Source organism: Oryza glaberrima, chromosome 7, assembly GCF_000147395.1.
Source record: "Oryza glaberrima chromosome 7, OglaRS2, whole genome shotgun sequence".
Lineage (NCBI taxonomy): Eukaryota > Viridiplantae > Streptophyta > Magnoliopsida > Poales > Poaceae > Oryza > Oryza glaberrima.
This window is the reverse complement of record NC_068332.1, coordinates 21,219,643-21,451,637: the sequence shown is the minus strand read 5'-3', so window position 1 is coordinate 21,451,637 and position 231,995 is coordinate 21,219,643. Positions and strand designations below refer to the sequence as shown.

Here is a 231,995-nt window from a genome sequence, read left to right as displayed (position 1 = left end):
TACCCATATTGCCAGTTGGAATATCTGTACCTGAAGAAATCGAGATGTTGTTAGGTGGCACCATCGATTTGTCTTTCTTCAGTGTGTGTTGTGGCTAAGGTTTGCTGTCCATGCCGACTGCTGCTAAGTCCCAAGAACTTGCTTCAGTTGTCCAACTAAAGTAATTTAAATCAAACTTTTTGTAATGGAGATTAATTATCTAAGAAAAATGTCACTATTGTCTACTACTGAATTATGAGCAAAGACCCATCACTAAGTTTGACGGCAATTTCCTGCAAAAGAAGAACTCTGTATTTTTTTTTCTTATTTGTTGGTATATGCTTTGAAGATATTGAAATTCTAGAACATGGAGATTATTTGTTGTGAGAACTCTAAATAAAATTTCAGAGCTCCAGAAAAATGTGAAAATATCAGAATTCTTGGAAACGGAGCTAGCAATGATCATTACACGTGCTGAATAGAAAAACAAGAATGTTTATCTTAGGATCTTAGATAAAGCAATGTTACGTAAGCCGGGATTTCCCACTTTCTAGCTACTCAACCGGCATTAATTACATATCGAAATTATATATATTCGGTTTCTAGCATTTTTATTTCAAGATCGGTTTGTGAGTAGTTAGTGGATTAGTGGTGTAGTTAATGAGGTATCATGACACTATCGCCATTGTTGATCGTACTGAATCAAAATAGGACTAAGCTATTAAGGAAATGGGATTATTATGAACTTCTCATCTGCAAGAACTATTAAGTGACTGTCTGGTTTTTATATCTATGATCATGGGGAGTGACTATTTTTTTTCCCTTTAAACGCTTTCAAGAGTAACATGGAATTAATAAGGACGATTTTTTGTCGAAATTGTCATTATTAACCTTTAGGGAGTTTAAGTCTAAGCCGCCATATGTTCTTTTGTAATGTACTAGCTGAAACCCCGCGCATTGCTACGGGAATTTAGTGTGATAACAATAAAAAAATAGCGTGTAAGATAGCTAGATAACATCAGATTAAGTAAATTAATGTGGTTTATGATAATTTAAATTTAAATAGTATGTAGAATGGTGATTCAAATGTAAAAAGTAAGGTGGTATGACTTTATGGAAGAAAAAAAGTAGGGAGATAGTTCGGACCGTAGATTAATCATCTAAATGCTAAAAACAATTGATGTGATATGACTTAATTAGAGGAAAAAAGAAGAAAGATAATTTGTACCAGAGATTAATCATTTAAGCACTAACTAAGTGAGGATGAACTATATAAGTATATAGGATATCATAACACATAATAAAGATATACATTAAAACATTATGTGAATTATGTTGGATGATAATTTAACATGTTTGTATTTGAAAAGCTCTTAAATTATAAAAACTATAAAGATATAGCATGTTTGCATGATGTTTAAATGTGATGATTGTTAGTGGATGATGATGTGGCATCTTGTTAATTAGTGGATGATGATGTGGTATCTTGTTAATTAGTGGATGATGATGTGGCATCTTTGTATGTTAAGCTTAAGGAGTTAGTGGGGAATAACTTTATAGTAAGATATGATACGAATATAACGTTAGAGCACACAAAACAAGAAATCTATCAATTAATTAAGTTTTAAAGAAATGGATTTATCTAATATTTTAAAACAACCTTCATATAAAAAAAATTTCGCACGAAATGCACTGTTGAGTAGTTTAAAAAACATACTAACGAAAACCGAGTAAAATTTGTATCTTTAGAGAAAAGAACGGGACGATAAATTAATAGTGTTGCTGGAATCTTAATAGGTGTGAAATTAATCATCTTCGATTCCTTACTTGTAGGGATTAACCGGACAAGTTATAGGCTGCACAGTGAATTTCGTTTTACCAACCATTTTCAAGGAAGAAAAAGGTTTTCTGTTGATTTTGCATAGTTTACATTATTGTTGTTCCAGGAAGCTTGTAAGCAGCCTCTGACGTTTGTGAACTGAACTGCTGTGGTTTCAACAGAACCAGGGTTTGATCATTGGAACTTGCTTATACAAATGACGATAGGATCAAGAAATGAAAATTTTGGTTCTGCTTTGTAGAATATCTTGTATGCTAACCAGAAGTTTAGGCTATGACGCTAGTGTGGTGGTGGAGCTTTGGTGCGTCAGCCGTGAATTCGTAGGTGGTGAGCGGCGGGTGAAAACCCAGTCCGGCCTCGGCCGGACCGACAACGATGATCACCCTCCTGAGGGCGTTGTCGTGCTGTCTCACCTCCTGAGGGCGTTTGCCGGGTGAAAGCTCAGTCTTGGCTCCTTTGAGTCCCAACGGACGGCGGCGGCGGTCTTCCGTCGCTTCTCTTCTTGAAGACGTCGTTCTGGCATCCCCTTGGGGGCAATCTCGTCTGTGTCCCTTTGTCGGTCTAGTAGCGGTCGGTCACGCTTAGCGGCGGCCGGTCTAGTGCTAACCTTCTCCTGGGCTTGTGTGTTGGTGATGTCGGTGTATGGGTGGTGGTATTTTTCTTTCCTTTTCCTGGCTACGACCCTCTAGGACCGTAATCTTGTAATTTTTTCCTGCTCTATCAATAGAACTTCGCACCGTCTCGTGCGAGTCGTTCAAAAAAAAAAAGTTTAGGCTATAATAAGCAGGAGCTAATTGAGTACTCAGTATGCTTAAGTACGTATGCAACACGAGGCTTAATAAAGGGCAATTGTCTAATAAAGGGCAATACTGTACTAAAGCGTCCTTTTTATATAAAACAATATTGCACACTCTGCATCATCATTCCAGTAACCTCAACAAGAGGATGGCCTAAAAAAAACAAAGAACCCAAGCAGGATAGAGCCAGCAATAGCCACTTCCCCCCGTCTGATTACGTGTTATGCTAAGATCTGCAAGTTGGTCTAGTGTTCTTAGTAAACTCAACAATTGTTTTTCTGTTTCTGCTTTGGTCCATGGAGTTGTACTTGATTGATTACTTTATGCAATCCTGTTAGTTACATCAGACAAGGAGTTTAATTAGATGCTAGGTGGTTAGGGATTGGTGGTTAGGTAGTTTAATCATGTCAAAGCATGACAAGGATCGAATAATCATTAAACAACTTGGACCCCAATTTCGATAATCCTTCTGTTCTGCAGGGGAGTACGTGCATCTTCTTGATATGTTAATATAATTCATGTCATTGATTCTTAAGCAGTACAGTAGTACTGCATCTTAGCATCAAAACCACTAAGTTTATCATTTTGATAATTGCCATGGATCAGGGAAGCCTTTGGTAGGATTAAATACATAATAGTTTGGTTTAGTGCTAATTAGTAGTGAAAGCATTAGGGTAATTATCGTCCAATGCAATGAACCATGAGTGCTGCCTAATGCTGACCGATTCCGTGTGTGTGGTTTTATTCCAACACAAGATCTGCTGCCTAGATTGGTGACAAGAGTGACAGCCAAGGCTAAGCTTTTTTTGTTCCTGGATTATTAACTCAACTATGAAATACTCTTTCGTAAGAGTTGTCTAAAATTAAGAATGTTCAGTGTATTTTAGCATAAACTTTATTGTTAGACTTATTCAATTTTGTAATTAAATGAGGAAATGTGCATACTTTGATATAGGTTCAATGCACTCAGAATGACAGGAAAAACACATGAGGAAGTCGGTATAATTAAATCCAAATGTACATTTTATTAACAAGTCAGAAATCTGTTTGCCTACTTTAATGACACTAAGGAAACTTCCTTCTCTGTTTATGAACCGAGAGTCAACCAATTTTAGTGAAGAAAACAAACCCTTATGTATGCATATTTCTCTGTTAATTACTAATAATCTAAAAATAATAATAGTCTAATATCATAGTAAGCAAATGTCAACTGCCTTAGCTGACAATGAGTTAGCAGTAAGTAATCTGTCTGGAGTAAAGACAAAAGAGTTGCGTGCAATTTACAATCATTTTTTTTTGGCAGCACCATTTGTTCTCTTCCCTAGTTGATTCTAACATCAAGTATTCAAGGTGCAAAATATCGCCTATTTTAACCTCTAGCCGACAACATACTCTAATTTTTCTCACAAATGTAGTACAGTTTTTGCCAGTTAAGACTGGGTGCAGAATATATATCAAGTGAGTCAATTTTGAGAAATAGTACAATAGATTGTGGCCTCAATTGATCCAACAATGACTGAAAAGTGATAACTTGGAGAAAGAGATGGTGCAAGTACATTGACTTCTAGCCTTCTTGGAGCCACCCTTAATATTTTAAGGAGAGAGAGATATAATTTTAGCCTTAAGAGTGCTTCAGAAGTACATGCAACAAAATTTCAGAATAGCTACTAGTCTATCATGATAAGATTATACTAAACGAGTTGTAGGGTTAATTGAAATATAAGTACAAACAAAGTACTTAGACTATCATTAATAACGTTATATAATGTAAATTATATCAGTGGATAGCTCAAGTTAGTTGATTGTTGTAATCATTTACAGAGATTAGTTAAATAACGATGCATGGTAAGCTAAAGAATTCGATGGATGTATAGTACAATAGATTCAATCACCGATTTTTCATATTTAATTCACTCTAGTGATAATTCTTTTATGTTTATTGAAAGTTGTTTTAGGCTTATTAAACTGTACTGAACAAGCATATTTAATTGTCTGGAATGGAACTAATGCTAATTATTTTTAGGCTTATTGAACTGTGCAGAATACTCCCATTAAAAAATGTATCTGCCGCTCATAATCTCATATAAGTGAAAGAATGAACGAATTTAAATTGATTTTATGAAACATTTGCAAAGCAAGAGTTTCTTTGAAGCAAAAGGGTAGGAACTCTTGTCAATTCATTCAGAAGAACACCACCATATCAAATATACTGTTCAGAAATAAGTCACAAACAGCAACGAATCAACTGTAGAACTCTAATTAAAAAAAATACATATGTAGTGATCAGAAAATACAAAAAGCAACTTGATGCCTAGTTATAGTTTTTTTAGAAGTTAAGACTAATTTGAGTTTTGCAGATCCAACCACCTATCCCGTACTATAGAGCTAAGATAAGTTTTTTTTTCTGTTTTTCCAATAACATTGCCTGGATCGGATGCAAACCCTTTTTCAGTCTGAAAGTCTCACATGGAGATTGTACTTTGCATATTCTTCCACCCAAAAAAGAAGTCATCATTTATCAACAGAAAAAAAAAGAGAACAGTTACATAGTTATATCCATATTTGATTACTGCTCTTTAGTTCATAGTACAAAGATTGGTGGCCACTTACCAATTGTGATGATAACCAAATATCCCTATTGTAAATATAAACGACTTGCCACAATCTTCACATTACACCTTGAAGTTATAATTGAACCCACATGGGTTATGCAAGATCAAATGAGCACAAAAGAACTTTTGTTGCAACATCAGCTCCGTGCAATGGAATCTGTTCTTCCCCCCATCTTGAGGATCTGACAGCTATCCAAGTTGCAGGAAATGGCAACATATGTAGTTTCTGCAGCTCCCATTGCAAGCACGAGATCACAACGGCATGAACTGGTGTATCTACTGATCATTCACCACAATAATGCAGCATCCACAAGAACTCTTTTTTAGATACTGAGCAAGCCACACAAGAGCTTAATCCCAATAATCTTTAATTTGCTTGCGTTGCATCCGCCTCTCGCTTCAACTCACCACCACTTCCCACGTTCTACAAGGGAGAGTAGTAATTGCGCAAATGGCCAGAGGCCAATGCATCTCTTGGTTCAAGGCTAAACAATCCCCATCATACCAATCTTGCCTGGAAGATAAATAATACTCGCCGTACCTCCGCGACATAATTGCGCATGCTGGTTTTGTTTATGGACTGTCGATATCAAGATCAAGAATCCGGCCGCCAACAAACATAGCACCGTCCCCACGGGGTTGACCTCTGAGGATTGGAGATAACATTTCTTTGCCAAGAACAAGAAACAATTGGTGATGATTAATTGTTTTTGTGTGGCGTCTCCATCCTCGTGGTCAGCAATGGTGGCCACCCAGCTGCACCCACCCTACAAATACCCTCTCATCACACGCATGGCAGAAGCAACTCAGCCATTGCAGCTGACTATAGCGGCAGCATCTCTCTAATTAAGCTAGTGCTTTTCTTTGCCTTGAGGCCTTTTCACCTTGCTGAAATGGAGAGATCATACACATCAGCGGTGCCGTTGATCGAGGCCGACTCGATGGCGCAGTTTCTTGGAGCTCATGGTGATCACTGCTTCACCTACGAGCAAATGGATGAGTCCATGGAGGCAATGGCAGCGATGTTCTTGCCTGGCCTTGACACCGACTCCAATTCTTCTTCTGGTTGTCTCAACTACGATGTGCCTCCACAATGCTGGCCTCAGCATGGCCATAGCTCTAGCGTCACCAGCTTCCCTGATCCAGCTCATAGCTATGGAAGCTTTGAGTTCCCGGTCATGGATCCGTTCCCGATCGCCGATCTCGACACGCATTGCGCCATCCCCTACCTTACTGAGGATCTGATCAGCCCTCCACATGGCAACCATCCATCAGCAAGAGTGGAAGAAGCTACAAAGGTTGTTACACCAGTGGCTACCAAGAGGAAGTCTAGTGCTGCCATGACGGTATGCCCCTGCAAATATCTTAATAGAACAGTGATCTACTTCAGTTACCATGCTGTTTTATTTTCCATGCCTAATTGGATTGATGAACTGATACAGGCATCAAAGAAGAGCAAGAAGGCTGGCAAAAAAGATCCTATTGGCAGCGACGAAGGCGGCAACACCTACATTGATACGCAAAGTTCTAGCAGTTGCACCTCAGAGGAAGGAAACCTGGAGGGCAACACGAAGCCGAGCTCGAAGAAGATGGGTACTAGGGCCAACCGTGGGGCGGCAACCGATCCCCAGAGTCTCTATGCAAGGGTAAGTACAAATAAAATAAAATGTGTAAAAAAAATGACAAAGTGATTCAAGGAATTCTGATGAGGTTAAATTTGTCCGTTCTACAGAAGAGGAGAGAGAGGATCAATGAAAGATTGAGGATCCTGCAGAACTTGGTTCCCAATGGAACAAAGGTAAGCTCAATATGAAACTTAACTACAGGCAATAACTAAGTTTTTGCCTCATACATTTGAGCATGATAATTGGTACAAAGAAATTTGGGTGTAACTTGATAAGTATGATCTGACAGGTTGACATCAGTACAATGCTGGAGGAAGCAGTGCAGTATGTCAAATTTTTGCAACTTCAGATTAAGGTGGATACATTACATATCATTGTCATCTAGCCAAGGATTGTTAATAACCAAATTATTTTTCTATAAACAGTAAGTGAAATACCTTCCTAACTTTGCTGCAAACTATCATGTGCAGTTGCTAAGCTCTGATGACATGTGGATGTATGCACCAATCGCTTACAATGGAGTCAACATCAGCAATATTGATCTGAACATCTCTTCTCTGCAAAAATAATATCGCCTCGGATATACAGAGCTAACATTGAATTGCATAGAGATTAATTGATTCTGGCCCATATAGTCCCAAGTATCATACATGTAATGTAACTTTATTCATTTTTCTTCCTACTACTTGGCATTTACCATAAAGCCATAAGAGGAAGTAATCATGATCATGTTAATGATCAAAGATCAAGTGATATGATTGACTTCCATTTGAGATGAGTATTTTTCATGTCACAGTGTTGGCATTTGTAACACTAATCCTATACCTTGTTTATTTTTTTGAGAGAGAAATATACATTGACAGGAATAATACAAGCTTAATCCTATCAAAAGAGAGGTACTAGGTAGGCTAATTTCTAAAAAATAATTCAAAATTTGTTGTACACATACTAACCCAGAGACACACAGGGGGTAAACCCTTTGCTTCATCCCTGTAAAAGACGGAGGAATAGGAAAAACATAGGATTATGACAGGAATGTAAGCGTAAAACAGAGGATTGCAAAACACAAGAAAAACATAGGAATGATCGTTTGATTGGACCACAGAAAAAACACAGGAATCGGATGAGAGATATAGACTTAAAGGATTTTTTCCAAGAGGTTGGACCTCTTGCTAAGTTTCCTCCAAAAACTATATACTATAAGCCATTCCATAGGAAATTTGTAGGATTTGGAAAACTTCAATCCTTTGAATCAAAGGGCTACATAGGAAAATTTCCTATAGGATTTCAATCCTATAAAATTCCTTCATAATTCCTTTGATTCAAAGGGGCCCTAACTTTGAAAAAGGCAGTACACTTGACAATTGACATCACCAGTACATCAACACAAATTGAAATGTACCGAAGAACATGTAATGAAATGTGAGATGCAGTCATGAGCATGTATGCAAGTATGTAATGACAAGTGTAGCAAGTAATTGATCAGAGTGTAAATTGCGCCAGATATCCTCAGCTTTGTTTCAATGTCCTACTTAGGTTCACCAATAGTACTATTCAGATCTTTCATGGCCTTAAAGTCGCACTTGAGGCAATTGTTAGTTTTTGGATGCCATGTCTCATCACAGACAAGATTAGCAATAGTTGCAACAATACCATCAGAGCATCCAACATTTATCAGACAGCATTTGGAAGTTATGCCTAACATGCTTCTACCAGCTAGAATTCTGACGATGGTAAACTTATATTATCTGCAGCTACACAAAATTTATTTGTTCATTCTATATATTGATAAAGCTCTTTGCACAGTTACTGTTATTTTCTCTCGTCCTTCTCTTCATCAATTACACCATTTAGACCTTCTAGCGCCATTGCAGCATATTGAACATGCCTTAAAAGGGCTCCATAAATCTTTCTCCGTACCCTCTCGCACGCATCGCTCTCCTCTTCTTCAGAAAACATGATATCCTTGTTTGTTCGGTCAACCGAAAGCATCCTCTCATGTAGCGCGACACGGTTGAGCCAGTCATCCACCCTTTTAAGCTGCTGCAGAAGGCCTGCAACTTGGGAATCACATGGTGCATACATGGTCTCGCTTTCGATATCGTCCAAGAACTTGTCGATGTACTTGAGGAACCAACAGTTGCACTCTGATCTCAGTGCTACAGCCAGGTCCATGGCAGCACTCATGTTACTTCCTTGAGAGGAACCATCAGATGCTTTCCTTGAGGACCTTTTGCTGCAGTTGCACTTTGGCTTGGAACAACAGAACAATGGGGTCATAGGCTTTGACTCTGCCAGTGGTAGCTTTGGTGATTCAGTGGGTCTTGTATGGCTAGAAAAAGGTGAGAGGTCTGCTTCAATGGCTTCTCTGATCCATAAGATGGCAGACTGCTTCCTATCCAATGCAGCCTTCAAAGCAGCTTTGGTTGAAGCTGAGGATGTTGAATTGGAACCACATGCTTTTACATGCCTAATTTTGGTCTGTGATTGGGCGATGAAGATAGCATGATCCAGTTCCTGAGAGAATTTCAAGAACCTGTCGATGAGCTCCTTTGGGTTTTCTTCCTTGTCAGATTGTAGTTCAGAGTAAGTACTGCAAAAAAAGGGGGAAATGAACTATCAATTACATGGTGCAATGTTATTTACAAGTATAGAAACTTGATCATACAATTCTATAATTAAGTGAAATCAGATATCAATCAAATTTACTGTTCTAACGGACTGTATTATTCCCAAATTTCTCAATCCTCATGTAAAATTTTCACCCAATCATTCTCGCCAATTCTACATAAGCTCTAAACATCACTCACCTCAGGCATTTTATCAATTTCTCAGTGGTAGATGCCTCTAGCAATCCATCAAGCACAGCCTGCAGTGCCATATCTCTCTGCTTCACTGCTTCCTGCAATTGGGGGCAAACAATAATCACCAGAATTAACTTGTTGAAAGAACAGAACCAAGCAAAAAAAAAATGCAGTAGAATCAACTAGGGAGATATACCAGTATACCTTTCCATGCTTCAGCAAGCTTGATGAAAGTGTGCTCCACATCACATTGCTCTCACACCACTTGATGCTGCTCGACGCCGCAGCGCTCTGCGGCGTCGCCACCGTGCAATTAGAGCTTTCTCTGGTCATCTTAGCAGACGCCCTCTTGGAGAGCACGTTGAATGCCTTCTCGGCTTTCCTCCTCACCGACTCCATCGGATCATCATTCTGCGTGATAGTAGAGTTTGGGCCGGATTTACTTGGAGAAACCTAAATGATAGACCAAAAATTGACCGAATCAGCTTTGATTTGTTGCAATTTGTGTGTTATTTGGCGCGAAATTTTGGGAGATTCAAAGAAATGGATTTACGCTGTTCCCGCGTCTCCGTGGAGCGACGGGCCTCCTGTCCTTGACGCCTCCGGTGAAATCCCAGTTCCTCCTCGCCGAGGACAGCGACGACACGTCGGACTCCTCGTCGTCGTCGTCGGTGCTGGTGCCGTCGATGGACGTGACGCTGACCTTCCTCAGCTTCCCCAGGACGGCGGCGCCGCTCCTCCTCGCCGCCGCGCCCGCCTCCGACAAGTTCGATATCGACCGTGACCTGTGGCGGTAGCCGATCGCGGAGGGGGAGCCGCCGCCGCCCGCCTGCCGCGCCCTCCTCTCGCCCGGGATGGGGGGCGTCGGCGACGAGCGGCGCGGGCGCTCGGACACGACCTCCTTGATCTCCGCCGCGGCGCCGCCGGCGGCGGCGTCGTCGGCGGGTTCCTGCTGGATGCAGGGGTAGCGGCCGGGGAGGACGCGGAAATGGCGGAGCACGGGCGCCGGGACGGACGGTACCAGGTGCTCGACCTCGATGACCTGGCCGATGTGGAGGCCGTTGGTGAGGATGAGGTCGTCGTGGTCGGCGTGGAGGGAGACGTAGCAGGAGCGCGCGGAGTCGGAGAGGCGGAGGTAGAAGCCGTGGTGGCCGGAGAAAGGGTCGGCGCCGGAGAGCGCGGGGGTGATGTTGGTGACCTGGAGCAGGACGCGGCCGCCGCCGCGGGAGGAGCGGGGCGCCGTGGGGGTGGCGCCGTCGTCGTCGGAGGGGTCCGGCGGCCGGAGCAGCCGCTGCAGGCTGCCCGGCCGGAGCGCCGGCCTGTGCGGCGACGACGGCAGCGACGCCGGCCTCGACGTCGACGACGACACCGGCGGCATTTCCGGACGACACGACACGCGACGAGAGAGAGAGAGAGAGAGAGAAAGAGAAAGTGGTGCGAGATTGTTTGATGGTTCGGAGAGAGCGGGGCGGAGTTTGTGGCGGGGAACTCGGTGGCGGGTTTGAATGGCGGTTACCGCGAAATCTCAGCCGTCTAAACTTCCCATCAAGATTCGTATTGTTATTTTTGTTGGGAAAATGTAAGGCCCAAATATAGAGGCCCATAAGATGTGGACGGTTCAGGTCAAGTCCAAACATTTCCAACAGCCTGTTGGTTTGGTGTCGTTTGTAGTCTTAGCCAATTTTTTTTGGCAATGGCAAGAGTTGGCTATTGCCAAAGTTTTGGGAAAGTAACTGAGTATAAAATAAATTGTTTGCCTCACGTGTGTTAGTGTTAGGATATAAAATAAATTGCTCGTCGTTTCTCATCAACTTAATCTTTGCATTAAATTTAAAAATATATTGGTCATTCGATTTTTTTTCTCACGAATATTCAGGATACAAATTTTTTTTACAGAAATATACCGTCGGTCTTGCACAACCGTTACACGAAAGTGCGCTTTCCCTAAGCGATACCGCCTGCGACGTCATTCCCACGTCACTTTCGCTTAACGGTTGAGCGAGACCAATGGTATATTTCCCTAAAAAATTTTACATCCCGAATATTACTGAGAAAAAATTGAATGAATAGTATATTTTTAAATTTAATTCCTTAATCTTTTGGATTGTAGTGATCGGTAAATGTAACTCAATAAAATCAACCAAACCGAAAAAAAATAGCAATGCTTAAAATTTGGTTACCTGGTTAGGTTTGGCAAAGAACCAAACGCACCCCAATCCTTCTTTCAACTGAAAATTTCTCCAAATAGCACTAACTGACTGAAAATCTATTATATTATTAAGACAGCTCGAAAAGGAGGCACCACATTCGAAATTCCCACATTAATCGGAGAAAAAGAAAAAAAAAGAAAAGGAAAGTCCAAGTAGGAATACAATCTAAAAATAGCTGAAATTCGGAATTAAAAATAAGTAATATTGAAAGAAATTTCCATATAATAACCCAATACGGGATTAATCAAAATTCGAAATAAAAATAAAATAAAATCCAAAATTAGAAAAGAAAAGGAGAGTCCAAGTACGAATACATCCTAAAAATAACTAAAATTCGGAATTAAAAATAAGCAATATTGAAAGAAGTTTCCATATAAGAACCCAATACGAGATTAATCAAAATTCGAAATAAAAATAAAATAAAATCAAAAATTAGAAAAGGAAAGGAGAGTCCAAATAGAAATACAATTTAAAAATAGCTGAAATTCGGAATTAAAAATAAAGAATATTAAAAGAAGAGCCCATATAAGAACCCATATAAGAACCCAATACGAAATTAATTAAATTCAGAATAAAAATAAAAATAAATCCGAAATTAGCAAAATAAAATAAAAGAAGAGTTTAAGTAGGAATACAATTTAAAATTAGCTGAAATTCGGAATTAAAAATAAGCAATATTGAAAGAAGAATCCATATAAGAACCTAATATGAGATTAATTAAAATTTTGAATAAAAAATAAAATAATATCCAAAATTATAAAAATTAAAAGAGAATTCTAGTAGGAATACAATTTTGAAACAACTGAAATTGAAAATAAAAAATAAAAACATTAAAAGAACACAATACGATATTAACTAATTTTTTAAAAAATAAATTCTGAAATTAGAAAAAGAAAAATAAGATTTCAATTAGGAATACAATTTATAAATAACTAAAATTTGTGATAAAAATAAAGACTATTGAAAGAAAAGACCATCTAAAACACATGACGAGATAAATTAAGTAATATGCCTATAAAGGAGTAGAGTGGTGGCGGTTGATACGACATATAAAAATTGTTAATAAAACACCAAATAGAATCCTAATGACGATTAAAAGGAGGGACGCCAAGCATGCCGTGAAGCAAACAAGTAAAGCAGTTGTTGGGACTTCTAGAAAGTAAAAAAAAATAAACCCTATTGATAATCATATTCGATTTTTAAAATCTCAATGACAATAAAAAGGATAAGCAGTGGGCGGGGTGTATAAGAGTATAGTTGCAGAGCCGCCGACGGTTGACAGGACTTCTAGAAAATAAAAAATGAATTCCAACGATAGTTATGTTTGATTTTTAGAATCACAATGACAATAAAGTGTAGGCGATGGACGGGCTGTAGAGGGGCATAGTGGCATCGTTTGATGGAACTTCTAAAAATTATAAAAAAAAACTACAAGTCCAATTTTTAAAGGTTTGGAACTTCCAAAAAAGTAAAAAAAAACCCAATGATAATCATGTTTAATTTTAAAATCTCAATGACAATAAAGAGGGGAGGCAGCGGGCAAGCCGTAGAGGAGTACAATGGCAAAGCCGCTGATGATTTGGCGGGACTTCTAGAAAGTAAAAATGAACCCAAACGATAATTATGTTCGATTTTTAAAATCTTAATGACAACAAAGAGAAGAAACAGTGGACGGGCCGTAGAGGAATATAATGGCAACGTTTGACGGGACATCTAGAAATTATAAAAACGAAACCCAACATGACAATAAACTCTAAAAACTATAAAATGCAATTTTTAAAGGTTCCAAGAAAAATGAATAAAAATAGTGGTAGATCGAGCAAGCAAATAAAGAATGAGATGACATAAGAGGTAGCACATGGTGTGACTTTTAAAAACTATATAATTAGAAACGCGAGGATGATAAGGTTTGGTCTTTTAAAATCTTAAGACAATGAGATAGCTATTTAATAAATTTTAAGTAAAATCATACTAAAAAATAGATGATTTTGTTTGGGTGGTGGATTTTGTTTGGGTGGTGGCCGCGCAACAGCTAGTTTCTCTAAAATGACGCTACCGAGCTGATAATTGAATTGTCACTTTCGACCACGAAATCTGTTCATGACTTGTTCAAAGGGTGCATAGATTTGTTCAGCGGTAACATGACTATATTGAAAAGAAAACTGAAGTTACACTTCCAACAAATATATTTTCTCTTAATATGATAATTCTCAAACAGATGCTATTTGAGCTGAATGGTAAGAACATACTACCATAATACTGAATGCCTTTGTAGTTTGTACAGCTACCTTTCTTTAGCTTTGGTAAACATCTACTTTTAACAGTGACAGACAGTGACGACTCCCTTATTTCTGACGGTGATTACAGTCTATACACCACAATGTTCAGCTCCGGAAGAATCACTACTCTCAAATCTTATCAGCTAACCTATGCACCAAAAATGTTTGCTCCTAAGATGACGAGCTGTCCTCATCGGAGGAGCTAAGAACTCGCCGGTTCTCATTCCGATGAGGCGGCAATGAGGTACCTGCGGTGACGCGGAACGACTTACCGGAGCCCATCATCACCCTCTCCGGCGTCCTGCCGACGTCCCTGCAAACACGGTCCAGTATCAGGAGGAATTCATCCACCACCACGAATATCCTCAGAGGGTGAGGCTCCTCCTTGGTGGCGTCGCCATGGAAGTACTCCGTCGTCTCCTTCACGAGGCGCAACGCGTTCTCCTCTGCGGTTTTCATGTTCTTGATCTCTGCCTCTGCTCTTCTGAGGAAGACAACCATTGCCTGGAAGAAGTTCTCGCTCGCGCCTTGATCTGAGCAAGTCTCCTTGAGCTGTAGGACAAGCTTCACCTTCTCGAGATCGGCTTCGAGCCTCAGGATGTTGCCGCTCAGTGTGTCCATCTCCAGTGTGGCCGCTCTCTTCACGTTGGAGAGCTCACTGCTGAGCCCTGCAAGTAATTTCAAGCCGTCCCTTTTGAACTGTTCCTTGCTGCCGCTGCCAGGATTAACCGCGCTCTGATCAGAATCGAAGCCTTCTGATCGGATGATCTCTTTAACCACGAAGTGAAGCAATGTCGTTCTACCATCTGTTGACTTGATGTCTGCAAGCTTTAGGAGAGTATCAAGCTTGAAAGCCCTCGCCTCGCCTCGATTGGTTCCATCATTCATGCGGTTCCCGGTTTTTAGAACTGCATCTAGCAGCTTCAAAAACAGTTTGCTGCTTCTTAACTCTTCACAGGCTGCCTGAAAGATTTCTGAAGGAATATTACATTTTACTCCAAAATAATTGAGAATTCAGAAGTTTGATAAGTGATCTATTTGATTTTTTTTTTTTGGGGGACAGCTCACGGGTGAGAAACTTAGAATGTGTGGCATATCTTTTGTGAAGCATGAAAACACCTATCTTAAATTTACATTTTTTAAGAGAAGAGAATAATATCTAAACAGTTGGTAATTTGATATAATTGGTAGGTAAAATGGAGGAAGTATTGTAAACTTCATGGAATGATAAGATCATCATAGCTATTTTACCTCCAATGTTCCAAAAGATTTCCTTAAATAATTCACTTCATTGTCAAAATTTGCTCTGTACAGCATCGCATCCACTCTCTCGAAGGCAAAAGGAACTCCAAGTACATCTTTCAGAAAGCGCTCTGCTGGATCAATTTTTGACAAATCGCCACTATAACCTTTTAGTTTCAATTCTTCTTCTTTTGTTGGTGCCATCTTAGCTAGTGTTTCATAGAACTCAGATCCTAAATCTTCAGGATTTCCTGGTAACACAGATTAAAACATTTATAACTAAATCAGGCAAAAGTTGCATCATTCATACTCCAAAAAGTAATGCAGTTATGCAAGAGTTTTCACTGAGTACTGTCAACTATGTTTTAAATATCACGCCAAATGTATTGAACTATTGATGAGATATGTTGGCTCTGGACAATAAACAAATACTCCAGTTGGAATGGAAGTTGTTGGATCCAAGTATCCAACATAGCCAATGAATGTTGCCATGTGACATCATAAGAAAACAACTGCATCATAGGCCCACTACTGTAGCATACACAGCATTAACCTTTTCTATAATAGGAATTCCCTAAGGAAACCGTGCATGCTCGTAACAGTGATGATTAAATAATCCCACAAAGGTTCACAGCATTCATAATTCTAGTTGATGTATACCAACCACATACGGAGACGCCTAACAATTTTCGCCGGGCAAAAATTTTTTTCGCCGGGCGAGACGCCTAACAATAGAAATAATAGGAAAATCTGGGGATACAAGTCACTGTGCATGGGTAAAGAAGCAATAATTCAGTTATGGTTTCTACTGAATTTTATTTGTACACCAACAACAATAATCAATAGCGTTCACTGGTAGTTAGCCTCCCAACACAGTCGTGATCTCTGACAACTTATCACTCATGACATATGATGGAGTTTATAGCACGGAATGTGACATGCTTATCATGATGACATATGTAGTTTTTAGTACGGAATGCAATATGCCTTTATCTACAAAAAGAAAACATATTTCTTAGCATATATAGATGGTCAAATAACAACCTGAAAGATGATTGTACTATTCAAGATCAGGCAATAAAACACCTAAGTTTGGTAAGGGATGTCCCTTGACAGTAAGGCATTGATGAAACTAGACGTTTAGACCTACTACAACCACTTCTATAATTCAACCAGATTTGTTTCGGTGTACAAGAATTTCAACTGTCCTTTTTTAACAATGAGCAATATATGTAATATCAACCAAGTTAATTTGTTATTCAATTACTTTAAGAATGGATTAGTAACTCACAAAACCTATAGAATCCTGGTTCACAAATTGGACATGATAAACTCAAGAATATTGTGTTAACATATTCACAATAAAAAATAATAGAAATTATATCACCAATTATTTCCAGCTCAAACGATAAACGAGTGACACGTCTGTAGGCCAATATAAGAGAGAAGTTGATGGTTTGTGATGAATAAAATGAGAAAACAAACCTTGAAATGAAGATGTAAGTTTAATTTGGATAATGAAAATTGGCAAGGAAGTCCTCATAATCTACGTTCTACAAACTAATAGTGCAGAAGTTCTAAAGCAACTGACAGCTCATCTGTGTGCATGCCACTAGTAAATGCAGCTATTATCACATTGAAAATACAGACATGTAATATAACATTATCACAATACAGAACAGACACGAAAAGGTAAAGCACTAGTGTCTTTGTGAAAGATGCATCTCGCCTATTCTATCCATGTCACAATCTGCCTACTGATCTCACCATGGCCTAACATGACATGACCAATGATGCTACATCACTGTTTCTTTAAAAATATATTTTTGGCAACAGACTGTATCACTGGCTATTCACAAAAGTATATGTACCAACAAATTAAAAAGTTACATAACAAAAAGAAAACGTCCATGTTTCATCGCATAGTGATACTCCAGTCCAGTCACTTGCACCCACAGTCTCAGGATCTCAGCTCTAGAAACTTAACATCAACCAATAGAAGCTTATTTGGAACAAACACAGCATTGCCATGTAATCATCGGACTTATGGTGCACAAATTATCCTTGTTGGAACGCATTACATCCAGAAAATTTGATTATGAAAGTAACCCCCCACCAAAAATATAATTGAATGTGACAATGGAGGTCAAAAGGCAGGACAAGTATAGGAGCCTTCTCTATCAGTTCACATCAAAATTAAAGGAAAAGGTGTCATGTTGGGGAATTGGAGAGGGAGAGAGATTCCCTGGTATGCTAGGCATGTACTCTCATATTTGTTAGGTGAGCAATACGACAATTGCTTATGCCTGAAATTTCGAGAACCTTCAGGTATAATTTGTGCGTCGTTGTAGAACAGTGTGACACTTCTAGAAATATTTACTGATTATAGTGATGAGTACAGAGTTAAATATCTCAAAAACTGCCGTTCAGTCAACAAGATTACTAAAAATATGATTTTGTAAGGACATTGAGGTCTTGGTGGCATACTGACATGTGATTTATGATTTGTGGCATACAGATGCCCCGACTTTCATTGTCGATTTCAGATGAATAGAAGAGTCAGAAATTCAACGGTAGCACAGAGTGAATTGATAAATTATGCTAACCTAGCATCTAGTAGAAAATTAAGTACAGTCAAAAAGCTGGAATTTCTCCCATTTAGCTAATCTTTCATTTCCTTCTCTGATAGCAGTAAGGTAATTCTGAGAATTTTTTTTACCCCAGAAACCAAACAGGCTTACTCATCTTCCAAAAAAAAAAAAAACTAACCAAATCACTTGTCAGGTACTATATGTTTGTGTGCTTAATTTAACAGTGACTAGATTGTACTACTGTGCAATGACATGTGGCCACCGGAATTGCAGAGAGCATAGCACATAACAGTAGTAGTAATTGATAAATTCCACAATGACACAGTAGTAGGGGACCAAACACCACATACGTCATGCGAGAAGTAAGAAATTGAGAGCACAATCTCACCACGCACGAGTGCACCAATCACTTCGTCGGCGGCCACGTTGAGCGATTTGAGCATGATCGCGACGTTCTGCAGCCGCTTCGGGTCAAGCAACCGCCTCTCCTGCTTCCCGGATCCCCCCCTCCTCGCCGCCGGGTCCGAGCTCCCCGCGCCGCCGCCGCCGCTGTTCAGGAACAAGCTCTCCATCGCCTCCTCGTCGACGCTGCCGCGCCATCGATAGACAGCTCAGTTGAAACAGAGAGATGGGGGTAATGTGGAAGAATGGAGGGGGGGGGGGGGGGGGGGGGTGAAGAGAGGGGGGCGCACCGGAATGTGTCGGAGTTCTTGACCTGATCCCACACGGTGGTGCGGCCGGAGATTGCCCGGAGCTTGTCCCAGTGCAGTGGCTTCAGGTGCGGCGGCTTGGGCGGCCGCGCGGCGCCGGAATTCTCGCCTCCCCTGTCTTCAACAGCGGGTTTGACGGGGGAACCGGTTAGTTCCAGATTGGCCAGCGCGGCGGGCGGCGGCGATTCTGCCGGGAGCGGCCGGAGCAGCCTCTGCCTCGGCGGGGGCGGCGGCGGTGGCGGACGAACAGGTCGTGGGGGATTGGTTTGCGGCGGTGCAGGCGCGGCCATGGGCGGCATGGCTGTTTGTTCCAGCGTGCTGTGCTGGCTCGTGCTCCGGCTGAACGACGACATGGCGGTCTTCGGCGCGGTGTAGTACGTGGCCTGGTCCTCCTCGTCGGTGGAATACCCCGTGGTGGTCAACGGCGGAGTGGACGGTGGCGGAGGCGGGGGTTGCGATTCCGGCCGCTTCAGCGGCGGCAACGGCTGGAGGTCAGGGCTCGGCTGCTTCAGCAGCGGGAGCGGGCGGAGGTCCGGGCTCTTTTCGTGCTGGCGCACCTCCACCAGCGTCGTGAGCGGGTCGAGGTATATCGCGTCCGACGCCGTCGAGCTCGGCGGCGGCGACCGGTGCTGGCGGGAGCTGCTCCCGACATCGCTCGGGACTCTCGCCGCCACCGCCGCCGCCGCCCCCACCGCCCGCTTCGCGGCGCGGTCGCCGTCGTCCTCCTCCTCGCGTCGTCGTCGCCGCAGCAGGAGGCAGCAGGAGTAGGACGCCACCGCGAGCGCCACGAGGCCCGCCGAGAGCGCGATGGCGACGGTGTTCATGACGGTGGTCGTCGACCGCCCCCCGCCGGTGGTGGCCGACGCCGCGGCCGCAGGCGGCGGCGGCGGGACGGCCTCGCTCCCGGACATCGGCGGCGGCGGCGACCACTCGATTGGGAAGAACGGCTGGTGGAGCGACCGCCGCCGCACAACCCCACCGCCGGCGCCGGCGACCTCCACCTCCGCCGCCACACATAATTGAGCACCCACTAACAACGCAATCGCCGTGCTCAGTGCAACTCTCCTCCTCATACTCGAAAGAAATTCGAACTCCTCCGGTAAATTTTCTCTGAAATTTTCAAAAAATTCCAGCGTCGTTGGCTAACTTCCTTCTCGTGGCGTGGTTTTCGTTAGGAGAAAGTTGGAGAGGCTTTGCCTCGCCAGGAGTGGCAAATGCGAGCGTTTCGCCCCCCCCCCCCCCCCCCCCCCCACGCGAAGCGAAGCGCTCCTCTCTTCCAGAAATCCTCCTCTCACCGACACGTGGGCCCGGGTATCTCGCATGCCCCACCAGCCAGCGACTAACCGCAAGCCGCCACTTCGGCGTGTTGAACCGGGGCGCGGTCACAAAAACACGCGAAACACCTGGCCATCAGCACCTACCCAATGAGACATGGGCCACATCCCTAGGTGGGCCCCAGACGTCAGCTTCAGGGGGGAACAATAATAAATGAAGTGGAATTCCAGGGGCTCCAGAAACAACCAAACGCGGAGGCCCAGTGGGGAAGAAGCGGCCACGCTGGCGCCGGTGCTTCCCCCCTTCCGCTGGCACCAGCTACCCCACCAAAGGTGGGTCCCACATGTCAGTGAATGTAGCGGATGCTCTGGGGGGCTGAGACGACGTGAGATGTGGGAGTGTCCCCTGCGCGACGGTCTTGTCGTCTGCGGTGACACACTGTTGGTGCGTGCGTGTCATCAGTGGGTTCCGGCTGACGTGGCGAGTTCCGCGCGATGTTACGTGCGGCCTGAAAGCGGAGTGGCCGTTTCACTCTACATAGCGGCGAAACAGTGCGCTGCTACACGGTGTAGCATCTAGTACTAGTAGTAGGAGTAACATGTATGGAGTCTGTACAGTGGCAGGTAGCTAGCACAGGTATGGGATTGATGGAGCTCGCGAATTGTAGCCGGTGATCTGTGCAAGACAAATCGTCAAATCGCGAGTTGCGGGACCAGCGTTTCTCAGACCACCGGACCGGGATTATCGTGTCCCGACGATAAGCGGTACCCATAGTAACCGTGACAAATCGTATAAAATTTATCAAAATTTTAAATTAATTTTTAAATTTAGTTAAATTTAAGGAGGTTATTGCGGTTTCTTTTAGGGCATGTATAAAGATAGAGTCAGATATAAGCTCTACGTTATCTAGAGAGTAGCATTCTACAGCAGATAGAGACAATACGATCTCTAATCATTAATATATCAAAAATATTTTTTCTTACTCTTCTTTCCTTTCTTTCACTACCATGCAACAAAATTTGCTCAAATAAATACTAAGAGTCGACTCTGAACCGTTGTTATGCATAATAACCATACTCTTTTTTTCATGTTATCAAATTTACTTGTATAGAAATAGAAAGACCACTAATAAAAATCATTGTACGAGCCCTTAGTACCCCATAACTGCGCGGTTATCGGCGGTTTGGAAAACTCTGATGGGGACAATGGGCCTTGGCACAAACGTGGCATCGGCGCATCGCCAACATTGTCAAGCTGGCATGAAAATTGTGACATAAACCGTGCCGGAGATAGGGGACACACAAAGAGAAGATTTCAGACGCCGTGACGAGAAAAAACTTTGACTGGAACTGCGACTGTGGCATGAGAAACGGACGGACAGTACGTTCTCTGCTGGCCTTGGCGTGTACTCCCTCCGTCTCTTTATAAGTGCAACCATAAGTTTTCGCGTCCAACTTTAATCGTTCGTCTTATCTAAAATTTTTTTATAATTAGTATTTTTATTGTTATGAGATGATAAAACATGAATTGTACTTTACTCGTGACTTATGTTTTTAAATTTTTTTTAAAATTTTTTCAAATAAGACGGACGGTTAAAGTTGGGTACGAAAAATCATGGCTGCACTTATAATGTGAAGGAGGTAAGTCTACGAGTAAGCATCAGCTACCGTGCTAGTACTTGAGCAGTTCAGTCGTTCGCTCTTCAGTACGACGACGGCCCAGCGGCCAGCGTACTAGAAAATGGACAGCATATGCAGCGTGCTATCTGACGTTGTGATGGACGAGCGCGCGAGTGCCAGCATGCAATCCAGTGGGATACGAAAATGGCCAAGCCGTTCATGATTCACGTGTGAACCTGAAACTTTCCAGGATCAATTCATTCCGCTTTTGACACGCAGATATTTTTTTTTTTGTCGCTTCACCCGTTGCATATGCGCGATTGTGCAATGCAACTAATCTCGCACGTACGCTCACTAATCAAGCAAGCATAATGGCGCCAAGGAAATCAAGAACGCAAGCTTCCGTCCGTCCGTTGTCGCCGTGCTCGCGGATCCTACTACTCGAGAACGGAATGCGTGCTGCTGAGATTTGATCGGAAGTTACACCGTCGATCGATCGGGATCGACGTCTCGCTGTTACATCCATGGCAGAATCATGAGGCCCTGAAAATTCTGAAAGGCGAGAGGCGACCTATGCCTCAAAGGTAGCTAGTGTGCGGTAGGAAGGTAGCTTTGCTGCTTGGTTGTTTCTATCCTCTAGCTGTCTCAGCGCGCACACTGAAGCGTCCGGCTTCATTATGTTTATCAACCAAATTTTAAATTTTCAACCTTAAATTTGTAGCTGATTTTAGGAATTTTTTTCATCAAAATTTATTTTTTAGCATTCTCCTTTTGTTTGCTCTTTTTGGGAATACGTAAAAGGATTACACAGAGGAATAAAATTTACACAGATGGCAAAAAAAAAAGAAGAGGTGGGGGAGGAGGGGTTGGGAATAAAAGGAGGAAAAAGAGAAAAACGAGAACTTAAACCTATTCTTGCGATTACAATGGGACGACCAAAAAACCTAACACGCTAGGAAGACAGTGTTGGCGACGGGGGATGGGCAAGATGCCAAAGGGCGGCCTCTTGCACCATGCCTATTATCACATCGGACCAGGGCAGAGAACAGTTATTGAACACACGGTTGTTCCGTTCCTTCCAAATGGAACGCGCACCAAGGGTCACGACCGTGTCGAATCCATAATGATGCTCCCGCGGAACATTGAGTCAGCAAGAGCAGTGCCACTCGTGGAAGGAAACATCGTCAGAGGAGAAGCAATGTGGGAGCTCGAGGCTCGATAGGACGGTCCACCACAACTGGAGGGACTCCTCCTTTAGTTTGTTATTAGCACGTATATAAAAGTTTTATTTACAAATTACTTTTCATTTGTAAATACGTCGTTTGGTTTATTCCACATTTCCACATGCCTGTCGTCCACAGCTAGCTCAGCTGCGTCGCCGACGCAGACGCCGAGTGCGCATGCCCGGCCCGCGCGATGGTTGCGGTTGGGAGATGGCGACCGTTTCGTCAGGTTCTCGCTGCTGCTGCCGCCGGAATCGCTGAAGATTTGTTCTTTGTGCTAGCCAGAATCCGTTGGTCTGACTAGCCTGGAGCTCAATAATTCACTTGTAACGGGTGACAGGCTGACAGCTAGTGTGTTGGTCAGATCAGTGTGATCTGAGTACCATTTGGTATGTAATAACGGGCAGATGGCCCGTTAATTAGCGAGATCGATCGATCGATCGATCTTCAGGCGATAATTATCATCTTTAGGCGTTGCCTTTACATACATTCCATCCTGTGGGCATCAATCATGGCTACATATGGATTGATGGAGTGCATTCGACGACATGGTGTAGTGGTGACAGAAGTACCTCTCTTTTAAAGTCACATTCTTTGGTAGGGTTTGATCCTGCTTCTTTGGCATCGATTCCTTGCTTAAAACGGTTCAGCTTACAATTTATAAAGCTGTACTTTGTTGGATCACGGTTTGGGACTTGGAGCATGTAGGAGGACATAAAACCAGTGACATGCTCTGACACGCCGATCGAGATTAAAATGCCAAAGTTGACAATTGCACATGTTTCTTTATGATGTGGCTTGACACTTTTAGGTGGTTAGTTATTTGGTTCATTGACCCTATTTTGACTTCCTTAGCCATGTGGTTCCGAACTTGTGGAAACCATTCCATTGGTCACTTTGTGCCAAAACATAACTAATTAAGGCTGTATGTGAGTCTGTGACATTAGTTAATCATAAACCAAACATGGTCCTATAATAACGAATTTCAACAAAGAACCCCACCTTTTAGCAAGCTTTGTTGCATCAGGTTTTCGAGGTTGGAAGGAAGTTCAGAGGTGGTTAGAAAAACGGTGATTATTGGGAAAATTGACTCTCAGCATGGAAAACTGGGAGTCAACCACATTAGGGCCGTTTCCACTCGTTGCTTACACGATCACCGGGAATCAACGCTATGTTTTCCCAATTTTTGTGCATTGATCGGTCACGCCGATGTTTCTTTTTATTATCCTCGACATCCACAACGTGATATTAACAAGAGATGCCAACACCGTGTCATGGTAACAATCACTTCAGAGAAACGCCCAGGGATCATCCGACTAGTTTCACGAGATGGTGGATTACGACCTGGATTTGAAGCCTCACCCATTCTAATTATTTGATATTAGGTTCTTCCCTAGTATTCACGTTTTTTTACGATCACTTCACGTTCTTCTAGTCCAAAAAACGTTAACCATCTCTATCCTAAGCTAAATGTTGGAGGGTGTTCGTAGTGCAGTCCTTGATCAATGCAAGTGAAGGGATTGGATGAGGGATGCTGCCACGTCACACCTGATCGTCAGTGACTCCTTTGTAATCAAACCGGCAGTGTACTATATTATGTTAGTACGTAGTAGATCAGTAGATGCAGTGGATGCAACGGTGCGCTGCCAATCTGATTCTAGGGTGATCGTGTTTAGGCTAAACATATTATGTTAGTAGGTAGTAGTAGATTAGAAATCTTCAGTGTACCTCCAGTTACAGGAGAGAAAGTGGCATGGAGAAGAATTGTGAGATTCTCTGTCATAGATACGTAAGAGCCGGTACAGTAAAACACATAATTAAATATCAGGTCGGAAACGTGTCGCTGGTTTCTACTCCCTCCATTTCAGAACGTATTAATCTATAATTGGATAAGACCCATCCTAGAACATGTCATCTCATTCTAGATTGCTACATTCTAGAAAGTAGGTAGTATCTTTTAAGCTAAAGACATATTTATGAGCGTGTAAGTATAGTATTGTGTGTAATAACATATGTGCTTGTGTACTACCGTGTAATCCAAAAAAAAATTGCTCTAGAGGTCAGGGTTCACAATTCCGACGAAAACCGGTCAAATTCCGCAAAATTTCGACGTTTTGACATGGCTTGGAATTAAGTTTCGATTAGAATTTCGAAGGTTAAACATTAGATTTGGTCGAAATTTAGTCAAAATTTATCAAAAACCGATCAAAATTTATCGAAAACCGTGATATCGATGTGGCTCGAAATTTAGTGGTCAACCGGTAATGTAAACGCTGCTAGAGGTGCCTCCTCTTGCTCTTCAATACTCCATAGAACATTGCTATGCTCAGAAACATTTGAACACCTGAAAGTAATGTTTAGAAATCCGCTAACCCGCCAAACGCCTGAACCCAACCAAAAGGCCCACGCCCAATTGAACACTGGGCCGCGCGGCGCGCGCTCCGAATTGCCCCCACCACGCCAACGCGCGATGCGGCCATGGCGGCCGCCGCCGACCGCCGTCGCCTCCCTCGCTCACCAATGCTCCCTCCTCCTCCGCCGCCTCGCCGAGCGCCACTCGCCGGCCCCGACCTGCCCCTCCTCCTCCTTCCTCCGCGCCCTCCGCTGCCTCCATGCCCGCCTCCTCACCGCCGACCTCCTCCACGCCCCGTCCCACCCCCACCTCACCCTCCGCCTCATCCACCTCTACACCCTCTCCCCCGACCTCGCCACCCCCGCGGCTCTCTTCCGCTCCGACCCCGACCCGGGCCCCGTCGCCGCCACCTCCCTCGTCGCCGCGCACGCCGCCGCCGGCCGCCTCCGGGACGCCGCCGCCTTCTTCGACGCCGTCCCGCCCGCCCGCCGCGACACCGTGCTCCACAACGCCATGATGTCCGCGTTCGCGAGGGCGTCCCTCGCCGCGCCCGCGGTCTCCGTGTTCCACGCCCTGCTGGGCTCCGGCTCACTCCGCCCCGACGATTACTCCTTCACCGCGCTCCTCAGCGCCGTCGGCCAGATGCACAACCTTGCCGCGCCGCACTGCACGCAGCTGCACTGCTCCGTGCTCAAGTCCGGCGCGGCGGCTGTCTTGTCTGTGTCCAATGCGCTCATTGCTCTGTACATGAAGTGCGACACGCCTGAGGCCTCCTGGGACGCACGGAAGGTGCTCGACGAAATGCCGGATAAGGATGACCTCACATGGACCACTATGGTCGTCGGCTATGTCAGGAGAGGCGATGTCAATGCTGCTAGATCAGTTTTTGAGGAGGTTGATGGTAAGTTTGATGTCGTGTGGAATGCGATGATCTCAGGGTATGTCCAATCGGGAATGTGTGCAGACGCCTTTGAGCTATTCAGGAGGATGGTGTCGGAAAAGGTTCCGCCTGATGAGTTCACTTTTACTAGCGTCCTGAGTGCGTGTGCAAATGCTGGATTCTTTGTGCATGGGAAGTCAGTCCATGGTCAGATTACTCGGTTACAGCCGAATTTCGTTCCTGAGGCAGCATTGCCTGTTAACAATGCGTTAGTGACTTTGTACTCGAAGGGTGGAAAGATTGTGATTGCGAAGAGGATATTTGACACTATGAATCTGAAGGATGTTGTTTCTTGGAACACCATTTTGTCGGGATACATTGACAGCGGCTGTTTGGACAAAGCAGTTGAGGTATTTAAGGTGATGCCATATAAAAACGATTTGTCATGGATGGTGATGGTCTCAGGATATGTCCACGGAGGGCTTTCAGAAGATGCTCTGAAACTGTTTAACCAGATGAGAGCTGAGGATGTCAAACCATGCGACTACACCTATGCGGGTGCAATAGCTGCCTGTGGTGAACTTGGAGCGCTGAAGCATGGAAGGCAGCTCCACGCACATCTTGTACAGTGTGGATTTGAGGCAAGCAATTCGGCCGGAAATGCACTTGTAACAATGTATGCCAAATGTGGCGCTGTGAACGATGCTCGTCTTGTGTTCCTTGTGATGCCCAATTTAGACTCTGTCTCGTGGAATGCCATGATTTCAGCTCTTGGGCAACATGGACACGGTAGAGAGGCACTTGAGCTATTTGACCAGATGGTTGCTGAAGGCATAGATCCTGACCGAATTTCTTTCCTCACAATTTTGACAGCATGTAACCATGCTGGTTTGGTAGATGAAGGCTTCCATTATTTTGAGTCCATGAAGAGGGACTTTGGCATTAGTCCTGGAGAAGATCATTATGCACGGCTGATAGATTTACTTGGTCGCTCTGGAAGAATTGGAGAAGCTAGAGATTTGATCAAGACAATGCCTTTTGAGCCTACCCCGTCCATTTGGGAGGCGATTCTCTCTGGCTGTCGGACTAATGGAGATATGGAATTTGGTGCTTATGCAGCTGACCAGCTGTTTCGGATGATACCACAGCATGATGGAACATACATCCTACTGTCTAACACATATTCAGCTGCTGGACGTTGGGTCGATGCTGCAAGAGTTAGAAAGCTAATGCGTGATCGTGGGGTCAAGAAGGAGCCTGGGTGCAGTTGGATAGAAGTAGGAAGTAAAATCCATGTGTTTCTTGTTGGTGATACAAAACATCCAGAAGCACAGGAAGTCTACCAATTCCTTGAAGTGATTGGTGCTAGGATGAGAAAGCTGGGATATGTTCCTGATACAAAGTTTGTGTTGCATGATATGGAGCCTCATGAAAAGGAATACATATTATTTGCACATAGTGAGAAGCTGGCAGTTGGATTTGGACTTCTAAAGTTGCCTCCTGGAGCTACAGTTACTGTTTTAAAAAACTTGAGAATATGTGGTGACTGTCATACTGCAATGATGTTCATGTCAAAGGCGGTTGGACGGGAAATTGTTGTTAGAGATGTCAGGCGGTTTCATCATTTCAAGGATGGAGAATGTTCATGTGGTAATTATTGGTGAATATTTTTTTCTGCGGTCACAGCAGCATGACTTCTGAGTTGTTCGTGAGGTCCCTGACTCAAACAGAGGGATTGAATATGAATCCAGGAGAATCCGAGAATGGACTAATTCAGATTGCTGGCAAAGTCGTGGAGAAACTTGGCATTTCATGAGGGACATGTCAGTTGTGATCTTATATTTGATCCATTAAGATCATATTCATAAATAGCTGACATATTGATGTGTTTAATGGTACAATGGGTATCAAGGTTACAGGGCTGTCAATGATTATCTTCCACAAATCCCTTTTAGGTAAGCATCAATGATCAATCGATGATTTCTTTGGCATCCAGTAGCATTATCATGTCATAATCATGCATATTTGATATTCCATAATCAGTTTGCACCAGCTCAAGTTTCTGAAGCTAGTGTGAATGTGCAAACCAAGTAACCGTCTTCTCTTCGGTTAAAATTTTTCCCATCATGACAGTTTCAGGTTCTGTACTGATGTTATATTGAGTGACTAAATGGTGAAGGAGAAGCTCAATCAGCAATGGGAACTTTTGGGGGGTTGGACGTCACATGAGATTTTCGGTCGTTTTCACAACGCTGGTATAGCTGAACATCCGCACAGTTTTTCTTTTGTTAAAATAACCCTTTTCCCCTCATTTTGCAAGAATGAACCACTTTAGGATCTGTGCACTCTGCAGGCCAGATAATCGGTAATGAGCCTTTAGATCCTGTTTTTAGGGAACAAGAAACAGATGGCTTGTTTGAGTGAATTCCCAAGCAATTTTGCTGCACCATCCATTAAAGCCAATACATTAAAGACTATGGTAACTATCAAATATTATGTTTTACTTCCAACTTCTTGCTAGTTAGAGAAAAAGAGAAACATTTGCACTCCGCAACTTTGTCTTTTCTTCCCATTAGCAGAGACATAAGGAAACATTTACACCACTATATTGTCACATGGATCTAAATTATAATACTAAGATAGATTGATCGATGTTGTTGTACGTAAAACATGAATTTTTGTAAATGTAGATCTAAATTATAACAATGCTGAGACATGGATCTAAATTATAACAATATAGATCGATCCACATTATGTACATGAATTGTCTTTGCATAATCTGTAAGGCTCAGAAATTTATGTTTCATTTATTTTATAAAGTATCTGAGTGGAGAGATGACATTCATTGTTACCGTAAAAGTTCAAAAATTTTAACACCGAAGTTCCTCGATATTATTAAAGATGGGTTCAACTATTGTGATGTCTACATGGCTTAATAACATAGTACGGTATTTGTTTCATGTAACACCTACGTAGTACTAGAAGTAAAACTAAAAATGAGAACACCGATAGAACCACATCTCAATATTATCGAAGAGTTCTAAAAAAAAATTATCGAAGGACCCCTCAATATTGTCAAAGGACTCGGTTTGCTCCGGTCCTAAAAGTTAGGATACACTTTATACCGGGTTTAACTATTAAAGGACTTGGTGATATTAGAAGTTACTTCCTCCGTATGAAAAAAAAGATTGAATTACACACAGCCATGCCACAAAACATATCAGGTTCCACATCCACGGGCCTGCGCCGACCAGCCTGTGAAGGTACACAGCGCACGAGGCCAACGTCCTCATGCTGCGCGCCGGTCCGACCATATGACGGTAGGCAGTTGAGAGTTGAGACAGTTCAGCTGTTGCCCGGTGGCCAACGTTCACGAGCAGTTCAGCTACGTATCTCAACAGGACTAGATTTCTTATATTCTGAGACGGAGAGAGACGGAGAGAGTACTTAAGAATCACAGGAAACACGAGCAACGACATGCATAAATAGACCCCAATAGGAATCAGATTTCATTTCAGCACGTTTGTTTCCACATGTAAAGGCACTCTGAGCGACCGGACAACAGAAACTGGTTTAGACCTTTACATGTAAAGGCACTGCTGAGTTGATAAACACGAACTGGTTTGGATCTAGTATAGTAGTAGTATTTCTGCAGTATTGCTTTGCATAGCGTCGTGATAACAAATCGCGACTTCCAAACACTCGTTACAGATAAGTCCAGCTAAACGGAGAAGAGGACGAGCGGCTGCAGTTTCACTAGGCTACTCGTCCAAGTCCAACATAACGGCATTCTTCCTCTCCTGAAATGAAGTCCAGCAGATCAAATATACTATTATAGTCAGACACACGTAACACCACCACTGTTCTTGTGGTGCACTGGTAAAGTAAGAAACATAAGCATTTTATTTTTGCGCTTGAGGATTTTGTTTATGGTACTTGAGGTACAGGTATCTCTTTATATATTCTTTTTTTAAAAACATTTCTTGATACCTCTTCGTACCTTTTATGATTAACACTAGGATATAGTTCTCCCTCTCATTTCCTCCAAGGACCCAAAAAGACACTGCTTTTAGCATCCATTTTCATGTCAGTTAAATAAGCTACTTTCTAAACAAACCCTGTTTTGATCATGTCTTAAGCAAAACTGAAGAAAAACAAGGTAACAAAGTGGGTCACACACCACACAGAACAGAACTAGTGTTAACAGAAAGCAACAGGTCAGCTCACCTGGGCTAAACGGCGGTCCTTGTTCAACTTTAGAGCTCTTCCTTTCTCTTCACCAGACCTGAAGATTTTCTGCAAGTGTTTTGCGATTGTTTGTGATCAGCAATCCAAAAGTATATGAGAAATACGCAAAAGGAATTAGCAAATCCAGTGAAACGTGAAAACAAGCAGGATAAACTTTGAAAAAAGACGAGCAGGGGCTGCTCATGGAAGATCGTGTAAGCAAGCTCGTGCATGTTTGAACAATTTAATGACCTGATAAAAATCACACAGCTCCCCTTGATTTTCAAGAAAAGGAATAACTATCCATGCAAGGGCCTAAGAAGATGAAGACTAACTGATTCAGCAGTTTGATGAGTAGTCAAGGCTCGTGTGCATGAAAATGCTAAAAACATTTCTCCCCTTGTCCTCAGGGAAGCAAATGCTGCTAAGGATAGAATGCCCACTTTTGCAGTTTTGTTTACTCTGAATTGGTAGCTTCAAGTCAAAACCCTAAACCTAAAGCGGATTACCATCAATCATGGTTTACTGCATTTTATGTACCATACTTCCCAAGTTCTTTTTTAAATATATATCCAACCATTGACTTTTGGTTATCATGTAACGAGTTACCAGTTCAAAAGCACTTTGCAATTATGGGCTTCCAATTGGTGGTGGGAGCTAAAATCTCAGTTTCTCACCTTATCAGTGGATGACAGAGTTTCAGCTTTGTCAGTCTTAATGTCAAACACATCTTGAAGAAGTCCATTCTCCTGCATCAAAAACAGAACCAACTTTTGTCACATTAATATACCAGATAAATTAGTACAATACAAAAATGGCTTCACTCTGGAAAACAGTACCTGCACATGCTTGAGGAAGCCTCTCCCAAGAAACCGCCTCAAGAAGTTCAACTATAGCATTATAAAAAATTAGGCAGGGACAAAAAAAATTGCAGAAATTCAGGAATTCAGTAGAGAAAGTGGTTAGGTAAGCACCTGAATCAATTCAGACCATGATGACACCCTTAAAACGTCACGCTTTCCTGAAATCTTAACAGATTCTTCAGGGCACTCACCATACTGAAAAGGAAAGAAAGATCAACATTATTGGCAGCAAATAAACGGAACCAAACATTCAAACATAAACATGAAAAAATGAGGCAGACCTTAACAAAATCCAAGATCCGTTGAAACAGATCTCTTTGGTCAGTAAGATTTTTCTTATCTGCACCTTTACCCCCTGCCTCCATTGAGAGATTGGAGGCAAGACTTGATATTTTGGCTTTCAAAGCTTGCATATCCAGGAAAAGTTTACTCTTAGAACCAACAGTTCCTCCATTCTCAACATCATCATCTTCTCCAAAGGAAACGTCAAGCAAATTTAGCTCAAAGCACAAAGCTAATGCTTCACCCGCAGCCATTCGAACAGCACGATCCTCCGCACCAAGAAGAGTAGAGAGAAATGCAATAGGCCTAGCAAATGAAGAAAAAAGAAAGTAAATAATTTCACGAACATGAATAGCTTACTACATCACAAGCACACAGAGTTGGGTGGGATGTATCACTTACTCTTTCCAACTATCAGCATTTATCCTCCATGAACCAATAGTTGTAAGAAGAAATGCCCAGGCAGATATAGCAGCTGCTAACACAGGGGGCCTTGGTTTACGGATAATTCCCACCTACAAAAATTCCAAAGTACATTTGATTGTAGTTTGTCCTAAAAAAATATGCCTTTGTCCAAATACTTTATATTATTTTTAAAAGTCAACGAGACCTATACATACATTTGAACCTGATTTTGGATGAATCACATCCCACATAGCTTTCAAAGATAACTCAGTTTCAGCTAAATCAGCAGCACCAACAAATGTCACCACAGCCAAGCAATCAAGTGCCTACAACATTTCAATATAGATTCACTTGAATGGAAGTGCAAAGAAAGTTTGAAAGCTAAAGAAAAAAGAAATACTTGACATACCGAAATCATCTTGGAAGCATCTGGCCAAGTTTGAAGGACCCTAGAAAGTTGTGCATGTGACTCCTCCATTATTTCATGTGAGCTGCTCCCAGCACCAACTGTAAGGGCTAAAAGACCTACAAGTCCAAAAAACACCCAATAGATAGGGTGAGTAAACAATAGCTGCAATGAACGGAAATGAGTATTTAGTGTTACAGGGCACATACCAATGGCACGGGATGCTAAACAAGCCTCTTTTGTAGATCCCTTCTTTATCGAACTGTTGAACAGACTCAGCAGGGTGGCATATCTTCGAAAGAGGGAAAAAATAAAGTCAGTAACACGTCCTCACAATGGAACAGAATGAATTAAGATATAGTCCATCTTCACTGAGAAGTGTGTTAGTCTGACATCTGACTAGGTTGGACTTGATTGTCATACTCCGAACTTGAAAATGTAAGTCTTTCATGTTTACAATAATCACTAGTACTATATAATATCCATATTGCTGACAACTAAGTAACTATTATCTCTAGATGCAACTGTAAGATTGACTGGTGGAAGTATTAGCTTACTTGTTCTCCACAAGACCATGAAGAATGAAGCTTTCAAAAGCATCAACCAGTTGAGAGAGTGCGGCTTCCCTGGTAGACCCCCTGCACCAACACAAATGGTAAAATATTAAGTACAATAAAAAAGAGCAAGCTTGATAATTTCAACATCCAACATGATGGTGCTACTTATTTGTCAGATCCATATTTGATACACAGGATTCAACATTCACAATAACAATGGAGCTAAGCAAGTTTTTTCAGGGAAAAAAAGCAACTATGACGTAAGCAGAAGCATTGTGGACCTTGTGCCATAATATAGGGTGGCACCATCATGTAACATCAAAGGTTCTCAACAATTAACGAAAAAATAAAAGTATCACCCTAAATACAATACATGATACAGGGTGGCCTTGTCACATACAAAGTGGCAAGAGATAATCAAAAGACAAGTTCCATAAATGTTGTACTTCTACCCCCAAATATCCTCTTTTGTAGAATAAGACATGCAATGATAGATCGTAAAATTATTGTGAAGACCATTAATTGAATATAGATAAGACTGTTCAATATCACTGATCAGAAGGATGCAAGGGTGAGAAGAATGCAAACGATAGAGCTCCTTAGCCCTCATCAGTAAACAATCAGGACTTCGCATCATCAGACATAATGTGGTTGTAAGTAAACCAGCAAGTCAGGCACAACTATCGGTAACTTGCAGTTACAAAAGTTTCCAATGAAATCACAGTTGGTTTTAAAAATGTCACGAAACGTTGCTCTGAAAAATTGATGCAACACATCACAATAAATTTGTCTAGCTTAGTTTATCATAATGGGCCATAGTAACTGTACAAGTATAGTATACAGGGAACTTGAACTCACAATGCTTTTAGTACACATGAAACAGAACAACATTAAGGAGACCACTATTCAGTAATCCAGCAAAAAAACTCCAACCATCCCATTAATTTATAGCTATAAGAACAACTTGCAAACTAAAATCCAAAAGTTCATAGTAACGTATAATTTGACGGATTATAAATATTATCCAAAGCTATCTATGGAATCAAATATCTCAGCCAATTAAGAGCAGGTGTCAAGCCCTCATGTATTTCAAACAAGGTAATATCATACCACGCCAATAACAATCCATACTGACAGCATAGTTGCATAAGAAACAAATTCATCGAAGCAAAGCCTACGGAAAGAAGCCGATCACACAATTTCTACGCGAATTAAATCAAGGTACCGCGCACACAATACCGAAATGGCAACAGGGGTAGTAGAAACTAGAGATGGCGAGACAGAAACTTCACCTCTTCTCATAGAGAGCATCGATGTACTTGTCGAGGACGAACTCCTGCGAGCCGACGTGCTCGGTAGCGTACGACATGGATAGATCCGACAGCGCCGTCGACGACGAGCCCACGCTGTCGGCGTCGCTGCTGTCGATCAGGTCGTCCCCGCCGCCAACGCCACGGACCTTGCTCTTCTTACCTGAAGAAATCACCAAAAAATCATCACACAACCAGAAAAAAAAAAAAACACCAACACCACCAAACAACCAACTCGAAGAGAGGAACTCACTCTTCCCCATGGCGAAAGAGGCCGCGCAGCAAGAATCAGAGAACCTGATCCCAAGAACCAACCACAGCAAGAACAGGCGAGGCGACCGCAAGAAGACGGAGGAGGAGACGCGACGCGGGGGGAGGGTCGGCTCGGCTCGGCTCGGGCTCGAATCAGGAGCTAGTGCGGTGGGCGCGGATGGGCGCGGCGGCGAGGCCGAGACGGGAGAGGGAGTCGGGATCGGGGTAGGAGAAGCAGCAGAAGCAGAAGCAGGGGTTGTTCTTGAGGGGTTCGGGTTGTGCGTGGAGTCGCGGAGCTGCCATGTGAGGATGGGGAGAGCGCGTGCGATGCTCGCGAGCGAGGGATGGAGGAAGGAAAGGGGACGAGACGACGACGAACTGGCGGCGGCAGCGGCGGCGGCGGCGGATGTTTTTGCCTTCGCTTCGCTTCGCTTCGCTTCGTTTCCTCGCAGAAATATAAACGAGAGGCGGTGGAGGATGGATGCGGCGCTGTTCTCTCGCTGGAAGGGTGGGAAGCTAGGGCACGGAAGCTGTTTCCTCTCCAATTCTGTTCCCCTTTTTTTTGTTTTTACTAATTTCTTTTTGTCATTTTCGTGCTCTTCTTTTTGGCATTTTTTTTTAGTTCTTTTTCGCGCTATTTCCTTGCCCTAGCTTAGGTTTACTAATTTGCTAAAATAAACCTAAGCTGTTCTTTTTGTTTCCTTGCCCGTTTTGCTTTTGGTTCTCTGGTTTATTTTAGGCATTTTTCGCTGTTGTGCTTACAAGGATAATAGCGGAACAGCGTTTATTTTGGTTCTATAGTAGCCTCTGTTTTTTATTGTGACTTGTCTGCATTTTCATTAGCCACATTTGGTTATCTCTTTGGAGAAACAGGAACGTGTTTTTCGTTCAACAAGAATGTGTGGCCTTAAATCAGTGGCCTTTTATATGGTGTTGTGTTGTTATCGTCAACGGTAAGCACATAAACTAGTATGCACAAAAACTAGTAATCCAATTGTGTTAAATCATTAGAGCGTATTTTGTGTTTGATAGAATGGGTGCCAAAGTCACATTCAGGTTACTGTAGAATGTCGCCGATGTTTTGTAGAGCAACTTGGACCAACGTCATTCCAATTGCAACAGTGCGAACCTATCTCTTTGAATTGGAAAAGGAGAGAGGCGATTGGTGCCACGAGCAACTTAGGTTTATTGGACCATTTCACACAAAAGCAAGTGCACTATTCAATACTCATTGGCGTGTCCATATGTGCAAGAAAAGAAGACGAGATAACGTGTGTTTAGTACGCCCTTCCCTTCAAGCGAGCCACTTCATATATCTTTAGCAGCTAAGCAAAGAGAATTAATCAATTACTAATTAATAATAATCGATCAAATTAGCAAAGTTGGCTACGAAATAGCAAAAGGATCGGCATCTGACGAGGAATTTCGATGGGTGAGATACCTCTGCGCCCGAATCGTTCACCGGATATTCTCTACAAGCTTCAGTTCCATCAGTTTTGTGGGGACGTTTTGGCAGTTCGGTGCGTGCTGCCTGAACCGCCCGTGTAGGCTCCAGAGCCACAGGCACACGGGGCCACTCTGCCCGAGCGCCGTACCGCGACGCGCGTGGCAGGTGCGCCGTGCGCGAGCCCCACGCCCCCACCTCCGCGCGTGGTGGCGCACACCGACTGCGACGACGAGCACCAAGTCCAAACATGCGTTACGCGTGTGCCGGTGGTGCGGGTAGCTGGGCTCCCGGTGTTTTGTTTTGTTTATTTTTTCATTTCACGGCCGCTGCGCCGTCCTGCTCTGGTCGCGACGCGCGCCTGCGCGCGAGGGCGGTCCGCTCACACAACGGCTCGTACGCGGCTGTGTGGCGCACGGGCGCGTGGTGGAGTGGAACGGTGGGAAGGTGCGCGACGTTTCGCGGGGCCGAGCCGCTAGTGACGTGGACAGAGGGAGTAATACGTGGCTACGGGCGACCTTGCCTTTGGTATGGTATGGCGAGTGCGTGGCTCGAACACAAATCGCATGGACATATAGCATTCCATACTGGATTCTGCAACGACGTGGGGCCTCGCATCGCACAAAATTTTGGTTCAAACTCTAAAGTGAACCAATGAACACTGTGAACGCGTGGAAGGAAACGCCCAACCGTGACGTCTCTAGCATTTCTACATGTGTGTCCGGCACCCCTTTTCCCAACCCATCCGCCTCGTTTTCTGCGTGCATGCTTTTTAAACTATTAAACGGTGTATTTTTTATAAAAAGATTATATACAAAAGTTACTTAAAATTCACATTAATCCATTTTTGAAAAAATTAGCAAATACTTAATTAATCACGTGCTACTAGACTGCTCCGTTTTCCGTGTTACTATTCCGGGTTGGGAACTAGTGTATGCGAACACACCCTACGGATTCTGTCATAGCATCTCCAGTAGTCTCCTATGTCAAATTTTGACAATTATATCGAAAAATCATGCTCCAGTAATCTCTCAAGTCAAATTTTGACAATTGTAGCGACAAATTATGTTTTAATAGCCTCTCCAACCTTCCACAAATTTTTGACAATTATAGCGAAAAATTATGCTCTAATAGCCTCTCCAACCTTCCACTCGGTAACCAAATTTAGCCAACCAAAATCACTTGTCAACCATGGCCCAACCACTCTCCCCCCTCCCCCCGCGCGCGCGCGCTGGCAAACCTTCCCACAAATGTTGTTGTTGTCGCTGCTCTGTCCACAAGCGCCACCGCAACTGTCAAGGATTCGATGGGTGAGACAAAGCTGCCGCCGTAGGCCGTGAGCGTCATTGCCTCTGCCGAAGAAGAGCTCTTGAGTGCAGCCGTTGCTACTCCCCTCACGAGCACCGCTCATCACAGGCAGCCAAGACCACCACTCAAAGGTCAAATTCAGCCAGTGGAGAAGTCGGTCCGAGCACTGGGGAGCTCTATTTGGGTGGAAGAAGTATTGGGCAGCAACGGCACAAGGAAAAAGACGAGGGACAGCAACATCGAGGGAGATTGGAAAAGGAAAGTGGGGACAAAGAGGAAAAGAAGAGGAGAGAGAAGGGTGAAGAAGAAGGGTAGGGGAACAAGAGAGGCTAACATATAAGACCCACCATCGTATTAAAAATGTAATTAGGAGAGGCTTTTGAAGTGAAAGGTAAATTTAACTACTTAATTTTGTTGGCTAACTAGCCAAATAGACATAGAGAGACTGTTAGAGATACCAGCCGACCTCGCTCACTTAAATTTTGACTTAAACTTGGGACGGACCCTGCCTTTGCATAAACACCTTAAATTTTACATAAACGCCTTTCTTGAGTTTCATATAAACTTGAAGTTTTGAAGGATCCTAGCATACATCGGGCCCCACATGTCAGTGTGTAGTTGAGGCGTTACCAACCCTCCCTGTTAACTACATGACGTTGGTGGTGGCATTACACGCACACGAGCTCAACTGACAACTACCCCTGTTTGCTTCCTCCTCCTAATCGATTGAGCCAGGGCCTACCCCGGGCGGCTCCCTTCCACTATCCTCCATTGACAAGACCGCCGCCGTCCGTGTCTTTGTCGACTTCATCCAGGTCTTTCCCTTCGCATTCGCTGAAATCGTCGAGGACAAGGCCGTATCGATCTTTGCCATGTGGGAGGGTTTCGCCAATGTGCTCGTCCACTACTACCCCGTCGCCGGCCACATCACGGAGCCGGTCCTCGGGGAGCCCTAGATAGACTGCACACGGGGAAGGGGTGTGGTTCATCGAGGCCGAGGCGAACTGCTCGCTGGAGGAGGCGCTCAACCTTGAGCACCTGCTCTGCATCCCTAAGGACAAGCTTCTCCCGTGCCCAGCGCCCGAGGTCCGCCGACTCGAATGCGCCCAAGCCCCACTACCACAACCTCGATGTTGCAACGGCAAAAGGTGCCCGGAGGTAGGGATGCAAGTGGATAGTCCCGCTACCTATATAAAAACCCGCTTGTTAGGTCATTTCCCATATGGTAGTACAAAATTTAGAAGAAAAACTAAACTAGAAGTGAGATAAGCGGGGTAAAAAACCCGTTTGCCCACCCCGCTTGCATCCCTAGCCGGAGGAGGAGGGGTGTGGAGCGGTGGCGGGCAAAGCAGGCAGGCGAAGCGGTGGCGGGCTTGGCTCCGCTCTGTTCCTCCTCCGACCACCTCCACCGTTCATGCCCCCTCCAACGCTCATCGCCCACCACCGACCCACCCGATGTCTACCCCCTCTATCGCTTGTTGCTGCGCTCGCTCGCCGCCGCTCCGCCCTCTGTCGTCGGTGGCCTCCCCAAACTTGTTGAACTGCTGAAGAAAAGAAGAGAAGAGAAGAGAAGAGAAAAGAGAAGAAATATGAGATGCCAACCCACATTTTTTTTTCCTTCTCACTTACATGTGGCCCTCATTTTTTTTGTTGACTAGGATGCCACATCAGCGAAATCAAAGATTCCTACTGCTATAGGACCAAAATTGCACAGTTTTGTATAGTTTAGTGGTGAAAAATTCTGGTATTCGAGATAATGGATGTGAAACAACCTCGACGTGAAGTTGAGGGATGCCTGGTGAACTTATTACTTTTTTAATCTCTAAGGCCTCACTTGGAGGCCCATAATATTTGGCCCACCCGTGGAAAGGCCTGGGATGGGCCAATGATTATGAGCTCCCGAACACAAGGCTTGATTTCCTTCTCTACCTTGCATAAGAAGAGCATTGGCTGATAATTCAAGTGCTTGCACAAATCAGTTGAGGCCCAACTATACTCTCCGATCATTTTGAGACATGTACTGTATGTTTCAGCACAAGACAGCATCAACCTTTCTTAAATGTGTTTCAGACTTCCAGCAACTTCAGTGAGCACCAAAGGTACTGAAGTTTCTGAGATCGTTAGCCGTACTGGTCGTTATCCAAAAGTAACCGGGCTAAGTTCGAAACGCGCGGCAATTCTGCCGTTCTCCCTCTATAATCGAACTGTTCAGTGTGAAATTCTCTCGTTGCAGCCGAGGCTTGAAAAATAGTCTTGCAGGCGCTCGTCAAAAGGTTGGGAAGCATTTTGGTTAGATCCAAGTTGCTGTCTGATACAGCCACACAATAATCTGCTGGCGATAATGGCTGGATGTGACCCCTGGTCCTTCTCGATGGCGGCTGGGCAACAGGCTGAACGATAGAATCCAATACACCAGTGCTCTACAGCACAAGTTGCTTGCTTATCCAAGAATCGAGATGGCCATTTTCAGAAGCATCCATTCCAGCCGACGAGAGGATTTGTCTGCACCATCAAATCATACAACTCCTAGGACAATTAAATGTGTACCCGTACAGGAACCATAAAACTGAAATGGAAATGGAAGTCGGCAGGAGCAGCTGAAGTGATGCGCGACCTGAAAATTTCTCTGAAAGAGAGAGCCAAACGACACGACTACGATGGCAGCGAAGACAAACACAGCCTGAACAGAGCAGCTAGCCTGCTTTCTCCACATTTCCTCGAGGTGAAGAACAGGAAGCACCCATGCTTTACTTACTTTACAGCACACACACACACACAATTTAACTTGTCCAAGTCATGGATGGAGACTACCACCACCATCACCACAAGTCCAAGAACTGATCAGAAAGCATCAGCATCAGTGCATCACATTTCCCATGCACTAGCTCTCTTCATCAGTAGAAACTACAATGATCGATCAAAAGTCTGATAGATCATAGATCATACAGCCATGGCCACTCTCTATGATTGCAGTTAAACGCACCGTGCTACGGTGTGTGCTTAATGGCAGAGGCCGGAGATATAAACTATTTCCATTATTGTTGTTAAACGCACTGTGCATGCATCGCATGCTGCAGAGCGAGAGACCGGTCGCCTCAGTTGCCGGGCAGCTTTCCACTGTCACCTTCCTCCTCCCACCACTACAAAAATTCCTAGCTAATATCAAATCTCCATCTCCATCTCCATCTATCTCTCTCGGATTAGTTTGGAGTGTCTTGTTCGTGACACAAGCAGCAGCTACTGCTCAACAACTGCTCGAGGGGAGAAGCAGGGATGTTGCTTCCCGAACAACTAAAGTGCGTCACACGAGTGGCTGCATCTGCGCGCCTTTTCTTTTGTTTTCTTCTTTTCTTTCTCCAAAAGATAACACAAATCCGTATCCCTCATTTCGGTCACACGCTCTAGCTGTTCTGATCATGACCACTACTCCTCTCAACCGCGTCTTGGAGATTAATTAACGCAAAAATGATGATGATGATGATGATGATACGAAATAGTAGTGCTTAATTTTGTTGTGTTGCTATGCGTTGGTCAACTTCTCCCCAAGTATTCTGTGGCGGATTTGTTTAGGAATAGTGCAGTGCAGGTGCTATCTGGTGCCCACTTTTTTTTTTCTTTTTTTTTTTTGTCCTGAAAGAAGCTAATGGCTTTGGAATATTGATCATTGAGTAGCATAGCAGCATTGTTTTGGTTCACATATTGCTCAGCTGAAATGCTTTGTTCATCCTCTAAAGAAAAAACAAAAGAAAAGAAAATAAGAGAGAGGCTTGTTCTCACAAAAGACAATCCTGCCTTTCCTCGCGGCTTTCTTAGATCACTTTGTTTCTGGTGGTCTATATATTAAGTTTCTTAGATCACTTCATCTTTGATAATCCAAGGCACCTTACGTCAGATACTTGTATACTACAATAATAATGTTTCAGGAATTCGGTGTACTGAAAATAACATTCTTAGCTTTGAGCAGAGCTTCGGGTTTGAATATTTGATGCATCATTGCAAAGATGTCAGGATGACCATTCATGACACATGACTAGCACATTACTAAAATCTCTACTTGTCTCAGCTCAAGTCTCTCACACCGACAAACCAAATCCTACAAAATAATTGAAGAGATCCTGGTACTAAATGGAAACGGAATTGTACGGGCAGATTTACAACACGAGTTCGTCACAGAGATGGTAGCAGTACATGGTATTTTAAAGAGAGATCACTATCTTGGGAGATATCTTGTTATCCCAACTACTGCAAAGACTTATCTGATGCAACCAAATTGTTGGTTTCAGCTTACAATGGCGAAAAAAGAACCCCAGCATTCTCATGCAACAGCTTCTGAGAAAGCTACAAAGGCAACCCAATCCTCTATATTTTAACCGTGCGTGTCGCGGCCAAGGCCAAATGACATGAACAACTTATGATTCTGTCCAAATATTATTTTCTCCAGCTAGTTTCTTAAGCTGACATGACAGCTCCATTTGTTGGTCTACCAAGGGACATGCACATCAATGACAGCTCAGAAATCTTAGCTAGGGAAACAGGAAAATTGGAATATCAATATCAAATAGTGGGAATCTTCTTGGGTTTGATTCTTTTTCTTATTTGCTCTGCAGCTCCCTAGAAGTATTCTTAGACTCTGTTTAGATGGGACTGAAACTTTTAGTCCCTATCACATCGAATGTTTGGACACTAATTATAAATATTAAACGTAGACTATTAATAAAACCCATCCATAATCTTGGACTAATTCGCGAGACGAATCTATTGAGCCTAATTAATCCATGATTAGCCTATGTGATGCTACAGTAAACATTCTCTAATTATAGATTAATTAGGCTAAAAAAATTGTCTCGCAAATTAGCTTTTATTTATGTAATTAGTTTTATAAGTAATCTATATTTAATACTTAAAATTAGTGTTTAAATATAGAGACTAAAGTTAAGTTCCTGAATCCAAACACCACCTCAATTCCTCATACAAATCACAAACAGTAGTACAGCTTTTTCTTTCATGCCAGCAGATGTAGCAGTAGCACCTGGGGAAGATAGATAATTGAACTGAGGAACAAATTTTAGATTCAGATTGCCGGACGGGATGTCCGAATGCAATTGGTTCTTCCTGTTCCTGCCAGGCAAAATTCAGATACATCCGCCAGGCAAAATGCCAGCAGATGTATCTGAATTTCATGCGAGGTTAGCCCATGACCAAACTGAACTCAAAAGGTTCTGCTTTTTCTTTTTCCCTCCAATAATTCAGAGGCTGTGCTCGGTCTACATTATCGGATATGGAGTTATTATGTGCTTTCGGTTTTGTCTAACAAGTACTCAAAAGAAGAAGAAAAGAACATATCAAATCCGGTGCGTTTGATATTCAAAAAATAAAATAGGAACGATGCACGAATGGGTCCGTATATAAATGCAAGTTGCATAGTAGAGTATGTTAGTAAGCCTGTAATGTTTTCTTGCCCTAAAAAAGTGGTATATATGGAATCAACGTTCAACGAAATACGCGAAAAGGAATCTGTCTTTTTGGTATTGTTGGGAGCCTATACATCGTAATTCATTTGGTCAATCAACTCAAGCATACATAAGGGGAAAAAAAATCAAATCAGAGCAAAGAAATGCTCGAACGTCAAATTGTGCCCAGTCCAAAACTCCAGAGACAAGTATCGCTTCAAACAGTCAGAATTTTAAACCATAGTACTTCATAGTAGGAAAATAGGAGTACTACTAATCAACTTGACCCACTCTCATTTTATTACTGTACCGAGATGTGAAGAGTAGGAAAAATAAATAGTACTCCATCCCTTGGATACTTGAGTATTTTGGATTGGATTTACTCGCTTTTGCACGGGCAAAATGATGATCTGATGTGACTCCAAAATTATCAGTGGTCGTACGCCGAACTAACGAATGGAGTACGAAAACTGATGCTTATCGTTGCGTACATGGCCGTAACTTCATCGAGTTTTTCAAAAAGGCAACGCTTAACTGCTACTGCCTGGACCTCGATTCCGGAAAGGTGACCGCGGCTTGATTAGCTCGGGATTATTGGGGATGGGCACGCATCATTTGGTGATAGCGACGGCAATTTATTTGAATGCGATCGGGGTTAGGCAAGTCGCCAACTAGCTCCCGATCGAACCGAGCACACGCCACATGCATGTATACACCGCAAATATCACGGGAGAAATCCGGCAAATGCTCGTCGAATCGAAGGTCCGGATCGGAGGACACCGCCTGGGTTACGCCTTACGGCGAACGTCTCCCACGCCGGCGTGCCGGGCGCGCGCGCGCGAAGTGTTTTTGTGTATCCAGTGGTTGGTGGTGGTGCGCTGGCTGGGCTGCTTGCGGCGGCCATGTCTCGCTTTCGCCACCGGCCGCATCGTCCGCACGGGGGGGTGGTGCCTGCCCGATCCATCCGCCGGTGCATGCATCGTGTGAGGGTCGCGGTCCAGCGTGGGCCGCGCTCGGCTGCCACGCGTCGGGGATTCGCGGCTGGTCTCAACCACTACTACAAAGGTCGGACGTACGTACAGCTCGACGCACCATGCACACACACGCTCCTGTCACGGTCACCCCACACCAAACCCTACCCTGTTCCGGCGTCCCGCCCATGCCATGGTGCCACACCTCTGTCACGCGCAGATCTTCGTGAAGATATACGCTAATACGTACGTATAAGATCGGAGGAAAAGAAATACGCGCAGCGCATGGAAGAAAATCGATGGCAAGTCAATGCAGATAAAAACAAAGGTAGTAGTAGTAGTAGATTGTCAACTCTGTACGAACAGTACCACTAGTACAAAATCTCGATCGATCGATCGCAGTCAACCACCTTTGGTTTAATTTCCACCACACCACTCCACATGGTACAATATACTCCACCGATAACAAAAATGACATGTTGGGAATAAAATTTACTCCGACGATACGCACACATGCGGAATGCGGTACCGTACGTACCGATCCCTGCAAAACTAACAACAACCAGGCAGGAACAACAGGCATATGCTAATCATATATACTCGCTCCGTCCCAAAAAAAAAAAAAAGACAGACGATGGATTCTCGTGCCAACGTTTGACTATCCGTCTTATATAAATTTTTTTTATAATTAATATTTTCATTGTTGTTAGATAATAAAATATGATTAATACTTTATACGTGACTTATCTTTTTATTTTTTTTATAATTTTTTAAAAAGACGGTCAAACGTTGGACATGAAAAACAGGGTTTGTTTTTTAGACGGAGGGAGTACTTGTGCTGCTACCTCTACACTCAATCATCAAAGAAAGACGTCAGGCAAGGAAACGTTTTCTTTTTAGCCAGAGAGATCAATCAAACCGCCGCACAGTACGCTCATGTGCCGTCACATGATCCCCGTTTTATTTTGCATGTGTGGTCGTGTGTGGCAGCAGCGGAGGCAGCGGCATCTCGCACCACCACGGCCCCACCCCCATCAGCAATCATCATGCTAGCCGCCCGTCTCCATGCCACCCCCGCTTTGCACCCCATCAACCGCAACACGTTCGTTCGTTCCGTTCGTTCGGCTGTGGCTCCGCTCCCAGCGGCGGAAAGGCAACGCAAACGCAGCCGCGCGCACGCACGAAGTGGGGGCGCGGCTGCGCGCGCGGAGGAGGTAGGCGGGGGCGGCATCCACCCGCGGCGCCACCACACGACCATATGTGTCCCCCCGCCATCCGTCCGATGGCCCACCCCCGCGCCGGCCGCGCACGACGCGTGGCGCGCGAGGGGGTGGTCGTCTCACGAGTTCACGATCCGATTGGGGCGAGGGGGAGAGCTCACGTGTCGGTTCGCGCGCGGCAGCCGGCCGAGCCGGCAGCGCATGTGTGGGTGCGCAGCGCAGCGCAGCGGAGGCGGGGGCAACCACAACGCACCGTCGCTACCGGGGTGGCGATGATTGGCAGGGGGCTAGATTAATTAACGCAATTATGCCAAGCATTAGGCATCCGAGATGTGCGTATAGTGGTGAATACGTTTTGTTTTCGTTTTTTTTCTCCTGCAGGAATGTTTGCGTGCGTGTAGATGTGGGTTTTGTGTGCTTTTTTCCGTGGGTGACTTTTTAGGTCATCGGTTGCTACGAATGGGGTGCCGTGGTATTGTTCATGGTTGAAGTTGACAACCAGCTCTGCTTCTTCTCCCCTTCTGTTTTGAAGGATTCTGCTGCACTGCTTTGAACAGGGCAAAAGTCAATCGCCCCGCCGTCCGAGACAAATATTTGTTTTTTTGGAAGGGCATTGACGATTAATTTGGTCGATGCACGAGCAATACACCGTATGGTAGGTAGTAACAGTTGACACTCTTCTTTTTCTCTTAGCTGCACTGCACTTGACAAAGTAACAAAAAATGCCAAGGACAGTCACTGTCACATCAGGGTTACGAACACTCCACCGAGAACTTGTCCACGCGTTGCGTTGTGCACAAACAAGGTCGTGTGGTTCGAGCAGGAAACCGCATGTTTTTCAGATAGAAAAGAGAAAAATCTCATGCTAGTATTGGAAGCACCTTTGCCGCTCGCCGGGTGTATGTGTCTCCACGTCATCCAAAAAAGGCAGTCGTGTCCACACAAGCATGTACTTCCAGTACTCGTACAATACATCATCCGTAGCATAGACATGCAACGACAAGCGACAAACGACAAGTGAACGAAACGATGTGCTCAATCTCGTCATACAACTCCTATCCCTACCCATATCAGGAGACGTAGCCATTGTTTAGTTCCAAAATTTTTCTTCAAACTTCTAACTTTTTTATCACATCAAAATTTTTCTACATACAAAAACTTTTAACTTTTTCCGTTACATCGTTCCAATTCCAAATAAACTTTCAATTTTAACGTGAATTAAACACACCCGTAAAAAAGACACGTAGAAATACCGTCCTAGCAACAGTAGCCACGTTGGCGTAGGCAACGGTATATGCTTTTCTTCCATGGCTCGGGAAACGAGAGCTCCAGAAACTGAAAACTACCAGCAGAGGCTAGATTCAGCCAGAGAACAGGGTCGTTTTCAGCTTCAGGCGAACGAATGATCGACCTACCGGGCACGGGCAAGATCGATCTCTCGCCTTTACCGCTCCCGGGCCCCCACGCCACTCTCCACCAATCCGTCCTCCTGCGTCTTCTAGACCACAATCCACAAGCAGCAGAAGAAGAAAGACGCAGAAGAAGTGAGTAGCAGTAGATGACAAGGATGGTCACTGGAAAAATATTTTGTGCTTTCCCTGTTGGTTTGAACACGTAGTAAAAGGTTTGCTGGTTTACCAAGTCATGCACGCACACGCACTCACGGCCAACGAACTCGCCGTTCCTACCACGGACCTAGCCTTGATCTCACGGTGGTTTCACTGTAACCATTCGTAAAAACGTGCAGAAACGGTAGGAACTGAATGGAGCAGCATGGTCATTCATTCCAGCTGAAATTCCGACTGGCTGTTGCTTTCAGAGATAGGAGGTTTTTCTGTTGTATTTCACATAGACCTGCAGGAGATTCCTGACGTAGCGCACACACAGTGACATAGGGCCGTTTAGTTACCCAAAATTTTTTCCCAAAAACATCACATTGAATCTTTGGACACATGCATGAAACATTAAATATAGATAAAAAGAAAAACTAATTGCACAGTTACGGGGGAAATCGCGAGACGAATCTTTTAAGCCTAATTAGTCCGTGATTAGCCATAAGAGCAGGTACAATAGCAGACTATTAGCCAGCTATAAACATATTTTAATGAGATAAAAGATTAGAGAGAAAAGCAGCAGGCTATAGAGCTGTAGCCAGTTGCAGCACGGACTCCAAGATACAATGTGTGTATGATAGATGGGACCATATATTAATAGTATAGTAAGCAACTATTATATAAATTGGCTATTAGATCGGCTATAAGTGAATTGGAGCTTGTAGTGGGCTATACTATTAAACTTGCTCTAAGTGCTACAGTAACTCACATGTGCTAATGACGGCTTAATTAGTCTCAAAAGATTCGTCTCGCGGTTTCCAGGCGAATTCTGAAATTAGTTTTTTCATTCGTGTCCAAAAACCCCTTCCGACGTCCGGTCAAACGTTCGATGTGACACCTAAAAATTTCCTTTTTCCCAACTAAAACACACACATAGCACAAATTCTCACTGTTTGATACCACACGCTCACACATGAAATTTTTGTAGCTTTTTTTCTTTTCTTTTTTTTTTTTTTGCACAACCTTCTCCTCGTTTGATGAGGAGGAAACAACCAAGCAAGGTAGGGGATAAAAGTGAAGTGAAAAAAAAAACAAGTGGTGGGGAAGAATGAAATTACAAGAGACTTTTCTTCGCTCCACCATCGCCTTCGTCGTCATCTCGCTTGAGGAAAATGTACACTCGCTCGCGGACGCAAACACGCTGATTGGTATATTTACACGCGCGCGCCGGCGGCCGGCGCCGGCCCCGGTCGCCGCCGGAAATAGGGGAAGCAAAGCACAACACCTGGGGCACCGCCAAGTTGGGGACTTGAATTGAACGAGGTCAGGGTCACTCCGCCGCAACGACCGCCGTTGGCCTCGCGCGCAGGCTCGCGCTCCGTGGCTGCCGTAGCATCTCGATCAGCGCCTCCGCCTGTGTAATCATAAAACCGATCAACACACGATTTCCCAATTTGTAATTTGCAAGAACGTGTAAAACGATTGTGTTTTGATGAGGAAATGTGATTGATGATTACCTTGGTTTTGAGCTTGGGGCGGGCGGAGGAGGATTGGGAGAGGGCGACGAGGGGAGGGATGGCGCCCTCGCGGGCGACCATGGTGCGGTAGGCAGCGCTGTCCTCGCAGATCTGTAGGAGGGAGAGGGTGGCGATCTCCTTCTGCCGCGGGGAGCCGACCTCCACCATCTCGACGAGGACGGGGATGCCGCCTTCCTCGACGGCGGCGGAGCGGCCCTCGGCGATGCCGACGAGGGAGTGCAAGACGTAGGCGGCCTTGTCCACCATGCCGGTCTCCGGGTCGGCCATGAGGTCGAGCAGTGGGCGCACGGCACCGGCCTCCACGGCGCGGAGGCGGTTCTCGCGCGCGCCGCTGCAGAGCGCGTAGAGGGCCGTAGCGGCGTCCTTCTTGCCGCGCGCGCCGCCGGTCTCGAGGAGGGAGACCAGCAGCGGGATGGCGCCCGCGCGGCCGATGGAGGCCGCGGCGGAGCCGTCGAGCTGGGACAGGCGGAGCAGCGCGCACGCCGCGTTCTCCCGCGCGGCCGGCGACGCGGCCGACTTGAGCGCGTGGACGAGCGGCCGTATCGCCCCGGCCTCCACGATGATCGCCTTGTTCTCGTCGCAGATCGACAGGTTGAGCAGCGCCGTGACGCCGTGCTCCTGCAGGAGCGGGTCGGCGTGCGACAGCAGCGCGACGAGCGGACGCACCGCCCCGGCCGCCGCGATGCGAATCCGGTTGTCCGGGTTGTGCTTCGCCAGCAGCCGGAGCTCCATCGCGGAGCGCCGTAGCGAGTCCAGCGACGACGACGGCGACTCCAGCTCCGCGACGAGCGACGAGATCGTCCCGTCCGACGCCTCCGCCGCGCACGACAGCAGCAGCCGGTGGATTCCCGCGGCGGCAGCCGGCGTGAACAAGAGGTCGTCGCTGCCGCACTCGCTGAACGGCTCGGAGCATGACGAATCGCCGCTGTCGCTGTAGCAGCTGGTGCTCCGCCGGCGCGGCGAGGTGGAGGCGTCCGACTCCATCCCTACCCCGTCCACCACGTATCTCACGGCACCACCCGCGCGAACCAAATGCCGGGGAGGCGTCGGCGTCGGCGTCGGCGGCGAGGAGGAGGAGGAGGCGAGGCTGTTCGCCGAGAGGGGAACGGAAATGGAATTGGGTGCTTTGCGTTTGGAACCGAGCGAGGCAAGGCAAAGGCGACGCGACGAGCGAATGAAATAAGCGAAGAGAAGGGAGGAGTGGGGCGCGGTATTAATCACCGCGAAAAATAATTAATCGAATTAATTAATGACCTTTTCCTAACCCTTTTTCCTCCCTTCCCGCGCTATCCAACCACCGCCGCTGGATCCAATCCAACGGCTGTCCGCACGCCCGCCACCTGGACGCGTCCGGGGCGACGGGGCACGCGGCACGCACCCCTCACCCGCACGATGCGAATCCGACGGTCCGCGCGTGCCGCATCTTCGTTAGCACGGAGCGACGGTGGTGGGTGGGCGCGACGAGTTCCGCGCGCGACACGTGCGACCGAGGCCCGCACGTGAGGGCGGCAGGGACGCGTGCGGGCCGGTCCACCTGGGCCCCACTTGTCAGAGACCGTGGAAGGGGAGGAGCGCGGTGGACTCGGTTCTTGGATTTCCGGCTCGAGTCGGAGGAGAAGATGGTTGGGTTGGACCAGTCTGTCAGGCTAGCGAGAGGTCTCGCGTCGTCACGACGATTTGATGGTTTTGGACAGCCTCTGCGTGAGAGTGAAGGGGTGTAATGGCATCATCCGGCGACAGTATCTGCAGATTAGATAAGCATTTGACTTGAGCTTCTGTAATTTGACCTCACTTGAGTGAGTGAGTTAGTTAATGAGACGTGCTCGGACGAGCGGCGATGGATAAAAGCATGGGCGTTTGTACTGCGGAGCCATCCAATAACAGCTGCTATTGCTTCTGAGCCCAACAAATCACACGTGATGGAGCCAGGTTGTACAGTGGTAAGATCTTGAGTGTTGATACGTTGATTTCGACGGGGTTAAGACTTAAGAATATAGAATACTACTGATGTTTTTAGATACTCATACACCAAAATCATGTGCTCCAATTTGGAATTTGCAGGAAAAGACCCTGGGAAGGAGGGTCAATGCTACAAAGCGTCAAAGCACGCGCCATTTTCTTCTTTTTCCACACAAATCGACTCGTTTTATCCTATTTCTATGTGAACCGCACGGGTCATCTTGCCATGACTTGCTTGACTTATATTTTTTTTTCCCATTGTGCGTCATTTTTTGTGGTTAAGTACTTAAGTTGCTGTGTCTAAGCTTAATGTTAAAACCTAACAGTCAAAGTCCTCCACCACAAACCAAACCTAGAACACAAAAACACGCACACATCAACGAAATTATTTACCTCCTTGTGCATCCAACATTTATTTGAGTAAATTTTGTAAAACTATAGATGCTCTATCCAATTTATCGTAAAGCTACAAATTTAATAACATGATTAATTAAAAAATTACACATTTTACGGATGTTCTATCACAAAACTATAACTTCTAGCCTTCCTGGTTACCTATGGTTCCAATAACCATTTTATACATCATCTCCTTTCCGGGTCACCTTTCATACTAGGCATAATTCGAGACTACAAGTGGATTCTACGTGTTATGTAATAGTGGATACAACTAACATGGTTTTGGGTACTTCCGAGGGCTGTTTGATTGGCGTACCCACATTACCGAAAATTTGTCATACTTATGTTAGCTAACATGTCCAACACGTGGCCAACAAAATTGAAATCACACTTCAACCATAAAAGAGAATAAGCTTGCTACACTTTTAGACAAAAAGGTTTTCACCCAACTTAAAGATCCATATAACAAAATAAAAGAACAAAACTAAGGATGCCAGCGCGAAATGAAACACAATGTCCCGGCGGGCGAAGAACCCTAGCTGTTGGCATAACCTAACAATCCATAACTAAAAAACCTCTAAAAACACTAGCAAACTACCACCACAAAAGATCTTCAACCATGTTTTTAGAAACACATTGATCTTCTCATGGGCTAGGTCGACTAAATTCCACCTTCCTCCAGTCCTCTGAACTTAAGAAGTTTTTTGGTCCTCTCATCTCGTGGACATTGGTAAGCAGTGACTCCTTTAAAGCATCCAAGGCCCCCAAAAGCTTATGAGGAGTCAAACTTCTCCACTGTATAAAAAACGACGCAACTTTGTGAGGCAAGTATAGAACATTCGACATCAGTTTACTATTAACACACCCAATCGTTTCTTGTTAGTCAAATGGACCAGAAACCTACAACAAACAAATACAACATATAAACGTTACAACATAAGATTTATTAAGTCAACTCTATGTAAGGGCACTCTGTCCTATTGGAACATTTCTCTCAAGCAACACCATATAAAACCTTGCCACACTTTTATATGCAAAATGATATATCGGACCCACGTCACGATGGAGGAATCATGCCATAAGCGTGGCACAAACTAAATAGACACCTTGCCTAATTTAAGCTATGACATGGTGAGGTAAACTTTGGTAGTGAACCAAATAAGCTCTAAATATGCGTATGTATAAGATACTTTTTTAAATCCATAAAATTTATGGTATAGGAGTATTAGCTAAAGTAAGTACTTTATATTTTTGCAAAATTTATTTATTAATTTTAATAACAATGTAACAAGAAGATGTTTGAACCGTGTGAATAATAACATGGATATTTGAAAAAGAAAGGGTAGAAGAAATTCGTTGGGGACAACAAAACTGGAAACTAGGCCCACTTGTTAATCATTGGTGCAGAAAAATTCGGCCCAATCCGGTCCGTTCGCCTCTGGGCGGTGACGATCCAACCGTCCATCCAGATCCTGGGAAAGCCGCCGGATGGGACCCATTCCGATCCCGTCGTCTCCAAAGCCCCCCCCCCCCAAGCCGCACCCCGGCTTACAGGTGGGCCCCACGGAACCGAGGGTTATATCGCGTGGTTCAATTCCGGGGCCTTATCTCTCTCTCTCCGAAACAGCCGACCACACCAGAAGTCCAGAGGCGAGGGTTTCCCACCCGCGCGAAGTCGGCGCTCCCCTCTTCCTCCTCCTCCCTCCTCCTCGGTAAGGAAACCCTAGCCCCTCCTCCTCTTCCTCCCTCCTGCGCCGCCTCGATCCGATCCCGTCTCGTGCTTCTTCTCCCCCGATCGTTCGGAGCTGCGTGGGTGCGGTGGATCGGGAGCAGGTTGGATCTGTTGAATCGTCGCGGGTTGTGTTGTTTTCATGGTTCGTGTGGTCGTCAGATTTGGTCGAGATTAGAGTCTGGATCCGGTGTACTGGTAGCGCGAGGTGGATCTGGAGTGATTGGGACCTAGTTCTGTGGCGAAATTTCTAGGGCGTGTAGTGATCCTTCGCCTCCCGGTCTCGGGATCTGTGCGGGAAGTACTCTAGATGGCTGTTCCGCGCGATTTTCCTGATTTAGGCCACTAATTTAGGTGGATGTATTTGGATCCATGCTGTGTTTGTAAGTTGTAATTGGCTGCCAGGAGATGGCTTTGTTTGTTGGCTATTTGAAGTAGCGTACTGGGATGTGTATTAACATAGGAATACATGCTATTTTCCATCGTGGATATTAATCGGGTTATTTTGATTCCTTAATGCTTGGAGTTATTGTCATATTAGACGAGCCTTCCTGCTATGGTGCCATGCGGACATGCGGTTACTCAAGTTCACGGCGCTCTTTTTAGCGTTGTTGGTTTGAAAATTACATGTTATATGTCTTCTTCATGGTTGCATTCTGCTCTTGTATGTTTTGTTGCGCTAATAGTTTCCTTTTCATTGGTGATGTATCATTTAGGTTAACTTGAAGTAGTAGTGAGCATTGAGCAAACTATGTGTTTTTTTCTGAATTTACATGATTTTAAAGATTCAAACATTCTGAAATCTGTAGATTGCTGCACGTTTGCCTTATTGATTTTGGAAGTAACTGGTAACTGAAAATGTATGTGCTGGACTGCTAGTAGAACATGAACTAGAAGGAATACCCCTTGATGAACATGGCAATCAAGAAGTTAAGAAGGTTTCTTGATCTTCTATGACTCTGGTAGCTTGTAAAGACAAAACACTGACCATGTCAATGTCAATGCAACTTCTATAAATTTATGCCATTCGATCTTAAAATGTTAGCCTGAGGTTTAGTTCTTATCTTCTATCTTAGTCTTGGTGACAGATGCATGTTTGGTCTTACAATGATTTACTTTAATTATATTGATTGCCTATAATTAATTTTTTATTACATTGTTGGCAGAAGATAAATACATCTAAGATGTGCTGTTTTAACTTTATTGACTGATTATATTCCATATTTCATTGTTTTGTGATTTTCCAAGTTGATATCTAGTTGACTAGTACTAATTGTACTTTCCGTTTGTTTCATGGGTGTACTCTCTATTTCGGTTTTGTGATTATTGAAACTAAATTCTGTTTCTTGGATATAATTTAGATTTTATGTTGGTTTTATTATTTTATCTGGGTGACATTCCGATTCTGAAAATTTTACATGGCTATGCAGGTCCTTCATTTGTCTTGGGGGTTAACTCCATGCTTTATTTTATTTCAGTATGTTTGTCCCACATAAAAAATGTTACCAAGTACCTGTAACCTGTGATAACATCGTATATGTTCATGATTGTTTCATGTTAGCTGCAAAAATCATTTGAGTATATGCAAATGAAAACCTTTTTCACATTTCGTAACCTACCTTTTCCTGAACCAAACCAAAATTTGCCACCCATTGGGCAATATTAACCTTGTCTGCTGAGTGTTGTGGTTTAATTTTAACCTTGTCTGCTGAGTGTTGTGGTTATTTGATAGTACCTTTGCTGCCGAAATTTTGTTGTGAGATATTTAGTAAGATAAACGGTGGTTGTTTTTCTTGTTCTTTCACTGTGTTACGTATAAAGTAATAGAGCATGCTGCTTTGAAGAAATCAGTCTCATTATTGATTAATTTGTACAAGAGACAGGTATCATTTCTTATTTAGCATGTCCATGTCCAATTTGGTATCATGAACAGAGATTGTGTCAACAAGAAAGTTGAATGTACTATATAACAATAATATGACTTGTCTTTGTTCTGTGTTTTTTTTTAATCTGTTTGCAAGTTTTTCTTGAGTGAACTGTCTGGTTAATGTTCCCTTCAAATCCCTTATATCCCTGTGTTTTGGCATTGTACAGGTGAGCCAGTCATCCAAGCCCTGTCAAGATGTCTGACAGCCATGAAACTGATAGGAACATTGAGATCTGGAAGATTAAGAAGCTAATCAAGGCTCTGGAGTCAGCTAGAGGAAATGGCACAAGCATGATCTCTCTTATTATGCCTCCACGTGACCAGATTGCGCGAGTGGCTAAGATGTTGGGTGATGAATATGGTACCGCCTCAAACATCAAGAGTAGAGTCAATCGTCAGTCTGTTTTGGCTGCCATTACCTCAGCTCAGCAGAGGCTGAAGCTCTATAACAAAGTTCCTCCAAATGGATTGGTTCTCTACACTGGAACCATTGTTACTGAAGATGGGAAGGAAAAGAAGGTTACCATTGATTTTGAACCCTTCAAGCCTATCAATGTATCACTGTATCTTTGTGATAACAAGTTCCACACTGAAGCTTTGAATGAGCTCTTGGAATCTGATGACAAGTTTGGGTTCATTGTTATGGATGGTAATGGTACTCTTTTTGGCACACTAAGTGGCAACACACGTGAGGTGCTTCACAAATTCACTGTTGATCTCCCAAAGAAGCATGGTAGAGGAGGACAATCTGCTTTGCGTTTTGCTCGTCTTCGGATGGAGAAACGCCATAATTATGTCCGGAAAACAGCTGAGCTTGCTACTCAGTTCTTCATTAATCCTGCTACAAGTCAGCCTAATGTTTCAGGCCTAATCCTCGCTGGTTCTGCTGATTTTAAGACAGAATTGAGTCAGTCTGACATGTTTGATCAACGACTTCAAGCCAAGATACTTAATGTGGTTGATGTTTCTTATGGTGGCGAGAATGGTTTCAACCAAGCTATTGAATTGTCAGCTGAGATTCTAGCAAATGTCAAGTTCATACAGGAGAAGAAACTAATTGGCAAGTATTTTGAAGAGATCAGTCAAGATACTGGGAAATATGTCTTTGGGGTTGATGACACTCTTAAAGCTCTTGAGATGGGTGCTGTTGAGACTCTAATAGTGTGGGAGAACCTTGAAACCAACAGATATGTGCTTAAGAACAGTGCATCTGGTGAAACTGTGATCAAACATTTTAACAAAGAGCAGGAAGCTGACCAGAGTAATTTCCGTGATCCGGCTAGTAATGCTGAGTTGGAAGTTCAGGAAAAAATGTCTCTTCTGGAATGGTTTGCTAATGAATACAAGAAGTTTGGTTGCTCGCTTGAGTTTGTCACTAATAAATCTCAAGAGGGATCTCAGTTTTGTAGAGGATTCGGTGGCATTGGTGGTATCTTGCGTTACCAGCTAGATATCCGGTCATTTGATGAGCTTTCTGACGATGAGGGATTGTATGAAGACTCTGATTAGCAATCAGCCAATCACATGACTGTGCTGGCCCAGGGAAGGACGCCGCAGCTGCAACGAGTCTGATTCGCTCTACTTACGCAGGAACACTTCGAAAGCAGCTGTATGCATATTAATTCTTTGGTCTTGCTCAAATTATTTTGGTTACTTTCTCATGCTATAATGTAAACTTGACTATTCCTCTCCTCTGTTTCAGATCCAGAAATTGATGGGCGTGGGCCAGCCTCATCCTATGCTGGAAGGGATTAAGGCGAAAGGATTACTGAGTCACATCATCATGATAGTAATGTGTCAAGAAGTTATCGAACTTAAAAGGCATGCTGTTGCCAAGGTCGTACTGGTTGTCTATTGTCTGCTTTTTGCAACTATATTCGCAAGTTCTGAATTCTAGTGTCTGCTTGAAATTGAGCACGCTGGACGCGCTCGTGACTATATGGTGTACTTGCAATCTGCTACTTTTGCAGTTTTTGCAATGAAGTTACTGTTATGCTAGTTTGCTCCTCTTATTGCTGGGCTCCCCCATGGCTTTATTTTGACGTCAGTTGGTTGGATCTTGCCTGCTTTGTCTATACTACGTTTCTCCCGTGCCCCGTGGTTCCATAGCTGTTTGGTCAAGCCGGATGCCGATATTTCTCGCATTTTCTGGCAATGACTCCTTAAGTTACACCCAATTGCCGTGGGGATTTGCTTGATGGCAATGCAGAAGCAGTGATAAAAATCACTTTCAACTCAACAAAATCAGAGTTGGTTGGTGCCCTCTCTGTATAGCTGCTGGGGAGAATGAATCAAGGCGTGTCAAAAGTAACAAAGGCTGTTGAGCCTTGCACGTCAGATCGGTCAAAAAAACCGCCGTTCTCGTTGAATTTTCCACGTCATGGTCGCAAACCACGTGATTTGCAGTGCTCGTCGCGACTTCCGAATTCCGATGGGGTTTTAGAAATTCTCGCTGGGCGACTCGAGGTCGCAGACTTCGCTGTTGCTGCGCCGGCGGGGCGCGGATTGTTGCGCTGTGCATGCAAGTGGGTGGTGGTTTTGCATTGCCCTGCAGATTTTGACAGGCGAAGAAGCAGCCAAGCAGATGGAATTAATACACGCGACTCATGACGAACGGCATATGCTTCGGATTGTTAAGCGTGATGTGTCATGCTGATAAGGGGGTGGCCCAGTCTTTCTGAACTAATGGTGGGTTAATTGCACCTTCTAATCGTAATAGCGAGCCCATCAAACATGGACACTAAAATCTTTTTTTTCTGGCATTATCGAGCACGTGACCAACATGTTCTTTTGTTTATGCCAAAAGGCACAAACCGACCTCTCTCTTTTCTGAAACCTCTTGAAGGATTTTAAAGGAATACTCTGTTCTTTTCTGAGTACCACATAGGTCAAAAAGAGTAACTAAAATGAATTTGTGTTTGTTGTTATGAAGCAACAACATTTTCGTGTGAAAAACATCAAAAGCTAACTCCTTGTGAATAGAAAAACATTTTCATGTGAAAAAACATTTGCAAAATCGCACGCCTTCCAGAATGACAAGTAATAAAAGAACAGAACCCATAACCCAACCTACGGCAGCAAACGCACTGCTGTGCTCCGGTTTCGTGTGTACGCGCCCCCTGAAAAACAAGATCCCTCTCATCCCTTCCCCTATTCCAGAGTCCCACGCATCTATACAGAAAAGAAAATGTGAAGCAGAACGGAATCCAGAATTCCGGATGAGAAGATGAGCCCGACGACGACGACGAACACGAAGGAAATCTTCGTACTCCACCCCAATCAACGACCGCCCACCGGAAGCCACCTTCTCCAGGCGCGACCCCGTTTCGCCCGCGCCGCCACGACCTCGTGGCCTCTACAAATACACAAGCCACAGCCATGAACGTAACACCAACCAACCCAAGTAACCAACCACAGCAACACAAGCAGCCGCGACCGCGAGACGAAGGGGGAGAGAAGATTACTAAAGAGGAGAGGGGTTTTGTGGCAAAAATGGAGGGGCTGATCCCGTTCGTGATCGACGCGATCAGGAGGAGCAACGATCAGCGCGGCGGCTACCGCGGCGTGTCGTCGCAGGACGGGAGCTCCCACGGCGGCGGCGGCGGCAGCAGGAGGCACCTGATCGACTACTGGGAGCTCGCCGGATCGGCGGCGGAGGACGCACGGCCGGGCTCCGTCCAGGCGACCGGTGCTGCCGAGGACGAGCGAAGCCGGCCGCCGGCCGCCGTGGTTGCCGCCGGGTCAGCTTATCGCCGGAAATGAGCAACACGGGAGGAGGACCATTAAGTTTGAAGGATGGTTTTGCAAATTTGCACCGTTATTGATTTATTAGGTTTTGTTACTTTGGTTTAATTTGCTTGATTTGTTGTTAGCCATGTAAGAAACAAAGTTCCGATTCTACCTACGAGCGTAAGATGATGGTGATCACCGCTCATATTTTCACTAGTTCTGCCAATCATTCGCCTACATTTATCTTTTGACTTGTATTCGAAAATGTACATGACCATACATATAAAATGGAGAAAAAAACCAATAACGAATTGTCAACTCAATGATCATCCTCGTGATTTGTATATCTATGAGTAGCTTACGTAAGGGCCTGTTCACTTTGGTGCCATTTTCAATCATACTAAATTTTGGTAAAGTTACCAAAAAGTGGCTACATTTAGTTTCTTGCCAAATTTTGGTAACTATATAAGAAATCCTGCCAAAATTTTAGTAAGTTATCAAAATTTAGTAAGGTTTTTTTAGCATTAAAGTGAACAGGCCCTAAGTCTGCCACGGCTAGTTCCTAGTTCTGAACTTCTGCTAGCGTCAGGTTGAACAGAACAAAAAGAAAAAAAAACACGCCGAGAAACCGCATCCGATTCGGGAAGAATTCAACAGCTCCGTAACTTGCGTTTCGTCGCATGACATGAGAGAGCCATCAGCCATGCCCACCACGTTCTTCTTTGCTTTGGTCAAGTTTCAGAATTTTACTGCTCCGTATTTCTTTTGAGATGGAAGGTTTCAAAAAGTTGTATCTGAACATGGATGGCACGGTTGCAAGTTGCAACTTCTGTCCTTAAGTGAAGGCTTCCAGCTGCAAAGTATCCTTCTCTAACTGTCTAACAGAATACACTGTTCCTCCTACTGTTCATCTTAATGCGCCTGACTTTTGTTGCTCCCTGATCCTTAATTAACCAACACATAGAAAAAAAAGCAAGGAGTGCAAGCTTTCGTGGTATCTCACGTGTAATTAAATTTGTGTACTGATTTTTCCCTATAATTAAGTGGACGGAGAACTAATACTAGGTTAGGTGCATCCAACAAAAAAGGAGATCGAGAACAACACAAACACGTACAGAACAAGAATTACGAACTCCAAAATTATCAAACATATACTCTCACTGGTCATAAATATACACAGTTAACTTTGATCACGAGATTTTACCATGTATGTTATTCAAAGTTTTAATGCAAATGTATACAAACATAAGTCACATGAGCATGTAGCTCAGTGGTTACAAGAGTCTCAGTAGCACCTTAAATTCTGGGTTCGACTTTCCGTGGGGGCGGATTTTTTTAGGATTTAACGGCTTGTGCTTTCAGCGGTAGGCGAAGGCGAAGCGCCTGCGGTGACTTCGTCAATCTCCAAGATGGATTTGCCGGCCCAGTCTTCGAAGATCCTCATAGGAGTAGGATTTGCGTGCGTGTGTGCGTTCATAGAGGTGAGCTGCGTGCGATCTCCAAGATGGATTTGCCGGCCCAGTCTTCGAAGATCCTCATAGGAGTAGGTGCGTGCGTGCGTGCGTTATGAGTGTCTGCGTGGTACTGTGTAATTAAGAAAAAAAACATAAGTCACGTTTAAATTATATTTAACAATAAAACAAATTTTTGAATAAGTTCAAAGGATAAATTCCATCACGTGACTGGAGGGAGTATTGCTGAAGCATGTACTACGTGGTAGTCGTGTACAACGCATATCGTTTCGGCATCAGCGTGTGGCCTAACACCGCACGAATCTCGACGCACCTCCAGCGCTCTTGCGTGCTAAGCACCCTTGGTACAGCGTGTCAGCAAAAACAACAGTTACATCTTTTAATTCAGCGAGATCTGCTATGCTGACCAACCATCAACCATGTGATTGTTCTACGTACAGAAGGAGAGGCCCATCCGCCCATGAAGACAAATTAAACCGACGACAGCCTTTCATCTGTCCATAGTCCATACGACAAATGCAATGGACGAACAAACCGCATATGTCAACAATTCATCTACTCCATCCGTCCCAGAAAGACTCAATTTCTAGGTTTCCGTGTCCAACATTTGACTGTCCGTCTTATTTAAAAAAATTATGAAAAAATTTAAAAATATAAGTCACACATAAAGTATTAATCATGTTTTATCATCTAACAACAATAAAAATACTAATCATAAAAAAATTTTATATAAGACGGACAGTCAAACGTTGTACACAAAAACCTAGGAATTGAGTCTTTTTGGACAGAGGGAGTATGTCATTATAGTACTGACATAGAAAATGTTGTAGTTACTCAAACTGTACATGACAAGTATAACGAATCCGTGCTAAGTGCTAACTTACTCACGTCTGCAATCTAATCGATATTTTTACCATAGATTTATGCTCGACAAATGTGCATGAATGAATCTTCTAGGTCGATCCCTCTCCAAACTAGGGCATTCTTTTTTTATCAACCTTGGATTATGTTTTGAGATGAGCTATAGCACGTGTCAAGATAGATCTAACAATTGCTAAACAGACTTAGGTCTAATTCTTCTCTTCAACTCCAAACTTTAATTTTCACGTTTTTCGTTAGCACACTTTTTAAATTGTTAAACGATGTGTTTTTTTAAAAAAATGTATAGAAGTTATTTACAAAATTCAAACAAATCTTTTTAAAATTTATAATTATTAATACTTAATTAATCATGTGATAATAAGGTTTCTTGTTTTGAGTGCACTAAAAATCTATCTTTAAAAGTGCAGATCGAATGCAGCCTTAAAAATAACCTCTAAATCTAATAGACCATGTTCATATATATTGGTGTTTTAGTTTATTTTTCCCCATTCCGAAGGAAATATATAAACAAAACTTTAAAAGGAAAATATATTTTTAAATTTGAGCCAGCAAACTGCTTGTGTTATATATAGTTAGGAAAAGTAGCAATTTTGTGCATAAGCTGGTTGGATAGGTATTACCCACAAAACCAACCTGCTCAGAAGCTGAAAATAAAAACAAAGAAAAGAAAAGATCAGCTCAAGACGCTTACAATAATTTCGCTAAATCTTTAGCCCTACACATGATCCATTTATATGTTTTAGAAAAAAAAAAACTCTCCATATGTTGATTACTTCCTGAATTTTGCTCACTATAGTAGGAATTGCCATCTCTTAATTCTTTTAAGATTCTAGGTTTTTTTTTCGCACCGTACTTCCTCAGCAATGATGCGTAACATATGTTAAACCATTAAACTGCCATAAAGCCCTACAAAACCTCGGTTACAAGATGGGCTCGCCTAATCTGAACCATCCATTGCCCGATCCAACTGTCCAGATCTCGCGCAAACCTCGCAACCACACCACCTATCAGGGTACCAACCAAACAGCCACACCAGTACACCACTGGCTGCAGCTATCTCTGATCCTCCTCTCCGTCCACCCCTCACAAGACACTGTGTTCAAAAACAAAAGAACCTCATATAAGCACCAGCTGCAGCACTGCAGTTGCAGTGCAGCCTGAAGGACACCACCACTGGGAGTGAGAGAGAAGAGGAAGAAGAAGATGGATGAGGGTGCCACAGCATTTATCATCCACATGCACGCATTCATTGCCGCCCCGATTTAACACCACCCCCTCCCCGTAATTGTAATGGCGTCGCCCGGTACTAGAAGCGCAGCGGTGACGCGGTAGATAGGACAAGAAGGTGAAGGCGAGAGAGATTTCGAAGGCGTCATGGAGATGGAGATGAGCAGAAGCTGGCAAGAGCTTGGCGTCGTGGACACCATCTACGAGGACGACCACGAGGAGGAAGAGGAAGAGGAGGAGGAGGAGGAAGAGGAAGAAGAAGAGGAGTGCTTCGATTCGCCCACCATGTCGTCTTCTCCGGCGGCCACGTCGCGGTCGTGCTCGCCGCCTCCGGCGGCGGAGGAGTTCGCCATGCCGGCGGCGCTCAGGAACGCGGTGCGCGAGTGGTACGTAAACGTTTGCTGCAGTTTCAGTTGTTGATCTTTTCGGTTGATTGGTTCTTGTGGTGGTGGTGGTGAATTTCGCAATCTGACTGGGAGATCGGTGTTGAATTTTGTTTTTCCTCTCTGTTCTGATGATGCATCGGCGAAAGGTCGCGGGCGAATGGGCCGTGCAAGCCGGATGTGATCATCCGTGTCCAAGAACATTGCTTCGCTCTGCACAGGGTAAGAAAGACCCTTCCTTTCTTGAACACTTGCTTTCTTTCTGCACAGGGTAAAAATTCAGTCCTTTCTGATTTCGAACGCCGTCCTTTATCGAATTTTTACCACACATAGTATCTTATTATTACCGATTTTTTTTTGAAGGATATTATTACCGATTAGAATGTGACTGAATTTTCTAACCTGCTGCGTTAGTGATGTCCTGCAGTCCTGGCAGTTTTTAAAAATTGAATAGTGTAATAGATCATGCTGCAGCTGCATGTCTTCTGTTAGAAACAAATTATTCATGGCAAATTAATACGGGTCCGGCTGGATAAAAACGGACGGATGGCAATGCATGATCAGTCCACATCCATCTGGTCATACGTTTCTTGTGATGGTAAGAAAGGGAAGGGAGTAACTCACATTAGTTACTGTGCATTTTTCCTTGCACCAAAAAGACAGTGCTCATAGACTCACTGTGGCTGGGCTACTGCCTTCTTTAGGTATACAACATTTCAGGTTACATCCTTATGGTTTAGCCGCACTGCACAAGAATTCGTTGGGCAGATGCCCATTTTCTGCCTAAAAAAGAAATTATGTGCCTGCAAATTTCATCAATGTAGTGGCACTGGCAAATGTGGCTTTCAATCCTTCATCAACTGGAACTTGCATAATAGATGGATTATAATGGCATTCATCAATTAAATTTTTCTGCATTAAGAGATCCTGCAAAAGGTTTGCAGGTAGATGAGCAGTTTGGTTGTGCTTAAATTTGGGCCAAGAAGGTAGAGTAGTGAGCCCGCAATGCCACAGGCTTCTCTGCCCCCCACGAGGAACAGCTCCCAATGGCATTGCAAGAGGCAAAATTATTGATGACAATTCTGTAGCACATTTACTTCCCTGCCTTGGTCTGAGCACTGGGATGCAGGAGGGATTTGTAAACATTCAGTAACCGTCAGCGAAGTTACTGCCTCGACAAGTTACTGCCTTCCATCCTCGTTGCACTTTTGTACTGCTCCTGTATTCCTGCATTGGTTTACCTTGCAGGCTGCAGTGATGATTTGAACTTTGAACTGAATTGAATACAGTAGTAGTAGAAGGCTAGGAGAAGAAGAGATCTTGTGTGGAATAGGGGTATTCATTATCATTAGGATTTGGTCCCTTCAATATAACATGTGCTAGGTAGTACGCAGTTTGGCTATTAAATTTGACGCAGTTCTACAGGTAATATTGCTGGAATTCGAATATGAATTATGGTGGATTGGGACCATGGCATTTCGTCGACGTACACATACATAAGCATTGCATTCATGCTAACCAAACAAAAGGAAGGTGTGAATAAATGTGGGTTAGATGGACAGATCTCTTCAAAATTTACTATCAGTGTCCTTTAGGAAGCTCTGAACGTTAGTGTCATGTCTGCATCAGTTCTTAACTGTGCTCAACTTGGCCGACATGGTTTTCTAGGATACTCCTAAGCAACCTTTAGTTGCAAGTTATTGCAGAATTAACTGCTGCTCATTAGGAGTTCTAGTACTATTGTGCAGTTAGCAGACTGAAATGTTTCTTGTGCTGTACTGTGCATTCCAGTTTAGTGAAGAGTTAATGGAGTTTGTACAGTGTACAGCAACCGTGTGTTTAAAGGCTGAAAAGTTAGAACTTCTGAGGCTGGTGCCACCTGCGAGATGCATATACACAAGAAAGTTATAACTTCTGAAAAGTTGGAATTTAATGGCGTCTTTTTTGTTCTTTTCCTCTCACGGATAGCGTAGCAGAGCTGCAGGATGCAGTTCTACTAGGGTCATTTGTTACTGGTAGAGTGCCGGAATTGCCAACCCTGCTGTCATTTGTAGTATTTGCAAATAATCAAGATCCAATCCGCTCAAATACTTTGGCCTTGCTATCTTTGTGGGCTCATGGAACCATGGAACCATTCGCCAGATCGACATTTCCAGCTCCATCCTGTTTGGCAATGGTTTTTCTCTCATAATAAGTTCCAAGATTTCGTAGTACGACACGTACACCTGTTGGATTGTTCTTCTGTCTCTGCCAAATCGTTGATGTCACAAGCTAAGAGACGATGAAGTATAGATAAATAACATTATGTTTCATGATGCGTGAAATTTAAAAATAGATCATTTAACTTACTATTCAGGTTGTTTAGATTGATACTATTTTCAACTATACTATATTTTTGGCAAAGTTAAAAAAAATCTACGTTTAGTTGTTGCCAAATTTAATAAATACATAAGAAATCTTGCCAAAATTTTGACAATATTATCAACTTGCCTAGTTTATTTTAGTTACAATAACATGCCCTAACTGACTGACATGTGAACCCGTAACTCGTGGATCCACATGTTTTTTCACAAGAGCATTTTTCCATTTTTTTAGCAAGGTTTTAATTTGGTTTATTGGTAGGATCCGATCACGTCGCAGAGCAGCTACCTGAAGCGGCGGCTGTCGGAGTGCAGCGACGTCGCCGTGGACCTGCCGGCGGGGCTCACCGTCGACGCGTTCGTGGACGCGGTGGCGTCGTGCTACGGCGCCGAGGCGGCGCTGTCGCCGGGGAGCCTCGCGGCGGCGTGGGCGGCGGCGGACTGGCTGGAGCTGCGCGGCGAGGACGGGCTGGCCCGGCGCGCCGAGGACTACTTCTTCCAGGAGGTGGCCACGGACCACGGCCGCGCCGCCGCGGTGCTGCGCGCGTGCACGGCGTTCCTCGGCGGCGAGGCGGCCGGCGCCGGCGCCGCGCTGCTCGTCCGGTGCCTCGAGACGCTCGCGTCGTCCGGCGGCGCCGACGGCAGGTGGCTCGACGACGTGGCCGCGCTCCCCGTGGAGGAGTTCGAGGTCGCCGTCGAGGCCATGCGCGCGCGCTTCGCCCACGACCACGACCTCATGTACACCATCGTTGATCACTACCTGCAGGTAAGTAAAAAAAAAAAGTTTACAACATCAAATTCCGCAAAATTTGTTAAAATTTATGCCAAGTTGATATAGTAGCATGGTTGAGTCAAATTAAATACTCGGGGGAATGAAAATTCGCTAGACCTTGAACTGTTCATCACGTGATCCAATGATTCATCAAGCTGTAAGCATTTTGCTACTGAAGTAGTGTGTCGGTTGGTTTCGGAAGCAGTGCACTGTGGCGAATTTGTTGCTGAATGCAAAGCAATCCTCGTAGAGCTCAACTGTAGGATCAAGATTCCTTGCTCCCAATGCAAGTCATACTTGGATACTGGATAGGTGCAGCACTATTTGGAGTAGTAACTAATTGCAAGTCAACCTGGATAGGCTAATTAGCTGCAGAACCTTTGTGCTGAAGCAAACTATACACGGAGTCATGGAGATGCATCAGATTCTATGCTCTGAAAACTAATCATCTAGTCACTAATCATTAATCATCTGATTATTAGTATACTTTTGCTTTGGTGCTAAGTTGAGTTCAAAGGAAGTTGTCATTGGAGGTACAGGTTAGCACAATCCTTATCCTACTGGGCTACAGGTCAAAGGAAGTTGAGCTTTTGAGGATTGTGTTGCACCCTGCATTCTACAAGTCACAACTCAAGTTATAATATTTTCTAGCCATGAGTCTCAGATGAATTTTGTAGGATCTTGAAACAAACAATTTAAATCTGGTAAGAGTTCACAAATTTAATGGTCATGTACCTTAAAGACAGAATCCGAAGATATAAACAATTTCCATTATCTTAAAATAAGTTCTATAAGAAGTTCAGAGGAATTCATCAGCATTTTGACAGACCATAATTCAATGCATCTATTGTGTAAAAATGTATTTAGAATGTGTTTAGTTCACACTAAATTTGGAAGTTTGGTTGAAATTGGAACGATGTGACGGAAAAGTTAGAAGTTTGTGTGTGTAAGAAAGTTTTGATGTGATAGAAAAGTTGGAAGTTTGAAGAAATAGTTTGGAACTAAACACGGCATTAATGATTTTTGTGTTGGATCTGCACTGAATTTGGGATGGATGCAGAATCACAGGGGGAAGCTGACGGAGGAGGAGAAGAGCAGGGTGTGCTACAACGTGAACTGCACCAAGCTGTCGCACCACCTGTTCATGCACCTCGTCCAGAACCCGCGCCTCCCGCTCCGCTTCGTCGTGCAGGCCATGCTCGTCGAGCAGCTCCACTCCCACCACTCCATGCTGCTCAGCGGCGGTCACCACCACCACGCCGGCGCCGCCGGCGCACCGAGCTCCGCCGCGCCGCCTGCTTCGCTCCTCAAGAGCTCCCTCTCCGGCGCATTCGGTGCTTGTGGCGGCTTCGCCGCCACCGCCGCCGCCGCGGGCGACGCCGCCAGCAGCATGACGCTCGGCGACATCCTCCAGCGCGACGCCGTGCTGCGCCAGTCGGCGCACATCAGGGCGTCCATGCAGGCCACCACCCAGCGGATCGACAGCCTCGAGCGCGAGCTCGCCGGGCTCCGCACGCGCCTGCGCCGCTCCGAGCAGGCGGCGGCCGCCGCGGCCACGGCTTCGGCCGCCATAGACCGCGCGTCCGCCAAGTCTGCCAGCTTCCGGATCCCGCGAAGCCGGCTCTGGGACGGCGAGGACCTCGCCGCGCCGGCCGCCGCCGTCATCACCAAGGACACCACGAACACCAGGGGCCTCAAGTCTCGGCTGGTGCTCGGGTTCAAGAACCTGTTCGGCCGGAGACCAGTCACCGCCGCCGCCGCCGCGCCGCCCACGTCCGGCGAACGCGCCGCTGCGCGCGTGAGCGTGAACGACAAAGCCATGTCCACCGATGCGCCGGAGCTCGACGCCGACGCCGACGCCGACGAGGTGACGCGGCCTCACCGGAGGAATCTGTCCATCGTGTGATCCGAGCAATTGCGTGCGTGTGCATGGCGACTGCAATGCACGCATGCATGATCCGTGTGGTATATACATCTATCAGGAGAAGTGATCTGATCATGTTGCCACTATCTTTGCACGGCCATATGATATATTTTCAATGCTAATTTGTTCGTTTTCTTGCTTTTTTTAATGGCAAAAATTTGTTTTGGTCCGTTTGTACAACTCAAGAGCCAGCCTTGATCAACGAATGCTTATTAGAGAGGTTACTGCATGCAGAGTTGCAGGCTCAACAGTTTTTTGTTTGGTTTAATGCTAACATGAATGAACCGGACACTTCTGAGTTCTGAATCAGATTCAGACACACCCTGTTCCTCAAAAAAAAGAAAAACTTTGTTGTACTTATTCTGAAAGTGCTGATCATGAGTAATCTTTACAATATCATTAGAATAGTGAAATTCGAGCCCCGTTGGGAGAGGTCGATTTTTCGCTAATTTCAAATAAATTTAACAAATTTCAAACAAACCATTCGAAATGCACCTCGAGCAGTTGAGATCTTGTTTTGACGTTTAAAACGCCCAGGGGTCTTCCAGCTAGCTCTACAAGGTGGTGAGCTAGGCGACCTGGGTTCGAAGCATCAGCCTTTTTAATTATTTGATATTAGGTTCTTTCCTAATATTTACATTTTTAGATCTTGTTTTGACCTGCTTGAGACGCTCGAAATTTGTTAAGTTCAACTGTTCAAGCGAGATTCCGCGAAATTGTGAACGCCTCATAGCCATCCATCTCAAAATTATTCTATGGTGTACTTCGCTACAAGCAGATCGCCACACGATTCCTTGGAAATTCTTCCATATCGTCCTTGAAGAACATGATCATTCATCCAGGAATTCTCCCTTTGCACGTGGTGTACTTCGCTTTGCCGATACTGTGGCCATCCATTCAGTTGACAAATGGGATAGTTCGTTGACAAATGTCAAATGTAATGCATTCACTTGGTTTAAGGCTTCGTTGGATCAAGCTCATTGGCCTTTAAAGATGGATTTGTTTGATAGTTTAAAGAAACTTCAATATAAAGAGTTTTGACATGAAATACACTGTTAAGCAGTACAAAGTAACAATAAACGAGGAAGCGGCCTAGCCTATTAACACATTACGACACATCCTAAATCAACAATAAAATTTGCTACTCTTTATATCCTAAAATATAAGGAGTATTAAGTCTTTTACTTGGTTTTCAACATAAAACTTTGCCCCTTAGTTTATTTCATAATATATTATCAACAACCACAAAATTAGCACAACAAAATTGGCATAATATGACGAATATAACGATGCCACATACATAATACTCCTTAGTACTAAGCACGTAGTATATTGTCAGTTTAATTATTAGTCAAAATTGCAAACTATGGATTTTCCTAAAATTATAGGCCTCTTATATTTTGGGATGGATGGAGTACTAGACATGAGAAAATCATTGCCTATACTCCCTATTATTTAATTTCATGCCTTCTATAGAACACAAAATTTTTCATTCCATGTGGATTTTGTAGCATTTTCATATAAACTAAATGTGATTTCTACATGAACCTGGAAAAAAAAAAGAATGTTCTGATGCTGGCCACAATATTGGTTCATGTCCTTGAGAATTGTAAAATTAATTAAGTTCTAAAAATCCAAAATTGGTATGCTTTCAAACAAGCACCACTAAATTTCACTGTCAAAATCCAATCATCGACACAAGCACAAACTAAAACTCTCCCTCTGGTCATAAGTATTATATGTTTAGAACAAAATTTGGTTAAAGTTCTGAAATCATGACGATCGATTACATATTAGAATAAGTGGGATATCGTGCTAGTAATTTTCACAGTAAATCTATGTATATTATTTTTTTGAATAAGTATTTGAAAAATTGCAAAGTTTTAAAAGATTAACCATAAATTTCAACAAATTATGACCGGATGGAGTATCTTTCAAGTCACACTTGTGTCCCTACTACACCGACCATATGCTACTAGTAAATGTTTGCAATCACTCTTTTCTCCTATATATGTCCCACTTGAAACACAGAGAAATTCACATAAATTATGCAAGTAGTATTTCACAGTGAGCCAGCAGGAATACTCCTGGAGTCCTCCCATTCTTTTTATAAACAAAGTGAGGATACTATTTAAAACAGGGACCTTGCGGGTTGTGCCAAAAGTCAACTCCTGGAAACGGGTTCCTTGCAGGAATATAATACTACCTCCGTACCATATTATAAATCACCGTGATTTTTTGCTATTCAAAATTTGTTAAGTTTAATTAAATTTGTAGTATAATTTAGCAACATGTAAAACATGAAATTAGCTTCATTAAATCTAACATTAGATATATTTTGATAATATATTTATTTATGTTAAAAATGCTAAACTTAAAAAATATAATTACGAAAAAAATTTCAAAACAACTACTCCTTCCGTTCTAAAATAAATCTAAGACCAGATAGGATATTTCTTAGTCCTCGATAGTATTAGAAAATGTCTCATATCTGATTATAGGTTATTGTATTTCGTTATATTTCGAGATGGTGGGAGAGGGAGTAATAACAAGGAGGGAACAGAGGGAGGGAGCAGTACACTCCCAATTGCAAAAATCTGGTCAAATCTGAGCCGTACGCCCAGTTGATATGATAAGTGGTGCACTACATATCCACCGTCCCCTTCCTCCACTAACGAATCTTACTCGATACAGTTCGTCCCACTTCTCCACACAAACAAAGCAAACCGAGCGTCACGTCTCGGGCGGGCAAGCCACCACTAGTCAGTAGCCGGGCCCCACCCTTCTCCCAGATCTCCCGTTCCCTCCGATCTCCTCGGCGGCGGCGGCGGCGGCGAGCGGCGGATGGCCAGCCGGCGGGAGGGCCCCCTGATGCGCGGCGGCGCGGGCGGCGGGGCAGGGCAGCCGCTCTCGCGCGGGTCGCGCATCGCGGCGGCGGTCGCCGTCGGCGTCGCGCTCGGCTGCGTGTGCGCCTTCCTGTACCCCGACGGCCTCCTCTCCCGCTCCTCCGACGCCGCCCTCCATTGGCCTCGCCAGGTAAACCGCCGCCTCCGCGCCTATCTCCCCCGTCCCCTTGCCTTTTCGCCGCCCGCCGCGTCGTCTCGTGGGAAGGGAGGGGAGAGTCGTGGGCGGGGATCGTTGGGGTTTGAACTGGGGCGGTTAGTGATTGTTGGTTTTGGGGCATCTGTTTTAGCTTGGGGTTTTCTAATGTTAGGGGAATTCATTTTTTTAGTCGAACACGGTTCATTTTTGGACTACTGTAACAGTAGCAATCGGTGATTGGATCACGGAATCCTGATTGTTATATGGATTAGTAAGACGGTGTGCGTGAGATCACTCGGAAAAAAGTAAGATCATTTTACCCAAAAGAAAAAAAAAGCTCAACTCTCTAAGGTATGCTTAAATGATACGATAAGGAAGGTTTGTGTTATACGAAGGCAATTGTATTGGGACAAGCAGACAAATCAGTCAATCAATTGCTAGGATCGTATGACCTTAAAATAGAGATTTTCCTTGATTGCTGCAACGCTATGTGATTATTACCCATGATTCCATGAATGTATTAGGGGGTTGGTTGTTACCTCTGTTGAAGTGGTCCCTTATATGCTTGTTCATGGTGTTGATGGCACACACTGCAATATTTTGTCACAAATAATGAGCAATTCGTTTGGAAATATTGATCTTTGGCCAATCACTAGTTCACTTTGGTTGGCAGCGCTTGCAGCCAGTAGCTTGTCACGGTATTTCTTGTAGCAACACATCTATTTGTTTTTAGTTTTTTACCCATCTATGAACAACAGTATTTCAAGTGGTTGTCATCTATAGCTAATAGATGTGATTCTCAAGGCACTAGCAATGAGCCATTGTCAAGAAATTGGGCTGAAAGAGAAGATACAGTAAGTTAGCCAGGGGGATGCTCAAATTACTAATGAGTACGGAGATGAATTTTTATCTTCAATGTTGAGTTGGTACTAAGTTTTGTCCCCCGCTTTCACACGTGCATACTCTTCACGATACACTCATGTAGTTCCAATTGCCACCTTCATTGATTGAGACACTACCAATTTTAAGATTGCAATTTCCTGTATTAATTCTGCAGTTATTATGATACCAAGGTTCTACTTCATCAAGTTCTTTGCCTGGATTGTACCAAACCAGGCCAAAATTTTCTTGTGTCCTGGACATCGAATTTATGTTTCAATGAAAAATCAGTCAGTTGTCTTTTTTTTGTTGAATTTTTTTTTGAATCTTAATTTCCTGTGTGTAGTTAGTACTGTTATTTATAATTTTTGTAATGCCACCAGGGGTCTAATAGAAAAAGTATATGGCTCACAATCTGTTTAACTACTGCTTGTAATATGTATAAATTGTTGTTCAAATAGTAACACTTTGAGGGGTGGAAGTAAATTTATCAATATGTAAGCCACACCATGTAATACCATGAAAAAAAAGATTATGAAACTTTTTCCACAGAGTTATTTTTACAAGTGTTATGTTTCCATAAACTTGTAAGCTACATTTGGAACATAACTTTAGTTAAATTCAACTCAATACAACTCCATACTACATGAATCCTCGATAATCCTGTCTTCCAAACAATCTTGTGAAGTGCAATCCTTTCTTTGTTTGCTTTTGGCTTGTATGCAGTGTTACAGGATATGTTAGTCATTGTGTTCAATACCCTGCACATGTATACCATAAATTAAATGTGTATAATATGTCTTCATACATCAAAACTGAATGCACCTTGTTGATCGTTTAAACTTTTTGTTATAACCTTAGATGCACTGATATTTGTTTTATTATCAGATATGGTTTTACAATTATGTTTCTATCTTTATAGGCTGACTCAGTTGCCTGTGAGACTTCTGAGGGAGTTACCAGCCTAAAGTCACATGTAGTATTGTTGGAGAGGAAAAATGCTGAATTTAGGAAGCAGATTAATGAACTAACAATGAAGCTTCAATTAGCTGGGCAAGGAAAAGACGAGGTTCTATATAAGGCTGGTCCTTTTGGTACTGTCAAGGCTGTTAGAAAAAATCCAACAGTTATCCCTGATGAATCCATAAATCCCAGATTGGCCAAGATATTGCAACAGGTTGCTATAAAGAAAGAACTAATTGTTGCATTGGCAAACTCCAATGTGAGAGAGATGCTTGAGATGTGGTTTACTAACATCAAACGAGTTGGGATTTCAAATTATTTAATTGTTGCATTGGATGACAGCACTGAAACCTTTTGCAAGTCTAAAGGTGTTCCATTTTATAGGCGGGATCCTGACGAAGGAGTTGACAACATTGGAAAGGTAGGTGGAAACCATGCTGTGTCTGGACTAAAGTTTCGCATATTGAGGGAATTCTTGCAGCTTGGATATAGTGTGCTCCTATCAGATATCGATATTATTTTCTTCCAGAATCCGTTTGATCATCTTTACAGAGATGCTGATGTAGAGTCAATGAGTGATGGTCATGACAATAGGACAGCTTATGGTTTCAATGATGTATTTGATGAGCCCTTAATGGGCTGGGCAAGATACGCACACACAATGCGCATATGGGTTTATAATTCCGGATTTTTCTTCATAAGGCCAACAATTCCTTCTATTGAGCTTTTGGATAGAGTAGCTGGCCGCCTTTCTCGTGAACCCAAATCATGGGATCAAGCTGTTTTCAATGAGGAACTGTTCTTCCCCTCACATCCAGGTTATGAAGGTCTCCATATATCCAAAAGAACCATGGATATATACCAATTTATGAACAGCAAAGTTCTATTCAAGACTGTGAGGAAAGATGCTAATCTGCGGAAGTTGAAGCCAGTGATTGTGCACTTGAATTACCATCCTGATAAGTCGGAACGCATGAAAGCAGTGATTGAGTTTTACGTCAATGGAAAACAGAATGCACTTGAACATTTTCCTGATGGATCAGAATAATAACTGATTAGCTGTAGTTGTCGTAACTCGGCAAATGGACTTTTTTTTTTGTGTATCTGTTGCTATTGGAACACTGAATGAAGACACAGATTAGTGATTTCTATAAAAGAGCTCATCACATTTTGGATCCATTGTGTTTGGCTGCAGACTTTCACTAAGCATCTAACTCAAACAGTTCACATAACACAAATACCAGCTTCCTTACCTTCTCTACTTTGCACTCAAACATAAATAGGAAACAATGATCACAATAAGTCTTTACTATAGAAACTCTTTAATTATAAAAACTTTTACTACCTTTTCTGTTTCTTTTCTTCCATCACATCTACTTTCCAGTATAAATTTTCTTATCCTTTCTGGTTGGTTAAGACCAATCGTTTTATTTTCCTGTTTCGCCCTAATTTTGGTTTGTGTCTTTTGTTATATTAAGTAGGATAGAAATTATTTAATGTTAAAAAAAGTAGGGTATAAATTATTTACAACATCACCAAGTGTGAAGAGACCTGAAAACGAAAAAGAAACAGAAAGCAAACAGAATAGTCCCGCCTATGTCGATCTATTGGGAAATTCTAATGATATCCTTGGCGCTGCATATGATCCTGGATTCCTGGTCATTAGTTGTGGCATTTCAGTCTGTTTGTTATGAACCACTCTTTTGTTCTGTTCACACCATATCTCTCATGCCACTCTTTTATCATCTTTGTCTTGTGTTTTTCACCTTGGGGTGTCCCTTTTATCTACCAATTCAGCTAGGTTTCATCGCTGTTGTACATGCTTGGAGCATCACATCTCAGTGTTTTTCATGATTTTCTCCTATATTTGGCATACGAAAATGCAGTCCTTGATTTGATGCTGAGCTGTTTCAAGGTTTTTTTTTAGTAGAGCTGGTAAAAATAATTGTTTGGCCACTGTCGGATTTGCAGCGTCTACCGTCCAAATCTTATTTTGTAGTAGGAGCCATATAATTTTTTTTGTATTCTGAAGGTGCCCATGCCTTGCATATTAGCTTTACGGCCGCTGAGTCCATCCTCCCATTGATTTGTATTTGCAGTTAGTAACTCTATATCACTCCATCCGCCCCTAAATATTTGACACTGTTGATTTTTTTTAAACATGTTTGACCGTTCGTTTTATTTAAAAACTTTTGTGAAATATGTAAAACTATATATATATACATAAAAGTATATTTGACAATGAATCAAATGATAGGAAAAGAATTAATTATGACTTAATTTTTTTAATAAGACGAACGGTCAAACATGCTTTAAAAAATCAACGATGTCAAATATTTAGGAACATGTTTAAAAGAGTCAACGGCGTCAACCCTATACTCGCCTGCGTCGCCTGCGAGCACAAGGCACCGGATACACCCTCTATACAAGGGTGAGAATAGGAGGAGATCCTGTGATCTGGGACACTGATAACAACACCGGTTTCTTGTTTTTGATCCCACCGGAGAGAACATATTCATTCGCCACAACATCGCAGGCTTGGCATCCGTCATCCAGAGCAATGCTCTGCAGGTTCACAGCTCTCTCCTTGACAAGCTCCACTATCCTCCAGTGCATTTCTTCTTCATTGAAGCCACTGAACTCCAGATGCTTGAGATGGTGATGCTGGAACTCAGGCACCTGCCATGTCACATCGTCGGTCTTCGGCATTTCGCCATAAATATCACTCGGTGCCTTGGCATCTAAAGGTTTGTCCACCTGCAGAAGTTCATATATATATATATGCATATTAGAGTGATTTTCAGACGAAAAAAAACTGTGCCGTTAGATGAGATTTGACAAAGCATGCATATGTTTAGTTACCTCGAGTATAAATTCCTCCAAAAACGGCGCTGCTTGGAGGAAGAACAATGTCCACGAGAGGTCGCACCCACGGAAAATTCCTGTCAGAACGAGGGACTTCAGCTTGCTGAACATCGGTTCAAGTTGTTTGGGAGCCTCTGGTTCGATCCAAATCTGCATACAACTCGTCGTGGGCATGGGCAATGAGAAAAATATATTGTTTGGAACAAGCTAATTGAATAATTGTAAGGCTTTTGGAACAATTTAATCCTGTAGATATCTTTGCATGATAAACTTAAATTCTAGAGATAAAATAAGATATTAACAATATGTAGAAGGGATGTTTTATAAAATTAAAGTACATAAAGAGTAAAGAGGCAGTTGGTAAAAAAAAAATAAAAATGAGTAAATTTCACAAAACTACGAGTATTTTGCACAATTTATCACAAAACTACAGATTTAAGAGTTTGTTTCACAAAACTACATATTCAGTGTCTCCGTTTATCACAAAACTATAGGTAGTTTGTACAAGATTTAAGAACTTGTTTTACAAAATTATAGATTTAGTGTATTCGTTTGTTACAAAACTACACATTTTGTGTCTTCATTTTATCACAAAACTACAGATTTAGTGTCTCCATTATCCCAAAACTACAAGTTTTAAGAATACTAAAACATGTAGTTTTGTGATAATGAAGACACTAAACTTATAGTTTTGTAATAAATGAATATATTAAATCTGTAGTTTTATGAAACAAATTCTTAAATGTGTAGTTTTGTGATATATTGTGCAAAGCATTTGTAGTTTTGTGATAAACGAAGCCACTGAATCTGTAGTTCTATAAAACAAGTTCTTAAATCTGTATTTTTGTGATATATTGTACAAAGTATCTGTAGTTTTATGACAAACGAAGCCACTGAATCTGTAGTTTTGTGAAACAAGTTCTTAAATCTGTAGTTGCAAAGTATCTGCAGTTTTACGAAACTTACACTATAAAAAAAGTTGATTGCCTTCTTTTAATGAAGGAGTAGGGTGGCTGATGTTGCATTAGATACTTACCCTCCAAGATGAGAACCCCAATGTCAGAGACTCGAGGTGCGGTATGCTGGCCAACATTTTGCTTAGTCTTACTGGTTCCTGGTAGTAAACGGCTTTGTTCTTCAAGTGCAGCTCCCTGAGGCACGGGACGTGGCCGAACGAGACGGGGGCGTAGCGGCAGAACCAGTTGGCGACGACGACGCGCTCCAGCCTCGGCGCCGACGACACCCGCAGTTTCTTGTACATGGCCTCGTCCACGGCGTGCACGGCGAGGCGCCTCAGCCGCGCGTGCCCCACGTCCAACACCGCGCCGAACCCCGCGTCGGACTGGTACATCCCGAGCTCCTCCAGGCCGGTGCAGCGGCCGAGGAGGGACGCGAGCGCCGGCGACGTGAACCGCAGGTTGACGAGGGAGAGCTCGGCGACGGAGGGCAGCAGGCTCGGCGACGCGGCCGCGGCCAGGAGGCGCGCCAGCCGCCGCGCCTGCCGCTTGCTCGGCTGATCCTGATCGGGCGCAGCGCCTCCGCCGGTGGCCCTGAACACGAGCTCCAGCCCGCCGGCCGCGACCTTGCCGCTGTCGACGGCGTCGTTGAGGCGCTCGACGACGCGGCGGACGGTGTAGGACTCGTCCCTGAGCAGGTACGCGTCGAGCCGCAGCCGCTCGATGGCGCGGTCTCCGGGAAGAAGGCTCTCCACCGCGCCGGCGACGCGCTCCATGGCCCGCTTCGTCCTCGCGTGCCCGCCGGCGCGGAGAGCGGCGGGCTCGAACTCCCGGGCGTCGATGACCAGCCGCGGGAGAAGGCCGGGCAGCCGCCGCCACCGCCTCGACAGCACGGCCATCCTCCCAGCCTCGCGGACGCCGAGGTTGCCCATGATTTCCAGCAGGATGTCGTCCGGCAACGCGCTCAGACGGTCTTCGCCACCGCCGCCGCCGCCAGCGATGGATCGTTGGCCACAACTCTGAGGATGGATTCTAATCTCTCACCTCAGATCCTAATCTCTCGGGTGGACGTCCACCCGTTTCTTGCATGCCACCTAAATAATTATGAAAAAATTTCAAAAAAATTTACAAGATAGGTTAATATGTAATATATCACTTCACGAACATGTAAGTTTAAATTCGACTTCTACAAGTTGTAACGAAAATAACAAATCAAACTCTAACTAGTATACGTATATTCACAGTTAAACAATATAGAAGTCGAATTTGGATTTGCATGTTTGTGAAGTGATATATTACATATTAACCTATCATGTCATTTTTTTTGAAATTTTTTCATAATCATTTAGATGACATGCAAGAAATAGGTGGACGTCCACCCGGGTGTTTAAAACAGTTTCCCCCGCAACACTCCATGGACAAAACTCTCAAGTAAACCTGCAGACTACCGCAGCTGCGTGCATGGTGCACCTGTAGTTTTATATACATACTGACCGTGCGTGCTGAAAGCCTGAAACCGAAACGGACTCGGTGTCGGAAAGGGAGCGCTGCTGGTCTTTTTGGGCCGAACCCCGTGAAGGATAGTGGGCTCGCTCAGTCGAAGCAGCGTCCACAGTTGAAATCGCGTTCGTGGGCCGCGCGCGCCGGCCTTGCGAGTTTGCGCCGAAACCCGCGTGCAGATCACGCGAGAAAACACCACGGAAAAGCACCAATCCGTGGCGTTGGTGCATCGTCCCGACACAACTGCACCCTGTGCTGTGCACGAACAATCCCTGTCGTTCCACCGTATTCTCGCAGGAAATCCGGGTCACACACCACAGCAATCCTCTCTCTTTGTCACCAGCAACTAACGCAGCAGCTGAGCTAGCTAATCCCCGTCAAATCAAATCAGGACTTGGTAGGACAGCCCACAATATTAATCAAGCGACATTACGCACTTTCGATCCCACGCTGCGACGCACGCGTACCTCCCAGTTGTCGCGCGCGCACAGCGCACAGCGCCACGGCCGAATTCTCGTCCGATCGACCAGAGCCGGGGGAGCAGGGGAGGGGGGGTCGTTGCTCGGTTCGTTGCCGGCCGGCGCCGTGCGCCACGGTAGAATCGCCCGGACGGTTTGCCGTTTGCGATCGATTGGCGATCGAGCAAGCATTATTGTTGGCGCGTACGGCGCCTCGTCCCGGCCTGCACGGCGCATGTGCCGGCAGGGGGACCTAGGGGCAGTGGTACGTATATATGTGCCCATCACGAATTCGCAGCGACTGTGCATTGCGTGTCAATGATCAGCTCTCTCGGGGCGCCTTATATAATTACCACGTAGCTAGCACAAAAGCAGCCTGACAGTTTACCCAGGAGTTTTGAACCCGGGGGGGGGGGGGGGGGGGGGGGGGGCGCAGGTAGATTAACGTACATTCAGCATCTGCTGTGGTAGATATGGACAACTACTAATCATCCACTGAATCGCTGAATCAATTACGCAGCAGCAATCAGTTATCAGTGCGTACGTAGTTAGCTACAGTACACCATCTCTAGATATACCTGAGGGGTGAAAACGGTCGGAAACGGTAATGTCTCTTTGACAATGACGCTCGATCGGCCGGTAATTGACCATATTTATCATTTAAACTACTCGGTGTCAATATTAATATGATGTAGAAAGAAATTAGAAAAAACAAAAATTATAAATAGCTAAAAACGGTATGGTCGGAAACGGTACCTCTTATACGGAAACAACGCTTGGTCGATCAGGAATTTACTTGATCGTTTTCACCCCTAGACATACCCCTCTATAAATCCTAAAAAACTAATTTTTAAGAATGAATCTAGATATATAGCCACTATTTAAAAAACAACTTTCTAAGATGAATTATGATAATTAGTTGTTTTATTTTTAGGACGGAAGAAGAAGTAGCTGGTTGTTGTTGATCCACCAAATGAGGATAAGCTCTCAATTAAAACAACAGCTAGCGCTAGCTTAATTTGTACACAGGCCCTGCAGCTTTTGCACATGTGCGTATCGATCGCTAGACAGTTGATCAATCTGTGACGACGATGAGTTCTGCTGTTCTCACGTCGTTTCAATTAGCCATCAAACATGTACACATGTTCCGTACTCTTGCCAAACGGTCGGCACTCGGCAACTGGACTAGCAACGGGACTATACTAGGATATACACCAAGCTAGATGCATCGATCTCGCTGGCCCGGCCGGTCGGGCCGGGGCGTGACACACGCTGCAGCCGGAGCCCAGCCGGCCAGTTAATTATTTGGGCCCGATCGAGACGCTGATCAGTAGGAGTACGCGTACTACACGTATATACTAGTAGCTGATCGATTTGAAAGCACTGCGTCTGCATGCATGCATTCATGCGTTTATTTCCGTTTGGTCGAGCTCGTGAATACGCCTAATCATATCGATCGTTAGCAGGAGCTAGCTGGGTCATGGGGTCATGGGGTGACGTTCGTACGCACGGCCAGACGGCCTCCGGCTCATCCGTTGATTAGCAGCTAGCAGATGACTGACCACTGATCATCTGATGATCGACTGATCGCTGCAGATGATGCATTGATCTGATCATCTGATTACTCTCTGCAGATGATGCATGGAGTATGTCATTATTTGGATGAGTTGACGGTGAATGCGTGTGGTAAACTCTTTTTTTTTTTCGGGTGAATGTGTGTGGTGAACTTGTACCAAAAGTTTATAATTCCTCCCCGGTGAATATACACATACTATATCAGTATATCTTAGGACAAAATACTTGTATCTGAAGATGAATATTAAAAAGGGGTAGCTTTCTGCGAATGTGTCGAGCTGTGCAACGCAGCACTGGCACGTGCGTGGCGAGCAAGCGTCGTTGTCTGCCATCTTGGACATGTTTTTGTTCTGGCCATTCGCCGCTACGTTCAAGCAGGCACGACAAACTGCCACACAGTTTACGCTCACAGTACGTGCCATTATCTTTCTCCCATCAAAAACCACAGAGAATCTGCAGAAAAAAGGGGGAAACCACTCTCTCCGTTTCGATGCCACTTCCCCATCGCCATTTCGCCATCCAACGCTCTCCATCGATGATCATGCATCAGTATATAGATCACAGTTCTTTTTATTTTTCTCTCTTTCATCGACTGAAATTCTCAATAGAACTATATATAGCCGTACTACGTACACACTGCAATAAGCAAATATAGAGCTTATAATCAATTAGTAGTAGTACCATGCAATCACTGTAAGTTACATAAATTCATTTCAGATAAATCCGCCACCATCGATCTGGCACATACATTTCAGAGAACTTCAGCCATTAATTCCGCCGGTATCAACGTCCAATTCAGACAAGACGTACTCTGCATGACTGCATGCGTATTACTGCTACTCTCAACAGTTGAAATTCTGAATTTCATCTGAAAGGCCGATGCACACGGCGGACGGAGGACATGTGCATATGTCAATGGCGCGAGCAGTTTAGCCGCTTTTGCATGGAATCATTCTGCAAAACCAGGCCCCAGCGCGGGCAATGTGCACATACTACTTTTGCACAGCAATCGCCCTCTTCTCTTCTCCATGGAGTATGTATATATATGCAACTGCAACAATGCGTGGTTGCTTTCCTCCTCTGCATGATTCCATTCGCAAAGTACTCCTCCTTTGGGGATAGAGTCCATAGAGATGTGGATGTGATCCCATCACGATGTTGCACTCTCAACAGTGTGTGGGTGAACCAGTGACCGATCGATCGATCCATGCAAGCAATGGATCGGAGGACGGGAGGAGTAGTAGTAGGAGTAGGACAAGTCACAAGTACTAGCATATATAGTATCTCACTGGCAATATGGGTGTCTCCATCACTGCACCTTCACGGCTTCCTCAGTACAAAATTTAATCATTTTTATGGTTGGCACGAGTATTAAAAAAATAGGTGAAAATGATTAAAAAAATGTGTGATTGGTTGAGAAGAAAAAATATATGAAAGAGAATAGTTTTCATTGGTTGAGAGAAGGAGGTATGTGAATAAATCAAGAATTAGCTTTATTTTGAGACAAACTATTGTGCTAAAAACAACTACATTTTACAAAGGAGGTAGCAGATACCAAGCTACCACTCCATCCATTCCATTAAAAATAAATCTATCACGAGACATATGGGAGGGAGTACTTGCATACTTCATCTGTCCCACAAAAAATCAATTTAGGATCGGATGATGATATATTATAGTACCACCAATCTGGATGGGTTTATGTGGTTTGATTCCTTAATCCTTATCAAACTATTGGTAGTGCCAAATCTTAGACATGTTTTGGCACTACCAATGTTTTAGTAGAGTTGGACTATATGAGTTGTATTAGCTATGGCAAATATTCGCATCAATCCAAACATCTACAAAACACTATTTAAATTGCCAAATATTTGGTAGGGCAAGTCTTGGCATCAAACCAAAACAGGCCATAATATAGTAGTAGAATATACCAATATCAGCTATAGATTTGTTTTTTATGTGACGGAATGTGCGGTTGCATTGCATTTTCTTGGCGAAGTGGCTAGCTAGTACTAGGACTAGAGGTAAGCATGTAGTGGTAGCTAGAATAATGGTGATGGATATGGGGCAAATGCATAAAATGTGTGTAGTAGTGGCAGGGGAGAGAGGCTACCGGCGAGCTAGCTGCCAATGGATGCAATGTTGGAGCATTGCATGAATTTTCGTGCCTGGATGGTTGTCGGTCTTTCTGGGGTCAGGCTTGGGCAAGTCGCCTGACAAAAAGGGCTCGCATACACGCATGCTGCACACCGCGAAGAACTCCAGGCTTTTTTCAAGGCGATCACCACTTAAAACTGAGGGCCATTGCCAATTTGTCATGGCCACCATGCATGATCGAGCAAGCGAGAGCGAACGGACCAAAAGTTTTTGCTTTCTCTCAGACACGACCTAATTGCATCGTTTCTCGAGCAAAAAAAAATCAGTCTTTTTGCTAGCTATAGCCTGGTTCATTGCATGGGTACAATTATATCATGGAACTGTACTGCTGCATTATCTGAAACTATTTGCCATATGACAGTGGCAATTAAGCTCAAGATTCAAGAAGCATTCCATTGCCTCGAATCTGTCGCTAAGAGGTTGGTAGGGAAGGATTACAAGTACATGTACATGCGCGAGATGCTTCCTGTCATCACTGGATAGAGGATTAACGTTGTTCCCAAGGAGAAGGAACTAAAAATGCAGCAAAACATCATCGTTCTCTAGGTAACCTCGCGAACATATATATGCAGAAGTTTGGAATGATTGTCTTTCTACCACGCGCTCCTTGGAACAGTAACACCTTCAGGGAAAAAATAGTACTCCTATACAAGAACAAGACAGGAGAAAAATAGTATAAAACAAGTGCTATGGGAAAAAAAAAACATGTACATATACTCTATATGTAGAGAGAGGGAGTTTGCATATGGAGGGGAACCTGCAAAGAACAAACACCAATTGCTGCATATCATAACAATAAGAGACACGCGACTGTACAGGCAAGGAGAAACTAGTATTAACCCCATGCCCTAAAAGAGGACCTGTGCAAAGGGGTTATTGCCGGGGGCAGAAAAAGAAGGGCCATGTCTCTCCATGCCCGCACCTTCACCTCCACCCCCCTAAAAAGGAGCTCCCACTATTTGATCCTCACTCACCCTCTTATAATGGCATGGTTACAATTTTCCCTTGGTCCAATGCATAGCTAGCTCTTAGGCTTGTCCAGTCCACTTCGGTTCAGCAACAATAAGGTGAAAGACTACTCCTGCCACTGCAAGTTAAACCTCACAAATTAAAGAAAACAATATTCCCTCACTTATTGCTTGCATATGCTATAGTACTAGGTACAATGCAACATGAAAGTGTGTCATTTGCTGATCACTTGTTAGTCAACATATTAATTTGAGTGTATCATATAGTGAAGCACATGGGATAATATGGAAGTTCTTGCCAAGAGAAAACTAATAAGCATCCATGCCACCATGGATACCAAGAGACAACTGATCCCTTGTTACTTGCTGAATAAGTTGGTTGCTAACTCTTCATTAGATATATAGAACGTAGTACTTAATTTGCTGAGGTCGTGTACTTGTTTTTTAAATAAGGGGAGTCCAATTTTGGACCCCAAACTTTCATCCAAGTCCATTTTCATTCTGAACACAAACTAATTATTTTTCACTCTAAATCTTCAAAACCAGATAAACTTCACCTTGTGATTAATTGCTTTTAGTGGTGACTTACATAATGTTAAAAAATCATATTGTTACAGGACATCAAAGATTGTTAATTACATGACTAAACGACACCTAAAAATTTAGTAATTTGCTACAAGACACTTTCAGTCCAATTAAAGAGAGAAATTCTTCAATAGACGAGAATGCCCCTAAGACCACAGGATTGTACGTAACATGGACGTTGAAGTGAAAATTTAGACTTATGCCACTCTAAATCTGCAATCAACCAAGTGCATTGCTAGGGTCGTAGAAGCTTTTGACTCTAAGGACATTGTCATCTTTTCAAAAATTTCTCTCTTCAATTTAGGCTGAAAATGTCCTCGAACAAATTACTAATTTTTTATATCCTCCGTATACACGGCCCACCAGCAAGCTACACAAACTTTGAGTGTTAATTTAGTAGTAAAATTGATCTTAATATGTTGTTGTAGAACATTCAAAGTTTGTATTACTTCCTTCGTTTCAGGTTATAAGATATTTTGACTTGGGTCAAAGTCAAACTACTTTGAATTTGACTAAGTTTATGCACAAATATAATAATATTTATAATACCAAATTAATTTCATTAAATCAATAATTGAATATAGTTTCATAATAAGTTCGTGTTGAGTTGAAAATATTATTATTACTTCTACAAATTTGGTTAAATTTAAAGCAGTTTGATTTTGTCCAAAGTCAAAACGTTGGGAGTATCTATTTGTAAACATAGTAAAAACATGTCATGGTTGAAAGACACTGAAAATTTTGCTAGCCTAAAAATAAAAACCACTTTACACGTTCAGAACAGACCAGGAAACATGGACTTGGAATTGGAATTGATGGAGTAAGTACCAGCTGATGCATGATTCTTGAATTTTTGGGTGTAAACTAATATAATAGCACAAACATTGTGTGGTTCAAACAATTCTTATTATTAGCAGTCTGTCCAGCTTTAATTTGGGTCTTCTAGATATGAGTTGAGTGGTTGATCACTATATACCTTTCTCCGTTTCTTCTCTTTTTTTTTTTTTTGGATGTTGATCAAACAGTCGTAAGGCTGTGAAACCACAAGGTCCACAGCAACTTGCTTCGTAGTTTATGAGCAACTTCTGAAGGAATCAGTTCTCAGCAGTATATGTGTATGTTTTCTTGTATTACAAAATATATATGACCGGAAAGAAGAGAAGCCTCCACTGGACTGCACAAAAAGCTTAGTAGCCCTTTATTTTTTTTCTCATTGGATAAAACCAAAAGCATGCATACCCAACTATTACAAAGGCTGCAAAAGGACCGCTAGTATCATGATTTGCTCAGAATTGGGTTGAAAATTGGAACTGCTGGTGGCCCATTTTGACCCACATCTCAGAAAGCGAAAACTTTCTGGTGTGTCGAGGTGATGGTACTCCACGCAGTTCTATACATCAAGGTGATATCGACTTAATTAATTTACCATAATCCATCACACCCTCCTTTAGTTTTAATTGAAAACGTACAACCTTACTAATTAGAAAATAAGTGGGCAATTGAGTTCGGTACAAATTACATCGAGGAGGTGCTAGCGTGCTACTACAGCAAATTTAGGGAGAGGCAAAACAGAATGGTCCGAACCAAGATTTACACAACATATCAAAACCGATCCGATTTAAAGCGAATTCCAGACTTTTCGGACTGGGTCGAAAACATAAACTGCTTGTGTTTACATGTTATAACCACATAATGATAGCAATAACATAGATGAGGGGGTGTACTGGCCGGTCTGGTCGGTCAAGGGACAATAGTAACATATACGCAAAATCTAGCTCTCTCGATTTAGTCATAACGAGCGACGCTATCAGCCATTGTCCAGATACGATCAACAATTGTCCAGATATGTGTCTTGAAGAATCTTACTTTACTATAGTACTAATTGATCAAGCAAGTAGAAAAAATATTCCAACCATCTATGCTTCAAATAAATTTTTTTCTTAAATTACTCATCCGATTTACAATCCGATTACACCGTTGTGTTTGTAATAATTAAATCTTTACAACAAGATCTCAAATGATTATATTTTGATAAAAAATCACAAATTACTTTTATAATATATCTAAATTACTTTTAGATTTCACTAAATTACTTCTTAAACATATAAAAGTAAATTCAATAAAGTTTTAAAGTAATTAACATATATTATAGAAGTTACTTTCTTTTTGTTATAAGTTACTTCTATAGTATATGTAAATTACTTTTAGGCTTTATTGAATTACTTTTATATGCCTAAGAAGTAACTTAGTGAAATCTAAAAGTAATTTAGATATATTATAAAAGTAATTTATATTTTTTCATCAAAATATAATCATGTGAGATCTTGTTATAAAGATTTAATTGTTACGAATACAACGGTGTAATCGAATCGTAGATTGGATTAGTAGTTTAAGAGAAAATTGTATTTGAAGTATAGGTGGATAGTGTCTATCATATGTGGACAAACCAACTACCACTAGCTGTGTAGTCACGTCCTTAAAAAAATATAGCTAAAGAGACGTACCACCATAAAAATCTGCAAAATACCATATCTCGAAACCCCCTCCCCCCTCTAGACAGTCACCTCACCGGCAACGGGTGCAGTTGCAGTGTCGGAGGTGTATGCGAGCCGGACTTGGTAGGCAAGGGGCACAATCATACTTTTGTTTTTGTTTCTCTCTCCATTTCCTTTGGATATTATAAAATAATGTTACGGGTGTCCAGCAACTAAATACCAGTTTTTTCGGTGTCCCATAGCTGATACGTGTTCTTACGGTATCCCCGACTAATTTATTATAATTTATTAAGCTTAGTCGATTTAATAAATTTATTCGCCGCCGTCTCGAGCTCACTCGGCGACTCGACCTCTGGATTACCACACGTATGCCACGCAGAACAAAACCGCTTCGGATTGGGTCAAGGAGAGTTATACGTCCAGTATTGAAAGTTTAGGGTGGGCAATGTCTGGTTTTCGGATTCAGGGGTAATTCGGTCGAACACGATGGTTCGGAGGGTGAGGAGGTAATTTGTGCTTTTTCCTATTTTTTATGGTTGATAGAAATTTATATGCCGAATATAGTTGATGGACAAATGTTATACACTATTGAACCCAACACTAAGTGCAATCAGGCGAATTAGTTAGTGTAAATTAGTTTGTGAAAATAAATACATTCTTAGAATCAGTAAGTGTGTCTCGTATAGTAATAAAGATTTTGATAAAATCGTAGATTAAAGACCGTTGACAACACATCAGTGTTGGCACTGATGGTTAGTGTTTCTTTCCAATTCTAATATGTACGTGTGCGTGTTTTATTTTATTTTTATTTTTTTTGCTTTATCTTTTTTTATCGTAAATGGTATAGGTATTTAAGTTTTGTTTTTTTTCGGGAGGGGGGCGATCATACGAAGTACGCACATACGCACATTATGTTTTTTTATAGAGATTAGCGTCATGGGATTTTTAATAGATCTAATCCAATATTTAAAATAATAGGTCCACCAGTTTTAGTGAAATTTGAAGATCGGATGCTTTTCTTTTTGTTCTCTCAATTTCTAGGATTTCTCTAATTTATTAGAGCGCCATGTGACAACGTAAGAACATATGTACGATATTTATTGGACTTTTAATATATAATAGATTTTTAAGAATTTCTCTAATTTATTAGAGAGACACGTAGGCAGCGGCGTAAGAGCGTTTGTACAAAGTTTAATGTACTTTTGGTATATAATAGATAGATTTAGAAGATGGTTTAAGGAACATTGATTGGATATTTATTATAAATCTTTCTTTAACTAAATATATTTATATTTGTGAAGTAATATATTTTAACTTTACATTGTAGATTATCAAATTTTAAGAGACTGTCGATTTTTATGGATGTATGTTTTTTTCTGTCGTTTTTTATGTACATGCGTATGTTTTTTTTTCTTCCGGCAGACATTAGCAAGCTTTATTATTTTGTTTTCAATTGTGTACGTACGTAGGTACGTTCAATCGTGTATGGATGTACGTACCGGAAGAACAACATTAGCGTTTGTATGGTATTAACTTAGTACGTACGTACGGCACAACAGTAGTAGCGCTGGTATGATATAAAATGAGGAAGTTATTATTTTTTAAATAATAAATCTAATCTAATGGTGTAAAATAACGGGTCCATCAGTGTAAAAATCAACGGTGAGATTAGATAGTGCCATGTGACGACTTAGAAATGTTTGTAGAAGCGACAAGTGACGGCTTAAGAGTGTTTCTAGGAAGTTTAATGGATTTTTAGTATATAATAGATAATACTAACTCGATTGCCTCCGTTGTTAGGCGTGTTCTTTTCGGCCGCAGGTTTTGGCTGTATGTAAAAACAAGAAACACGATTATTAGCATATGATTAATGAGTATCAATTATTTAAATTTTGAAAAATGATTTTATTTGATTTTTAAAGCATATCCTATATAAAAAGTTTGGGCATGAAACACACCGTTTAACAGTTTGAAAAATATGATAACAGAAAACGAGGAGTAGCAATTTTCAATTAGCTGTTTAGAACATGCCCTTAGTTGTGGCTGGTGATCAACAGATCCATATACTATAGGACGAGACAAGCCTGGATCGATCTCGATCGATCGGCCGGCCAGTACTAGATCACACATATGCATGTACGTACACGAGAAGAAGTAGCATGCAAGCTAAGCTGGGCGCAGCGGCCGGGCAGCAGAGGGGGCCAAGATGCTGTCCCCGGCCGGTACGTACGTAGTACGTGCCGTCGCGGCGGACAGCGATCCGTGTCGCGAGATGGAGCGCGGCGATGACGCGCGCGCGCGCGGGCGCGGGGTGCATATGGGTCGATCGGCGTAATAATTCCGCGGGAGAAAACGGACGGAAAGGCGAAAAAGATCGTGGGGGTCCCGGCACGTACTACGTACGCGACGCGCAGGAGGCAGGCGCACGTACGCACGCACTCCACTAGCCATCCAGCCAACCCGCCAACCAGCCGGCCGTCCGTCCCGTCCCGTCCACTCCAAGTCCACCACCACCTTCTCCTGTTAGATTCCACCCCGCGACCCGCCACGAGATTCGCCTCCCTCCCGCCCCCGTCCGCATCCCCCCCCCCCCCCCCCCCCCCCCCCCCCCCCCGCGTCCGCCCCGCACGCCCCCACACCGGCCCAGCGACGACACGGGGATCTCTCACGCATACGCGCGCCGCGCCCCGTACGTAACCCGCGATCCCCCCAACCGGCCGCGGCGCCGACGCGCGCGATAACGACCCCCCGCGCCCCCATGACGACGTACGTTTCCCATCACGGTGCGCGGCCGGTTTTGTAGCCTAGCGGCTTGCGCGATCGCCGCGGGAAACGGTCGAGCGGATCGGAACAACGAAGAGCACCTTCGATATGATCCTTCCTCTCTTCGGTGTATGCATGTACTACTATATGCTGACGTGCATGTAGGCAGCAGGTGGCATGTACACCCATGCATGCCTCGATCGCCGGCCGTTCGGTTAAAGGAAAAAGGACAATCTCATAGACACAGTTGTTCAGCGTACGTGCGACGGCTAGCGTGCATATCATACCAACCACAGCCAGTAAAATGGGAGAAATGCTGCACATGAAATCTCACCGATGTGTGTGATGTGTCCAGCGGAAGGAATTAGATCAGGGATCGGATTCGGTCAGAACTACAGTTTCTAGCATTTTCTTCAGGTATATGTGAGCTCCTGTGATCCTGTCTGCGTGCCGTTTGCGACATACTCCTGCTGGTAGCATTTAATTTAATTTAATTACTAAAGTTTTTGTTTTATTTTCCACGATGATTATGAACTACTCCATTTCCTTTCGTTTTTTTACAGCAAGTGCGTGCTCTAACAGGCAAGTCAGACATTAGTGATACAGAGTAATAATAAATATATACACAAAGCTGAGGACAAAGTAAAGTAAAGTGCAGCAGGATGATCAAGCACGCAGTCAAAATAAGATTGTAATCTGCTATAGTGGGACGGCTGCAGCTTCTGCATGAAAAGGACAAGGAGAAAGTGTGCAAGCTTATGATTTTTCTAGAAATGGTTTCTGAGCTCATGATATCACCCCATCACCTAATCCTCTGAGAGAACTGGCATTCCTCATCCTTCTCTTGTGTTATTCGTCAACCTGTTATAAATATGTTTTCATAGTGCGCCACTGATTAGTTTCTCTTAACAACTCTTGTTGTCCTATACTGTACAGCATCAAAGCTCTAAGTATTTAATTAGCTGATTAAGTAGTAGTTAATGAGGAGAGAAACTAATCTGTCAACGACAGGCCGGTCATTCCTTCAAAAGATAGCAAAGGTCTTAGCCTGCAATAGTCAACAAAACTTGATCTGGTTTCTTGGACCAACTACGTACATGAACACAAAACTATTGACAGATCTTTTCACTACTCCATAGCAGATATTAGTACTCCCTCCGTTTCATAATGTAAGTCATTCTAGTATTTCCCATATTCATATGGAGGTTAGTGAATCTATATAGATATATATGTCTAGATTTACTAACCTCCATATGAATGTGGAAAATGATAGAATGACTTATATTATGAAACGGAGAGAGTAGTATATATGGAGAAAATAAATGGTCCCTAGCTTTAGCTTAACCAAATCAACATAAGGCCGGCCATTTGTCAAGTTTAACCAATGCTTACAGAAGGCCCGCAGGTCAATTTGCTCCAACTACTTAATTTGGCATATATAAATAAGTCAGATGTATATATCGATCAACTCTTGTGTAGGATCAGGGGTTATTTATATATTCGGCTAGAACTTGAATTCTACTACTAGTAGTAGTATTTTAGTATCAGCTTGATGTATCACATATCCTATAAATAAGGATCCAAACCATAATAATTTGAACGGGGGGAGTCATTTTACAACTTAAATAAACACGCATGCCATGCCATGCATGCATAATCTTCTATGACCAAACTATATATATACTAACTAAGGCCCTAGTGCTGCCTAGTGGTGTGGTTTGAGCGCAGTGATATTACAAATGGGATAGAATGATGAAAAAGGGATGATTAATTAATTAATTTAACCACAATGCATGTACATAAAGAAATACTATAATGTAAGCACATATCTATGGTCTATCACTAGCAAAGTAGCAAACTTTAATTAGTGCTTTCATGTTTGATGACTAGCTAGAAGTACTAGGCCGTGCAAATGTCTGCCCTAAACTTTCTCCCATCAAGATGACAAGAAGTAACATCTCAACAACCATGCAAGAAAGCATGAATGTTTGCAAGATGCTAGCTACTAGCTAGATGAATATATATAGGTATGATCAGATCGATGCAGGTACGCATGATAAAAACCATGCACGTAAAATTTCTCCAGAGTGAAGAAAAATGTCGTTAACCCTTACAAATTAAGAAGAAACACAAACGAAAGGGGGAAAAATAAACAAGAAGATGGAAGCAAGCAAATCAAAATCATCTTCTCGCCAAGAACTTGTTGGCGATCGATGAATAAAAATGGATGCAAATCTAGGAACTAAAACTATCATCTCCCTCCTCGATCGCTGCAACCCAATGTGTACGTACGTACGTGATCCATTCTGTAGCTTCCTACGCTGTTTCAAAACCCTACATGCCTGTGTGTGAGCCGCCATTAATGTCGATCGTGACACACACGAGAGAGCTTGCTAGCTTACCCCATGCATGGTGGATATGCATGCGTGCTTGCGTAGCTATGGAGCTCTTTTCTTCCATGCTGTTCCACTCACCGGTGAGCTTTGATCCATCGATCACGACGATCCGATCATGGCCGCCACGCGCTTGCCCACACCAGAGGCTGCTCCTTCCACGCGAGGAAGACGCCGGCTCCGGCCGCCGAGTCGTCCGTGCCGGCCTCGCGCATCGACCACCCTTCCCTGTACCGGCGCAGCAGCGATCGCACGTCGTCGGCGACGTCCTCGCTGAATGCCACCGGAGAGAACCCGGCCGACCGCATGCGCCGCGCCCACGACGCCGCCGTCTCCCGCCGCTCCATCGACTCCGACGCCGGGCACGAGACCAAGTCGACGATGGCGCGCCCTGCTCCCCTCTCCAATGCCAGCCTCTCGTTGCTCGTCTTGGGGAAGCTCTCCTCGAGCGAATCCATGTACGCCGAGAAGAAGCGCAAGCCCTCGCCGAACACCTTGAGGAACGCTGCCTCCGTGTCGCCGCCTTCCTCCGTCGCCGACGACGCGTCGGGATCGGACGCCACCAGGTCCGCCTCCTCCTCGACGACGGTGACGACCCGCGGGTCCAGCCGGCGGAGCGACGCCGCGAACGCGTCGCGCCGGCGGGCCCTGCCGGGAACCACGCCGCGCAGCGAGTTGACGCAGTTGACGGCGAGCGCGGTGGTGGCGCCGCCCTCGCGGAGGTCGAGCGCGTCGAGGTCGAGCTCCGCGAGGTCCCCGGAGTGGTGCACGGCGCGGAAGCGGAAGGGCACGCCCATGAGCCGCGCGAACTTCTCCATGCGCTGCCCGATCTCCCGCATGACGCGCTGCACCGCCGCCGTGGGCGCGGACGGCGCGGCGGACACCACGGTGGTGATCGAGAGGTGCGGCGTCTCGTCGGCGGACCGCGTGGCCAGCGCCTCCAGCAGCGTCGGCCACTGCGTGCAGAACGTGTTGCTCAGGTCGAGGATGTGGAACCGCTGCGTCTCCGACGACGCCGCGGCGGCGACCTCCAGGAAGGACTCGAGGATGGCGCCATTGGCGGCGACGTGCCCAAACGAGGACCAGGGGCTGAGCTCCTGGAACCGCAACGCCGTGCGCCGCGTCGAGTCGAACGACGTGTTCCGGTCGGACGCCGCGGCGAGCGTGCGCAGCGTGCGCGGCCCGGACGCCGTGAGCCGAGCGAACAGCCCCTGCAAGAAGTAGGAAGCCATCTTCTGCTCCACGTCGCCGTACGGCGACGCGAGCTCGTTGAGCATCCACATGAGCTGCTGCACGCGCTGGCTGTCGCGGGCGGCCACCGACCGCGCGCACTCCAGCAGCAGCTGGCTAGCCCACCTCCCGCCGCCGCCGCCCCCAACCGCGCCCGACGACGCTGTCCCGCCGCCGGACGACGACGCCGGGGACGAGAAGTCGAGGTTGAGGTCCGGCGGGAACGACAGGTCCGCCGCCTCGAACAGGCCGTGCCCGGCGCCCGCCGCGGTGGACGAGGTCGACAGCGGCGGCGTCGGCGCCGTCCCCGTGGGCGTGGACGACGCCGGCGGCTGCTGCTGCTGCACCGGCGCGCCGTGGTGGAAGTGCCTCGACGACGACGAGGAGGAGAAGTCTTCATCCATGTAAAGCTGGTGGTGTGGGGCGTTGCCGCATTCTTCTTGGTACGGCTCCAGGTAGTAGTACTGCGACGGCGGCGGCTGCTGGCCGCCGTAGTAGTACCCTCCGCCGCCTCCGCCGCCGCCGCCGCTGTTGCTGCTGTGGTGGTAGTAGCTGTAGGACGCGTTCGTCTGGTGCGACGACGACCTGGACCCGCTCGACGTCGTGCTCCTCGAGTTGTAGGACGCCGACTGCTGCTGCTGCTGCTGCTGCTCGGAGGCGGCTTGGAGGCTAACCAACCTAAACAGCGTATCCATCTAAGCAACGGCGACGAGGAGGAGGCGGCAACATATGGCGCGGTACAACCAAACAACGCGCGGTAACAAGGGGATTTTAATGGCGAGCCGGACCCGAGCTGAGCTGAGCTAGCTAGTAGCAGCTACACAACCTAGTAGGAGCCATGTAAATTGCGAGGTGTGGTGAGTGGCTTGGTGTTTGTGCTTTTGATGCTCTCTTTCTCTTTGCTTCTCTTTTGGTGAGATCGATAACATTTGAGTAGCTTTTGGCCGGATCGATGAGAGAAGGAGAGGAGGGTGGAGAGGGAGAGGATGAGAGGGAGGGGGATCGATGATGCCTCGCTCTGATTGGAGGGGTTCTTTAAATTTACCGGGGGCAGCAGCAGCAGGCAGCGGCAGTGGGTGTGGGCGCCTTTTGCTGCCTCTGCCTTTGCTTTGCTTGCTTTCTCCATCTCGATCTCACTGCCGAGGCTCGCCTTGCTTTTAGGTTTTTTTTGGTTGGCTTTGCTAACGAACTCAGAGAGAGAGAGAGAGAGAGAGAGAGAGAGAGAGAGAGCGCGCGCTACGCTCGCGACAGTGTAGGGGATGGATGGAGGAGGTGGACCGGTACTGTCACCCTGCAAGTAGGAGCACTGTTTATTATTTCCCCACCACTCTCAATTCAATTTATCACCATTGTTTTAAAAATTCAATTTATCGCCTTTAGTTAGTGGAAGAGAGAGACACAATAGTGTCCAATCGATTCAAATACCACGAGTTACTATGCGAGCGTACATGATCTCAGTGGTGGAGCCACCGCTCGATAACCCTAGGCGGCTACCTGACCCATCGATGAACACATTATAAATTCGTTATGTTACTGTTACTATAGGAAATAAGATTTTCATAACAAATACTCTCTAAATTTTTTTTGGCCCCACCGCTACATGATCTAGACCTAGAGAAATAGTCTTCTGTAGGACTAAAGTAATAGAGACAACAAATCCATTAAACACACAATCTATAAAAAGTTTAATGGCTGTGGCTCTCTCACAACTATGACGGACATTTAGCTAGAGCATTTGTCTTTTACCATGTGTAAGAATCTAGTGTAAAACACATTTCAAGCATCCAATATTATCATGTATCCTAATTCTTTTTTTTTTTCTCTTTTGGATGAACTCCTCTTGCTTGCTTTGGTTAGGTTTGACTTATGTCTTTTCCTTTTGTTTTTTTTACTCAATGTGATAGTCCTATGGTAGAAGTACAAATCAAAATCCTATGTAATAGATTATTAAGAAATGTTGTAACATTTACTCTAGTACATGGTTTATTTTTTCGATGGATTGTTGGATCCCAACCTCGGCGGTGCAATGGTTTTGTCAAATTTTGATGAAATTTTGCTCATATATATTGTTTGAAATTTGAATTTATAAAAGACCATTCAAATTTTCAATCACAATATACTTTATCCTACGTGGAAACCTCATAATTTCATGGGTTTTGACCCGTTCCCTTTGGAAACACGAATCCTGCTCTTATACTCCCTCTAGAATGGAGTGCGTGAACATATGCTTCGTGCCTCTATACTCCATGCCAGACCTAATATTGCACACAATCGTAAAAACTGTTACATTTCTAATTTTTTAACGTAAGAAAACAACTACAAAACCATTTACCCATTTTTATCTAGAATGGTAAAATTAATTGTTTCTACTAAAGAGACGTGTTTCATATATGAAATTAAGGTTGTTTTAAAAGGGAAAAAAAATCAGGATTTATTGCTCATGTAGTCATGTGCTACGGCATTTGGGATATGAGTCGCAAATCTTGAAATGTCACTAAAATCTTGATCAAATTAGTACATATGAACAAGACTTATTCCCCATATACCCTATTTACATGTTGTTCGATTAATCCCTTTCACATGGCAATTGGAGGGTATTGGGCAATCAATTAATTTCACATGAGATTAAGGAGATTAATCCCACACCCCTTCAATCGAATAAACCCTTAAGATAGGAGGGATGTGAGCTGGGTTGGCTGATCAGATTGTGGTGTTAGCCAATAGACCCTAGGAGAATCCTATGAAAATTCTGTTGAGAACAAGTAGAATTTTGGAAGGGATTGATTAAAGAAATTGAAGGACTTCTACGGTACAATACACTAGCAATATATATTTCTGGCATATACAAAGATACACTAGGAATTTCCATGTACAAGTTCGTGTGAGCATGGTGGAGAGTGGGGAGTTGGGCATCATTGCTGCTGCCTCCTCCAGGTAGAGGAGCTAGCTAGGGTTTTGGGTGGGTCGGAAATTGAGAAGACGAAAGAAAGGCAATTCGAATTAATTTACAGACAGGCAGGCACAATAGCGTGGTGCGCGTGAACTTGCAGTGCGTGTGGCGTCTCTCTATGGCGGTATGGCCTATGATGGACGACAACTACGGGACTGGGGAATGAAATCAAGTGAGGAACACGTCTAGCATTGTGCATTTATGTACAACAGTTGTCTGCAAGCAAACATTTAGAAAGACAATTATCCCCTTTTCAATTTTATACTACAATTAATTTAAGTTGGTAGGCCAGTTAATCTACACCATCTGATCATTCATACTAATAAAATGTACTGTTTGTATTGATCCATATGTTATGAAACGAAGGTAGTATCGTATATAGATCTTCTCAGAAATTTATGTCTTCTCTCTGTTCCAAACTCTCCAAAATTCCTGTAAGAACCCCACGTTGAAAACAGGGCCTTTAATCTCACTAATCATGCTCTCTTAAGCAGCGCAACTCCAACATCTGATCAAAAACTAACACCGCACATTTTGGCCGTTCCAATTTCTGGACAAAAGCGATTCCCCCGTCGCCCCAACAATCCTGGGATACATCAAAGACCAGCTAGTGCGCGCCTGAAATGACCGTTCAGGCCAGGACGACAGCAACCTACCTTGGAGGCTTTGTCAGGCATCAGCTGCATGCTGATATGAGTTGAGAGGAAAGAAAAATTATTCCCTTGCTTGCTGCATGCCATTACATTGCTCCCAATCTCCCATCGCATTGCCCATTTGCCCTCCAGTTGTGACTTGTGAAGAAGGAATTATACTCTCTACACAACAGCAGCAGCAGCAGCACGCAGTACGTACTGCTACGTAGTAGTACGTACACTGGCGAGCCCATCAGTAGGCTGTACACATGCGCGACACATGAGAGAAAGGCTAAAAGAATATGGAGATCAGATCGAAGCAAGCAAAGGCAGCAGCAGCAGCAAGCAGCAAGCAGCAGTGTGATGCAGCAGCTAGCAACTAGCACGGCTGAAAAACAAAAGGGGCTTAGCTAGCAAGCAAAAAAGCTGGAGCTCGCACCGAGAGCACGGCGTGCACGCGGTGGCCATCATCGTTCGTCGTCAAGGCCGGCCGGCCACCACCACTACTGCAACCCAACCCATATACAACTATATACTGGACTAGTACATTCTTTGTGAGATCTCCCTTTTGGATAGTAGAGAAAGGTCCTAGATACACGGCCTTCTTTTGGATTTTGCCACGAATTTATCGCCCGGTTTCAATTCTCTCCTTTTGGAAGGCCAAAAAGACAGGGCCCTGCATGCACATATGACTATAGTGAGTGACTATTATACCACCAACTTTCCTTTTCTCTTTTCTGAAGAACAAGAACCTGTCTAACATATCGTTTGATTAACATATATAATTATTATATCACGTACTAGTTGGGATGGACGCCGGCCGGCCGGCCGGCACTGTAGCTAGTCTATAGCTTAAGCTTTGTTGCTCCAAAAGAGAGAAATGTGCTCGTGTCTCTTTCGTGCTATGCAGTGCTACCGCTGCTGCTGCTGCTGCACACAGCTGCATGCAGGTTTAGCTAGCAGCTGTTGCTACTGCTAGCTCTTCTCTCTCTTTACCTAATATCATATGCTAGATCGTGCAGTGATGGGGTCGTGGAAACGCAGGGGGACCTTTGCACTGTCCGGCCGGGTAGGTCGAGCAGACGAGCACTGTACTGACTGATAGAGAAGTTGTGTTGTGAGTTGGCGGTATTTGACTGTTGAGCTGTAGCAAAGCATGCAGTACGTGCAGCGGCAGCGGCAGCTGATGGTTTCGGCCATGATCAGGGGTTTGAAAGAGAGGGGAGAAGCTAGGCCTGGTCCGTTTGTTGATTGATAGATCGATCGGTAGCTGATCACTACTGAACTTTGATTGGGAAAACTTCTGAGAATTATCTGAACCCCGGCAACTTGGCACCATTCTTGCAGAGCGTACCTCCAATTAGAACACTAGCTAGTGTCTCTCTTTCATATCCATGGTCCATGCTCACATCTCACATGTTACCTTTTTTTTAAGTTTTGTATAACGGTTCCAGCTTGTCCTGTCAGTCACAAATGTTGACGAACTGTTATCTCGGAAATTAAACGTGTTCATGTGGCTCCATATGGTGGTTCTCTGAATACTACTACAGCTACACCCTGAAATATATTACGCAGCTAGACGGCTGGATGAACCGAGCAGTACTTCGAGAATTGCAGACATATGGTAATACGTACAATTTCATTTCGTATTCTAGTTAACGTATGCAGCCAGATATAAAACAAATTAACATGTACATATACAAAATCTGAAACTGAATATCTGGATCAAAGCATGCTTGAATAGGATGATCTCTATATTGATCCTTCTCCTGTAACTTGGAAAGCTATGCTTAAAAGATTGATGAGTTGACGTTAAGGCTCAGAATTTGAGATAGACCTTTGTTTCAATCATGGATTGGCGCTATGTAATTTTCATGCCTCACATAAACCCTGTAAATATTCCTTAATTTGATATTTACCGTGGGGGTCCTCCCTTACTGTTCTCCTGTAAAAAAAGTCTAAATCTCTGAGTTCAGGTGCAATCACCTTAGACGGCGAGCAACTCATTTGGAAGTGGGAAGCTTCAGGGCAATACTCCACCAAGTCAGCTTACATAATCCTCTTTTTTGGTCGTGAAATCTGCCCATCCAAGCCATTTTGAAAAGAAAAAAAAAACACGTGCCGCCGTGCTGTATTTTTCCTATTGGTTGCTTATCGCCGTTGTTGGACGGCATACAGGCTAAGCAAGCATGGCTTAATTGCCTCATCAGAGCAAATGTGTCTTCTGCGACTAGCAAGAGGAAACGATCAACTACATCTAGATTGGTTACCCAGAGACCTTTTTGGGTGGATTATCATAAACACCATTGGCCAATCTTGGTGCTTCCTATCCAATCCACAATCGTTCTCACTGTGGCGGTACAACAGTAGGAAGTTGGTTATCAAAACCCCGAGGAAAGGATATAATACAATTGTCATCCTAGCCACGTTAATTTGGAAAGAAGGTAACAATAGGATCTTTAACAACCAACACAAAACTCGGAGAAAGGTGGTTGGCGCAGCTGCAGAGGAAGTAACACGTTTACGCCCTATCTAAGCGGGTTTCCCCTCTCCTCTACGGGAGTCCTCAGGGATGCTAGCCTTGTGCCAACCGATGGCCCTGTCGTGGTCACAAAACCATATATATCGCAAGATCTAGCCATACATTTACATAGCCTTTGCTTGTGTATAAGTATCTCGGTCTTAATATAAAGATATGTAATTCTTTTGTATATTTTCGAAAAGAAAAAAATCTGAAACCGAAACTGCGATCGATCTCATGTGTCATGTGTCGCAGAACGAAACAACCATCTCTCTGCGTAGGTAGCGCCGTGTCACAAACGAAGGGGGTGTGACCATCAATAATTTAGGCCAAGAAAGCAATATTAAATTGCACTCATGCTGCAAATGTGCAATATATCTGTGTGAATGTATGTATATTCAGATCATGCATGGGGTCGACATGGGGTACCCTGTACCAACTACTGTACTGCCGCCGTAGATGGAGCAGCAAAAGTGACAAAATTCTCATACTTTGTACGCTTCCGTAGCAGCGTGCAGTGCATAGCATGGATGCCATGTGAATGAATTTGGCCTGATTTCGTTTTGCACCCCCGGTATGGCACGATAATACTGCAGCACATGGCATGTATGTACAGGTATATACCCTCAACAAATAGAATTTTCAGTCCAATGATGATCAGTGTGCCCCAGCTAGCATCCATATGTGCCCAGTTTGGTTTGCCAGGAAAATTTCGCAAGCCAACAAAATGGACTGAAAAAATGGCAGAAGAAATACATCCATAACATCTCAGAGTTGCCACTGTTGCAGTAGCTGTAGTTTCTTATCTAAACACCCTGTTTTTTCGTCCAGTTTCAGAAAAAAAAAATCGCATGTTTGAACGAGATGCATCTTTCTTGGGGAAAAGTCGGAAAACTAAATTAACCAGCTTTGCAACCCCAATGATGAAGAGAATCTCTGAAGTGGATTCATCCGGGAGGCTCAGAATTTGCCTTTCTTTTTCTCTCTTCTCGACGCGACGACGCAGTCATAAGTACTTGTAGCTTTGTGCTGCCATGTATGCCGGGAACTTCTTTTTTTCTTTCTTTCTTTCATTCTTCCTTCTCCTCATTTGAATCGATCGAACAAGCAGGAGGCCAAAGTACGGCGACATCATGATTCTGCACTCGTCTCAGGACTCAAAGCAATCACGCATGCACATATAAAAAAACGGCCGCTGTTCATCACTGTCTTTTTCTCTGGTTTGTCGTCTCCCCGTTCTTCGATGTTCAACGACACCATCCATCGCCTTTCCTACCACCGGCCGTAAACCCGCGCTCATGCGGGCAAAAGACCTACACAATTAACTAGAGCTTGTTCGGATTGAGACCGTCGTAAAGATGACCATGATTCTTGGTAATGATAAATTTACACTTTGGACATTAATTTGAGCTGAAGCTGATAAGCCGTGAAAAAAAATAAACGAAGCAAACTAAAAATAATTTACGAATAAACTTTTATATCTATGCTATTAGCATTGTAAAAGTCAAGGATTGATAATCTAGACCACAATAAAAAAACCCAAAATTAACTCTAAAATTGTCTTTCAAAATTTTAATTTTGGTCACAACTGATAGGCCAACAACTAGATGGGGATTGATATTGCCATTTTTGTTTCCTTTGGTATGGTTAACATAGGCAACAAACCAAACAACTCATCAACACAATTTTTTTTCTAAGGAATTTTGGGGTAGTTTACTCGCCATGGTATGAAAAAACATGAACTCAATTAAAACTTCTCCAAAGCGCCAGCCCATTTTCATAAGAATTTCGATACAGTTTGTGTAACCCAATAATCTTTTGTTCCGAGGTCATCCTTGCTTGGAACAATGGTGTGTTTATGTTTTTGAAAAATTGGTAGGAACCCTAAACTACTTAAACTTTCAAGGTGATATTAAACCACCACCTTTACACCGTAACTGGGCCACGTGGACCAACACAAGAACCACTACGGACTCCAAACGAGTTGGGTGTTAGAGCAGGTACAATAGCAGGCTATTAGCCAGCTGTAAATATATTTTAATAAGATAAAACATGAGAGAGAAAAGTAGCATACTACACATCTGTAGCCAGCTGCAGCGCGGACTCCAAGACACAATGTGTGTATGACAGGTGGGACCATATATTAATAGTATAGTAAGCAACTATTATATGAATTAGTTATTAAATTAGCTATAGATGAATTGGAGCTAGTAGTGAGCTATACTATTAAACTTGCTCTTACAGACGACTGTTTTTTTTTCAGACTTTAGAGGTATATATCTATCGTCCCATGCCAAAATTTCTTATAGGATTTCTAGCCTCCAAAATATCCATATTTTACTATATTTTCATTAGAGTAAATTACACCCAAGGTACAACAACTTGATAGGTGGATGCGATATAGTGCAATAACTTGAGAATTGAACAGTCAAGTGCAACAACTTGATAAATTGGTGCGTTCTAGTACAGGAACTTGATAATTTAGTATTTTGGTGCATCAACTTGGCTAAGTATGGTAGGTGAATTTTTTTTCGAAGATGTATTACGTCAGGATCTGTTGCTCAAACTGAATCACGCGAGACAAGACCCGCTAGGGATTGATTCACGGATGAGGGACCAAAGCGTGTTTCAACTGATATTAACACGCCTGGGGTCAGTTCAGTAAAGTAATACCTTTTTTCCTGGTCGCACGATATCATTATGCCATTACATAGTAATCCTACGGATATTACCTTATGCTAGTTGTTGTATTTATGTGATCACTTATAAAGTTTTTATACTAAATTGCACCTACATGTCAAGTTGTTGCACTAGATCACTCATTTCTCAAGTTCTTGCACCAAATTGCACCCACCTACAAAGTTGATGCACCGTGAGTGCAATTTACTCTTTTCATTACAAGTAGGGCTTGACAATCTCAGTCATCTTCGGTGCTATGCTAAAAAAGAACTCATTCTCATTTTCATTTTAACTGCTGATGTACAGAGTACCCACCAAATCAAAGCCTTTACAGCTAAGAGATCCATGTTTTTATAAGAATTTCTGACATGTTTTTTTTCATTTGTATGAATTATTAAAGTATTACTATTCCTTATCAGCTGCAAACTACTTGTGACAAACTTTTTGTTGGTAGATATTCCAATGACGGTGCTTCGTGATGCATTAGTCAACTCATTATTTCATCTTCTCCAAACAGAAAAAGGCAGAATTTACTGTCCAATCAAAATAGTCTAGACCTGGAAAAAAGATATCCATGATCCCCCATCTGTCCTTGCAAAATGGGACATGATCCCCTACATTTCCTCCTCCCCCAGCTTCTTCCCTTGTGCCATGGTCCAAGATCTACAACAAGGTGGTGGTGTAATGGGCCATGATGCGTCAAGCTAGCCCCCCATAGAGCAGTGCAGGGTTTTGCCTTTTCGTTTTGGAAATAAAAACCGATCCTCACCGGTTTATCAAAAACCAACAAAAACCGAAGACTTTCTATCAATATCATATGAAAACCAGCTAAAACCGATATGTTTCTATAAACCGAGACATAGCGGTTTTACAAAAATCGGTTGGTTTTGTAAATCCTGGTGCAGTGCAGCCACACTCTCGAGCTGTGGTTAGTGATAGCCAGCTCAAAGCTGCAGCTAGCTGAAAACAACACTATTCCCGGCCTGGCCCTGGCCATGCCTCCCATGATGCGGCTCATCTGCAGACAGCGAGCATTGCCATGCAATTGGTTGCTTTGCTAGCTGAGCTTTCTTTCGTGTCACCTCACGCCCCTGTTCCTGCATGAACGCTGAATGCATATGCCCAAATTATTCTGTTGCCACTGTTGGTAGCAAATTGTTGTTGGCCATTTTCGGTTGTCAGGCGGCCAACAGTGTGTGTATTAATTGGGGACAATGCGTCATAGCTTAGCTGGAGAAATTTGGAATGATGGATTGGTCACTGGTCAAAAACTCAAAAGGTGTGATTTGTGTTTTCTCAGGGGAGGGGGAAACCTGAAATGGGATCATATGATGGCTGACCAGTGCTAGCTTATGATAAGTCAGAATTTTCTTAACGATTTTTATGGAAGGAAGACGCACATGCGCACCACACACACCTGCAAATGTGTTTCCTAACACGGTCTCAATGAGATGGAGGTCAACCTCACTAAATTTCTATTGAAAACACACCATATACGTAATATTCGTGGGTATAAAAATTGAACATTAGTGAACTATTTATCCAACCATATGTGTAATCTGATCACATACTTTACATGGTCGAAATGGCATCTCCAAAATATTTGCCTAATTTGAACAGGGGACTTTTTGCATGATAACAGTGCAATGCCTGCATAATTTATAACTAACCAGCCTTGCTTGATTTAGCAGCAACTGATCTCAAATCCATCTCTCGTACGTCTTTACAACTTCTCTTCATCTTTTTTAGGGTGCCAGACATCACATGTATGGTGGATTGGTGGCCCATCCAACACCAACAGAAGCAAATTAAAGAACAGAAAGGAAAGTATTGGTGGCATATTAATTAAAGAGATTCGTTTGCTTTGATTTATTGCAATGCCACCTGCAGGAGTCTAGTACATTCATGTACGGACGTACCATATGCATTGAGTTGGTATTGATTTGGTGAACACATCCCCTGTATTGAAGTTTCTGCAGACACTAGTTCATATAAGGCCGTGTTTAGTTGCAAATTTTTTTTTCAAACTTCTAATTTTTTCATCACATCAAAACTTTCATACACACATAAATTTTCAATTTTTCTGTCACATCATTCCAATTTCAACCAAACTTTCAATTTTAACATAAACTAAATACTCCCTAAGGTGACAATATTACTCACCGGCTCACCAAGTTTGGAAGACTGGAATTTCCTTTTATTCAGAAAGAACGCCAGAATGTTTCAGATTCTTATGAAAAATGATTTGGGAGAGAATCCTAAGTAGACTGAACTGTAACGAAATTGACCAGACGTGATATAGATGAGCCGCTGTTGGAATGGTGGATCAGAAGGGCATCTCAAGGTGAAAAAGACATAGCCAAAGAAAAAAAAAGTTTACATGCTAGTAGCATGGGAAAATGGTGTGAGCGGAACAGACGAGTATTCCGAAATCAGGAAAAATCCCTGCCGCAGCTTCTAGACAAGATACATGATGAAATCAAGCTATGGAAGATATGTGGAGCTACAAATATTGTGAGATTATCGGCCTAGGATGTATTCATTGTTTAGTAGCTTCTTGTTTCCTCTCTCTTTCTCTTTCACCGTTTTGGTAATCTTGTAAATACTTTTTTCTCCCCTACTTAATATAACACCAGCTTTGCTGACTTCGGTTTTTTAAAAAAAACAATAATTTATCCATGCACAGTTTCTTAAAAAAAAAAGTGTGAACTTCATTCTTTCCAATTGGAGACCCGTTCTTTCTAATAATGTGGATGAAGGCTAATAGATGATCAACTTGTTTATAGGAAGTAGTACTATCATCAACCTTGTAAATAGCTTAGAATGGATGGACTAAACAATATTGATGTTTTTTTTTGAGAAATCATACTTTTGAAAGCTTGGCATAAATAATATGCGAATAATGTTGGCCCAATAAACATTTAGAACAAGGCCTCAAATACATAACTGCACTGGTCCCCTAGGAATAAGTCCACTTGAGCCCCCCCCCCCCCCACCTCAACTTTCCGTCGAGTTTGTTTAACATTTCTTTTCTCCAATATCATAAATCTTCACCCTAAAACTATACAAAAACCGTGTAATTTGGATCCAATAGAAATATGGATGTCTGAGTTTGCTAAAGTGACATCGTAGCCAGCAAAAAGAAAATAATAAAATATGTGGTGCCCACATGTTAGTGAAAAGAAAAAAATATATGTGGGGCCCACGCCACGGCCACACGCCGTGCACTTGCTCGCGCCGTGGTTGGGAAAGGAGGAGAGGCATCTCTGTGGCGGTGCCATCCACCGTGCACATCGGAGGGGGGGGGGGGGGGGTTGGGGGGTGGGGATGGTGACGCCGACAGTGATTGGAGGCACGCAAAATTTTCCATATCCGCAAAGACATGGACGAGCACAGGTTTAGGTTCCGTGATCTCCCGCCTCCCGTGCGACAGCGTCCACAAGGCCACCATCGACTCGTCCGAGGCCACACCACGCCGTCTGGGAAGCAAGCAAGTAGCAGGGGGAAAAAGAGAGCATGTAAACCCCACATATTTTTCCTCTCACTTATATGTGGGCCTCATATATTTTTTATTTTCTTTTTGCTGACTAGGATCCCACGTCAGCGAAACGAGACATCCATACTACTATAGGACCCAAATTACACGGTTTTATATAGTTTAGGGTTGAAGGTTTCTGGTATTGGAGATAAATGATGTCAAACAAACTCGACGCAAAGTTGAGGGATAGCAAGTGGACTTATATTTCATAGTTCACATACTTAGTTGAGTTGGATGGTATTGGTGGACCGGAGAAGGCCCAATTCTGACCCATCCAACATCTAACACATTTTTACTTGCTCTAAGAGGCGTACAAACTTTTGGCATAACAGAGTGTTGCATGAGTCTGAACTCCATTGTTCTGCGGATAAGCCATCTCAAACTCGATCAGGCATCACCAATATTCTCCACACATATTCCTCACGAAAACAAATATTCTCCTTTTATATAGTTGCATGCACCTGGGGATAAACAGGAAGCATTACAACTTTAATACTTTACATTGATATCACTTTAACTTAATCTTATCTTCATTGTCATAAAAAAAATTAAACTTATCTTTCCAGCACAAGAAAACACACTGCTTCGAAGGCACGCGAAACTACTCGTCGGATCAGGGTTTATGAGTCAGTAGTCGAGTCTCCATTTTTGGATGAGTTTCAGATAAGCCATTGCAGCTTGGATCGATCAGTCATCGTCAATATTCTCCAGACATATTCCTCGCCAAGATAAATATTCTCCTTGGACGGTTGCACCTGAAGATCAAAAGTACTGTTACCACTTTACATTCATCTCACTTTGTTTCACTTTAATTTAGTTTAATCTTATCTTTACAGCATTAGAAAGCTACCTAGACTTATACTTGCTCCTGATTAGTCCAAGCTTGTTGCACTAGCACACCTATACTACCAGAGATTACTTTCTACCATCCCTAAATGCTACTGCATTTCTACTCGTTTTCTTCTTAGCCGAACATCTCATCAACATCATCATGCTGATCGATCGAATACGCATTTCATAGACAAGAGTAGCTAGACAACTTTGAGACCTTGACACCAATGTCACAACAGTGCCCTCTCATTAGGGGAAATCTGATATCCCAAACATCCAATCCAACAATTTCAGATTTTGTTTCAGGCAGATTCTTCCTTACCACTTGCGTACGAAGGCATAATAACTTTTGGTTCATCTTTCTTGAAAGAAAAAAAAAACTGATGCCAACTACAAAGGACCACTCCACTGACACTCTAAGGAGGAAGTGAACACACAGAGTCTAGCAAGAGATAAGCATAAGATTGATAATGTATTCTATTGAAGTTTCATGGGTCCAAATCACACTTATATGATTCGTGATCATGCTTTCAGTTTTTAATGCCCAGTGTACCGTCTGGTGATCACAAGCTGGCAATGCAAAAATAATGAGTTATAGATTAGTACTTTATGTTTATATAGCACCTAAGGGCTGCAGATCGACCGTAGGCTAGAACCAAAGCCCAACAAGATTCTCATTCCCAGTGGGTTTCAGGATTAATATGCCGATCTGTTTGATGGATACAAAAGGTGCTAATAATGTGAAGTAATATAATATTTAAGGAGCAGTGGTCATAACAATTCTGATGTAAAAACAACATGGAGCTCATTGGAAATATATATATGAAACACACGCTCCAGGAAATAAAATTGCCTTGATTAATTACTAGATTCCTGCTAGTGTTGTTAATTAGTTCGTGTCATCTAACGTGAGACGTTGCCCAGTTCAACATCATGTAGTGTGTGGCTCAACGCCTCAACCACTCAACCCAGCTTGGCTCTGCAAGCTTCAGCAGCCCGAACCCGGCCTGTTTATGTAAGCAACAATAGCTGGGTCAACCGGGCGGCTCGGGCCCTTTTGAGCATTCAGGACCAGTCCAAGCCCAAACAAAGGTCCTGTTCGACAAGCTGGTTGTGGCTGTGGCCATGCCGTATGCGTGTGCACTATTGGTGCCGGTTGTGCCACAGCCGTAAGACAGCAGCTGAACAGGTACAAACAAAAAATAACCTGTGCTCTGCTAATTAAGTAGACTAGATAGTAAAAACTTCACAAAGAAACACAAAATGGTGGTTTTTTTTTATGCCCGGTATGAAATAGTACTATTTGTTTGAAAAGTAGTGACTTTTGAATACAGGGTTTGATTATAAGTTATATATAAAGTACCGGGGGGGCCTTAATGGGCGATCGATCGCCAGGCGATCGCCCAGGCGATCGGATCCGGCCCCCCTCCCCCTATACTCCTCCCTCCTCTCCCCTATTCCTCCTCCACTTCTCCTCTTTCTACTACAGTAGACCACACAAATTTTTTTTAAAAACAAAAGTTAGAAAAATTTATGTATAGAAATACTATATATAAAAAATTTAAATTCAAATTCAAATTTGAATCGGGTATGTAAACTTTTAACTTATAAACTTTGGGTCTATAAATTTTAAGTGTATAAACTTTAGATGTATAGAAATACTATATATAGAAAATATTTGAATTCAAATTCAAATTTGAATCAGATATAATTCAAATTCAAATTTGAATCGGGTATATAAACTTTAGGTCTATAAACTTTAGATGTATAGAAATACTATATATGAAAAATATTTGAATTCAAATTCAAATTTGAAACGGGTATATAAACTGACTTATAAACTTTAGGTCTATAAACTTTAGGTGTGTAAACTTTAGATATATAGAAATACTATATATATATATAAATATTTGAATTCAAATTCAAATTTGAATCGGATATATAAACTTTTGACTTATAAATTTTTGGTCTCTAAACTTTAGATGTGTAAACTTTAGGTGTATAAATTTACTAAAATAGGAAAGTAATGCGGTGCCAAAAAAGGAAACAAGGTGGAGAGGTGGAGGGAGGGAGGGGGGTGCGCAAAACTGATCGCCTTGGGCGAGCGAGGGCGATCGCTCGCCCAGTAGCATTCCCGTAAAGTACCTAGCTTTAATAATAAAATAAGTCATGGTAAATACTTACATAGTTTTTTTCAATAAGGTGAATAGTCAAACATCATGTCTAAAATTAAACAATGCTATATATTTTAAAACATATATAGTATATTGTAAAATTGTAAGTCTAACCTAAAGCTCGTCGTTAAGTAGCCATGCGGGCTTGAGATGGTCTTGCTCTGCATTACACTAGGGTTTAAAGTAGATTCGTGTATTCTCATGTTCTATGTATAATAAGTATTAACTTATTTGGAAAATAAAACCGATGAGTCCTTATTTGTTATTGGCATATTGCGATACCATATTCGCATTAATATTTCATTGAAATGTAAACCCTGTACACACGTCTTTGAAATAGTAGGGGGAAATAACGGAAGAGGCCACCATCCAAAGATAAATAAAGATTTTTATCAAGATTAAAATAGGATAAATTGTCGGTGAACATCCAAGAATTAAAAGTTAACGCAGCCTCAGTCACATGATTAGCATGTTCACATTCAAATGTGAAAAAAAATAATCTGAAACTATTTTTTGATGAAGGTGCTATGTGATTTATAAAACGCTCTCCTTCTCTTAGAACAATGGATGTGTTTAGTTCAGCGCAAAGTTTAGATTTTGGTTGAAATTGGAAATGATGTGACTGAAAATTTATGTGTGTATGACATGTTGATGTGATGGAAAAGGACTGAAGCAGCCAATGTCACGTTTCCACGCACTTGCATGTGAACGAAATGTGCATATTCCCCGTAACTTTTTCCAAAGAAAACCAAGGCCCCCCTTTTTCTTAAGAAAACAAGAAAACCAAGCCCGTATAAGCAGCTTGACTCCCGCGTCCACCACTTAACCATTACGAACGAGAAGAAACCGCCCACAGGCCAGCGTGTGAACGAATCAACACACGCGGAGCGCGACCGAATTAACCCCCCTTCCCCCAACGTCATCAGATGGAACAAATTCCCCTCGGTTTAGTGTTAAACGTGCCACAAATCACCTCCTAATCACTAATTTTTTTCTCTCCCATCCTCTCGCCGAAACCACCCAAAACCCAAAAGAAAACGGAAACATAAGAGCAGGTACAATAACGGGCTATTATCTAACTATAAATATATTTTAATAAGATAAAAAATGAGAGAAAAAAGCAGCAGACTACGAATCTGTAGCCAGCTGCAGCACGGACTTCAAGACACAATGTGTATATGACAGATGGACTATATATGTTAATAGCATAGTAAGCAACTATTATATAAATATACTATTAAATTGACTATAGATAAATTAAAGCTAGCAGTAGACCATACTATTAAACTAGCTCTAACAAGAAAAAGAAAACGACCCAACCTTCGCCACTAATCAACCGGAGGACGACGAACCAACCAACCACTCTTCCTCCTGACAAAAGCAACCCCACTCCTCCTACCTGTCCCCCGCACAATCCCCAAGGCGCAAACGCGTGCCCCACCTGTCACCCACACGTACCCTGAGGCTGTCAGATTCGATCCTTAGCCATGTTAATTTAGGGCAATTAAACTACACCGAGACGAACGAACGAACTATAAGCCATGGTCCAGTGCTTAGCCGTGGCGAATATATGCTCCCTCCCCTAAATAAAGCTCGCGAACGACGTACACCATCCGATCGATCCATCAAACCAGACGGCTAGCTGGAGGCGACTATTGTGAACTTGTGAGAGAGTGAGCTTACGACCCACGGGCTGCACGTTGCCATCCATCGGTCGGATCGTTGTGATCCGTCGATCCAGTCAAGTCGCAGGAACCGTGAAAAGATCGGCCGATCCGTCGGTAGCTTAGCTTAGCTTAGCTCCCGATTCGGTGGCTTTATTCCCGCCATTAATTAGTAAAAAGCGAAATGAATTCGGCTTGATCGATCCATCCAGCTTGCCTTCCGGACTCCGCGTATATATTTCCCGCCACCCCTGCCTCGCCTTCCCTACGACATCGAGGGCGTCATCGAGTGAGTAGTGTGAGAGCTGAGCTGAGCTTAGCTTAGCTTGCGATGGCAATGGCGGCGGCGGCGCAGGTGAACGTGTCGGTGTGGAGGGACGACGACTACAGGAGGATGGTGATGGCGTGCTTGATAGAGGCGGTGTACCTGCTGGAGCTGGAGAGGCAGGAGAGGAGGGACGCGGCGGCGGTGGCGCAGCAGTGGTGGAAGCCGTTCAGGTACAGGCTGGCGCACGAGCTGGTCGACGAGAGGGACGGCTCCGTGTTCGGCGCCATCTTCGAGCGGGACCACCAGCCGGCGGCCGCGGTCGACGGCGAGGCGCCGCGGGCGGTGATCGCGTTCCGCGGCACGCTGCTGCGGGGGCCGACCATCCGGCGCGACGTCGAGGACGAGCTCCGCCTGCTGGCGCGCAACAGCCTCCGCGGCTCGGCGCGGCTCGCCGGCGCGCTCCAGGCGCTCAGGGCGACCATCGAGAGGTTCGGGTCGGAGAACGTCTGCCTCTGCGGCCACTCCCTCGGCGCCGGCTTCGCCCGCCAGGTCGCCAGGATGCTCGCCTCCTCCTCCTCCTCCTCCTCGCCGCCGTCGCCGCGCCACCACCACCACGCCGCCGCCGCCGCCGCGGCGTCGCTCGAGTTCCACCTCTTCAACGCGCCCTACCTGTCGCTGCCCATGGGCGTCAGGAGCGTCGTCAAGACGGCCGACTGCCTGCTCAAGGCGGTGCGCACCGGCGTCGCCGCCGTCGGCCGGTGGCACGGCAAGGCGCTCAAGAACGTGGCCTACGCCAACTGCATCCTCGGCTACACGAGGCTCGAGAGCAGCAGGAGGTTGTGAGAGAGATCGACCACGAAGACGACGACGAATGATACGTGTACCTAGCTATCCATCATCTGATCATCACCATGGAGGAATTCAATTCGAGGAGAACAATAAAAAGCATCTGGCACACGAGGATGCACGGTTTAGGCTGCCCTGCATGCTTGCTTGCTCTGTAAATGTTAAAAACGCTTTTGCTAATTGTGAATTATCTAGCTACTACTGTTCTTTTTGTCATGGCCTGTTGGCTTTGCCCAGTTACATGCATGTTAACTAGTTCAAATGTTCAATAGATCTCTACGCATGCATGAACGGTTTGAGAATCATCTTTCTCAGTTAATTAAGTCGTGTATGCTAGTACGGTGTATAGATGTGTTGAACTAAAACCTTTGAAATGGAGGAAATTTAAAGGAATTTTAGACGAGTTGAACTAAATCCTATCAAATTTCCATGAAATTCTTATGATTTAATAAAGGAGCATGAACCAAGTAGAGCATGTAGGTTAACTTGCAAACCCACTCTAGTTCATTTTTTTACTAGTACGGTGTATAGATGTGTAATTTTGACTACAAAATAGATGCATATTGAACCATTAATTATAAGAGATTGGGTTAATGGGCTAAGTGCATATTTAACACATATTTTCTCCGTCTCATAGAAAACCAAGTACATCCCGTACTAGCTTGGTTTTTACGGAATAAAAATAGCTTATAACTTAGCAAAAATATAAGATGGGGGAGAGATATAAAAGAGGTCTCTTTGTGGTTGACTTGTGTTTTGGCCGAGAATATTATGCGGACAAAGGCGATGGTGTAGCCTCGCTCCCCAAGGCCCTTGCTGGTAGATAGAGTAGACCTAGATAAGGGCCTCGCTAGCTAGCACTATGGCTCCAAACAGGACTAATCGAGTACTGCTGGCAAGGTCAGAGATACTACCTCCATTTTTTTTAGTGCGTGATAACGTTGATTTTTTTTAAACAAATGTTTGATTATTTCTCTTATTCTAATAATTTTGTAAATATAAAAAAATAAGTCATACTTAAAAAACATTTGACGATAAATCAAAGTAACAATAAAATAAATGATAATTGCATAATTTTTTTTAAGTAAGATGAATGATCAACAGAGGGATTACTGTGTTATATATATTTTTGCAAATATAAAATAATAGGTCATACTTAAATAACATTTAACGATAAATCAAAGTAACAATAAAACCATTAATATATATATTTTTAATATATATTAACAGTGTTATATTTTTAAAAACGGAGGGAGTACTGTATACGGTCATCAACAAGCTCGATCATTCCAAATCCGCCCAAAGGTTGGAGGCGCCAAATCTAACGATTGGTGACACAATGATGCCAAATCAGGTGATCATGGAGGACAACAATTGCATTTCCATAGTCTGAGGCTGGCAACAATCGTTTTGGCCACCAGCAAAGTGAGCAGCGTAGGATCTAGGGACCCACGAAGTCTAAGTGTGAATACAACAGCTGGAGTGGTCGACCAACAAGCTTGAGAACATTATGGCGATCATAACACGATGACAACAAGATGACAGTGGTCGATTGGTCGAATGAGGTGATTGCAGGCAGCTGGTGTCCAAACAAGAGATGAAAAAAAAAACTTCTAGGTACGAATTTTAGATATAGCATATGTCCAGTACTGTAATTGGAAGATTGTTTTTTCTTTGAAAAAGAGGAAGTCGTAGGTTGTAAGAGAATACAATGATAAAATATAATCACACCTAATTGTTGAGTACAAGGGAAAACTCTATTCATCCCTTAAATAGGATGTCTCGTCGTTTTTACATGTCACTTAAAAAGTATCAAACTTTTTTTTAAAAAAAAATAGTAATATCTTACTTCACAAAGCATGCATATTCAAATTTAACAGGTAGAAAAACAATAACAAATTTGATTATGAATAGAATACGTAATTCATTGTCAAATTTATTATATTTTATTTTAAATTGTATTAGTCGAATTTTAACTTGCATGTTTTTGAAAATATATTATATATATTGATCTATCTTGATAAATATTTTTAAAATTTTTGATGACTTTTTCAATGACATGCACAAAACGAGAGAGTGTCCCTCGAGAGACAAAAATTCAATTCCGCAGTTCGAGATTATATTACATGATTGTACTGTAACACTGCTGTACGACAACATGCCCTAACCCGGCTGTATCCGTACCGGCAACTGCAAGGACGCACACGGGGACGCACAATTGACGGTGAAAAACGCAACGCATGCCACCACCACCACACCACTGACAGCAAAGGCACCCAACTATGTTGGGGTTGTGCATGCATTGTATGCTTCCTGCCTGTACGTCGCAAGGCAAAGCGAACTGCCACTTCACCACTTCCTGTCTCGCAAAGCCAAGATTAGATCCAACAGGTGAAAGAAAGAAAGGAAGAAAAAGCTGAGCCTGAGAGAGAGAGAGAGAGAGAGAGAGAGAGAGAGAGAGAGAGAGAGATACAGCTGGAGACGGGCAAACAATGGCTCACAATAATACTAACATTAACGGCCGGGGGGGAAAAGAGATGGATACCCTGCCTGCCTGCCTCTACGTTGTCGTTGTGCAGGCTTCCTAACCTTAAACCAGCTGTGTTCTCTCCTGCGTGGCCTGTTCATCGCAACAGCACACAGCATGATTAACCTTTTCTTGGGCCTCCTTGCTCTGAACAAATAGATTCTCTTCGTTCAGAAAGAAAGCATCTCTGTTGTGTTGTGTTTGTGTTCTCTCTCTCTCTCTCTCTCTCTCGTTTCGTTTGATCCGTCGCTTCGTCGCAAAGCAAACGGCGATATGCAGCACCGGGCGAGCAGCTTGCATCACGATGGAGCACCAGGTAATTAATTAGTAATTCTACAAATCTCAGATATATGCTGTTTCGGCAAACGTCTATTAAATTGCATTCCGCCTTTGGCAAAAAGAGGATTTGGCTGATTAATTTTTTTTTGAATGCCTTCTTTTTTTTTTGAATGCCATTTGGCTGATTAATTAGCGTGTGCTTTGGCAAAATTTCGTTCAATCGATCGCCTTAATTTTGTGGTTTGCAATTTTTTAGGGCCAATGGCGCCGCCGTCGGCGGCGTACGACGAGCCCGCGCCGCCGGAGCATCCTCAGCCCAAATGTGGATTCATCGGAGGATTGTAAGATGCTAGAAATTCGTTTTCTTGGGGCTATGAATTTCGTGTAGAATTTTTATCCTCATGACATTTTTCTTACGTGATCATGCAGCTTCATGGCGCTTTGCTGTTGCTGCCTGGTTGACGAAATGCTGATGTGACACGGTTTGCATGGTATCAGCGATTGTACAGCTGTAGATTTTATATTGTGCTTTAGAATTAGGTTGTATATTTGTATATACTGAAAAATCGAATGACGGGAAAATTGATACATCATGCAGTGCAAAAATTCCTTGAAAGTTTGTGTTCTCGGGTCTGTTTAAGTTTGTAGCCAAATTCAATCTAGCTAAAGTAAATTTGACAGTGCAAAAATATTAGTCATTTATTTGGTTTGTAGCCAAAGAAAATTGACACTGCTCAACTAATTGCTTACTTTGGTAGCAAACTAAGCGAAAGGCTAACTATTTTTTGCCAAAAAAAAAAGCAATGACCAACTCTTACCGTTGCCAAAAATAAAAAAATGGCAAGGTTAAGAATAGGAATGAACCAAAAAATTCCTCGCAGTATAATTTCCACGTATGCTTAGAACATCTTCAGTAAAGCCCCTAAACACAGTCCTTAAACAACTTTGAGAGGTTGAGACTAAAAAAATAAAGTCCAACAGGGCCCCTACTTAAGGCCCTAAAGTAGGAAGGCTCCCAAATTCCCTCCTACAGCGCCTAGGCCTGGGGGCTCTATCCCCAACCCCTATCCAGTTTTCTTTGGCGCGGGGGAATGCTTCCACGACGCGTGCTCCTTCCCGCGCGATTGCTTGCACGCTGCCGACTGTCTTGTTGCGGGTGTTTCTGCTCTAATCCGGCCATCGCCCTGCTATAGTATTGGTCACCTGCATGGATGCACGTATGCATGGATTTTTCCACATATCGATGAGACGTGGTTTGGTTCCTGTTAAGTGTCACTGGTGGAGAAACCATCTTTGGTCGGTCGACCAGATTTCACAATAGTCCCGGTTATATTAAAAACCGGGACTAAAAATATCTTTAGTCCTGGTTTTAAAGCTCTAGGGGTACTTTCCAATCTTTAGTACCGGTTGGTGTTACCAACCGAGACTAAAGATTTATTTGTAGTCCCGGTTGGTAACACCAACCGGGAAAAAAAGATCGCTATACACTTTACTCCCGGTTGGTGTTCTAAAGATCTATTTATAGTCCCGGTTGGTAACACCAACCGGGAAAAAAGATCGACGCGGAGATTGGAGAGGCCTGCGCGATTGGATCGAGGTATCTCCTCCTCTCCTTTTAACTCCTCCCTCCTCCTCTCCTCAACCTTATCTCCTCTCCTTTTAACTCTCTCCTCAACCTTATCTATTCCTCTCCTTCTCCTCTCTACACTGCAGCGGTGCGGCGAGGGTGCCAGGCCGGCGCGAAGCGGCGGGGCGCGGAGGCCAGGCCGGCCGGCGCGGCGAGGCGGTGGCCGCCGGTGGCCTGCGGCTGTGGCCTGGCGGCCGGCGCGAGGGCAGCGCGGCGCGCGGCAAGGCGGCGGCCGCCGGCGGCGGCCTGCGGCGGCGGGGCGCGGGCCGGCCGGCTGGCCGGCGAGGCGAGGCGGCGCCTGGCAATTTTTTTCTTTTTTTTTTTTTGGAGAATCTGAGCTGAGATTGTTGTATGATGTATTTGATTTGTGTGAGATGTGAATATGTGATTGAATTTTGTAGAAGTTGTGATGTAATTTTTTTTTAGATTTTGTGATGTATTTGAGATGATCGATTTGTGGATTTGAAGGCAATTTGAGGATGATTGTTTTGGGAATTTAGGGACGGGATAGGGCTAAGGTGAAATCAATATATTAAAAATAATGAAAAATAATGAAGAGAAGAAAAGAATAAAGAAGCAACCAGATCTGCCTCTTTAGTTCCGGTTGGTAAGATAAAGTTTCTTTAGTACCAACCGGGACTAAAAATCGATTTTTACTCGGTTATTTCACACGGGATTAAAGATAGCGATCTTTAGTCCCGGATTCGTAGTCCCGGTTGAAAAACCGGGACTATATAGGGGTTACGAATCGGGAGTAAAAACCACTTCTCCACCAGTGTGTGAACAGCCATCTGCCGCTAGTGGCCAACTGAGATTTGATGCTGATCTAGAAGGAGCTACTACTATATCTCCTTGCATATATGCATGTAGTTTCGTGTATGCACTGGATATAATATATCTTATTAATATTGTCCAGCTCATATATGATTATATGCATCCATATATGCATGTATATCATTGGATACTGAGTGTAGGATGGATGGACTGCTACTGCTACTAGCCACAACAGATGCGCTGATCGAGCATTCTAGTGAGTCATCCATGCACTCACACTAGTGTACAGTGTACGTATATGCACATATCAGTGTGATATTAGAAAAAAAAAATTCAAATTTCAATTGAATTGTGTTGTTTGAAATTATTAATTTAAATTTGATTAAATTCTATGCGTTGGAAATATTAATATTTACATTATTGTGATATTAAACTAAACATAAAAGATGGATTATAAGATGAAATAGAGGAGAAAAAGAAATAGGGGCTAAGAAATAGACGTTGTTGCTGGAGTTAGAACCATTCTTAGAGTCCTGAGGAAATGGGGGCAGCTCCCATTTAACCTTTAGGGACTTTAAAATAGGAGCTATTGCTGAAGATGCTTACCAATTCAAGTAAAGCAATAAAAGTCTCTATAGGACCCAAGGTAAAGAGAGAAAATCCTGTTGTGGACATGGCTTGGACCTAAGACCTGAACACATTGATTGCCTAGACTCATCGCCAGGCCTCCCCATCATGGCTATATTATTTTTAAACAACAAAACTCATTTCTATCTTTATTTCACAAAAGCTACAACAATTATTACAGATGTTACAACCTTGCAGGTCGAACAACTGCGAATTACAAAATCGTAATTTGAAAGCATAGACAACAAGAAAACTATTTAGAACACCAACTTAAAGCATAGATAGCACATATTGTTAAATATCCATATATGTTTGACAAAATATGCATAACCATTGTTGCCTCAACGGGTTGCAAAACAGTTATTGTCTTCTCCTGAAAACACCAAGGAAACAAATTAAAATATCTTAAATCAGCGACCGATTATTGTGCCGATCGAATTTCGCGTACATCACCATCAATGATTGACGTTAAACCATAGTGGAAGATAATATCGAAGAGTAAATAAAATGTAAATCGTCCACTCACCCAGATTCTACTAGTAGAAATAAACAATTTTTTTAATTGATTGAGGTTGGCCACGAACCAAACAAGCTATATATATATGTGTAAGTTCGGAACTAGGAAATTCATGTCCGTCGCTGGTTACAGAAAACATGCTACATCATGCATGTCTTCCATGCAAAATGGGGAGGGAGAGACAAACTATCATTTCAAACTTCAAAGTGCTATATGAGGGACATGGGGAATTCATGTCACCAATTTTTTCTCAACATGTTTCTCCCTCAATTTGAGGCAAAAGAAGAGAATGTGCCCCCTTTAATTCCCCTGCGAGGAAAATATGTAATGAAAACCACATTATAGTGGAAAAAAACTAAAAATTATCATAGCATAGAAAAATGAATGTCTCGGATTATTTATGTCATTATGAGTAAAACTTTTATTCATATCGACGTAGACAAATCTCATACATATATTTCTACATCCTACAAAAGTTTTAAGTTTTCACTACATATTTTTCTCTAACAATATATAGTGAAAATCTACCACAATTATTACCGCACGAGTTGTACACAGTCACACTATAGCTCGAATGGCTTGGACACTTAGAGTACCTGACAAATGAAACCCCCTTTGTTTTTCCACCACTCTTGATCTGGACTAGGATTTATCAAACCGTTTGAGGTGGGGTTACCGTCACCCCGCAGTTTGGCGATTACCGCGCGGTTATCACGAGGTATATCGTGGTTTCCAAAACTGAAAAGTTACCACATGTGATAATCACAATAACCATACGGTTTGGTAAACCCTCGTCCGGACCATCGGATCGTCAATCCAACGGCCGAGCGCACACGGCAAAAGCTGTTTCCCCAACCCCAACCAAACAGCGCCCAGGCCCGGGTCGGATCGAGCCGCGGGCTCACGGCCCAAACCCAGCCCAAAAGAGAACCCGAGATTTTCGAAAAGCGACGAGCCCCCGCTCCCGGCGCCGATGCGGCCGCAGCGGCGCCGGCGGCTCCGGCGGCGCTGAGACTGAGAGCGCACCACTCCGCAGCCACAGGCGGACCGGATCGACGATGCCTGCGGCCTCCGCCGCCGTCCCAGCGAGGCTGAAGCGGGAGGACTACCCACGCACCAAGCACGACTCCCTCTTCTCCCCATGGAAGGTTAGGTGCCCCTTGCCAACCCGCCACCGGCGCAGAGCTGACGAGATCTGATCCGGTGGAGTCGAGTTGAACTCCCCGGGTTGCCATCTACCGCCTCCGATTTCGTTGCCAGTTCTTGAATTGATTTGGATCTGATTTTTGCTCCTCGATCGAATTCCCCAACCTGGTTGCAGGTTCTTGTCGGGCCGTCGGACTGGGAGGACCACGCCGCCGGCAAGGAAGGGATCCAGAGGTACAGGGTGCTCAACCTGCCGGAGAACTTCCCTGGCCTCTACGAGCTGGGCGTCGCGAGGGCCTCCGACGAGGGTATCAGGGCGGCTCGGCGGTGGAATGGATCCGGTGGTGGTGGCGTCGTCGTCGTGTACCTCGGGCAGGCCGACAGCGTCAGGGCGAGGCTCCAGCAGTACGGCCGGACGGGATCGCACTTGGACGCCGGGAACCCACCGCCGTCCGCCGGCGAAGCGGAGACGAATACGCGGGCGACGGGGAATGGGTTGTTCAGGGAAGTTTTCGTCAGAGGCTACTCCTTGGTGTTCCGATGTGCTCTGGTAAGTGCAAAACTGCTTTCCATGCTCGTTTTTTGTTTCTTCAGATAAGAAATGGATCCTTGAACAGTTGAACTGTACCGTTCATGTGGAGATCAATAATGGCTTCGTGTCCGAATAAATTGTTGAGTGAAATAAATAGAAGTTGATGGTCAATTGCCACAAATTTTGAGATTATACCATGCCCAAGTCTGAAGTTTGAAGAACTGAAAAATGCATTTTGTCTTCAGCACCAGCATTGTCTATCATGTAGTCTACACGAACAGCTATCCGATTTGTTACGCTTTGCTCATGACAAATGTTTGGACACTCAGATTCATCTTATCACTTTTAATAACTAGTTAAGATCTTTGGTCTATCAGAGTATCCATGATGGATGGAGTGTATAAGTACTATATCTTTAGTAGCTTTTGCAAAAGCAACGGGGTCAACTATGAATATTATGTGCCCTAAAAAAGTTATGAATCTTATGACATAAATTCCACTTTTAGCAATTAGCACTGGATTTCGTTTTTCTTTTCTAATGTGTCTTTAATGTGCAAATAAACAGATGGGTAACAAACAAGAAGCTGAGAAGACTGAGGCTCGGCTGCTTAGAGTGTTTGATTACGCATGGAACAAGCTTCAGAACGGTGGTCTTCGCCGTGAAGAAATACTTATCAAGTTAGAACAAGGGGCAGTCAACAATAGATCATCTCTGCTTAGCAGAGTTCGGCACTTCAAACAGGAAGTGTTCAGAGAGAAAGCAGGTATAAAGATAAGCAGAAATGGGTCTGTTGATGTCTCATCTGGCATTATGAAAAATATGTTCCCAAGAATTCGAACATTTGTTGGCTTCAGACCTCAGCTAGTTAACTCTGGTGACAATGTTGACAAGGAAATTGGCATTCGCTGGAAAAATACATCTGAAGGTAACAGTTATGGCAAACAAGCACGTCGAAGTTCTGAAGGATACAAAGTCAAAAGAGTCAATGTTATAAAACGAAGAACTATGCCAGAACAAGATTCTAACGATGTTTGTGGAGTGATGCTGGAAGATGGCTCCTCTTGTCTTGATCATCCAGTACAAGGAAGGAAGAGGTGTGAATTACACAAAGGTAGAAGACTAGGAAGAATCACAGTCAATCCTAAAGGCTCCTCTTGTAGCTATTCTTGCCAAGTTGAGATTCCAGTTGTTGAATCCATATCTCCACTAACTGAAAATGAAAGCGAGTCAGATCAAGCACAGCAAACCAGTGAACTCCTCTCCAAATTTTTGCCAGCAACAGTGAAAAAATCATCAAGACCATGGTATAGCTTTGAAGCGAAAGAAATAAAAACTGGAGAAGCTCCTATAGAAGATGGAAAACAGGAAACCTCTGAGGTCATTGATATCTGTGAAGCCAAAAAGAGTGACAACTCTGCCTGCACCAACAAAGTAATTTCAGGAAGTAAAAAATGTCAGCTGCATAATGGTTGCAAAGCAAAAGAGTTTGTTTCATCTCGAGTCATTGATTTGCTCCAGAATGAAGAAAAGGTCAAAAGCATGACAGTTGACAAGCTCAGTGGGGAGGAGATTTCTCATGGTAAATATCAGTCCCAAGAGAATCAGCCTTCCGGAAGAATGTGGTTTGAGCTGATCAAATTGCAGAATCCTACCAGCACACTGTCATCCAAAGGCCAGGGACGTCAGAAAAGAGTGACAGGCAATGTCGCAGCTATCTGTGAAGCGTTGACGGACAACAGATGCCGTGAAACAATACCAATGGCAGGAAGAGAAAGATGCGATGCGCATGAAGGAATAAAGGTCACCGATGCTTCCTCTGTACCGTTTTCCGGAAGCTCAGGATGGCCATCAATCTGTGGTGCTCGAGCTTCGGATGGTTCTCCTTGTAAGAATCAGCCAATTGCAGGGAGAAAGAGATGCGCGATGCATAAAGGCCAAAGAGCATGTCGGACCCCCTCAATCGACTGAGCAGACATGATATGAATGATGCTCAATTGCTTACGTTCATTCAGTCATTTGTTGTAATAGCATTTTCAATAAGGAAAAGTAAACCAAAGAAAGCTGTTTTCTTGCCCCGAGTTTTGATTGGTTATTCGTTGCTGCTTGTAAACCAAAATAGACAGTCAAACAAACCATGTAACTTGATACAACTTTTTTTAGGGACTCAACCTCTATTACCTGAACATCGCGCATTTGCCATCTAATGCACCATAGGGCATTGGTTATAAACTTGTGCTTTCAAAGTGCAAAGAGATACACTCTTCCAAATTCCAATCAATTTCATGATTATTTGATTTTGTACTTCAAGCAAGATTGTAGAATTTCATACAATGCTGGTGTTTGAAACTCATGTAGATGAAGATGAAGATTAAATGTTTTACGCAAAACGAGTTGTTAATAACGTATGATGAATTGAGTTTTAATTATTACAAACTTGAAAATATATTTATCTACGGAGTTGCTAGAAATATGGCGCCATATGCTACAGTCGATTTTTTTTCAGCCACTTACACAGTAGTTACACCTCATTTACGAATTTACATACTATATGTAATTAGTATGTAATTTTCGAATTTACATATGTAATTTTAGTACTTACATATGTAATTTTGAGATTTACATTGTAAATACACTAAAATTACATATGTAATTTAGGGACTTACAATGTAAATACATACCGACTATTTTTTGATGAAAAATATGGCGCCATAAATATAGCTACACCCTTTATCTAATATTTTAGAGCAACTTCTTTATATAAAATTTTCTAACATAACTTAATGTTTAGCAGTTTGAAAACCGAGCCATGAATTTCTGAGCAGTGAATGAACCTTCACCATGGGGAGAGCGCGGCAGTAGCAGCAGTGGACACGTCGATTTCGCAATTCGTGTCCTCCAAATCCAAATTGGTCGGGGGAGAGGAGCACGCGAACGCCTTCCTCCTCCCCCTCCCGCTCGATCCGCTCCACCCAATTCGCACGCAACGACATGATGCTGCCGCCGACGCCGACGCCGCCGCCGCACCTCCCCCTCGCCGCCTCCACGGCCGTTAGCTTCACCCCGCGCGCCGCCGCCCAGCGCGGCCGCGGCCGCCGATCGAAGCCCAAGCCCAAGCCCGTCGCGTTCCCGCCGCCGCCGTTGCGCCGCCTCGTCTCGTCCTCCCTCCGCCGCCTCCTCCCGCGCTCGCGCCCCCTCACCGTCCTCTTCTTCGGCGGCGGCGGCGGCGGTGGGGGATGGTTCGGGATGGGGGGAAGGGGGAGGAGGAGGAGGGCAACACCGGCGGAAGAGCTCGCGGCGCTGGCGCTCTCCCTGGCGCTCGGCGACAAGCTGGCCGTCCTCGCCGACTACTGGAACGCGTCGGGCCTCGGCGAGGCGCTCGGCGTGTGGGCGGTGGTGTGGAGGAGAGGAGGAGGGAGGAGGAGGCGAGGCGGCGGGCTCCGGCGGCTCGCGGCGCTGCTGCTCGGGATCGCCTTCTGCGCCCTCGTCTGCCATTTGAGGGGCGCCGCGCTCGTCGACGGCCTCGCGAGGACGGCCGGTGGCCGGAAACTAGCGCGGATTTTCCTGCATTGATTTTTTTGTTGATTGATTGATTGATTTTTGTTTCGAATTCGTGAGACGAGTGTTTTGCCCTGAATTGGGGAATTGCGGCGTCAGAGTTGTAGGTTTCCTCTTGTGGATGGGGTAGTGTTCTTGGAATATTGATTCAATTCAACTGTGATATGATGATCGCATTGCTGAATGGAAGATAGAAAACGAGATGTTGGAATACTAGTATACTTCGTAGAGATTCAATTCAATTTTTGATATATCTGTTTTTTATCGCAATTCGGTTTTAGTTTCCTTATACTCAGGTTTGGTCGATTTCTAGTTGAAAATAATTCTAGTTTCCTTATACTCAGGTTTGATCAATTCCTATTAAAAAATTGAGCCCTACTGTGTTCCCTTGTGTTTGTGATTTCATCTTCGTTTGTCTCAAGTACTCCATAGGTCTACTTTCAGCTTATCTGTGGATCAGTTGCCTTTGCACAACACTTCCAAAAATACAATTTCTGAAAAATAAACTTTATCCATCAACATTACTACCACTCATAACATAGGAGTGATATTTTAATTTTACCTTACAAATATAAGGAGATCATCACTCAGATTTCATCCACATTTCATCTGAAAGGAATTCATCTTAGGATCAACGTCTACTTGAACCTAATATAGATGCTTATCATACTAATCAACTTTAATTGTGTTCTATGATGGATGGCTGAGGAGATGTACTTATTCGAGTGTAGTACATGGATTAACTATTATACCCCTCTATTCCACATTATAAGATGTTTTTCACATTATAAGATATTTTGGATTTTAAATAGATTTATACCTGAACCCATATGCATCTAAAATCATATGGATGTTAGTGATAGACAAGGGATGAAGAGGTAACAGTATTTATTTATATATAAAGTTCTTACACCAGAGTCAATTGATGCATTAAGCGGAAAAGAACTGGGCCGGATCTGCATCTCTCAAGACCTAATGAACGATATGCATCTCTTAACGGGAGAAAACTCTGCAGGAGAAAATTGCTGTTGCTTATAACACGTAGCACAGGTGGGAACTGCTTTCTTGTGACGTTTGAGGCTTTGAGCACTATATAGAAGTCTAAATCCACCAATGTATTCCTCGTATCAGGGCAACGGAACCATGAAAACAATCAGAAGATATATCACCGCATAGCAGAAACGAAAAAGTAGACAAGAACATCACCATTGCTCCAGTCTAGACAAACACAGGTGCAGCCTTACAGCTGACTGTCAGCAGGGCATTAGTTACTCCTGTGCCTAAACGCTACAAATTACATTCCTAAAGTACCGTATCTAAAGCAAAAAAATGACCCTGAGTACGCTCACTGATACCTCAGTGTTATCAGCCCTAAACATCATTAAGTTACAAAAGATGTTACGTTGGAACAATGTGTTAGCCATAATAGCGGAAGTCAACCGCTGTTATCCCTGGAACAGATACCGTAGGTGTTGCTATTGCAATCTCTTTTTCTTGGCTAACTTTGGGTTCTCATCAAGCATAACAAGATCGTCGTCATCGTCATCTTCGACAACTTGAGCACTACTGGATGCATCGCAATTCTCCTTCAACTCTAAAACCTCATCCAGCTTGCGCTTCATTCCAGGTTTAGTGGATATGTCCTCAACAATACCGTCAGCATAATCTGCACCAGATGAAGAAGCAACCGACTGGTTTCCCCCATTACTCGTAACTTGCTTCTCCACTGGAGCAGACCATCCAGATAGAACCATTCCATCAGGCTCTTTTTCTTCATCAAACTCGTCCCTGTAATAATCACTGAAAAATCAGTCTACCCCCTTGAAAGAGTAGGCAACTGTATGTGTACACTACGACACTATCATAACATATAGCTTCCAAATCTGCATAGCACAGCATTATAAGCTACTGTATATCCATGTAATGGAATGAGCCAAACAACCTTACATGTTAGAACAAAGTTATACGTAGAGGACATTTTATGAAACTAAAAGTTGTGACATCATAATACTCTGCAAATGATAACTATAGTGAAAAAGGTGAAAAACCACTGGTCCATGTATAGCAAATTAGTAGCAGCTCATTTTCACTTGTGCAAAATTGTCTGTTTTTAGTTTACATCTGGCAAGATCCCAACGTTTTGAGAAGATAGTTGGACGGCAAAGGATTTCTCTTAATTGAAATATATGTGAAAAACATTAGATAAGTATCATTTAGAAAGACCTCCCATATGCAAACAGATCAGCATACATGGTTCATAGGTTACCTGTGTTTAATGTTAATGCTGCATGACAATTCCTGCTGAAAATCCTCAACAGTAAGCTTTGTGTCATTAACAACTGGAGCTGGAAGTTCAGCCAAGACCTGTAATAACCAGACAAAGCTCAGTTGGCAAAAAATGAATAGTATTTTAACAATGTTGCAACTGCAAGGACCATAGCTTAGAAAGAAAGAAATTCCATGGAGGATATAATTTCACTGCTTTGAAGGGGGAAGGTTAGTACCTTTTCAAGGTTTAGAGCATAATTTGCAGCCTCATCTTCCTCTAAGCCCTCACCATCCTCAAAAACAAGAGTGGAGCCAATCATTACCAATGGGAGGTTCATCCCAAGTTTGCTTTTTATAATCTTCTCGATGACCTCCCTCAGCTTTGTTGTCTTTGTGTTAACCTCCAGAAGAAGAGGGGTCTGATGCATTCAGTAGCAGTTTTGGGTCAGACTTTAAAGAAAGCGAACAAACATACGAATATCATAGCCCAAGAAAGTGCAAAAATACCTCTGAGCAGACATAACATGATTTATTAGGCTCAAACGGCTCGATAGGCATCAAAAGCATCTTCCTTGAAGGGTGTTCAAGACAATATGTCATTCTGTAAAATTGTTAGCCAATGAAGTGCCATTAAATTCCAGAAAATTGGCAGCACCTTAGAACTCTCTGGACATTACCATATCCAGAAGACCAGAGAGCAGGTATTTTAGCTTAAGTTTACTATCTTTAGGAAAAAAAAGTACATGCTACAACAATGACATGAAACAAACAAAGAGCCTAGTCACCTATATTTTTTGTAATCACCATGGAGGACTTTTATTGCTTCAATAACAATCAAACCAGCTATTATAGCATTTGTTGTTGCCACAGCATGAACTATGTTTCCAGCAACACCTTTAGCTTCAAAAAGGCTATGCAGAGGTATTCCAAAAGAGGAGGCTCTGATATTAGCTGCAGAAGTAACAAACTCAACAGCCAACTGATCATCCTTGTCAAATACTAAATTCCCTATTTCCTGAAAACCAGAAGAGCAAAATATCTCAGATGGAAGTAACTTTAAAGGTTACATAACCTAGATCCGAATAAAATACAAACCTTCTCCCTTTTTTCAAAAAATAGTTTTAATGCCTCCAAAAATACCCTTGAATTATCAGCAAGGCTCCAAATTTCTTGTGGGTTCCTAAGACCCAAAGAGACCATAGCAGATGGTTCTTCCTGCTCATTATTGATGTCCCGTGAACTACCATTTTGCCGAATAGCTTCTTCAGGTAATGTATCACGGATGTATATTGGATTCGGCCTTCTTCGATTCTTCCAAGTTTCCTCATTTTCTAAGGCCACTTCGATGTTGTAACCAAAGACATGATCATAAATTCTCCTAGCATATTGATCAAGATCTTCATCTGCATTTCTTTCAAATACATCTGATTTCGATGTGCCGCTTTCATTTGAACGGACATTAAGATCATTGTCCTGGTTTTTATCCCCAAACATTTTTGCAAAAAGCAACTCCTTTGCCCAAACAATGCAGTGAACAAACTGTGAAAAGAAAAAGTCAGTAATGAATTCTAACACTAAAAACTGATCAGAGCAGCACAGTGCTTGTTCCAAATGGTCAAGTTCACAGAGTATTCCCACAAGAAGTCAAGTTCAGATTTTTAATTACAAAAAATGCCATAAAGCGGAGTGTGTGCTTGTTAAAAGAATGCCTTCTGCATATTGAGGATTTTCAAGTTATGTATGGATTAGAACACTTTTAACAGTGAGATGTCCATAGATTTGGCTGGGAGAACTGAAGATATGGAGAGCATAGGAGAGATAGCATCTTCTTTCTTTATTAATTTGTCAACGTGACCTGCCATTTTGGATATTGACACAGTTTCCAATGCACACCTTGACAACTACTTAGTCTATTTACCTCCTCCAGTCCAGTCGCAAATAGGTGGCCTTTGGACACTGGGGGGATCCTTCAAAACTACTTTGACTAATAGACTCCATTATATTTATAAAATAAGGTAAAATTATAATGTTACAGAGGTACATTTTGGACAGATTTGCACATTTTGTTGCTGTAAGCCCAATCTGAAAATCCAAAGATACTGATAGCTGTTTTTTATGAAGTTTGTTCGCATACTCCAAAACATCAGTTTATTGTAACTGTATAGACTATACATTAGTAAAAGAATACAAAAAGATGTGACGAAATACCGTATTATTAATACAAATAAAAAAATATCCCTATGTGGTAAGTTCTAATAATATGCCCACAAGTGGTCAGATTTTTATAGGTTTGCACTTTGACTAAGGGCATTCCAAACTAATATTTTCACAGTAGAGGGATATAATTAGGAGGAAAGTGGGACAAAAGGAAACCTTAGATGGAGTGCTTGTAATTGTGCAGACAGGGTATGACTTAGGGACAGGCTTTGGTTGACATTCATAACATTCTGTTTTACCTTTGACATGAACAGTAACCTGCAAAATATGGAATGGAAATAATTTTAGAAGAGAATTAACTTGAAAATATAGACTTAGCTTACTTGGCTGTTTTGCTCGTGAGACAGAGGGATTCAACCACCTGCGGCCTAATATAATAATAAACAGAATAATTTGACCGAGGTCGATTCATCCATTAGTTAATTTAGTGAACACTGGTAGCTTCTTTCAGTTAGTTGTTGACATATACGTGATAAAAAAATAAAGAAGATGATTTAAATGACACTATTGTTAAGCCCAGAATCTAGATTCTAGACCACAAAAAACCCATCATGCACAAGATAATAAACACAATACATCAAGGTACACAAAAGAACTCTTCAGCTTTGCCTACCAGAGTCCCATGCATCACAGGCCAACAAATGATATGCATCATGTATTCATGTGCACTTCAAAAGTATGTAATGTCTGTATGCAATGTACGTAACTACCTAAAAGGTGTGCAGCTTATATGAACATGCACCAAATATTGGCCAAGCTACCACCAGGAGTTGATTTGAGCTGTATAAGAGTTAGATTGTAAATAAGGCTGGATAATGTCTAAATGACCATATTATTTTAGGAACTTTGTGGAGAAGGTAGAAAACCAGTTCTATGATCAACATTAGATAATTTGCACTAAAACGGCCTGATTAAGTAACAACCACACTTTCCCTCTGGACCCACATGATCACAGTGAACAATGGTAAGTGCACAAAAGATACTCAACTAGAAGGCCGTATGTCTGGTAAATCTTATTAACCATACAGATTACGAAGAAGATAAGCCAGAGTGTATTATATATCCGTTCATACATGCAGAAGAGTTACGGGGACCAGAGCAGTGGTACTTTCTTAACTCACCTGTCCCAAAAACCCAGTTGTCCCACTTTCCACCAAAGGAACTTCAGCAGCAAGGCAAAGGCGATTAACATGACGCCTAGCGTCCAAATTATCAAGGCCATTCAGGACTACATTAAATTGCTTGAAGAACTCAACATTAAATTGAGCGTCCTTTACATTTGCATGATATGATGTTATATTGATATTTGGCCTAAATTTCAGAACAGCATCACGAGCAACCTGACAAGATCAATGACAAAAACAGAATAAGCAGCAGCAATAATAAGGTGAATACAACAAATACATACATAATAGAAAGCTCATATACAACTATGTTAATCATATCAACATATAGAAATGTAACTTACATGGGCTTTTGACTGTCCAACATGACTCTGCCGAAATAAAAACTGCCTGTTCAGATTGCTCACCTCAATTGTGTCCAAGTCAATCTGTAGAGAAAAAGATCAAATTCCTTGTGTACAACACTTTGAGAGGAAATCAAGATATTTTTTTCATTAGCTCCATCAACACCAAGGGAAAATGACCCTTTGACAATGTAATGTAAACTAGTATGTCAGAAGCAAGAAACGGATCAGTGAAGAAAAAAAACGAAAAGCAGATAAAATATGAAAAGAAATGAAAATAATAGACGAGGATTTAATTTATCTCCCAGTAACATACTGACATGTGGTCCTGGAAAAGGTTTTATTTCCTTCTTTGTAAACATAACTACAAACGTCAGTCCAAAAAAGAAAATCATCAGAAATCAATAGCAGCCAAGTCAGCATTGTGTGGATAACAAACTTAGGTGCCTCAAATACCATTTCATTTAGTTATGGATACCTGAACAAAGAATACACCGTGTCTATTTCCAAACTGGTCCAAGTGCAATACATCAACCTCAAAAGAAGTCATGTGAATGGAGGCTTTCATATCAGCAGTGAACGAAACAAGGGCAGCAGCATAACAGTTCATCTAAGAGTAAGAACCTAGCAACAATTCTGTTAGAATAGGTGTCGAATATACTAGTTCTATTTGGTTACAGTTGGACTTGGAGTTGTAATAGGTGTTAGGGGGTGGAGTTAGAGTCGAACTCTGTAACCCGGCATCTCTCTTAAATAGAGAGGGGCGCACCACAATGTAACCATGGCGACTACAATGTAGCGTAGACACGCAGGGAGATGATGGCGGCGTGACCATGGACTCGTAGCGGCTAGGAGCTATATTGGTTGGGGAGGAGCGCCCATAATCAGAGCCTCGGGGATGTAGGCTTCGGCTGAACCTCGTTAACAAATATCGTGTGTTCCTGTATCGTCATCTGGCGTGTCTTGGGCGATCAATGACTGAAGCGATCGGGAAGGTTAGTCGTCGTTCCGCTATATCGACTAACTTTTATAACAAATTCTAACAAGAATGACCTACACAAAACAATCCCTGCCAAGCATGGTTGCAAAGAATACTAAAGTTCCTGACGGATTGTTTATTCATGGTTCTAATTGGTGAAACAATAGACAATACACAAAGCTACTGATTCACAAAAAAACTAAGAAATACTGAAACATCAGCACTAAGTAAAAAACTCCAGATAGACACCGGATAACCCACGCATACTCTACACAGTGCCCACTTGTCAGCTGGGGTCAACGCTATCCTCCAATCCCTATCACAGATCCCGCAACTACCTAACTGGAGACACCCAGCAATCCACGTGCATCTACCTAGATGATACCAGAGCTCAATTCACGAAACATGGCTAAAACCCTAGGAACAGCTCAAATTTAACCGCGAGTAAGGGGATGAAGCAAACACGTAGCAAGCCAAAAAAAAAAAAAAACTTACGATGTGAATATCGCGGAATCCGGAGAGCGCGAGCGTCTTGAGCAGCTCGCATCCTATGCCTCCGGCGCCGACCATCAGCACCTTCGCCGCCTGCACCCCAAATAACTACCCCCCGAATCAGTCCCCCCAAAACTCCACCAACAAAAACGCCCAAACCGGGAGATCCCCTACACCCCCCACGACGCCAGCGGCGGAAACCTCACCTTGACGGCCTCCTCCTCGGAGGCGGCGGAGGCGGGGGAGGAAGCCATGGATGGGGGAAGGAGGGAGCACGAGTGTGCGCGAGAGAGCGGAGGCGAGGGTTTTGAGGGTTTGGTTTTTTTGGAGGGGAACCGATTTGGGGGAGGGGAGTCGAGGCCGCCGACGCGAGCGAGGTGACGGCTTTGATGAGGAGGGAGGATTAGGAAGCGTCGTGGAAATTGAGGGGTTCCGTGGTGTGGTGCCGTTCAGGGTGCTGCGCAGCTTTGGGCTAGGCGGAGCGGAAGCGGGAGGGGACGCCCACCGGCTGGGATGGTAGGGCGATGGAGACCGGCGGATGGGATGTGCTCGGTGCGGTTCGCGGTCTATGGAGGGTGGGGCCTACGGGGAGGTACGTGGTTTTGGGCGAACCGGTGGCTGTTTGACCTCTTGACCCTTCTGGGCCTCCCCACCGAGACTCGACTCGAGTGAGGATCGGGTCTGTTTGGGAGCTTGCTGCTTTAGTTTCTTCATAATTAGAAGCTTTCCAGACGGTACAGCTTTTGGTTTAAATTCTAAGATGTTATATTTATAGAATCTAGAAAATAAATTAGAAGTCAGAAGTTGAAAAGTCCAGCTTTTTTAGATTTCAGATACTGACTACCAACCAGCTGCTTCTCATAATCTTAATCTCCCCAAATGGGCCCTTTGTTCGGGAGGAGCCGAGAAGAGGGCATGCAAACGATGTGTAAGTTTTAACTAATTTTTTAAAATGAATTAATATGTTTTTTAAAAACAATTGTCCTATAGAAAAATTTTTTAAAAAAACGTACCTGTCGGTGATATGGGCCCGGGAGTATTAGGTTTAGAGGGAGGAGGCTGGCCCCCGATGCCACGTGGCCCTCCCCCGAGGGGAGTCAGGCCGAGGTAGGGCGGCGGCCACTCCTTCCCAGAGACTGGATGGAGAAGGCTGCCCTCCAATGTCACGTGGCCCTCCCCCGAGGGGGGTCGGGCCCGAGGTAGGGCGGCGGCCACTCCCTGGCTGAGACTAGAGGGAGAAAGCCGCCCCAGGCGCCACGTGGCTCCCCCCCCCCCCGAGGGGGGATCGGGCCCGAGGTCGGGCGGCGGCCACCCCCTCCCGTGACTAGGGCTCGGGCTCCCCCGACCCCCTCTCTAGGTCACCACGTACGGTGGGTTAGGTGTCCGCCTCCAGGTGCCCACCTACCCGCATTTATGGCGTCCCGAGCAGTCGCGCCACGCCGCATTTAATGCGGTGTGCAGTACACTCAACCGGTCTGTGACCGGTCGAATGACTGATGGGACCCAAGATGTCAGGCGCACCATCGCGTGTGTCAGGTGACGTGCAGCCCGACATATCCCATCAAATAATGATGGTGAGAGGTTCTCATCCTCTTATCCCAGCCGGAGTCGGTCCTCCCGCTCTGGTCAAAGCAAGGCTCCCGTTTCCCGGTATAATAGGAGCCCAGAAGTCTTCACCCATTAAATGGTGACTGACAGGGGCACCCCCCGTGTCAGGCGGCAAGATTTGACAGGCCCCATCATCAAGACGACGTGTGCTTGGCTTCCCAAGTCAAGAGACAAGACATGCATTTAATGCAAAGATTATAATACTTCTCCACCGGAGCTAGGTTAGGTTGTTGGGCCCATATGGTAACCCCTTGAGGTATAAAAGGAGGTCTAGGCCTAGTGGTGAGGGGGGGACTTCCGAGCGAACTGGCGCTTGGGTCTCACAACCCCAAGCACTGGTGTTCTACATTCAATCAATCATGCACAGGAGTAGGGTATTACGCTTCATAGCGGCCCAAATCTATATAAATCTCTTTTGTCTCATCGTCTTGGAGGGGCCTAACCCCCTCAAGATCACGCAGCTCTGCTCACCAAGCCCTCGAATCTCACCCGCTGCCCCCAGCCGAACTCACAAAGGGGGACCTCACGGTTCCCTGGTGGAGGAGTTCATTCTCCGACAATACCATTTAACAGTTTAAAAGGCGTGCGTGCAGAAAATGAGAGAGTTGAGTTGAGAAAGTGAACAAAAAAACTCAGCCTAAGTACTGCTCCCTTCATTCAAAAAGAATCAACGAAATTGGATAAGTGACTCTTTCTAGAATGGACCTGAGTCCTGCTCCCTTTATCCAAAAAGAATCAACGAAATTGGATAAGTGATTATTTTTAGAATGGAGGGAGTAGACTATAGAGCGTGGAGCCAGAGGTTGATTGCACGATGTCGATAGAACTGGCGATTATTTGAATAGCAACGTCTTCACTCAAACAAACACGCGTGTAAACAGTTTCATCAAAGACCATAGAGACATACTTTATCGGTAAAATTTAAGATTATCTTAAGTAGCCAATATCTTAAAAAAAACACATGTGTAAACGGTTTTATCAAAAAAGATAATACTTCGAGCTATGTATCAGCTATGTTTGGTAAGCTCAAAGTTACCATCGGTTTAGAGTCAGTATCGGCTTCAAAGTTCTAGAATCAGCCGATGGGAGTCAAGTCGCCACGATGTCGTGTTCTTGGTGGAGTTGGATCAATCAAAGGAAGCTTATCTAGAAGAGTTCGAGTTCAAGAAGGATGCGACATGACAGTTATCTATTAATTAGGCATAGTTTGTTAGTTTCCTTTTATCTTTAGGAAAGTGTGTTTAGTGTCCGATAAGGACTTTATCTTTTCCTTTTTAGTTTCTTTCTTGTCCGACAAGGACTAGTATCTCCCTATGGGTATAAATATGTACACCCGGGGTCATTGTAATCTATCAATCTACGATCAATACAATTCGGCGCATCGCCACCCTTTTTACTTCTACTTTTGTTTTTTACGTTTCGGTGGAACTTGGCACCCGACGCGGGGCTGCATCGTCTTCGATCTCCGGCGAAGGGATAAGTCCAATGTTCCGTCAGCCCAGGCAATTGTCTCATCTACATCGGCGTCGTTCAAGGCTGCATCAGTACATTCGACCTCTTGGATTGCTCTGGTTTGGATGATATATTTACCTACCTATTTATCATATGTCTCTATTAATCTAGTCCTAGCATATCAATTTAGCTTTATCGGCTGCTTCTCGTTTTAGGGTTTCTACCGATATCGGCTAAATCGCATTGCTAGATTAGATTAGCTCAGACATCTACCACCCTAAAAATCAGTCAACGGCTTGATTGTCTAGATATTATGTTTCTTTTCATACTTAGTGCTGCATCAGTTAAGTTTTATCTACTAAGTCGTTTTTAGAACCATAATCTCTAGCCTGCTTCTTGGTTGCCAATAAGGGTTTCATCGGGGTTTCAGCCGGTGAGTTATCTGGACGTTGCATCGGCTCATAAGGATTGCACATACATATAAGTTGGATTTCGCCGATGACAACAAAGGTTTCACTGTTTAATCTAATCTTGTGGATTTCATGACATCGGACCTCCAGCCGATGTGTGCTTTAACCTTCGGATCGATGCTTATTTATCATATCATTGCTAGCCGATTGGTTTATACTGGATTATATTGTTATTTTATTGCATCATCATCAGCTGATTGCCTTTATATCGTTATCTACATTGGACATATAGCCGATTGCTTAAACCCTATCGCTATCGGCTAGTATCGGCATCGGCTATTATTGGCTACCGGCTGGAACTACTCCATCGGCTTGTCAGCCGATCGGCTGTTTTGATCTGCTGTTTACATATCTTGTCAGTTGCAGGATCAAACTGACTGGCACGCCCGCATCTCATCAATCTTTGGACCTACACAGGAGCTAAGCAGATCTCCCAGGTCGGTGTGTTCGATTTTTTCGTCAACAGAGAATTTAGAAAAGTTAGGTTTGTAGATGACATCTCATTAAACATCAATTGATTGCACATGCAGTTATGGATACGGTATTTCGAAACTTGATATGTTTAAAGAAATAATAATGAACAAGAGATATTAACCTCTTTTAGAAGATGTAGTGACAAACGCATGATTTATATACTAGAAATCGTGGCGCTCTACGTTGCACCGGTCTATGATGCCAATGAACAAAGAATAAACATAACTGCGCAAACTGGCTCCAAAAAATTACAAATTAAACGTGGAATTAAGCATGATTGCTATAACATGTTGAAGACACGTGCTGAGTACTAATTACCATTAACACGTATGCACAGAATGTTGTATGCAAGTTTGCTTTAGTACACATTTGAAAGTAGAAAAAACTTAGATGGGAAAAAATAGTTTTGGTATATTATACATCTGTACACCTCAGCAATTAAACACACGCACCGAATGGTTAAACTACCGTCTGCCACTAGCGGAACAGGATCAAATCAACTGTGTTGCATCAATGTTAAGTAGCACCGCAAAGGCGCAAACTTGGCTAGTAATCCTTCAATATTAAGAAAAAGGAGATTAATATTACTCCATCCGTCCCAAAATATAACAACTTTTAGCCCTCAGAATTTGTTCCAAAATATAGCAACTTCTCTACCAACATTCTTTTCCCAACCAATTACAACCCTCAACCATTCATTTTTCCCACCTACCTTCACTACTCATCCAATCACAACCCTCCACCACTAACTTCTACCTACTTTCTTAATAACCGTGTCCAACCCTAAAACTTCTTATATTCCGGAACAGAGGGAGTACTAAAGAGATACATAAACACGACATGTTACCATTAAACTGAACCTAACTAATCTGATAAGCAATGTAATGACCACATATATCACCCTGAAGAAGACAACAAAAGGTCATCTATATGTTGAAATAGAAGTACAATGTCAAACACATCAGTTAGCAAGTGGTAACTGCAAGAAGACGACGTTGTGTTTCCTTATAACCCATGTGAAACTGAATGAATAGTCAATGCTAAGTTTTAGGTTTGTGAAATGATATTTGTGAACTTAGCTTTATGCAAAATAACCATAGCCACTCCTTGTATTATCTTGTACATTGTTGCATTTTGTGGGGTGAATTGCTGAGTACTTTTGTACTCAATGTTACTATATATATATATATATATTAGCATAGTGCTTGAAGAGAAGCCCTTGTCAGTGCGCTTGCATACCTAACAAGATGATCGTAGTGTAGTTCCGTTCTAGGTCTCGTTCCCAGTCGACTGCTTGTGGCATGGTAATTGGGCACTTGTATTATTTTATCTTCCGCTGTTGTTCTCTGATAGTTGTTGGCATGCTTGACCCTAATATAAGCATTTAAGATATGGTTGTATTTGTATGTGAAAAACCAAGGCTTTAACCTCCTTTGTGAGGCCCCAACTGGGTTTATGCCATGGTTCAATCTTCTGCAACCTATCGTGAGCGCTCAGTACCCGCCGTTGCCTGGAGCATCGTCTTCTTCATCTCTGTTGTGAGCAGTTTGTTGTGCAGGACCTGATGGCTTTTTTCAAACTTTATTTTGTCCTTCACTGCATAAGTGTAGCCTCCAGTGTAATTTGCCCATCTTTAGGGGCTTTTATGTAAAACTGGTTGTTCACCCAGTTCTTCCTTGGTAAATCTGAGGCTTCTGCCTCTTTGTTATAAAAAAAAAAGCATTCGTGATGTGTTGTGATTCAACTATGTATGTGTGTACCAACTTCTGATCCAGAGATTGGTACTGATAAACACAGAAGATCTCCGATTTCCAAAATCGGGGTTGACAAGACAAACATTGTATCCCCTTGAGCTGTCATGTACAATATTTATTACAATTGGTTTGAAGATATCCTTGCAATATATCCACTCCAAAGCATTGTATCCCAGATAACATTTCTTTTATTTATGCTACTACATCTCATATCATTGCATCATCATTGCAATTGAGCAAGGTCAGTCTCATGTAAAAAAAAAAAGGTTATAAAATGCAAGAAGTGTAAAGGTGAAAATAATAAATCGTTACAGTTTTATTTTTCTTAAATTGTTGATTCTGTAAGGGGGATCTTTCAGATTGTTAATTATGTCATGTTCATCAAGGAGGGGATCTTTCATATTGCTGCTCATCGTGAGGGGGGGGGGGTCTTTCAGATTGTTGATTCCGTTCATCAAGAGGGAGTGGGGATGGGATCTTTCAGATTGTTGATTATGTTTTGTTCATCAAAAAGGGGATATTTCATATTGCTGCTCATCGAGAGGGGGGTCTTTTATATTGTTTATTCTATTGATCAAGAGAGAGGGGGATGGGATCTTTCATATTGTTGATTCCATTATGTTCATCATGTGGACTGCTTCCTAACTTTTTTGTGGAAAACGAATGGGTCCATTGATCATTTTCTGATAAGCTCTTTCAGGTTGTTGATTCTGCTCTTCATAAGGACCGCTTCTTCTAATGAGGTCAAAGCCTTGGATACAAATGCCGGTTCAACTTGCACATCCTTGATTACTTCTTCACTCGGGTTGTCGTAACCATAAGGTGCATCTTTCACTTGGGTTGTTGTAACCATCAGGTGCATCGTCACTCGGGTTGTTGTAACCATTCGCTGCATCCTCACTCAGGCTGTCATAACCATCAGGTGCATCCTCACTCGGGCTGTCATAATCATCAGGTGCTTCTTCAGACACCCCCCCCAATCATTGTCAGAATCCAATGGTTGTTCATCCGATAGATCCAATTCTCTGAGAATGGACTGACCCTCCATTGCGATGGCCATGGCCTCATCTACACCAACCAATTCCCATAGTCCAGGCACCTTACTCTCTCTTCGCAACTTGCCAAACACATGTAGTTCCAGTACCTTCCTTGATTCGATCGGAACATCACATAACTGAATGAACGACCTAAAACCATAAGACTCAGACATCGATCTGTTGCATCATCGAGGACTTTGATATTTGTGTCCTCTACTGTCCAACCCATCTATCTTCTCTTATCTTCTCATGCAGCATCCTTGAGACCTTCGCAACATCTTGTAACTTGGTAAGACCGCAGATCACGATCATGATCTCCCTACCAGCGCGGTTGCTGATAGCTTCTTGCAGATCCTCAAACAGAGAGGCTACTAGCGAAGCAGTAGAGGGTGGAGGCGGAGAAGGAGGAGGCAGCCGTTGCAGAAATCGCGGTGCAGATGTCCACCCAAATAACGCATAGCCGTTTTGATCCGATGCTCTAAAATCGCATTCGCACTAGTAAATTTTTTTTCTGGACATTTCAGATCTACTAACCAAGAGAGCAATCCACCACAGTACAGCTGGAGATTGCCATGTGTATCCGCGTAGCTCGTATGCCTCATGAGGCCACGTTTTAATGGGCCAAAATTTTGGTCCATATACAAATATATGCGGAATAAATTCACTTCTTATCCCTCATCTTTATGTCGAGTTTAAATTGCATCCTTGAACCGTATTATACCAGATATAGTGTGTGTCTCAGCTTACAATACTGGTGCACTTGAGATCCCAAAACATTATTATGTCCGGTTTTAGCTAATGTGGCATCAACGTGGCGCTCCTACCAAAATAAATAAAAAAATTACAATAGCCCCACGTGTCAGTGGAACATTCATCCCTTCTTCCATCTCTTCCCTTTCTCTACTTTTCCTATTTATCTCAACATGGACATCATCAATAGTAGTGGCCGATGAGCTCGAGCTTACTAGCTCCTCGACAGGAAGGTGAAAGCGGTGGTCGGCAAGGCGACGAGGAGCTTCTCACCTGGGCCTCCTCACTCCCCCTATGGCCTCCTCGATTGCCACCATGGCATGGGGAGAGAGGGGATATGAGGCGGCAAGCAGCGAAGCATCAACACCATAAGCTTCACGGTAGGGGATAGGACTGGGAGGCTGAGATTAGGATGAGGCGGATGCTGATGGTGAGGGAACCGGCCACCGGCCCATCAATTTGGTGGAGAGACCCTCTATCTCGATCTCCTTGTACCGCAACACCCAAAGCATGACCAACAACGAGACTAGTGGCACGAGGCATGGGATCTAGGAGCGTCGGCACATCGTCGCCTCACAATACGTGACCGCGGAGTGGAAGAGGACGAGGATGGGTGCGCATGGAAGGCTAATAAGGTGGATTAGAGGAACACAATCTCCTTGCAAGCGCCATCGAGACGGGTCTCCCGTAGCGCGGCACGGCGGTCGAGCAGGTCCTCCTCTTTGGGTAACTGCTCAAGAAGCAACCGGTGCGTCCCGTTGGATTGGGTTGCTGGGATGCCGTGGGTTCGCTGCAGGGGGAGCGGGAGTTCCACAACGAGTTCGCCGTCGCGTCCCACCTTCTCGCGTTGTCCTCCGCACCGGGATCTCCTCCTGTCCCCGCCGCCGCCGCCAAGCCGGGTGGGAAGGGGCGGGACTCCATACTGCTTCCGTTCACGTACTCGATGTCGTCCGCGGCGCGGGGCGAGGGGCGGCCGCGGCGGATGATGCTAGCGTACGACCGCATACCCAACGGGTCGCTGCAGGACGCGCTGCTGGGGTGGCGCTGCCCGGAGCTCGTGGTGGAGTGGCCCCGATGCCTTGCCGTCGCTCGCGACGTGGCCGCCACGCTCCATTACCTCCACTCCGTCGTCAAGCCGCATCAATTCTGACGCAGATGAGGACGGCAAGCCGGAGAGCGGTGCGATCGCAGAAGGATGTGACGTCGATAGGGAATGTGATGATGACGCCTCTATCATAGGGGAGAGCATGATCACCACCATGGTGAATGGTGAGGGGAACCCCAAATCGCCGGAGGATGATGATGGCTTCACATCGGCATCACCGGCGGAAGCTGCATCCGCTTCTGGATTTGACCGGATCAGTGTTGAGAGCGGTATGCGTCCACCTCCCGAGCCCAGTGCCACCGCTCGCCTGCCGCTCCGCCTACCTCCGACCGCGCGCCGCTACTGAAAGAGAAGAAGAGAAAAAAGAAAAAGAGAAGGAGATTGCTGACTAGGATTGTTGACCCCACGTTTTTTCTCACTTACATGTGGGTCCCACATATTTATTTTTTATTTTTTGCTGACTAGGATGCCATGTCAGCAAAACCGGGTAGTCGATACTGTCATGGGACCTCCTTTGAACAGTTTGAGTAAGTTTAGGGGTACATATTTCTGATTTTATGGTTAAGGGACCTCAAAAAAATCTCAATATTAAGTTGAGGGATCTCCGGTGAACTTATTCCACCCACTATCCAGACACCAAGTGACCGAGAGATAAGGCTCATACAGGCATACATCACACTACTATTTGAGCCCAATGATGTGCTCCACTCTAGCAAAACAAACCCATCTGTTCCCTCCACGTGGGCCATGCTTCCCTGCTTTCTACTTCACGTACCGTCATTGATGTACACGCGCGCCCGGTGAACGCTTTGCCTAGATCGCGTATGTATGTAACATAGGCCGATCGCCACTCCACCGCCGCCTCCAAAGCGTCACGTAGAGCAAAGAAAAACCTCCGTTACGGCTCGTGGTCGCGTGCGGTGCGGCGCGACGCGACGCGAATCCACCACCGGGCGCGCGCGACGAGGCAGCGCGGCGTCATGGACGCGGCTCCCACGAACCCACAGCAACAAAAATCCAACGTCCCGTGCGCCGCGCCACCGGGCCGGCACACCGTGCGCTGTGCTCCACTCCACCATCGCTCGCGACCCGCGCCCACGCCCGCGCACCACCACACCACACCATACCACACCACGGCCATCTCGTCAGTCAGTGTGACCCATCCGGCCATCCCACCGCGCCCTCCCCCTCCCATCGCTGTCGTCCACGGCACCGCGTCGCGTTTGGGGTCTCCCACCGTTCTCTCCCGCACGCGCGCGGTCCCGCCTCCCGCCTATCTCTATCCGCAGATCCACAACCATCCATCTCCATTCGCCATTTCCGCCCACTGCCACGCCAACGCCACTGCTGCTAAGCTCCGCCTCGTCTTCCGCCCACGCTGCTCTGCTCGTCGTCGCTCTCGCTCGCAGTGCCCCGCGCGCGCGAACGAGGCGTGGTGGGGGGGGTAATGGCGCCTCCTCCGTACGCAGCCGCGGTGGTGGTGGCGACCGTCGCCGTGCTGGTGCTGGTGTCGCAGGTCTCAGTGGCCGCCGGCGCGGACTGCCGCTTCCCGGCCGTGTTCAACTTCGGCGACTCCAACTCCGACACGGGCGGGCTGTCGGCCACCTTCGGCGCCGCGCCGCCGCCCAACGGCAGGACCTTCTTCGGCATGCCCGTCGGCCGCTACTGCGACGGCCGCCTCGTCATCGACTTCATCGGTACGTACGTCTCTGAATCACTGCAACCAGAGTCTTTTTCTTTCCCCTGCACGTCTTAATCAGCTAATTAACCTTCTCTCGTTCTTTCTATTATCAACTTTTCACTGCCTCTTCTTCCGCACGACTGCACGTAGGGCCCTTGAGCCTTGACTGCATATACTTGATCGAACTGAAACCTACTCCCACTCTGAACCAATAAATATCAGCTTTAATTCGTTCCATGTGTAGGTTGCAGACACGAGATGTTTCAGCGTTTGCTGCTCGAGTGTTTTAGTGTCTCGCAATGGTTAAGCCCAAATTAAAAGTAAAAACGAACGTCTGAACAGGTTGCTCGATTGCTTTAGAACAAATGTCCGCAAAAGAAAGAGAAGGTCTACCATTTTCACGTACTGATTGATTGCTAGTGCTGTGATATCCGGCAAGCTGGCTACAACCAGCCAAGACCCAACCCAACAGTTCTAAAAAAAAAGAACCAACCCAACCATGGCCATAATTATTGACGAGCGGCCCGTGTGTCCGTGCCAACGATGGCATCGATTACACGGTATTATTGTTACTGCAACAAGTTGCTGCCGAGCGCCGACACGATCTCGATATATTCCCCACAATCCGACGAAAGGCCGGCCAGTAACTCGCGGCAAAGCATCTCTAGATACGGTCACGCCACTGCTATCAGCCATGCGATCCTCGCGGGGAGATTTTGTAGAGAGGATGTTGCATTGCAGCTGGGGAATATATCAGATACTCCTCCTTTATTTAGCTTTTGATACGAGAGACAGAAAGAAACATTACCTTAAGATAGTAGTTTGGTGGCCCTAAGGGGTCTTTTAGAAAGTTTTAGTGGTCGCTGGCCAGAAAAACTGGGAGACAAAACAGCCATGAGCTTATCATATATGCCATGCTATGCAATATTCGCTGCAGATTGTGGAAGTTTTGCTTTATAAATTCTGATTGCAGTTGAAGCATTCTGGTATAAAGTGGTGGCATTAGCATAAAGTTGTCCTGGCTAATTGGGAGAGGACCGCAAGAATAGTTGAGTAGTACACAGCAGTAGAAACCATGAACTGGAGTAGTAACCATTTGCACATGGCTCTGAACTCGGGTTCTTGTCGTCACCAACACCACTGACAGAGACGCGTGTGAAACTTATTTGAACCATTCGCCATGTACCTTAACTTTGTGATGCATGGCAGTCCGTGCTATAGCTTTGGTGCTGGTTGTAAAAGCTTCAGGCTTCAACTCACACTCTTCGGAAATCATCAAATGCAACGAGATTACTGCTATTTGAACGATCAAATGCAGATTCTTACTGTGTAAACACACACTCTTGCTCTCTGATGCTGCAGCTGAAAGCCTGGGACTGCCTTACCTCAGTGCGTACCTCAACTCGATAGGAAGTAACTTCACACAAGGTGCTAACTTTGCAACGGCCGGGTCGTCAATCAGAAGGCAGAACACATCTTTGTTCCTCTCTGGTTTCAGCCCCATTTCCTTGGACGTGCAGTCCTGGGAGTTTGAACAGTTCATCAACAGAAGCCAGTTCGTCTATAACAACAAAGGTGACAACAAAACCAAAAAATCCATTTCTGTCAGTAATTCAGTACCACGTTGAACCCAACAATCACGTTCTGTTTCGCTCCATTTCTTCACATAGGTGGAATCTACAGGGAGCTCCTACCCAAGGCTGAATACTTCTCTCAGGCGCTCTACACATTCGATATCGGCCAGAATGACATTACCACAGGCTTCTTCATAAACATGACCTCTGAACAAGTCATAGCTTACATCCCTGATCTAATGGAAAGGCTCACGAACATAATCCAGGTACAGAGATTGTACAATACTCCTACTATTTTCTTCAAAACTCAAAAGAACACCAAATTATTCTTCTCCGCTAATAACAGCAGTAGTGTAGCACATACATGCAGGGTTCTATATTGCAGAAAGAAAAAAAACAGGGGTACCGATCGATCCTAATTTTTTGAAATTGCAGAAATTTCAGAATATTCTAGTCTGAAATAATTTGAATATTTTTCTAAAATAGTTTCCTATAGGGGGACCGAAGTTGCCGAAAAGAAAATTTCGAACTGAAATATGGAACTCTACACATATGATTGTGTTTAGATTGGCCCAAAGTTTAGAATTTGGTTGAAATTGGAGACGGTGTGACTGAAAAGTTGTGTGCGTATGAAATGTTTGATGTGATGCAAAGTTGGAAGTTTGGAAAAAAAAACTTTGTAACTAAACACACCCATATACATGAGCTGATTGGTAACCTGCAGAATGTGTACGGTCTCGGAGGAAGGTACTTCTGGATTCACAACACGGGGCCGATCGGCTGCCTGCCTTACGCCATGGTGCACCGCCCCGACCTCGCCGTCGTCAAGGACGGGTCCGGCTGCTCCGTCGCCTACAACGAGGTCGCCCAGCTCTTCAACCAGAGGCTGAAGGAAACCGTGGGCCGCCTCCGGAAGACCCACGCCGACGCCGCGTTCACCTACGTCGACGTCTACTCCGCCAAGTACAAGCTGATCAGCGACGCCAAGAAGCTCGGTAAAGCTTAGCTAGTTGTGCCTAGCGAGCTCGTGCAATCCCCCCCGTGCCATTGGCGTGATGTGTTGTGTTGTGGCTGCAGGGATGGATGACCCGATGCTGACGTGCTGCGGCTACGGCGGCGGGAGGTACAACTTCGACGACAGGGTCGGGTGCGGCGGGAAGGTGAAGGTGAACGGGACGTGGGTGGTGGCGGGGAAGTCGTGCGACGACCCGCTGAAGCGGGTGAGCTGGGACGGCGTGCACTTCACCGAGGCGGCGAACAAGTTCGTGTTCGACCAGATCGCCGGCGGCAAGCTCTCCGACCCGCCGGTGCCTCTCAGGCAGGCCTGCCAGATCAGCAGAGGGCAGTGAATCGTCGCCGCCGGTGCGGGTGCATCGAGCCGTCGTCAGGTTGGGTGTGCCGTACTGCCATTTCTGCTGCTGCTGCTGCCTCTGGCTTTGTAAGTGTGCAATATTGCAGAGGCATATGGTTGATATAAAGTACATATACTGCTTCCTTTGTGCAATAAAGGGAGAATGAGATTCATAACGAGTAGCGATGAAATGCTTCTAGACAATCTGGAAGATGACAATACGATTCTGAATCATCTTAAGTTTTGTTTAGACGCCGTTGCGCCGTAATGGCACGATGTGAAGGCGTTATGCGCATGGTCTTGGACCTTTGGTTTTGTTAATGACGGTGTTTGCCGCCATGAAAGCCTCAAGCTCATCACAATGTTCTCCGGTGAGAGAAGAAGGTTAACGGGGAATCTAAATAATTCTAAAAAATAATAAATATTTGAAAAGATTGAGTTCGACTCTCTATGGGAGCGATTTTTTGAGGATTTAACGGCTTTGTGCTTTTAGTGGTAGGCGACGTACCCGTCGACAATGAGACACTTGTGGTGATTTCGTCAATCTCCATAATTTGCCGGTCCAGTCTTCGAAAATACTCATAGGAATAAGGTTTGCGTGCTTGCGTTCATATGAGTGAGTGTGCGTGCATTGTGAGTGTCTGCGTTGTACTGTGTAATTTTAAAAAATATATGTAAGTTCAAATATGAGTTTTATAAGTTTTAATTAAAAAAAGTCAAATTAAATTCTGACTAGTATGTATACATATTCACAGTTATATATATTTTTTGCTACAACTTACTGAAATCGTATTTGAATTTGCATGCATGTTTGTGGAGTTATATATTGTGTATTAATATGTCCTACCAAATTTTTATTTTTTTTAACTATTGAGATGGTATACATAAGATGAGCGGATATTCTTTCAGTTCATAACACTTTCCGTTACAATCGGACAGTAGTCTGTGTTTGAAGGTGCATGTTGGGAACACTTCTCCTCTGACAAGCACATCAAAACACTTGAGTAATTAAGTATTACTTAAAAATTAAAAAAATGAATCTTCTATCAATCTATTATCTATCTATCTTCTATTATATACTAAAAGTCCATAAAACTTCCTACAAACGCTCTTATACCGCCAAGTGGCACTCCTACAAACGCTCCTATGCCACCACGTGGCATCCTAATATTAAGGAAATTAATAAATAAATTAGAAAAAAATCATAGAAATTTTAAGGTAAAAAAAAAATTTCCAATCCACGTAATTATGTCTTAGCTAGGCCCGCAGTTTATCACGTTTCTGTATCGATCCGAGACTCTCAACAGATTGGAAAGAGGAGCTGCGATTAATCTCCGTGCATCACTTGAATAATACGAGTACAACTCGCTAGGTGCTAACTGTCAGGAAAGGAGCCATCGATCATCATGATGCCCCCTTCCTATCGAGTTGTTGTGATGCCCCTTCCGATCGATCTAGGTAAATTCATGGTGCTATATTTTTTTTTCCAATGTCACTCAAGACTAATTGCATTGTTTAGTCTAATTTTTTTTCCAATGCCACTCAAGACTAATCGTAATAGAGATTTACTTCCTTCTCTAAGTAATTAGTGAATCGTAATAGAGATTTACTTCGTCTGAGTGGGCACGAGGCATCTGCATTCTAATTCGATTGATGCCATCATCATTGCAGCCGATATAATTAACAGCGGTGAATGAGATTGGAACACATAGGTGCTCTCAGAATTATGTGCGGTAGCATTTGTACTGTAGCTCTTTTGGGGTCTGTATACAATATAGGAAAATTTTAACCATGCCACACAAATTTGTCATTGAATCATGTGGGTTCTACATGTATATGTCTACAAGGCTCCATCGTTTTGAAACAATAAATTTGTAAACTAAAAATAATTTGTAAATAAAACTTTTATATACGTGTTCTTAGTGATCTAAAAGCAAAAGCTGAAAAATAAATTTAGATGAAAAAACCCTAAAATCAACTCTAAATTTAAGATTAAAAATTCAAATTTTGGCTAATAAGATGCTTAAGAAAAAGATGAGGCCGGTAAGCAGTCAAGCGTGGCATCGGTCTGCATCCGTTAATTGAGCAGGAAGCTTCATGTGAAAATTAAACTCAGCCTCACAATGCTTAGCGAGACACCATCCCATCATCCATCTAAAAGCAAATTCCATATTTCTTCTCCTTAGGTGATTTGTAGATGCGATATAAGTTTTGCAGAGAGGATACAATACCAATATCCTTCATTAATGACATATTTTTGCAACAAAGATCATAATTGTTTTTGCAGTTATACAATTATAAAAAAAAATATTAATTAATTTAATATGGTTCAGTATAGTTTTTTCACATTTTTTTTTACTTTTCTCTTTGATGTTAAACTAATAATCACCTCCTCATAACATTACAGGTTTTCTGAAGATGTTTATGCATATTTTAAGTTATTTGTTCCCATAACAATGGTACTTTTGAAATTTTGATCTTCGGGACGAAGGTATATTATCTTATTCGCCAAGCCAATTAATTTGGCATGTTTTTCTTCCCGTAGTATTTTAAAGATTATTATAGCTTATCTTTATAAAGTATTACATCCAGATTTCCTTTACTGTTATAACTCTAAGATTGAAGAAAAAGTGATAACATGAGAATAGCTAGCTAATGAAATTAATTTGAAAGCATACAGCTCTTAAAATTTTTTATTTAAATTAATGACCCATATTTTAAACAAATTTGCATTGTTGGAAGGTAGGGAATGTTAACTAATTTGGGTAGAGCACCTGACCCTGTTTTTTCACATGTCCATATGCGCGGGCAGCACAATTTGTGTGCACATTGACCACCCTAAATTTCATGAGCATACTTGCTAAATATTTGATCGATCTTTAAATAACCATATTTAAACACTTGATTTTGGATAGTTCAAATATCAGTAAAATATTATGTCGCTACAACTAAATCAATAGTTCACGTATCCACATTATTATAAACATGCAAGGCTAAATTAATCTACATAGGTACAAACAAACCAAACAAATCCATCTAAAAATGGTGCATACTTTGTATCATTTTTATCCTATAATGTAAGGGATCATACTATTTTAGGAGGAATTAAGGGGAGGAAAAAAAAACTATGACAACTCTCATTAAATAATAAAGGATACATAGAGATAGCGAAGGCGGTTGAGATAAAATTGGATAAAAAATAAAGATGGTTGTGGTAAGATTAGGAACAAAATAAATGAGGGGTGGTTCGATGGGACAGTTAGTACTTTACAACCTTTATATTTTGGGATATGATTTGAATCCTCGGAATTATGAGACGGAGAAAGTAGAAGTAAATAGAGGTATATCTATAGTTAGATGAAATAGTCTCTTAGCCATATTTTTAATAGAAAATATCTTCAATTAATATGCCCTAAAATCTATAAATACATATATAGCATAATAAAATTTTACCTTAATTAAAGTTTAGAAAATCCAAAAATAAGATGTGCTAAATATTTTAAAAAGTAAATACACATAATACAAATGATATATAATTTCATGGTAACCAACTCCATTCTTATGACACAATATTCTTTTATAAATTCAGATTTTCAAGTAATTTTAGTTTAGACTTTATTTGCTTTAAGGGTAATTAGAAGGGAATCAAAACTAGCATTCAAAGCAATCCAAAATGAATTGTTGGCAAAAAATCACAGATTTAGAATTGAGTAAAAAATATTTCAGTAAAAAGTCACTCACACATGAACATTTGTATTATCACAAACACATTAAATAGGTGTCCGCGTATATGTGCGGGCTAACATCCTAGTTGATATAATTTTTTAAACAACTTTTATGTATTTTTTTAAAAAATATATCGTTTAGCAGTTTAGAAAGCGTACACGTGGAAAAAAGAGAGAATAAGTTACTTTAGAAAAGTGTAGATAAGTCATCCTCACGCCACGTGCAACAAACAAGGAGAAACCAATCAGACTTCCAGAAAAAGTCACAAACTCTTGTCCCCATTGTACCAGTCCTGATGCAAACCTGAGACAATGTGTGAATTCTGAATACAAACAACACCCAAACCTAGAAAAATCTTGAGAAAGAATGGACAGGGACTTCGAACGCTTCGTGGACGTGTGACTCGTTGGTTCGACACGTACACACATACCTCCCCTATGAAACATGAAACATCAGCGCTAGCTCCGAATAATCAAGTGCACAAGTCTCTCTCACACACACACTACGATCGAGCAAGGTGGAAAGAAAAAATGGCGCCTTCACGACGTCGCCGCCGCTGCACCGCCGCTCCTCCGACCACCGCCAAGCTCGTGTTGCTCCTCGTCGTGCTCCTGCTGCAACTCTCCGAGGGGGCAAGCTCCGACGGCGGCAGCGACGCGCCATGCGATTTCCCGGCGATCTTCAACTTCGGCGACTCCAACTCGGACACCGGCGGGCTCTCGGCCCTCATCGCCGTGGTGCCGCCGCCGTTCGGCCGGACCTACTTCGGCATGCCCGCCGGCCGGTTCAGCGACGGCCGCCTCACCATCGACTTCATGGGTCAGTAATACTCAGTGCGTCCCAATTACTCGGAACGAACTCTGAATCTACTGTGTTTTTTTTTGGTTTCCTGACGCTGCAGCTCAGAGCCTGGGGATTCGTTACCTCAGTGCATACCTCGATTCAGTTGGGAGTAACTTCAGTCAAGGTGCCAATTTCGCGACGGCCGCTGCGTCGATCAGACCAGCGAATGGCAGCATCTTCGTCTCCGGCATCAGCCCGATCTCCCTGGACGTGCAGACCAGCCAATTCGAACAGTTCATCAACAGAAGCCAGTTCGTTTATAGCAACATAGGTGAAGACAAATTCGATCAGCCTCTGCATATGCGCCATTCAGAGCTCAAAATTCAGTTCCATTTTTTTTGTGAAGTTGATATATACTCTGTTTTCGTGCAGGTGGAATTTACAGGGAGATTCTTCCGAAAGCTGAGTACTTCTCCAGGGCGCTCTACACGTTCGACATTGGCCAGAACGACCTGACAATGGGCTACTTCGACAACATGAGCACTGAGCAGGTCGAGGCCTACGTCCCTGATCTCATGGAGAGGTTCAGTGCAGCCATCCAGGTGCAGCTCAATGCACTGATCACAGCCTAGTTACAGTACACTTAGGTTCATTGACTGATTGACAAACTAAGAAATTTTGAATCTTCTTAGAACTTAATTTTCGAGATGATTTTAGGATCTTTTCATCATAGTTTTTTTTCTAGCATTTGCTTTTAAAACACTAATAACAGAGATATAAATGTTTTGTATTGAAACAATCTTTGCTTGTTTTGTTTATTTTTCCACGGCTTATCAGATGATCAGCGGCCTTATTGTTTCGCTTATGTTTATACTTATAAGTCAAATTCTGAATTTTCAACCTTATATTTAAAGCTAATTTTAAGAATTTTTTTTATCAAAGTTTAATTTTCGACCTATACTTTTATATCGCTAAGAAGATGTATATAAAAAAAATTATTTATAAATTATTTTTCTTTTGTAAATATGCCGTTCGAATAAAACGATAGGACTGCTCATGTGTACTGTACGTGCTCTGCTTGCTTGGTGAGTGCAGAAAGTGTACAGCCTCGGAGGGAGGTACTTCTGGGTGCACAACACGGCGCCGCTCGGCTGCCTGACGTACGCGGTGGTGCTCCTGCCGAAGCTCGCCGCGCCGAGGGACGACGCCGGCTGCTCCGTCGCCTACAACGCGGCCTCCCGGTTCTACAATGCGAGGCTGCGCGAGACCGTGGACCGGCTCAGGGCGGCGCTCCCGGACGCCGCGCTCACCTACGTCGACGTCTACTCCGCCAAGTACAGGCTCATCAGCCAGGCCAAGCAGCTCGGCACGTACGTTGATCTGACCACCGGAGCCGGAGAAGAAACACTTGAAATCGCCGCAGGATTGAAAAATTGGTGGGTATTGTTCGTTGCAGGATTCGGGGACCCGCTGCTGGTGTGCTGCGGGTACGGCGGCGGCGAGTACAACTTCGACAGGGACATCCGGTGCGGCGGGAAGGTGGAGGTGAACGGCACGTCGGTGCTGGCGGGGAAGTCGTGCGAGGACCCGTCGAGGAGCGTGAGCTGGGACGGGGTGCACTTCACGGAGGCGGCGAACAGGTTCGTGTTCGAGCAGATCGTCGGCGGCAAGCTCTCCGACCCGCCGGTCCCGCTCAGGCAGGCGTGCCGCCGGGGCGGGGGAGGGCGATGAGCAATTGAAGGCTGCTGGTTAGCACTTTCACGCGTAGATTGGTAATAAAGCAAATACGGTACAATAGTTCTAAGTTAAAGTGATATATCATCGAGCGTTTTGTAAAAAATCACAAGTGGAAATGCGACGTATACACTGAGAAAAATTTTCAGCGAAAGATGGTCTTACAAATGGTGATTTGTGTCGATTTAGCGCATTTTTTAGAATTTTATCGCTACTTTCACTTGCAAGTTATAAGAGCATCTCGACCTCAAATCTAGCCCCTATTCAATTTTTGGTAGTTAACATCTCATATATAAGTACTGAAAGCAGGTGTTGCAACATAAATACAAAGTATTGAAGAGAGTGGATTTTAAACTCAGAGGATGTTTCTCGTTATTTGCATGCATGTCACTCAAGTGATTTACAAAATTTTAAAAAATTAAGAGAATTTATTAACATGTGATATATCACTTCACAAATATGCAAGTTAAAATTCAACTTCTAAAAGCTGCAAAAGAAAAACAAATTAAACTACAGTTAGTTAACGTATTTTAATCGTTAAATTTGTCTTTTTTCATTGTGACATGTAGAAGTTAAATTTACCTTACATGTTGTGGATTCATCTATCACATATTAATCTATCTTGTCAAAAAATTTTAAATTTTTTCATAACCATTTAAGTAGCATGCTGAATATTTCCCTTAAAAGCTTATTCACAATAGTTTCATTACTATTGAAACTTATACGAATCATTTGATGATAGTAAGATCTATTGTCTTCGATGTGGAGTTGTGTTCGAACTCGAATTATGATTTTCTTAGGGCCTGTTCACTTTGATGAAAAATAATCTTACCAAAATGATTTTCTTTTGGCAAAGTTGTCAAAATTTTGGTAACTTGCCAAAATTTTGGCAGAATTTCTTATATAATTATCAAAACTAGCATGGTGGCCCGCGCAGTTTCCGCGGCTAGCATCATTATATTTTCTCTCATATAATAGCATATATGTTTTCTCATTATATTATTAAAATATATTACAATGACAAAATAATTTTAAATATTGCAATAACTTTTCAAAACTACTAATGTGTAATAACTACTCTAGTCTCCTCTTCTAATATTCCTTATTTTTTTAATTCTGAATTTCAGCTATTTCTAAATTGCATTTCCATATGGACTCTGCTTTTTCTTTTTCTCTGATTAATGTGAGAATGTTTAGGCCATGAGAGCGAACGTGGAGGCTCCTTTTTATTCCGAATTTTAGTTGGTTTTAAATTCCAATATGAACTCTATACTCTACTTCTAATATTCATTATTTTTTTAATACCAAATTTCTATTTTTTTCTTAATTGTATTTCTATATGGACTCTATACTCTACTTTTAATATTTCTTATTTTTAATTCCGAATTTCGATTATTTCCTAATTGTATTTCTATATGGACTCTATACTCTACTTCTAATATTCCTTATTTTTAATTCCGAATTTTAGTTATTTCCTAATTGTATTTATATATGGACTCTAGTCTCCTCTTCTAATATTCCTTATTTTTTAATTCCGAATTTTAACTATTTCTAAATTGTATTTCTATATGGACTCTAGACTCCTCTTTTAATATTCCCTATTTTTTAATTCCAAATTTCAGCTATTTCTAAATTGTATTTCTATATGGACTCTGCTTTTTCTTTTTCTCCGATTAATGTGAGAATTTCTAGGTCATGAGAGCGAATGTGTGAGAATTTTTAGGCCATGAGAGCGAACGTGGAGGCTCATTTTTATTCCAAATTTTAGTTGGTTTTAAATTCCAATATGAACTCTATACTCTACTTCTAATATTTCTTTTTTTTAATTCCAAATTTCTATTTTTTTCTTAATAGTATTTCTATATGGACTCTATACTCTACTTCTAATATTTCTTATTTTTAATTCGAATTTCGATTATTTCCTAATTGTATTTCTATATGGACTCTATACTCTACTTCTAATATTCCTTATTTTTAATTCCGAATTTCAGTTATTTCCTAATTGTATTTCTATATGGACTCTAGTCTCCTCTTCTAATATTCCTTATTTTTTAATTCCGAATTTTAACTATTTCTAAATTGTATTTCTATATGGACTCTAGTCTCCTCTTTAATATTCCTTATTTTTTAATTCCAAATTTCAGCTATTTCTAAATTGTATTTCTATATGGACTCTGCTTTTTCTTTTTCTCCGATTAATGTGAGAATTTCTAGGTCATGAGAGCGAACGTGGAGGCTCCTTTTTTTTTTCCGAATTTTAGTTAGTTTTAAATTCCTATATGGACTCTATACTCTACTTCTAATATTTCTTATTTTTTAATTCCGAATTTCTATTTTTTTTCTTAATTGTATTTCTATATGAACTCTATACTCTACTTCTAATATTCCTTATTTTTAATTCAGAATTTCTATTATTTCCTAATTGTATTTCTATATGGACTCTATACTCTACTTCTAATATTCCTTTTTTTTTAATTTCGAATTTCTATTATTTCCTAATTATATTTCTATATGGATTCTATACTCCTCTTCTAATATACCTTATTTTTTATTTCCGAATTTCAGCTATTTCTAAATTGTATTTTTATATGGACTCTGTTTTTTCTTTTTCTCCGATTAATGTGACAATTTCTAGGCCATGAGAGCGAACGTGGAGGCTCCTTTTTCTATTCTTGAATTTCAGCTATTTCTAAATTGTACTTCTATATGGACTCTGCTTTTTCTTTTTCTTTGATTAATGTGAGAATTTCTAGGTCATGACAGTGAACGTGGAGGCTCCTTTTTTTTTCCGAATTTTAGTTAGTTTTAAATTCCTATATGGACTCTATACTCTACTTCTAATATTTCTTATTTTTTAATTCTGAATTTCTATTTTTTTTTCTTAATTGTATTTCTATATGGACTCTATACTCTACTTCTAATATTCCTTATTTTTAATTCAGAATTTCTATTATTTCCTAATTATATTTCTATATGGACTCTATACTCTACTTCTAATATTCCTTATTTTTAATTCCGAAATTCTATTATTTCCTAATTATATTTCTATATGGATTCTATACTCCTCTTCTAATATTCCTTATTTTTTAATTTCGAATTTCAACTATTTCTAAAAGTGTATTTCTATATGGACTATAGTCTCGTCTTCTAATATTCCTTATTTTTTAATTCCGAATTTCAGCTATTTCTAAACTGTATTTCTATATGGACTCTGTTTTTTCTTTTTCTCCGATTAATTTGAGAATTTCTAGGCCATGAGAACGAACGTGGAGGCTCCTTTTTCTATTTCTTTAATTATATAATAGATTTGGTAGCAAACTAAATATAGCCACTTTTTTGGTAACTTTACCAAAATTTGGTAAGGTTGAAAATGGCATCAAAATAAACAGGCCCTTAGAGGACTACTATACAATGGAATCCCGTTTTCGAACGGGATGATACCGGTTAGGTATCATCACCTGAAACCTAACCGGTATCAAGTGATACCTGTCAAGTATCAGACGATTCCTACCACGTATCATATGATACTCGTGAGGTATCATGTGATATCTATCAGGTATCAAACGATTCCTACCACGTATCAGGTGATACTCGTGAGGTATCATGTGATACCTATCAAATATCAGACGATTTCTATCACATATCGGATGATACTTGCAAGGTATCAGATGATACCTACCAGATATCAGGTGATTCCTACTAGGTATCAGGAGCTGAGCATCGAGGCGTCGTCGCCGGCAGCCCCATCCTCCACGCCCCATGTCGGAGGTCGTCATCGGCGGCCGTGTCCTCTGTTGTCCACGCCTCACGTCGGAGGTTGTTGCCGGCGGTTGCGTCCTTCATCATCCACGCCCCACGTCAGAGCTCGTCACCGGCGGCCGCGTCCTTCGCTACCACGCCCCACACTAGACTTGTTGCTAGCGGTAGCGTCCTCTGCCGCCATGCGCCACGCCGGGCTCGTCACCAGCGCCACGTTCTCCATTGTCCACGCGCCGCGCCGCGTCGGAGCTCGTCGCCAGAGGCTGCGTCCTCCGCCGTCCATAGCCATGGCACGCCGGGAGCTCGTCACCGGCAGCCACGTCGGAGCTCGTCACCGGAGGCCCGTCGTCCACAGCCATGTGCCGGAGCTCGTCGTCGAAGGTTGCATCCTCCGTCGCCCACAACCATGCCACACCGGGAGCTCATCGCCGGCGGCCACGCCGGAGCTCGTTGCTTGCGACCGCGTCCTCCGCCATCCACACCCCATGCCGCACCGGAGCTCGTGGAGCAGTCGTGCTTTTGAGAGAGATGTGGTAGTTTGGTAGAATGGATAAGGTAGAAGGAGATAGAATCGGTGGATTGGTTACTTGCTACTCTATCCCATCCATCACGGTTAGGACGGGATCCCGTCAGATAGCATTTCTGTTTTCTTATGCTCGGAATCCCATATTGCACGTATGTATGAATTTCGTGCGAAATTGCACGTTCAAATCCGCGCTAGTCCGTATGAACATAATCCTTTTCTCTAACAACACATCCGCGCCGTAGGCGATGGTAGAATTACGATCACCCGTTGATCTCCCATCGGACGGCCCTCAACGCGTGAAGCAACAGGTCTCTCGCCTCCGGTTCTCCATTGTCCATTCACCCGGCCCATCTGCATCCCGTCGAGTCCAACCCGCCGCCGGCCCGCCGCCATCCCGCCGTCTCTCTCCCCACCACCGCGCCGCCATGTCCGCCGCCGCCGCCGCCGCCACCCTCCGGCCGACCGAGCCGCTCCCCCTCCCGAGCGGCCTCTCCCTCGCGCCGCGCCTCAAGCTGCTCCTCACCTTCTTCCGCGCCGACCTCTCCGTCCGCCCCGTCGACGAGTGGCAGCTCAAGACCGCGCTCCTCGCCTTCCTCCGCGACCCGCCCCTCTCCCTCCCCGTCCTCCCCGACTCCGACCTCTCCGTGCGTACCCTCCCCGACCTGCATAAGCGCCGCCGCGACGAGCCCGTCGCCTCGGGCGTCCTCCACGTCCGCGACCTCTCCTTCCTCCGCCCACGCCGCCGCAACGGGGATAATGAGGAGGAGGAGGAGGCCGAGGAGATGACCCGTGAGCAGGAGGAGGAGAAGTACTTCCAGTGGAGGAGCTCCCTGGTCGAGAAGCTGGCCGGGATCGAGCTCAACCTCGAGGGGGTTAAGTTTCGGATGAGCGTCGAGATCCCGCCCTCCGATGACTTCAGGGCAATGAAGAAGTCTTGGGAGAATTTCTACGCCTCCGAGCTCCTCAGTAGCAGTATGGAATTCATTTTTTTAAATGAAAATGCTGCTCTTAGTTGCGATTCTTGCTAGGTGGAGTTTGGATTGATGTTTGCTTTGTTCAGGGAATCCTGTGAGGAAGATAGCGAAAAGGCCAGACACCATTCTTGTCCGGGGTGTGCCATCCAGGTGGTTTGCGGAGACGAGGATATCATCGAAAGCCTCCACGCTGGTCACGCACACTATTTTCTCGGCACTTGGTAAAATAAGGTGCATTTTAGTGTTCTCAACTTCTGTTTCGTTCATTATATTGTAAATGCATTCATATCTCTGGGATACAAGGCAGAATATTAGTGCCGGACGTAAGCTAATAAAAGCGAAAAGAGTCCTAAACTTAGTTGACATGAGCATCCATAAGGAAATTGTTTGATTCAGTTTTGTTCAATGTCCATCCTGGTGGTTTCCTCTTTTGTTTGTGGACTCATATTTTGTTCTTACTTGCCTCCCCATTCCCGGTATACACACCTTTTGGGAGCTTAATATGCGCATTAAAATTAGCACCACCTGAAACCGGAAGGTATGCCCTGCCTAGTTGGTTTTCATCCACATATAAGTTTCTTCTCACTCATATCGCTTCTTATATTTTGAAATCTATGATCTGATTCTCCAAGATAGCAATCAAACTCAGCAAAAACCAGTTCATAGAGTTTCTGGTGTTAGTGTCTATTGCGGTAGCTTAGGTGACTGTGTTAGCTATGTTCAAAATTCATAATAAAGAAGCTTGGGAAGTAAAATGGGTAAAATAAAATTCTTTAGTAGTATTAGATATTGCACGCATAAAATCGATGTCACACAAAACAACATAAGACAGAACCCTAGTGCATCAAGCACAATAATGGAGTAATGTATATTGTATATACATGTGACTTCTGTAAATAACACTGCACCCAATTCCTTTTAAATTCTGCAGGTTATGAACTGCCCTTCACATTTTGGGGAACTTACTCTGCATACCCTTTTCTTTGGCATTCTTCTCCCAATTTTCAGGAACCTAAATATTTCTAGTGATGATGAATGGGGAGCAAAACAAGATGGAACCAATAAGGAGATTATATCTGGGCTAAATTGCAAAGTGTGGGTGCAATTTGAGAACTACGATGACTTCAACGGTGCAATGCAGGCATTATGTGGACGTTCATTAGAGAAAGTAAGATTTTCATATTCTGTTACCAGTTGTCTCTCAATCCTTAACTTTTTATTAGTTCACATAACACATATAAATGATATTGTGAGCATATCCTCTAGATTTTGTTTTGAAGTTAATATCCTCTAGATTTTCCTTTATGGTTTCCTTCTATATGGGCTTTTTGTTTCAACTGTGCAGCTCTGTTTTAGTATTGCCTACTGGCAATTATCATGCACTGACGTTGCATAGCACACATCCTTCAGACCTTCACATGCCCTTCTGATGTGCGAACTTGTATGCTAGAGGTATTTGTGGTAGTGTAGGATTGTGTTCCTTGAATCCTATATATTTTGTCCTGTTGGCCTTTTCAAATACATCCAAGCGTTCTGAGTCTTCCAATAAAGTTAGCAGGATATCACATCATTATCTTCCACTGAAGTTAACCATCACCCTCTATCAGCGTGTGTTTGGTTCAAGGGATGGGATGGGTTGGGTTGGGTTGGGTTGAACCCACTTTTAGAGTGCCAGGCAGTACCTTCCTGCGTTAGCTTGCTATGGTTATCTGGTTGCTTCCTTGTTTGGTGAACCCTGCTGATAAACATTCCATGGTCAGATAAATGGCTATGTTTATTGAAAGCAAAGTGACTACATTAGTGTTTACTAACTAGAGAAATCATTACTAAATTAGCTAGACAAGAGGACTACAAAATTACTAAGGTATCAGATACTTATAGGTATTAGAAATTATTAGAAGTGCATCAGCTTCTATGAGGATTGAGGACCACAATTGTTGGTAGGATTTGTTGCTTTCCTTCCACATACAGCTCTGATGAGTGATGACTGATATATACTCTCTCATATTCACTACCTTGGCACCACAACTCAAGTTTAAGCTGCATAAATTTGTTTACACATGGATAAATCCACATATGTATTACTATCTATGCCAGAACAGCCTCAATTAATGTCTTGTTATCATTTATGTTTTATGTTTTAGAAAACATAATGGAAGCTGACTCATCTATTCTGTTTAAAGGAAGGATCACGGTTGAAGGTAGACTATGAAGTAACTTGGGATCGTGAAGGTTTCTTCCGCAATGCACAATACGAGCCTGTTCGCAGCAATTTAGAAGAGAGAAATTCATCGGTTCATGGAAGGAAGAAACATTACACATCGCGAATTGAGTCAGATCATAGAAAGAGATTTAGGGTAGGACAACATATCAAATCTTCTAATATAAGTATTTGTGATGTGATGTGCATTCATCTTCCTTGGGTGCATCCTGATGCATATTTTCATCTTGCCGGGGGTTTAATACTGCTGAACGGCTGGGAGCATAGAATGCAATATCAACCGCATCCCATTTAGTTATCATGGATGATTTGCCTGTAGCTGTATTGATAATTGTATATATTTGTTCCTCTTGGCCTGAATGCTGTATTGCTTACTTCTTTTTTACCATTCTCTTTGTAACATTTTCTAACATCTATTATTTCCCTTATGATTCAGGATTGATGGATATAGGGCATGACATGATGGTGGGATTACTTGGTTCCAAGGACAGGGAAAATGATTGTACTGTATCATTCTGCTGTTTCATCATTAGTCTAACAGTAAAGTCTTTCTGAATTAGGTATTGCGTAGTTATTACTATTAGCCTATGTCCTGGTTGATTCCCAGAGATCATCACAACAGTCTTGCTTGTGATTTGTAAAAGAATTTGCACTGTTGGCATCTCAATGTATGCTCATTCATTGTTCAATCACAAACTCACAATTTTGCTGAATGAGAAATTGCAATGGCTAAGATCAGCCTAAGCCTGCAAATTCTAAGCATGACTGTTTGTATTGGTTAAAAGTCAGATTTTGTGAATTGACATTGACGAGGCAGGTACAATTGCATTTTCTTCTGGATTGTCAAACATAAGTTCTCTAACTTCTAGAAGTACACATGCTTGACTTTCTATTCATTGTGATCTGCGTGGCTACACAATCACATGCCTGAATCTAGAAGTTCTTTACTGATGATTATACCTAAAAACAAGGTCAACGGATAGAGCCAAGAAAAAAAAACATGTTTCCACAACGTATAAACGAATGTCGCTCTCTCAAATCAACCAGAGATCCAGAAGTCGAAGGCATAGTTAACATAGATAGAGATGAAAATAAGCTGCGTGCGGTACACCAGGGACGAGTTAATGGACAAAATTCTGTAAAATTTATGAACAATTTTGGGTAGCCACACAAGAAGGGGGCTGATGCTACATGAACACTGGCTGCAATTTGCAACCAAACTGAATCGAAACGGTAGGAAAGATAACAAAAAAAATCTGATCTTCCTGGCCACCCTACTGTATAAACATTTACAAACACGGCGTTGATTTTTTCACAGCGTGTGGTGAATGAATCCACGCGAATTACTACCCTTTCTTCCCATGTGGATGACTTCTCGGCGAGATCAACTCATGGACACCGGAGCTACCCCTCTTGCCGTGCGAAGGACCCAGCAATGGCGTCACGGCCATCTTCTTGTCGCTCGCCTTCTTGCCGAGAACCTTGACGGCTGCCTTCGATCTCCTCACGCCGTGCGCCCCGCCGGCGCCGCCGGCGCCATTAGAGCTGGCCGTCAGGATCGGCACGAGGTACCACCAGACGGAGGTGCAGCAGATGGCGAACACCTTGCCGAACACCACGAGGCTCGCCAGCAGCAGCACCGCCACGAACGGCATGTAGTGGCGCGGCCGCACGTCCGACCACGACCACCTCACGCCGGCCTTCCGCTTCGCACTCCCCGGCGCCGCCGCCGCGGCGGCGGCGGCGGGGCGCGCGGGCTTGATCACGTCCTCCCTGGGGCTGGCGGGCTCCGACGTCGGTGGCGTGGACGACTGCGACGAGGTCGCCGACGTCGCGGCCGCCTGCTGCTTCCGCTTGTTCTTCCCTCCCTTCCGCTGCTGCTGCTCCTCCTCCTCAGGCGGGAGCTTGACGACGATGGGCACCCACCCTTTCCCCTCCGACTGCACGAACCGGACGAGCACATGCTCACCACCACCGCCGCCGCCGCCCTCCCCCGGTGCGCCGCCGCCGCCGCCGCCGCCGCCGACTTGGCGAAGGATCTTCTCCCGCCGCGACTCGAGCTCGGACAGCACGGTGGAGAACTTGTCGAGCCCCCTCGACGCGTACGGGTTCTCCTTCTTCCCACCACCACCACCGCCGCTTTGCTTCTTCTTCTTCGCCTCCGGCGCCGCCGCCTTGCCGTCGACGTCCTTGAAACTGCCCGTGCCGCAGAACAACATCTCTTGCATATTACCGTGTGCGGATCAACGATTTCTGGCGCCACGGGCACGAGCCTTTTAAAGAGGATTTGCCAACGCAACGCAACGCGATCGCCTCTGTTTCTGTCCCGACTCGTTTATTTCTTGGGTCTCCGCGACGACCTGCTCTTCTTCTAGTACGTGTTATTATTATTTTTTTTGTGTGTTTTTCTTTCTGGAGCAAAGACTTGATCTTCAGATGTTGGCGCGTGATTGCTGCCTGCCTATGCGTGTGCTTGGTCAAGTATGGATGTCTGAAAGAAATATGTATTCAATTTCGTTCAGAAAGATACTACTGTTCAGTTTTGTAAAAGAAAATTAATTTCGTGCCTTGCTTGCCACGATTGACCCGGTGGAGTTGTGCGAGTAAAAAAATGCAGAGGAATCTGCCGAGAGCAATTTGGCCGGTACTAGCTTTTTAGTATGTGATGATAACTAAAATCTTACTATTAATTTAGTCTTGTGATTCTGCATCAAGCTAGCTACCGACAATGACAGTTACCCGTCGATCGAGCTCGGTTCGAGCTCACGATCTGCGCCGGATTGTATATCGAGCTCAGCTCGAGCACAGAATCGATCTGATTATGTGCAGCTCGGATCAGATTAGCTCTAAGATGCTGGTTAATTGGTTGACCATATCAAATGGGATCGGATCATTACAGTTCCTGCATCTATTATTCCTTTTCTTGAAAAAAAAAAAGAGAAAACAACGTTTCTGCAGCACGATTTTTTTGCTGCAGGTTTCGGGTAATCACGTTGGTTACACGAGCTAACGGCGTTGAGATTGGTTTTTCGACGTCATCGGTTTCTCTCGTTTCGTGGTTTTGGAGATGATGATTGCCTGCATTTTTCTGCCAGATCATGATGTCATCGCGTTTTGCAGCGTTGATTTCTCGCGAGCGTGAGAGCTTCTGGCCCGCGGTAATATTTGATTGCTGGGCAAGGCGTGGACTCTGAATTCTGAAAGCCCTTATCGCTCGCGCCGCGCAGATAACCTTGAACAGTTGAATGGATCAAAACTCAAAAGGCTGCGTGATTAATTCATCTGAAAACGAGTCAAAGTTTCGAGTGCAGGTATAAGTCAAACTTAAATTATAAATGTCTATTATTTCTTTTTTGAAAAACTAACTATCTATTATTTCTTTTTTGAAAAACTAACTATGTAAATTTTAACCTGAAGAAGAACAGCCATAATATTTGAAATCAATCCGGTAGCCTACTGTAATTAGTTTAACCAGTTTTAGGCTCTCTTTGTTTAGGCTTATAAGCCAACTTATAAGTCGAAAAGTCTAAGCCAAAATAAACAAGCAGCTTTTTTATTTGGCTTTTTTGAAGCCATAAGCCACTCTAACACTATTAAGCCAAAAGCTAGGTTGGAGAAGCTTTTTTTGGCTTATATGAGATAGATGTATGACTCTACCACTAAACTTAGGACACTAAATTCACTGGCTTATAAATCATATAAGCCAATAAGCTGACTTAAAAGTCTAGGCCAATAAATTTAAGCCTAAATAAAGAGGCCTTAGTTAATGGCAGGGGAGCTGATCTTGTTTTTGGGTGCAGTTAATTACTACGTTAGTTCGTAATCATTTAATTCGCTTGACTCAACGGGCTAAAGACCTGTGGCATTCTAGTATCTCTATCTGCATTATCTGAAGAAGAATGTTCGACGGAAGTGGTCAAGAACACGGCAGATAGATATGACGACGTGCATCACGTACCTCACGTACAGTACAATCAAGTTAATTCATCGCCAATTCCTACTAGTTAGTTAGTTACTCCTGCTAATTCTTATCAAGTTCATCACTGACATCAGCGAGACAGTTATTATATAGTATAGTACTTCACTAGCAATGTCACAATTGATCATCGTTACCTGGCTGAAAACAATTGATTATCATTCAACATCACCACAATTCACACAGTTTACGGAGTATGATAAATCTCTTCAAAATTTATTGTAAAAAAAATCAGCCAAAGATCAGCTAAGTACTATATTATTTTATTAACCAATTCACTGACGAATCAACAGACAGTTGCGTCAGCTATATACGGCTTGAACTCTGTTTTTTTTTAAAAAAAAAAGAAATTTATGTACGACTTGAAAATTGATTAATCATCAGTATTACTGAGTTAGCCGCCGGCCGGCGCCTGACAAGGATAAGCTGCCACGCCAGTTAAATTAACATGTGAATCTAATTAAGCTCTCGATTAATTTCAAACCTTCTGGATGGATTGTGTCTAACCATGCGTGCAGAAAATTAACGCAGGATGTTGCTGTCACTTGCTCATCCATGACTATCATAACGACCATGCTTTCATAGCAGAATGTCATAATGCACCGCAACTATCCAATAAAAAAAAGTCGTTATCGTAATGTTTTTCTAATAGAACGCAAACAAAGAAGACTTTTATGTATTTTTCTACGTGAGCACGTACATTAAAATCCACATTTTTGTACTTTCTGGAAAAAATCTTACTGGATATGAATGAGGACAGGGATTGAGATTTTAGGGTTGTGCATGATTTCCTCGATGATCGTGGAAAAATAAATAGTGGATTAACGTGACCTTAGAAGAGTGTTACACGTCAGCTGTTGCTTGTTAAATAAAATGCACTGTTCTAGAACTAGGAAAAAGATCCAAGATAGGAATACCGTTTGTATTTATTACTGTATTCAGGTGGACTTATTTGTGGATTTCGTTGGCATCAATGTTGAAAGTGATTTAGAGATGTCATATTGCATTTTCATGTGATCATAGTCATACGTATTTGTCCTACACAATGTTAATCACCTTTCATTTTTAGGCGAAATACTAGAGATTTACTCCCTCGTTTTGTAGATATTTAACGTTTAAAACAAGTTTCGATCAACTAGTATAAGTTTATAAAATTTAATTAGTCTATATTATAAGCAGAATACAATTATACTTCTAATTCTTTTGTTTTTAAACTAAGCATGCGAAACTATTGATAGTTAAAGTTTCAAAATAAGATCCAAATATTTTCCTAAACATCAAATATTCAATAACAAATGGTGTATTAAATTATCTGAATACACTTATTATGGGTGGTTATGCTCTTGATGAACTTCATGAACTTCATCACGGGGTAGTTGATATAACGGAACTGAAAAATGAAGTCTATAATTTATCGAAGGAATAAGTTTATCTGAGGTCTCTTAATTTTACACCGATTCCGTTTTTCGTTCTTGAACCCTAAAACCAGATACAACTAGTACTTAAACTGTCAAAACCGGTGCAAATGAGGTCCCTCGGTGGTTTGGAAGGCGGTTTTGGCTAACGTGGGCCTAACGTGGCTGGTTTGACTAGTCTCCATCCCACATGACATTGACGTAGCGCTTACCTGGCAATTATATCTCGGAAAATAATAAAAATCGTTTCCCACATGTGAGCTACACACAAAAATATTTTTAAAATAGTGGGGCCCACGTGGGCCTCACATGTCATTCCCTCTCCTCTCTCGGTTCTCCCTCTTCTTCCCTCCGCCAACCCTAACCTCTTCTTCGCCGTCCTCGATCGGCGGCCTCAGCCAGTTCGGCATCATCACCCGCGCCCGCATCCCTCTCTCCCCTGCATTTTGTACTCTCTGGAAAAAAAATCTTACTGTATATGGATGAGGACAGGGATTGAGATTTTTAGGGTTGTGCATGATTTCCTCTATGATCGTGGGAAAAAATAGTGGATTAACGTGACCTTATAAGAGTGTTACACGTCAGCTATTGCTTGCACTTCTAGAAAACTGAATTTTGGTGACTGCCCCACACCTCTTGTGATGGTCATGCATGAACAGTCAAAAAAAAAATCTCTCGTGACAGCCGTATCACACTATCACAAATTTTAGTTGTTTGGTGACAGGATGGATTATGCAGTCACAAAAGTTTACATGAAATTTTTTCAGTTAAGTATAAAAGTATTGTTTATAATATTGGTGACTGTTATCGTTCAAAGCTGTCACCGTTGATTCCGTAATTGATTTAATTGGCATGACACGCTGAAAAAAAAAAGAGAAATAGATGATTAGTTTATTTAGAAGAGTCCAGCTCTGTTTCTCTCTCCTCCTCCTCATTCTGTTCTCCGTTCCCCTCTTCTGCTCTCTGTCCTTAGAACCCTAGAGAGGATTTGATCTCCCCTTCAGCGATGCTTGTCGCCGGTGGCGCCGCCGGTTGAGCCGCTGCGTGTTCTCCTCACCTGCGCCTCCCGTGTGTTCTCTTCTCTCAGCAAGTTGCCGCACTGCTGCTCTTGTACGGTGGCGTCCCTGCCGCCGCCGTTTCTCTCCTCGCCGTGGGATCGATGCGCGTCGTTGCTACTCACCTCTCCGGTGATTGGTGCTAGGTGTTCCCCAATCTTCTGGTACTTGTTCTTCTCTCTATTATTTCTGTACATCTTGTGGTGATTAATGTTCTTCAGGTGTTTGATGAAATGCCAATGCAGAAAGTTTTGTTGTATCAATTTGTAAGCCTTGTTTCTTGCTTTTTAAAATGATTTCCATGCGGTGTGAACTAGTAATTTGATACTATCTTTTTATTAAATGGATGCAAGCATTCAAAGATCTGTGTAGTGCGTGGCTTAACTAGATAGGGTGGCTTTCTTTTATTGGAATGGGTGGATCAGCTTTTGAATTGTCAATACAGAATTAGTGCAAGCTATTCAGTGTGCATGTCAAACAATGCCATTTAATTTTCATTTTATTTTCTACTATGCTTATTAGTCTTTTGTGCTTATGAAAATAGCATACTATTTTCAGATGTTAATGCATAGATGTTTAGGTTCTGAATTCTTCTCATATTATATAGTGTGTCGTTGCACTAAAACTAGATAGTTAGTTTAAACACACGAAATAACTTTTATATGATGGAACATACAGAACCACAATATGGCAAATAACCGTGAGTGGATGTATACTGGCTGGAAACGTGGTCGTGCACCAACTGATGAGTGGGTACAGCAAACTAAGGATTTTTTGGATTATGCTTTTTCCATGCCAAATGTTGTTGTTAGTGGAAAAATTAAGTGCCCATGCTCCTTGTGCCGAAACTATGTTTCACACAAAAGGCAAATGGTTGAGATGCATTTGTGTCGTGAGGGTTTCAAAGAGAATTACATGAACTGGTCAGAACATGGTGAGTGTTCTATTGGTCAAGAAGATCAAGCTACAACTTGTCACACCCTAAAAATTTCAAATATATAAATTGTTGTTTAATTGGAATTATTAGAATTGATTTTAAAAGCCTAGAAGAGAAGATCTAATTTTAAATAATAAATTCCAATATAAAATGGGGCTAGATAAAATTTTATTAAATACTTTGCTTAATTCTATAATTCCTAGATTTTTCTGGGATTTATTTGAGCTAAGGAAGTATTCTTAATAAATGGAATTGCATTTCATGAATAATTTAAATGGAAAAAGGTTTTTAAAAGTCTCTTTTGGCTTTGGGCCGAAAGTCGGCCCAAAACCTTCTCTCTCTCCTCCTCGGCCCAAGTCGGCCCAGTCCGCAGCCGCAGCCGTCGCTCGCGCGCGCGTCCGCCCGCTGACAGGTGGGGCCCGCCTGTCAGACTCGTCGTCTTCCTCGCGCCGCCGCCGCCCGAAACCCTAGCGCCGCGCCGCCGCCGTCTCTTTCCAAATCCGGCCGATCCTTTCCGTTTCCGGTGAAATCAATAGAGGGGAAATGATCTTCTCGATCTCCTCTACCTTTTCCCTTTTGGAACTTCGGCTAAAATCGTTTGGAAAGCGGAGGATTCGATCTCGAATCGGATCGGTCTCTCTCCTCCGAACCCTAGACTTTCCTTCTCGTCGCCGGCCGCCGTGGGCCTTCGCCGCCGTGTCCTTGCCCCTATAAAAGGATCCCCGGTGTCTCCGCTACCCGTCGCCACCCTCGCCTTCGCCTCTCGTCGTCCGTAGAGCCCTAGCGCCGTGAGTCCTCGCGCCGCCGTCGTCGCCGCCGCTCCAGCCGTGCGCCGCCGTCGCTCCAGTCGTCGCCGTCGCTCGGGAAGGCCGCCGTCGTGGTCGCCGTCGCGTCGCCGTCCTCGTCCGCCCCTCCGTCGTCGCTGTCGACCGCCGGAACTCCGTCGCCGTCGTCAAGCCGAAGGTTGCCGCCGCTTCTTCCTCGTCGCCGACGTCGTCCGGTCATCGTCCGCCGTCGCTTTGGTCGTCGGTGAGTTCGCCGTGCCGTCCGCTACCCGTAGGTGCTCTCCGTTCGCGCCGCCACGCCGTCGTTCGCCGGCGAGCTCGCGCGGTTCGGTCGCCGCCGGAGATGACGTCATCGCCGACGTCATCGATGCCGTCCGCCGTGGTCCGGCCGTGGACCGGTCGATCTCGGCCGTTCGTTTTGGATGGATCGATCTCGGCCGTCCGTTCCCGTGAACCGTCGCCGTGCACCTGGTCCACCGCTAACCCTAGCCGCTGACGCAATAAATCCTCTTTTCCTTTTCAAAAATAATTCATTATTGCGTCATAATTCAATTAAAATCCATATAAGTGTTTTAATCCGATTTAATCTTTAAAAATTCATAACTAATTCATCTTAGCTCGGATTTAGTTGGTTCAAGTCTCTAAATTTTTCTAAATTGAGATCTACATGTTAAAAATATCCACATGTACTGTTCATGCTTGTTTATGTGCTGTTTTGGTGTTTTGCTCTTTTCTGTTTAGATTCCGACGTTTCCGGAGAGTCTGTTTTCGCAGGAGAAGAATTTGAAGAGTTCCAAGGCCAGCAAGGCAAGTCACACAGATCCCAAACAACCCCTTTGAGCATGTTGATCCCGTTTAAAGCTATTGGGTGGAATTAACCTATTGTTTGTTATAGCCCTTTTGTTCTTGATTACTTTATTCCTTGATACCTTGGGTTCTTATAAATTGACTAGTTGAGCTTTATATATTGGTTCAGCTAGATATTAGATGTGATTGCTTAGCCATGCTTAGAAACATTAGCACACTATTGGGATAACTTATGACTCCCTATTATTCAATGATGGCTTAATGATAACTCATGATGGTTAATCATGATTGGTTAATTAATTAATTTGCCTACTAAAACCTGTTAATGGTAGGTTGTGAGTACATGGTTTTGATGGTCGTGCTCATGACAATTAAGGACCGGTTCACGAGTTTCGGTTGTGAAACATTAACCGTGCCAACCACAAGCCAGCGTGGGCAACGGCTTTACCTTTTGTATAGCATAGTTCATTGCGGGGCACCAGACTGAGAAGTGGCGGAGATAAGCCCACGGGGGTCGCTGGGGAGTCCATGCCTTGTTTATAAGGGGGTGATTATGATCCAGGAACGGTGCGCTGTGGTGGATTGTGTTGTGCGAGGGGTACTGTCACAGCTCCTTTCTGAGGTACCGTGGTGGTATCAAGGCGCATGGTGACATGTCGTGGGGCTGTGTCTTGTGGGTACAGTGGTACACCTCTGGTCAGAGTAAAACTATTCGAATAGCCGTGCCCGCGGTTATGGGCGGGTCAAACAATGTCTTTCGTGATTAGTCTCATACCTCTCATCATAATAAAAGATACTATGACTGGTAATAATTTGATTAGCTCCTGGTTTGGAATGGTATATTCCTGGTTTGGAGATAGAACTGTGCAGCCGGGATTGGTTGTTCAGAATGGTTGGGCCTATGCAACAGGGTATGTTGTATAGCGTTGGAATAATATTGTTTAATTATTACTCAACTGTTTTACTAAATTCTGAAATGTTTATTAAATGCTGTTTATGCAAATGAAACCCTATTATGCCATCCTTTGTTATCCTGTGCACTTGCATATTTGCTGCGTGGCTTGCTGAGTATGTCATATACTCACCTTGCAATCATTCATCAGAGGAGGAGTTCTACAGTGATGCTGATGGTGTGGAGGATTAGGTGTAGCCCTGGTCAAGCTGCCTGTGGAGTGGAATCGTCTGCGCCGTTTATCTTATTTTCCGCTGCTTAGATCTTTATTGATTGAGAGGAACTATCTACCTCTGTAATGACATTTTATTCGCTTATTAATTAGAGTAATAATTGTACTCTATTATCAATTTGTTATTGTGTGCCTCGGCTGATTCCTGGACGAGGGTTCGCGCACATGTAAGCGTTTGGAATTTTGGATAGAAATTCCGGGCGTGACACAACTTCAGCAGAAAATGAGAAATTTGATGAATTGGATCGGATGGATGACATGTTGGTTGACATAGCCGGTGACTATGAGCTTTCTGAGGAAGAGCCAACAGCCTCTGCCCAAGCTTTCTACAGAATGGTTGCTAGTGCAGATGAGAAAGTACATAGTCAGACAACACACTCCTGTTTATCTACCATATCTCGTCTTCTTGCCATCAAGTCACAGTACAACATGCCAGCAGCATGCTATGATGATGTGATGCAATTGATCCATGAGCTCCTCCCTTCTGGGTCAAAATTGGATGATAATTTCTACCGTTCAAAGAAAACTCTTGCTGGCCTTGGGATGCCATATGAAAAAATTGATGTGTGCTACAACAATTGCATGCTTTACTACAAAGACAATGCTGAGAAAGTTATATGTGATTTTTGCAAAACTTCTCGATATGAGAATGAGCATAGCAAAGTTCCACGTAAGGTGCTAAGGTATCTCCCTATCACACCTAGGTTGCAAAGGCTGTATAGTAATGAGGAGATAGCAGTCCTAATGTGATGGCACAAAGAACACCCTCCACATAAGCCAAATGTGATGATGCACCCATCAGATGGTGAAGCATGGGCTCAATTTGATAGAGATTTTTCTAATTTTGCACAAGATCCTAGGAATGTTAGACTTGGTCTAGCTATAGATGGATTCACACCATTCAACATGAATGCTGCAACATATTCTTGTTGGCCTGTGTTTATGGTACCATATAATCTCCCACCAGGTATTTGCATGAAACCAGAGAACATAATGCTTGCCCTTGTTATCCCTGGTCCTCAACATCCTGGAAAGAACTTGAGTTCTTTATTGGAACCTTTGGTGAATGAGTTACTTGATATATGGGTTGGTGTGACAACATGGGATGCTTCGAAGAAGGAAAACTTCACTATGAAGGCAGCATATCTTTGGTCAGTCCATGATTTTCGTGCCTATGTTGATTTTGTGGGTTGGAGCACCAATGGTAACTTAGCATGTCCAACATGTTTGTGTGAATCAAAGGCATTCCGGCTCAATAATGGAGGGAAAAGCTGCTGGTTTGATTGCCATCGGTGTTTCCTTCCAACTGATCACGAGTTTCGAAATCGATCAAATGCATTTCGAAAGGACACAACAATACATCATGGGAGACCAAGCCAACTTTCAGGAGAGCAAGTTCAAACTCAAATGAATGCATCCATAACAGATTCTGATAATTATGGGAAAAAGCACAATTGGAGACATATATCATGTTTTTGGAGACTTCCTTACTTCAGCAAATTGATGCTTCGCTACAATATTGATGTCATGCACTATGAGAAAAATGTTGCTGAAGCTATTTGGAATACTTGCTTTGACATCGCTGATAAGACCAAGGACAATGTGAAGGCAAGACAAGATTTACAGGAGATTTGCCATCGACCATGGCTGCATCTGGAACTAAAAGCTAATGGCAAGTGGCATAAGCCAAAGGCATCTTATTGTATTGATAAGAATGATAAGGTCACCATTCTCAAGTGGTTTAAAGAACTGAAATTCCCTGATGGATATGCAGCCAATATTAGCCGTGGGGTGAATTTGGCACAAAAAAAGATTTTTGGCATGAAAAGCCATGATTATCACATATTTATGGAGCGTTTGCTACCTGCAGCATTCCGTGGCTTCCTTCCTAAGAGTATATGGGTGACTTTGGCGGAGTTAAGCTTCTTTTATAGACAATTATGTGCCAGAGAGCTTAATAAGGAAAACGTATATAGGATGGAACAGAACATACCTATTCTGATATGCAAATTGGAGAAGATATTTCCTCCTGGTTTTTTTAACTCCATGCAACATTTGATGATGCATCTACCTTATGAGGCTCTACTTGGTGGTCCTGTGCAATTCCGTTGGATGTTTCCACATGAAAGGTAAGGAGCTACAAACAATCAATTATTGTCATACCATTCAGTTCTGGACTAGTTTAGTCTTGATTCATTTATTATGATTGTCTAATTTGCTAGGTTTATTCAAAAAATCAAAAAGAAGGTTGGAAACAAGTCACGTGTTGAGGGTTCGATAGTGGAAGCCTATTTAGTTGAGGAGACCACAAATTTTCTATCACTCTATTTTAAGTCAACTGCAAGATCAAGTCGAAATCACAACCCTCGATATGATGATGGTACTGCAACCTTTGAAAGCTTGTGTGATTTGAGCATTTTTAAATATCCTGGACGACCTTTTTGTCCCCAAGGGCCTCGTGACCTAACTGATAAAGAGTACAAAGCAGCCTATTTGTACATCATGACAAACATGCACGAAATGGATGATATATTTAAGTAAGTATATTTAGTCCAGCTAGTTGAATCATTGGAGTGTACTTTGCTAGTTGCTTGGTTTCATATATTAATGCTGCAATTACAATGTAGGAATTTTGAACAACAAGAGTGGAAAGGCCGAGGGAGACCTACTCAGAAGCAAATTGATGATTTGAGACTAAATGGTTGGAAAGGAGTGCGTGGCTCCAATGAAGGGCCTAATTTTTTTGACTGGTTCAAAAATCTAGTAATTTTCTTCAAATTCTTATACTTTAGAGTGAAACTAAATCTAGTAATCTAGATTTGTTTAGTTTAAAAACACATTAGACTGATAACAAAAATCCCTTATTGCAGTGCATGGGGCCAAGTAATGTTGATTTTGCATTGTGCCAAATGTCCTATGGATTTCGTAGGAGGGTTACTTCTTATGGATGCTATGATATCAATGGCTATAGATTCAGATCAGAAAAGTATGAGGGAAAAAGAGCAGCACTGACCACTATCAATACTGGTGTTTGTGTGAGTAGTGTAGATGAGAATAATAATACTTTAGAGTATTATGGTGTCATTGAGGATATTATAAAAGTGTCTTGGGAAGGTAGTTTGCAGCTTGAGCTAGTGTTGTTTGATTGTCGCTGGTTTGACCCAACACCGTCTGGTGTGAGGCGCAGTGAACATACTGGTTTGGTGGAGGTGAAGCAAACCTCAAGACTGTCAAATTTTGACCCCTTTGTGATGGCAAATCAAGTCAAGCAAGTTTATTACGTTCCATATGCATGCTCATCAAGAACAGATCTGCATGACTGGTGCATTGTTTATCATGTTACTCCTCGGGATAGATTGCCTGCTCTTGAAGTGATTCCTGATTCCAATGATCAAGATGGGACAACAAATGAGATGCCATTCTTTCAAGAGAGTGTTCTGGACAGTGAATTTATAGTTGATCTTGGAGCTGACCTAGAAGCTAGCACTGCAGTTGTTGACTGTTCAGATGAAATCACTGACCCTAAAGAGCTTGAACTACTAAGGAAGCAACAAAAAAGGGCAACAACAGCACCACATCATCAATCTCAAAATATAGAAGAGGACAACAGCGAGGAGGAAAACGAAAATGATGATCAGACAAATCATGAGATTTATGATCCGAATGAATTTTGACATGCCACTGTTTTGGTTGTTCTTATTTTACTTTCTATATCATGATGAAAAAAATCATTCTCAGCATGTTTACTTTCTGTATGAAAAGAATTGTTTCAGTCCTAGAAAATGAACTTTCATATTATTGTTCTTTTTACTTCATGTATTCATAATCAGTAAGAATAAATTATGTGATTAATGTTATTTATAAAATGTTTGCAGAGATGAGTCGTATTATGCATCCACGTGGGGAACCATCATCTTCGAGGGATGTTAGTGGGTCTACCATTTCTACCGCTGCTGGAGGTGGAACTTATCAGGAGGAAAGGAATACAAGAGGGACAACACAACTTACAAGACCTAGGAATTATAAGAGGATTGAGATATCTCCCAGGGGAGATGCGTATGTAGCTCCTTACATCCCTTTATTTATCTGTTATGTATAAAATTTGTATTGCACTATATATACTAATGTGACGTCTTGTATATAGGGGTTTCGCTTACACACATTTCAAGCCAAAGATGGAACGACAAACAGGTTCTGTGCTTGGTACATCTTTAAGACGAGAGTATCCTGGGTTGGTTAAAGAATATGCAGGTCCTGGACAACGTAAAAGAAAGAGATTGGCCATGTCATGGGGTCACTACTTTGGGGAGAAGGATCATAATGGCATGACAGCTGGTGATAGAGTAAAAGATGAATTCTGGGTATGTGTTTTCCTCAAAAATTTTTACTGTATTGCTAAAAAAAGTGTTAGAAGTTCAATCTACTATGGTACCATTCCAAGTATTAGGGTTGCATAGCTTTCTACAATACTCACATAGCTATGTAGGGATACCACAGAATATAGTAAACACTTATTTCCCCCCTTTTTTTTCCAGTCATTCTTCACTGCCCAAGAAGAAGACATGGAGGAGCTGGACAAGAATATTGACAACTATTGTCAAGCTAGACTTCCAAAGATAATTTGCCAGGCACGTGTAGATGCTGTGAAGAAGTACTATGGTAAAGGGATCAAAGGAAAAAATGCCAGCGCCATTGAACTCAATTTTGAGCAGTACATGACATGCAAATTAGATTGGATTAATGTGGACGCTTGGAAGTGCTTTTGTCACTGGTGGACATCAGATAAGTACAAGGAGAAGCGCAAAAAAGGTCAAGATGCACGTTTTGCTAATGAAGACTATGCTCAACAGCGGGGAGGATCTCTTCCATTCTGCACTATACAACAAAACCTGGTAAATAAATGACAATAGTTCATATATAGTATCAACACTTTTGATTTTTTTTCATCACATGTTGTTCATTGCTTATAGGTGTATCAACTTGGACCAGAAAATGCAAGTGGCTTGGATACCTACAGAGTTCAAATGGCTGGCTTTAAAGCCTCACTCAAAGGGTCTGGCCAAATCCGCAGCGAGAAAGTCAAACAAAGAATTGTGAGTTGGTTCCTGAATAGTTCTCAGCATCACATTTTATAGATCCTTGCTGCATTTAAGTGAGAGTCAAGTTAATAAGTTAAGTCAAGAGTCTTTATGTAGTAAGCCATTAGTTGAATTATTTCCTTATCTTAAGCTTAGTGTTTGTAGTTCTGTGATCCTACCAACAAACCACACTTACTTTCTCATTTTTATAGAATACTTACTGTCAAGTTTATCACGAAGAACATGGTGAGGAGCAGCAACCTGTGAGCAGTGAGTTAGATGGGAATGTGATATATAAAGCTTTTGGTGGACTGAAACATGGACGGTTTGCAATGGGCAACGGAGTTTTCAAGAAAACTGAAGTTCTTGCTGCTGTTAAACATAAGAAATCTGGAATATCTGGATCTACGAATTCTTACAATGCTGTAGTGCGTGAGAATGCACAACTTCGCCATGAAGTGACTGAACAGCGTGGAATGATACGTGAACAGCGTGGAATGATACAAGAACAACGTGGAATGCTAAAGGTAATAACTACTAAATCAATCTCAGATTCATTTATTTTTTTCCGCTCACAGAAAAATCCAATTAGCAAATTTAACTTGCATGCCTATAGGCAGTATATGAGAAGCTTGGAATGGACATACCTGAGGAGGTACTTTCAAGGTGGGAGTCACAAAGAGAGGTACATTTGCTTTGACAAATGTATAATTTGTTGTTTTAATGATTTATTGTAGTAGAGTGTGAAACTGATGTCTTTACTGTTAGTGAACAATGGTTGCTCACAATGCATGGATGGATGATTGAATGCTATTATAAAGTCTGCAAGATACATTTCATTTATTTATTTCCAGTATTTTCATACATAGCATGGCATGTTTTCTAAATGGTTTACCTAGCATACATATATACTGCAATATCTCCATTTTTCTTCAATTTGTTGTCTAGCATGCCCTATTTTGTATCCACAAGACTTTAGAATTAAGTTCTTTTGCCGGCACAATGTTCCCTTAACAAAACCAGTTCTTAATCTTTTAGCATGCTTCAATATGACTGTGGCCTATAAGCAATATTACTTATGCTTTACCATATGTATCGATGACTAATTGTTTGTTTTCTCTCATCTGCTTATTTCATTTAAAGAATTCTGAATTAGATGTGGACTGTTCTGAGGGGTCTGAAGAGTATGAAATAGAGGAAGAAGAGTGTGAAACAGAGGATGAATACAGAACATAGGAAGAAGAGGAAGAAGAGTGTGAAACAGAGGATGAAGAATACAGAACATAGGAAGAGTCATAGATGTCAATAGGATTGTGTTTTTGCTTCTAGTGAAAGGCCACTGGGCTGTGATTTCTATGGAATTACTATTCACTTCAATATTGTTGTTTGTCTTATACAATATTTTGTTGAGACCTGTACACACTTATGGATGTGGGTGCGCATGAATGGGTGTTAAATGATAATATGTTTTTTTACTTGAAAATTGATTGTGGACATGCATGATCTTGTGGCATGCTACTTTCTTACATCTATTACCGTTGTAGATTAAGTATTGACGTATTAATTATACACCCATTTGTGGATCTATTTTGTGATGGCAACCCAGTCACCAAAGGTATTTTCTAACAGCCAAAATCAGTCAAAGAATAATGTTTTGTGACTGCTATTGCCTTCACGAAAAACTTTTCCTTACAGCTAAGGAACGACTGTCGGGAAAAATGACCAAAACAGGGAAAATGATGGAATTGTCTTTTGGTGATTGCTAGACAGTCACAAGGTGACTTGTGACAGCTTCCCGTCACGGAACATTAGATTTCGTGACCAACAAAGTGTGACGGGTGTTTCGTGACGGTACGTTCTCACGAAAAATCTTAGTGACAGTCTTGTGCCATTTCGTGACAGTGAGGGGCAGTCACCAAAATTCCGTTCTCTTGTAGTGTTGTTAAATAAAATGTACTGTTCTAGAACTAGGAAAAAGATCCAAGATAGGAATATCGTTTGTATTTATACTATATTCAGGTGGACTTATTTGTGGATTTCTTTGGCATCGATGTTGAAATGATTTAGAGATGTAATCTTGCATTTTTCATGTGATCTTTTTTTTTCAGAACTTCATGTGATCATAGTCATACGTATTTGTCCTCCTACACAATGTTAATCACTTTTCATTCTTAGGCGAAATACAAAAGACTTACTCCCTCGTTTTCTAGATAGTTAACGTTAAAATCAAGTTTCGGCCAATTAGTATTAAGTTTATAAAATTTAATTAGTCTATATTATGGGCATAAAACATTGATACTACCAAGTCTTTTGTTTTTAAACTAAGCATTTCAAAGACTATTGATAGTTAAAGTTTCAAAAGTAAGATCCAAATAGGTAAAGTTAACTATAGGACACTCAAAATTTGTGTTTGCTGATAGAAATCATAAAAACGTGTCACGGCTGAAAGACACTCTTAAAAAACTAATAATTTGCTAAATGACACTTTCGGCTCAATTGAAAAGAAAAGTTCTTAAAAAAGACAAGGATGCCCCCACGGTCAAAAGATTTTGAACTGAGAGTAGAGTGAAGATGAAATATCACGTATACTAGTGATGTACTTGGGGTGATGCTAAATTTATAGTTGCATAATTTCTAAATTGTACTTTAACGTTATGTTTGAAGCATGTGATTCTAGGGGCATTCTTGTCTTTCTCAAGAATTTATCTTTTCAATTGAGTCGATATTGTTCTCTAACAAATTACCAGTATTTTTAGATGTCTTTCATTTGTGAATGTTTTTTTGATGTCTATCAGCAAATTACACGAAATTTAGATGTTTTATAGTAAAATTTGCCATCCAAATATTGTCCGGCCTAACCATCAAATATTCATGACCAAATGGTGTATTAAATTATCTGAATACACTTATTATGGGTGATTATGCTCTTGATGAACTTCATCACGGTGTAGTTGAAATAACGGAACTGAAAAATGAATTCTATAATTTATCAAAAGGGCCATCAAGAATTATTCCAGAGGCAGCCCAATATAACATTGCCGGCCCAGATAAGTCAGTGGTTCATCTGGACCAAAACCCAACGAGCCAGTCTAACCTCGGTATGGGCCTTCAACTCCAAGGCTGCAGATCACCCACTGGACCATAACTGGGCCCAGCACACAGAAACAAATCGAATTCGCACCAGTCTGGGCCGCAAGGCCCGGCCCATAAACCAATCGGATCCCACAACACTGGGCCGAGAAGATTGGCCCAACATGAGCTGCTTCCAACATATCCTCGGTCCAGCCGTCTCTTCTCCCAAGTTCTGAAGTGCTCTCTCTCTCTCTCGGTGTTTCCCCTTCGGCCTTCTCGTCCGCCCCTTCTCTCCTCCACCATCCGCCTCACCGGCGTACGGCTCCGACGAGATGGCCGCCCCGCTCCGGCGGAGCCTCCCCTCCCTGGGGCGCGCGCTCCTCTCGCCGTCCCCCGCGCCCGCGCGGATGCTCTCCGCGGCGGCGTCCGACGCCCTCGTCGAGATCAAGCCAGGCGAGATCGGCATGGTCTCCGGCATCCCCGAGGAGCACCTCCGCCGCAAGGTGCGGTGCTTCGCTGACCTTACCTCTGATTTATGTAGTGGCGATAGATTGGCTAGCCCTCGCGGATCCGTGTGGGAATCGCTCGAGATGTCCAGGTTTGGTGGGTTGTTTTGGTCGTTACTCGTGTTTAGGGATAGAGGCATAGAGCCTGGAGGCGTCGGGTCGTGAACTCGTCGTACGGACTACAGTGCTATCGCTAGTAAACGTTCGAATCGTGGAGTGGATAGAAATGCGAATTTGGTGATGATGTTTTACGCTTGTGTGGTTTGAACTGCGTTTAGAACTTGGGAGGAATGTGCTGCTCTCCAGGTTGGGTTCTCCCACTTTAGATTATGTTAGTGGAGGGCTGGAGGCAACAGAGTTTGATCAAATTATCCTGATTTGGTTTATGTACTGTGAATGACTGAATGTATATAGGTGTATGTTCTTACCTTTCAAATTGTTTGTGATTAGAGTTGACAGTATTGGTGTTAGAGAACTGTACATACCAGAGTTTAGATGATGCTAGGATGCTTATTATTTATCCATTTTCTTGGTGTACATCAAACTTAAAAATACATTTGATAGAACTAACTGCATACAAAGAAAGATGAAATTGCTAGCAATGCTTAGCTATTGAATTTAGATAACTTGTTGGACTATGAACTAATGTCTGTTTCATACCATTTCATAGTTCTTGTAGTTACCTCAAAATCCATGTAGAGGCCTACTTGTATAGTGGTAGTTTCTTGTTCTGACTTCTGAGGAACAGAGTTTCCATGAAATAGTTTTCTCTACAACATAATCTCGTTAATACGAATATTGTTTGATGATCAATTCTTCTGTTGTTTCAAAGATCCGTCTTAACTTCAAAGAGCTTAGAAGCATCTTATGATATGGCCCAATGCTGATAGCACCACTTCAGTCACATTTTTCATGGTATTATCAACCTTATGTTTGTCTGCAGAGAGAGGATGCCTACACATCAATAGATCTTATGTTTTTGCAGATTTATTATACAGAGTGAGCCCTAGAAAATATTTTGATTGTGATCTATGTTCTTGTAGATCACTAGACTGTTAACAAGTGGTCTCCCCCACCTTTTAGTGTTTATACAGTAAACGGCCTTCTAAATGGCCTATGACAGGATTGTGTTATTCAGATAGGTTTAAATATTTATACTGTAAAGAAAATATGATTTTTGTTGCTGCCACTTTTGTTCTTTTAAGACTCACTGTATGCTTTTCAACTACCTAGCTGGGAAGACATGATCAACTTATCCTTGTGTATTTGCAGGTTGTAATATATTCACCCGCTAGGACTGCATCTCAGCAGGGTTCAGGCAAAGTCGGGAGGTGGAAAATCAACTTTGTGTCAACCCAAAAGTATGTTTCCAGTTTTGTTTTATTGGTTATTGTTGATTCATTTTCATGAATTATTTACCTCAAACCCTGTGTTGCTGTTTGGTGAACTGCCTCAATAATATATCAAATGAAAACAAATAGTCTCATATTAAAACTTGATTTACATTCATAACAGAAGAATTCATTGACGATTGAAGTCTGTTTCTTTTTTTCCTTTAACGTGAGATTACCCCCTTTTTTTTTGTACAATGAAAGCCTTGCAACTGATGCATTTGACCTCTCATTGAGGTGGTCACCTTGGTTTGGTCAAACAGTGTGTACTTAGTCTATTTCATTTCTTTTATGTCTCATGCATTTACTTCATTTAGCTTTATGTATCACCTCCTTATTATATAGCATTCTAGCATACAATTAGATATTACTATTTCAGTTGCTGCTGCTTTTTCCCCTTCTAACATTTGTGTGAATAATAGGTGGGAGAACCCATTAATGGGATGGACATCTACTGGAGATCCATATGCTAATGTTGGTGAAGCAGGGCTTACGTTTGACAGTGCAGATTCAGCAAAGGCATTTGCTGAAAAGCATGGATGGGATTATGTGGTGAGTTCTTACTATCTGTCTATCCATTCCTGATACTTAACATCAGGTTTAAAAAATAAGGCTATACTTATTTCTGAAATATTAGGATATATTGGAGCAGGATTTAATTGCATATTCTCTCTTGAATGTATAGGATCATTTGATTCTTAATTCTTTACAATTTAGAGGTTAAAGTAAGGAATGTTCTTTTATAGTGTTCTGAATTCTGATGGTCAGGTTTCTGAATGAAATTTGGTCCATTTATGGGTGCATGGTCTTTTATTTTCAGATTGCCTTGCATCCAATGTGCCATATGATTTAATGTTATTTGCCTTAAATCTTTGTCTTCAGAATCACTTGTCGATGTTTCAATTTTGAAAAATAAAATCTCTAAAAATCCTTCGTATAACTCAAGGAGTAAATCTGTTGTTCCCGATTTTTGTTGTACTTGTAATTTTAGTTAGGACACATGGAACTTTGATTTTATTTCTGTGGCAAACTAGAGCTTGTTCAAACAATTTGTAACCCGTATATTATTTGCGTATAAAATATGTTCTCGACAGTAGGAATGCTTTTGGGGGGCTATGGTGCAGTATTCATTGGCATACCACGAGCCTTTATATTTGTCGGAATCCACCTCCTAAATTTCTTAAGAAATTAGAACTCTTTACTCACATAATGTCTATTTCCTGCAGGTTAGGAAACGCCATACACCTCTTTTGAAGGTCTGTACACCTCCCTACGTATCTTCCATTTTACTGTGTTGATGCATTTTTTTTATATCTACCCAGTTGGTTGCTTTGATTCTTGCATCCTTATAATTTTGTCAATTCATGCATTACAAGTTACTACTAAGTGCCCCTTTTTTAACTTTGTTCAACAACATACCGTGTTCTGGATGGTGGAATATGTGATGTTGAACGTGGTCTGCATCATTTTGGTGGATATAACGTAGTCACAGCCTCACAGTCCCACAGGAAATAGTTGATATTGTGGTTGAAGTGCCAAAGTGAAGAAAAAGCCACCAGTGAATAGAAAAAAAAAACTTAGACAATTTCATCTATACTAATCATATTAGCTCATTTTGTATAAAATGAGGCTATGTAGCTTATTGCAAATAAGTATACTTATTATTTATGTGCTTGCATGTAGCACATACCTGATACATGAAACATGGTAGACGGGGCAGATCATGTCAAATGCGTTACAATGTGCCCTTGGTGAGAAGATTGTAGGGACGAAACTGTGGCATACTTTTAAGACTGAGGGAGTGGGCGGAGGCCTACCGTAGGAGGGAAGTTGAGAGTGCCATCTTGGAAGTGTAAGACAAGAAGAGGAGACGTGGAATCATGTGATGGGATGCTTTAACATTGGGTGTGAGGAAGGATTGATCAGATTAGTTTGAAGGACCAACTTGAGCAGGGGTTGAAATGAATGCCAATGACCCAAATGGGAGAGACGACGGGAGGTCCTGATCGAACGGGTGTTCTGCTACATGATGGTGGCACTCGACTGATTTGTTGACCTTCGAATTTTCTGTCTCCGTGACTTTGAATTGAACGAAAGGCACTCCTTTCATTCTAGAAAGTAGATAGCAATAGAGCATTCACATTAATCACAACTTAGCAAGTCAGAAGATTGATAGGGAAAAATCCAAAATTTGCATCAACTGTAGGAGTACATCGAATGTGATCTAGTCAGAGAGTCCCTCATCCTCATCAACTCCTATCTTTTGTTAGTACCAAGCCGATGAGGACAAGCTAGTCACCACTGGCTGCCATAGTAGTTGAATTTACGTGCCTACAGCTTACGGATGCAACGCGACCACTGTTTTGGCAGCCTTTTCAGGGTGCATGCATTCTTTCATACATCCTGCCAAGGGTGTAATTAACCATCTCTGCTACCCTTTTTGCTAAGGATTTGAAGGACAAATACTGCGGGACGAAGGGGATATCACTCTTCTCCCAGATTTTTTGACCAATTTAATACATACCGTCCAGGTTGTTGTGCATTAAGTTAGTAGCTTCCCTGTAATTAACCAATTGTTTTTCTATCATGCAGGCCAAATCTTATGCAGAGAACTTCAAGTGGAGGGGTCCCCCGAAGGCAGAGCAAGCCTGAGCACTAATCTTGCATGCTACATTGCTAGCAGGACATGCACAAGATGGTGTTTACCCCCATATGTGTTGTTTTTGGTTTCTCCAATCTGTTGTGCGAGTGTGGGCTTAGACCGTTCCTCAACCAACTCTCAATTATAATAAGCGTGCACTGTGATCAAATAGAATGATTTCCTGTGTACTAAAATTGTTTACCATTATCCTTCCACATCATTTCATAAAGATCCTTTACCTGTTTGCTTAGGTGGTTAAAGCAAAACTTAAGTGTTGTTCTGCCCTGGTTTGCTCTCAACTCTTGGAACACGACAGTGAAGACGTTTTTCTTTATTTTGTTTGATAACGCGACACGGATAATGTGATTGCGACCACGCATTTGTCTAACCTGGGTTGTCCATGCATGCATCTATCCTGGGATGTCCATGCATGCAGACGCAATCACTTGTCGCTGTCAAATGGATCATCAGTGCTAAACTACATGAGAACAAACAAATCTCACTAAAGCAAAAGTTACAATTTTCCCTTGCATTCTCCGGTCAACATCATATATACTTTAGAACCTGGCCTTGCATCCTATAAGCTTCGCAAAAGAGGAAGCAGCCGATCTAGTTTGCTACTACTAGTAACATTGCACCTTAACACGATTACATCTATGCACTACTAAAGTTTGCTCCGGCTTGATGCATCACGTCGTCACGCGTCGCCGGCGGCGCGGCGGTGGGTGTTGCATTCGTCGCCGGCGGCGCGGAACCTCCAGGCGAAGACGTAGTCCCTCGACTCGCACTGCAGCCGGGTGACGTCGCACGGTGCATGGACGGATGACCACTTGCCGTCGCGCTCCCACGCGATCTTGGCCGAGCACGAGAACCCCTTGCATGTCTCCGGCAGCGCCGCCGCCGCCGCCGCCGGCTCGGACACTACCAGCGCCACCTCGCCGCTGATCCTCCTGGACGCGGCGGTGGCCACGGCGTCGAGCCACGGGCACTCGGGCTGCCCCACCATTCGCTTGTACGCGTCGTTCACCAGCCGGACGCGGTTGCTGGAGTCCGAGACCACCGCCGGGAGGGAGTCCGACTCCAGCTCCGCCTCCACCTCCTCCGCCGTCTTCGGGGCGGCTGCGGCGGCGGCGGCGGCGGTTCGGCCGACGTCGATGTGGACTGACTCGACGTGGATGGTGGAGCCCACGGGGCGCACCGCGCGCGGCGAGATGACCTTCGGCTCCAGCAGCTTCCGCAGCAGGTCGCGCTCCACGAGCACCACGCCCCTCTCCTCGTCCTCGTCCTCGTCCTCCACCTCCACCACCGTCGGCGAGAGCCTCGTCGAGTCCCCGGCACTCGGCGACACCGGCGCCAGCGCACTAACCCCGCCCGCACTCCCCGGGGCCGGGACGACCACCACCGACACGCGCGCCCTCGTCGCCGTGGCCACCGCCGCGCACCGGAGCGGCGCCACGGGGACCGGGTACGCCGGCGCCCTCTTCCTCTTGGCCCCCGCCGGCGGGGACACCGGCGGCACTACGCTGGGCCGCCCCCGCTTCCGCGCCCGGCACGGCCTGCTCTGCAGCTGGCAGAGCACGCGGTTCGTCGCCGCCACCGCCGCAGCACCGTCACCACCACCCGTCACCCCCGCCACCGCCGCCGGCAGCACGGGCTTGGGCGCGATGGGCCTGAACCTCGCCATGATCTCGTTGGCCTTCACGGCCATGTCCACCGGCTGCACCATGGCCATGGCGAGACGTACACCGGACGAACGAACGAACGGTACGCTCGCTCTCGCAGGTGGTGAACGGATGCGTTGGGGCCCGAGTGGTGGGGTGGTGGGGTTAAGAAGGCGTGGGCGGCCAATCGGATGCGCGCAGGGGGGAGGGGCACGTGGGAGGGCGGGGCGGGGTACGTGGGCGACCGCGCGGGGACGCGGCCGACACGTAGGCGGAGCGGAGTCGCGGGCCGCGCGCTCCGGTGGATTCCAGCCAGCAGCGCGAGGCGTATGGTGGGGTGAGGTGAGGCGAGGTCGCGTACTCGCGTTGCGCTGCATGCGGCGTCCGCCCCCCTCGGGCGCATCGTCCCCCGTGGCGCGTTCCGCCGCGGTCACTGGCTGGCTGGCGTGCCCCGCGTGACGGCGTGAGGCCTCATTGGCAGAAGGCCGTGTGGCGCTTTTGCGGTCGCCTCCACCAACCGGCTCGCTTGTACTCTAGCACCACGGTAAGTTTAGCGTATAGGCGGACACCGGGACACACCACTTTACCTTTTTTTTTTTTCTGTTTTTCACTACCAGATCGAATGATCAATCTGCGTCAAAACTGCTTTTTGGTCATACCTTGCCGTGCATGCATGCATGTACACTCCGACTCCGGTGGTGTACTCATGCTTTCGAGATTACTTCTCAGCTGAGGTACATATTGTTTCAGCCAGCACAAAACCGCCTAAAAGTTGATATATCCGCACGTGGTTTTGCTGGTCATGTATGGTCTACGAGACTATACATGCATGTACATACAAAATCTCGGAGGGAAACCAGACGATGCAATGTAAACCACGACGACAAACGCTTTGCTATCTTTCCGATGAATTAAAAGCTGGTGACGACGGTCTCCAGCACGTGGCACACATCAAGACCGGGCGAACGCTTGCTTACGTCGCTCGTCGGGACTAGATGCATGCACCATCCGTTTCCTATAGCCAAAGCCGGAGTTTCTTCGCCTGGACGAGGAGCAAAATTTATCAAAGTTCATATCGAAAAAAATTTCAGAAGACGGTGCCCGATGAAGTGAGAAGCTTTTTACACCGGTGAAATTTCCCAAACCCAAACATAAATCGACTGGATATGTAAAACACTGTGGATCTAACTCTTCTGTTCCAAAAAGTACGCTGCTCGACGGTAAATGCTCTACTGTGACGACCTGTCCGCCCAATAAAAAATAAACTAGTAGTAGAAAAACTTTACGCATACATGCAGCTGCGGTACACGAAACAGCAGGCAAAGCGTCACACGTGGAGCATGCATGTCGCGTGTCCTACTGGAGCCCAACCACGGGCCGGCTAGCTACCCGGCCGAATGCAGCAGCACGAATTTAAACCGGCCAGCCGGAGCAGCAGCAGGGCAAACGCTTCTCTCTTCGATCTCCCTGCTCGAGAAACAAACTTTTGGACCGACGCTACAGCTCCGTTTCTTACTCTCTTTTTTTTTTTTTATAAGAACCCACCCTTTTGCATGCACGGCATGTGCTGCGTGCCGTGGCGAGCGGGTAGCAACGCCGCGCGACGAGTGGCCGCCCTGCCATTGGCGGGCGCGCGGGTGCAGGCGCCGCTCCGTCTCGCTCCCGCTTGGCGAGTGGGTGGGCGCGGGTCAGGGTCTCAGGGAACGGACGAAAAGGAAGGCTTTCAATTCGCAAGCGCGTACGTCGCGAGGCGAGGCGCGGCCGCGCGAGCGCGACGCTACGCCGTACGCTAGTTGCTTGCACCTTGCAGAGTTCAGTTGGTGCGGTGCGCGCTGCGGTACAGCGCGCGACGCCCGGCCGCGCGCTGCCGTCGTCCGTCGATCGTTCAGTGCCGCAGTGCAACGCGCGAGGTCGCGAGCTTTGCTCCTCGTGTGCGCATATGCAATGCACCGGTGGCCGTGGCAGACACGGGAGAGAAATTCCGCCATGATTTTGCACGTACGCACTCTCACGGTCTCGCGTAATCCTTAGACATCTTTTTCGGAAAATGCCCCGCGTCGGGCGCTAACCGCGCCTCCGCGCCGACCTTACCACGCACCCACCACATATGCCGTTACAATAATCACTCATGTTTTAGAATAGGTGTCGAATATACTAGTCCTATTTGGTTATAGTTAGACTTAGAGTTGTAAATAGGTGTTAGGGGTAGAGTTACAGTTAGACTCTGTAACCCGACATCTCTCTTAAATAGAGAGGGGAGCACCACAATGTAACCATGGCGACTATAATGTAGCGTAGACACGCAGGGAGATGATGGCAGTGTGGCCATGGACTCGTAGCGGCTATGAGCTATATTGATTGGGGAGGAGCGCCCATAACCAGAGCCCCGGGGATGTAGGCTTCGGCTGAACCTCGTTAACAAATATCGCGTGTTCCTGTGTCGTCATCTGGCGTGTCTTGGGTGATCAACGACGGAGGAGATTGTTGGGTTTAGTCCCACATCGGTAATTGATGATGGGGGAGCACAACTTAAAAGGTGGGGGCGGTCCTCACTCATCAGACTAATCTTTTGGGTTGTGTAGGCCTAGGACCTAAAGTTGTGGCTCCGGTTGGGCCTGTGTTGGAGTAGGCCCAATGTGACCCTAGGTGGCCCACGATTGGTGGGTCGGGCTGCGCACTCTAACAATATGAAAACGTTCTATTAAGAGAATCCGTTTTATTTTCTGTTTCATCAAACACTGTTTCAGGAAGTACACTCGTGTTGTTTCACTATGTATATATTAAATGTTGCAGTGAATTGAAACATCATTCCATTATTTTGCTAAAACATTGTTTTTTTATATGGTGAAACAGCTTCAAAAACCGTTGTGTCATACGTTGTCGCAAAATGTTTCATGAGGTGATTTGGTTGTGTTTCAGTTTTTTAAACGATTAAAACATTTTTGATCTACTTAGTGAAACAATTTTGATCTACTCGATGGAATAGCGTCGGACACCCGATTTGTAGGTGGTCCCCTCTTTTTCATGCACAACTTTTGTATACAATGGTCATTTTCAAGACACATTAGTGAGTCAGCATTTTTACGGGGAATATAATAACTATCATCTCTTTATAAAGCTTATTATAAAATTTATGTAAAATAAATGGCTTAGCAAGGGAAACACACAGATGTTAGGGTGGTGAGCGTGTGAGTGGGTGTAATGGTGCGTCTGCTCTCTACTATTATAAAAATTAAAGATGTTTTTATCGGTATTTTGGTACGTCATCCGTGTATGAGTCGGTTTTTAAGTTCGTTCACTTTTGAAAATCATATTCGTATTTGGGACGGTTTGTAAGTTTGTTCACTTTTGGAAAATACAAAAGAGTCATATAAAAAATCTCTTTAAAAATACCACATGCTAACTTGAGACGATCAGATTCCTAACTGTAGCTCATGATTTTCTTATATATATATGTGTATATGTGTGTGTGCACACACACACACACACACACACATATATATATATATATATATATATATATATATATATATATATATATATATATATATATATATATATATATATATATCCAAGTGAATTCTCACAGTGAATTTCACCTTAACTAAATTATATAACAATAATAAGATTAAAATAATCTTCACACGTTGTAACGTATGGGTATTTTTTCTAGTCAAAATAAAAGGTTGTAGTACTCCGTATAATTATTCTGCTTTTCAGCTTGTGTAGTGGTGTGCTATGACTTTGCCATGTAATCAAAAGTTTATTTTGAAGTGAGCGTAGCAACTGGTTAAATAACTTGTGGGGGAATCAATATATTCGGTTCAAGTTATAGACTTGAGGTGCTCGTATTTACTGCTAATTATTCTTTCAGTAATAGACGGCACACTCATCAACACCGAAACATCTGTGATGACTTTGCCGATCTTGAGATGTGACAATTCAGTCTTTTTGAGGTGTTCATAGTGATAGGGTGTACGCGTATATTTATAGGGAGGTGTGTGTATGTTAGAGTTTGTATCGAATATGTGTACGTGGTCGATTACAATGTAGGACTAGGAGTTTGTAATAGGTGTAGGTAAAGTTAGAGTTGGACTCTATCCTAAGCTCTCTTTTAAATAGAGAGATACATTTGTTATAAACCGCATTACAACTTAGTATATGTGAGAGGGAGCGGCTGCCGATGACATCAAATCAAGGGTCCTTATAACTCTAATATGTTATAATTATGTTTGATCTGGGAGGAGCATTCGTAATCAACGCCCTTAGGTTGTAGGCTTCGATTAAATCTCGTTAACAAATATCGTACCTCAATGTCATTATCGTGTTTGGATCTCCTATGATGTTTTTTACATGTTCGGTTATCGATGTGATTTCTAGGCCGGTTCTATAACAGTGTGCGCAAGTTGTTAGCATTTGCATTTACCATACTTGTAAAGAAAAAAAAAACTTTTGTAGTCCAAAAAAACTATTTTTATATTTTGGAAAAGGTCTGAGTAGTAACTGGGAACGGGTAAGCCTAATGGATGGGTGATCGCCTTGGGCGATCATCACGCCCGTCCCTCCCCTAACACGCACACATCTCCCCCTTTCTCCACTTCCTACCACACTATAAATTTCAAACCATTTAAAAAATATAAAAGAAATCTAATACACTTGAAAACATATTCATGTGAATAAACTTTATACTTATAAGTATATATAAAGAAATTTCATAAAGACTTTATGTATAGAAATATTATATATAAAAATATATTTGAATCTAGATTCGAATTCGAATTCGAACCGGGTATATAAACTTTTAACTTATAAACTTTGAGTATACAAACTTTAGATGTATAAACTATGTGTAAACCTGATGTGTACCAACTTTAGATGTATAAACTTACTACAAAACAAAATAAAAGTAATGCGGTGCGCGATTACAGTGGGGAGGGGGCTGATCAACGCGCGCGATCGATCGCGCGTTAGCTTTTCCGACTGGGAACCGCATGTTTTGCCCTGCAACTTTTTGAAGAGAAATAGTTGGGCCGATCCGGCCCGGCCAGTTTTTCCGTGGGCCACTTTTTCCGTCCGCGGGGTGACCCAATATGAGCATCAGGTCCATCATGTTATTTTAGTCAACTTTTAAGACCTTTTCAGAGCTCAGCTCGAGCTGAGAAGTTGAGAGATTTGGAGGTGGAGCCCAATCCGCAGCGCCGCCGCACGCAGGTCTGCAGCAGCTGCAACTACGTGCGCGCCAATCCGCTTCCCGAAACCAACCACCTACTACTCGCCGCAAGGGCCGCAGCGGCGGTCCCCTCTCCTCTCCAATCCCTAGGGTTCGATTCCGATGGCCTCGCCGTCGTCGGTCGCCTCCGCTCGCGCCGCCGCCGAAGGAGCGGCGACGGTGGCTGCTCGGGGTGGCGCCGAGCCCGCCCGGGCCCTGCGGCTGCCTCCGGCGAACGGGGCGCGGCGCGGTGTCCGGTGCTGCTGCGGGGCCGCGAATCCCGGAGGCGGTAGCGGTGGCGGTGGCGGCGCGGTCGCGCGGGAGGAGTTCGTCGGGTTCTTCAGGGAGGCGTGGCCGTACATCCGGGGCCACAGGGGGAGCACCTTCGTGGTCGTCATCTCCAGCGAGGTCGTGTCAGGGCCGCACTTCGACGGCATTCTGCAGGTATTGGGATGGTTTGCTTCTGTTATTTGATTTCGAGTACTAGTATTTTTGATGCACACGGTGATTTTTCCCGGATGAACAGTGCTTGCAACTTAGGTACAGGAAGATGCAGGCGGTGATTTTCTTCTCCTTTTTTTGTGTGCTTCATATACTCATTACTTATTGTACGGCATAAATTTAATTTATTATGTAGAGAGAGAGAGAGAGAGAGAGAGAGAGATTGTAGGTTTTTCTAGTGGTCAGCCTATATTTGTTCATGTCCTTGATTAATAGGGATTGGAACTGAGTTGTCAGAATGAAAATTAACCAATTTTGTGTGAGGTAGGACTAATAGGAGACTGGTCTCCTTGATTCCCATGGAAGTGAGTCTGATTCATTGACCCTAAATGAAGTTAGCACTATTATGGAAAACAGAGATCAAATCTTCAGGGACCTCTTAAAATGATTGCGATCCTTTGAGTCTTAACTCGTCGCAGTAACTCCACAGAATTTTTCTTATCTTGTTATCATTATGGAGTTAGAACTGAATTATAATTTATCATATGCAGGATATTTCACTTCTTCATGGTTTGGGGATTCAATTTGTTCTTGTTCCTGGAACACATGTCCAAATTGATAAGCTCTTGTCAGAAAGAGGTCAGTGCAAACCATCCTTGCTAGGTTCTCTTCGCCATCCATTCTTGTGCTCACTCCTGAAACATAGAGTTTTTTAGGGTTTAAAAATCCTGTAAAAATTCCTAAGCATTTTATTAGAAACAAATGGGCTGAGCTTAATACCTCAAAAAATGGCTTTAGCTTTACCTCCTGACTCTAGGAAATAGCCCCTGTATTTATTGGACATATTTATGCTAAGGCTATGCCATTGAAAAAGTTAGAATTTGATTCTTAAGCCTTATGTGTGGACATCTTATCAAAAGTATACAAAGCAACATATAGGAAAACTATTCAGTGCATACACAAAACATTTTTTTTTAAAAAAAACTCAAGAGAATTATTTAGTTTCTATAGCTTATGGCTGTCCTGGATGTCATGAAACCTGGTCGAACTCTTCTGCTCAGTTGTGATGAGATTGTGTTAGTGAATTGCATACTGTGTGATTTTTGAATGGGGACTAGCTTGACTGCAGTTGTGATTTATATTAGTAATTTGATGAAGCACATTCACTGAAAAATGAAACTTCATCAGTCCTTTTAGCTGTGATGATAATATGTGGAATGGCTATTATGTTTATCTTGCCTTTTGCTAACTTGAGTATGTTTGATTCTTCTTGCAAGTTACAACTATTTTTTTAGTATTTCCTACTGCATATGTTCATCTTATAAATTTTCATCTAGGGAGGATGGCCAAGTATGTTGGCCAGTACCGAGTTACTGATTCTGATTCATTAGAGGCTGCAATGGAGGCAGCTGGAAGAATACGATTAACTATTGAGGCCAAGCTTTCTCCTGGTCCTCCAATGTTGAATCTTCGTAGACATGGTGTTATTGGACGTTGGCATGGTCTTGTGGATAATGTTGCAAGTGGCAACTTCCTTGGTGCTAAGGTAATATTTGTTACTAACTAAGCCCCTTCGGCTTCCAAGTATCTGGCCTTAATCTGGTTCTTTTGCTTATCTTGTGAAGACTATGCTCAGGGCAACTTTTATACTTGTAACTCTCCATGAATAAAAACCACTTTTCTCCTTTAAAAGGCACATAATTATACATTTTTGTTTTCATCGGCCTGCCTTTAATTGACTTGTTCACCTCTTACAGACTTGTTTACCCTGTTATGTAAAACACTCCTCCTAAGATAATGTATGCAGAATGATGCAAATTAGGCAATAAGCATTGGAGGGTTTTAGTTGAGATGACCATTGACATCTGGACAACGTAGTAGTTACTAAAGTTGTTACTGACTAACAGTAATACAACCTTTGAGCTACTGAGTCGCTTTTGAGGCATTCCCTTCAAGTGGTTCGATTTATTCCCAGTCGCCCTATCATGTAACTTCCTAACCTCTTTGTTAAGAACTGGTTTTTAATGTTTTACGAAAAGTACCCTTCAACTGCCATGTAAACAGAAGAAAACACTATTGGCTGGAAAGTTGTCCATTTGGGTGAAGTTCAAATTATCATTTTTGTACACTGAAGTAAGAGTTAAGAACACCATGGACAACTCTAGGATCAATAGTCATGGCCTTGTTAAACTTGAACTGTGAAGAAAAGTTCCCATCTCCCTTGGTTGAATACAATTTTAGTACTATAGGAACATTGTATGTGTGTGCTCAGTGCCTTTTTCCATTCGAATGTGCATGTGGATTATTTTTGTTTATTTTCCATGTCTTTTTTGTGATTATGTCCATCACTTATGCTGAACTTCAGTTCATGGAGGTCCTGCAGAACTAAATTTATGTAACTCTCTTCCTTTGGCAGAGAAGAGGAGTAGTTAGTGGTATTGATTATGGGTTCACCGGCGAGGTTAAGAAAATTGATGTTTCACGAATAAAAGAAAGGCTTGATAGTGATAGCATAGTTGTTGTGAGCAATATGGGATACTCGAGCTCAGGAGAAGTGCTAAACTGCAAGTATGTTTTTTTCTCTATCCATGACCTTTGTAGTGACTATATGCACACACATTTTTACTCTTTTACTTTTATGAGAATATATGTAAATGTCCTGTCTATATTCAAAGATTCTGAAGTACTATTGCCCCATCTACTCTTTCTATATACTGCAGCTAGCCTACTAAACTAAATTTGTTCTATCTTCTTTGGCTGCATTCAGCACTTATGAAGTAGCTACTGCGTGTGCTTTAGCCATTGAGGCGGATAAGCTGATCTGCATTGTAGATGGCCAGATATTTGATGAGCATGGACGTGTCATTCCTTTCATGTCTCTTGAGGAAGCAGATATGTTGATCAGAAAGCGTGCTAAGCAAAGTGATATCGCAGCAAATTATGTCAAGGTTGTGGACGAGGAGGGTATCAGTCATTTGCATGAGGATGTCAAACCATTTTTGAACGGAAGCGGTCCTCTTGGTGCATATGCTGCTTCTTTCCATAATGGCTTGGGTTTCAACAATGGAAATGGTATTTTATCTGGTGAGCAAGGATTTGCTATTGGTGGTGAAGAGCGGTTAAGTAGATCAAATGCCTATCTTTCTGAGTTGGCAGCAGCAGCATTTGTATGCCATGTAAGTGCTTCTCTTCTTTCAAGTCATGTTGGACCAAAAAGGAGCCCCTTATCTCATTTTTCATTATTTACTGTGTTACTTTAGGCTTGCTGAGGAGAGAGGATAGTACAATAGTGTAACCTTTCAAGTTTGAGGACAGTTTCTATTTTTATTCTTGAATATGAAATTTGTTTCTTGTATGCTAGGGTGGCGTTCAAAGAGTTCATATCATAGATGGAACAGTTGATGGATCACTGCTATTAGAATTGTTTACAAGAGATGGTACAGGAACAATGATAGCTAGGTATGTTGGACTTCTGTTATCAGTTTTTGATCAAATATTACAGTTTCCATGCACAAGCAAAATCTCCGACGCCTGTTTTATCCTTATGTGCACTTAGATGCATCTCCTGAACAGTTAATTGCTTGTAACATCATCCCTAATTCCTACAGAAGTCATTTGTGCACAAAATCAAAGGTCTTTCCTAACTTTCGTCATAGTATATGCGAGTTCTGAAGTTGTACCCTTGGCTGCGATGGCCTGCATCTTTTCATCATAGTAATGCTACAAAGATCCTCAGCATGATATATATATTTTTATAAGGAACTAAATACATTTAAGAATTTAGCTTCTACAAGTTAACGTTGAGATGTCTATTTAAACAGTAATACTTGGTTTTCAGGGATGTGTATGAAGGAACAAGGATAGCTAGAGAGGAGGATCTTCTTGGGATAAGAAAAATTCTTCGACCACTAGAAGAATCTGGTGTTTTGGTGAAGAGAACTGATAAGGAGGTGTGCTAAAATCCTACCTAATGATCTTTACAGCGTATGCTTTCGTTGAATCCGGTTGTGTGCTTCAATTTAGCTCTAATTTATGCTTTATATTCTTTTTAGCTTCTTGAAGCACTGGAGTCGTTCTATGTTGTTGAAAGGGATGGTTCAATCATTGGATGTGCTGCTCTGTTCCCATTTCCCGAAGATAAATCTGGAGAAGTTGCTGCGATTGCTGTATCTGAAGAATGCCGAGGAAGAGGTCAAGGGGACAAGTTGCTTGGTACGCTCATTGCTTTACGTCATCCCTGTTTGGTTTCCTTAAGTTAGCCATCAAATTGTAGTTGGTTCAAACTTCAAAAACCAATACTTCACAAAGAAATTTTACAGTCCTTGAGAGGTACTAGGAGGTACCAAAAATTTTTAGTACAAATTTGGTACCTCCTAGTACTGGAGGTTCCGAGAGGTATCAAATTTTACACTAGAAAATGTGGTACCTCTTAGTGCTTCATCAAGGACTGCAAAATCACTCTCACGAAAAACAATCAAACAGTATTTATCTTCATTTGAAATAGACGGATTTATCTTCAACAAAATCCAATGTCTTGTCATAAGATGCAAAACTGAAAAAGCTTGATGCGTTTAACATTATTTCCCTGAGATGCATTTAACATTATTTCGGTAGCTTAATGCAACCACACTCCCACCATCCTTTCCCTGAACATGCACACACATCATGTGCCAGTGCATATCCCTTCGTCCACCTACTTATTTTGTCACATGCACATGTAAGCCTAAAAACTATAAGAGGGAAGAAACTACCTGCAAAGAGGGAATTCATGCTGTAGTCTTGTAACTACTAGTCTACTACCAAACTATCTGATTGTTACTAAGCCAGGAAACATGAATGTGGATTTTCTGCGCATCATTGTTCCAGTTAACAACTCCTCATTTGTATTTGAAGAGCTTTTATGCACCTGTATTGATTTATTATGGAAAGTCTATTGTGCATCTTGTTTTACTCAAGATTATGATGATGCTTCAGACTATATTGAGAAGGCAGCAATGTCCCTTGGTCTGGAGAAATTATTCTTGCTCACGACACGGACAGCTGATTGGTATGCAACTTTATCCTTCTCTTGGTCCATTATATGGGTTGTTTCATATGCATGATTTAATGACTAAATAGCCTATCATTGTGCTCTGTTTCGAATAACAAGGAGTATTGATACTTGGCTAATAAAATATTCATAGAGGACGATGTAACAGTCTGTGTTGTGCAATATGTATGTCACTCTGTGCTGGGCGTATAATTTCTTTCTTGAATCTAGCTGATGATCTAATATGTTTTCATATGGCTTAGTTAGGACCTGTACATACTAAAAATATCAAGGTACTTCAAGTACAGTAAACACATGGAGAAAAATGACAAATTACTGGAGCTATGTTCAGATATTACAAGATTATTTTATTTTGTGAGGATTTTAGGCTAGATTATAATATCTAAGCCTTCTATATATCTCTAGCGCTTAATTTGAAACTGATGCAGGTTTGTGCGGCGTGGCTTCTTGGAGTGTTCGATTGAATCCATTCCTGAGCAAAGGAGAAAACGCATCAATTTATCACGAGGATCAAAGTATTATATAAAGCAGCTTCAGCCAAAGCACGCCAGTGGTACTCCCAACAATATTACTGCCAGATGATATAACGCATATGGAATTGGTGCAGTTCAACACTATATCAGCTCTGAGCCTCTGACGCCACCAAATTTTGAAGGTATGTTGTACTAAATTAGGATTTCAGGGAGAGAAACATAGGAACTGTTAGTGATGTCGATTTTTGAAATGTTGTGTTAATTTATTTACATGGTTGCAAAGGAAATTTGTTGCACAATAGAATCAGAGTAGATCATAGCTGGAGAAATTCTATATAAGTAGGCTGAAAGCTTGAAAAGGAACTTCTGATAAGTGGGAGTGATCACCATCTGTCGAGTAACCGGCAAAAAGAGAATATTTTACGTCAGGTTCCCTATTTATGTGATGCTGATAACGACCTCACACGCACGCCAATAGCGTGCACCTGGAGGCATTCTACTGCCATAGTTTTAGACCAGGCAAGACCGTTTGATGGCAATACATTTCGGGTTTGGTCTTCCATGAAAGTTTGGTAATCACATGGCAGGGGCCCCAGGGCTGGCGGCATACACGGATCAAAATCCACTTACCAGTCAGTTAGACTAGCGACTGGTTCATCACAAAACCGGTAACCTGATTTTGTACACTCTTTGCACGCGCCAAGATGATTTTGGCTTCTAGACACGGTTTGTATGTGGATATATTAAATGTAAAGCAGCAACCGTCAGAGCTTTTATCATAAGCTGATTCCAGAAGATGCACCCAAAAGAAGCACAAGTTTGGCGTTGCATCTCGATGATGAATGTTCATGTGGATGTTTGATTGCTTACAACCAACTTGGGCTGGCTCACGCGGATTCCCTTATAAGAAAAGCTGAAATTGATGGATTATCTGGTTTTTAGTCAGCCTATTCAAGAATATAAACAAATGAATTAATTAACTAATGTAAAGAAGCTTTAGAAAACTATTTCAAGAAAAATATCATATTGAAAATTTTCGTACGAAATGTTCCGTTAATAAAAATCTGAAATCTAGAATCATATCAGGGTCGAACTAACGCAAAATGTAGGACTGGCAGAATCATAACAGGGTCAATGCAGGACTGGGATTTGGGTTATCTGGGCGAGGTTCATTTAACCAGCTAACAGCCGAACAACACTAATGGCGATGCCTAGTAACGTGTAAAACGTGACGTCGCAATCTGATTTTGGGTTATCTGTCTTGTGCCTTTTACTGTATAAAAAGACGACGTGTGCCTGGCGCAATGATACAGCCTCAAGACCTGGAAAAGTATCCAGGCAACGCAATCTGGAAAAGAATTTATCAGAAAATATCTAAAAGCATGTCGCCACACGAATTTCACTTCAGCTAGTCGCGACGCCTTGATGTTATATATGATCGTAATTACAATAATTAAGGAAAAAAATTACTGGGCAAGCTGTTCGTTCGAACAAGAAACGTAAGATTCCTTCAAAAAGAAACGCACCAGTCAAAGTCAGTGCCCAGTGAGACCCGGCGGCTTATGAGGTGATCAGGGTATTTTCAAAGCAACGCAAGTGTTACCCCGCAGCAATGGTAAAGAAATCAAATGGCAGACATAACAAGAACGAATTCAACTTGCACTCCACAACCCGGGTTGAATTCCACCAGCAAGTTTGGAATCAACAGTAGTACACAACTATATAGTTTTAGCCATCCATCAAACACTGATCAAATAAATCAGGTTCAGAGAGGTTCATAAACAAGGCGAATAACAGGTAATAATGCCGAACACGAAATCTAGCAGCATTTTCTCATAGCAGTTCGGTTTGATCAGCTCCATGAAACAAATCTCTTCAGCTCTCTTGCACCCGTCGCCTCTATCCTCAGAAGCAGGCGTCCAGGAGACAGCAGCAGCAGAGGGCAGCCAAGCTGTTACAACACAACATCATTAGAATCATGACACCAAAATTGAAACTGATAAAGGCAGCAGGTAAGTATAGTATTGCCATTTGAACAAAGGCATATGCTCAATCTAAAATAAGTCCCTAAATATGTCCAGCCGTCCATTGACAAACTGCATTATTCAAATTGCAACTAGGTTAGCAACACAATTAGTGATGGAACACCCGCCAAGACTAATCATAATCATCTCGGGGGGAAGAAGAGAACCGTTCTTTGGTATTAGCGCGTCAACGAAAATATAATATCTCTCTATAAAAAACCAAGAAAGATATACTTACTACGGAGTATAGTAGTATTATCCTAGGTGACCTCTCCCCAAAGTAATCTGTGAAAAGCACATTTTTATTCTCCTACAGGCTTTTGAACTTATCTTTCCTCTAGCCAAAACTCCAGCAACCAACCAAAATTCACAAGGAAACAACAAATGGTAAGCACCAAGGGAATGTGACTGCATCACAGCCGTCCATCCAAGATCAGACGGCCATCGCTGGTGCAAGGAGAAGACAGCCAAACCCCCTCGTGGCATGCAAGTGCAACCTCCTCGTCGCCTTGCTTGGAAGGACCGACACGTCAACGAAACCCACGTTTCAAGGGGTGGTAGTTCACGCGTCCATTCAGGGCCCCACCACAGCGAACGTGCGCCGCCGCCGCCGCCGCCGCCGCGGCGGACGCGCCGGCCACCGCACCCGTCGGCGTGGATAGATCTGAGACCAGCGTCCGGTAATTACTACTACTACTCCCTAACCGCCTAAATAGCACTAAAATTTTGATCTAATCAAACAATCTAGTACTACTTCAAATTCAAAATCTACTAGTAGTGCACAAGAGCAACGAAGAAGATGCTGAATTGTTGATTAAAAAAAAAAGAGGCGAGACGAGACGAAGTGCTCACCATCCCTCCATGAAGGAAGGGCCGCTGCTGTGCTGCTGCTGCTGGGGCGGCGGCTGCGCGTACGGCGGAGGGTAGCCCTGCTGCGGGGGGTACCCAGCCGGTGGGTAGCCCTGCGCCGGCGGGTAGCCGGCCGGTGGGTACCCCGGCGGCGGGTAGCCGTCCTTCCCCGGGTAACCTGAACAAACACAAGATCCAGACACGGCCAAGATTCAGTCAAACCATCCACAAGAAACCACACAAGCACACACATAATTTTTTTTAAAAAAAAGCCGAGGAGGAAGAAGAAGAAGAACACGGGGAGCCGGAGATTTCGAACCTTGCTGCGGCGGGACGCCGACGGGAGGTTGCTGGCCGTAGTAGCTCATCTTTTCTTCTTCCTCGGGTATCCGGCGATCGAATAAACTGATTGAATACGATCACCTTGCGGAGACGGGGGCGGCTTTATAGATAGGCCGTGTGGGCGAATCGTGACGGGTTATTATTGCTTTGTTCCGGGAATATATTTTCGCTTTTTAGGCAACCGCGTCCCGAACGTGGCCCGGGGTGGTGGCCGATATGGTAATTTCCTCGAGCCTTCGGCCTGGACCCCAACTCTGATTATATTACGGTGGATGGCTTTCCAACGCCAACGGTCCTTTTGTTTGATGGGAGTTTTTTAGGAGATATTAGGAGTTTAGAGGAATAAGCCTATTAAGTGTTTTGTTTGGTTGAGAGACATGGGAATTTTGGTGGGATGGGGATAAGGAATTGAGGAAGGAACTCCCTCCTTTTCAATACCTGGGTAGGGGTAGGTAATTGGGAGGGAATTCCTCCTTTACTTTGTCTAAGCAAATCTCAGCCATCCGTTTTTATTAAATGATCTAATCTCCAACTAAACTCCCTATCAATTTCCATTACCTCTACCAAACAAGATATTGGGATTAAAAATCAAATTCCCATATTAATCTCATCATCAATTTCCTCGTGTAAACTCCCAATCCCCTTCCCTCGAGTTAACAAACAAGCCGCAACAGGTTAAGTTAGAAGATATTGTTTCAAAATACTAAACGGTTTCATAAAAAACTTTCTATAGAGAAGTTGTTTTAAAATATCAAATATATATATTTATTATGTGTTAATTAGGTTTTACTTAGAAAAATATGTGCGTTGCAACAGGCGAATGATATCTTAATATTATACGGTTTAAATAAGATGAAATTTACTGTGGAAATTCACTTGGATTTTTTTTTTAGAAAATCATGAGCTTCAATTAGAAGTCCGACTTTCATCTCAAGTTAGCATGCAAGGTTTTTTTAAAGAAACTTCTTATGCGACTTCTTTTGTATTTTCAAAAGCAAACAAACTTAAAATCCGACTCATACATGGATTTCTATTTCCAAAAGCGATAGAACTTAAAAACCGACTCAAATATGGATGATGTACAAAAATACCAGCAAAAACATCTTCAATTTTTATAATAGTATAGATTTATTACAAAGTTGACAAATATATTCATCCATATTTGATATTTTAAAACAACTTCTACATAGAAAGTTTCCGCATGAAATGCACCGTTTAATAGTTTGAAAAGCGTACTATGAAAATCGAGTTAAAAACTAAGTCTTTTTGACTGGGAATATTGTCAGGGCTTTGCCCAGCAGTTTAAATTTTTTAGAAAAATAAAATATTTACAAAGTTACAGATAATGCACAAAAGAGAAGAAAAGGCAACAAAGCTATAAAGTGTGCAACCAATTAGAAACATATTGTTTCAGGGAATCCTTCATTCTGTGCACAGATGCAGAAGAGTTTCTTTCACAAAAAGGGATTTCCAGGATTGAAATGAAGGTTAATATTTTGAAAGATAAGTCCATTGCTATGCTTCTAAATGTGCCATGACGCCATAAAGAAAATCTCAAGAAAACCTCTTTGACTAAACCTGAGCCTTGCCAGGACAACCATCTGAAAAAAATTTCAGGTTTTGGTTCCAATGAATTCCCAAATAATGCCAACATCTAGCACTAAAAGCGCAAGTGAAAAAAGGATGAAGTCTTGTTTCCCTCTAATCAACATTAATAAGAAAAGAACATGAAACGGAGTGTTTTTGAGAAAAATAATGTAACTAGAAATTTTTAAGAAAACTTCTTTTAGAAAAACACAACCATGTCCCTATTAACATATTCGAAATACTGGTCCGGTATATTTTAAGATTGATCACATGTGTCTTGCTATCGAGGAGTATGTCGCTTATCACTAAAAGAATAATTAGCTGTAAATGTGGGTGGTACCCATATCAAGTTTGAGTTGGTTTCACGTAAAAAAAAAGGTCTGGACTTGGTTTCATCCCAAGTAATAACCTAACCAATTGACATATGCTCATTTCGCTTTTAAGAAAATATTTTAAATCTTATTTTTGGAATTGTAATGGTAACGGATGCTTTATTGGTCATGTGCTATTATCTGGTTAATATTGCCGATGAGTCATTGGCTGATCGGCCGAACCGCCCAGTCCAACGGGACAGGCTGCGACGACAGAAATAAATAAAAAGAAAAAGAAAAGATTAGGACTGTAGCAGCCAAAGAAACGTGAGGACAGGGGCAATTTATGCGGGTTTGTTTGCAGGCTGATTAATGATAGTTATTTATGTCAAACAAATTGACGAAGTTAGGCTGGTCACCAATTGATATATACTAGTACTTGTGATTGCGCCCTGACACGACACGACGAATAGTATGGGAGCCAGGGTAGCTGTTTAATTAGCTGTCCGCCTATGCAAAATTCATTTTTAGATAATATCTACAAAATTCATGAATTTGCCAGGACAGTTGACGTGGCCTGGGGGCTTGATTGTAAATTTGTGATGAGTAGGGCCGTAGGGGAACTAATCGTGACCCATGAGGACAACCAAAGCCAGAACAAGGGTTGGTCGGGGATTAAGCCAGGTTTAAAAATTTGACCGGAAACGCAGGTCTTTCAGTTTAAAAAAGGAGAGGTCTCGAAGAAATGTTTAAAATGCTCAGCAAGAGCTTGGGTCTTGGTCAGAGGTTGAGAGCCAGAGAGAGCCTGCCTCAGTTCAACCAGACCGGGTTGGCCTACCCCGCGCTTATTATGGCCATGTTGCCGAAGCGCGTATTTTCTGCTCTGTTCCTTAGCCGCGTCGCCTTTCGATCTTCGTCTGCTGATAACGTCTCAACTACCAGCCGCAGCGGCACAGCACAACTGCAGGTCAGTTGGACGTCCGTCATCGACCCGTGCAGCGCACGTACCTGCGACTAAAATTTCTGGTGTGCTGAAGGCTAACCTACGCGAAGGGAAGCAGGAAAGAACGGAAAAAAAATTGGTGGAGACCGGATGTAACCGGCCTCTTCTACAGCCCCGCTTCGGATGGATGCCACGTGGATGACATAGGGATCAAACGGTTAGCTCGGTCCGGCTCCCGCGTTGCGTGATGAGGACACACGCGGCTTGGCTCCACGAGCAGCCGTGTCTTTCAAGCTCTCCGTCGGCTCAATTCGACGAACATCATATCGCATCTCCTTTTGCCTGGTGAGCAGCGACCCGCGTCTTCCTCCGGCACTGCAGGGGTCGTCCTTTTCCTCCTCCGGCGCCGCAGACGTCCCTGAGACTGACATATATGGGACTATGGGAGCACCATGGCCGATGTGCCGTGCTCCACCACCGACATCGCTTCTGATGTGCTCTTCGTGCTTGTGTTTTTTTTGGAGATCCTGTTTGGTTGGAGGGAGTTTTTAGGAGGGATTGGGAGTTTAGAGGGATGAGACTATTAACTGTTTTGTTTGGTTGGGAGATGAGAATTTTGGTGGGATAGGGATGGGGAATTGAGGAATGAACTCCCTCCTTTTCAATATCTGGGTAGGGGCAGGTAATTGGGAGGGAATTCCTCCTTTACTTCGCCTAAACAAATCTCAGCCATACGTTTTCATTAATGACCTAATCTCTAACTAAACTCCCTCTCAATTTCCACCACCTCTACCAAACAAGAGACTGGCATGAAAAATCAAATTCCCATCTTAATCTCACTATCAATTCTCTCGTGTAAACTCCCAATCCCCTTCTCTCAAGTTGCCAAACAAGCCAGGCTAGAGCTTGAACCGTTTAGAGTCGAGGGTCAGGTGCTGTCGCCGGCCGCTTCTCCATGGCATGAGAAGAAAATTAACATGCAAAATTGAAGTGCCGTAGGATTAGGAACCAGAAAACAATATACAATATTCATATCAGGGAGAAGAACTGGAGGCAGGGTCATCGTCGATCGAAGCCGTAATCGATGAAGTATTGCGTTTCGTCCGTGGCGGCCGCCAGAAATTGGAAGACGGGTACAGTCGCAGCCAGCATCCAAACGCGCCGCGGGATCAATTGCTTGGCGCTGCGGCTCGCCGGCGGCGGCCGCCTGGAACGGGAACAGAAAGACGGTCGTCGATGTAGCCGATATCCAGGCGAGGAGACGCGATCTGCGTTGAATCGAGCCGTCGGCGAGGCTGAAAGCCGCGTCTGAGCCTGGAGCCAAGCCATTTGCATCCTCGTCACGCAGCGCCGGGAGCCGGGCCGAGCTAACCGTTCAATCCCTAGGTCATCCACGTGGCATCCATCCGGAGCGGGCTGCAGGTGAGGCCGATTACACCCGGTCTCCACCAAATTTTTTTTCGAAAGAACTCGATCGTCAGCTTGTCTACTCCCATGTGAATCTCTATCCCTATTGGTCCACCTACTAATCCACTCAGCTCTTCATCTCTCAGCGGTGTGTGACGCAATAATCAATTAAGTAAATTACGTTTAGCGTCACCTTTTATTACCAAACTTTATTTTGGATCACATGTTAACCCATCTTAATTTTCACTTTGGACTAGCTTATTTTGTCTTTGTTTTACTCCATTTTGGACTATCTAAAATCTTTTCTCAAGCATATAACGACTTTGCATATTGGCTCCTGTAAACCAACAATCTTACCGACATACACCTAGTATATTTTTACAAGATTAGAGGGTAGTTGCACTTAGAGATGTGACTTCTATGTAGGATGTTTTTTGCAAGATTAGAGGATAGACTATTCTAGTATTCTTTCCATATTTAGAGGGTAGATACAGCTACACGTACATTACTCTTTACAAGATTAGAGATAGATGTAGCTAGAGAAATGATTTGAAGTGATCCAATGTACAACGAAGTAATCTTACCTAGTTCGAAGTAAAAATATTAACTGGAGGATAGTAAAAACAACAAAATTTTGGTAAAAAGGTGGGCCAAAGTTTAACTAACTTTAATCAGTTTCCACCAAATGTTGTCCCTTTGGACATTGACAACACAACATAACTTTATCTAGTGCTCTCGACCACCATATAGACTCAAGCACTAAGGGCAAACCCCCTATGTTCCGAGCCACCTAAACCATGGCTTGAGGCCTAGTGGTTAAAACTCGTTTTATTTTACCTGGAACATATGTAAATTCACCATGTATTTTATAGATGGCCAAAAACATTGTGTGATCAGTCTAAATGTTTTTATAGCTAAATGTTGGATTCGTCCTTGCAAGCACTATTGATACATTGGTTCTACAACACTAAGGTGTTTTAGATTATAACATGAAATTTTACAATTAAGCCCATGCTTTTATTTTTTTACTCAAAACTTCAAACAATTAATAAGCATTATCCGACCATCAAATATCAGTCACCCATCCACAATTTCTTCTCTTTCTCTTATTCTTTTTTGTATCCTATCTCCCCATGCGAGTAATGACAAGGCGTGACCCTCAAGAGCGGTGCAGATCAGGGCAGCATGGAGAAAATCTGATCGACTAGGCGCTCCGCTCTTCAGCGGCAGCGGGCCAATGAACTTTTCAACGATGGCACAAATCAGGGTGACGGAACATCCATGATGGTAGGCCCCTCTTCTCCCTCCCCTAGTTATCACAGCCTTCCTCTCACCCTTTTCTCCCTTGTCGCCCCACACGTTTACCCTGATGAGCCATCACGTGCCTAAGGATCCTACTTGGTGAGCCGAAACCACTTGCCACGCATGAGAATTGTGCATGCCCTTATGATTTTGAAAATGAATCTCTTTTCTTTCCATTTTTCCAAATATCTTCTTTGCGATTTTTGGTGTTGGTATGATCGACTTATGAACCCATCACATGAATACATCAACATGGTGTTCATCCCCATGGTGTCTTGGCTTTTCCCTTAACATAATTTCGTTCGTCACCATTCATCAAGGTTGACTTTAAGCTTACTACATATTAATAGACCAAATAACCATATTGGGGGTGGGAATAGATTTGATGTGACCTAACTTGTGTTAAGGCTGAGTTTGAGGAGAAGGGGATTGGGAAGATACGCAAAACGAGGTGAGCTATTAGCATATAATTAATTGAGTATTAACTATTTTAAATTTTAAAAATGGATTAATATGATTTTTTTCAAGCAACTTTTCTATAAAATTTTTTTAAAAAAACACACCGTTTAGTAGTTTGGGAAGCATGAGCGCAAAAAAACGAAACAAACAAACTCCTATTGTCATGCTGCCGAATGCAGCCTAGTCGACACAAGCACATATGTATGTGACTACACTTTGTAACTTCAAAACTATTTTTTTTGAACAACTCGCACGAGATGGTGCGAAGTTCTATTGATAGAGCAGAAAAAAATTACAAGATTACAACCCTGAAAGGTCGTAACCAGGAAAAAGGAAAAAAAATAGTACCACCCACACCGACAGCGCCAACACATAGGTCCGGGAGAAGGCTAGCACCGGACCGGCCGCCGCCGCTAAGCGTGACTGACCGCCGCTAGGCCAACAAAGGAACACAGACGAGAATGCCAAAAGACGCCCTTACAACCAACACAAAGCCCAACTCTATCTAGTGTGTGCTTGCACCAGTCGTTCGAGTGGTTTCGACAAGGGATGCCTAAACGACGTCTCCAAGGAGAGAAGCGACGGAAAACCGCCGCCGCCGTCTGTCAGGGACTCAAAAGAGCCAAGACTGGGTTTTCGCCCGGCAAACACCCTTGAGGGATGAGACGACACGACAACGCCCTTTGGAGGGGGAACATTGTTGTCGGTCCGGCCAGGCCGGGCTGGGTTTTCACCCGCCGCTCATCACCTGCAAGTTCACGGCTGACGCACCGATGCTCTACCACCGCTCAACCTCTACTGACATGTGGAACCACTGCACCGGCGCCCCCGCCAGCCAGCATTTGTGCGCCGAAGACCACGCCACACCCCCCGGCCGCTCCTACTCACACCGTGGTCGCCTCCTTTACCGCCGGCCGCGCCTCATCGCGCCGTGCCGGCCTCCTCCACCACCAGACGCGCCTCTCGCGCTAGTCCAGTCTCCCGTCATCGACCGCGCCTCTCGCTCACATATAAGAATGATGTCAATTTTCTCATCACAATTCAACCATACAAATATGTTCTCGAAATTCAACGGGTGATGGACCGGTAGCTATAGCAGTTTATGACAACGACCAATATTTATATATATGCTTCGCTTTTCTCCTTGTAGTAGTACCTTCAACGCAATTCTATGCATACCTTGGGTGTGTTTAGTTCACGCTAAAATTGGAAGTTTGGTTGAAATTGGAACGATGTGACGGAAAAGTTGGAAGTTTGTGTGTGTAGGAAAGTTTTGATGTGATGGAAAAGTTGGAAGTTTGAAGAAAAAGTTTGGAACTAAACTCGGCTCTTCTCTTTTGTTTTAGGATAAGATTTGATAAAGTTCTGATCATTGATAACTTTTATTTTGTTTTTAAACTAAACATTTGAGAAGTTATCAATAATCAGAATTTTAAAATTCTGATAAGTCTTATCCTAAATATGACTGGATGGAGCAATTTTTTTAGTCCTTTTGAAACTGCTACATTTATTGCAATACATGAGCATTTTGCTAGTAAAAATGCGTAAATTACAAATGACGAAAAAAAAAGTGACCTGCCGGAAGTGACAACAGAAAGGGATGTTGGCTACACGGTCGCGATCCCATAGTACAGTTTACTTGGCTGGCAGTATCGCAGTCCGTTCGTCAACCGGTGAATGGCAGCGACACGCTAGGCAAGTCACTGCTCTGCTTGATCAGGCTCGCTCCCTCTTTTGGGTTGGCCACGGTAGCGCGTACGCGGCGCCCAAGCTGTCGGGGTCTCTCAGGTGAGCCAAGCCGCCGGCGATTCTACGGATGCCGCCGTCACGGTGCGGTGTGTGTGTGTGACGCGACCCGCGCCGGCGGGCGCCCCCCAAAACTGAAAGGCCGGAAACGAGGTGAGGGAAGAGCCTCATGCTACGTTCCCTCTGACGATCGCTAACATGTGACCGAGCCACGTCTTTTTACCTTCACGTTAATTCGTTAAAGAATCTCAATCCACGGGGTGCTGTTGGTGGGCTTCACGGCATCGGGGTACTGGGTTGATTTCTGTGAGATGGTTATACAGCGCAGTAAGTCTACTTCTAGTCCCTCAATATATGTCCAATCTTATTCATATCCTTGAATCATGGTACCGGATATGTAGACACTTAAAATATTAAAACAGGTATAACTTGCCTCCCTCGGCATTTTTGGAAGGTGGTCGCCGATACAACGCTTTGAATTGTCCAGCCCGTTGAGTCATCCTGTAGGATCCACCCGCCAGTGACCCACTGACCATGCTCTTCCTTCCTTTACCCCTCCTAGGTCTGGACGATAGGGCATCCATCCATTGCATGCTGCAAGTGAGGTGGCGGCGAGTTCTTTCAGTCCACCTACTTTGCTTGCTCTTGCTCGGTTTCCCCTTTCCTTTGAAGATTTGTGCTCTTCTAGTCTTCCCTGATGGAGGGCGTCGTCCTCATCGTAGCGGCGAAGTGAAGGCTGCAGCGGCCAGCGCTGTCCCTGCTTGCTATCACCGGCCATCATCTGGCTACTGTCACCACACATGTAAGGAGCATCGCCGGGCGGCCTAGCCAAGGCCCCGGAAGCAATACCAACTGACAATGGAGGTCGGCGACAGGACGACAGCGATGCCCGCAATTCTTTGCAATTTTGTGCCATCGTCCATGTCACGCCACACAATTCGTGCAAGTCCCACAAAAATTGAGAAGAACAAAAAAAGTATCCCAATTCGAGCCATCGATCATCTCGTTTGCACACGTGCGTCAACCGCGTCAGGAGATGGAAAGGCGTCGGCGACGCTGGAAGAGCACCTTGGCATCGGCGATGGCCTTGGTGCACGAGCTACTGGACGCCCGGCTCGACTGCGAGATGCGTCCGGAACAGTGAGTTGAGGGTGCGGGGGAAGCTCCGGAGGAGGCGGTTCACCGGGCTGACGCGCACCAGCTCACGCTTCATGCTCACGTGGTCCTTCACCAAGTCGGTGAGCCGTATCCGCATCCGCACCACCTCCAACTTCACCTCCGAGTTCTCCCACCACACCAACGTATAGTTGTCCTGCGGCAACATCGCGTCGCTTCCTATCCCGTTCCACGACCACATCCCACCGCCTCCGGAGGCGAAATTGCTTGAAGTAGAGCACATGTGCGGCCATCTGCATGGGCAGCCGCTCGTTCCGTACCGCGTGCAAATCCCGTGCCGTTGCCCTGATGACGGGTCGGCCCCACAAGATTACTTGGCGGGTTGGACCATGTCAAAGTGCCACGCCAGCGAAACTGCGTTCTAAAACAGTTAAGGGAGACAAATTACACCGGTTTTAATAGTTTAGAAGCTAAGGTATCCGGTATTACGGTTCAGTGATAGGAATCAAATTAGAGTCAAAGTGAACTTGCATAGCAATGTGTGGGCTGCTAGGCAGATCGGGCACAGATAGAACACTGCCCAAGAAATGTTCTAACGAATTTCAGGCAACACGTGCGAAACAAACCATGATTCTAAGTAGCTTATGAAAGTATGGCTTGTCTTCTAAAAGTACAGTTTCTCTAAAAACTTCCTACATCAGCATCCATTAGATAAAACTTTTTCCAAATTACTTGTTAGGGAATGTATCCTATGCACACAAGTTCTTATCTATAATCTATCCAACCATCCAGTTAGAACACACCCTAATAATCCGTAGTACTCGAGAGTTTGAGACTATGAGGTACTACTGAGTTTGTCGGTTCAGAGATTCTGGTACCCCAAGGCTTAATCTTCTGGCGTAACAATGTGAAGGATAAACAAGTGGGTGATTTTGTGATGCATTCTGTATTCAGAAGAGACCATGCCAAGTGCCAAGAACGTGAAGCTACCAACTAAGTCCCAGGAATGTTCCGTCACAACAAGTGAGTATAAAAGTCACTTCGGTTAAGATCAAGCATGGCGACCAAGAGCATGATCCCGAAGCCAAGAGAGTAGAACGGGATTAAATTCACCTTTTACGGTCTCGCACAATGCAGAGAAGATCATGGCGCGGCACACGTGGGTCATCTCCTTGCTCCTCACCTCCGCCGTGGCTGGTGCGTCGCGGCAGCCGCCCGCGACCGCAAGCCAAGGACCGACATGGACCGGCCTTGCCGGAGAGCAAGAAATGGAAGGAGCAGCCACCGCTTCATCCGCAGCGCCGGTGGCTTCGCTGTTCCCCGGCCTCCCGCCATTGCCGCCGCTGCCAGCGCTCCCCGCTCTGCCGCCGCTTCCACCGCTGCCCGCCTTACCGCCGCTGCCACCGTTGCCGCCATTGCCGCCGCTCCCTTCACCCGGGACGACGACGACGCGGCCGCGGCCACCATCGCCACCGCCGACGGAGTGCCTGACGTCGCTCGTGGAGCTGCTGCCGTGCGTCGGCTACCTCACCAACGACGCCACCGCGCCGCCGGGCGCCTGCTGCGACGGATTCAGGTCGCTCGTTGGCAGCGCGCTCATCTGCCTCTGCCACGGCATCAATGGCGACATGAGCAGGATGATCTCCAGGCCCATCGATCCGGTCCGCATGGTGCTCCTTCCCGCCATGTGCAGCACCATGCTGCCGCCGCAGTCGCTTTTCATATGCTACAGTAAGCCAACGCTTTTAATTATATGTTTTTTTTTATTTTGCCAAAAATGATTTTGAAGTCACAAGTGATTTGATGTTATAAAAGACATAGATCACAAGTCATAAAATTATAACTTTTATGGATTTATAATGTTATAAAAGACATTGACTTGTGATTTGATTTTCGCAGCGGAAACAGTGCCACCATTGGTGCCATAGTTCTACGGTGCATATGCTACTGTCTTCAGTAACGCGTTCGGCGTTCGGCCATACCGTGCAAATTACTTTACAATTCTTGTCTTCTGAACATTCGATTTCGAAATTTTGTTTTTCAGACTCAGACCGATCGATGTAAAAGCAGATGGGATATAAAGTTTCATCAAGATTAACTGCTGATTTTCTTAAAAAAAAGAAAGAATTAAATTGTTGATTACTTCCTTTGTCTCAAATATAAGCATTTTTTAAGGTAGTCACAGATATTAAAAAAACTAGTTGATACCTCGCACGTTGCTGCGGGACATATAGATATATAACTTTGAAGAATTATGGCTCCAGCAAAGGTTTTAATATTTTGCAATTCAAGATATGAGCTTTCTTAACGAAACAGGCCTAGCTGCAGGCCTTAGCAAGCATGCAGATGAAGTTAATTACTTTGACAAAAACGAACTGCACCAGAAAAGTCTGAACAGAAACTTGCAAATGTAAGCTACCAGGGGCCAGGCAAAGTACCGATTGTAGCTAACATATTGCATTTAACCCAAAAGATTAGTACAGTTTGTTGACAAAAGGAAATGAAATTCTATAAGAGCATTTGAATTGTCGTGTCTCATTAATTACCTGGCATATAAATCATCACGTTTACTCATAATCACTAGCCAATTAAGTCGTACATTCGTACGACTATGACTTGCACTTTTATATGTAACGGTAACGGTAAGTATCATTCATGGGAGTACCAAAAAATATCGTAAATTTTTTAGTCAAAAACTTTGATATGTAACTATAGTATACTATAATTACATTGTAAGTACACTGTAATTATATTAGTAACTACGATATAACTTATATAAAACTTGTATTTAACTATGATTTGGTTAGACGTGACATATGTGAAAATTTAGTTGTAACAATATTTTTTCTTCATACAAAAGTTTCGAGGCGATCCGATGGTGACAAATCTGAAAGTTTCAGGGGCAAAAAATTTGTGGAAGTTTTCTAGCAAATCCGATCATTTATATATGTTAAAATTTAATTAGGTAATTAGATCTATAATAATTGGGACTATGACTTGCATTTTTAAATGCGTATCGTTTGTAATAATTATATATGTTAGAATTTAATTAGGTAATTACAGCTATTGGAACTACTATATTTAAGTTTTGCCAAAGAGTGAGATTTACAGGTATTATATACTAAACTACACATAGAAGATATAGGCTATGATAATATTAGGAGTTAGAGTACCATGTTGTTAGCGGAAGATATTTAAATGTTGTTAGGTGGGCAAAGAATACGATGATTTATTTTGAGTTATTATAGTGCTCTTTTTACTATTACTCCCTCCATTCCATAATATAAGTTATAACCACTTTTCTTAGATGTTTCATAATATAAGACATACATGCAAGCATGCAATTAACTATGACATCTTCTTCATTAAATTATTATTTTTTAAATCCTCCACTCTCATGTTGTCTAATCATATTGGATGCATGCATTAGTATTTATTATGATGATCCAAACTACAAGATGATAATAATTATTTCTTGGTCTTTGGGTTAAGGGTGGTTGTGCCTTATATTTTGGAATGAAGGGAGTATTTAGTAGTAGTAGCTTTTATTTTAATTAAGTTTAACTGTGTTGTCTCTTTATTTCTCTTACGTGACGGTACCCCATGAATGGATTTTTATTACTTTTGTCTTTTCTGTTTCATCTCTCCGATGGAAGTCTCCCGACTCTTCCTACGATCTTCATTATTAATCCAATCGTTCGCACCAAATCCAAAGGTTTATGCTATATAAGTATACCTGGCTCAATGATGGAAGAAATAAACATTCTTTGTTCATTAAAAGAGATATCCATGAAATTCGACTTATTCTTTTATTTTGGGCTATATCCGTGATGCCCTATATATTGTGCTGGACACGTGGGCTTTTAATATTGGCGGGCCTTCGGATATTGCCGTGGTGGATTCACGAGTCTTCCAGTTGACTTCCGAAGTCCCTTGACCATGCTTTTTTACTTTGGTTATTTTGAGAACCAACGGCTGTTGTTCAATATCTGGCTGCATCCAACGGTTCTAATTTTCCCATGACGTGGCACATCTAGGTGATGAACAACTTTAGTTTTTTCATTACTTTATATTAGCTAAAAGGAAATATTCCCGGTAAAGAAAATCAACTTATGAGATCGTGAAAGTTAATAACTAACATAAGGTATCTGAAAATGTATAAGAATCGTATACTATTTATTGCTCTATGCTGCTAGCTGGTAAGGATCTTTCAATTGCAGTGTTATTTTGAAAAAAAAAAGAAGATACTGTTACATTGTCCTAATGATGAAAGAAATTATAATGCGGTAAGAAATAAGTAAAAGAAAAGTGCACCTTCAAAATCTCCATATCATTCGCATGGGAGAAGAAAACTGAATTCTCTCTTAATTTATAGGAATCATAAGTTCGTGATCAAAACTGAATATATATGAAGGCAGAAATTTGTGATCAAAATTTACCTCATCAATTAGGGTAAGATCATGTATGTGGCATAAGGAAAAACATAGTGATATCATCAGGTTATATTTTTTTTGAGTGGGAAAAGCAGGAGCTCTGCCTATTTCATAATAGAAGGAGAGAGAAACATACCTTACCCTATTTGAAGAATGTCTATAAAGTTTCGCTATTTGATGTAAAGGGAGAAAAAAAAGAGTACAGTATAGACATCAGCTTTACCAAAAGCTGATAAATTTGGGATCGAGCCAATGAACTCAACATAGGAGAATGAGGGGAGAGAAAATGTACCTCATCCAAAGACTGATGGGAGTAGGAAAGGTAAACACCAGGAAGACACCAATCGACTGATGTCAGGAGCTGCAAATGAAATCATGTTGACGGGGACAAATTAGCTATGAACCCTGCATAAATGCCCCGTATAGATCCCATTCCCAGCCAAGATCAACCAATGTTTTCCAAATCTAAAGACCAAATCAATGCCCTGATAATCCATATGAGCCACCAGATGAATTGGACGGGAACTTGATGAAAATCGTCAGCCCTAATAATCCACATGAGTACTGATAATATATCGTGGTGAGCGCCGCGCCGGGATTGAAAGCCTGCATGCTCGCAGAGCATCGGGAGGGGCTCGTGCTGAAAGAGGAAGCATCAATATTTAGCATGAAGAAGAGGAATGGAATGGGTGCAAGAATGATGAAACGCATCTGGAGAATAAATGGAATTAACTATACCTAATTGCTCTAGCCGACGGCTCGGTGGCAGTTGATTAGTCAATTTGAGGCTTGCCGTTATGTGAGTGAGGGTTGGTGGAGAATTTGATGGAGGTCTGCCTCCTCAAGTCGCTGGATGCTGGAGCGTGGAGGTCGCACGTAGTACACGGCTCCCTGCGAGCGTTCATATTACATCGAACGGCTGAGAATTAAATGGTAACGTGGCTTAACCACAGATCAGTTTTGGGTCTTACCTGTATAGAAAGAAGGGATAGAGAAAGATGATTGGAAGATGGTTGTAATTGGTAGAGAAGATAAAGTAGGTGAAGATGATGGTTATGATTGATTGAGAAGAAAGCATAAGTGGGAAAATAGCTTTATTTTGAGATATCACCAAGTACTCCATCCGTCCTAGAATATAATAACTTAAAACCGGATGTGACGATTTCTAGTACTATGAATCTATATATGTAGTACTAGGTCACATCTCATCCGGTTCTAAGTTGTTATATTATGAGACGGAGAGAGTACTGACTAGCCTCCGGTATTCACTTTCCAAAGCACCATTAACTTGCAAGTTACTATGCTAAAAATAGCTGCATTTAAAACCAGATGTGATGATTTCTAGTACTACGCATCTGTATATGTAGTACTAGGAGACATCTCATGCGGTTCTAAGTTGCTATATTCTAAGACGGAGAGAATAGTGACTAGCCTCCGGCATTCACTTTCCAAAGCACCATTAACTTGCAAGTTACTATGCTAAAAATAGCTGCATTTAAAACCGGATGTGATGATTTCTAGTACTACGAATCTGTATCTGTAGTACTAGAGAGTAGTGACTAGCCTCCGGCATTCACTTTCCAAAGCACCATTAACTTGCAAGTTACTATGCTAAATATAGCTGCATTTTATGATGGATGCAGTAGTAAATTATCTTTCGCTGTTGAGTACGAGTCGTTTGTATATGTAAATTGTAAAGGGTCTTTTATACAAGTCACGTATAATTCTGTAGTGCTGCTAATTTCGCGGCGTGGAAGACAAGGCCTGGACATCAGACACAACGATATTGCACTTGTTGGTTGAAGCATACGCTGTGTTCTTTGATTCTGCACATGAGTATTTCTCAAGTTCTCGTGAATAAATCATTCAAGGAACTGATCAGGCAGTATAGAAACGCCGGTAAGTTCCCAAAAGACAAGGGGCAGATAAAATATGTAAACATATCACATCTTCATAGCACCATCAATATGATTTGCCTGAATCCAAGTAACATATAGCAATATGTAGAAGTCTATTATTACACAAGAACCTTCTAACAAATCACCCAGCAACACCATCCAGCCACCGGCCACCGCGTTAATATACTCGCGGTGAATCCATCCATGCGAAAGCCTCTCGGGGTGGGATAAATACAGTAGTCCACGAGAGACCACTAGGCAGACGCATTGACCAAAAGCCTCCGCGAGGTATACAGAAGGACACTAAAGTGCAGATATCTCCTTTATGACCTGCTCTTTGTCTGCCTCGAACTGTTCATCCTCTGATAAACCATAACACTGCTATTAGCTCATGTGCTAATGATATAGAGGCATATCAAATCCCATTGATGAACAGCTACAGTGGGAAAGCTTAATAGATATGATTTGTACCAGCTCAAGAGCTGAAAAATCAAAAATGAATTGAACATGCAGTCTTGAGAACAGAAGAAAAGCAAGCAAGTGTAAAAATTGAGGTAACAGGTGTTAAAATAGGTAGTAAAGCACCTTTGTCAATCTTGAATCCGGCAAAAAATCGGAGAAGCTTGCTTCGGTTTGTGACTAGTATGTTTACAACCTCAGTTGGCTTGTTTTTATTTGCCGCAAATAACTGCAGTATGTAGCAAATGTAATAATCATACCTGAGTTCAAATAAACATCACCTGCTTTACTGGGAATAAATCTGCAGAGTATTAATACTAACCTTGAACACATGAAATGCTTCAATTTGAATATTTTTGCTTGAATCCTGAAAATTCAAGAGATGAATCCATGATAATATGAATTTCTCAGAAAGAAAAATGCTGATAGTCTGAAATGCCTTGATTTGAATAATCTTGGGGCCATTATTTCAAGAGGATAAGTATTGGTTTTTTTCTGTAAAATGTAATGGCGATTCTACATAGGTCACACAGCTTAGAAGGTTGACTGGCTTTGAGGCTCAAGATTGAGTTCAATGCAAATTTTGGTTTGAAACCTATGAATCATCAGAACTGGATCATGTGTTGACAGCTCCAGAAACAGAGAAATAAACATGGTTGCAATACATTTGTTGTGATTAATGTATTGCTAGGAATATCAATAAATCCGTGTGGCTGTGACAGCATTCTTCAACATCCCTTTAGCACACAGTTTTTTAATGTGTGACAGTGACAAATGTAGACTATCAGCTGGGTTTTCATCTTAACAGCTATCTTTACCGAAAACTATGGTCCAAAGAAATTTTAATGTATAATCATAATCATCATCATAAGCTGAAGAATACAAGGATTTGATGGGACATGGGAATGGTGATTTGGTGATATTTTCTAGTGTTTGCAGGTACGTCAAATCATGAAAGCATAAAGTTGCACGTTGCATTCTAAAATTATAAGGTCAAGTGGAGTGAACTTACTCTCAAGAGATTCATGAGAATCATAAGATTATCTTTTGAACTAACATAACGCATCATGACTGCAGAGTTGGATCTATCAAGCAGCATGTCTCCCAACAACTGAAGGGGGAAAAGTAAATATTAACTTCAGAAAATTAGAAAACATAGTGTACAGTGTACTCACAGCATCAAAATAAAACAGTACTTTTACAAGGAAAAGATCTTTGGACACCAAAAGTGTATATGCATGTGTGAGTTGTCAAACAGCAATTAATAGTAGTGAATCAAGCATGGTAAGCTATGCAAATCACTTTTCATGTTCCAAGAGAAGGCAGATCCAAATCGCTTTTCATGTTCCAAGAGAAGGCAGATCCGTACATGCAGACATATCACAGATAAACCCACATGTAACAGAATAGCAATACCTTGATAGCCTGCCTTTTTGTTATGTAGTTGGTTGATGATAGCAACCTAGTGTTGAATTCTGAAAAGAACTGCAGAAGAAAGAAAGATGATAAAGACATGAGACTACAATAGCAGAAAAGATGTTACAATTTAAACCATACACTAACTGAATTATAAGTGGCATTACTTAAACCCCAGATATTTAATAGTAGACATTGAGATGCAAGCACAAAGCAGGATACAACAGTGTTTGTACATCGACATGGATTAACAATGATGATGCCAAGTAAAAATACTCACCCAGTCATAATTCTTCGACAGAAATTCTGCCACGGTTGCTTTATGCCTTGTCAGAAGTTCCTGTTTTGAGTAAATCAATATGATCACACAAGAAGATACGTATGAAAAAGGAACAAGGGGATGAAAAATATTAGCCAAGAAAGCAAGTGTGCTCCTGCACTTCACTAAAAATCCAAGGCATCAAATAATTTCCTCGCAGCAACAAGTTGTGAATATTGCAGCCTGAATCAAGTTTTAATGGAAAAAAAATTGCCACATTTTTATCAACATGACTTTTGGAAAAGAAAAGTAAAATATAGTGATACCAGTGGCCAGTGGACATAGAGATGTTATATGTAACCTATGTAACATTCTTAGTATAATTCAAGCATATAAGTTAGGAAAAGAGGAAGAAAACCCAACAAACTTTTTGCAGGGCGGGCTTCAGAAAATCACCTTAAAGGTCGCAGAAGCATCTGATGCAATGTCAAAATTTGGAAGTTGTATATAGTCAAAGAACTTCTTCATGTGGTCAGACTCTAAAACGTACCTGTGAGTGAACATTTACCAAGATAAATAAGCACCATACCGACAGGAATTTCTAATTTCTACAGTATTTTATGGTTTATGTAAAACAGAATCCTTAGTTGGGATAATATATGTAATCTATTATCTTATGCTTTACTACTCCCTCCGTTTCAAGTTATAAGATGTTTTGACTTTGGTCAAAGTCAAACTGCTTCAAGTTTAATCGAGTTTATAGAAAAAAAATAGTAATATTTTTTACCCAAGATAAATTTATTACAAAATATATTTAATTATTAATTTAATAAAACTAATTTGATAATGTAAATATTACTATATTTGTCTATAAATTTAGTCAAACTTGAAGCAGATTGACTTTGACCAAAGTCAAAACATCTTATAACCTAAAACGGAGGGAGTATCAATTAATATTTAGAACAGGAACAGAGGTTATAAAAAAAAAAGCTTAACAATAAACAGCTAGGGAAAAAGTTACAACATCAAACAAATCACAGTACAAACATTTAACGGATCAATCATAGTGCTATGGGCCTACAGCACGTAAACTACAATAACCATTCACATGAATCGGGCCTCTCTGTTAATTATGCATTCCTTCACTTAAATGGGTACACAATATATCAACTGAAGAAAAGAATCTTGAATCAATATTTGGATACAGCGCATGAAATTCCAGTGCAAAAAATAATAATTCGAGATATGAAGGGTTATGTACAGGTTTCCACAAAATAAATTTCAAATTTAAGGCCCTCTTTGTTTAGGCTTAGGCTTTTAAGCCAATTTTTTGGCTTGTATGTTTTATAAGCCTGTGGCTTTGAAGCCTGTTTAATGATGGAGTCATACCTCCAATTCACATAAGCAACAAAAACTACTCCAACCTAGCATTTGTCTTAACAGTGTAAAGAGTGGCTTATGGCAACGAAAAAGCTGCTTGTTTGTTTAGGCTAGACCTTTCGGCTCATAAGCTGGCTTATAAGACTAAACAAAGAGGGCCTAAATGTGCTTGCATATCCACTTGATAGGTTCATAGGCACAAAATAAATAACAATTTTAATGTGACACACCACTCCAATACAAACTTAGTGCTTGCATATCCACTTGATAGGCTCACAGGGATGATGGATTTTGCTGACATGATGTTTTCTGATGTTTGATTCATAATGGTTATCAATTTCAGTTCAGTAATGTCACCTTGCAATACTTTGGTGGCGAATACATTCCCTCAGCATAGAGCCGTAATGCAAAGCAATGTCCATATTCTCATACCTGGTAAGTAGTGAAAATAACAGGCAAAATAAGCAAAGCTAGTCTGAAGCAATAACGGTACATAAGAAATATTTGGAATGCAATAATCATGTGGCTACTGCAAGCTAAAAAAGGTAAACATTAACCATATTTGCTGTATTCCCATGGCATACCGTCAAGTCAATTGTTTTACACAGTTATTGTCAAATCTAAATATGAACGTGCATAATTAGTGCTAGCTCAAACCATTGTGCAAAAGGCAGGCCCCACAATCAGATGGCCTGATTGGTGTACTGTATTTGTTCAGTTGGTGGGACCTATGGGCTGAATTTGACAGGGATCAGACGATCAGCCACAGGTATACATGGTAATGTGGGGTTGAATACATGAATCATTTCCCTTGTGTGCAGATCAAAGAAGCTGGTCCCATTACCATGTCCTGAATTTGGGTTTGTTCAAACGAACACTTAGTTTCGCCTTTTCTTCCACTACCATGGTCCGAGTCCCCCAGTGGGCATGGTGCGAATGCTAACCATTCCCTTCACGGTTTGATTTTTTTTATCCCTACTAGAAATGGCATAAAGCAAGAACTGGACATAATAGTTATTGCAGTAGTGTTACTGGAATATTGGAATAACGTCACTTGTTATATACTGACTCATATTATGTACGATATCAACCATAAAGAAACCCAGGGGACATGGTTTGTAAGTACTTTCTGATATACCTTAACTAACTAATGAAATACTGTAACATACGTGCATCCAGTTTCGTAATTTAAAGATGGAATATCCATCTAGATGTCTTCATATGGACAACTAGTTTTACTTTAATATTATTGAGCATTAAATCCAGCACGCTAAATATGGAACACATGGCCAATCAAGTATACAGAGGCCAAAGAAAGCGCCTGAGAGGCAGTGTGGCACCAAGCCACTAAGAAGCAAAAAGAGCAAGAACAGCTAAACAAACATGATACGGCCAAATATTTTATAAAAGGAAATGAAATAATGTTCTGTAATTGTTTACTTGCATATTAGACTCACCCAGAAATTAAGGTGTCCAAAAGATCTTTATTTGCCTCTAGATACTCAGATGCAACTATTTTTGAGGAGACTTGCTGCCTTTGCAAGTTTGCAACAACTTGAGTTGCATCTTTCCTGGTCTGCAAGATATATCCATTAAAATAAGTTAGCCATCTAAACAGTAGCAATAAGAACAGTACATGTATCACCAGTACCATCGCAATCCACCAAAAACAAAATAAAGTTGCATACCTCTAAGTTCAATTTCGGAAGACAAATAATTAGAAGCCGTAAAGTGTTCTCTCTGAAGAATTCTTGGGTCAATTGCACGCAAGCCTCAGTCACAGGTTCAGATTCACCATTGCCATAAAGAATTGACTTCAACTCCCTGATATTTTTGCTTAATTCTGCCATCTGCATAAACATGGTCTTAGCTGCCCATAACATATAGGAATATATTTTTCAAGTTCATATGTATTGTTTACAGAATAAATTGACCCAAAAATTCATAATAGTTAATAATATTGAAGTAATCATTTGAACATCATTATGCCAGTGCACGTTTCATCAATAAGCTTTATCCATAAAGGCATTATTAAATGCTAAGAGAACATTCCATCAACTAGCTTTTACAGGCAACACATAGCGGTAAGTAGTGCCAAGGATTAAACAGTCTACATAGTCGAGGAGGTTATGAATTTTCTCAGCATTATTTTATTTGAGATGGCATCTTAGTACCACGGATAAGAGCCATAGCTTAATCCTTGTAGATGACCACCGACACACTGAGAATCTTACACAGAGTTACAACTGCAGGCCAATTGATTATCTATCCAATTATCATAATTGCATAAACAGTCATAATTAAGCAGCCTATGGGTCTCCGTGGAACAGAGAAATTTCCTGTTCATGCTGAAAAAGATCTGATTCATATGAAATTAATATCAACTTCCTATGAACTGAAATGCATGTTTTCGAAAAAATGCCGTAATTGTGTCATATGCCAAAAATGTATATCATGGAGTTACATAGACTACCCCTTAGTTTTGTACATTCCGGATCACATCGATATAATTATACCATCTTAATAGTCACAACCTCACGGGGAAAACAAATCTGCTGCCAAAAGCAAGTAGACTAAACTCATATACCAGCATATCGCAGGCTCGCATCTATTGCATTTATGATAAGTTACATCAAATTGAAGGAACAGAGCACGAATCATGGCTAATTAGGTAAAAAGGTTCCACTCTCATGAGCGATCGGGGACGAATGTGCGCAGCAAGGGGGATGGGGCAGCAAAAAAAACAGTAACAACTGCGTGTTCGATCTCACCTTCTCCTCGCGCTTGGCGTCGCCGCCGCGTGATCCGGAGTGTAGGTCGAGGAAGATGAGGAGCTCCCGCGTCTGCCGCACGACGTCTGCCGGCGTCCGCGGCTTGGACTTGAAGAGTCCCTTCATCTTGGCGCCGTCGTCCGCTGCCGCTAGCGCCGCGGCGGCGGCGGAGGCGGAGGAGGCTAGCGGCGGCGCCCGCGGCGGCGAGGGCAGGGGCGAGGCGGCGGGCCTCCTCCGCCCCCCCGACCCGAAGGAGAAGCAGCCCCGGAACAGCGCCACTGGTCCCGCCGCGGCAAAACCCTCCCCCACTGGGAGAACGAGTACCCACCCCTCCTCCTCCTCCCCCACCGCGACGGCCCGCGGCGACGCGGCGAGGGTTCGTGGGGTTCGGGGTCTCGCGAGATCGTGACGCGATGCGCGCGCGCGCGCGGCGGCGGCGCGGCGGTGGCGGTGGGCGGTGGCCGAGATCCCCCTCTCCTCCTCCCCTATCCACCCACCCACCGGCGCGGAAGGAGGCAAGCCTAGGGGCCTAGGGCTAGGGGGCGGTGCGTTTCTCGACGCTTCTCCCCTGTCTCCTTCCCTGCTCCGCTTTTCTCCCAACTTTTTTTTTCTCCTTCGTTTTTAACTGTTATCTTTCTGTGCGTGCCAATTCTGTGATCCGCTTTGGATTCAGCGGCCTTTGCCTGAACACGAATCAACGCAATCATCGACCAGAGAAATATTTCCACCTGTCATTGGGATCAGCAATCAACGGCCTCGATTATCCGCTGCGGTAGACATGTCCTCCTAGGCCATTCAGAGTGGGCTTACGTGGCATTCAGCCTCCACACCCAAAAACGAATATTCCATGCCGCATCGTCAAATCGTGCAGCTTGCTCAGGTCCGAGTAGCCAACTTTGGCTACGAGTTCTTCACGTCTCAGGTGGGACCCACACTGTGCTAGAGAAGAGAAGGGAAAGGGGCGAGGTAGTCGACGGGCTGGAGGAGGAGGCGAGAGCGGGGAAGGAGAAGAGGAGGCTGGCGCCGCCGTCGTTGTCGCCGCCCGGCGCCGTCGCCGCTCGGGCCGTCCCGCCACCGAGCTCCTCCGCCATCAAGCCCTCCGCCACCAAGCTCCTCCATCGCCGGCGCTCGCCATTCTTCGGGGGGAGGAGGAGGGTGGTGCGCGGGCGAGCGCCAAGCCTCGCCGCCTCTCCGGTTGGCACCGTCGCCGCTTGGCTGCTCGGCCGGTGATGCACTTGGCGCTCACTAGTCACTACGGTGGGGAAAGAAGCCAGGAGAGAGAGGGGGGAGAGAAAAAGGTGGTAAAAGCTGGTAATGGTGGGACCCACACGAAGCAACTTGCATTGTAATACATGTAGCTAACATTGTTCCTGGTCTAGGTGGCGCGCGAGGCTGAGCAAATAATTGTAATACATGTAGCTAACATTGTTCCTGGTCTAGGTGGCGCGCGAGGCTGAGCAAATAATTGTGGCGCATTGTGAATGCCCTTAGAGCAGGTTTAATAGTACCACCCGCTTCTGGCTCCAACCTCTTCCACGTCATCTCCATACGAATTAAGAGACATATGATACAATAGTTAGGCTCTAATACTACACACATTACATATCTATACTTTCTATATAGTTGGTACACACTAAAGCTAAAGCTCAACAGGTAAGCATGCCACATCATCACCCACTAGCAATTATTATTCTAGCTCATTTAAAATCCCATGCAAGCATGCCACATTTTCACTCACTAGCAATTACTATTCTAGCATATTTTCAAATCATCTTCCTTACATTATTTTCTCAACATTTCAACTTTCATCATTTCGACAATATTTAACATATATTGATCCGTGAATCCCGCAGCAAAGCGCGCGGTATCACCTAGTTATTTTAATATAAATGGGCCTATCTATCATCAGTTTAGGGTAGCAGGGATGTAGCAAACAGGTCTCCTTGCGCTGCACCTGTGGCCCAGCGTCTCGGAGTTCGCGTGCAGCTTGGCGCTTATTTAGTCGCCCGCTAGCGTTCTCTCACTATCCTTCTCTCCTCCAGCACAGCATGCGAGCCAACGTAGATACACTATCGCCGACGGATGAATCTTTATTGTACCTGCTCATCCAAACCGTTTGAATGCTGTTCAATCTAACGAAGCAACAAGCATATTTTGGTTGCGAGATTGGAACTAACGAAGACTAAGTTTAACCTGACGCACGTCAAACTAGGAAATTATTAGTACATGATTAATTAAGTTTTAATTATTACAAACTTGATAAATTGATATATTTAATATTTTAAAGCAACTTATGTTAGAAAGTTTTTCACAGAACGTATCGTTTAGTAGTTTGGAAAACGTGCTAACGAAAATCAAGGTAAAATCTAAATCTTAACGAGAAAAGTACTTTTACAGGCAGCTATTATGAACTGTCTTTCAGACGAACTCAACAGATAGCAAATGCTCAATTATACACAACAGGGCAGTAAACACAAGTTAAATTGATGAATTGAGATTTCAAAGTACATAGAAGTAGTGAAAAGGTTAAACTTGCAGTATTCCATTGGGAGTATACTCCCTCCGTCCCATAAAAAACGAATCTAGAACTGAATATGACACATTATAATATAAGACACATTCAATACTAGTTTGGTTTTTATGGCACGAAGGGAGTATACCCCTTCGGTTGTCCAGCATTTTCCTCTTATTTTTCCTTTTTTTTTAGAACTAGTAGCATTCGCCTCCTTGCACTGGTAATTTGAGCACTGCTCCCACAGTTCAATGGAATGGGACCAATCCCATCGTCGGTGTTCTACTACAGTCTAAAAAAGCGTGTCCAGTTGCTACACCGTACTATATGCAAGACGAGATGAAAAAGGAATACTATTCCCGTGGCTCTCTCAACTGGTGCATGGTACTATGCTTTCGAGGTGGCTCGTCGTACGGGTGAGTGTTGCTCCTGTTTACAACTGCATCCCCGTGTACCATGAATCGTAAAAATGCTTCCCTTCAAATACCATAATTTTAAATTATATCTGTTAAAATGTCACCTTCATTGGTCTTCTTACCATCGGATTTGGTGGTCCAACACATCCTAACAGCCCAATCTAACAATTTAAAGGGCAGTGGCAATGGTACCAAACTTCGTCGGCTCTCAAAAACGATCCCGATGTTGAGGAAGAAGAGCGATCTCAATGACCTTGCTAGCCCTCGAGCTTAGTTTTAACACTGATGATGGAGAGATCATCTGATCTGCTAAGGCGAATGCGATCGCGAAAGACCCATCGGAGACAAGGACGGGCGAGGTTAGTTGAGGAAGAAGCGTCGAGCTCAAGATTTGGCGAGCTCCTTTGCTACCATTGCCGCAATCCATTTATAGTCATGTTGATCCCATGCTACCCCAAGCTCTACCACCTACCATGCTACCCCCCACCATTGTTACAAGACCCTTTTTTATGATGGCATGATCTCAAATTTTTTCACTGCCGACACCATCACTCCTCCAACCGATGCAGGACCTCCTCCGCCATCACCACCACACCATGTGGACATCCCTTCCCTGCCTCTCCTCAAGCTGATGGTGGCAAGCCGAGCAAGGTGTCCCTGCCCTCGCTGTCTTTCCCATCTCTAATAGTCCTCATCATCAACACTGGCTCACTGCTCAGTACCGACCCTGCAACTTTGGTGGCGGCTCCACCCCGCGACTATACCTTTAAGCCCATGGCCCATGAAACTTACCCCTTTGCACCATCTTACTCTGTCCCCACCCCCCGATACCTAACTGGTCTGTTTTGCCACTACCATCACCTGAGATCGACAAGCTCATCGGAGCAGGAGGAGAAAATCAGGCTGCACAAATCTCCAAGTGGATGGGTGAATTCAAAAAAAGAAAAGCAAGATATGTGCTTCGATTTTATGTCAAACGGAAGTTAGCAATTTCATATTTATATTTATATAGGGTTGGGTTTAGGCACGGTCGCATGGCAGCTCCGCTCGGATGGTACGTTTTGTTGGTAAAATTTGTCGGTTCCTTTTCGATATTTCAATGACCGAGAAAATTACTTCATTTATTCTAAGATCTAATAACTTCTCGTATTCAAAAATTGTCATAAAATAGAACTTCTCCACCTACTCTCTTCTTTCAACCAAATACAATCCTATACTTTTAATTTCTTTAACTACTATCTCATCTTGACCTAGCACAACCATTCACCGTGTAGTTCCACCCACTTTCCTGATAGATCTATAATCTTATAAAACTTCTTATAATTTAAGACATAGAGAATAATAAGATTAAAATAGGAAAAATATGCAGCGGAAAATGTGGGATAACATATGCTAATATGTGTATGCAATGGAAAATCTATGAATATACAAATATAACAATCAAAATTATGAATAAGCATGGATGAAGGGAGAGAGAGAGAAAAAAAAGCTGAAACACAAGTGTTCAAGCTCTAAAAAAAATACAAGTGTTCATTATTTTTTTCTTGTTCTCTGTTTGTCCTCTCTGCCACTAGTGACAGGATCGACGGGGACGTGGAACAACATAGAGCAGCCATGGTTGTGATGGATGCGGTGAAAAAGAAGACTTTGTTAAATTTGATTGTAATTTTCCTTTTTGATATGGTATTTTCTGCTTTCTTTAATATAAGTTAGAAATAAGATGTCCCAGGATATCTTTGTTAAAAAAAGTTCTCAAAAAAGTGCAAGTGTTCATTATTTTATAGAAAATGAGCATTTGCATTTCTTAGATACTCCCTCCGTCCCAAAAAAAGACAAACCATGGGTTTCCGTATCCAACTTTGACTATCCGTCTTATATGAAATTTTTTTATAATTCGTATTTTCCTTGTTGTTATATGATAAAACATGATTAATATTTTATGCGTGACTTATCTTTTTAATTTTTTTCAAATAAGACAGACATTCAAACGTTGGGCACGGAAACCAGGGTTTATCGTTTTTTTGGGACGGAGGGAGTAGATGTTTGATAGAATTTACGTTGGAAAGAATGACAGACTTTCCAATCTTTATTCTTTCTTTATTCTTTCTGGGGAAAAAAAACTTGCTCTTCAATTTGTAGCATTGGGAATCTTTTGTAGGAATGGTGATTAAATTTTCTTCTTTCCTTTTAAAAAACCGTGTAAAATTCGTACATTTCAAGATGAACCCAACAATCTACAGACCTACACAAACAAGAGTGTGGATTGAGAAAGAAAGGTAGGAGTATTCCATGATCACAGCATATAGGTTATTGATGTGCTACTTTCGACATCCACATCCATCAGTATACCTGTATACGCAGACATGCATCCGACAAGATCAATATCGCTTATTGATTGTATTCAGGACTCCTATTAAAAAGCCTTGAAACCATGAGCAAGATCGATCGACAAATGGCATACGAACAACTTCAGAATTGGCACCGGTGCACTTTCCACGCTGTCCCACACCGCCCTTCTAGGTAGTACAATCAGATGGTGTGGGCAGCTGCCTCTTCCAATCAGATGGTGATGACAAGCATCAAATGCGAGTGTTTCTATGGTCCCCCAAGACAGATGAACGTACTTTTTAGCGTTTAATCGACAGATAAATACGCCTCGATGCTTTTGGATGGTAGTACAAAGACGGGTGATTTTACCGTGTTCCTTCTTGGCGAATTTAACTGTTTTTGATCGAAATATAGCTGAAAAGGAACGAAGAAACCAAACCATTTTTTTCATTAGAGTACTGATATATTAAAACAGAGCAGCTAGTTTGCTCGTCTTGCGAGATCTGATGACAAGCCTAGAACAAGAACAGCAGCAGCAGGAGCAGGAGGAGGAGAACGTGTTATTCCTCTGAACTAGTAGTAAGTTTCAGCTGAGATCCGACGGCTGCAAATGCCCCATCTCTTTGCTTCAGAAGAAAGCACGGCTTCCGTAGAATACTTTGGGAGATTTCTCCGGCCCACCGGCCATCGGCTTCTTCGCCGCCGCCGCGGCCGCCGCGCCCGAGTCGGCGCCGCTGGAGTCCGCGTCGGAAGCGGCGGCGCCGGCGCCGGAGACGGCCGCGCTCTTGTCGCTGCCGTTGTCCAGGTCCAGCGGGAGCTTCATCTTGGCGAGGGACTCCGTGAACTGCTGCATGCTCTTCATGTACATGTCCATGATCTCCTTCTGGTCGACCTTGACCTCCTGCTCGAGGTTGACGCGGATGACCGGCGGCTTATCCACCGCGCTCTCGGACATGGCGCCGGGGGAGTTCGCCGCCGGGCTGGCGCTGCTCTGCACGGTGCGGGAGGACTCCACCTCCGCGTCGGCGGCGTCGGAGGCGGCCTTCTCCTTCTGCTCCGCCGACGAGACGGCATTGCCGGAGGAGTTGGACTGCGGGGTGGCCGGGACCGCGGCGGCGGCGGGGGACTCCGTGGTGGACACGCTGCTGACCGGGGTGTCGCTCCGGAAGGTGCCGGCCGAGTCGGCGGTGCTGTTGTCCGTCGAGAAGCTCTGCACGACGCGCACACCGGCGACGTGGGTCTCGGCGGTGGCGCCGTCGCCGTCCTCCTCCGAGGTCAGGAGGCTCTCGGAGCTCTGCGGCTCCACGGCGGAGCACGGCAGCCCGATGTACTCCGACAGCATGATCTGGTTCTCCTCCACGAGATTCAGATCGGGGAACTCGATCTTCTCGTACTCCTTACCGTTCGCCGCGCCGCCGGCGCCGCCGGCGCCGTGCTCCTCCGCGTCGGCCAGGGCCGGCTTGGGCGTCGGCGAGATGGGCACGACCTCAGGCACGACCCCGATGTAGGACAGCTCGAGCTGCAGGAACCCGGCGTGGGAATGGAAGATGTCGTTGGTGGAGAGCGGGAACTCGCGGGCGAGCGTGCCGCCCTCGGCGGCGACGACGTCCGGGAGCGGCACGAGCGCGAACCCCAGCAGCTGGTCCTGCAGGTAGTTCTTGACCCGGCTCAGCATCCACACCTCGCACCGGAGCGCGCCGTCGACGTCCCCGGCGCGCACGCCCAGGCGCAGCGACTGGTCGAACACCGGGTTGCGCCCCCCGCCGTTGATGACCTGCGTCGACGCCGCCGGCGCCCCCTCCCCCGGCAGCGACAGCCGCGCGTACACGTCCTGCTTGTGGTAGATGCAGATGTTCTGGATGTCCCGCGCGCTCTGCACGTGCACGTCGACGTACCCGATCAGCTCGCCGCCGCCGGCGCCGCCGCTCCCGTTCGCCGCCGGCGCAGAAACCGCCTTCTCCTGCTGCGACTCCATGGCAACAAACACCACCACCACTCGCCTGCAAACAACATCCAAAAGAGATAACAACGAATCAAACCAAATCCACACAAAATTGAGCCGAATTTCCCCCCGACTAAAGAAATCGAAACCGGTGGGAGAGCAGCTGCATAGTCAAAATCCGACGGTAGGTGGAAGAACAGCACAACGCTGAACTGTCGGCAGATGCTTACAAAAAAGAAAAATAAAACCCAGAAACTGCAGCACACAGAGTCTCCTCCTCGTCAACGTTTCTCGAACAGATGGAATCACTACCAGTTCACAGCCCCAAGAACTCGATTCAACCACACAACCACTCAAGAACTGAAGATAAATAAACTCCCGGAAAAGAGAGGGCGATCGATGCCGCGTAGGTTTCCATCCCAATAAAGGGAAAGCGCAAGAAAGAGCACAAATCCCAGGGAATCCAAGAGAGCACAGAAGCTACAGAGCGGGGAAGCAAAGCAAATCTGAAAGCAGAAAGCACGAGAGGATTCGGCGGTTTCGCCTCTTACCTTGTCTGTACTGGAGTACTACTCGAGAACTGAAGCAGCAGCAGCAGCAAGCACACACCACTGGTTGGAGGAATGAGGAATCAGGCGGAGGAGAGAGCAGGAGCAGGCAGCGTCTACTGGGGGGCTCGAGGATATAACACCAAAGGGGGATTAGGGTAGTAGCAGCAGATTTTTTTTTTTTTAGTCTCACCTTGCTTTTTTTTTTCTACTCCCGTACCTAACTAAGCTTGCTTTTATTGCCTTGTTTGGCTTTAGCAGCCACACAGCCCTAGCCTCAAGAAAATTACCCCGAGTATACCTTCACTCATTCGTTCAAACCACTGTATACTTAGTATAATCAGTATCTGTAGAAGTGTAGATTATAGAATTAGTACGTGTACAGGTAGCTTAAAAAGGGGAAGACGCATATACGGATGGGAATTGGAAAAAGGGAGGATGGCCTGTAGAAAGGTCGGGAAAAAGGGGTCGCAGAAAGTCCGGGGCAATGCAGTGAGCTCAGATCAGGCGGGTGCGCTGTTTCTAGGCTATATTTTACTCCCGTTTTTTTCCACGGTTTTGAGCGATATGGCCCGAAAAAGTCAAGCAAAGGCATCCATCGACTCGCCTCTGGGCTCTGGCTGCTTGTGGCGGCAGCGCGTGACGGGCCGCACCAATGGGGCGCGTCCACCTGCAGCCTTTGGATGAGCAGGCGGGCGTATTTTTTTGGTTTTCCTAATCGGAACCGTCTCGTCTCGAGTCCGCTTCGTGGCCGCGGCTGCGCCGTCTGCCTGCGCCTGCCCGCGCGGTGCCGGCGGGGTGGGTGTGGCGTGAGGGGCCCCGCCGCGTCCGCACGCTCGCGCGGAGTTTTCAACGGGGGGATACTGGCCCTTTCCGCGGCCGCCATCATGCTCCGCTTCAGTTTGGTGGATCGGTGGGAAGAGGATCATCTGACTTATTTTTTTTTACGTGATTAAATTGATACAGAGTATATGGGTTTTCTGAATAACGGGTTTATTGACAAGGACCCCAGATAGATTATCCATATCCTAACTAAATTATATCATATTAATTAGTATATCGATTAATAATTAGATAATTACTATATATTGTATCCTAGGAAATTTTGTTATAGGTTCATCACTGGTCGTTGTGTGAGAGACGGTTGTAACCCGACTTTTAGAATAGGGTAAAAACTCGTGGTTTGCTAGCTCATTCGGCTCATGTCTTTCGATTCATTTGAATTTGTCAACAAGTTTATCTGAGATTTTAAATTGTTAGGTATACTAGCTTTTATGAGCCAAACAAGCTAAGGCAAGTATCAAACTAACAATTCAACAAAACATTCTGACACGAAAAAAGTTCACATAGAACTCAAACCTTAGTGTGCGCGTCATCCTCGTTGGTCACATGTAGCCTTCTCGAGTCTCAACTCAACACATCCCCTTTATTCATTTTGTCATATCGCAGCATTCCGCTCGGTCATAGCTCTGTTAGATGGATCTCCCTCCCCTTGAGCCCAACGGCTCAAGGGGGCCGTGACCCGCGCCCTGATCGGGGGCGCCCAGCCCAATGGCTGGTGGGCCCCCGTCACACTGTGCCATATAAAAGGGGGTGGAGGCCGAGGCAGCACACGATACGAGGTTCGTCGCCGCCGCCACTCCACCCCACAAACACTAACCGATCGAGAGGGAGCGTAGCCAGTGACGGGAAGACGCCACCGCCGCGCCACGCTTCATCGTCGGGATCGCCTACGACCACCGCTGCCATGACAACCGCCGCTGTCAAGCACACCGTCGCTGCCGTCCACGTCAAGCCGCGACAACAATGACGATGTTCGGCGCATCTTCCTCCATGAGCACCTCAATTGGTCGGTATCTAAACCCTCTCTTTTCATCCACAATGTTGTTCATCCACCCAATAGAGCCAACCCGACTAGATCTATACCTAGGTGATCCTATAGACGATCTAACAAGCTCTAGATAGATATTGCTATGTGTTTGGTTGATTGTACGAAGTATGAAACTAGTGATGGATATTCTAATTTGTATGTTGGTTTGATGATTCAATTGTATTCAAATATTTGTAAACTTAAATTGATGTTGATTTTAATCTTTTTACTCACAAGCTTAACGACTCAGTTATAACTACAACTAGCAAACACACTTCTAACTTATTAGGATAACCGAGTTAAAAAAAAAAAGAGCTGGCTCGCTATCTACCCGTACCCGTCCTGCACCGTACTGCAGGACGTGGCAAGACTCAAGAGGGTACCCGTCGCGTGAGCGGAGCGGAGAGACTTGGCGTGTTGGGCTTGTTGGTACGCGTGCGTACGTGCGAGGCGGCCGTCCGTGCACACGCAGGACCGGACGAAAGGGATTCGGATTATTGATGCTCGTGTGTCCCATGCTTCCGAGAAGAAACGTGGTTGACATGTCCAGTACTCTAGTGTGGTTGCGATCGATCTGCTTGAAAGCAATCTCGTCGTGCCGATAGCATATGAATCTTATCCGTCTCACTTGCAAACAGTTGGTATTTTTGTTAGCGTTTTGCTCTCTTTCAACGGGAGAATTAATTGAAGGTACTTGCAATCTGTTACGGAAGTTTCAAGTTGAAAATTCAGGTCAGAGATTACTGGAAAGAGAACTGTCAACTAAGATTTGGGCAATTCCAACTACAAGATTTGTGGAGGATATAAATCAACTTTCTACTGGTAGGGTTTTAGTAGGCCTTATAGGCTATAGCTACTGGTCAATAGACTCGATACTTTCAACTTATATTACGGTTAGTCTTCAACCAAGAATTAGGCTCAGCATGGGGTTTTCACAAAATCAAAGCTCACGTAAACCACGAGATAGAGATCATGTGTGTGCCACCATGTGAAATTCGTCGGCGTCATTCCTCTGCTCAAACTCATGGACTATATATGTGCACCTCTCACTACTTCTAGATGTGATATTATTGATCACTGCTTTACACCAATCAAACAAAACCAGTTATTTCAAACAAATAGATGCTTAATAGTCGTTGCATGCATGCTTCCAGACTTCCAGTCACCAAACTGATATTGTAGTGCAGCTCTAGAGTTAAGAAAAAATAACTTTCTGAGAACTTTCATGTTGTTTGTATTCCAAAAAAGGTATATATCCAACGGTTTTCAATCACAGGTATCATATAAAAGGTATTTAAATATTGGTATAGGTACTTAAGTACTAAGAGTAAAAATATAATTTTACTAGTAGAGCAAAAATGGTAGAATTGTCTCCCAAATTAGAATCGGTACCGCGTAGGTACTACTATACGAGTTAACATTTCCCCGAACCAGCTTTAGAGGTTCTTATTTGCATATTTTCCCTTTTGCGTGGTTTCCTCTTGATTTACGTTGTGTTTAAGTTAAATCATTTAGCTAACACTAGCGTTACAGGTTCTTGTATGTTGCATCATTTTATCTAGAGCTACTCTGTTTTTTTATGTTCTCTGTTACGTGGTTTTTTTCTAGAGTTACGTTATGTTTTTATAACCCGTACATGTCAACCAGATCTTGCCTCCTGTTCAAATGCTCAACCATGCTAGATCTTCTTTCTCGACCGTGTCTCCTCGTAGGTGCACTGTTCAAACACTAGAAGAACATCATAGGAGGAGATATCGTTTACTATCCCAAAAAAATCCAGTCCCGTATATAAGGAATTTATGAACTGTATAAATAACTAATCAATATAAAGCTTCGGTATATATAAAAGAGCAAATTGCACTGGCGGTCCTTAAACTTGTAAGCAGGTTTCATTTAGATCCACAAACTTACAAAGTGTGTATCGAGGTCTCTAAACTTGGTTTATTGTATCATCCCTGTCTAAAGTCTCATTTGACCGTGGTCTTGCCTACGTGGCATGATATGTCGATGACGACATGGCACATTATTATTATTATTTCTTTTTTTTCTCCCTTCTTCCTCTTTCATTTCTCTCTTCTTCGGACTCTTTGACGCGGGGGAGCTCGAGGTGGCTCTAGTGGAGGAAGAAGATAAAATAATAGGAGGAAAAAGAAAAGGGGGAAGGAAAAAAACAGCATGTCATCGTCCACGTGGCGTGCCACATAGGTAAGACCATGGTCAAACGACACTTTGGATCGGGATGATACAATAAACCAAGTTTAAAGATCTCGATGTGCGCTTTGCAAGTTCGTGTATCTAAGTGAAACCTTATGACAAGTTTAAAGATCGCTAGTGTATTTTACTCTATATAAAAAAAGATTTGAGCGCATTTATTATAAAATTTTACTGTATGTTTTAGTTTTATGTCAAAAAGTAGGCTTGATTAACCCTAGAAGGGGTTTTCAGGTAGATTAACCTAGAAAATATATAGAAACATTACTCTAGCTTTTGTCACTCGATAGAGGGAGTAGTACCATGCGAATCTCTCAAGTAATCAAGGATCATGGCGATGGAGGAGGTGTTGATAGTATTTTGGAGTTTTTTTCAGTATCCGCATAAGGACATTTCCGATTTGTGACCGCCATATTGTCTTTTAGCTTTGTCACAACATATGTTTTAGGTTTGGTAGAAGAGGGGGAATTGAATAAACAATACACGCTGTGTTCTTACACAAGAGACCACGATGAGTAAACGACTGATGAGACAAGAATATATATAGTGTGTGCGAGTGGATATATATGTCAATTAGCACATTTTCTTTTTTTTCAGGGGAAACGGTAGGAGCTCTACCAATTGCAATTAAGGAGGAGGAGAAAAACATGGTTTTCATCTTACAAACAGGGCCACAAGCGAAGGGGTCTCAAGGGACTCCCCGCTAGACACGTAAGGGAGGTCACAAAAGCTTTAGGAAATGAATAGCAACAAGCAGGAGAATGCGTTGAAGTCTCATCTAAGAATTAAGGGCTTCATCAAACTCTTTGCACATGCCGATGATGGACTCGACGACCTGAGGAACCATGTTGTATTTTGCCATTGAAGATCCTCTCATTTCTCTGCCCCAAGTCATCACTGGTGGAGAAAGCGTTTGTAGTCCCGGTTCGTAACCCCCCTTTAGTCCCGGTTTTCAAATCGGGACTAAAGATCGTTATCTTTAGTCCCGGGTGAAATAACTGGGACTAAAGATCGATCTTTAGTCTCGGTTGGTAACACCAATTGGGACTAAAGATAGCTCAGCCACGTGACCGGATGAGCCATCTACCAACCGGGACTAAAGATCGAGCTGACCTTTTTTTTTTTGCATGGCCCTGTTGCTGCATGGTTTATATATATAAACCATGCATATATGCATGTTTCAATACATATATATGCATATAATATATATATATATATATATATTTTTATATTATATTGTTTCAATACATATACATGCATAATATATATGTATTATACATATATATATATATGTATATATGTATTTATACATATATATGTTATGCAAATGCATATGTACATATATATATATATATATGTACATAGATACATACATACATACATGTATACATGTATATGCATATATATGTATATGTATATGTATATATGTATATATGTATGTATGTATATATATGTATAAATGTATGTATGTATATATGTATATGTATATATGTATGTATGTATATATGTATATACATATATACATGTATATATATATATGTACATATGTATATACATATACATATATATATATGTACATATGTATATACATATACATATATATATATATATACATATATATATATATATGACCAAAATATAAATGTGTACATGCATATAGAAAAATAGACATGTATTAATTACAATCCATTATGATGTCCTAGCTAGCTACGATTTCGACGTAGTAGTAGTCGTTATCTCAGAAGCTAAGGACCTATAAATTGTATTTCCGTCGTAGTAGAATTCACCCTTGGGATTAAGGATTTGTTCGTTGATGAATCCCATGAGTTGTTCTTGAACCGCCGCGATAAATTCCTTGTGTGTGATCAGGTTATCCCTCATGCGAATAAACTATATGAATGTATGAAATTAATTAGTAATTAAACAACAAATCGATACGTACGCAATGAAAATTTGAATTTATTTCTACGTACATCGAGCTCTCTTGTGGTGATGATTTGGTCTGCAAGGCAGTGGCAATACTCGCACACATAGTAGCCGCACAAGTTAGTTCCCTACTTTGCTTTGCGCACTATAAATAAATGACAAACGGTGAGAGATCTAATTAATATACACTTGTATGTATTTGAATTGGAGATTGAATATAAATGTAGAGCATGTGTACTCACAGGAAAATTGAACTTCCACCTAAGTCTTTCTCTCCATTTGACGCGGACCAAATAACGGAACCGATACCAAGCCCTACATGGAGTTTAAAGCTATGATTCGTAGTAGCAATTAATTATAACAAGATTCTTAATTAACATAAGAACTTATGACAGTACCTGTCTATAAGTTCGAAAACCTTGTCAAACGTAGACTCTTTTTTATCCATTGAGTCATATACGTTGATGGTACAGGCCTCCAGGTCGAAGAGTAAAAGGACCCAGTGGAATCTGCAATGTGCGTGGGATGCATTACATATGAAACACTTAGCATGTTCGTATGAGAATGAAATTTGTTATAGGAAGACAGTAAAAACTAACTCTGTGTTGTACGGCATTAGTATGAACGTCTTGTAATGCTGCGCCTTCAGGAGATGGACGAGATTGTCCTCTGTGGCTTGCGGATACTGGTCGAGCATTGCGACGTTTACTTTCCAAGGGTCGATGAATCCAGAATCGAAAACCCCCCGCCGTCAGGCCCTTTGAATCTCCATTCTACAATGATAAAACGAAGTATATATTATATAATCTACTTATATACAAGAACCTAATTAATTAAAGGAAACGTAATAAGAAATCTAATTGAACGATACTTACAAAATCCAGCAACTCATAATAGAGACGTCGAGGGCGTCCAGCTGGTATAGTTCGTAGATACCCTTGAAATTGATCCAGAGAATGTCATCTCCTTGCAAGAAGTCCGTGTCCCTGATCCTCGCTCCGATCATCTCTCTACCGGTGGCACTCATCTCCATGTACAGTTGATGGAACTTGTACATTTGTGTGGGTAGGGACTGCAGCTGCTCAGGCTTGACAAGCGGTTTACCGAGTTCGTACATGTATTTCACTTCCGCCTTTTCGATTGGTGCGCCTCGTAGCAATTGATTCATAGTTAGCCCGGTGTCATTAATAAATTCTTGTATTCCAAAATCTACACCGGTCACTAACGACTCGATCTCTTGGTTTGGTTGCTCTCCAAGCTGAGGGACTGGTTTGGACTTTCCAGAAGATGCTTTCTTAAGTGTTCGCTCATAGTCCGATAGCTTTATGGCCTCCTTGGCAGGTGCAGACATACCCCTGAATAAGTTCCTGGCACTCGAGTATATAGGAATCTTATTTTCTAGACTTCGAGGCTTCAATTGTCTCCTGACTTCTGATGCCACATAAGCGTCAAGCTCCTCTTGCGTGCAATCGTACCCTGGGTCCTTATTTTTTGCGGCGTCAACTTTCGCCTTCTTCGTTGCCCTTGTGGGGGCAGGCGGTGGAGCTTGGGGGGCCCTTGACTTGGAAGGTGCCGGACAAGGAGCTTGCGGAGGAGTCGGTGTAGGAGCCTGAGGAGGAGTCGGTGCAAGAGCCTAAGGTGGAGACGGTGCTGGAGCATGAGGAGGAGACGGTGCAGGAGCCTAAGGAGGAGATGGTGGAGCCGGAGGAGATGCTGCATGAGACGCCGCTTGTCACCTAGGGAGGATGATGTACCTCTTGCGCCATAGTATAATGGCGTGGCTTGTGTCTCGTAGATGCGTCTCACCGTCTCCTCCAGGGTAATCCAACTCGAGGTCCTTGTACGCGCCTTCCACCAACTCAACTTCAACCTTGGAGTATCCTGCTGGAATCGGCCTGCAGTGGTAAGTACCTAAAGGGTCTGTTGGTATGGCCATGCCCGACGCCACCTTCACGTGGTGAGAGGTTATTTATTAGTAATCAACATATATAAGCAGCAACTTGCGGAATGGACAAATCTAAAATCTATAAACTACGACTTTACCTTTATTGATAAGTTCTTGGAGGGAATATGCAGCTCACATGGTGTCCGCTGAGTGATGTCATCAACGGGGCATGTGGTTTCGTCCTGGGTTTGCATGGCGTCCATGCTCTGTGATCCTACCTGCCCCGTTGAGGCGCAGCTGCTACGATTGCCTGAAGGGCTCACCATTGCAGGAGGAATGGTCAGCTGGGGATCATGGGACCGATGTGCGGCCATGCGTTCATCAACCTTCCTTGCCACCTCCTCTTGCATGCTGAGCTCGTAGCTCGATACCCTGTACTCAAGATCTGTAATCTTCGCCTCGGTATCTC

General features: G+C 43.3%; 27 protein-coding genes and 3 long non-coding RNA genes across 34 annotated transcripts; 18 read left to right on the top strand and 12 right to left on the bottom strand.

Moving 5' to 3' along the window:
- Positions 1-6,047: 6,047 nt before the first annotated feature.
- On the top strand, positions 6,048-7,707 carry LOC127780552 (transcription factor RSL3-like). The gene is made up of 5 exons (XM_052307471.1): positions 6,048-6,574; positions 6,671-6,874; positions 6,961-7,026; positions 7,143-7,208; positions 7,324-7,707. Exons 1-5 carry the CDS (start codon positions 6,122-6,124, stop codon positions 7,420-7,422), a joined length of 888 nt encoding a protein of 295 aa, XP_052163431.1. The 5' UTR covers positions 6,048-6,121; the 3' UTR covers positions 7,423-7,707.
- Positions 7,708-8,329: 622 nt separating this feature from the next.
- LOC127780506 (uncharacterized) lies at positions 8,330-11,050 on the bottom strand. The gene is made up of 4 exons (XM_052307427.1): positions 10,211-11,050; positions 9,862-10,110; positions 9,664-9,755; positions 8,330-9,446 (listed from the first exon to the last, which is right to left on the bottom strand). The coding sequence occupies exons 1-4, from the start codon at positions 11,033-11,035 to the stop codon at positions 8,666-8,668; spliced, it is 1,947 nt and encodes a 648-aa protein (XP_052163387.1). The 5' UTR covers positions 11,036-11,050; the 3' UTR covers positions 8,330-8,665.
- A 3,005-nt stretch (positions 11,051-14,055) lies between these two features.
- LOC127779909 (formin-like protein 13) lies at positions 14,056-19,918 on the bottom strand. Its single transcript, XM_052306840.1, has 4 exons — positions 18,672-19,918; positions 18,368-18,567; positions 15,398-15,639; positions 14,056-15,109 (listed from the first exon to the last, which is right to left on the bottom strand). The coding sequence occupies exons 1-4, from the start codon at positions 19,760-19,762 to the stop codon at positions 14,318-14,320; spliced, it is 2,325 nt and encodes a 774-aa protein (XP_052162800.1). The 5' UTR covers positions 19,763-19,918; the 3' UTR covers positions 14,056-14,317.
- A 5,352-nt stretch (positions 19,919-25,270) lies between these two features.
- On the top strand, positions 25,271-29,373 carry LOC127779456 (pentatricopeptide repeat-containing protein At1g25360). 2 transcript variants are annotated; one of them, XM_052306234.1, is made up of 3 exons: positions 25,271-27,994; positions 28,173-28,294; positions 28,393-29,373. In XM_052306234.1, the coding sequence occupies exon 1, from the start codon at positions 25,277-25,279 to the stop codon at positions 27,701-27,703; it is 2,427 nt and encodes an 808-aa protein (XP_052162194.1). In that variant the 5' UTR covers positions 25,271-25,276; the 3' UTR covers positions 27,704-27,994; positions 28,173-28,294; positions 28,393-29,373. The 2 variants fall into 2 exon arrangements, with proteins under 2 accessions (XP_052162194.1, XP_052162193.1); XM_052306233.1 differs by having other exon boundaries at positions 28,173-29,373.
- A 144-nt stretch (positions 29,374-29,517) lies between these two features.
- On the bottom strand, positions 29,518-34,847 carry LOC127779458 (uncharacterized). Its single transcript, XM_052306235.1, has 13 exons — positions 34,343-34,847; positions 34,072-34,252; positions 32,780-32,860; positions 32,432-32,514; positions 32,226-32,341; positions 32,032-32,142; positions 31,814-31,926; positions 31,411-31,717; positions 31,241-31,324; positions 31,106-31,156; positions 30,944-31,015; positions 30,267-30,335; positions 29,518-29,839 (listed from the first exon to the last, which is right to left on the bottom strand). Exons 1-13 carry the CDS (start codon positions 34,350-34,352, stop codon positions 29,801-29,803), a joined length of 1,317 nt encoding a protein of 438 aa, XP_052162195.1. The 5' UTR covers positions 34,353-34,847; the 3' UTR covers positions 29,518-29,800.
- Positions 34,848-47,412: 12,565 nt separating this feature from the next.
- LOC127778516 (U-box domain-containing protein 4) lies at positions 47,413-48,992 on the bottom strand. The gene is made up of 2 exons (XM_052305137.1): positions 47,805-48,992; positions 47,413-47,701 (listed from the first exon to the last, which is right to left on the bottom strand). The coding sequence occupies exons 1-2, from the start codon at positions 48,807-48,809 to the stop codon at positions 47,618-47,620; spliced, it is 1,089 nt and encodes a 362-aa protein (XP_052161097.1). The 5' UTR covers positions 48,810-48,992; the 3' UTR covers positions 47,413-47,617.
- A 2,791-nt stretch (positions 48,993-51,783) lies between these two features.
- On the top strand, positions 51,784-55,834 carry LOC127779541 (eukaryotic peptide chain release factor subunit 1-3-like). Its single transcript, XM_052306344.1, has 3 exons — positions 51,784-51,892; positions 54,004-55,445; positions 55,539-55,834. The coding sequence occupies exon 2, from the start codon at positions 54,032-54,034 to the stop codon at positions 55,343-55,345; it is 1,314 nt and encodes a 437-aa protein (XP_052162304.1). The 5' UTR covers positions 51,784-51,892; positions 54,004-54,031; the 3' UTR covers positions 55,346-55,445; positions 55,539-55,834.
- A 1,119-nt stretch (positions 55,835-56,953) lies between these two features.
- On the top strand, positions 56,954-57,878 carry LOC127780594 (uncharacterized). Its single transcript, XM_052307515.1, has one exon. The coding sequence runs from the start codon at positions 57,215-57,217 to the stop codon at positions 57,596-57,598; it is 384 nt and encodes a 127-aa protein (XP_052163475.1). The 5' UTR covers positions 56,954-57,214; the 3' UTR covers positions 57,599-57,878.
- A 2,995-nt stretch (positions 57,879-60,873) lies between these two features.
- Positions 60,874-66,897, top strand: LOC127778606 (BTB/POZ domain-containing protein At3g49900). Its single transcript, XM_052305225.1, has 4 exons — positions 60,874-61,532; positions 61,679-61,751; positions 64,152-64,655; positions 65,722-66,897. Exons 1-4 carry the CDS (start codon positions 61,294-61,296, stop codon positions 66,565-66,567), a joined length of 1,662 nt encoding a protein of 553 aa, XP_052161185.1. The 5' UTR covers positions 60,874-61,293; the 3' UTR covers positions 66,568-66,897.
- A 2,369-nt stretch (positions 66,898-69,266) lies between these two features.
- LOC127780718 (arabinosyltransferase RRA2-like) lies at positions 69,267-72,646 on the top strand. Its single transcript, XM_052307676.1, has 2 exons — positions 69,267-69,621; positions 71,429-72,646. Exons 1-2 carry the CDS (start codon positions 69,430-69,432, stop codon positions 72,515-72,517), a joined length of 1,281 nt encoding a protein of 426 aa, XP_052163636.1. The 5' UTR covers positions 69,267-69,429; the 3' UTR covers positions 72,518-72,646.
- Positions 72,647-73,770: 1,124 nt separating this feature from the next.
- Positions 73,771-76,357, bottom strand: LOC127780685 (uncharacterized). Its single transcript, XM_052307631.1, has 3 exons — positions 75,371-76,357; positions 74,332-74,484; positions 73,771-74,226 (listed from the first exon to the last, which is right to left on the bottom strand). Exons 1-3 carry the CDS (start codon positions 76,220-76,222, stop codon positions 73,891-73,893), a joined length of 1,341 nt encoding a protein of 446 aa, XP_052163591.1. The 5' UTR covers positions 76,223-76,357; the 3' UTR covers positions 73,771-73,890.
- Positions 76,358-87,915: 11,558 nt separating this feature from the next.
- On the bottom strand, positions 87,916-92,554 carry LOC127780647 (protein SHORT-ROOT 1). The gene has a single exon (XM_052307582.1). The coding sequence runs from the start codon at positions 92,107-92,109 to the stop codon at positions 90,301-90,303; it is 1,809 nt and encodes a 602-aa protein (XP_052163542.1). The 5' UTR covers positions 92,110-92,554; the 3' UTR covers positions 87,916-90,300.
- A 15,903-nt stretch (positions 92,555-108,457) lies between these two features.
- On the top strand, positions 108,458-109,910 carry LOC127778879 (GDSL esterase/lipase At4g10955-like). Its single transcript, XM_052305524.1, has one exon. The coding sequence runs from the start codon at positions 108,735-108,737 to the stop codon at positions 109,512-109,514; it is 780 nt and encodes a 259-aa protein (XP_052161484.1). The 5' UTR covers positions 108,458-108,734; the 3' UTR covers positions 109,515-109,910.
- Positions 109,911-111,987: 2,077 nt separating this feature from the next.
- On the top strand, positions 111,988-112,939 carry LOC127780796 (uncharacterized). Its single transcript, XR_008018825.1, has 3 exons — positions 111,988-112,360; positions 112,580-112,664; positions 112,753-112,939. It is a non-coding gene; the product is annotated as an uncharacterized LOC127780796 (long non-coding RNA).
- A 3,863-nt stretch (positions 112,940-116,802) lies between these two features.
- On the top strand, positions 116,803-119,845 carry LOC127780736 (protein EFFECTOR OF TRANSCRIPTION 2-like). The gene is made up of 3 exons (XM_052307690.1): positions 116,803-117,016; positions 117,190-117,564; positions 118,112-119,845. The coding sequence occupies exons 1-3, from the start codon at positions 116,927-116,929 to the stop codon at positions 119,513-119,515; spliced, it is 1,869 nt and encodes a 622-aa protein (XP_052163650.1). The 5' UTR covers positions 116,803-116,926; the 3' UTR covers positions 119,516-119,845.
- A 555-nt stretch (positions 119,846-120,400) lies between these two features.
- On the top strand, positions 120,401-121,604 carry LOC127780375 (uncharacterized). Its single transcript, XM_052307277.1, has one exon. The coding sequence runs from the start codon at positions 120,536-120,538 to the stop codon at positions 121,115-121,117; it is 582 nt and encodes a 193-aa protein (XP_052163237.1). The 5' UTR covers positions 120,401-120,535; the 3' UTR covers positions 121,118-121,604.
- A 688-nt stretch (positions 121,605-122,292) lies between these two features.
- Positions 122,293-128,980, bottom strand: LOC127779402 (SUMO-activating enzyme subunit 2). Of its 2 annotated transcripts, none has more exons than XM_052306148.1 (11): positions 128,733-128,980; positions 128,530-128,634; positions 127,056-127,139; positions 126,709-126,927; positions 125,744-125,845; positions 124,466-124,909; positions 124,156-124,385; positions 123,878-123,971; positions 123,607-123,789; positions 123,369-123,466; positions 122,293-122,890 (listed from the first exon to the last, which is right to left on the bottom strand). In XM_052306148.1, exons 1-11 carry the CDS (start codon positions 128,778-128,780, stop codon positions 122,578-122,580), a joined length of 1,920 nt encoding a protein of 639 aa, XP_052162108.1. In that variant the 5' UTR covers positions 128,781-128,980; the 3' UTR covers positions 122,293-122,577. The 2 variants fall into 2 exon arrangements, with proteins under 2 accessions (XP_052162108.1, XP_052162109.1); XM_052306149.1 differs by having other exon boundaries at positions 128,530-128,619.
- A 9,353-nt stretch (positions 128,981-138,333) lies between these two features.
- LOC127778271 (GDSL esterase/lipase ACHE-like) lies at positions 138,334-142,126 on the top strand. The gene is made up of 5 exons (XM_052304850.1): positions 138,334-138,873; positions 140,220-140,432; positions 140,528-140,697; positions 141,156-141,426; positions 141,509-142,126. The coding sequence occupies exons 1-5, from the start codon at positions 138,624-138,626 to the stop codon at positions 141,778-141,780; spliced, it is 1,176 nt and encodes a 391-aa protein (XP_052160810.1). The 5' UTR covers positions 138,334-138,623; the 3' UTR covers positions 141,781-142,126.
- Positions 142,127-145,848: 3,722 nt separating this feature from the next.
- LOC127779962 (GDSL esterase/lipase ACHE-like) lies at positions 145,849-148,276 on the top strand. 2 transcript variants are annotated; one of them, XM_052306895.1, is made up of 5 exons: positions 145,849-146,327; positions 146,410-146,622; positions 146,724-146,893; positions 147,387-147,657; positions 147,748-148,276. In XM_052306895.1, the coding sequence occupies exons 1-5, from the start codon at positions 145,946-145,948 to the stop codon at positions 148,020-148,022; spliced, it is 1,311 nt and encodes a 436-aa protein (XP_052162855.1). In that variant the 5' UTR covers positions 145,849-145,945; the 3' UTR covers positions 148,023-148,276. The 2 variants fall into 2 exon arrangements, with proteins under 2 accessions (XP_052162855.1, XP_052162854.1); XM_052306894.1 differs by having other exon boundaries at positions 145,860-146,327; positions 147,387-147,661.
- Positions 148,277-152,667: 4,391 nt separating this feature from the next.
- LOC127778444 (uncharacterized) lies at positions 152,668-156,255 on the top strand. Its single transcript, XM_052305048.1, has 5 exons — positions 152,668-153,282; positions 153,371-153,515; positions 154,293-154,452; positions 155,468-155,641; positions 155,942-156,255. The coding sequence occupies exons 1-5, from the start codon at positions 152,736-152,738 to the stop codon at positions 155,945-155,947; spliced, it is 1,032 nt and encodes a 343-aa protein (XP_052161008.1). The 5' UTR covers positions 152,668-152,735; the 3' UTR covers positions 155,948-156,255.
- A 312-nt stretch (positions 156,256-156,567) lies between these two features.
- On the bottom strand, positions 156,568-157,843 carry LOC127778445 (uncharacterized). The gene has a single exon (XM_052305050.1). It carries the CDS (start codon positions 157,731-157,733, stop codon positions 156,852-156,854), a length of 882 nt encoding a protein of 293 aa, XP_052161010.1. The 5' UTR covers positions 157,734-157,843; the 3' UTR covers positions 156,568-156,851.
- An 11,796-nt stretch (positions 157,844-169,639) lies between these two features.
- Positions 169,640-170,323, top strand: LOC127778609 (uncharacterized). Its single transcript, XR_008018536.1, has 3 exons — positions 169,640-169,720; positions 169,809-170,025; positions 170,200-170,323. It is a non-coding gene; the product is annotated as an uncharacterized LOC127778609 (long non-coding RNA).
- Positions 170,324-171,226: 903 nt separating this feature from the next.
- On the top strand, positions 171,227-172,029 carry LOC127778479 (uncharacterized). Its single transcript, XR_008018512.1, has 3 exons — positions 171,227-171,269; positions 171,359-171,427; positions 171,886-172,029. It is a non-coding gene; the product is annotated as an uncharacterized LOC127778479 (long non-coding RNA).
- Positions 172,030-174,041: 2,012 nt separating this feature from the next.
- LOC127780597 (NADH dehydrogenase [ubiquinone] iron-sulfur protein 4, mitochondrial) lies at positions 174,042-178,581 on the top strand. The gene is made up of 5 exons (XM_052307519.1): positions 174,042-174,317; positions 175,593-175,681; positions 176,134-176,263; positions 176,938-176,967; positions 178,304-178,581. Exons 1-5 carry the CDS (start codon positions 174,147-174,149, stop codon positions 178,361-178,363), a joined length of 480 nt encoding a protein of 159 aa, XP_052163479.1. The 5' UTR covers positions 174,042-174,146; the 3' UTR covers positions 178,364-178,581.
- A 61-nt stretch (positions 178,582-178,642) lies between these two features.
- LOC127780596 (uncharacterized) lies at positions 178,643-180,133 on the bottom strand. The gene has a single exon (XM_052307518.1). The coding sequence runs from the start codon at positions 180,082-180,084 to the stop codon at positions 179,050-179,052; it is 1,035 nt and encodes a 344-aa protein (XP_052163478.1). The 5' UTR covers positions 180,085-180,133; the 3' UTR covers positions 178,643-179,049.
- Positions 180,134-185,185: 5,052 nt separating this feature from the next.
- Positions 185,186-191,614, top strand: LOC127779488 (probable amino-acid acetyltransferase NAGS2, chloroplastic). The gene is made up of 10 exons (XM_052306279.1): positions 185,186-185,666; positions 186,215-186,302; positions 187,001-187,209; positions 188,080-188,231; positions 188,431-188,839; positions 189,025-189,122; positions 189,502-189,613; positions 189,716-189,875; positions 190,638-190,710; positions 191,142-191,614. Exons 1-10 carry the CDS (start codon positions 185,346-185,348, stop codon positions 191,293-191,295), a joined length of 1,776 nt encoding a protein of 591 aa, XP_052162239.1. The 5' UTR covers positions 185,186-185,345; the 3' UTR covers positions 191,296-191,614.
- Positions 191,615-192,815: 1,201 nt separating this feature from the next.
- On the bottom strand, positions 192,816-194,546 carry LOC127779489 (cysteine-rich and transmembrane domain-containing protein WIH2-like). Its single transcript, XM_052306280.1, has 3 exons — positions 194,379-194,546; positions 194,063-194,237; positions 192,816-193,137 (listed from the first exon to the last, which is right to left on the bottom strand). Exons 1-3 carry the CDS (start codon positions 194,425-194,427, stop codon positions 193,092-193,094), a joined length of 270 nt encoding a protein of 89 aa, XP_052162240.1. The 5' UTR covers positions 194,428-194,546; the 3' UTR covers positions 192,816-193,091.
- Positions 194,547-204,222: 9,676 nt separating this feature from the next.
- LOC127780738 (uncharacterized) lies at positions 204,223-205,780 on the top strand. Its single transcript, XM_052307692.1, has 2 exons — positions 204,223-205,003; positions 205,172-205,780. The coding sequence occupies exons 1-2, from the start codon at positions 204,418-204,420 to the stop codon at positions 205,198-205,200; spliced, it is 615 nt and encodes a 204-aa protein (XP_052163652.1). The 5' UTR covers positions 204,223-204,417; the 3' UTR covers positions 205,201-205,780.
- A 3,856-nt stretch (positions 205,781-209,636) lies between these two features.
- LOC127779665 (putative MO25-like protein At5g47540) lies at positions 209,637-216,480 on the bottom strand. Its single transcript, XM_052306520.1, has 11 exons — positions 215,889-216,480; positions 214,806-214,967; positions 214,575-214,693; positions 213,475-213,549; positions 212,194-212,287; positions 211,759-211,818; positions 211,479-211,547; positions 211,075-211,173; positions 210,385-210,429; positions 210,189-210,291; positions 209,637-209,965 (listed from the first exon to the last, which is right to left on the bottom strand). Exons 1-11 carry the CDS (start codon positions 216,012-216,014, stop codon positions 209,907-209,909), a joined length of 1,011 nt encoding a protein of 336 aa, XP_052162480.1. The 5' UTR covers positions 216,015-216,480; the 3' UTR covers positions 209,637-209,906.
- Positions 216,481-221,566: 5,086 nt separating this feature from the next.
- Positions 221,567-224,063, bottom strand: LOC127780120 (uncharacterized). Of its 2 annotated transcripts, none has more exons than XM_052307069.1 (2): positions 223,638-224,063; positions 221,567-223,144 (listed from the first exon to the last, which is right to left on the bottom strand). In XM_052307069.1, exon 2 carries the CDS (start codon positions 223,117-223,119, stop codon positions 221,773-221,775), a length of 1,347 nt encoding a protein of 448 aa, XP_052163029.1. In that variant the 5' UTR covers positions 223,120-223,144; positions 223,638-224,063; the 3' UTR covers positions 221,567-221,772. The 2 variants fall into 2 exon arrangements, with proteins under 2 accessions (XP_052163029.1, XP_052163031.1); XM_052307071.1 differs by lacking the exon at positions 223,638-224,063 and adding an exon at positions 223,317-223,621.
- Between the last annotated feature and the right edge of the window lie 7,932 nt (positions 224,064-231,995).

Coding starts and splice junctions, on each gene's coding strand:
- LOC127780552 (XM_052307471.1), top strand. CDS start 6,122: ATGGAGAGATCATACACATCAGCGGTGCCGTTGATCGAGGCCGACTCG. Junction 6,575..6,670: donor AGTCTAGTGCTGCCATGACG/GTATGCCCCTGC, acceptor GAACTGATACAG/GCATCAAAGAAGAGCAAGAA. Junction 7,209..7,323: donor TTTTGCAACTTCAGATTAAG/GTGGATACATTA, acceptor TATCATGTGCAG/TTGCTAAGCTCTGATGACAT.
- LOC127780506 (XM_052307427.1), bottom strand. CDS start 11,035: ATGCCGCCGGTGTCGTCGTCGACGTCGAGGCCGGCGTCGCTGCCGTCG. Junction 9,756..9,861: donor GCTTGCTGAAGCATGGAAAG/GTATACTGGTAT, acceptor CCCCAATTGCAG/GAAGCAGTGAAGCAGAGAGA. Junction 9,447..9,663: donor AAATTGATAAAATGCCTGAG/GTGAGTGATGTT, acceptor CTTTTTTTGCAG/TACTTACTCTGAACTACAAT.
- LOC127779909 (XM_052306840.1), bottom strand. CDS start 19,762: ATGAGGAGGAGAGTTGCACTGAGCACGGCGATTGCGTTGTTAGTGGGT. Junction 15,640..18,367: donor GATTGGTGCACTCGTGCGTG/GTGAGATTGTGC, acceptor CTGTGTTACCAG/GAAATCCTGAAGATTTAGGA. Junction 15,110..15,397: donor AATCTTTTGGAACATTGGAG/GTAAAATAGCTA, acceptor GAAATCTTTCAG/GCAGCCTGTGAAGAGTTAAG.
- LOC127779456 (XM_052306234.1), top strand. CDS start 25,277: ATGCGGCCATGGCGGCCGCCGCCGACCGCCGTCGCCTCCCTCGCTCAC.
- LOC127779458 (XM_052306235.1), bottom strand. Junction 31,927..32,031: donor ATCCAAAATCAGGTTCAAAT/GTATGTATAGGT, acceptor GAATTTTTGTAG/GTGGGAATTATCCGTAAACC. Junction 29,840..30,266: donor AGGACCGCCGTTTAGCCCAG/GTGAGCTGACCT, acceptor ACTTCATTTCAG/GAGAGGAAGAATGCCGTTAT.
- LOC127778516 (XM_052305137.1), bottom strand. CDS start 48,809: ATGGAGTCGGACGCCTCCACCTCGCCGCGCCGGCGGAGCACCAGCTGC. Junction 47,702..47,804: donor GCCCCAAGCTCAAAACCAAG/GTAATCATCAAT, acceptor ATGATTACACAG/GCGGAGGCGCTGATCGAGAT.
- LOC127779541 (XM_052306344.1), top strand. CDS start 54,032: ATGTCTGACAGCCATGAAACTGATAGGAACATTGAGATCTGGAAGATT.
- LOC127780594 (XM_052307515.1), top strand. CDS start 57,215: ATGAACGTAACACCAACCAACCCAAGTAACCAACCACAGCAACACAAG.
- LOC127778606 (XM_052305225.1), top strand. CDS start 61,294: ATGGAGATGGAGATGAGCAGAAGCTGGCAAGAGCTTGGCGTCGTGGAC. Junction 61,533..61,678: donor AGGAACGCGGTGCGCGAGTG/GTACGTAAACGT, acceptor CATCGGCGAAAG/GTCGCGGGCGAATGGGCCGT. Junction 64,656..65,721: donor TCGTTGATCACTACCTGCAG/GTAAGTAAAAAA, acceptor GGATGGATGCAG/AATCACAGGGGGAAGCTGAC.
- LOC127780718 (XM_052307676.1), top strand. CDS start 69,430: ATGGCCAGCCGGCGGGAGGGCCCCCTGATGCGCGGCGGCGCGGGCGGC. Junction 69,622..71,428: donor CCCTCCATTGGCCTCGCCAG/GTAAACCGCCGC, acceptor CTATCTTTATAG/GCTGACTCAGTTGCCTGTGA.
- LOC127780685 (XM_052307631.1), bottom strand. CDS start 76,222: ATGGGCAACCTCGGCGTCCGCGAGGCTGGGAGGATGGCCGTGCTGTCG. Junction 74,485..75,370: donor TGGGGTTCTCATCTTGGAGG/GTAAGTATCTAA, acceptor AGTTGTATGCAG/ATTTGGATCGAACCAGAGGC. Junction 74,227..74,331: donor TGGAGGAATTTATACTCGAG/GTAACTAAACAT, acceptor GAACTTCTGCAG/GTGGACAAACCTTTAGATGC.
- LOC127780647 (XM_052307582.1), bottom strand. CDS start 92,109: ATGGATACGCTGTTTAGGTTGGTTAGCCTCCAAGCCGCCTCCGAGCAG.
- LOC127778879 (XM_052305524.1), top strand. CDS start 108,735: ATGGCAATGGCGGCGGCGGCGCAGGTGAACGTGTCGGTGTGGAGGGAC.
- LOC127780736 (XM_052307690.1), top strand. CDS start 116,927: ATGCCTGCGGCCTCCGCCGCCGTCCCAGCGAGGCTGAAGCGGGAGGAC. Junction 117,017..117,189: donor CCCTCTTCTCCCCATGGAAG/GTTAGGTGCCCC, acceptor ACCTGGTTGCAG/GTTCTTGTCGGGCCGTCGGA. Junction 117,565..118,111: donor TGGTGTTCCGATGTGCTCTG/GTAAGTGCAAAA, acceptor GCAAATAAACAG/ATGGGTAACAAACAAGAAGC.
- LOC127780375 (XM_052307277.1), top strand. CDS start 120,536: ATGATGCTGCCGCCGACGCCGACGCCGCCGCCGCACCTCCCCCTCGCC.
- LOC127779402 (XM_052306148.1), bottom strand. CDS start 128,780: ATGGCTTCCTCCCCCGCCTCCGCCGCCTCCGAGGAGGAGGCCGTCAAG. Junction 124,386..124,465: donor TTTTTGAAAAAAGGGAGAAG/GTTTGTATTTTA, acceptor TCTGGTTTTCAG/GAAATAGGGAATTTAGTATT. Junction 123,467..123,606: donor ATGCTCTAAACCTTGAAAAG/GTACTAACCTTC, acceptor TGGTTATTACAG/GTCTTGGCTGAACTTCCAGC.
- LOC127778271 (XM_052304850.1), top strand. CDS start 138,624: ATGGCGCCTCCTCCGTACGCAGCCGCGGTGGTGGTGGCGACCGTCGCC. Junction 140,433..140,527: donor GTTCGTCTATAACAACAAAG/GTGACAACAAAA, acceptor TTCTTCACATAG/GTGGAATCTACAGGGAGCTC. Junction 141,427..141,508: donor CAGCGACGCCAAGAAGCTCG/GTAAAGCTTAGC, acceptor TTGTGGCTGCAG/GGATGGATGACCCGATGCTG.
- LOC127779962 (XM_052306894.1), top strand. CDS start 145,946: ATGAAACATGAAACATCAGCGCTAGCTCCGAATAATCAAGTGCACAAG. Junction 146,328..146,409: donor CCTCACCATCGACTTCATGG/GTCAGTAATACT, acceptor CTGACGCTGCAG/CTCAGAGCCTGGGGATTCGT. Junction 147,662..147,747: donor CAGGCCAAGCAGCTCGGCAC/GTACGTTGATCT, acceptor TGTTCGTTGCAG/GATTCGGGGACCCGCTGCTG.
- LOC127778444 (XM_052305048.1), top strand. CDS start 152,736: ATGTCCGCCGCCGCCGCCGCCGCCACCCTCCGGCCGACCGAGCCGCTC. Junction 153,516..154,292: donor TCGGCACTTGGTAAAATAAG/GTGCATTTTAGT, acceptor CCCAATTTTCAG/GAACCTAAATATTTCTAGTG. Junction 154,453..155,467: donor GTGGACGTTCATTAGAGAAA/GTAAGATTTTCA, acceptor TTCTGTTTAAAG/GAAGGATCACGGTTGAAGGT.
- LOC127778445 (XM_052305050.1), bottom strand. CDS start 157,733: ATGCAAGAGATGTTGTTCTGCGGCACGGGCAGTTTCAAGGACGTCGAC.
- LOC127780597 (XM_052307519.1), top strand. CDS start 174,147: ATGGCCGCCCCGCTCCGGCGGAGCCTCCCCTCCCTGGGGCGCGCGCTC. Junction 175,682..176,133: donor AACTTTGTGTCAACCCAAAA/GTATGTTTCCAG, acceptor TGTGAATAATAG/GTGGGAGAACCCATTAATGG. Junction 176,264..176,937: donor AGCATGGATGGGATTATGTG/GTGAGTTCTTAC, acceptor TATTTCCTGCAG/GTTAGGAAACGCCATACACC.
- LOC127780596 (XM_052307518.1), bottom strand. CDS start 180,084: ATGGCCATGGTGCAGCCGGTGGACATGGCCGTGAAGGCCAACGAGATC.
- LOC127779488 (XM_052306279.1), top strand. CDS start 185,346: ATGGCCTCGCCGTCGTCGGTCGCCTCCGCTCGCGCCGCCGCCGAAGGA. Junction 189,123..189,501: donor ACAGGAACAATGATAGCTAG/GTATGTTGGACT, acceptor CTTGGTTTTCAG/GGATGTGTATGAAGGAACAA. Junction 190,711..191,141: donor ACGACACGGACAGCTGATTG/GTATGCAACTTT, acceptor AAACTGATGCAG/GTTTGTGCGGCGTGGCTTCT.
- LOC127779489 (XM_052306280.1), bottom strand. CDS start 194,427: ATGAGCTACTACGGCCAGCAACCTCCCGTCGGCGTCCCGCCGCAGCAA. Junction 194,238..194,378: donor CGGCGTCCCGCCGCAGCAAG/GTTCGAAATCTC, acceptor GTGTTTGTTCAG/GTTACCCGGGGAAGGACGGC. Junction 193,138..194,062: donor CCTTCCTTCATGGAGGGATG/GTGAGCACTTCG, acceptor GTGTTGTAACAG/CTTGGCTGCCCTCTGCTGCT.
- LOC127780738 (XM_052307692.1), top strand. CDS start 204,418: ATGGCGCGGCACACGTGGGTCATCTCCTTGCTCCTCACCTCCGCCGTG. Junction 205,004..205,171: donor GTCGCTTTTCATATGCTACA/GTAAGCCAACGC, acceptor TGATTTTCGCAG/CGGAAACAGTGCCACCATTG.
- LOC127779665 (XM_052306520.1), bottom strand. CDS start 216,014: ATGAAGGGACTCTTCAAGTCCAAGCCGCGGACGCCGGCAGACGTCGTG. Junction 211,174..211,478: donor CAAAAAGGCAGGCTATCAAG/GTATTGCTATTC, acceptor TTCCCCCTTCAG/TTGTTGGGAGACATGCTGCT. Junction 209,966..210,188: donor CGGATTCAAGATTGACAAAG/GTGCTTTACTAC, acceptor ATGGTTTATCAG/AGGATGAACAGTTCGAGGCA.
- LOC127780120 (XM_052307069.1), bottom strand. CDS start 223,119: ATGGAGTCGCAGCAGGAGAAGGCGGTTTCTGCGCCGGCGGCGAACGGG.